The sequence below is a fragment of the Drosophila gunungcola genome (assembly GCF_025200985.1).
Source record: "Drosophila gunungcola strain Sukarami chromosome 2R unlocalized genomic scaffold, Dgunungcola_SK_2 000004F, whole genome shotgun sequence".
In the NCBI taxonomy this organism is placed as follows: domain Eukaryota; kingdom Metazoa; phylum Arthropoda; class Insecta; order Diptera; family Drosophilidae; genus Drosophila; species Drosophila gunungcola.
This window is the reverse complement of record NW_026453167.1, coordinates 1,940,238-2,157,763: the sequence shown is the minus strand read 5'-3', so window position 1 is coordinate 2,157,763 and position 217,526 is coordinate 1,940,238. Positions and strand designations below refer to the sequence as shown.

Genomic DNA, 217,526 nt, shown 5'->3' with positions numbered 1-217,526 from the left:
GCAAAGGAACAAAAGGAACTTTGCAAAAAGGGACCAAACTGGAATCCGCTGTAGGGCATTTGTTATAACTCTTTAGAGACCTCAAACTAACGGTATCCCTTCTTAGACATTTGTTTAATTGCATGCTTCAGCGAAACTTTAGTGGAATTTCAACATGCCATGCAAAATGTGAATCATTGTGGCAGGCAAATAAAAACTAGCTCCATTTAACTTGATACCGCTTCATTAGGGGAAAGGTGTAAATATGTGGTAAATGGCTGAATCAATTTTCACCCTCATTCACTAATTGAAGCCAACAATCATAACAATCCCAAACTCAGGCAGATCCATTAACTTAAATGAAGCTTAAGCTCATCAATGAATTTCAAACAGCTTTGTTTATAGCCTGTGGTATAATTTGAAACTTAAAATTTTAACAAGCTGCACACGGAAAACCAAGTTTGTAGAAAAATTGCTTAATTTAAGGAATAATGGATTAAACATGAGTGTTGCATGTGAGGTGCTTTGAAATTGTAACTTAGTATACTGCAAGCAACTTTTAAAAGTTTTTACATAATATTTTGTTTTTGTTTAAATAAAATTATGAAGAATTCCAATGGCTAATACATATAATCAATAAAAACCAGAATATAATTTGGTTTTAAAACAGAGTATTCAGTCCGCATTCCACGTCTTTCTCTTTATATTGTGGAATTAGTGTTTATTGCAAGTGATTTTTTAATGAAATACCATTTAGGCAGGTTTAGCCCTTTTTTTAACTATGCTGGCTTTTTGACACCTTTTATATGCTTGGCAGTAAATTAAAAATATGGCTTATAGACAACTTCAACACATTCACCCCATTCAAATTGAAAGGCTTTAAAAGGTAGTTGATAGATGTGGAAAACAACTGAAAACAGGGTATTTCATAGTCTGTCAACATCGTTCTCCTTATTTTCTTTATAAAAAGTGAAGTTTTTATGAAATTAAAATTGAAGCACTCGAAAACTACAAAATCCGCAAAACCAGGTATTTCATAGTTTGTCAATGTGCTACATAATTTTCTTTATTTTCTTTATAAAAAGTGAACGAAGTACAATTTAGAATAGCCCTTTTTTTTAGATGTGCTCGCATTTTGACACGCTTTTTTATGTTAGGCATTGAATGAAGGTAGTGGCTTATAGCTTTTAAACAACTCCATCACATTCACCCCATTCACTGTTTTCCCCAAGCGGATTTTACGCACTCGAAAGCCACAAAATCCGCAGTCTCAATTCAAGACCCGCGGCCATTTTCACGTTCTCGACTTCTCCGTCGGGCTTTATTCTTTGAGCCGAAACTTTAAGCCATTGACAAACGATTGGCAGCGAGTTGAAGAGGGGGAAGTGCGGCCTGGAACGGCAGCAAAAACTCATCAATTAAATGTGCTAATGGCTATCATAATGATATGTTAATATCACTCGCAGCTATGGCCATTCTGCTTTTGTTTTTGCGCTCTCTGGCTAACTGCGTTTTAGTTCAGTTAGCCCGGCCGAGCGAACGAACCGCAGAAAAAGGTAACACACAGCGGAACTCTAAGCCAGAAACAGAAACAGAAAGAATGTTGTTGCATGATTAATTATGCCTTGGCGACTTTTTGGCGGTCTCTCAACGCAGACGCAGTCAAAACATATTTCCCAGCTTGCTTCATTAGCGCATTTCTTCTTCCTTGGTGGCAAAAACCTAAAAACCAAAAAGCAAAGGGTCTTCTACTATATCTCTTGATATATGTCAAATTAATTAAGTTTTCTGGCACAACCGTTCCGCAGGGGTCATCGGAGCAGGTGAACTTGGCTAAGTTCGGGGGCATCTGTCAGATAGCCAAACAGTCGGATGGTCACACACTTCCCAAGCTCCATTGCGTTTTAGCCCTGATTTATAAGTTCAATCAAACTCATGAATATGCACATCAATAGCGAGCAGCGCCTGCGGCCCCAGGATAGCTGATTTATGACCTGGATCGGGATCGGGATCGGGATCGGGATCGGAATCAGGATCAGGCCAAAGGGCCAGGCCATATCCAGAAACACCAAGAGATACAGATACAGATACAGACGAGAGCATAATTATGCAAAGGTTGCAGATCGGTGTTGCCACTTCAGCCTTTTTCCGGACAGATCTGTCCTTTTTTTGTTGGTCTATTTTGAAATTCTATTTTTTAAAAATAGTAAATCTATCCTTTTTTGTCCTTTAATGGGTAATGGCTAAGATAAAGTTCAAATGTTATGTGTGTTACATCAAATTAACTACTATTTTGTTTTATAATATTTGGGAATTATTAAGTTAATAAAAATATCTACGCAAATTTGGCATTGCCGAAATCTATTGAACAAATCTTTAAATTAGCTTTAAATAAATATATTAAACAAAATATTTACTTTACTTTTGTAAGAAAAATGGTTTATTCCTTATGTATTTTTTTTTTTTGACCTGTACATAAATCGAAATTTAGAAGTCGAGGTCATGGTTCGTTTATAAATTTCTATTATTTCCATAGGTTTGCTTTACTTACGTCTTTTTTTTCTTATTTTTTGTAGGCAGTAGATGGCAACACTGGCGGGCAGAAATTTTTCACCATTGCCAGATTGATACGTGCTGGAATTCTCGGTGCCCGGTCATAATTCTCCGCCGCGCCCGTCACAGGTGATATATGCGTCTGCCCAGATCAGGGGTCGTCTTCGTGCGTAGGCCTAATGATTGGTTGCGCGCCTCGCGATCGGGGGTTAAGAATTATGGTTGAACTCCGCGGCGGATGTAGTGCATCATCATCCGAGAGTCCACGAACCTATAATGATAGGTCAGCTGGGCACTGGAAAGCGTCAGCTTAGATTTAGCATTTTAATTGTTGCTCTTATTTTGTTGGACTCCCGAAATTTATGCATCCGTCGGATGGATTCGTTTCGTTTGCCAGCAAACGGCAGACAGGACTCCCCAAAATTGGGTGGACTATTCGGCAGGACATCGGAGTGCCGGGGCATTCGTTGCGTGCCAGGAGCCCATCACTGAAATTGCCAGCCAATTGTAATGAAAAGTTCCTTCTCCATGCCGACTTGCAACGCCAACGCAGCTCGCCATGGGCCAATTTCTCATTTAACTTCTTTCTGCGGCTTGATATTTGGCCAAAAGTTCGCTAGTCGTCGTTGTTGTTGCTGTTGTGGGCCCACTGCAAACTGCCGACTGGCTAACAAGTTTGGAAAATTTGCGTTTCCGGCATTTGCAAATTTACAATTCGCGCCTTGCATTTTGACAGAGATGCATGCCCCTTGCGATCGAGGCGTCGAGGTTAAAGTTTGGCCACCAGTGCTGAGCAAAACAAAGCAATGGCTATAATGATGGCTGAGTTTTAATTAAAATATCTAACCACTTTTAAATAAGTTGTTTGCCAAACAAAGTAGCATTAACAATTTGAGATAGTTAGTCGAAGAAACCAGATCATCTTGTAATGCTTGGATCCAATAAAAGCACTGCCATTTTCTGTTCAACGTGAAATGCATATCCCTTTCTTGAGTGCCAATATAAATTTAATTAAAATGTCTTTTTTTTTCAAAACAAGTTTTGACCAGCTAAAATTACCTTAACTTTAAGAGATAATTAGCAACCATATAATTTGCGTTTCCTTGTTAGATAAAGTTTAAGTTTAGAACCTGGAAATGTAAACAATAAAAACACTCCCTATTTGGTTTTAATTGAAACCCATATACTTTTCTTAAGTAACGATTAAATTTTAAACAAAATATTTAAATGCTCTTCAAAAAAAACTTTGGCCTTTTAAGGCTGCATTAATTCTAAGAGATAACTGCAATAACATCTAACATAACATGATGTTTCTAAGCTTTTAACAAAAATAAGTTTTGAGCTCTGGTTTGTCAGAAAGAACCTATTATTTTATTTACTTTCCAAAACCAACATTGGCAATTCAAATTTAATTTATCTAATCAAAGGTAATTTATGATTTTACTTAGTTCTTTTTTTTTTCAAAAAGAACCTGCAAATGGAGATTTTTTCTATTTGTGTTTAATGTGAAACCTATTTCCTTAATTTTGTAAGATGAACATCTTATACAAACTCCGAACCGAAATTTATCAATGGATACTTCAAAATCTATGATTTTTTTTAGTTTAAAAACAACTTGCAAATAGAAATACTTCATATTTGGGTTTATTGTGAAACCTATTTCCCGAATTTTGTAAAACCCTTTTGGCTCATCTCTGGTGGGTTGTAGGCGGTGTTTTTGGTGTTTTCGGGACCTGTCTGCGGTTGACTGACTGTACGCTCCGTTGGTTGGCTGCGCCACTGCCATTTCGAAGGGGGTTTTATGGGGGGTTGCTGGCTTTTGCTGCTTTTGCTGTGGGGTGCTCAGCTAACCCAATATGTAAACGTCTTTGCGCGCCTTCATTTTGTGGTTTCAGCAACTGGAGTTTTTTATTTTTTATTTTCGTTTTTGTTTTGGCCAAGCAAATGTTTATGGGCTGTGGGCTAACTTCCTTTTAACATGCAACAATTTATGCCGCCGTGGCTCAAATTGCATGCGTCTGTGACCCCAAACTACTTATGTATATTCCCAACCCAGAAAAAAAAAATGTAAGCCGACGGGCGCCATTCCGCCCCGAATTTCGCACTCGAACGGCGAGCGGAAATGCTGACAGCTCATGGCATTGCAGCTGCCCCATTGAATCAAAATAAAACCGATTTTCTCGTTAGACGGGCTGGCTAGATACAGATATCGACCGATCGACGATCGACGATCGTAACCCCACGACAAGATCAACCGCTTTTTGCTCTAGTCCTAGACCCGCTCCCATATAAATCATAGTGAAACAAAACGAAACGTCAAATTAAAATGCAAATTTAATTGATGTATCGGCCAACTAGTTTGCCAGACTGCTGTGTGTGCATTAGAGACACCGAGAGACCGATCATTAGATGCAAAAAGCTGAAACTTAAGCTAAAGTGCACCGCACAGCGGAAATTATACGAGCGAATGCAATCTGGTTGCCGCCGCCGCGCTGCAGTTTGCAATTTGAAATGCTTCGGCTAATTACACGCATTTCGCATGTGGCCAAAAGGAGCGGCCCACAGTCATCAGTCCTCAGTCCTCAGTCCAAAGCCCATCCCAAGGCCCAGGATACTTGTATAGTACGTGCTTCTCACCCATTAAGTAATAGTTACGGACCCCTGTTAATAGATATGGGCTAAAGTTACAGTTGCAGTTGCACTTCCAGTTGCAGTTGGAGTTGAAGTGCCCCCAAGGTGCCCCTCAAACATCAAAGGCAAACTGTAAACTGCTCGGATGACAGTGGCATTAGCAGAAGGGTTTGCTATTTGCCAGCGCTCCATTCACATCTGCAAGATACTTCTGCTAATAGCCAGTGCTGCCGATCGCAGTGATTGAGAATCTCAGATTGAATTGTAGCACGTGTGCTAGATTAGTTCTGGATGGGACTAATTACTCCTCAAAGAATGGCTTGACCCAGACTTTCAGTTCCAAGCTCTTGGTTTCTTCATTTCATTGAAAATTCATCAGAGGTATCGGGAAGTTTATCTTACTTTTATGAAATGTCGTGAAGCATATAAAAGTTATGAGAAGTTTAAAAATTTGGTAGCGAAAGTATATAAATAAAATAAAATAAACATTATGAGGTTTCAAGTTATACTATATATTAGGATATGGACATTCTTTCAGACTTACCGTTTAAAGCTATTGACTTCTTTATTTCTTTTCAGATTCATCGTTGGCATACTATTATCTAATTTAGTGTTGAACAAAATTAATTTTGTAGTTAAAATCAGATTCATTTATTAGACAAACTGTATATTAGCATTTAGACATTCTTAGTTCTTTTATTATTTATCCTAGTTTCTCGCACCCACTGTTAACTTTTGGTGACCTTAACTGAAGCCTTTGCGAATTATATTAATATTAAAGGAACAAATATATTATTATTATTATTTGTTATTTAAATGTACAACAATATTCGGTTGTAATTGTATGGTTTTTTTGTTTAATATGTTTTGGTGACCTAAACATAAGCTTAAACGTTTATATTAATATTAAAGGGAGTCGTTCAATATTATTATTTATTATTTTAAAATTAAATTGGAACAACTTGAATAAGCAACTGTACTTGGTTATAATTATATGTGTTTTACGCACACGGACAACTTTTGGTGACCTAAACATTAGTTAGGATGGATTATAACCTTATTAAAGAAAATTATTTTAATATATTGTATTATTTTTGATAATATTTTATGTTTTTTATATTTATTTATTATTTTAATAGATTTTAAGATTTTAAATGTATAAGGTTTGTCTGTTTACCTACTATTGCAAAGAACCTACTGTGGAATGCCCATCCGGAAAGCCCCTTCCCGCAACTGCCATTCGGCAGTCAAAGTTCAAGCAGAAAAGTCGAAAGGTGTCGGTGTCTCTCAATGTCAAACGAGCAGGAGGAGTTGGATGAGGATGAGTTGGATGCGGAGTTGGAGGAGTTGGAATCCAGAGACAAAGGCCACAGCGACTTCAAGACAAACATTGATCGATGCGAGCCAAGATGTCGGAGTGCAGAATGCGGAATGGAGAATGCAGATGCGGCACATCCATCTGACAGATACTACAGATACCACTCCGAACTGTGCTGTGCAACACAGCGATGTTTCTGTCTGTCTGTCTCTCTGTCTGTCTGGTCAGTCTGTCTATCTATCTGTCTGTGTGTTCTTGAAAAAACTTCAAATTGGCCGGGGCTGCTGTTGCTTTTTAGCTTTGCATGCGAGTGGCCTTAAAGTCGCTGCAGCTGCGAGACTCAGGGGGAAAAAAAATGAAAAAATGAAAAAATGGCTGCCAAAGCCATGGACCCAAGCTCAAATCGAGGCAGCCATGGATGCGATCTGGTCCTGTCCTGCTTATTTTTCATCTTATTTTCTTATTTTCAGGCAGTGCGGTGCCCAGCCGCCTGCCTCTCGTTGTGCTTTATCGTCTGCTGGAAATCTGCGCACGTTTTGGCCGGGTTATTATGCGCGCCTTGGTTGGCTCGGCTTGGCTTGGCTTGGCTTTGCCAGGCTTGGTTTTGCCTTTTTTCTTTGGCGGGGGCAGCCCTTGAAGACCGAAAAAGATACGGCTGCTCCTCCATCTTGGCTGCAGTTTGGTGTGCTTCACAAGAAATCTTGTAGAGTCGTACTTGTGTACCCCCACCAACGGCAAGCTGTCAGCCACTTGGCAGCGTGTTTGTTAACATATAGTATTTTGAAGGCGTGGGAGCCGCAATGCAGCCGAGGTTCAGGCCAAGAGACCCAGACTCTGGCCAAAAGCGTTGGAGAGGGCAGAAGATGGGGAAAACGTTTTCAACGTTTCTGCCTTTTGTCTGCGGCAAACGCCATTTTTCCCCTTGACTTCGTTTGCTCTTGGCCAGCGAACGAACCTCAGACTCTAGTTTTCTAAGTCTGACTGTGCTGGCCATGTTATTTGTCAATGCATGACAATTTTATTGGCTTACTTTTTCCGCTTCGGCTTCACCCTTCCTGCAGCTTTGACGGACGTTTTGCGGTCTGCAGACACTTTAATTTGGGCATGGCCCAGGCCAATCGGCCATCCTGCGTGCACAGTCCTAGGGTTTCGGGCTGGGTCTCTCATTGGTTTTGGGTTTTGGGCTCTGTGCTTGGGTTCTGTGTGTTTGGGGCACGAAGTAAATCACATCACGACAAGGCAACAACCAGCGATCCAATCGCATCCAATACGATACGATCCGCAGCAGTTCCATTTCCATTTCCAGTTCCATTTCCATCGAAACCGCTTTGCATGGGCTAATTACGTAGCTTGATTTGTGTTGCCGATATTTTCGGAGATTTGGCGTTAAGCGGCAAATCATGATCGACGGCGTGTTGGAAAAATCAAGGAAAATTGCCACAAAGAAAATTTAACCCACTGATGAATGAATTTGATTAGTTTCGTATTATATTTATTTATATGTTTACTGACAACTTTAACGCGCTGCATTATCTTTAAATATTAAACAAGTTTAAGTTTTTAGTTAGTTATAACATCACAGAAAATAGTTTTACTTTTATTTTTTCCTAAAGAATATTTATTATATTGTTAACTGACAGCTCAACATTAATTTTTTAGTTGAAAATTCAAGGAAATTCACCAAAAAGAGCTTTAACACGCTACATTGTACATTTTTCAAGATCTACTCCTAAAATGTAAACATCTCAACGTTCTTAGTAAGTTGTAATACCCAAAATAATTATTTTACTCATATTTTTTTGCCAAGAACATTATGCTTATTCTTTAGCTATTGATGGATCTTTTATAATATAAGCAGTATTTGAAACTATAATTAGGTTCAGCAAGCAAAAAATCTTTGATTTATGTATAAATTCTTTACCTACATTATTTAGCTTTTCATAAGCTTTTAGTAAGAAATATAATTAGCTTTCTTCAAGAACAATTTTTTAAATGTTATTGTTCCATGTAAGAGGAACAATACTTAGTTTCCTTAAATAACTTTTCCAACTTTTATTGGTTGCCTGTTTTAAAGGGTTAAGCGCTGCAGAGATGACGTTGGCGGCTTCGATGGCCGCAATCGCCCAAGGAAACAAATCACACGGAATCGTGCCAGGTTTTCCGGGCTGCCCCCTCAAAAAAACACCCGCTTTTCCGAGCAACTCCCCCTACTTTATTTTTCACTTTCGGTTAGCTAACTAAGGCCAGAATTCTTTGGTTGGTCGCTTGGCGGACTTGTTTTCTTCTACTGGCCACATCTATAGTACATCCACAGCCACATCCACAATGTACAGCCACTGCCTGAGGTTGCAATTCAATTTGCCTTTGTGGCAGTTGCCGTCGCCGTCGCTGTCGCCTTCGCCATTTGCCGTTTGCCGTTGAATTCTCGTGGCATGTATTTTGCATATTGACGCGCGGCATTTTGTAAGGCAACATTTCACATTGCAATTGGCATTCGACAGCCCGAGAGTCGCAGTCGCAGTCGCAGCCACGTTTCGTGCCAAGATAACCAACTACCACATAGCTCACCGCACATGGAGCTCCTTTTGCAAATGTGGCAAATGGAAAATGAAAAATAAAAAATGAAAAATAAAAAATAACTCACGACATCTCGACAAGCCGCAGCTCATGAGTCATGCAAAGTCCCGCCACGAAACACGACCAAGTCAGTCCGCAAATCAACGCCAACACTACAAGTATCTGGATATATATGCATGGCTACAGAGCTATAGCTATGGCACTACTATATGCCACTCCAAAGGCAACAAATAATAACAATAACAATAACCGCTTCTGACATTTTTATTGAGTGTCTGTTTGATGAGTTGTTCGCCACGACAGGTTTCGGTTTCAGTTTCGGTTTCAGCTTTGATTCTAGACTTAATTCCTAGAGCCTCCAGCTGAAAGCAACCGAGATGGTCAGAGCGTGTTGATATAATCATAAGCCAGCCAGTACGATATGCATGGAATGACAGATCCCGGGGCGCCTTCTGTTCACTACACATGTCATAATAAGGGGTATTGGCAAACTGGTCAATTGTTTTATTGTTTTAAAAACGCTAGCCTAAGTACTGTGTTGCAATGAATTTAACGTGTTCTTTTTTATAGAAATGTTCATTGTGCTCTTATCACCTACTAAATTATTCCGAAAACTTACTGAACTAATTATTTATCTTCTGTTCACTAAACATGTCGTTATCAGGGGTATTGGCAAATTGGTCTATTGTTTTATTGTTTTAAAAATGCTTGCCTAAGTACTGTGTTGCAATTAGTTGCCACTGCCACTGAATTTAATGTTTTTTTAATAGAAATATTCATTGTGCTCTTATCACCTACTAAAAACAATACACAACATTTAACTAAATATTAAATTTATCCTCTGTTAATAAAACATTTTAATTGTTCTTTGCACTGCTAATGTTTTTTTTAAGTAATGAAACATAGTTTTAATTTAAACTTAGAAAACAAAATAACATCTTCAGTAGATTGGTATACTTATTAAATAAAAAATATAGTTTATCTTTAGGAAGACTAATTAATTCTATTAGAGTGTAAAAGTCGCTTCAGAATAAAAGACCATTAGCACAACACACGATAAATAAAATATTTTGTTAACTGTTTTCTCTGTATACTGTAAGAAAAATATAATACTTAGTTTGTAATAAATTTTAACATGTGCTATATGTACGTTTTCGTTTTAGTTAAAAATTTACAAACTACATGCAAATTGGGCTTATCTTATAGTAGAACATTTTAATGTTGTTTTTTCTGCTACAGTAATCAAATATAAAGTTACACAGAATTTGGTTTTACTTTGTTTGATCAGAATTGCACTTAACACGTCTAAGAGGTTACAAAATACATGCAACTCGATAAGATTGGGTTGGTTTTACCTCATAAATAAAACTGGGAAAGTCCATTTATTACTATCACAATAATTATACAATCATGTAAATATCGAAAACTGCATCTTGTCTTGTTAAACAACTTTTGGACGGAGCCCACCTACAATCGCTGGTTTGGGCTTGCAAATTGTCGATCTACTTATTTGGCTGGGAGTTTTATTGGCGGCACGGACCGAGTGGAGGGCAGTCCGCGATTCCCTCGAATCAATAACCATTCATCATTGGGATGGCCATGGGACAGGGATCTGTGGATCTGGATCGGGATCGGGATCCACATGATCGGGATGCAGAACGCTGCAAATTTCTTCATTGGTCGCTAGCCAAAGCAAACCCAACCCTTTTGGGTGCCTCGAACTGCCTCGTTTTTGATAGGACTTTTGATTTATTACAAATTGAAGTTGATTTTAATCGAGTGTTTGCCAAAGTCCGCACGCTCCCTCGATTCAGAGTGAATTCTGAACTGGACTGGACTGGGGCTGATTGATGAGTCGAGCAGCTGTCGAGCGCGTTTGAAATTTATGACAAAATATATGAGCCGCACTTTATCAGCTCGCGGTGATCGCGGCACGCTGCGAATATTAATTGGAGCTGGCTGACTGGCTGGCTGGCTGGCTGTGTCCGTAGGAAAGTGTTTTCCATTTAAATTGAATCTGGGTTCTGGATTCTGGATTCTGGATACTGGATTGTGGATACTGGAATCTGGAGCGGTCCGCCTTCGTTCGAGGGCAGTGCATTATTTTATTATAATGTGATTATTTATGCTTCGGCCGAGACTGATGTTTGACACCCCAACGATGACGATCGCTGTGGTCGCATGCAACGAATTGATTTCAAAATTACAGTAATTTTCACAATTTTCTAATTATTTAATCGATTATTGATTTTTGATGTGCGCTAAGTGGCTCACTTAGTGCGTGAGAAATTGATGTGCGGAATCATTTTGTTGCGCCTTCGCCTGATCTCCATCTCCATTTTCATGAGGTGTTGATTTGCAAATCTGCAGGTGGGAATTCGGAATTGTGTATTGGGGATTGGAAATAAATGGAACCGGCGTGGGTGTAGCCAATGGAATGCCAAGAGGTCATCGCTGGCTAATGGCTCAATTGGTTCCGATCGAAAACAAGAGTATCCAAAGCCCACGCAAAGCGAAAAGCCAAATAAAGATCAGTCACTTTCTCTCTTTTCTGATTCACCCATCAGATATTTCCCCTCCAAAATGAGCCTACACCCAGAAAAAACATTTGCCAAAAAAGCCAAAAAATTGCTATAATGACGCTTAAGGATTTTAAGGAATTAGTTTTGTGTAATAAAGTAGTTGGGTATAAAATTGCTATAAAAACCTTTAAGATTAGGACGAAAATGGCCTAAAAAGTAAACACATATTTTTTTATAACTTTGGTAACGCAAGTGCCTAAAATCATAAGAAAACCTTTTTTCTGGGTGTACGAAAATTGATGGCAATTGGAAGGAAAGTGAAATTTGACTCAAATTTGGCGCCAAGTGGCAATTGAGGTGGTCGGCCGACCAGTTCAAGAGCAATTTGAATGTCTTTCCCCTTTCGCTGCCACGGTCTATTGGTGTTACAAATTTTCGGTTCGTTTTGGGCTCGGCTGAGCCCGCAATTGAGGACTCGTTCTTGTCGTGCGTCCAGTTGCAGCTCCTTCTCCTTCTCCGCCTCCTAAAAAAACCTCTTAAGATCGAATAAGATATAATGATAATGCTCTGACGACGATGACGATCGTAATGAGCTGCAATTGTTGCGCTTTGGAGTGTGCCACACGACCCCGCAGCTCCATCTTGCAACTTGCAACTGGCAACTCGAAACTGCGAACTTGGGACTCTGATTACACTTAAGTGGAGTGGCCAATGTGATTGGGATTCTGGCCGGGTTTTCTTTTGTTTTTTTTTTTATTTTTTTTTTAGTTTTTTTATCCCACAAAGTGGGCTGTGGTGGCTGATCTTGAAGATCGCGGTGTTTACGGTGTTCAGGTTTCTGGTTTGTGTCGATTTGGCGCAATCATTTCATGGCTGACTTTTGCATACGCATCCAAAGTCGAGCCATGAAATTGCTGAAATTATTGCGGTACAAACTGTCACAGCAAAGCCATCAGCGAATCGAATCCAATCGGTTTTGTCTTGGTCTTTGGACTCATTAGAATGTCAACGAAATTTCGCTGACGACGATTTAGTAAATTGCCTTGACTTGGTTCGGATAGTCGTCTTTATGCATATGGATATTGGACATTGGACAGTGGAAATTGGATATTGGACATTGGTTTGCTATAATTACTCTGGCCATAGTCGTATTTGGACGACTGGCGGACAGGTGTCCCCGCTTTGTAAGATCTTGAATAATTCAGGCAGCTTGACATAGCATTTGCAGGGGATCCCGTGTCGCAACAGTGCGTATTCGTATTCGAATTCAATTTGCTTAAATTATTAAAACAATTGTGTTCTGCCATCTCATTCACATTGGCCATCTCTTCAGTTCAGTCGACGACTATGGCACCCCTTCAAGAATTTCATAAAACGGGGAAGTCATAAACTTGTTCAAATATTGACGCCAAATTATGGCAATTTGCATTGTCCAGTCCAGTCCAGTACCGCATTGCTTATGGATAATTTTCATAATAAAAATCATGTGCAACGTGCTTCGATTCTGGGAAATACTAGGTATTGCCTTTAGTTTTGATTCTAGGAAAGTGCTTTCGTTTGATATTCAATTCCGCTTTAAGCCTCGCCGATATTATTAGCTTGAAAGGTTTTGGCCGTTAAAAGTAATGGCCAAAATCGGGTAAAAAAGTTAGAAAAGATATGGTTTGATAAGGAAAGTCAAGGCAGCAAAATGGACACTCACTATGATGTCCATAAATTAAAAGTATACAGTGATGTTAAAACCAGAAACCTGCCAAGCTTAACTGATTTCCGGTTGAATTTACTTGTTTTTGTAGTCACTTTTAGTTTAATACTGTGATATAGTTTGTATTTCTCGACTTTTACTACAATTAAAAAATCGAACCACTATATAGTTAAACAAATAATCATTATACATTTCTTATATGTAATTTTAGGAGCGCTTTAAATCCCATCCATGTTACTAAAAAAATACAGATATTCCACACAAACATATACTTCGAATGTACCAAAGTTATGCATACAGATTGGATTAGTTTAATGTACGCTTTAATTTATGTAGTAATCTTTTTTAATGGAAAAAAGTTACACAGAGTGAAAACAAAAATATTTATTTCTCCGTAATGAAGTGTAGCACAGCATTTGATCATTGATCAACCTTATTTATAAGACTGTTGAGCCCGGTATTCATTAAACAATAAAACATTTTTTAATACTATTATTTATTCTTAGCTTATTTTGGTCATCGTAATAATTTCATAGCTGAACGTCAATCGGCTGTGTGTCGCATTTTAGTTAAAGTAAAACTGGAATAATCCTTTATAATTAAAGAAAATATAAATCTACTATCCTTATACTTAAATATCACTTAAATAATTAATTTAGTTATTAATATCATAAAATCCAAATGACCCAGTACATCATCTTAGCCAAGACACACACCAGGACTGCACTAAAAATTAGAGCGTAAATGTGCCTGCGCACAACAGGCGCCATCTATTGTTCGAATAACCTGTTTATGAAAGGAAAGGCATTTCTTTTTTAAATGTTTTACAAGTTATTTTGTGTTGTTAAAAATGTTTGAAAAATATATAAAACATATGTATAAAAAACATACATTTCAGTTTTAATGAAACTCCGCTACCTGGAAGTTTAATAAGAATTCGAGCACCTCAATTGCCTGTCAATTTGCCAACTTGCGACACTTTATGCGGCTAATAAATTAATTATGCGCTTTAATTGATGCCCGACAGCGGCGGCAAAGGCGGCAAAAGCGCGACGACTCTGGGTTTTGGCGTGTGAACAAATTAGCTGGTCAGTCAGTCGGCCACCTGATGGAGTCCACTCCTCCGAAGCGACTTGAATTTAGTCAGGTGTTGGGGCAAAAACAAAGTCATTAGACACCGTACTGGGCGAGATGGGGCTGCTCCTTCGGCATGCAATCCCAGTTCTTTCAGCCGCCGAACTATGTGACATTTTTCAAATGCTGCCGCCGGAGGAACAAAGAAAAGAGTACGGAGTACGGTTACAGCCGGCCTTGTGCGTTTCCCCATTTCTTCACTTCCTCGCCGCAAGAAACGTGCCGCAATGTCGACGCATCAGCGTTGGAGTCAATTGCAGTGCCAATCCAAATTGCAACTACACTCACAAAAATTGCAATTGCAATTAAGAAATTCGGCATAGGAAAGACATCCTTCTAAGTCCAAGACAAAGATTGGCAAGTCATTTAGGTAAATTAAAAAATTTGGTTTGGGAACTTCATTCAAAGAAATGCAATGGAATTCAGATACGTTAAGCTTTCTTACTTTCTCATTTCTTGGAAAAACAATATTCATATTTTAACAATACTTAAAAAAACAAAAATGCTATAAACTGTTGGATAAAATTTTTTAAAATTCACATATCCCCCACGTTTTCTGAATATGTTTTCCATATCAAACCAAAATATTATTTACCTCTGCAATTGAAAATTTTGGCATAGATAGAAAGCATTTTTCTCAATTAAAGAAAAATATAAGCAAGTTATTTATGTTAAATATAACTTTAAGTAAAACTTTGAACTTTATTGGATTAAATATAACAAAATAAACTATCATAGCTTAGGGTATACAATATTTACCTATATGGAATTTTGTAAAACCTGTTCAAATGTATTATTGTTGCTTTTGTTTCCCATTCCTGAGGTCGAAATATGTGTTGTTAAAATTGTAAATACAAATTCATTTATAAAGTAATATCTACTGCCACATTTTTTAATACAAGTTTCCATACTATAGCAATATAAACTTACTTTAAAATGTATGAATGCCATCTGCTTCAACCAATTAAGTATTTCTAAAGGACGAACTATATATAAAAAAATGTGATTAAATTAAAACTCCTATATTATAACGGTATATTTTAAGCCTTAATTAATGATCCTAGCTAAGGTGTTTTATTAATCAATTTGTTCAACCAATTAAGTCAAATATATAGTAACCGATTAATTAATGCTGAAATTTAGTCTTTTTCGGATTGACCTTTTGTAATACTCGTGTGTTTTTTTTTATGTTGGAAGCCTTTTTTTTAATGAGTGATTGCATCTAGTCGTAGCAAGTGGGCATTGGGCCGTCAATGGTGTCACAATGTCGGCTGAAAGCCAATCCGCGTCCCGGCGATTCTACGATCGAGATGATCGGCCGTGTTCTGGCGGCTAGGAGTACCGCATGTACTCACGCCTGTCGAAAGCTATTTAGCCAGCATTCATTCAAAGCTGGCCTCCAGCTGTATTGGATCCTCGAGGCGCGGCCAGTCATTCACGAAGTGATGTGGAGTGGAGTGGACTGGATTGCCGGGGAACCTGTATCTTGTGTTTTGTATTTTGTATCTTGTATCTTCACCAGCTGCCGCTCAACTTCAAATCCCAATCAAACGTCGCTGTCGAGGGGAATGGTGAGAATTTCCTTTGTGGCCGGCGGACGGCGTTTTGTTAACAACAAACAAGTGGAATGCAAACTTTCAGTTGCAGCAAAGGAAAACAGAGGTGGGGGGAAAAGAAATAAAATAATTTCGGGCCAGTCAGGCGAGCCGATGAAGTCGGGCTAGCCACGTTGACATCTCATCTCTGGACTTTGGCGGCACCACTTCAAAGTGCACAACTGCGAATGCGAATGCGAACGCGGACGATTCCCGCTGGCGTTTCTCTTGTGCCGCGGCACGATAAGAATTTCTCGTGCCTCCGCGGTTTGTTAGCGGTTCCTCAGTTGGCCAGTTCTTGGTTCTCAGTTCTCAGTTCCCAGTTCGTGGTTCTCAGTTCCTGGCCAGTTATTCGGCCTGACGAACTGTTGACCAAGCTGCCAAGAGTTTTCTTCGTGGGTTTATTAACCTTTTTGGCAACAAACCAACACATTGGGCCACCAGATTCCGGGCTCTAGGGTCCACTGCCCAGCGGCAAACTGCAACTGGGAGTGTGGGCTCTGAACCTTTTTATACCCTTTCCAGAGGTCATTATAATTTCAGTCAAAAGTTTGCAATATTTATTTTGAAGGCAACACTTCAGACCTTATTGTTGAGTTAATCTAGCCATGTCCGTCTGTCCGTTCGACTGTCCGTTTGTCTGTCCGCTCGTCTATTTTTTTGTCTGTCCGTTCGACCGTTTCTACGCGAACTTATTAAAAGCTGTCTGAATGAAATTTGTTGTTAATCATGGAAGTAGTATATAATGCGGGTTAGACGACTTTATCCTATAGCTTCCATAGGCTTCCGCTTTCTTAATTTATACAAATAAACTTTCGGTATCAAAATATAGTATTGGTTTACTATTCCAGCATTACGATTTTTGTTTTATTTAAATCGGACAACAATATGATATATCTGTTATAGAAACGATCTAAAAAAAAACGATTATCTTTTTCGGCCTCCACAATTAGACACAATGGCTGCGCTTATCCACTAAGCCCGCTTTCCTATCGCAGCGGATATGTTTAGGAGCTATTTGAATATTATTAGTGGCAGATAATTATAGGCACGCACACCCACACACAGAAACACACATAAAAAAAAAACACACGCAGTGGGTCAGGCGATGCGAAACGCAAGTGCACGCAGGCATTCGGCGGCAGATGAGAGGAAAAAAGGAGACACAATGACATGGAAATGGGAAATAGGTCGCTCCTTGGGACTGGACCTTTGTTTATCCGCCGCCAGGCACAGTGGTCACAAAACAGATAAAATCAATTTAGAACAGGGCAGAGATGCCTACTTAAGATTGCATTGGATTGCATTTAACAAATTGCTTGATTGGACTTTAAAGGAGGAGGTTTCATTGACACGAACATTTGTTTTATTTGTTTTTTCTTAGTCAAACATTTTTAATTTCGTATTATGGTCAATTATGAAATATGTTTTTTAGTTAGTCTTTCAATTAACTATTAATAATATTTACGAATTCTTTGAAAAGTTTTTATATATTCAAACAGTCTTTAATGGAAGCGTTTATAATTAAAACTTTTAGACAGGGCTTTTTTAGTCTACATTTTTTAAGAGATTTAAGTAAAATACTATCAAAACTGATAAAAATTTAAGAAATATTTCTTTTGAATTTTCGCAGAATTAGAAAACATCCTAAACTAACTGATTTTATTAGCAGGCAACTAAGTTCAATATTTCTAGTAAGTTTACACAGAATTTGAAAACTTCCTAAATTATAAAAAGACAATTAATGTTTGTATTTTTTTAAGCCTTATTGTGATTTAAAATGTCTTTAAAGGTCATTTTCTATTGACTTTTTGAAAAGTTGAAGTTGTATTTAAAAACCCTATCGAAAACTATTTTTTATAGTTTAGTTTTATTCAATTGCGCCAAGTATTTTTAACCTTTATCTTATCTGAATATTGGCAGCGTTAGAAAATTTGTTAAGTAAGCTGGTTTCTTTATAGTTTAATACAATTTGGTAATTGTATTTACTAGCAGGAATGAGTTTCCATAGACTTAAGTCTTAAAAAGTTACACTTATTTTGAAATGCCTTGAATTCCCACGACCTAGAGCCACTGTGCCCTGCTGCTGCGGGAGTTTTCTGTTTTCGAATATTTTGTGTTTCTGTTTTTGGTCTATGGAAACCTACACTCACGCAGGTAATTATAATAATTATCTGGACGGATGCATGAATGAGCAGGGGCAGGGGCGGGGGTGGTGGTAGGTCCTGCGGGTCGTCCATCTTGTGCTCTGTGCTCGAGCGTCCAGCTCAGCCAGCCGGCCTTCGGGGGGCGTGGCCGTGTATGCAGCAACCGCCAGGGAAGCTACAGCTACAACTACAAAGAGGCAGCCAAATGTGACTTCGCAACTGACACTAATTATACGGAGGCGGTGGCAGTGGCGGTGGCGGTGGCGGCAAGGCAACGTCGGTGGCAGCCGAATTCCTGCTCATCCTGGCGCGCATCTTTGTCGTCCTTGTCCGCTCATCCGGTAGGAGGCAACCTGTGCCGCCGACTAATTGCACCTCCATCCCTACACCCACCTCCACCTCCGCCTCCGCAGGATACATTCTTTATCCTTTAAAGTCGCACCGTCTAAGCGAGCAACTTGGAAATCAGCCAGAAATCATCCTGCCTCGCTGCGCACGTGCTGCAGATTACACGTTTCAATGACTTTTGGCGGCGGCGGAACATATAAAAGGAATTACAAATGTCTTGCCGCCAGAAACTGAACTTCAAATACCCGACTGCTGTTTCAATTTGTTATCCATTGTTGGTAGTTGGTCGCTTAATTAAGTTGACGCCGCAATCAAATCAAATAAAAATCAAAATCGCACGCATATGCCTGAGTGCGAGGAGAGCAGCGATATGGCAGCCACCCCAGGAGCAAGCGGGATGGCAGGCGTTGCCCAAGGACCTTTGGCATATGCTCCTGCTGATTCCTTTTTTTTTCGCTCACGGATGCTGCCCTTGTGTCCCTGCAATCAACAATTGCTCGTCAGTGGAAACGAGGAGGCGGTGGGTGGATGGGTGGATGGGCGGTGTATTGGTGGGTGGCGACTCGGGGGTGGTGGGGGAGGTGGGGGCACGCGTGTGGTCTGCTAATTCGCTTTAAAGCTTTTCAGGGTCGCTGGCTGGATGTCTTTGTTGACACACACACAGCATCATCAATGACATCGTTAAGTAATTCATTCAATTGATTCGCTCACTAGCACTTTGTGCCAGCTATGTTATCGCAATAATGATTATATTGTTCAAGGCAGATGGATTTCAGATATGTTCCTCCGTTCAAAGAAATCACATTGTTATTAGGAACATAAACCTCAAATCATATGGTAGTGGTTAATGGGGAAACTATAGAATTGATATTCTCATGGAGAATAGGTGTGCCAAATTTTTTAAATACTTTACAATATTGCAGAATATCAATATTTTTTTAAAGATTTATCAGCGAGGCTTAAATAGATGATAGTTCATTTTGACAGCCCGTTTTTCAACAGATTTTGATCAAATATTCCTAGGTTCAAAGCACTATAATAATAATTAAAGTATTCTATATTAGTAATTCAAGGCAAAAAACAGCTATTTATTTATTTGTTTACCCAGCTTTTGAACTTCATACGCGATGGCTCGCAAAAAATATCGAAATATAAGACCAAAAAAAATTGTCATTAAATCTAAGCCATTGTGATATGAATTTAAAACGTCTGGTTATGAAAAATTTATTAATAAGTCGAGCATTCATTTAATACAACGAAAGTATCAAAATAAAACTTATGTTGTTTAAAAATAGACTACAGTTTTAGACTCTTTGGTATAGAAATTGAAAATATGGGGGATAAATTATTAAGTATTCAATAAATGCTCTTACTGTCTTTAGCTTCTTTTCAACACACACTTATTAAAACAAACTTTCTGTTTTTGGGGTGTACTGACTTCTGACCAACTTCATAATACCCTCTGCAAGGGTATAATAAGCTCAACTTCTTACTACTCTAGCCCATTATTCTCCATACCTTGCAGCTCTTCCCAACGGCTGGCACCTCTCGAAATACGATCGCTAATCATCGCATTTGGCCTGGCGTAATAACCAAATTTACAAATTAGAGAGCCCAGTGAATTGGGCACTACGAATCGAACATGTAAATGCTAAAAATATTGGACATATGGGCCGGGACACACACACACACTCAGACACACCCGATACGGGCTCCACCTCCAAGCCAAATGCTAATTTGAGTGCTCCACATTTTCTGAGGAGGGTGGTGGTCGAAATTTGGATTTGTAATTGGAATCAACGGACGGGTGATTGGATGATGGACCATCCAACTGGACTCCAAAAGGGTTCGCCCGGGTTTCGGGTGATTGTGGATGGTGTTGAAATGGCTGGATGGTTGGGATGGATGGGCCTATAAGTAGGCTAGCATTGCCGTTGAATTTAAAGGATCTTGCTTCACCCGAATCCATGCAAATTTGATGGATGTATGGCATGTAAAGGGTGGTGAAGGTGGAGGAGGAGGAGTTACTGATGGAATCGGACAAACGGATGCGTAATGTCGCCACTGTAAATGAATGAGTCGAACTCTACTCCGTGTGTGCGTGCATTGAATGTGGCTTGTTTTACACTCGAACGCATTTGAATACGTTGCTAATGGGATTTTGATGATGACAATGTTGCCGTCGTCTGTCGGTGGAAACCCCCTCCGACTTCGACTTCGGTTTTCTGTTTTCTGTTCTCTGTCGAAATGTCGCTTGAAAAAAGGAGTCCCATCCTTTGGGATCGCCATGCAGAAACTTTAACCGCACTGGAGTGCCTCAACTTGTTCTTAAACAGTTTGAATGGCCGACCCGACCGGCATTATGTCGCTCTAATGCGTACAAGTACATAATAGCAAGTACACGCACACACTCATAGCCAGCCCATCCAATTACCACCCACCACCTACCACCCACCACCCCGCAACGTGGCTTTCGACCCCGGGCCGGATGACGACAGCAGTCCAACAACACGGCCACATCAAGCAGCGGCAACATAATGTGCCATTCACTTCCGTTCCGGCGGAGGTCCCCAAAGAACGGCAAAAGATTCGACGGGCCACCTCCACTCCGTCACTCCTCCTCTTCCCCTGCAAAAGGGTCCTCTTTTGCCAGGACACCTACACAGGCGCAGAGACAGCCGGACTACAGTAAGCAAACGCCTGTTCCTGTCAACCGCTCACCAATGTTGCCAGGTTTTGAGCTTCCTTATAAGCCAGATTTAGGATAAAAACAGACTGAAAAACAATAAAAATTATATGCAAATGCTATGCTATATCCAATTGAAAAAAAAACATGTGTACACAATAATATAAGATTGAAAATAATAGTGGTTGTAAATCAAAAATTATGAATATTATAAATAAAAATGTATATTTTATTTGAAACAAATATAAATTGTGGCGTGCAACAAACCAAAATTATTTCAATTTATATGTATGAAAGAAAAATCATTTATATATTTTAATTTTGATAATTTTGGAAATATAACTACTGTCATGTAAAGACTTATAGTTACGTTGTGTGTTGTCTTTCATTTGGATATAGTTTTTTTCGTTTATAAGGTTAGTACGAATTTGATCAGCATTTGGTAACAGAAGAAATTACTAATTTTTCAATAAAACACTAACACTAATTACTATATACATACTGATCATAGTTTATCTTCCATTTGGATGTACCTGTTTTAAATTATTAAGCGGTACAACTTCTCTTACGTATTTTAAGATGTTATATATATAATATATATAGAATATAAATGATGAAAATTTAACAAAACGAGAAGGAATAGAAATAAAACACTTACAAAAGCGGCTCATTTATAATAAGCACAAGAGCTAAGATATGGCTTTTGAATGTGCTCATTTATGTTAAATTTTTTAATATATTATCCAATTCACTTTCATTTCCATCGCTGGGAAAGTGTATGGATGTAAAAGAATGCTAGATTTATGGCTTAGACTATTCACAATTTCTTTAAGATATTTAGTTTTAAACATACTAAATTTAGACTGAAGTAGGCTAAAACGGCAACACTGCTGCTAACTGTTCCCTCTCCCGGAAACCGCTCCTGCTTCCATCGCCACCACATTTGCGGTTACGTTTTCATGGCATTGCGCGCCATTGCCACACAGACACTCATACACAGGCCCACACGTACACACACCGGCGCAGGAGTTACAGGAGCCACCCTCTGACCCCTGACCTCCCACTCCCACTTCGACTAACGCCGCTGTTTACTTTTTACAGGTTGCGGCTGCGGTCGCTCGCTGCGCAGGTGGTTGGTTTTCCCTCCAAGGGTTAGCCCTGTACAGTGGACACCCCTCCCCACGGCTTGCCATGTTTTAGTTTGCCTTTTGCCAATGCAAGTTGGACAATTTGGGCGTGTCGTTCAAATACCGCAGGCCGTGGGTGGCCCAACTCCAGTTCCATTCCCTTTTCCATTCTGAATATCCCAGTTCCAGACGAACAACTCACGCAAGCCCAAAAGATCCCAAACTGAGGGAACTTGGCAGCAGTGCTGGCCCTTTTGGTTAAATCACCAAGCCAATAAAATCTGGTAATTGTATATCTTTATTCAACTGTAAATACCATTTGTAAGCCTTCAAAAACAAGGACTTTTCAAAATTTTTTGACTTATTTCTTATTATCTCGCCAACGGTAAGAGTAAACGTGGCTACTTAAAATACCCAATCATAACAACTTATAATTATACAACTTATAAAATAAACAGAAATCAATCCTATGTATATTATAATTCTTTTTACCAAAGTCCAAAGCTAAAGATTATTTGATTCTCAAATAGGGACGCTCAGACTACAATTGACTTTTACTTATAATCTTTATATTTGACTAATTTTCACTCTTAAAACCATAAATGTCTTATCGTTTTCTGACTACAATAGACTTTATTATTTTAACTTAGTTGACACACTCCTAAAACCATCGTAGATAGACCACAAGCTAAAATTTATTTCTTGAAACCGTTGCAGCACGTTAAAATTATTTTCTTTTATAAAAATAGTTTAAAACTTAAGTACAAATATAACCTTAAGCAGATTACGTATAGTGAGTAAAAGAGTTGGATCTACCTTATAACTGGTAATACTTACCTCCCCAACTCGCCTTGCTTAAAGCCAAGTTCTCATCGCTGATCGGACTTCAGACGTTTGCATAGTCCTTTGTTGAGTTGTACGAGTGTCCTTTGGCCCGGGACAACTTTATTGGGCCACCGACGACGCCCCACCGGCCATTAGCAACCGCTACTGCTACTGCTACGACTACAACAACTACTCAAGAACCACCCTTTCGGCAACTTATAGTATTCGAACCGTATTCGAACCCTCGAATCGGGGACCCACCCCTCTGGGCACACAATATGGCTTATTATTGGCTTTCAGTGTTGGCACGTTCGATTATTTGTGTCTTAATTAGCGTTTGTTGAGATTTGTTGTTGATGTAATAAACTAATAAGCAACCTGGCTGCAACTTAATTGCAATTCAATTGTCGATTTGCCGCGGCAGGCAAAAGTTCTGTACAATCTTTTATTGGTTCTGGCCGGCAGTTGGAGAAACCACTGCCAGCCAGAACAGAATGCTAATTGGCCGGCATGAGCGAACGAGTTTAATAATAATAATTTGGTTAGCTGATTAGCCGTCGAACTTGGCTCGTTTCCACCTATTCAGGCCTTGGCTAATTCGTGTATTTGTGGCTGTCAATCTGTCGATGGATGTGGTTTTGGGATGGGAACGCTTTTCGGCTGCCAATCGATGCACAATTAGCACTTTATTATTTTTGGAGCACTATTGATAAGGTGAAAGGACTGGAACTACTTAGCACAAATTGAATTGAATGACACACACACAGCTATTGACCCCGGCACTTTGACTTCCGGCCTTCAGTGAATGGGATGTATTAATTTCCATCGCATTAAGTGCTCAATCAAACGGTAGCTCATTAAAGGCAAGAAATGCATTAGAAATTGCGCCAATCACAAAATTGATTGTCATCGCTTGCGGTGCACCACCGTTATGGAAATCACTCGATACCATATTAGACCATATTAATTGCAATTTTATCTTAAACGCATGCGGGTCACCTCGCAATTTCACAAATGAGCCCGATCCGCTCGATCCAACCGTTTGTTTGTCACCAGATCGTTGACCAGCAGTCAACGCGGCAGCACGTGTTAAGTGGCTCTTTAACTGCACTTAATCAAGCTGGAATTAGATGCAATCAGCGCTGGACGGGATATGAAAGATTCCCTGGCTGACCCGTGCCACCATGGTGGCCAGTGGTCAGCTTCCTTCCGCTGCAGGTACAGGACAGGAACCTTCCTTCTCCAGAACCCAGAAGCAATCAATGCAAATCAAGACGCAATCGCTTTGGAGTTAGCGCGCGACAGCAAAGTCAACAATCGGATGTGTCCACTCATCGATCGGCCCTTGCCGTTGCCTTCGGCACAGTGGTTTAAGACTAAAATACCATTTGAAGGTATAAGGGTAATCATCTTGTATTTTCTTAAACAGTTTTCACAAAATATGATAAAATCGACCTTAGCGTATAAGCCAACAAGCCAACGCAGGTTATTAGAAAATGAAGCCACAATCATTAAGAGGTACGCCTTTTCAGAGTCGGAGTTTCTGCGAGAAAAGTTCTGGCCTTAAAATAACTGGTTTAGGTCACATTAAACCAAAGCCTTTTTTAGAACATTTAGAAAGGATTTACATCATTTAAATATCAAGAAAATCGACCTACAGTTACAAACAAACATTTAAAAATAGATTCTTAGAAGATAAAGCCACGGGAAATTCATTTATAAAATCGGATTTCATCGAGAAAGTGTTGGTTTTAGGTAACTTTTCTGCCAAGCCATTTTATTTTTAAATTGCAAAGGAATGAAAATGTCAAGAAAATCTACGCAAAATAGCATTGAATAAACTGCGTCCCAAGAGGTGTAACATACCAAGTTAGACACTTTTAAGGCAAATTAAATGCTAACTGCTGATAAATTTGTTCCTGTAGAAACCTAATATAAATATATAGTAACTAAGAGGCTGTCCAACACAAGTTCCCACTTTCCTTAAAAGAAAGATTTCCCATGTTTCTATAAAGTAACCAACCACTGTGCACTACCTGCCAATTTACATAGCTGATATCTTCATATTCGCCCATGGAACATCGCCCATCAAACATCGCCCATCGAACATCGCCCATCGCCCATCCGGTTTGGGCCGGGCCAAGGGCTTCCTGATGCACCAGCACTTGGTCTTAACGATTTTTAATTAATATTTTAACTAACTATTAATAGCTGCGGCATCCGGGCTTCGGACTCCTCACTTCTTCATGGCGCCGACTATGAAGCTGCGCACTCGATGGACACTGGTGTAGACGCCGGGATACTTGTTGGCACAGCCCAGTCCCCAGGACACGACGCCGCAGAGCTGGTTGTTGAAGATGGCCCCGCCACCGGAGTCGCCGGAGCAGCTGTCCCTGCCACCGGAACGGGCACAGAAGCTGGATCCCGTGAGGGTGTCCCTGTATTGGTAGGCCCTCTGGCACACCTTCTTCTGAAGCAACTGGATGCGAACGGTGCGCAGCTGATTCGAGGGACTGGAGTTGCCGTAGCGAGTGGTGCCCCAGCCGGAGACGCGCATGTAGTCACCTGCCCGCCACTCCACCTGGCACAGGGATATGGTGGTAATGCCACTGCCCGTCAGCGAACTCTGCAGCCGGATGACACCCACATCCCAGTTGAGACTGGAGCTACTGAAGCTCTTGGGCATGAAGTACTTGGCCACGCGTCTTACTACGCCCGTCTGGCTGAGCTGGCTCACTCCGCCTTGGACGGTTATGCGTCCCGCCTGGTATCCATTGAGGCAATGGGCCGCCGTGACCACATGACGACTGCTCACCAGTGTACCGCCGCAGTAGAAGGTGCCGTCGTACCGCAGGTTCACCACAAAACCACCCACTGCGGACAGGGTGGTGGCTGTGCCCCCCACAATCCTCGGCTGGATTTGTCCATTTGTTGGATACAGCAGGAGCACCAGGAGCAACTGGAGAAGGAACCAAAGCCGCCGCATTTTGGAAGCAACTACGGCGACCCGTAATTGACTTTGCCGTTTTTATCAGTGAAGTACTAGTATCATCTGAGCAGGAGTTTCAGCTGTGCAAACAAAATATATTATATATGAAAGACTTTCACGGTCAGTTCACATAACGCAGATTATGAAGGAAATAAAGACTGGGACTGGGTCAAATTTGGGGAGACATGTGGATGTTGCCCTTGGGTGGTTCACAAAAACATCTATTTTACTTTGAGTTTATCTAGATTAGGAACACTGAAAGAAAAAAACCAGTATTTCGGAATCAAGTACAAACGGTGTCAAAAGTAGGGTAAATTCGAATTCGTTTCATTTAAGTACGAAAAAAAATTTTCAAGTACGAATTATTCAATTTTGAAGTTCTACAGGATTTAAGTGAAACATATCTTTACCTCCGTGTATTAAAAAAACATTTTAAAATATTATTATCAATTAGGAGCTGTACTTAACCTGTACACGTTCGTCCTAAAAATTTTAAGTAATATTCAGCCGATTTCCAAGTAAGTCGGTACTAAAAAACCTCGGACTGCTTTTTCTGGGTGTAGAGCGGGCAGTAAACAAGAGAACAATTAGTTTATACTTATATATATAGATGTGGAAAATTTTGGTGAGTAACAGGTGATAGTGATTCTCATAGATTGAATCCAAGGAAATAAGCAAACTTATTGCTTGCTGGTTAGATTTAAAGAAAAGTCATAATGACGTCAAGAACTTATTTAAGAAATTCCTTAGAAAGTTGCAAAAATTTTAATATTCTTGGAGACTTAATTTAGTTGTGTAGATAAATAAAGCTACAAAGCTAAATTGTAATGATGAAGTTTTAGTTCCATTTATATTTCAAGTTGGTTATTTATCCAGAGGAAGATGCAAGTTTAGTAATAAATTGTGATTTAAATACACAAAACTTCACTAAGAAATACCTTAATTTAGCTATTCAGTTAAATTAAGCTACAACAATGTTAATTTGATTTCTTCTATAAAAATATATTTATGAAAAAGGACTCCACACTCAGTGAGTTTCAATCCAACCTGTCGGAGCTTTTTATCTTCCATCGGCACCTCCAAAGCCATACAAAACCCGAACTTGAGCCATCTTCATCTTGTTGTGAGTCATAAAACGGGGCGTGATTGGTTGGAGATCTCTGCTGGCAGATAAGAATTTCGTACCCTCAGTCAGAGTCAAAGCTGGTGGATTTGGAAGAACAAGAGGAGGAAGGCAGTGCCCTTTGGCTTGGTTTTGGCCAAAACAAGTACATTCCAAGGCGCGGAAGGGAAAAGCAACTGAGCATGCGGGCTGGATGTGCGAAGGCTACCATATTTGGTTGGTGGATGGCTGAACCCAAAGCCTCCTGGCGTCTGGACTTGGCTTTGCACAGGAAAAAATATTGCCAGTTTCCATTTTAAATTAACAGGAAAACAAACACGTTTTATTTTTAACTAGTTTTACAAACTTTGTCGAGCTCTAGCATCTATATCAATAAACCTATCCTTATAGCTTGTTCTAGAAAGTTGAAGAACGTTCTTTTTGTAGTAAAATATGCACTTGATGGTCAAAATCAGTCTAGTAAAACTGGAGATAAAAATTTAAAAAATTCAGAAAACCCAGCTAACAATAACGTTATAAGCACTTTTAATAAACATTTTTCCGATTTAAATTTTTGATCCAGTGTTATATATAATTTATATATTGGTATGTTCTTTATCTTTTCGAACATATCAAAATGGATATGGAATTTCATCAAAACCAGTATCATTTCTAAAATATTTTTTTTTTCTGTGTGGCTCTAAGTCAAAGTCTGAGGCTGGGGTCTTGGGTCTGGGCTACACCTACTGGCGGCCGGCGACCTTATCGCACCCATTAATCTGGCAGGCCGGGCAAAGAAATGAGCAATAACGAACCAAATGAGGCGAGGCAAGATGGCGGATGTCCCCGAACCCCGAACCCCGATCTCTGCTCTCTCCTCCATGCTCCATGCTCCCAGCTTTTTGCTCCTGCGGCAGGCAATATGGCGGAGAACGTAGCAAAACCTAATGAAAAGCAACCCCGCAAGGGAGCGGTGAGTTAAATATTATGACCGGCTCTGAAAACGCCCGCGAAAGCGGTGTTCCTGCGCCACAACTTGCCCCATACGCAGCCGACAACACAAGAAACTCTATAAAACGAAAAAATACAAGAAAACAAAATTTGGTAGGCCGAATTTTATGTACTCTGGCTGCCAATACAAAAATTAATTATATATTCTTTGTATGTTGTATTCTTATATGTTAAAAAACAATGGAGCTATATCGGGGTTATTCCTTCTCAAACCAAACAAAATTTGTTCACAATTTTGATTGGCCTAAACATTTTATTTTAAATACTCCTCGGTAAATAACTAACAACTTGTATCAGGAATTAAAAAAAATGTATAAACTTAGTTCTAATTTTGTAAGGTTTCGAAAAAAACGACAACTTTCACCAATTACCCTCTAAATGGTGCTAGTCGACTAAATTTTTAGTTTACTCCTAATTTCCCCATCTCTTATTCATTTTTAAACAAAATTCTTAAATACAATGATTTTTTAATTTCTTAGAAATTTTTTTTAATTAGCAATCGATGCCCTAATTTATTATCTTCAATCGTATTATTTTATTACGAAAAATGCATTATCATTTTATTTAATAAAGTACGACCAACTTTCCTATTCCTGCTGATCAAGAACTTATATACTTTTTGGGTTAGCAAATGTCTCCTTCACTGCATGGCAAACTTTTGATTGAAATCATAATACCCTCTGCAAGGGTATAACGAGAGAAAAAATATGAATTTTTTACGATCTCAAGTCATGCAAAAAGCGAAACGAATCAGAACGCGGTGCGCATTGGACGTGAGTCGCGAATGCTTCGTGCGGGGCGATATGATGGCGGCCATGGTGGGTTAACGTCATCCCCGGACCTCGAACCCCGCACCCCGCACCCCGCACCGCGGACCGCACCTGCCCCCCTTGTTGGCCACGTTTTTGGATTTTAGCCCGGGCTTTGCACTCCTTTTTCTTGTGTGCGCACACCGGCCGAGATAAGAACGTTTTTTGTACTTTTTGCGCTGTTGAATTTGGCTCGTATTCCGTGATGGCGAACATCATGGAGCAGGGAACCTCTGGCGGAAATGTTTGACAGACACGTAATGCCCTCGCCATAGTCATAAATTTCTATTCTTTGCATACTGCATACTGCATACTGCATACCACATACTACGTACAACACTGTATTGAAAGATTTTTCAATCCCCTCCCCCTCCTCCGCCCATTTGGAATCGGAAAAGCGAAGCTGAAGAAACTGCCGATGGAATTTTATAATGAACATTCAGTGGGCCTGACATTTTGTGCTGCTAAAGTGCAGTTAAGGAATAATTGTTACTCTAAAAAGCAGCAGCGAAACCCATAACTAAGCTCCCCTGAGAGGAGCAGTAGTAGAAACGAAGCAAAAACAAGAGAAACACAATGGACCTCACGGCAAGGGAAAGCGGAGGAAAATCCGACTGCTTGGAAAGGGAAACACTTTCAAACAAAGTGACGAGAAAGGTCGTAACATCCAAAGGGAACAATCATCGCACATGGCTGGAGGTGAAGAGAAGAAGGTTTAGGTTTATGCAAAGCACCCATCCAGACCCAAAATAAAGAAAGAAGTAATATGAGCATTTTTGCTCAGTGTGTGTCGGCAATTTGAAAAATAAATTGGCATACAATATTGAGAAAGCACCTGTGACATGACCACTCTTTGGCTTTTCTTTTCTTTTGATTAAGCCAGACATGTTCAAGCGTTTTTATAGGAGCAATCGATTAAATATTTTGTAGGCAGCTTGCTAATCAATTACTATTTTTATACACTTTACATACCTAGACGTTTAAATGTGGGAATCCTTGTAATAATTTTGCTAAGCAAATGGGGTAATTAACTTATCGCTTACTATCTCTATTTATTTAAGATTTAATAAATAAATAGTTTTATAGTAAAAGCAAATCAAGTCTTCTTATCAGAAACCTTCATAACTAAAGTCAAACAAATCTTTATGAAATCAAACAAGTGCAAAATTGGATTGTATTAATCGGATTTAAACTAAATATTTCTTTAGACATTTACATTTGAAGTGATTGGTGCATTCAGTTTAAAGCTATTTTGTAGTTCAAAACGTTTTTCTTAAAATATATGATGAAAAACTCTGGAATTAAATGTTCTAGAATATAATATTTATATCAAGAAAACTTATTGATTAAGGGAATATCCAAAGTGCTAATCAAAAAGTTTTCTAAACATGGCAAATCGAATCCCCAGCCTTGACTAATTTGTTGCCAAGCGAAGTGCTAATGCCTATCTTATAACCAGAAGCCTTTACAACTGGTGCGACTGTGAATTAAAGGCTAGTTGAACTCAAGCCAAGCCCAAAACAGCTTTGCGACCTCTGTGTTTTTTTTTGTCGTGGGAGACAGTTGCTGGCGGGGAAGATGTCTGAAACCACTCATACGCCCCGTTTTAGCTGCAACAACCACAATGGCAGCCAAACGAGCGGGCAATGTGTGCTAGTGCAGCCTCGAAAACCGCTTCAACTGTTCCGGGCCAAAAAAGAAAATCGAGACAGCCAGCGAAACAGTGCAAACTCGGGCCAAAACGGACCAACAACCAACAACCATCACATCAAGGAGTTGAGGGAGTGGGCCACAGAAGGGGAGGGGAGGGCGGCGTGGGGGTGTGGCATATTCGTGCGCAATTTCGCGTTTGACGAAACATATAATCTTCGCACATTTCTATGGAAATGAATGGATTGGTGAATGCCTTACCCCGATGCACTGATAGATGCAGGCCCGGATTGATGGATATATGGCTGGTTGGTTGGCTAAATTGGATTGGTATTGGTTTTTCAATACCAAATGCTCCCCAAAACAAGACGACAAGAGCCGCAAAGAGATGAGAGAAAAATGAGAAAAAAGAGCAGAAATAGGTGGCATATTTCTTTGGCCGCTGCTGCAGTTTCGCTGCAGTTTCTATCGCTTGTGCTGCATGCAAATGGGTTTCCCCATGGGGCCACACCCTCGAAATCTCCCATTCTGCAAGAGGCAGGCGCCCCAACGTCGCTGCTCTTTTTTTTTCACTTTTTCATTCGTGTTCTACTTACACAGTGTGTGTGTGCATTTCGTGTGTTTTTCTGCTGTGCGCCTATGCAAATATGCAATTAAGTCGGCCCGGGCCGACTCTTGCCATCGAGCGGCGTGTTTGCTGCCATCTAACATGGCATTCCGTCAGCAAACGGGTGAGGAATAGCAATCGCAATCGGAATCAGAATCATAGGCAGACGGAGAATCACAGCCCGAATCCGAGTCCGCTTCAGACACTGCACCGTCAATACACTCATCTTCGCAAACTTGCCAAAGTTGGCACTACGAATTGCACTAGAAATGGAAGTGGGAGTGACGAGCTGATGGCCACCATGCCATTGGCCTAATAGTTGGCTTATGTACAGGGAAAAGTGTGGACTCTGGCGTTGAAAATAGCAGGGGAGGATGGATAAGGGAACGGCTTGATTGTATGGACAGATCAATAGATAAGAATGCCTATAATCTGTCAGCTGAAAATGGCATTGATGGCTCGGATGCTTCATTAGGTCATTCAATTATTGTTTGGAGCTAAAAGAAATAACTCAATTCTTTACAAAGTTAAGTGACTCGCATTAACCTTAAAATTTGGAATGCATTTTCAAAATGTATTGCCTTTTTTATACCCTTGCAGAGGGTATTATAATTTCAGTCAGAAGTTTGCAACGCAGTGAAGGAGACGTTTCCGACCCTATAAAGTATATATATTCTTGATCAGCATCACTAGTAGAGTCGATTTAGCCATGTCCGTCTGTCCGTCCGTCTGTCCGTCCGTCTGTCCGTCCGTTTATATGCAAACTAGTCTCTCAGTTTTTAAGCTATCTGCATGAAACTTTCCCAAAAGTTGTCTTTCTATTACAGGTACTATATATGTCGGAACGAGACGGATCGGACGACTATAGCATATAGCTCCCATAGGAACAATCGGAAAAATAAATGAAAAGAAATAATAACTTTGCTGTTTTTTAATTTTTTTTTTAGTTCTTCGACATTTAGTAATTTTTTAATATTTCAGAATTATGGTTTAAATTTTATCAAAATCGGACGACTATAGCATATAGCTCCCATAGGAACAATCGGAAAAATAAATGAAAAAAAACTATAACTTTTCTGTTTTTTAATTTTTTTTAAGTTCTTCGAGATATAGTAATGGTTAAATATTTCAGAATTACGGTTTAAATTTCATCAAAATCGGACGACTATAGCATATAGCTCCCATAGGAACAATCATAAAAATAAATGAAAAAAATTATAACTTTTCTGTTTTTTAATTTTTTTTTTAGTTCTTCGAGGTATAGTAATGGATAAATATTTCAGAATTACGGTTTAAATTTCATCAAAATCGGACGACTATAGCATATAGCTCCCATAGGAACAATCATAAAAGTAAATAAAAAAAAATTATAACTTTGGTGTTTTTAAATTTTTCTATAAGTTCTTCGACATATAGTAATGGATAAATATTTCAGAATTACGGTTAAAATTTCATCAAAATAGGACGACTATATCATATAGCTCCCATAGAAATATTAAAATTATATAAAATAACTACCTAATAATTGAGCTGCAAATCATCATTGCTTCAATGTTTTTAGACATATACGCAAGTAAATCATAATTTTAATGTTTTAAAAAATATTTAATTCTTGCAATAGCTGCAAGGGTATATAAACTTCGGCTTGCCGAAGTTTGCTTCCTTTCTTGTTATAATATCTTTTTGAGTCAACATTGATTTGAGATAAAAATGAATATATTATAAAACATTCATATCGATGATAGCTTTTTACACAGTTTTTCCGAAATCAGTTTTTGGCCACCTTAATTGCATATTTGACATTCTTAGTGGCGTATACTTAATGTGCTTTCGCAGGCCTTGCGTATACTTAATATTCAGCCACCCTCTCCACCGCTCTCCTCTTACGATTTTTTCTTAGCAAAAAATTTGCATCAAATATGCAGGCAGCAAAATGCCCTCAAGGTGAAGAAATCGCAAAAAAGAAAACAATGCTGAATGCTAACAAAACGTTAAGCCGCAGGAGGAAGAAGAAGAGTAGCGAGATGCCGCAACAAAAAAATAAAAAAAAAACAAATAAAAAACAAAAAAATGCAGTAACGAAATTCCGATGAAAGCGTTGTTGCATCTTCCTTCCCACTCTTTTTCTCTCTGTTTCAGTTTCTGTCCCTGTCTCTTTCTCCCTTCCTCTTTGCGTGTGTCTGTGTGTGTGCAGAGGCGACGCCATGTTGCGTGCAGTACGCGTGCAGAAATATATATTCATATATATGTTTGTATGAATGTTACATATGTAGGCACGTAACGCATTCGCATTCGCATTCACATTCTCATTTCGCATTATGGCCGACGCTTGTGGCTACATGGCCATGTGGCTCTTAACTTGGCTTCCACATCCACATGCTCACGTTGCTGCTTTGCGTGCCAGCCACCCAAGCAAAGGCCCAAAATCAGACACTCGAAAAAAAACATATGTAAAATCAAGCATTTAAGTACACAGAGAAACAGTAGTTGTCCAAAAATATTGTTTTAACTTAATTATTTAAATCGTAGTTTTGTAAAATTTTTGTTTTCCCTTGCTATTTTATGGTACTAAGTTATATGAAGTTATTATTAAACTCTTAAATCTCGATATCTGGTCTAAAATAGTAGCCTTATTTCAAAGTTTAAAATTCACATTTGTTTATTTATATATTTATACAGTTCTATCTTGTATTTAAAACTAAGAGCTAAGATAAATGATTTTACCAATAGCTGCTGGGCATCCAGCATTTTGAAGCATTTTTTATTATTTGAAAATTTTATTTGGTGGGAATTTCTAAACATTTGCTTAGTTTTATTTCGAGAAAACTATAGCATGACATTTTTAAAAACATTAAAAACACCGCAAGCAATTCATTAATTGTGTTGGCACAGCTCTTAATATAATTTAAGTTACTTAGAAATAATGTGAGGATTTGACTTTTGATTGAAATAGACTTCCGAGGCTCCCCAGAAAAAGCAGTGCTCTGAAAGAAAAAGGTTCAGAATAAAAATAATGCCAAGGTCCTGCTAGAAACTAAACTCCTAAATTCAGAGCACATTTTCCCTAGTTCATGCTTATTTCAGCTTTCATTAAATTACTAAATTGTTTTTCACTGAATTAGTATAGTTTCGTAATTTAGATATACAATTTCTTGTTTATTGGTTCCAAAATGATATGTTATCTGATAAGATTAGGTTTTTTTTTTACTCTGCAATAAAACTTACTTGCCTGTCGTTGCGGTTAAAATGCAGTCGGAGTGAAAAGCGAAGAAGTCTTCAGCTGGAAAAGAAACACCATGAGGGGCGGAGATCTGGGTGCAACAAAGTCCCACAAATTATACGCTGGATAAGCGCTGCACCGAGGTACTGAGTTTGTTGAGCTGCCGAACTGCTGAGTTGCTTAGGTGCTGAGCTGCCGAAGCCTACGCAAAACCTCCAGAAAGATTGTGATTAATAAAGCTAATTTCGTGGCTCTCAGGCTTTTGAACTATTTCAAATTAGCTGGCATGAAATTTTCAATTAATTTTAAAATTTCAATTTATAAATTGAACAACTGAGTGCTGAACGAACGAAGAGCCGTGAGTAACGGCCGCCACTGAAAGTGTGATGAGAAATTTCGTAATGACTTCTTAGCCCCCGTGAGTCCATAATAAGTGCAATTAGGCCATTGATGGTCTCGTCAGCTCCACGGCGACTCCGGTAGCTGCTCTCCAGGCGGATGTGGAGGTGAGTTGGAGTTGGAGTGGTTTAGAGTGGAGTCGATCCGAGCCTGGAGTGGCAGCGTGGAGTCGTCGTGTTGGATCCCAACGCTCCTGCAACTGCAACTGTCGCCGCGCCTCGTTAGCCGGCCAGCTAATTTGCAGCGTCTAACATGGCCGGTCGCCATGTTTAATCAAATACGTGACTTGATTTCAATTTGGGCGCCAGTCCGACAGAAATGCAAACCGCTTTTCCACATTTAAGAATAAAAGAGTTTCGGACAGTTGCCACGTCGGTGCGAAGCAAATAGGATGGTATGGCGACCAGAACCCTCGGGAAAATATATCTCTGAAGTTGCAAAGTAACTGAAGTTTGGTTTTTTAATACAGCTTAAATAATACAAAATAGATTCAAAAGTTTCCTAAAAATATTAATATTTTTTTTAAAAAACTAAAATGCTACTTTCTAGTAGCTTTATTATCTAGTATTAAATTCATACCCTAAAACTAAATTGTAATTGGCACAAGCCATCACAATAATATGATTAATAAATAGGTTCTTAAGTGTTAAATGTGTTCTTAAGATTTTTGTTTAAATAACTATAACACTTATTTGTTTATCCTACCCATTAACTCATAAATAAAAATGAAAAGAATTCGAGTTCAAATTTTCCCAGTCATTACCCAATAAACTTTACTTTTACTCCAACAAAAGCAACCCTTAATTTTGTTGAAACATATCTCAGCAGTTCTGCCAAATTATATACCTTACTAGCTGTAAAGTTGCCCCAATGTGCGGGCTAATTGCAATAGAAATCGGTCGACAAGTGTTGGGCTAATTACGAGGTTAAGGTCTCCGTCTCCGGTTCTCAACGAAAAAGTGCGTGAATGTGTATGTGAATGTGAATGTGGATGTGGATGCCATCCCAGGGACAAGTGGCTGTGGCTCAGGTTAACCTGTTCCGCATTTCAACAAGTCAATCAGAAGTCAATCACTTGGCTCTTCGTTATTGGCGAGGTGATCCCTGTTGCTTGGACGTTCGATCTGTGGGTCTTCGACTCAGCACGATTATAGTACATATATGTATATGGAAGGTTCCAACAACCAGCCCCAGACTCCAGTCCATGCTGAAAGTAATAATAATAATATACGCTGTACAACAACAACATAATTGCAAATTGGCCGAAAAAAGAAAAGTAAAAACAACAAAAAGCGAGCCACAGAAACACGATAATTTAATGTTTGCCAAATGGGTGAACGGGACACACACACACACACGCAATGGCGAGCCCAAAAAAAAGTAAATTATAGACTGTCTGGTGACCTTGAAAGTGAAATGCTCCAATCCGTCTAAAAGGTTGCGGGGTAGATCGCTGGCAATCGGGAATTGAGCATCGAGAATCGAGAATCGTGAATCGGGAAAGGTGCCAGGAGTTGATGCCCAGAAATTAGTTACTTTGCGACCAGAGTGCCCGCTCTAATTGCGTAATTGACTGATCCGAGAAAGCGGCGAACAAAAAGCAAACAATTGACCGACACTCAACTACACAACTGGGGATGCAAAAACACACGGAGGTACACCGGTGCACTGAAAGAATAACCTATATGATTTGTAATCAATTTAATAGTTTTTCTCAGGGACCAAAAATAACCATTGTTGTGTTTTTTTTAACTTAAAACTCACACCCTTCAATTGAATTATACTTTTTGGTTGCAACTTAGATTAGCTTTTTAAATCCACAGTGATTTTTTTTGTTTTTTATTTTCTTGATTATTATTTTAAAACAAAAATAAAATGTGAGCGATATTATTTTGATTTAATATTTTATTAAATTTATAAATTAATGAATAGTGACTTGTGGGTTAAACATATACACGTAATTGAAAATAGTTGTTTCCTTTATATAAATCAATCAAAGAGTTGGTTCAAGAATGGCTATTTAAGTAATTTTTGTATACTTTTTTAAAGAAATAAATAAAATTATTGATTGCTTTAATTTTTTTTTTTTAATATCACTTAATGATCTACTGCAATTTGCATAATATTGGTATGCAATGGCTGAATAAGTATAAAAACTAAGCGCTAGGATATTAACTTTCGGCACCTCTACTCTCTGATGCGCAAAATGTAAAAAATGTACTTTGTAATTACAAATATTCCGTAACTTTCCATACAGATTAGAAACGTTAACAATGCTAGAATTTATTTCGAGCTAACACTTTTACATATATATACAAAATATTATTTATTTAACTATTTATACAATGCAACAATGATTGCTAGAGGTCTTTAGCTTGCCAGTTGTTATCACATTAATTTAAGATGAAATGATAATTTCAATAGTAATGTCCAGAAGTTTAACAAATATGTCTTCTAATGGCTTCTTTCTTTATATATATTTTAATCTTTATTATTATTTAATATTCTTATAAAAATTATATTTAAATTACATTTTGTAAATAGTTTAAGATTTATCTAGAATTTGTAGGATTATTTGGAAGTTTTATTTGGTGGGATTGGCAATAGCCAAATTTTATTTCATTTCAGACCTTTATTTGTTTCTGTGTACTTTTCCAGCATACAATCTGCGACAATCGGAATCCGAAGATTGGAATCCTGCGGGGGAAGCAGGATAATGGGGAGGCAGGGCAAAGGGGAGAGGCGGGGTGTCAGGACAAAAGGTCCCTTCTAGAGTTACGCAGTTGGTGCTGCTGCGCATGTATCTTGCAGATACGCGGATACACATTTTCCTCTCAAGAGCCGCTGCTGCACCTTCGCCGCTCACCGTTTTTTATGCAATTGTTCGGCTCGGCTTCTCTCCCGCTTTTTTGTTCACAAAAAAACATTCGAATGGGCGTGAACCGAAAATACTGCCGCTGCTGCTTTCTTCTCGATTTTTATATATATATAAATTTTTTTTGTTTTTGTGTTGCTGCCGGTTGCTGATTTCCGGCGCGTTTTGGATTACACAATGCAGGCAGCAGTAGCAACCAAGCGAAAGGTGAGCGGATTTACTTGTTTTTGTGCCCCGGCTCTGAAGAGGAGTAGCCTGGAGTAGAGTTGTAGACCGGCAGACTGGCAGAAGCAGGCGAGTGGCGAGTTCCGCCCAGCACCGTGGTGCGCGATTCCTGTGCCGACGTCTTGAGAACACAGAAAATCCAATTTGAATTGTCAATGCCCGGACTGTGGACTGCGAACTGAGGACTGCGGACTGCGACTACCCGGAAGCGGGTCGAAACAAAGCCTTGAACTTGCCACTGCCACATTTGTTGCGCCCTTTCGAGAGCTGCCTTTCAAGGGTGCTTACCGCTTACCGCTTTCCGCATACCGCTCACTGGCTACCCATTGCCACTCCATCCTCCCTCGATTCCTGGCCGCCCCACCAACTCGATCAACTGCCTGGGATTGTCAACTCACTCCCTGGGTGCTTCTTGCCATTACATTACAATTGGTTTACATCTGGCGAAGGACCTAACGGCACTGAGCAGCTGCAGGACTGCTAGATTCAAGCAGACTGCATAGGAGTGACCTTCGAGATTGCAAAGCAAGAAGAACTTGTTACTATGGAAAAGACATGGATCAGAAGTCTTAACCAAAAGATTTTAGTCAATAGAGAATTTGAGTTTTACAGTCATCTCAAGAAGACTTTTACTATTTTAAAGTGTGCTTGGATTTATACCCAGAAAAAAGCTTATTTTGATTATTTTTTTTTTCGTAGACAAGAATAACTTGTTACTTTGAAAAAGTCAAGAATCAGACTAAAAAAATGTATATGTTAGTCATAAAAGTCTACTTGTATAAGCATTTGACATTCGTTCAGGAATTTTACAGTCGTCTTAAAAATGTTATAAATCAGAAAGGTCTATATAAAAGATGATAGTTGAAAAACTTTACTTTAAATTTCGCTTTGGAATTTTATAGTTATCTCAAAAACCCATTCACTATTTAGGATCTACATTTGTTGTGCTACAACTAATTAGAACAAAAACTGACCTTGCTAAAGAGAAACATGGCAGTAATAATGCCGATTAAGGCTTCTGTACCACATTCACAATGATTTAAATTTAATATTGTCTACAATAGAGCCACATCTTCATTCTTGCCCCACAAAAGCTTGAGTGAAATAAAAAAAAACCTATTAATATTTCCTGGAAGTTAGGCGGGCATGGAGAATTCGATTAGAGCGTCTGTCACAGAAGCACTCTCGATCCGGGATCGTTCCACACATAGATTACGAAAGCCACAAACCCACGTCAGCAGCTTCCCCATGTCCACAAATATAAATGAAAAGGTGAGAGATGTGCGGCCACCTCACAGCGGGGCGGTCATTTCAGGTGAAATTAATCAAATCTAAGCCGGGGCAAAGCTCGAACCCATTCACACATCTGCTGGGGGCCACTCGCGGGTTAATCTGCGCCGAATCAATGAAATGGTGATGTGTGTGGTTCGACTCGCACAACTCAAACGTCCGCTGAACAATGAAAGTGGCAATTAACCAGAAGCCGAGCATTAAATTACAAAATGCGATCGCAGCAACAGGTTGGCCGATCACCCGATCGCTCGATTGCCGATCGCCATCAATAGATAGTAGTAATAATAATAAAACAACGGCAGCAACAACGGCTGAATGGGCTTGACCACGGGGACCTGGATCTGGACCTGAATCTGAATCTTATTCTGGATCTGGACAGGTTCTGCTCTAGCGGTCTCTTTCTCCTTTGCCAGTGGGTTTCTTAATCGATTTCTGGGCCCCCGGCCGCAGCCTCTTCCAACTGCAATTAGATGGCTTTGGTTTTGCTAAACTCTACACTGATAAAAAATTGGAATTGTTAAAATACACAGTGAAAACTAGCTAAAGTTTGTGGTGCAAAAACAGGGTCCAAACATTTTAAGCAATTTAGTGTTACGCATTGTTACCAAAAGTGTTTTAAGCCTCATTTAACATTTAAATCTAAGAATTTTAAAGCTCTGATCGCTCTGTTTAAATAAATAATGTAATATTTTCACACTAAAAAAAATAATATTTCAAAGTGTCCAAAAAACTAATAAAATTACCTACATTTCAAGAATAATGAAATAAAAAGTATAAAAATAAATAAATAATGCGTCATTAAAGTTAAATTTTATGCTTTTAAGATTTATATACGTAAAATATAGTTCAAATTGATATTTTTCATGCAATATAAGTTTTTTGGTGGTTTTCTGAGTTAATATATAAAATACCTAAAACCCGCAATAAATCCAAATCAAAGTAAAAATACCTAGATATACCATTTTTTTTTCTCAGTGCACTGTACTCTGTGGGAGACTGCAGCTTGCGGTTCGGGACCTGGGACCTGGTACTTCCCTTTAACCCTCGATCGCCGGCGAGCACTCGACTGCCCGCTGCGCCAATGCATATTGATTGAAAATTGATCTATTACGAGCCTCAAAGTGAGCGACATCGATAATCCGCTGCAAAAGTGCACATGCCCCGAACAAAAGGCGCTCCGCAAGTGGGCGTGGTCGCTGCACTCCGAATCCAGATGCATTTGTATTTTCCGATCTGTGTGTTTAGAGTCCGCCCGGCAGGGGGCGCCTCACACCTCTGTAATCCGCTCGCTGCTCCGTTTTGATTGACAGTTGGCGACACCTCTTATTTGTTGTTTGTTACTTACTGCATTTTTAATGACATCACGTAGTTTAATTTACGCGCGCTGTTCAGTTTTTATTCTTTTGGCTGCAAAATGCTGAAAAAGTTTTCATATCAAACACATCATCGCACGGCAAACATTATTTCCTTCCTGTGGATGTGGATGTGGATAAAGCAGCCATTCAATGGATTTGCTCATTATTGTTTGCACAAACTTTTGCGGTCAGCCCACACTGGGCGATTGGCCAGGGGTCGGAGGTCATTTGCGGCATTTTCACTATGGATAGGAAGTGTCATCGATAGCAAGTGCGGTTAGCTAATGGAATTTAATGTGGATATCAAATCTGATGGCTAGCCAGTGGAAACTTTAATGCCGATTAGTTTTATACGCGTAGTGGTCTAATAAACTAAACGTTTGTTTTATACAAATTTAATAGGTTAGAAGTATGTGAAATTAACAGCATTTCTTTAATTATTATTATTATCTTTATGTTAGCAAAACTGGTTTGCTTTGCATAATTAATAGTTATGCATTAATGTGGAAAATTAAATTGCAAGTACTAGAATAATAATAGAACTGCCTAAGCCATAAAATTACTGTATATATATTTAGATTTATTTTATGCATATCAACACTTGTCATTTGCAACTTTGTCAAAAACAATTTTCGATACTACTTAAAAGAATCATGGCAAACAGTACTCGATTTTGGTTTGTAAAGTTTGAACAGTACAAAAATGCCTTACTGTTGAATTCCAAATTTTGTATTAAATATTTAATATTAAATCATACTATTAAACACATTGCAAATTTAAGGCCATGATTTTTTATTTAAATAGTTTAATCAATGTGAAAATTTTTTTATTTAAAATAATTTATACTTGATTTAAATGCATTTAATTAACGAAAATTTGGTTGTCATATTTTCATATTTTAAATAGCTAGAAACCGCAAAGACTGAAAATCAAAATGACAAACATTTAAATTGAGTACAAAATATTTAGATTTACTATGTTTTATTTACCAGTTTAAAAAATCATGGCAGAATTTTGCTTTCTGAAGGCAAGACCACCAAAGTCTCTTTTTTTTTCCACAAAACTGTCGAGTTATATTAAACAAACACAAGAATGGTGAAATAAACTTTCAAACTAATTATTTTCCTAAGCTTGGTTGTATCCAAAACCTAAATTAAGTTTATTATTTTTCCACTTATTTGTTTTCCGCGCCTGATAAAGGTGTTAAAACGCATTGATTGCCGGAGATGTCAACCCCCGATGTGCACGATATCCAAGCACTTTGATTTGTCAACCAATTTGGGGCCACTGAATGTGCGAGTGACCTTAGGTTCAAGTTGTTTGCATGAGCACATCTTGATTAGTCCAAACACTCGCGGTCTGAATACTTCTACGGCCCACAGCCTACCCCTTGTGGTAATCGAATTGTTTCAGCGCCGCTCGCCAGTTGTCCGCAAATCGAGTCAATTTAATTGACCTCCAGAGGTCAAGCTGTTCCCTTCTGTTCTTGTTGTTGTTGTTGTTGTTGTTGTTGTTGTTCTCGAGCGAGGAGCCCCCATGGAACGCTTTCTTTCATCCAATCCCCAGGCTTTTTTCTCTTTTTTTTTTGGGGGAGTGTGGGATCCACAACAGCACCAAACTATACAAAGAGATGGGTCTTCCCTGTTAATGGATTTAATTGAATTTGGCTGCGTTTGCAGCGTTTTATTTGTCTTAATTGTCTGCGAAATAATCATAAATCAGTTTTGTGAGCCTCGGAGGAGACGGCAGAGTTCCCGTTGCCCCACCACCAGGCACTTGGGTCAATCAATTTATGACATATCACCAGCTCAGCTTGTTTCGAGACCAGAACTCGACCGATCTCAAGCCGGGCGGATGATGCGGCAAATTCAATTTTTTTTTAAACCGGGAGAACTGGGAACCTGGGAACTGTACTATAAAGCATTGTTTTGCGTTCAGCTCCTTTGTCTCCAGTTCGAGGGGCTTTTGCGGGCGCAGGGGTCACCCACAATTGGCGAGAATTTCAAACATTTCCATGCGGGCTTGGCCGAGGTTTAGTTAATTTAGCATAGCAGATTCAAAGATACAAGCTGCTTAACCAGCGGTTCGAATCAAAGCCCAGCGAAGCCAGCTTCCTGACCATGTTGACAACTAAATAACACGTTAATGTGTTTATTGCGTATGCTACTGGGTCCCCAGAGTCTTGCATAAACCTCAGCAGGGACTGGCACTGGAGCCGGAGATGGATTGCAGATGGACTGTAGCAGAGGACTTGTGTTAGGTGTCGCGGCCAACACATTCGATCTCTGCTCGAGCCTGCTCTTGATCCAGCGCACAGCTCACAGCTCACAACTTTCGCATTAAACATGAGGCTGGGGGACACAAAACGCGTTTCACGCCCTGGCCAGAAGTCCGAGAAGTCCGAGAAGCTTGGGAAAGCGACTGGTTGCACTTGGGGCTGCCACTGCCAGCTCCTTAACATTTATTTATGTATTTATGAAAACGTCATGCGATCACTGGGATCAGCAGTGGTAATCGTATGCTGCGCTGGCCAACAGCCCCGCGTCCCTCACATTCGCCCCCTAATGTCAACACCATAAATAAAAGATTAGCTTGTGCGGAATAAACATTTTGCCAGTTGCTCCGCCGACTTAAAATGTGTCGCAATAAAATTCTGAATTATTGCAGTAGATATTGGGGGAATGGCAGGATGCCTCGAAGGAAAACCAGGATGAACAGGGAAACTAAATCTAAAAAAAAGTAGTCCTGTGCATTGGTTATCTATCGATAACATTCAGTTAAACTTTCATTAACTTCATCAAGAATTTGATTATTATCCATATATTTTTGGGGGGCCACAAAAATCTCTCTCTATAAATAAAATAGAATAAATTATTTCCTCAGTTTTCCAATTAATGTTATGAAGTTTCAATTGGTATGATATTCCAGGTTTGGTCAACTATTTAAATTTTCATGTGCTCGAAGATCTGGATTTTTAGGAGGACATTCCAATAGCTCGGCTTCCCGCATTGTCCACTACCAATAATGCTCGACAGCTACCTATAACACAAATTAAGAGTTCGGCATTTAATTTAATCTTTTGAATTCATAACTTATTTATAGTACTTTACAGTAACCATAAGATTATGTGTTCTATGTTTGTTATCATGTAACATTATACATAAATGAGCAATTACAATTTTTGAAAATATTTCTTACGCATCAAAATATTGTAATTCATTTATTTAAAAAACTAGAAAACGTCGAAATGAAATTGGAGCGATTAGATCTGCGTTGGGACGTGTTGCCTTCCGTTCCGATTGCGATTCCGATTCCGTTGGGCAGCTGCGTTTCCCTTCCGCTCAGTGGGCCAGATCAAACGCCGCTTGTCACGTGCCTCACGTGCCACGCCCCCAGGCTGATTAAATTAGCGGATTTATGTGCTCCGGCGACAATCGACAGAAAGACAGACGTAACATACATATCTAGGCATGGCAAAGGCAAAAAGCGAGCTGCGCGTAATTGCCAGTTTCGGATTTCGGTTTTTCGGAGCTCCGCGCAGGCGCAGCTGAAACGGTGATTTACCGTCTGCCTTCCCCGCCCCCTCCCTCCAATTTTTACAACAGAAAAAATAGATATGTTTAATCAAAATAGCAAACTTGTAACTTTACTATTAAACAAAATTGTATTGCCATAGAATTATATTAAATTAAGAGAACTAAACATTTTTTGCTTATGTATTTTGTTGTTTTAACAATAATTATTTTAAATTGAAGATTGCCTATTTATGTAAAATATGTAAAATCAAAAGGGAAAAATGTTTACTTTACTATTTGCAAAAATTGTTGCTGTTTTGTTATTTTGGGCTATTGAATAGTATTTTTACAATTCAGAACTAACATTTTTTTATGCATTTTGTAGTTTAAAAATATTATTCAGAATTATAATGACCTGTTTTAAAAAGTATTATTTAGAATCGTAGATCACCTTTTTTAAAAGGCAATCGTTGAATTTGTATCTCTTAGGTCAAAATAGTGTCACTATTTTCTTGTATACTCATAGGTAATCAACTATTTTCATGGTGTTTACCTGTTTTTCATATGTGGGGAGAGTTTTATAATTTACTGGTGGATTTTACCTATGTTTTTTTTCTGTGTGATGCCGTAAAATAATGTAATACTGCCGGTTCGCGTTACACAAGCCAACTCAACTCTGTTACACATGTCAGCCGACCTTACTATACGCACGGCGCGGCTCTGATTCTGATGTTCGCCGCCAAATGTCAGCGAGTCGGGAGTGCGAGAGAGCAAATTAATTCATTTTCAACACCTATTTTGACAGTTCATAAAATACATTTGTCATAAAATCGGTCAGCGAACAGCTCGTACTACTCGCTGTGGACGTTGTGGTCGGGGCAAGATTTATGTGCCTCATTGAAAATGCAATTCAAGAAGGGCCTGCTGCCTGCCATCCTGCCTGCCGGCCACATCAAATTTGTCCCTTTTTCGCCGGACCTTTGTCTCTCCCCTTTTTTTTCGGCTCGTTTTGGCTTTGTGTGAGAAGAGAAGATCTCGAGAGTTGCAAAAATCTTAACAAAGTTATTTTAGCAAACGGTACGACAAAAAATGTCATGTCCCTAAACATTGCAACAGGCCAACGCAACGAGCGAGCATCCTGCGACGTCCCCGATGAACTGGCTACTGCTCTGCAATCGATATGCGTGCAGATGCTCCACTTTGATCAGGTCATCAGCGACACATCGTTCATCATTCCGAGCGGACGGTGCGCAGGAATGCAGCAGCTCCGAGGGGAAGGGGCAGCTAGGTGGGGGGAAGCTGCAGGAGGAGCTATGCATGACCAGTAGCCGAGTTCAAGACAATGGGCCAAAGCCATGAAAGGAACGCTTTTCAAGTTTTACGCCAAAGACCCAATGTCTGGGCTTTGGGCCTCGGTTTTGAGTTTGGGCTGGGGCTTCAGCTTCAGCTTGGGCTTGGACTTGGGCTTGGACTTGAGCTGCAGCTGAAGCTGAAGCTGAAGCTGGAGGCAGAGCCGGCGGATCCCAGGGCCAGGGCCGCGACTTTGACGGATGAATTTCACAAATAACTTCAACTGCTGCTGCAGTGTAGCTCGGCTGTTTTTATTTAGCTGCTACTGCCTGCGTTATTTATTGTACGAGTATTCGGCCTGGACTCGCGGACGCACCACTACACTTGCCGAAAAATTGAACACAAAGTTTGAAAATTACACAAATACAACCAATTGATCGTGCCATTTTCTGAAACATTAATTAATTTGCAGATATAGGAATAGAAAGGCTTACCTTAAACAATCATTATTAGGAAGTCTCACCTTATTGAAGTGATCAGTTCCATTTGTATTCAAAAATCAAAAATAATAATAAAAGGGATGTTCATAACTTATATTTCTACATTTAATATTTATTATTATTAAAAAAGAAATAGTTTCTAAAAAGTATTGAAAATTTCCTAATTTATTTCGAGTGTATTAATTTTGGAGTTATTAATATGTAACTTATAATATTTTTCTAGTTAGACAGTGTAAATTTATGATATTTCCCCATTTCGCATTCGTACCAGTTTCATTTAACTAATTCTAAAGAAGTAAACATATCTTAATTTGTTCCGATTATACCAATTTTAAAGCTGAATTTTATATATATATACATACAAATTTTACTGGTTAACTGACATTTCTCAACTTCCAAGCACCGCAGTTTCATTTAAGAACTAAAATTGTCACAACATTTATTTCATAAAATTGTGTTTAAAATATTTATCAAAAATCATATTTTTTCCGAGTGTACCTATTTTGGAGCTGGAACTGGAGGTGCAGCCTGCAGGCTGGACTTGGCGTTGACACAAAACCTTGTTGAGTTTCGGAACGCAGGCCAGCGAATGACAGCAACAACGTTGGATGTCCCCGTTGTGTCTAAGTTTGGTATGCGTCATTTTTACAAGGAAATTCCTCTGACTTTGTGACTTTGTGGTTTTGTGACTCTGAATCCGATTCTGACTCTGGAAGGGAGCAGTCCGGTCCGGTCCGGTCCGGTCCCCTGTGCTGCTAATTTATGTAAACACGCTAAGTACAGTCCTAGCTGCACTGCGCTTTCCGCTGCCCCCTCAATTAGAACCCATTGAGCACGCGGACCTCGCGAATTCCGGCTGAAATTTTAAATTGAAATCGCAAAAAGCGCTCACAAATGCAAAATTCTCCGCAAGCTGACATTCCTTGGGCCACTGGCCCATTGGCCATTGTCTTTTATTGGCCTTTGGTCGGAAAGGTGTTGATTTAATGAGGCCCAGGCAGGCAACCGCAGAAAGACTTTGTTGGATTCGACGTTGCCCTCGGAGTGCTGAATGAATCTTCAGTCTTAAATCTCAAAATCCAGCGGTGATTGACATGGCTTGGGATATTCTGGAATATCTTTTCAAGGGTTTTTGTGCGCTCCTTTTTCCCAGCTAATTAATTGGCTGCAAATGAAACACTTAAACACTGGATATTGAGGCGTGTAAATCCGTGTTTTCCTCACTTGGCAGGCATATAGCACAAATAGAGCTCTCCAACCCTTGAAAACAAAAACGATGTCGCTTCGAGGACATAATGGAACCATTCATTGAGCCTGTAAAAGCCCGCCCGACTCAAGCATATCCTGTTGCGTTCTTTCGTGATTAATGGAACAGATTTTCCAGCTTCCTTCCGCCCTCCACACAGACACAGATATACACCCGCAGATACACAGTTGCCACTTAACTTTTTCAAGTGTAATGCATTAATGTGCTGCCGGCATCCTTCCCCTCATACTTTTTCCCTCATCCACCTCATCCACAAACTCCTGAAAGAACAGCCAATGTCCCTGAAAGTGGCCTTCTACTCCAACAGAATGGACGTTTTATATGTAAATTTTCTTTATTTTTTATTGGGGTTTTCTCGCTTTTTTTTCTTTTGTTCGATTTGATTTAAAAATTACATTTATTACTAAAAATTAAATGGTTTCGGGACTGGGAAGGGCAAGGGGGCGGGGGGGAGTCGCTAGGCTTTTTTTCTGTGATTCTGAGTTGCCATTTTCTAGATTATAACTAATTAATTAAATGCTAGCACATATTGTTTTGCTTCTCTCGCCTTCTTCTTTTTTATGCATTTGTCGTTAATTTGATTTTGTTTGAATTTAATCATGTGTTTTTTGTTTTAAATTATTGTTTTTGTTTAAATTGCAATCGCGCACTCAGACACACATTCACGCACACTCACTCGCACTTTAGTTGTTAAACTATCAATTATTTGTTTTAGCTCTTGCTGTGTTTGAATTAAACTAGAGTGAAACACACGCACTAATTACCGCTTAAACTAGATTATGTTAATCCATAACTACGGCTACAGCAAGCTCGTCAGCGAATCGAATTTCGAGTCGCATTCGCCTTGGTTTCGATTGTTAAAAAGGGCAAAAAGGCTTCCCTTGACATTTGATGCACCTTCTGCCAGAGGACTCTATGTTAAAATGCTGTCTATACAAAATTTACACTTTAAGCAATTAATTCCCTTGGCTTAAAGGCCAACCATCTTGGTGAATAAAATTATATTGCACAATAAAAGAACGAAATTATTCTCTCTGTCTCTGGAAGGTGGGCTTCTCTTTTAAAAGTGCAAAGAAACATACATACATAAAACTGGAAAAAAAAATGTTACAAAAATTAAGAGGATTATTCCTTTTGCATTTGAGATCTGATTTTACTGATTTCTGTTGCTGGTTCTTTTTGCTTTTTGACTTTTCTACTCAAAAACAAAACACTCGAAAGAAACTCTTAAGATCAACAGCTGATTTTTTTCATTTTGTTTGATTTCATTTATTAATGATGTACTTTTTTATACGTTTTCATACTTTGTTGTTGTTGCTCACTACATATAGTTTACGTTAATATAGATAGATTTATACATAGTTAATTCGCTAAATTAAACAAAATTAAAGGACACGTTTCATACTCTCTCCTTGCTACTGTGATTGAGGAATGTTTTCTGTTTTTTAAGTATTTTTTTTTGTTTGTTTTCATTTTCATTTTAGTTTTTGTTTTGTATTTGTGTTTTTTTGTTCTTAGCTAGACTACATTTTAGAACGACTTTATTCACGTTGGTAAATATATATTTATATATTACGTTTAAAATGTACAAAACTTTACGCTTAACTTGCCAGATTTCTTGCTTTCGTTTCTCAATTGGTCATTGTTATGGATATTTTACAGGTTGCTATCATGGTTTATTGGCTAAGATATTGTGTGCTGCACCCCGCCGGCGAGGTCCTGCCGCTGGAGGAGATGCTGCTGGGCCTGTGCCTCCGCCTCCGCCTGCTGCTGGTGCTCCAGCTGCAGCTGGTGCATCTGCATCCCCAGTTCGGGACAGGAGTGCTGGTAGAGGGACTGGTGCTGCTGGTTCAGCTGATTCAGCTGGTTCAGCTGGTGCTGCTGCGTCCAGGCAGCCGAGGGCAGCTGGTTCGGATGCTGTTAGACCGCCGGCCAAACACTGTGGGTTAGAATGGCAAAAAATAAAAGTTATAAGATGGGCTTATAATTAGTATACGTGAATCTTTAAAATTACGTTTTTGTTATTAAAAGAGGATAGCCCCCAAAGATCACACAGCAATAGCAACACATTGGTCCAAAACACAAACACCATAATTTGTTTACTTAACTGCAAAAATTTTAAAAGTTAATGTTAAAATAAAAAAATAATTAAAAGCATAGCCTATAATGTTTTGTAATTAAAGGGAAGCTTAAAGGATTCAAAAGGAATAATTTCTTTGTTTGAAACTCCTATTTTGAAGCGAAATTAATAATACTGTAAAATGCTTGTATATTTAAAATCTAAATTATATCTTAAAAAAAAAAATAAATAAATAAATAAAATATTCAAAGTTTATTCCCAAAATCAAATCCGAATAAAACCTTTATTAAAATTGCGCATAAGCAGTGTGTTTGTTAATTTAAACTATTTTTTTTTTTTTTTGGCCATAGTGAGCTGATGGCAAACGATGCCTCAGCCAAACAGCTGATGCGCCGTTTACAACCAGATTGAAAGATCAAAAGCATAACAATGTCTGTGTGTAGTACTCACGTCACTAGTGATGGATTCGTCTCGGGCTGATACCAATACTGGGGCACATAGCCACCCATCTGGGGCGGCGGGTTGTGGTGGTGCGTCTGCGGATGTAGCGCTGCCGCGGGATGAGGTGGCTGTGGCGTCATTTGGGGCGGCGGCTTGTGGTCGATCCAGTGCGGTTTCTGGTCCCACGGCGCTTGCGTTGGCGGACTGAGGCCCGTTGGTGGGAATTCTGTGGGCAAATAGGTTGGTGATGAAGTGGTTTTCGGGGTGCGCTGCGTCGCTGGGCCGCTGGGCAGGCGAACTTACCAGGTGAAAGCTCGGACACGGGTGTACTCGATGGCGTTGGACTGTGTCCGGGAGGTAGATAATGTGAGGGTGAGCCGCTGTTCGAGCCACCGCCGTTATTACCGCCTGCAGGGTTGACAAAAAAATCAGGTAATCCATTAGTTACTGATTTTCAATGAGATAAGGTTCCATTACCGAACTCACCGCTGTGCATATGATTGGGACTATGCTGGCCGGGATTGGGTCCTCCGCCGCCCAAGGGCATGCCGCTGTTGGTGCCTGGACCCTGGGCCGCCTTCATCATCTTTTTGTACTTAGACCGGCGGTTCTGGAACCAGATTTTCACCTGCAAGCAAAGGTTGAGGCGATTAGCGTGAGAATTGAAAATTGGCCTCTGCGAATCATTGCTAATGCAATGCGACAGCATCCTTAATCGGGGCAGAACCCCACTAACAGATTCATTTACATTTACAGCTAGTGTTGCAGATACAGATACTAACGCTGGCAGCTTTTCAAACTGCCTTTCAATTGAAATTAAGAGTGAGCGTTTGTGAAAAGCGGCTGGCAGGAAAATGGCTCTATAAACTATGGATTTTGGCAGCGTGCGACACATATTCATGTCTTAATCGCAGCCAGCAGCCTGAAATGTGTGTTTCATCTGTTGCGAAACCCGTATCTTGAAAGCACTTGAAGCGTCGGCAGCCGAAAAGTATCTCGCAGATACATTATACTTTCAGTTTTCATTTCGAAGCTACCCAGCTGCTGGTAGAACTAATTGTGCGCTGAGCTGTGAGCTGTGAGTTGTGAGTTGTGAGCTGGCGGAGCACTTCACTTTTGAAAGCTAAATCCGAATCCGAATCTGAGTTTGTGTCTGACTCAGGCCCAGTATAAATATAGATACAAGCAGTAACAGCGCGTATCTAATGCTGCTTATGAGTATCTGCGCCTGCAATCTTGCACGTTGATTCTGCCATGGCTTCCACGTTGAGCCAACATTTTGTGTGTTGTGTGTGTTATTCAGTTTTTAGTTTTATGCACACGTACTCTACTCGTCGGCATTATAGATACAGCTAGACTATATGTTATAAACTTGCCCCGCCAGACGTTGCTCAAGGTCGTTCTTCGCGGTTGGCTGGATATTTGTAGCGCCGCTCGAGAGCTCGCTTTTTGTGTGTGTTTTGGCGAATTTCACTAGCTTTATTTTGCCCATAAAAACAGTTGCGAGGAGCCCCGGCTTTTATGTGCATTCCACCCATCGATTTCAATTAGCCGATAGCTACCCGAGTTGACTTTCTGTCTGTCTGTCTGTCTGGTTAATCGCGCCCCAATCCCAATACCAATCCCAATCGCAATCGCAATCCATTGTCGGATCATTGACATTGGTGGCCCCAAACTACGGTAGCCGAAATCCACGAGCAACTTTTTAATTTCCATTTCATTTAAGTGCTCAATCAAGCGCGAATCGTTATGTCAGTGCGGAGATCGCCTTACTTTTATATACCTTTTAGGCTACTGAAAATTCAGATCTAGCTACCTTTCGTTTTTCAAAGCAAAGGAACAGAATGAGTAAGAAATTGTCCATTTACACAGAGCTTTATATACATATATTTAGATGTTACGCAAGGCAGGCCAAGCGAGAAATCTGCGCTCAATGATAAAATGTTGTCGAGGTCTCAAATAAATAGTCACTCTTTTGGAAACATTTAATCAAACACTTTTCTATGTCACAGAGCTAAGCAACTGTCAAAACTAATGGCCAGCAGGCTCTCAATTGTCAGCTTTAAAGCTACACCAGCGAATGTTGTATATGTTTTTGTATATGTACAAACAAAACGCGATAAGCGAAATATCAACTCAACAAGTTCCCCTTTTCTTTGGCGAAGACGACGACGAAAAAGTTAGCATGAGAGTAAAAGTGTATTTCGAACAGACAGAAACACAGACTGTCAAATGTCAATCAGCCTTATGCTGTTCGAACCACTTTCGCATGGACAAATATGGCACAATAAAAAAGCGACAAGAAATTAGCATGTCACTGTGTCAACTCCGTAGCGAGCATACACAACCACAACAGATCGAAGCTGTCTGTGCCAGGCATTATCCTTTTAACCCACTTCGATTCAGATGGTCGGCTGGTCAGCTGGTCAGATGCTTGATCACTTCCGCAATATGTCACTTTCCATATAATTTATGCAGTCAAACGCTGAATTGATGGCCAGCCAAGAGTCTGGCTCTGAAGGCAGATTACGGATGGGTTTTATGACGACAGCCAGGCGCTCCAGCTAGATCTTCTCAGATGGGGAGATGGAAGATGGAAGCAAAAGCCACTTGCAGCGGGCTTTCTAATTGCGAGCACTTGCCGTTGGAGCCGATGCCAATAAAACCCAGCCACAAAGACACACCTGTGTGCCCCGGCATCTTGCATCTGGTAACTGGTAACTGGTTCCATGGGGCATTGCCAAATGTGTCCCGACTCGGCACCAGCACCAGCACCAGCACCAGACTCAGGCTCTAATTCATTTGACAGTTGAGCATTTAAAACGTGGGAAAAGATAAGCCAATCCGTAGTCGATTGATTTGTGTGGGATCTCTGGGCAAAAAGGTTTTCCTATCCGCTTTTCGCGGAAACGCCATTCACGTCATCGCCGTTTTTCGTTATTCGTAAGTACTATATTTTCCCTGATAAATCATAGCGCAACTGGCTGACCGCCCCTTGCCAAGTCATAAACCAGAGAAGCAGCCCTCCTTCTGCTGACCCAACACCCAAAAACTTACGGCTTTATTAGCCAAAGCAGCTGGGCTAGATGTGCTAGTGCTAAGTAAATAGTAAATGGTGAATGGTGAATAGTGCATAGTGAAGACGGCTCGGACACGGATGCCTTGGCTTAATGACACCGACACCGCCCCAAAAACAGGTCATGTTGTAGAGTCCGCTGCTCTCCAGTGGGAGGTGGACTCGCTGATGATTTTCAGGAATATAGGCAGTTTAAAAAATATATTAATCATCAAGCTTAAAGGGTAAACTGCGGATTTTTTAAATTTTAAATTGTACAAATATTTTTTTATTAAGTATAACTATCATGTTATACATCCTTAATCAACATTATTACAGTTTTTTGTTTTATATGATAAAATTCCCTCGAGTTTTTATCGCCACAAAACAACACTTACTTAGAGATATAAACATATATTTGTATATTATTTAATATTAATTATTATTATAATATAGTTATAATAAAGTTATTATATTATGCCGAAAAAAAATATCCTACTTTTATACGCTGCAACGGGGGGTGGGCCTTAAAACAGTTTTGGGTTGATATGATAAAACTCGATCGTATTCAGAATAGTAATATAAGAAATAAATACCTTGATTTTCTTCTGTCTACAAATATCAAATTCCAATTTAATAGGGTATCTGAGCTTCTTTCTTTTGTCGGCTGGATATTGCAAATGCATTTCCAACTCGAGCCGCCAACGATGTCTGACTAAAAAAACAACAAAAATGTTTATGGCTTTTCCCCGCCAGCGGCAGCAACAACAAAAGGACCCACAACAGCAAGAGCAACAATAATCGGCAGCAGCAGCAGCAGCAACAACAAATGGCAAGGCATGAAATGGTCTCAGTTTTGTTGCCACAAATTTATGGCTACCAAACGGAGTTTTCCCCTCATTGTTCTCAGCTTGTTGCTTGTTATGTTCGCTGATGTTGCTGCTGCCGCTTTGGTTTTCATTCATAAATTCCATGCAACAAGATTTTAGCATTTTTGCAGCACATTTTTGGTGCGAGAAATTTCAATTTGCTGGTCAAAGCGGTTAACATGAAAAACACTTTTCGGCGGCTTCTTTTTTCGCTTTTCGCGGTGGCTTTGAATTATAGCTCGCGACCGGGGGCATTGTCTTAGCCGTTGATTAATGGCTAAAAGGCGATTACCCGCTTGGCCGATTATCGATTTCCGATCGGCATTTGCAGGCGCCAAATGTGGCGGAACTCATGATTTCCTCCTAATTTGATGCCCTAAACGGGCCACTACGCATACGCCCTGTGGCCTGTGGGTCGCAGGCCGTATCACTTTCGATTGATTTTGATTTTCGTCTCCGGTTCAGAGCCAGCCACTTTTATGGCCAACAACTTTCCTTTGAGTCACAACAGCAGCAGCAGCACGCGCCAGCTGACCAAACGACCAAACGGTTTCAATCGCACTGCAATCGCCAGCAAAACGCGTGCAACTCGCGCGCGCGGCAATTTTTAATTTATGCACAAGAGAAAAATCGTAAAAAAAAAGCACAGAAACCATAAAAATTTAAATAGGCGATAGAGATGGAGAGGTCGAAAGAGAGACAGGGACAGGGACAGGGACAGGTAAAAATCTGAGCTGCTGCGCGAAATAAAATTTTGATTTATGATCTTGTCGCTGAAGTTGTTCGTCAACAGCCGACGACGGCAAGTAGCGTGTTTGTTGTTGTTGTTTGTAATTTGTTGTTGTTGTTGCTCGGAGCTGCTGAAGCTGCTGTACAAGTTTGTTGGCGCAACAAGTGCTTTCGGCCAGTATAACTCAACTCAACTCAATTCATTCGCCGTCGGTCGGTCAGTCAGTCATTCAGTCATTCATAAAAGTAACAGCCGCGTGGCACTTTTGATTTTGTTGCCGTTGTTGTTGCTATTGCTGTTCACTGTGTCTTTATTTTGGTAAGCCCATGTTCATGCCTGATTTTTATCTGCGAACAGTAAAAAGCGAAAAAGTAAAAGCCAACAAAAACGCATTTAATATATATTTCTCTCTTACCGAAATGAATAGCGAATGCGCGATTGGGAGCGATTGTTGCTGCAACAACGGCAACAACAGCTATTACATGCAGAAAAAAGCATTTATAAAACCAATCATTTAATTGTTAAGACTCTCCTTGACTATCAAAAATAGTTAGTTGGCATGAATAAAGAAAAATATTGGCAAAAGGAGGAACTCAGGACTGATAACTGATAATATCACCACTGGACAACAAAATTGTATTTATTTTGCTGTTATTTATTTTTCGAAGAGATAAAGATTTAGAATATGAGTTTTTAAAGCAACAAAGATCAAATAATATTATTTTCTAATTTTTTAATTATTTTAACACTGTTCAAGAAACGAAAAAAAACAACAAAGTTATACAAATTCAGAAATGTACTTGTTAAAACAACAAAGTACTGACAATATTATTGTTTTTCTACTATTTTAATTGATGTAATACATTTCTATGGCCAAAAAATTATAGTAAATAATGATGTAAAAATGTTTCAATGCTGATTTTACAAATGTGTGCATTTTTTCTGTGTGTATTGCGTGTGTTGTGCTGAAGGCAACCAGTTGGGATGAGATGGGATGGGCCCACCCCCAGCGCAGCAGAAGATACTGTGCTGCCTCATCCTTCTTTCAGACCACAGAGAAAAATATCAGCATATTTCTTCCACCGCTTCTTGGCTCGTACCCACCCCCCACTCCACACCCACTCCACCCCCACTACAACCCCTCTCCCCACTACATGCTCTTTTGACTGCCATGGTTGACGGATTACGCAACTTGCCGGCCGTAGCATTTTCATTTTATTATTGTTATTATAAACTCTCCGCATTGTCGGTGGCGTTTTTCATTGTGCTTGGAAAATTTGTACATTGCATGCGATTGTTTGTTGTTATACGCTCCGTGGCAGCACCACCACCAACAACAACAACAATATGAGCCCAACAAAAAAATTTGTTTATAATTTTGAATGCAGCGAGCAGCAGCAGCAACAACAGCAACAACCATCGCCGCGAGGCAGGCAATGACTTCGAAACATATACAACAATGCCATGTCGTGGCAAAAAAAAGAAAAAAAAAAGAGAGAAAAAAAAGCTACAAAAAGTTTTCTTTTGAAAAAGGTTTTTGTGTTTCCCGTGTGTCGGACCTGCCCTAGAGTCAAGTGTCACGCACACTCCAAGCTCCAGCCTCAACTTTCAGCTCATTAAAGTCAACGCCGCATGCTAAAGTCAGTTCAAGTTCGCTGCCTAAGTCTTTCGTTCTTGTTAGCAAGGAAAGAGATGGCACTATGGCGGATGGGGAAAGGGAAGGAGGGGGCAGAGCAAACAGATATGTACCTTGGCCGTTTTGGAAGACGTGCAACCAAAGTGATTTCCAAATAAAATCGTTGCGGGCTGTTTTGGGCAACGCCTTCCCGAAAAACAAAAAAAAAAACAGAAAACAAAACAGTAGAAAGGAAAGCGGCAGCAACAGAGTTTCAACAAAAAACGCTGCAAGGCTTCAAGGCCAACAACGCAACAACGCCTTGAATCTTTAGCTACCCAGCTAACCAACTCTGGAGCTACAATATTGCTGCCAGCAAATGAACGCAAGTTAACACCGGCCGATGCCGATGCCGATCCAATCCGGTCCGGTACGGTACGGTACGGTCCGGTCCAGACCTCAGATGATGCGATGCCGCCAAGCAAATTGAAAGCAAATCGATGACCACGTTCAAAGTTGAAACACGTGGCAGCCACTTTTGACCCCACGGCAAACTTGTGAACTTGTGGCAGCTTGTTGCTGCAGCTACTGTAGTGCCGGCAAATACCTTTTCTACACCCAACAACAAAATTTGACATAGAAACTTAACTACTGCTACACGAATTTTAAGAAGTTTAAATTGTCTTAATAAGGTGAGTAAATAAATGAAAGTAAAACTTATGTGGTTTAAACTAAAGCTTTAGACTAAAGTTTTAGAGTGAAACAAAAAAGGATAGGGATTATATTATTTAGTAATGAATTGATACTTTCTTTTTTAAAAGTATCTGTAGTTTATTTTCAGGACACTTTTATTAAAACTAAACTTTACAATTTTTTTTTTGTGTAATAGTTGTAAACTCCTGCTGCATTTAAAAGTTCAGTGGGCCTCAGTGGAGCTCATTGGGCATGGGGATGCAAAGCATGCAGGTCGACTGACCATTTTTGGGTCATCGCCAGTGCGCTTCTCCCCCGGGGCCAGCGCATGTTGTCCCCGATCTTTATCAATGGAGCCGGAGAAGGAGCTCGATAGAGTCACCATGAATGAAGCTCTTGGCCATCTCGGCTAGATTCATTAATTTATGCATATATAGGCAGTGGCGGTGCGTAAAAAAAGAATGAGAAAACCTGAAGTTAAAAGACAGCGGAGCTCCATCCTTCAGTTATGAGCTGCGCCGGCGGTGGCAAGCCTCTGCTTAATAAACAATAAATATGCAATTAAGCAAGGCTGCTGCTGCTGCTGCTGCTGGAAGAGCTGTTTATATAAGATCCATCCACGTTCTATAGCCACTCTAACAGCAATTAACTCGGACTTGGAGTGGACTGGAACGAAGCCATCGGCGGCGGCTGCTGCTAATGAGAATCGTTCAGCGACGAGTGAAACAATTTTTATAGCCATCCAGCCATACATATATATACATAAATGAAGACATTGATCTAATTTCTAACATATATAGCCATGATGTCTCAATCAGAGCATTTCACCAACTTTCCGACGAGCTTTCGACCTCAACTCCGCTTAAAATCATTTTAATTACGTTATCTAAGCCTGCCTTTGGTAACGGAGTTGGCTGTGATTCTGGCTAAATCGATCTAAAATTGGAGCCGCATGCCAAGTGCCAAATTTAGCCGCTGCCAAGGACAAATCAAACTAACTCAATTAGTACCTACTCTACGGTAGAGACAGTTATGCCTGGGCTTGCCATATCCAGACCCGGCATTCACAGAATCGATTAATGTTCAGAGACTGGCAATGAGCTGGAGCTGGATCGGGATAGGGATCTGGCTGTGGATCTGGATGGTTTGGTTTGATAGCTGGATGACGCTCATCCGGCCCAAAAGCGATTGCCAATCGGACTTCTTGACGCGACTAACTTGCATTGTGCAATACAGTGCTGTTGTCAGATCCGGAAACTGTTCCCATGTTTGCTGCCAATGCGAATGCGAATGCGAGCCATTGAAAGTAAAAAGCTAAAAGCAAAAAGCTAAACAACTCTGCTGATCGCTGAAAAACGCCCCAAAGCAACGTTCAATGCGGTTCTGACTGACTGGCATGCAATGCGAATGAGAACTTTGCTGCTTTTTTTTTTAGGTTCTTTTTTTTTTTTTTTTTGATTCACCTGCAAAGCCTTGAAATTTTGTAATTCTAATTTGCCGCTGCTGAAACACTGACTCAGTTCAGCTTCAGCTTTTGTAATCCATCAGCCGCAGCAGTCGCAGCAACAAAAATTATGATGGAAAAAAAATCATCAGCAGCAGCAGCAAAAGTCGCAGCTGACGTACAAAAATTGTTCAACAATAAATCGGCGGCAGCATTTGATCAGCAATTGTCAAGGTGAGATTCTAAGCAGATACAAAAACCATACTGGCAGCAAAAACAACAATTGCAGTTTCAAGTAGTGGTTGCCCAAAGGGGGCGGAAAGAGGGGCGTGTACATACTATGGCATATACTATATACTACATATACAGCTTTTTTGAAGCCAGTCTCGCTTACTCAGACAGTCAACTTTCTGCCCAGTTTAAAACGTTTTTTACAGTCACTGCAAAATGTTAGTCATGTCTTATTAAGTAGTGTTTTTCAGCATGTAGCAAGTGACAGTATAGATAATTTGGCAATATGTTTGGTTAAGTCATTAACTTTTTGAGAAGAAGGAAAAGACTGACAAACTTTTTGGCCAAGCTTGGAAGATTTCCGTACAGCTGCATGTAGGGGGAAATCCCTAGACATGTTTAATATTAATGTGATTCTTGTGAAATAATAAATATATAAATATTCAATCAAGCTAGACTTTGCACTGGACCCTAACAATAGACGTACGTAGAATTTTTTTTAAGAGAAGTGGGGGATTCCCGTTTGGGGCTGAAGCTAAAGCTTGGGAAAGGAAACTCCCCCAGTGACTGCACTTTCAATTGCCATAGCAGCCATCAAATCAACCTCAATTAGATGGCCCAATTATAAGCATTGTCCAAGCAGCCATGGCCACATCCATCCCATAACCAAAACGAAGTGCATTCGAAGGAAGGCATTTTCCGCACGGCTAACCAGATTCCCGAGCGAAATTAAATGAGACACATTGTGAGTGAATCCACGGGGGCAGAAATCATTTTTGTGGTCAGAGTCGGAGTTAAAGTCAGATCCAGATAATGACAAACAAAACTAGGGGGAAAAACGTTAACAAAAAAGTGTGGCGGCTAATTGTGCAATTTATATAAGCGCATTCTTTTCACTGTCGTTTGTTTTTTTTAGTTTTGTTTTTGTTCGGTTCGGGGCTTGTAATTTAAATATTATTCGTTGGTGTCTCTCTCACTCTCCGCCTTTTTTTTGAGTCGGCAAAATGAAATCATGGTCAACTGACTATTATTTGTCGCTTACACACAGTTTTCCTATGCATTTTCACAGCGAGATCATGATAGTGCTGGCTGAAAAAAAAACAACTAAACAAAACAAAAGAGTGGAAAAAAAAGAGCCGAGAGTTAACCAAGCGTTAAAAGTTTGTTGTCTCGCTATTGTTGCCGTTTTGGAGGGGGGGGGGTGGGGACGGAAAATCTCCAAGGAAAATTCAAGCCAAGTTGATTTCCGATCTCCCACCCTTTGAGTCTGTAGGAAAACCCGGCTTTAATTGGTGTCAGAGTACAAGGCTGGGGTGGGTGGTTGAGCATGTTAAAACGGGAGATCAGGACACTCGATTCCGGCTAATTGGCATAGCGCTTACAAGGCCAAACAAGTGCAGAAGGGTTGCGGCTTAGTTCGATATCTGCAAATTTGAGAACCAATTAAAATATGAAACCCGCTTTGGCATCGTCTGCCTACCACCACCCACTGGAGTTCCCAACTATCTGAGCAGAAAACCGTCTCCTGGCGTCGCTGAAAAACCAGTTAAGCCGCTGCGTCCATGTCTTGGCAATAAAATAATAATTATTATTATTATCGCATCGGCAACGGAGAAATCTGCCAGGCAGGGGCATCCTTGGCTCCGACTTGTTTACCTTTGCAACGCGGTGTGTCAACAAATGAGACCGTAATTAACCCTGCCCGCCTCACTCGAATTGTTGGCCAATAGTCGGCTATCTGAGATAGACATAGTAGTATGCTCGGCACTCCAGCTATGCGCAATAGTCGTTAAACTTTATTTATTTGAATACTCTCACTTGACCAGGCCAATAACTGGCCTTCCCCTTCCCCTTTGCTGCTGCCATAAAGCATTTTGTAATTTCCTGAGCGTTGCGTACGATTTTGATCGAAACACTGACGGATGGGGCAGCAACTGGAGCCAAAGACGAAGCCAGTTTGAGCATTTTGAAAGCTGGCAATATTGTGAATGAAACGCGAAACTTGCTTTCAGCACAGGGACCTCAAGCTGGGTGGAAAGGCGAAATTGGATGTCCGTGATGAGCCGATGCTAATGGCGAGAGGAAGCCGTAAATGTTGGCCATGGAATTAGTACAGGATATCTGTGCGAAAGGCTTTAAGTTTACATTTTCGTTTTTGTGGCACGAGGATGTTATAAATGTAAGTTTTTACGAGCATTTACCACACAATCGCAATACGAAACTGTTCAAAATTGAGTGCTTTCTAGCTGACAGCTATTTTCGTGGCTTACTCGTTAAGTAAAAGGGTGAAATGAATTCGTAAATAAAATATAACAGGATGAAGGAAGCGTTTTTTATATATCCTTGATCAGTATCTATGGCCAAGTTAAACTAACCATTTCCGTCTGTCTATGTGTTCGTCCTTATAAACTTTTAAGGCCACAAGATTGGGATTCATCATGAAGGTTCTAATTAAGCCAAGTCTAAAGCGCACAAATCCTGAAAGTCTGGCATGTCAAGCTGTATTTGTTTATTCGGTTATTATCTATTGACTCGCACAACAATTTTCCAAATCAAACCACTATTTTATTAGTAATAAGGATAAATGTAAATTTTTGAAAATTCGTGGTGATGGCGCCACCTAAAACTTGATTGTTTTATTTGAAATTGGTTAGTTTTTTTTTTTTTTTCTGCATTTTGGCACAAGTCTGATGTAAGGAATCATTAGAGCTTTCAGTAAGCTGGGATCATCTTTTTTTTGGCACGCTTTGTGGGTCAATTTGTGTTTCGGATGGATCTCTACCTGACACAGCGAATTATGTCAACTGCAATCGAGATTGCACAAGCCGCACGTAAGCACTCATCGCAGCCATCTGCGATAGATGTCCGCTGTCCGCTGTCCGCATGTGTCCGTTTAGCTCTTGACTGGCGTTAGATTGAGCTCTCTTCAAAATGCAAATGCGGTCAGCGGAGAAAGGCGGAGAAAGGGGCAGTAGGGGGCTAAGAGGAAGGGAGATGGAGAACCGCTGGTGAGAAATTGAGAAACGAGCCCATGAGCTGCGTCTCTCGCTCGTTCGTCGAGCCATGCATCATTGTTAATGGCAACTTGTTTAGATGTCGTATGTCGTGGTGTTGCTGCCGTCGTCGAATTGCTGTTATTGCTGCTGCTGCTACTACAGCTCAGTAGTGCTGTAGTGCTGTAGTGCTGTAGTACCAGCATCAGCATTGATCAAACTTAATTCAAAGTTCCTGTTACGAGAGCGACGGTGCAAAAATTTCGAAATATTGAGGCAGGGAATCGTGGTGTTGCTGCTGCTGGTGGGTCCACTGCTGCCGATGTTGCTGCATTATGCGTGCGATTAAGACGCGAGTGCGGCTGCTTAGTTACATCGTATTATGTGCCATAATTTAATTGACATTGCTCGCGTAAATCAGGCAATCACTGAACTGATATACGATGTGTTGTTGCTGTTGTTGCTGCTGTTGCTGTTGTTGCTGCTGCTGCGACGCTGACCGCAGCATAAACGAACGTGAGCTGAGCATTTAAATGCGGTCAGCCAGTTTTTCATTTTTTCTCGCTTAGCCGTTGATACTAACTAGACACTTGTATTATTTAAATCAAGTTGTGCTAGTTTTTTTCTTAATACAATAAAAACGCGCACAATTTTTTTGCCACTGCCATCTCGTCGTCTGCTGTACTGTGCTGTGTGTGGTGTGTGTGTATTATAGCATTTGATGTGGAAATTAATTTAATTTCGTTACAAGTATTTTGTTTGCCCTGGAATTCCAGCGAAGTATCATTTTGGGTTTCTCCGCGGAGTCCATGACCTTTGGCGCAATACCAGAGCATTGGCCACGTCTCACGTTAGGGGTGGAGCAGCAGACTTATCGCAGCTCTGCAGCTCTAGACTTTTGAAGCTCTGCAGCTCTGCAGCTCTGGATCTCTGGAGAGAAGCCCCAGCCAAGCGAAGGTGTGCACCGTGGGCGATGCGTCTGCGTTTGCGTCTGCGTCGTCATCAGACTAAGTCTGCTTTGCGTGCAGCGGAGATTCGCGAAGCCGCAACAACAGCAGCAGCTTAAAATACACTCAGACACACCACACCACACACACACACCAAACACACACTCACTCGGGCGGACTCATAAAGCAGGCGTTGTTGATTTTTGAAGACAGGCCCGAACAGAACCGCAGACCCACGGAAAAAGGTTGCTTGGAAGTTCAAGGGACCAGTAAAAAAATAAGAAACACGCCTTTGAAAAAATAATACAAGTTTTTAAGCTAATAAAGTTACAAATTGGTTAAGGTACTGGGCTTAACCAAACAGCCAATAGGATAATGAAAATAAAGAAATATATAATAAGCTCAATATAATATCCTAATAATACTCAAAAACTCATATCCTAGAAATATTGAAGAATAACTCAAATAATAGTGTAAATAGTGTAAGTTATATTTATTCTCCTCTACATCTTTACACTTTTTATATTAAGGAATACTTTTGAATTGTTGTATATTTCTTTTTAATAAGCTTCAATGATTCGTGCCATTTCAATTATAATTTTCAATCAAAGAAAAGTTAAACTAAGTTTTAGAGTATTTATTTGTATTTGTTGTATGTATGCCAATAATCCGTTAAATTTAAAGGCAGCATGTAATTTTAAGTTAAGTTAAGTTAAGCTAAGCTCTAGAGTATTTATTTTCCAACAGCTAATAAATAAACGTATCTACCAATATTTTTTGCTTGGCCTATTCTTCAGTTTCTTGGGTCTTTTGCTCCCACAAGCGCCGTTTTGGCAGTTCGTCTGCCAAATCCTTTGTTTTCAGCCAGCGTGGCCTCCTACAAAAATTTCGTGGCTTTTGTGGCTGTCGTTGTTGTTTTTCGCCCTTTTTATAGTAAGAGCCTCGTCGGAGGAACCAGATCAAAATGCGCCGATATGAGCTCATAAACACGCAGTTTAAAAGTATTTTTTATTATTTTATTTCATTTTTGACTTTGCAGGGGTTTTTGTTCCTTGTATTTTTTTTTTTTTTCTTTTCTTTAGCTGGGGCTCAGAGACGCGAAGCCTGTTGAAAAGGGGTTCGCATGGACGGACTGTACATACAGTTTTGTCTGGCGCTGTCAGCTGGATTCTTGGCTTTTTTTGGGGGCATTGAAAACTTTTTTGGGCAATCCACTTGAGCCTCGTTCTATGTAATTATTCAATTAGTCGGGGTGCAAAAAAAAGCGAGCGAGATAGGAAGCAAACAGTAGCCGAGATTTTGCTCTAATTGAAAGTTAATTATTTTCCGAATGCTTTGTATATGCTACTACAGTATAGTATACGGGCCATGTGTGTCTGGACTCCGAGAGCTCATTAACAGTCACCGGATGCACTTTCAAATCAAGCGAACAGCAAGTGGCCAAGTGAAAGATGCAACTGGCAAACGAGTTTTTTGCTGCCGAAGACCCAGCAGCAGCAGCAAAAGTAGCAGTAGCAGCAGCAGCGGCTAAAAAATCATAATAAAATTACCATAATTATTAAAAAAAAAGCTGTAAAACAGCAAGCAGTATGCCACAGTTTTTTTTTTTTTTTTTGCGCAAATATTCTTGGCTGCTTTGGCTACTGGCCGGCAGGTGTTAGAACGGACAAGTTGCTGTCAGCTCGGCACAGACTTTAAGACTTCAAGACACAAGAACCGAATTGTATAACACGCCCCAAAAAAGAACCCAACCAACCCACCGCCCCCTGGCTGAAGGCCATTAAGCCGGGCTTGGTGTTTGTGCAACGCATAAATCTTAGGGCATTGTGCCTGAATGGTTTGTTTGCACGTCCCAAACATTGGCGTGCTCGCTATTTGGCGGACTAGCCTCTGTCCAGCTCCTGAAACTGAACTGAACGTGGCCAAATCAATAAAAAACTTCCGTTGCTCAAACGGCGAGGGCGGTTTTAATTAACACGCGGTAAACAGGGAAAAGCGAAAGCGGCCAAGACTCACTTACTATACTAAATGTATATGCACCCCAAAGTGCAGTCATAAATTCAGGCTTTTGGCCAACTGTTTAACCCTTTAAAGGCCTGCGGCTAGGGAGAACCGAGATAGACCAAATTGATTGTGTCGCCGGGGGCGCAGGGGGGCGTGGCTATTTGCTTAGCTGCCTCGATTGACAGCTGCCACAGTCGCTGGAAGTTTGGAAAATCAGGAAACAATGGGTCGGGCCGGTCGGTCGGTCTAGGCTCTTACAAAAAAGGAGAATTTATTGCACAGCCGCCGTGTGGCACGCCCGTTCTAGACTTTGGTTCACCCTGCCCCGCAGATATTCAAATATGTATCTTGATAAACAACTTGCGGTGGAGCAACACCCACGCCACCAAAACCAATACGAAGTCAGCCACAAATACACACACACACACAGCCGAGGGTCTTCAACTTGTTTTACAAGTTTTTCTTTACAACATTATTGTGCCGCTCTCCCTCTCGCCGTTTCGAAGCACATGAACTTTCGTGGCACACTAATTCAATTAGGAAGCCCACGCCCACTATCAATAAATTTCTCAAAACACGAGACTCTACTCAACTCGTCTCGACTCATTCACGGCTCTGTTTTCGCGAACGCTGCTGCTGGTTGCGACTCATCTGGAAAACCATTAAATAGAGCAGTGGCAACTAGACGAACTGGGCATCGAGTACAAGTACGAGTACGACTATGAGTACTTGACTTGGGTGGGTGTTGCCTGTGACAATGACGTGCCCCCTGTCGCGGGAAAAAAAAAAAAAACAAAAAACAAAAAACGCAAAACCAAACAGCAACTGAAACTGAAAAACTTTTCACAAAATTGACATTGACACACGTGGAGGAACAGCACAAAAAGAACATTACAATATTGCACATACGCCCGAGTGGCGTGTTGTCAAGTGAGCGGGTCACAGGCGTAGGAGGTTGTTCGCGTTGTTGTTGCTGTTGATGTTGATGTTGCTATTGTTACGTCTTTGCGGCCGTTGTCTTGGCTCGTTTGTCAGTCAACATTAGAGGCATGTCAACAATTCAATTGGGAAAATGCTAACTAACCGCGGGCGCAGCCGACAAAATGGCCCAAAGGATCCTTGCCCGCAGTTAAATATGGTGTGTGCAAGAGTGGTATGGGAACTCCTCGCTCTTGAATATCTTAATTTGGGACTTGTTATTTTTCTTGTTCTATTGGGTATAAAATAAGGTTCCCGAACCGATATTTATATGCTGATTTCAAATAGTTTTCTTCAATTTTGTATTTAATTTAGTGAAGGAATGTACTGTGTAAGTAGTTTAAAGTTTAATTCTGAAAAGCATGGTTGAACTGTTAGTAGTATTTATTTGGCTTATCAAAATGTCAATTGAGAATTGATTAAAAACAACTTTTTAAAATTTCATTTACGGCCGTATCTCTTCTATAAATTGAATATTGTGTTATTCTGTATAAAAAATGTAATTAAAATGTTGTCAGAAAACCCTGCAATGTTTGTATTTAAGACTATACTATCTTTGTTAAAATCATAACCCATGCTCAAAAAGGGGCTAGCTGAGACTTTCTCGTTCATCAAAGATCTGTAACTTTTCTACCTTTAAATGAAGTTAAATAAATGTGTAATTTATAACTAACATATTTTTCTAGCTCTAATATAAGTTAATCAGGCCAAGATGGCCAGAATTCGAGGGTTTGAACTCACCTGCGTTTGCGTGAGGCCCAGACTCGCCGCCAGCTCGGCCCGCTCGGGCAGGGCCAGGTATTGGGTCCGCTGGAAGCGGCGGTTGAGCTGCTGGAGCTGCAGCGAGCTGTAGATGGTGCGGGGCTTGCGCATCTTCTTGCCCTTGCCGTTGACGCGGAGGCCGGAGTCCTCGCATTTGTCCGAGATTGAAAAGTCTGCGGTGGAGAGGGTAAACAATGCGATGAAAGGAGCAGTCTGTAAATGGCAGGCCACTGGCCACTGGTCAATGATGAATTTATAATCAGGCTATGGAATTATGGCCCGAATTGCCATTTGCCTTTTTTGTGTCCGCATGCACCAAATGCATATTTATGAGTGAATTCCCGCGGCAGCTGGAATGCATGAAACTGTTACATTTATGGACCTGAATTAATTGCAGCCGCATCGCTTAGAAATCGGGCAGCCAAGCTACGTACTAAACGCTCTGCCCAGATATCGATTCGTTAAGTAACTTGTAAATGTCAACGAATTAGCGTTAATTGCTGAAACGAAAGTTCAAAGCACTCCACGACGGAGTTGTCCGTTCGGCTCATAAAACTATGATGATGATCGGTCGGCCACCACTCAAACTCAAGTTCAATGAGCGGCGACAGCAACTGTGTGTTGACGTTGCTAATTGTTCGAAAATAACACACGGAGCCACCAAACACAAACTATTATTAAATGCCAAATATGCCTACAGGTGTGTATCTGTATCTATATCTGTATATATATATGTACCTGTATCTGCCATCAGAGTGTTGGTGGTGTCGGCTGTATATATTTTTGGCGCCCAAGCAGGCAGCACGTGCTGCACACTCTTAATGACAAAATGGCAAGCCTCACTCGCTGTCACCTCGACCACCCAGCTGCCCATTAGTCAGCCAACAGTCGACCGTCGACTGTGCTGTCCTGGACAGTCGCCATTTGGCCATTTCACTCGGCCATGGCCACACATTCGTCCATCAGAGAATGGTGTAATTAATTACGCCAAACGAAGGCCTAATTACCACAATTATAATTACAAACAACTGGGCAGCCAGCTGGGGATCTGGGAATTCCTTCTAACGATCAGCTGCTTTGCAGATCATCTCTGGGCCAGGTCTAAACGCTGCGAGTGAGTTTCAAGAGCAAGTGCACCAAGGTTAATTGGCCCACGTTGCGTATGAGTGACGAAAGTCAAAGACAGCAAAGCGAGGCTGAATAAAGCGTTGGCGTTGTCGTTGTCGTTTTTGTTGCTGTACTGACGTTGTTCACATCCCCGACAATGGATAAAAATGAATTGCTTTTCACTCACCGAAAAGCGAAACTGCTCAACCAAAACGCATCGAAATAGCAACAAAATTGTTGAACAAAATACGAGAGACAGCGGCATTAGCAGCAACAACTAATTGTCACAGTCAAGCGCGCAATTATGCCAGAGACTGGGAAAAAATGTACCAAAAAAACAAACATAAAGAACACAAAAAGGAGAGATGTAAAAATAAATAAAATGGGAAAATTGCACCTACGTGGATGAGCAACAAAGAGACTTCCCACAGCTTCAATAGAATATTTTTGGTGGGAAGAAAAAGTAACTAAAATGCTAACAAAGTTACAAAAAAAGCACAAAGTTCAAACTAATACTTTACAAACCTGAAGGAAGTAGTTTTAACATGTGTAACATGTGTTTCATTATTGAAACTTATATTAATATTTTTTCTTTCACAAAAGGCGCGGTAAAAAATTAACCCATTATGAAGACCCCCTCTAAAAAATTTAAAATGTGAGATTAAAACAAAGCCCAAAAAAATAATTACTTTGTGAAAGGCTAAATAAAAAAAAATATAATAAGGAATAAAAATAAACAATTTACAAAGAACAAAAAAGAAGTTAAAAGTTAAAAAACTAAATACTTGAAAGAAAATTAAAACAAAATATTTTAGAAAATTTATTGTATTTTCAAACTGATTATGAAGTAATATAAACGTAAACGTGATGTAAAACTATAAAAACAACTGAAAAGAGTTAATTTTAATAACGAGGCTTTAACAAATAATCAATTTTTTAAATTCAGAAAAGGAATTGATAGTAAAACAAAGGAATTACTTCTAAGAAAATTAAATTTTAAAATTTTAGGATGTATTGATTTTTAAAACTGATTGTTCTTTAACCCATTGAAAGTCAATAAAAGTGAAAAACACTAAAATCGTAAGGGGTCGATGAAGATGAAGCCAAACCTAATTGAGACAAGTCAAACTTGAAGTCAACGGGGCAAACAAAACACGCGAAAGATGACAACAATGGCACTCGACGAGCGTTGAGCTCTCGAGTTGAAGTGTCGCCAAAAAAAATAGACAAGGAAGCTGCCAAAAATTGATGTTCGAGCTGCGAACAGAAGACTTGCGCAATCGCATAGCGCAGATCTCTTGGGCATTATATATAGGATTAGGATTATAGTTAAGAATAGGCGTAGAACTACTTACCATCCTTGGGTGGACTGGCGCAGGGCGGGGCGTAGCTGCCCAGGTGGTAGCCGGAGTAGGAGTTCTGGTGCATGGGCGGGAACGGGTAGCCGAGGGCACTGCGCGGACTCGGGAAGCCGGAGTCCTGTCCGCCCTGCGGCCCGAAATGCTGATAGGTGCTCCGAATGCCGCCGTACCTGGAATGCCGCAAATGCAAATGGAAAATATAATCAATACGGGGGGAAAAATAGAGTACTCGGGCTGTGAATGAATCGTGACCGGGGGGATACACAACTTTTCCTCCTTGCGTGTTTTGTCTACACTTTTCACTATACACTATTCACTATTAAATTCAAACGTCGGGCCAGGAAAATATCACACAAGTGAGCCCAAAATGTTTCATGTTTAATGCAAAAAGCGTCGAAACGAAAACTTTTTCTCTCACAACAAAAAATTAAGGCTGGCGCAGAGGCAGGAAACTTTTGCCATGACTTCATTTACACAAAACCAGAATCAGAACCAGAAACGAAAACCAAACCAAAGCCCGAACTTGATGCGGCGTTATAATATATATCAAAGAAAAATCAATACAAATGTCAGAGTTTCTCTGTTTTAGTTTCGGTTTTCGGTTTTGACTGTATAGAAGTTCCGTTTGAAGTCCCGCTCGCTTGCGGTAAATATTTTGTTAACACTTGGCGGACGAAACAGTTGAGCAAGTTCCCATGCATTATGTTCGTATCGGGTTCTAACGAATTGCATGAAATATTCAATGCTCCCTTGGCCCCTGGAACACGGAAACGGAAGCGGGCCAAGAGCGGTAGAAACCGCAACGGACAGTGGATAGCGGACAACATGGCTGGGAGTCGTTCCTGGAACGGAGAAAAGACGTGGCCAAAAGACAACTCCTGAGGGCTGGGCAACCAAGCATTCCAAGCCCAACACGCACAAATGACAGAGCAGCTGAACGCGGAGGAAAAAACCGCAAAAGCCGAGAATGCAATAAAATATGTATAATGAAAAATCGAATCGTGCGTTGGGAAAACAATTTGCGGCAGCAAACAGCTCGTTCGTTCGTTCGCCAAATGAACGGCAACAGTAAATAAAATTACTAAGGCCCGACTTCTACCCTTTATAATGTGACGGAACCAGAAAAAGAAACAGAACCAGAAACAGAACCCTCCGGATCAGACGCTTTATTTAGCACACGGCTCCCGGTCCGTTTAACTATACTTAATTGAATTTATTTTTGGCTTCCGTTTGCCGGCCCAGGCACCAGCATAAACATGAACTGTAAGCCGGGAAATGCAGCTAAAATGATTTTCTTAATCAAAAATAATAACGCGAGACCCCAACACGGGATCGATCCACAAAATCGTTGTACGCGAATTGTGAGTAAGTTAATAAAGCTCAAATTTTCTATGGGTGTTTTGAGAGAAAAAGAAAAATGTTTAATTGTATTCTGGGCAGCACTTGTTTTTGGAAAGCTTTGATTTTACAAACTGTATAACTCCAATATATAAGAACCCAAATGATTTAATACATATTTAAGACTGATTTTTAAGTGCTTTTATGTTTCTTATTTAAGTACTCAAATTCGCTACAAAACAATTATTGAAAGATAACATATTTTGCAAAAATAATTGGTTGTCTAATTTTTAAAAGACCATATATAACAATAATATTTTCCAGTCTAAATTTTATGTTGTACCTATATTTTTTTTAACTATGTAAATTTGCTACAACATTTTTAAATGACCTAAGCTTACACTTTTTTAAAGACTTCAAGTTAATGATACAAAGTTTAAGTGTCTATAAAAAAACTAAATTGAAGTTTTAAGCCATACATAAACAGTATATTAAACTGTTTTGATATCCAATGTAAAAGCAATTTGATTTTGATTCTCTTTGAATCTTGAAAGAGCTAAAGTTTTAAGTCAGCTAAGCTTACTCTGTTTTAAACACGTCAAGTTGGCGATATTAAATATTTTCTTCACTAGTGATTAAAAGTATAAGTGTCTATTAAAAAAATATAGTTCAAGTTTTCAGCCATACAAAAACTATGTTAGATATAAAAGATTTGATACCCAATTTAAAAACCAATTTGAATAAGAGTATTTTTGAAACTTGAAAAAGATTGGATCTATATCACTCTTTAGATTTATTAGAGAGATTTAAATTAGAGTTTTGGGAACGCCCTGGCCACCAACTCCTTTGTTTTGCATTCGGGTGTGGCAAATATTCCGCCAACTTGATTGAGTTCGGATAAGTTGGTTAGGCAAAAGCCTGGCAAAAATGACAGACTGTATACTCCTGATACTCCCCAATGTAGCTTCCCAACTACATCCACATCATGGATCTGGGATCTGGGATATTGGACTTTTGGGGCACACTCACCCGGCGGCGGCGTGCTGCTGCAGCTCCACGAAGGCGGACTTTCCGGGAATGTTGATGCCGGGCGTGACGCTGGCCGCCGTATTCCCGCCGTCCATGTACTTGGGCGTGTGGGGGGCGTCGGGGGCGTCCATGCCGGACTGGGGGGTGCTGGGAGGCCCCTCGTAGGGGCTCCCGAGGTCCGTGAAATTAAGCGTGTTGGCGCCTATCGAGGCCACTTTATCAAGAATGTTGACGGCTTTTCTAGGGGATGCGCGCACGGAAAGGAGGCTTCGCAGCGATCCGATGGCGTTGATCAGCTATAGCTATAGTTGTGTATCAATCAATGTCTTGACTTCAGTTCAGTTCGTTAATGATTTGGTTAAGAACTTTCGAGCGCGTAAATCCTTTTTAGCTGGCGCGGAGGCACTTTACTCAGCACTGGCACTCAACTTGTTTGCACTTTCTCCGCAGCCCGCTATCTCGGCTTTCTTTTATCACTTGGATTTCTGGCTGTGCATATTTTTTTGGGTAAAACACGATTTTAAATTTCGCAATATCGGATCCGAATCAGTCTGAATCAGATCAAATCAAATTGAATCACTGTCGAGGCCGCGACGGATCATTCATCAATCGACGCTAAAACGCAAGAACGCAACAGCGCAACAACAACGCAACAACGACGGAACAACGACGGCAATTCAGCGGCAAGAACAGCGGCGACGACTGCCCACGAACAAAGTGCGTATACGACTAGGTGAGGTTTTCGCGGCGCGGTTGCGCGAGACTTCGACTCGTTTGCGCTGTCGCTTTGCCGCCCTGCCGCTCTGTGGCCGTAGTGTGCGAGTGGGAAGGCGGCCATTGGGTAGCCATGCATCAAAGCAGGACGGCTGCTGTGGCCCGAACCTTTTGCAGCTACTCTCGCGTGGCATCGCCAATCGGGTGGTTTGCAACCGGTTTTTGTCGGTGGTGTCTCTGTGTGGTGGTGCTGAAACCGCACCAATACCATAAATATCCCTATGAGAGAGGGATGGTTGTGGTGAAGTATTGGGCCCCCCTTTCCCCCCTCCCCGCTTTTGTACCACTCGTCAACTTTGTCTAGGTCTAGGGCCCGCATTGAGATTGAGGCGTGGCCTGTCGCCTATCGCCCCGCCGCCCATCGTATCCCCATGGTTTTTGGGGCGACTTACAGCATTTATATGCAAATAGCAACGGGCGGGGGGAAGGGGCACTGCCCATGGAAAGTGCAAATATTTTGACGTTTTAAATAATGTTGATTAAATGCAAAGGTCTCAATTATTAAATTGATTGTTGAACCTGTAATTTGTCTTCTTATTTAACCGCTGCTCGTTTCGGGTTTTATTTTTGGCTCGTTTCCAAACTGAAACTGTGGCACACGCATTGCGATGGGTAATAAACAGTTGCGGAAAACAGACGAATTAAGTTAATGATTTGTTTACGTTTTACAATCGCTGGGAGTTTGTTTTTGGGGAGGTAAGTTACTTGCGTTGGTAAATGTGTATGGCAAGTTGTTGTATCATTTTTAATGGGGATTTAGCTTCAATTTACAACTCATTTATAAGATGTCTTAAAGTCTCCTTGTGGTTTGGCACTGGTGGCGCCACCTAGTGGCCGCCTTTGGCAGCGTCAAACCAGTCTAACGGGCCAACCTGCTCACCTGTCAAAAACTCACACACTCACACACATACCTGTATGCACCCAGCACGCCCCCTGCTGAGAGCGGATCCTCTCTCTGTCTAGCCACGCCCCCTTAAGCGTCACCATAGAGAGCGAAGAGCGGAGAGCGCGCGCAGGTCCAATTCAAAATGGCGTCCTTTTTAGCAACATAATGTCGCTTTGTGGCTTTTGGACCAAGCGACACAGGCCATTTGTTCGAACGGAGTTTTTCATTCACAAGACAAAGTCGCAGACCGGAGAGAACAGCGGAATTTGTACCTTTTTGAGTTGGAGCGGCGGTAAAGCGGTCCCCCTTCTCTCTCCTCCTCCTAACCTGACAGTTGTCACCTGAGAAGGATTTCCGCTAGAAGTGGAAAATATGCATATTCATGAATCGGAGCGACGGCGCAATTAACCAGAACCAGAGTGCCACAAAAAACCGAATAAAGTTTATTATCTTAAAATAATATATTAGTATCGAGAAGGCAGCGATAATTGTGCGCCTGATCCAACTGAAATGTTAAATGATAAATGTTAATCCCTCGTCCGAACTGGATCGCACTGACCTGGTCGGCTGCACTGCACTAATTTAAGGGGAACAGAACTGTTCAAATGCACGTAATTGTTGCAATTACCTAATGAAATATTTATTAAATGCAAATTATGATTAGACCGAGTTCAGCAGCGGCAGCGGCAGCTACTGTTCCTTTTCCCACTAAAGGCGCTTTAACTGTGTGTTTGTGTGTTTTTGCAAGTGTGTGTATTTGCCCCTCTTGGGCCGCGATTAATTGGCCATAAATCAAAATCAAATTACAGCCACACGAGACACGTGCAAATATGTCAAACAAACACGTTTGCAAGTCAATCAGACGGGCGAATGAATTTATCAATATGTCGCAGATGATCCCGCCACATAGATTAATCAGATACAGCGTATCGATTATATAGATTATACAGCTTAAATAGTTTATTAGTTTACTTATTATTAATATAATTTGTTTTAGTGGTTTTTACAATTTATTCAAAGGTATTAATTTCTCTTGTGAATGTGAGCTTTGCATATATTTTAAAGTTTGTATCAAAATAAAGTGAGCTTTTAAAAGTTAAATAATGGCTCCGGGTTCAGTACATACAAAAAAATATTCAAATGTTGTCCTCTTTATGTTATGGGTTCTAAAATCTGTTCAGCAAGGGTTGCTGTATGACTTCATGTATATATAAATGAAGAGCTTCCTTCTTCTAAGTCAAATATTTTGAAATACCTATTTATATAAAAACATAAGAAAATACTAGCTTGAATTTTATTTTCTATAAACCATAACTGAAACATTCCTTTTATTGGGAGTATTATGTGCCATAAATAATTAAGCTAATGAACATTTTTCTCGCCAGCTTTACTATTGACCTAGTCAACTTCCCTCCTTGACTCGCCAAAACCCTTTGACCTTTTCCATTTATTGGCTTTTCTCATTACTAAAGAGATTAACATAATTCTACTTGATTGCATTGCAAGCCATAAACAAACAGGAAGAAAAGCCAACCTCTGAGCTTTACCCATTTTGGTATCTCACTTGACCAAGAAATCACTTCCAGAAGCGAGCAAATACGGAAGCCAAATCGATTTTATTACCAAACAACATTAATTTCCAAATTAAAGCCAAGAGCGGGCATTTGGACAAATGAGACGATTAATTTTCGAGCCAAAGAAAACCCAAGGAGAAGACCCGGGCCGAGCCAAAGAAAATGAACGGAAAAGTGGAAAGGAATCGAAGGGGAAAGCGCACGGAAACACCCACGAAAATGCAAGCGACGACGACCAAAAGTTCCCAAACGAAATACAATTTATCATTTAAATAATAATGTGCCACAAATGACGGGACGAGTGAACGTGAACGTTAACGTTAACATGAACGTGAACCCTTGTGCGAGCGAAAGAGCATAAATCAAGAAAGAGATGGCAAAGAGCTAGCTTCTGGGGGTTGCTGTCGACCAGTTGGTCGAACCGACCAACTCAATGAAATGGAAACTGACTCCGAGCCACATTTGATGGCCCGCTCACTTGACCGTTTCCAGCCAAATGAAATGCGAGGCAAGGCGCTCAAATTACATTTTAATGAGTCTGTATAAGGGCAGGAATTGTTCGGTTTGGTTTGGTTTGGTTTAGTTTGGTTTGAGGTCCGCGACTAGCGAAAATCAAACTGCAGGCGCTTACCTCACCTCACCTCGGAAACAGACTATTCGATGCGCCTTTCAACGCCATTAACCCACACAGTGGAGCCCCGCGAAGTGCAACGCGAAAGGGGTAAGGGCGGGAAACGCCGAGTTTATGAATCTGTTTATGATGTACGAGGAGGCTAATGAAAGCGCCTCAGCAGGCGCCAAATTGGGTCAGGACCGCCTGCGGTTCGCCAGAGCTCGGGGAGCCACATGGAGCCGCCAAGCCAAGCCTGTGTGTATTGACATTCAATTCGAAATAAATCAGAGTTTACGACTCCAGCTGAGCCGACGACTTCATCGCCCTCTTTGGGCCACTTCCAGGCGGCTGGCTTCAAAGATCAACGTCGCTGGTGGCTCTGCAGTTGGGCTCTACAGTTGGCTCTACAGTGGACTGCCATCCTGTCCTGGCGTTAATTGGCAGCACCGACACTGGCCTGGCCAATAAATTTTGCAGGCCAACGGCTTCGCTCCGCTCCGATCCTCTGAGTGTTGATGTATTCATTCAATCCTAGGATCCACCACGCGCGAGTCGTTTGGACGCGATTCCACCTGGCACTGGGACACAAATTCCAACTGCGCCAATTAGCCACCGAAACACAATGACCGGAAAACGACTGCTGCAGTGGAACTGGTCGGGCCCCGCCGTCCAGGAATTTCGATTGAGTCGGAAAGTCATTGGAATGGTGATGGCTTCATTGCTCTGAGATGGCCAAAAAAGTGTTATTTTATTCTATTAGGTCATTTCAATAAAACTGATGGCTTAAGTATTGGCCATTAAATTTGAGCTTTCTTACATTAAACCCACTTGGTTTAAAAAATCAAAACATTTTTTCTGTTAAGACTTTGCAAAAAAATAACATTGGTAATTAAAGTTAATCTACTTGGTTTAAAAAAATCAAAGCTTTGAAAACTTTTAATCCAATGGTGCTCTAAGATTGTTTATTTATATTCTATTGTCATTTTTATAAAATAAATGTTTCTTCAAGCATTTCTAGAACTATAAGTAAAAAATTCTTACCTTCTTTTAAATTTAAAATTCACTTTTTTTATAAAATCAAATTAAAAAAACAACTTATCCAAAACAAAAGACTTAAGTAAAGAACTTGATCGCCAGAAACTCAAACGAAAAAAGAAACGAAGTCATAATCACTTTTGTATTTTTTTTATTTTCTTTACATTTTTTTATACAGATTATATTTTGGTCTACGACTGTAGCTCGACAATTCTGGTTTATTAATTTATAAATGTTGTTTTTATTATCCCTCAGCTTTATGGATGCAGGTTAATAAAAAATCCATTAAAGTAATATGTAATAGTTTGAATATATTTATTTTTATTACCCAATAAATTACTTTTTTAAAACCATTAAACAATTTTATGACAAACGACAATTCTAATTTGCATGCTAAGAGCTCAATAAAAAAATCGATTAGAATAATGTCCAGGATTTTTTATATTCAATAATATTGATGAGTTAAAAAATGTAAGAAATTGCCTTTTAAATTTTTTTTTATGTATATCAATATGTTACAAAACTTGTCCAATAGACAATATATAATATGTAAATGCTTACGTTTCTAGATCTCTTCTTCCCAACTCTTTCGATTGACATTAAAACTTTCGGCTCGTCGAACACCGCCCCTTAAATCGCTTCAACTCCCCTTGGGATTCGGCAATTTCACACTTTGGGAACCTTTTAAGCAGCGTCACTCGAAAGGAACAGCCACAGAGCATCAACAAATAACAAAAAACCCCAAAAAACATCAAAAAACTTAACACCGAAACAAAAATGAAATGAAATGTTTGGAAATTTGAAAATAATTGTTGACACTTTATTATTGTGGTGCTAGCGGTGTTGTAGTTGGTGTTGTTGTTGTTGCTGTTGCGACGTAACAAGTGTCTGGCACCGCCCCCGCCCCTCTGCTCCACCCCCTCCACCTTCAACCTCTTGGCTGCACATGCGCAGGCCCGAAAAACTTCCGGCACAACAACAACATCAACAACAAGAGGCGCAGTATGTAAATGGGAAAAATTTAGTTGTGTCACATTAAAAAGCAATTATCACCTTAAATTAACCGACGGAGTCGGAGTGGCAACGTACATTGCCATCGAAATATTCAAATTGCTCGACTCGACATTTTTTCTAATGACTTTCCGAAAAGGAGCGATTCGAGGGGGAGGGTTGCTGCTCAAATTAACTTGTTGCTATTTTCAATTGGATGCCTTCGGTTCGGTTTTATTTGGGTTCGGGAGGTTTCAAACGGTTGCGCTTTTAATTCGTTTTAAATTATCTTGTAGTAGCAGTAGTTTTGTTTCGTTTTTATTCAAATGGATAAGGTAGTTGGCTTCCCCAAAAGTAAAGTTTAATTTGCCATGGTGAGGAGGCCGATTTTTGGACAGTGGCAAGGAAACCTAATCTCAAAATTAAATTAATAAATAAATACATTTCGCAATGTATTTTTTAAATTTTTGAACACAAACAACAGACTTTTTTATTCAGTTTAGTGAAGGTAGCTTCAGCTATTATGTTATTTTACAATGTTGATCAAGTTATCATGATTGTTTTTTAAACCATTTTATTTTGACTTCACTAAAAGGGCATTACAAAATAAAACTTTAATTACTTACATTTTGCAGTTTTTTTTAATTTTTCAATATAAGCAACGGATTTTCTTATTCAGTTTAGTCAATTACAAAATTTAATCTAAAATTTTGCTGATCATCGATTTAAGAATTTGCAATATAAAATATAACATTTGCAACATTTTGCAGATTTTTAAAACTGTTTTGATCTTACCATACCGTTTTTTGAGACGGTTTAGTCGACATAAACAAATATTTACTATTGGCCAGTATATATTTTATTTATCAAAACCAGGTAATTTTTTAAATTTGATTTGAAGCTATATTTCTTCACCTGAATTTCCATGGTCCCATTACCACTGTGCCTTTTGGCCTGGACTTTGACAAAACAAAATGAAAACTTTATTGTATGTTTTGACGGAAACATTTGTCAGCGATTTTCCAGCGCCGGGCCCAAAAGCGCGCTGAAAAACATTTTGAACAATTTAATTAGAATCACCTAAGCCCGACCAGCTAGTCAAATTATCATGTGTGTGTGTGTGTGTGTGTGGCAAGCAAGAGCAATGGGGAAAAACATTTTCCGATGTGATTTATGAGCAGCATGTGTGACATTTGTCGCCATTGTTGGCTTACTGATGTAAGCGCAGCAATTACCGTCTACTGTTGGCTCATAGTACTACCACTGCAGCAGCTTCACCAGCAGCAGCAGGAAGAGGCTTTCCAGGAGGGCACACCACCAGGTCAAATGCAACCGCTTGGCGGTGACACCTTGAAGAGGATGGAAGAGCTCCTTCGTGAGGAAGACCTCCTCGTGGATATGGCATTGCTGGGGCTGAAGAGTAAGTCCAGTTGTGTACTTCCCAGAGTCGTTTCTTGCCATTGGCAGGCTGAACAGCAGCAGCAGCAGCAGCATTATTCTGGCCCAAGAAAAGAATTATATTTGAATTGTATTAACAATATTGCTTACTTTGGTTCCTCCCCTTATACAATAAATGCAAAGTTTACTTTGACTATCGGGGCTCTAAAGAAAATGCAGACCCTAAAAAGGTGTCCATATCGGTGCTGCACAATTAATTAACAAAGGCAGCCAGCTTTCCCCTTCACTCGGTTGCCTTTGTGTGTGAGTGATATGATTTATATTGTCTCCCTGGCTGGCGCCAAACATCCAGAGTCCTCTGCCTTGGTCGGCATCTTTAATGTCTCGCAGGGAACTCAGAACTCACGACTCAGAGCTAAGAACTCAGAACTCAGAACTCAACTTAATTCCTTGTGTGCGTGAGTGTTTTTGTGGACTATGGGCTAAGGATGATGCTGATGATGATGAGAGGCGGCTGCGCTTTTAATTCCCGACTTCGTCTACCTTCGCTTTTGCTTTTGTTGGCCATTTGGCCATCGGTTCTCGGTTTTCGGAAATTCAGCATCGCATCGACTTTTCACACTTCCCTCGGCTACGCTCCAATTTCAATCGGAACACCCCCGCAGCCAGGCGGGCATTAAAAAGAGATTTGCCGTAGTTCGCTAATTATATTTTGGTACACGGGCGCAAAACACCTCCTTCCGCTGTCCGATGTGCAACCCTTGAGGTCCTTGCTAATGGGCTGCCCTGCAGGAAGAAAGGGATTAAAAGGGTCGCAACTGAACGGATTAAGCTAATCCAAGGTCGCTGCCTAGCGCCGGCTCAAAGTTCGACGCAATTGGACTCGCATTCGCATTTGCATTCACATTTGCATTTGCAGATTCAAATTCGGGTTAGTGCGCTGAAAACTGGGCCAACGAGTTTATGGCCCGATGCAAATGAGGGCCAAGCTCACAAGACAGCTAACGGTGAGGTTCTTGCTACTTCTATCCACCAATGTTGCACTGCTGCAGCACAGTGAAGCATAGTGCAGCACAGCAGCAACGCCCCCTGGTATATCGCTCCGGGAAGTCCGAGGCAGCAGCATCTATCAAGCTGCGAGGAGGGGCAGATACAGATACAGATACAAATGCAGGCACAGATTCGGAGATGCGAGCCATGTTCCCGGGTATTATAAAGTGCATTGTGGCTACCAGTTAAGTGCATGTTGCTGGCCAGAGGGTTCGGTAGACGGAGCCCAGCCCCCCAACTTCGACAGCGACTGCGACTCGGTAGGTGTGTAAACTATGTTGCCGCTGCCCCATGTTGCTGCTGCTGTTGCTGCATGCCGCATGTTGCTGTTGCCGCTGCCAAGCAGTCAGCAGAGCCAACCCATCAACAGCCAAAACGCCACGGGGTAGGACCTTTTTCTTAGCTTTTTTGAGCCAGTTATTTCGATACCCTAACTTGGGGTGTTTATGTTTGGGTACGGCTTTGATAGTCTTTAATATATTTGTTTGAATTCATTCCTTAAAATACAATATTGAAAAATATATTATAATATGATTTAAGTTGCTAAATACTAAGCAAAAACTTTTGGAAATTCCTAATAATTTCCATTTGTACTCCTCCATGATTCTATGGAGCTCCTGAGTAAAAGTCCCATGCAAATGCACATTCCATCAGCTCTGGGATCTGCGGTATAGCTAAGAATATGTAAATCTGAAGTTTGACGAAAATTTTAAATATAATAATAGCTTTTTTAGCGTCAATAAACTGTTCTCTGAATGCTTTATTTTGGGTCTTGAAAGTTTTTATAAGGATATTTAATTGGAGTTCTATAAGCAGTAAAAACTTATTTTTGTTGTTGTTTTTTACTACTTATTTTTGTTACAAAAAACAGGTCGTATTAAATTTTTTCCTCAAAATTTATGATTTAGCAAAACTGTGAGTAAGATATCCGTTTGCTTTAAAATAATGGTTAATAAAGCAGTTAAATTGAAATGTATATTTTGAACATTAAGTGTTGAATTATTGAAGTGTGGCTATGATGTAAGTGCATAAATCAATTAAATACATAATTGAAAATAATGATCCATAATCCAATAAGTTTTAGGCTATAATGTGTTATTATGACTCTTTCTTATGTCATAATATAATACAATATGAAATTTAGATAGAGTATCAAGCGATGCGCCTTTACAAAGCTGACCTCCCGTTTTTTTGTCTTAGCTGTTTGGTGTTCTCTTGGCGGCCCGGCGGACTAACCGAGTGGGCGCGTTCACGTCCACAACAACATCTACAGGCACATGCATATCCACATCCATATCCACAAGCATGTTCACCTGATGCCGCTGCAGTAGAACAGCTTCTGTTTAGCATGGAAAACAGCAAACTGGCCTGGCTTTCTTCCCATTCATGGAGTTGGGCCTGGCTGGCAACAAGTTGCCAAGCTATAATTACTGCATCCATGTCGCTGCAAGTTGCTACTTCATAAATTAGCATGCTGCTGCTGCTGTGCCGTTGCTGCTGTTGCTGCTGTGCCGCTGCTGTTGCTGCTGCTCCAGTCAGCGCTCAGCGCTTTGTCATTGCCAGAAGTTAGGCCTAGAATGGCTCGTTTTCCAAGGAAACAGCAGCCAAACACAAAACAGACCGAGCCCAAAAGCACAAATCACAAATCACAAATCACATGGTCGGCATTAGGCTTCCGTGTGCTGTCTCCTGGAAAAAAGATGGAGATGGAGTAGGAGCTGGAGACTGAGTTCCAGACGAGGTCGTTCCCCGCCTCCGGGCAGGCTCCTCATCCTCATCCTTATCCTTTTGCTGTTTCTGTTTCTGTTTCCCTTGAATTCCTTGAAACAACGGAACGCCCCCAGTGGCCAAGCCAAGCTCTACTTCATCCTCCCTGGCTGACCCACAAACAATTTGTTTTTGCATTTCGCTGAAGGGGACGCGAACCTCGAACCAGGGACCATGATATGGCCACCACCCCGTACTATACCATACCATACCTCACCACATACCCTCAATAAAAAAAAAACAGCGAGAAAAACTGGCTCTCGACATCATTATCACTGCGATCACTGGACCCCTTGCGTGTCTCTGGCTTCGCAGCTCGTCCCAAGGTTTCGATTTCAGGAAATCAATCTTGTTTTGGCCAAACACTCGAACTTGGCCAGCTGAAGAAAACAACGAAATCAGGCTGCCCTGGCCCTGGCTCATCATTAGCCCAGGTCTCTCTCTCTTTCTTTCTGGAAGGAAGGAAAGACAGGAGCTGCAAGATGACCCCGGGCGCAGTCCGAGACTGGTCAACACCCAGGCCAAATGAATGGCGGGCAGGGACAGTCCAGTACACTCAGAAAAGTACTTCCTAGATTTATGAAATTATGGACTACTTTGCCTTAAACTGAGTGGTCTCAAAAAAGCCTTATTTAAGGAAAAAAAATTAAAGGAATCTACTTTCAAAAATAGTTTAATTTAATACAAAAAATGATGTTCCAGTACAGTTTTTGATCTTTGGTAGCGTAAAGGAAAGATGTTTTACTGCAAATCCAAACAAGGTTTATTTCTCAATTGTTTTTCGATTCTTGTATTTACATACATAATCCAATTTAATTATCATTTTCTAGTTTACAGGCTTGTCCATAATTCATTCAGAAAACACCTAAAACCAAAATAACTGAGAGTTAAGTTTTAATGTGTGTTTTGAAAATAAATATAAAAAGACAGTATTAAGTTTTAATTCAACACTAATCAATATAGCCCCTATAGTTTTTTTTTTATTTCTATACCGAAACTAAAACTTTATTATTTTTATTTTAACACTTTTCTTGTATTAATTCAATACTTATCTTATTGAGAAACTTTTCGTATCCAATAGTTTCAAATTTATGTAACAAAACTTTCTAGTAAAATTATTTGTTTGTTTTGACCCTTTTAAGATATTTTCATTAAATTTTGGATTAAAGGGCTGATCAGGTGACTTTAAATTCCGACTAAGAGAACACTGTGTTTTTTAATTTAATTCACCATAAATTTAAGTATGGTTTTGAACCATTTATTCAGACGTTGGTTTTTATTTCTTCAGCCAAATTTTATGCCATGTTACTATAGTTGAAGTTAATTGTTTGAGTTTAAAGTCCATATTTTGCTCTGGGTGTAAGAGACGGATGCCGATGATGAAGCTCCGACTTGGACTTGGACTTGGGATGTGGTTGTGGCTGTGGCTGTGCCCTGGCCCCGGGGCACCAACTCGTAAGCGTTTTGAAGACCTCCAGTGCAGCACGCGATTTATATACGACACCCAGGAAACGGGTTCCGCCTGCCCCTCGAAACCAGGGACTCGTGCTCTCCTAAGTCCAAACTTTATGCGCTCATTTACGATTTCACTTGAATCTGAATCTCGGTGGGATCGATGAGAAATGTGGTTTTAATTGGGATTAGGCCAAAACAACTCACTTACGTGCAACACGTGCAACTCATCGGAGAGTGTTTGAAATGCTAATAAAAGATAGATTTATCATCCGATGCAGGGGCTCAGGCGCTACCATAATGATTACAGCAAATACTCGTAGTCAACAGCAGCTCCTAACCAGGCAACAACTTCACTTTGCTCGGCTCCCAAAAAGCGCTGCATCATGACGAGGGTTCCTGGGTTACTCCGCGTTCTCTAGAGCTGGAGGTATAGGGTTCGCAGCCCAGCGACAGGCCAACCACTTGCGTGTGTCACTGCGGTGACGCTCAAGTAGTCGACTGGCTCCGGCTTCATACTCCATACTCCATACTCCATACTCCATCCAACACTGAAGTCCCAGCCAGCAACGGCAGAGGCTGCTGATAGGGATGGGTTAAAGGTGCCCCCAGGAGCACTGAGAGAAATAGTGGACTAATTCCAAGGCTATGCCAAATTCCAACAATTACCAAATTAGAGACTATTTTCTTACTTTTTAGGTAATTTAAAAATTAAACTTCTTGGCTATTCTTTCCTTCGATCTTAAACCATATATTTTTTCTACTTTAATGTGTTAAATAATTTAAAGCGATTGCTTCTTTAGAACTTGGCCTATTATATAAAAATAAATTCTATTCCTACTTTCTAGGTAATGTGAAGACAACATATTTTTGGCATTGTTTCCTCAAAATTAAATCCATTCTTTAACTATAAAATTTTTTAAAACTGAAAGCTTCTTGGAGAGATAAAATATTTAAGCAAATAATAACTATCCAAATTTATTTATAAGTTCAAATAAATAACATTTTAAGGAAATTATACTTAAAAGTACCCAGAAAAAAAAAGTTAAAAGAAATGATACTAATTTTTATCAACCTTTCACTTTGAAATATTTAATTGGAGAGAGAAACCATAAAATAACAGTTATTTTTAAATAAATAGTACTAAAGTAAAAATTAAACGTTAAACGTTTGTTGTTATTGGAATATTTAATGAATACAGCCAATTTATTCCTTTATAATTTAGTTTCTACTTGTAGGAACAAAAAACACAGTATTTTAATAGCTGCAAAGGAAATAGTCTAAAATTATTTTTTTAAAAACATAAAAACCACCTTAGAAGTATTTGCACTTTAAGGAAATGTTGTACTTTTAACTAAAAGTCATATGTGGTCATGGATTCTTAATATTTAGGCCAGCGCTAATTTTAGGTCACATTTTCCAACATTTTTGGCAATATCACATAGAGCAAGGGCGGTCGCAGACCCAGCCCCACTATGATTTCTCTCAGTGCAGACTGAAACGAAAATTAAGTCATCACGCCAGACCAGAGCTAGGCTGAAGTAGGTGCTGTAAGTTCCCCAAAATCAAGAAAGACAGAGATATATGCTTGCAAACCGCCAGCCAGACACTTCTTGATGAGATTTGAGCTCATCAGCCAAGTGTCTGGCGACTGTTTGCTACCTCTGTGTCTACGTTTTCGTCTGCGTTTGGGTCCCCAGCTGGCAGATGATGATGAATGGGCCAAGTTGACATATGAGGGTTTTAATCGTCATAGAAAACCTACGCATGCGATTCGAGCATTAAAAGTTGGAGCAGCCGTTGTTGGGCCAAGAAATAGAAATCACAGAACGCAAAACAGACTTCCTTATTCTACTTTACTCATCCAACAAAAAAACAAAAAAAAAAAAACATCGATGATTGGTGAAGGGGGGAGTGGCCTTGTTATCCTGATCATTTGATCGAGGAAAAGGACAAATTGGCGGCTTCCTTTTGAAGCGGCTGCACAAACACTTGACTTTTGGCCAAATCATCTGCGCCATAGGATCAATGGGGCTCAAAAGGATCAAACGGCTTTCAACAAGTTTGTGCGCCTTTTGTTAGGTTTGGAAGTGCCGAAAAGAAAGCAAAGTTGAGCGGGAAGCGGCAGCGAATGTCAGTCAAGGGGCATTGATTATGATCATCAAATTATTGAGCGCCCATGAACGCCCCCTTCCGCAGCAGAAAATACTGCGATGAAGACATGTACTACATGGATACTACAAAACTGCTGACACAATCGAAGCAATTAAATCGTATGACGCTGCCCAAAACCCATACTCAAGCCCAAATGCAATCGAAGTCCGATGAGGATGAGGATGAGGAGATGGCAATGGCGATGGAGTTCCCTTATAGGTCCAAGTCCCAAGTCAATCGATGAGGCTTCAGCTCTCGAGGAACGACAGCGATAAATTGCTGTTTTCGAGTCTTTACAACCTTAACAGGTGAGAAAGTGGGTTCAGTTGCTCAGTTCTGCTGATCTCATGGCCCCGTCTTGAGCCGACTTCACTTCGGCTTCCCATTCATGAGTCCTGCTGCCCAGCGCTTCTAATTCAATTCCCCGATCACAAACCAACCAACCAACATATCTACGATCTCCATTTATTTCCACAGCTCAGCAAATCTTCACGAGCCAATTCTCCCGGCCAGTGGATAATTTCACCCATAAATTGAACGCAACTTCCGTTTCGATTGCGCGCCCGCGATAAAGGTTTTTTTGGTGAGGGTTTCAATCTGATTTGGTCTGATTTCGACTGGTCGCGAGGTCACTCATGAATGAGCGAGTGGTGAAGTGGATCCGCTTGATCTTTAATCGGTTGCAGTCGAGTGGTGGCCAGAAAAAAAGTCAAGGCAGCGGGAAGTTCACAATTAATATATCAACTATTTCTATTCTAAACCAATTTGGGATAAACTTGTAATTGAAGTTAAAACAAAAATCAGGAATCGAAAATAAATGTTATTGAAAACTACAAAATTACTTAAAGTTAACTCACTAAAACTTATGTTTTTTTCAAGTAAAAATCGAATTTTAATATATTATATATATATTAAGCAATAAGTCTAATCAAATTTTTATTTATAAAAGTGTAAAATAAAATCCCTTAGCAAACAAGATTGCTACCTAACCTATTAACAATTAAAATATAAGTACATACAATTTCGCACTAAAGATGCCCCTAAAAATAGGCAACCATTTTGTGTGATCCAATTGCAAAAATATATTTAACTTTATACTAACTTCAAGGTGCTGCTAACCATGATTATTTAAGATTATTAAAGTACTTATACTAGAGTAAGTATACATGTTAGCAACTATAAAATTATTTCTCTGTGGGGCAAAACCAAACTAATGACAGTTTGTAAGGTCATAGATTTTCCATGACTCAACTGAGAGACTTCCATCGACTGCTGGCGAAAACAAGTTACGAATCTATATCTGGATCAGTTCTGGGTTTCATTCAGCAGAAAAGCAAAGATCAAAGCTAAGTCAATCATTTGGCATGGGGCTTATGCAATCGCCTCGCTGCGAAACAAAGGCAATTAAACTAATTACTGGAAAAAAACAAAAATAATCAAATGATAACATGGCTGCCAGCTATGCAGGGATATGAGCCAGAAGAATATCAAACAACGCAGTTGAATTGTTTTCTAATATTTTCCAGAATTTTTGTTATTTCGATTTTTGTCGACTTTTCCACGCTGGCAGGGCTAGCGGCAAATTGCCGCCAATTTATTAATTCAAAATGGCCAGCAGAAAAGCTAAAAAAAAAATAACGAGAAGAGAGAAACGCAAATCCTATTTGTCAATTTATTTGCCCAAGTATGCGTGCAATCACAACTAACAACAGCGGAGCAGCAACAAATGTCAATTGCTTAAGCAAAATTGCGCATAATTGACATTTTTCCAATTTGCTCATTCGTGCTGGCCGGCAGAAGGGGGTTAAGCGGGGCTGGGTGCGGGTTGAGGTCAGGTCATTGTTAGATAGTTTACCTCCAGCACGAACCCAAACCCACTATTCCCTCCGATACCCTCCGATACTTTCCGTTCCCGCCCGCACTATAAAACTGTCTGCGGCAATGATTTAATTTCCCAAATATTGTCGAACATAAATCGCAATTGGAAGGGGCATCCTGCATCTCCTGGCCAAGTGTCAAGTGGTATTAAAAGAAGTTGCCGCCAAGGCTGGACCGCTTAAAATTCGACTGGTTTATGGTTTGTTTGCGGTCACTCATTAGCCTGACCAGCAGTCCTGCTGGCCAGACTACACTGGTAACAAAAACGTAGTAGATTCAAGCACATCAACTTAATTCCTATATTTTTTCTCATTCTTTCATCCATTTCAAGTTTTTTACTTGAAATGCGCAATATATATACGAATTTGTATGGTATAAATAAAAAAATACAATAACTAACGTCAAACATTTAGAAATGTTCATTTAATGCAAGCTTATCGAATGTTAAATATAACTTTTCTTTATTTGTACTATACCTCTACTTGTCAATAATTTAATGCAAGCTTAAGTTCTGTAAAATACCCACTCTCTTATAATGTACAAATATAATATTATAGAAGACTAAGGCTTGTCGCATCGGGATACTAAACAAAAATACATTCTCTAAATAAAGATAATATTTCCAAATGAAATTTAAATTCAAAACATATTAAACACTCATTTAATGCATTTTAAGCAAACAGGACCCATTTTAAGTCGAATACTCTCCGCATAAGTTATATAACTGGATTCAATGCTGTTCCTTTTTTGATCAGTGTATGGGCCATAACTTATAGGGACCTTAGGCCCCTGTCCTCGCCCTCTCGCTCTCGAATGTGTCGCATTGTGTGGCTTCCATAATTATGAGCCTTTTGTTGCTCAATCTGCCGCAACACTTGTTGCATTGTCCTCGCTTTGTGCCTGTTGCCTTTGGCTGTTGGCGGTGTGTGGGTTCCATAGTTTCCGCCTAAAAGGATTTCACAGCTCATAGATAATCCCATTGGTATAGGAGTGGGATTTCGGATTTGGTTTGGGACTCTTTTGTCTATCCATTCTGCACAGACGGAGGCGTTGGCTCCCAGAATTAACCGATCCCAGATGGGATTTCCCTTCTCCAAAGGTTCATTTAAAGGTATTTTAAGATCTTTTCAACAGCCTTAAGTCTTAGGGCTGTGTTTTATACCGATCATGTATTGTTGGTCCATGTAAATAACGTGTCCAAACAATAAGTAAGCGCTTGCTGAACAATATACAATAGTTTTTTATTAATTTCATTAAAAGCTTTTTTAAATGGTTTTAATAAGCTTATTTTTAAGTAACAGCAAATAATTTTGAATAATTCAGTACTTACACCTTGATTTGTGCAAAATCTTTTTAATGTTCCAAAACTGAAATTTGATTTATTTACAATATTTGTAAATGGTTTTTATAAACTTAATATTTTTAAGTTAAAGCTAATAATAATGCATATTTTAGTATCTATCCCTTTTTTTATGAAAATCGATTTATAGTCTAGAACTGAAAAATTAAAATCTACTTTATAATTTTAAACTGAGAAATAAAAATCTATATAAATAAGTAATTGAGTATTTACGCCGTTGTAAATTAAAATTTGTTTAATTGAAAATATGTGTAAATGATTTTAATAAGCTTAAGGCCAGTAATGGTAAAGATTAAGTATTGGTAAGCTTTATAAATTAAAGTAACAACTTTTAATTAAACTGTACACCTTTTTTCTGTAGACACCTTTTTACCGGCCAGTTTCCCCCAGCAAGCTGATGAAATATCTCCCACTCCCCGCATCGGACATTCTAAGGCTGCGTGATGTGTCGTCTTCGCATTTTGCTGCCTCTGACAATGTCATGATGATGGCGTCTTGAAAACATTGAAACGGAAACGTAGATGGAACACACAAATACATTGTCTGACAAGTTGCCCCTTTCCGTTCCGTCGGAACCCCGCCCCTCCCACTTCTCCCCTCCGAGCCACCGCCCCTGGCTTCTCTTGGCCATATAGCGTGCGTGGAAGCGGCGGCGGCGGCAAAAGTGGCCCCTATCATTATGGCTTGTCGTCTTAGCCGAAATTGTTCGGAGCAGCAACAAAGATTTCTCGCTGCGGATGCTCTTCCAGAATGGGCGCCTCCCTTTCCCATTTCTGATATCTAGGCCCAAACATATTTTGGCTGAGACTGGACCGCTCTTTCAGCATTTTCCCCCATTTTTCTGTATTTTTTTGGTAGAGGAAAAAATTGATTTACGACTTCCGCTGGCAATGAAAATTCACTTTGAGGTTTGGATAACGCTTTTGATATACTACTATACTTCTGGGTTGGCTATCCTCTGGTTTCTGGCTGCTTGGTCCGGCGATCGCCGAATGAGCTCTCTACTATAGTCGCCGTTCGGGGTGTTCACTTTTATAGACTCATTTAAGGCGATTATTTAGCAATTTTTTAAGACATTTCTGTCGACGTTTTTTGCGCATGCGCGCATACAAACTTCAATGATGCTCGGCGACTGGCGATGCGATGCTCGATGCTCGCCAGTTAGTGGCGAAATTTATGGCTCAGAAAGTGAATCATTTAAGTTAATGACTTTCAAACGTGTTTCACACTCAAGTGCGAGCGGGACGCACAGATCACAGATCAGGGGAGTGCGAGTGGGACAGGCAATGGCTGATTGACTTGACTCACTGGCCAAGACAAGTAGCCGCAGTGATTGATAATGCGCTGATTGAATTATGGCCATAAGTGTAATTTGGCCAGTGGCGTAGCCAGCAAGAGTTAGGCAGTCTTCTAAAAAGGGGCTGAAAAGAGGTCTATCAGAGCTGGCAAACCAATAAAACTTAAATGTTATTTTGCTTATCCATTTTCATATTACATATTTTTAATACCTTTAAATGGATTGGATAGATATTACTTTAGTTTTAAAAATTCTTTTCTGAAAACAGTTGGATAATTAAAAAGACATCAGTACAACTGCTTTTCTAAATTTCAATATATAAATTACATATAATTCGTTGTTACATTTTTTTCTATCAATATGTATAAAACTAAACATTTAGTTAAATTTTTACAGTGCGCTTAAAAGATATTTTTTAAGTTATTCATAGAGACAAATAGCTAAAGTTTTTAGTGCCAAAACATAAAAATTTATTGTTAATTAGTATCACCAAAAACTTTTATTTTTTTACTTTTTAAAGTGTAGTTCCCAAAACAACAGGAAACTGATTTAATTAACGAACATATTTAATTACAAATAGAGGAAATTGTCAAGAAAATACATATTTTTCTAGTTTTATTAATAATGATTGCTTTATTAAAAAAATCGCTATTAATTCTATCTATAAAGTTTTTTTATCACCACTAACTGCTGTGAACATAGTGTGAATAAAACATTCGGCTGCCCCAAAAGTAACACTTTTGGATGTCATAAAAAATATAAAGATGTTTCGTTAGCTCCCTCTTTTCTAAGCCCTTGATTTTTAGTTAGCTTTTGATAGAGACGCTTTGATAGATACCTCCCTAGGTCTAGGCCACCTTACGATTTGCTGCTGCTGCTTTTCCCCAGAAACAGAAAACAGATCTCGAATGGAAGTCGGAATTTGTGTGCCCGGCCTGGGGGCGTTTTTTGGGTTTTATTTTTTAGAGTCGAAGACTTGGATTTTGCTTTGCGGCTCGTTCGTTTTGTCTTCTGTGTTTTTTGGCGGCAAATCAAACCGACTTTATGAATTTGGCAAATTGGCTTATGAGCAGCCGTAGCGTCGGCAAACCAAAGCGAGTTGATGGACGACCCAGCTCCATCTCTATATAAGTGAGGCTCCAGTCTGTATCCCCATCCCAATCCCAATCCTATCTATGCGTGCCAAAGCGCCAATGGCGTTTTATTCTGAAGTTGGGTCCGGCGTTTATGAGCTGCCGACTGCCGTTGACTTTTATTTATTTAATGTTTTGGCTTTAGTATGTGGCTCTTTATTATTTTATTTGGCTTTTCCTGTGGCAGCGCAGCGAACCTGTTTACCCGACTACCTGCCAAAGGAGAGACATCGATGCAAAACTGGATTAGGTCCCTTTTACGCCCTAATCCGCACTGTTCCTGGTCCTGGTCCTTGTCCTGGTCATTCTTGTAATACGCAGAGTGGCATGGAATCCTGACCTGAGACATGGCGCCAGTCTCTTTATTCCTGGGCTAACACTAATAGGATCAGCAATGCTGTCTGAGCCCTGGCGTGAAATCCGCAAATGTTGTTTACCCTGGCCCGAAAAAGGGGTTGACCCTTGACCTCTCTCTAACTGCCTACCTCCCTACACCCACTCTTGAAAATACACGCCACTTAGTAAATAGGTGTCTCAGTGTTTATTTGTTTTCGACTGGCACTTCTCTTGAAGACTGCCAAAAACAGAGTCTGCCCGATCGCATGAGTCAACAGAAAAGAGCCGTGGCAATGGTCTCGAAAAAGTTCGCATCGATGCTGATGGGAAAATCGGGCAAACAATGAGAACCGAGAAAGGCGCACAAAGCTCTCGAAAGCCGAATCAAGATATGGTACTATACTATATTTATATTTATATTTATATATATATATATGAGTGTTCAGGTTAAGTACTGATCCGGCCATCATTATGGCTTTCGATAGCAATTATCTGCTACCGTTTAATTGTGCGCTGGCGGATTTGTGGGCCGCTGCTGCCTGATTTTTCACACGCATTCGCTGCTGCCCACCTGGTCTTGCCCCTCCCCTTCCGCCCCCTTTTCCCCACCCTTTTCTACAAAATGATTGAGCCACCACCACCTAAGTCCACCCTCTCAGGGAAACTCTGTGAATGCTGTCATGTGTCTAATGAACCGCTGGCCCAGTTCGCAACTTGGCCCGAAGTTTGCGTTCTCTTTGTGTAATTTGCACACTTGCATGGGCATTTTGCATTTCCCATTTCCAATTTTTCCCCATTTTTCAGCTATAAACGCACTCCGATAGACGGATGGGCTAGCGTGAAACTTTTCGAGTAATTTGCATATGGAACTTTTAAATCATACTGCTCGAAGTTCGCCTATGACACCTGGGCTTACGTCTGCAAACGCAAAAAGAGCAGCTGTTCCATCGGACACATTTTTTAAGTTAATGGCGCGATATAGCCAAAAATAGCGGGGATTTTCTTTAAATATCAATGCTCTTACTGCTTAATAACAATGAGGTTAAGTCAATATTAGATAGATAAATAGCGATATATTTATATAATACTTATTATATTTATTAATACTTTAGAACAAAATATTAAATCGTTATGTTAAACAGAATGCATATTAAATTGCATTAGTTAAAATTAAAATTGTTTCATAAACAAGAAAAATATTAGATTTAAAATAGTGAGATTCGATTTAAACTCATTTTATTTGAGTTAGATTTGGTTTAAATTTAAATTTGATGTTCATATATTAAAATCAATTTTAAAAAATTGACAAATGAAAATTTAAAATATACTGTAATATTTTCATTTTTTTAAGATAAAAAATGGATAAGTTCAAAATATTTGGATTTACTACGTTTTTTTAACAATGGTATTATGGGAGCATAAAAGAGATTGCTGTTCTTATTAAGTAACAGTGAGGTAGGCCCAAAATTTGATAGCTTTTAATTTATAAAATGTACTTATTAGATTATAACTTATTTAAATAGTTTCGCTTAATAAAAATAAATAAAATAACTTCAGCTTTTGCAATTGCCACGAGACATTCCAATTTTTTACTCTTTTACCCATTAAATCTTCATTAGAATTTAACTATCTTACTTTAAATAATTTATTCATGTACATGTAAATCTATCAAAATTGGGTTAAGTAAACCAAAAATTAAATGGCTTTCCCTTCGCAATCTTATTGGTCTCGGATTTGTTTAAAGATCGCGTGGTATCAATAATGTATTCAATGCACCTGCGAATGTGAATAGTGTGCCATATCATGCACTTGCGGAATATTTCCCATTTTATGGGCGTCATAAAAAAAGTTTCCAAGCCGAACAAACGAGGCGAGTCATCTCATCGAGTGGACAGACGCGATCACTTAATTACCTGTGCGAACTTTTTGAGTTGCGTTTAAGTAGGCGAGGGTACAGTGGGCACTCGCTACGGGGGCTAAGGTGGCGGTTGGGAGCAACCGGTTACAGGTCGGACTGACATTTTCACCTTGTTAATTATGCGCACGGTCATGCAAAAATCGCGTAATGAGTGACGGCCATTGAGAGTTGCATTGTCAGCAGAGGATGATAGTTTAATTGTGACGGTTCTGGCGAGGATCGGGTTTTGTTTGAGGCAAGTCCTAGCAGAAGTACAGGCCCGAGGGCTTCAATCGGCCATACTCTCCGTTTTCGGTGGCCGCCACCTGGATGTCCCGAATGCCTTCGTGCTCCAGAGACCTGCGCTGCTCCAGACTTTCGGCCACCTCCTGGGCGGTCACCATGTGCTTCCTAAGCAGGCGCCTCCGCCGCGCGTATGGGAGAAAGTGCCCGTCGCCGTACCGCTGGCGACTCTCCAGGTAGATCTGGTCGATCCGCTGGTAGTGGCAGCTCTGCATCCGCGGATACCAGCAGAAGGTCTCCGCCCAGTGCCGCGTGGTCCGCTCCATGGCGTGGCTGAAGGCGAGCTGGTAGCGCAGCTGCTCCGTGGTCACTATGTCCGCCGGCATCTTGTTGTGTTCGGCCTTGTTTATTTTACTTGGTGTTTTTGGGTAGGTACCTATGGCTGGACCTTGTGGTTATGAAGTGGACACTTTGTTAAATGTGTGAAGTTTCTGGCCGGCCCACCTGATTGGCAGCTGAGTTCCCAGTCGGGATCCCGTTTGCGGTGCCCTCCCTAATCGCATTAGCAGCCAGCACTTGACAGGCGGCAGGTGCAGTGCATCCAGGTCACTGGGTCCTAAGCTGCCAGCCACCTGTGCAAAAACCCACTCTGCCCTCTCAAAACTCTTTTCTTGACACGCCTTTAACTTTTTTAAAATTATAATCGTTTATAAAAAGTCTGATCTGAGATCTAAATATTTTAAACTTATTTGATAATTCTTTGGTTTATTTTTAAATTTGAACAAATATTGTCGTTGAAAAACCGTAATACTGAAATAGTTATATATAGTTATATATATTTACTATATCTCAAAGTATATTGAAAATAAAATAAAGCAAAGTTTTATTACTTTTTTTATTTATTTTTCCGATTGTTGATATGGAAGTTATAAGTTATAAAAATAAGTTTCTGTAAAAGAAAGACTTAAGTTTTATGCATATAGCCTTAAAACTGAGCGAATAATTTTAGTAGAATCGGAAAGACTAACGTACAGACGGACAATGCTAGCTTCTCCTGTGATGCTTCACAAGAATATTTATAAGTTATTGGGGCAGAAAATGTTTCATTTACTGCGTTTCAAAGTTTTGACTGAATTTATAATACTATTTCCATTCAGCTCTTGGTGAAGTAGACCAGGACTTCGGTCCACGGAACGCCCGAAACCACAAAGGTCATGTTTGCGAAATACCTGCCATCGGGGACTATCGACTACCCTGTTCACGTACTGCACCGGCAACTTGTTCACAACGAGGTCGTGCTGCGGGCGAAAAGGTAAACGTCATAACTATATTTGCAGGACATCGCAGGACACACTTACATCATAGGGACAGGTGTGGTTTATGTTCGAGTAGGACTCAAAGGTCTGAAACACCCAATTGGCAACCACGTTTTGGCGATCCCGCATGAACTTGCAAGCATCCACCTTGAAATCTAAGTTGTACATGAGTCTCCGGTTCTCCCGGTTCCTAAACTGAAACCTGGTCTAGTGAAGTATAATATCATAAGAATACCGACAGTGTGAAATCTTTCAAAACTTCCATCCTCTTACCACGCAATTGTCTACGGGGAGATGGTGGATTTTTGTTTTTAACGAAAGGTACTTGTAGGTGCGATTGATTGACTTTAGGTAGCAGTATTCATAGTCCATGAACTTCCGGTTCCGCACAAGACAGTGCACGTTATTGAATTCCAAATGACCACGGAGCTTTGAGATTAAAGTTTTTTTATTTATTCTCGAAAACTATGTAAACACTTAATTCTTACTGCATCAGGTCCCATGGAAATCAACAGAATAAGCATCGCGGCGTTCATTCTAGGCACCGACTGTTTGGCGGTAACCATTATAAAGAGTGTTTAAGCGCAGAACTATTTACAACGATAGCAATTGAAATAACTCGGTTCATTACCGTTCTAAAACAGTCAAAAATATAAATCAGTTAATGATTAATAACTACCTTTACAATGAATCTCAAATACACTTCTCATAATTTTTGAAAAACACACAAAAGGATAAGATCTTTAACTTGGTATTATTTACATAAATTTAATAATAATATTTTCTTACAATTTTTTGCTATGTGTTTATTTTTTTGTAGTCGTTTCCTTTTTATAATAATACAAATTAGGCATAGACAAATTTTTTTTCTTTAGTATATGCACATTTTTAGAAATTGGTCTAAGCAGCCTAGAAAGCCCTTATATAAAAAAATTACATTTTTGTATAACTTCTAATTGGAATTAGAATTTCAAAATCCAAGTGTTATTACTCCTAGCTAAGTATTTACCCATATTTTATTACTTAAGAAATGTTTTAGGTACGCCAGAAAAGACTGAAATAATAATTTTAAAATTTAAAAAATATTCTATCTAGAATTCAAATTCTAAAATCTAATTGGCATTATATTTAGTAAGATTTCAAACCGTTTTCTTAAGCCAACCTATCGGTGTTTTGAACCTTTTTGCTTACATTTTAAAATGCCTGGTTTTTTTAGCACATCCAGCAACGGTCATACTTTTTATTTGCCCTTCCGCGTGCTCTGTTTATAATTTCGAAATTGTTAATTTTGCAAAGTAAGAATGGACGACGAGGCAGAAACGTACAAACTGTGGCGCATTCGCAAGACCATCATGCAACTGAGCCACGATCGCGGCTACCTGGTGACCCAGGACGAGTTGGATCAGACTTTGGAACAATTCAAGGAGATGTTCGGCGACAAACCCAGCGAAAAGCGACCCGCTCGCTCCGATTTAATTGTTTTGGTGGCCCACAACGACGATCCCACGGACCAAATGTTCGTCTTTTTCCCCGAGGAGCCTAAGATCGGCATCAAGACCATCAAGACGTACTGCACCCGCATGCAGGAGGAGAATATCCACCGGGCCATTGTGGTTGTGCAGGGCGGAATGACGCCCTCTGCCAAGCAATCCCTCGTCGACATGGCCCCCAAATACATCCTCGAGCAGTTCCTGGAGTCGGAACTACTGATCAACATCACGGAGCACGAACTGGTGCCCGAGCACGTGGTCATGACCGTCGAGGAGAAGCAGGAGCTGCTCAGCCGTTACAAACTGAAGGAGAACATGCTGATGCGCATCCAGGCGGGCGATCCGGTGGCACGCTACTTCGGACTGAAGCGCGGCCAGGTGGTCAAGATCATCCGCTCTTCGGAGACGGCCGGTCGGTACATCTCCTACCGGTTGGTGTGCTAATGGGACCACAGACTCTTCAGGGATTCCCCGATCTAAATATGTAGCTTAAGAACTCTATGATTTAAGGGAGAGACAGCGACTTTTATAACGTCAATAAATCGCTAGCTTTTCAAAGGTTCTTGAGTGTTTTTAGTGGGTTGAGTTTTGATTTTTACTACTTGTCTGAGAAATATTTTGTTGTTCGATAGATAATGATGGCCCTATAAGAACTCTTTACGAGACTTACGAAATTTCACATAGTTGAAACATAAGTATATAAGGTAATTATTTTTGGCTTTGTTTTTTTTAGTGTCGCCTCCAAAATTAAAAATTTTTTTTTTATTGTCTCTTACATGAACAATTATTTCCATATATGGAATAATATAACTAAATATATATTCAAAATTCGACACTACGTGGATGGCTGGCAACCGTTATTCTTTTATCAATACCCAAATGATGGCAATTCGTCCTGGGCCAGCGACGGTCACACTGATGAAAACAAAAAACAGAGAAATAGCGAGAAAATACACAATTATACAACAAGAAACGAAAGCGAGGCGAAGGAGTCGTAGGAGGCGTGTCTAGAGCAGCGGAGGAGCAGGTGACCATGGCCATGTTGACCCGCCTGACGAGCAGCGGCACCACCACGGTGACCGGAGCAGGTGCACCCGGATCGCCAAAGGGTCTGCAGCGGTTCCAGAACTACATTGCCGCCTTCTTGTGGCCGGGAACGCAGCGCCAGAGGCGGAAGTCGACGCAAATGAACGCCATCGACTGCTTTACCAACGACCTGGTCACACGGAAGACCCAGAAGTGGGAGGAGCTGCGCGACAGCCTGATGAAGGGGCAATCCTCTGGCCTTGAGAAGGATGCCAACAGCAATGTGGCAGCACCTGCGGAGAGCACTACCACCACCTTTAGCCAAAACGTGGGTCTCATGTCCAAGGGCATGATGAGCGATCTCAAGGCACTGCGGTCCCCCCAACTGGGACTGGACATCCGATCGCTGTCGCAGGCGCAGCTGGACAACCTGCTGATGGCCACGCTGGAGATCAAGAACAAGCTGGACTTCCTCTACCTTATCCGGCAGTGCATCCGATGCAATCTCTTGCCCTCTAACGAGGTGTTTGTCTCGTGTTTGAAGTATCTGAGTGCCCAGCGCAAGTTGCATCAGCTTGAGGCTTTGGCGGACACGTGCCGCCAGCTGGAGCACCCCTTCTCCCAGACCTACGCGGATTTGGCTCCCTTTCGCGCCATTGCGCTGTGGAACAATGGGAACGCGGACGTGGCTCTGATGACCCTCCATCGCGGCTATGGCCTGAGCATGACCTCGGAGGAGGGCAGGAAAATGGCGCGAACGGCTTTCCGTACCATTTCAGAGGAGACTCTGGCCCAGAAGAGCGAAGCCGTTCTGGTCTCGCTGCTGGAGGTGGCACGCGCCATTCACCGCGAGCACAAGGACATCTTCGTGGTGGCCTGTGTGTGGAAGCAGTGTTTCGCCAGCGATTGGTTCTGTGACCAGAAATCAGCGGGTGAACTGTTCGAGCACTACAAGGAGCTGCAAGAGCTGGTAGAGCGGAGGTTCGCTTTCTCAATTTTCTAAAAAACTGTAGTCTTAATCCTCTTTTTCTGTCCAGAGCCAGTCCCCTATGCTCTTCATTCCTGGGCCGCAACAACGTGGATGCCGTGCATCGTCTTATCGAGGTGTTTCTGCAGCATCAGCAGCGCTCAGCCTGCTCCAGCTGCCTCAGCCTGCTCTTCAACTATCAATGTGAGTCCTGAGTTGCTCGCCCTAAGTAACCAAGTAACTCCCATACCTTTTTTGCAGACTTGCGCAAGGATCTGCGCGCCTGCGCTGAGATTGTGAAATCCTGCAGCGAGTTGGAGATGCCGCTGAACGAGCTGCAGAACGAACAGTTCCTCAGCCTGTTCCTCGACCAGAGCGAACCCTTGGACTCGTCGGGAGCGGCCAGCAAATACAAGGCGCCCAAGTCCTTCCAGTACAAGTTCTAGTTGTCAGTTTAAGCACAAGTGTTTGCACCATTGAGCAATAGAAAGTAGCGACTCTTCAATAAATGTTATTTAATGTCCACGTTCAAGTGAGCCGCCGCCTTCATCCCGCATGTTGCCCTCGGGCAGAGGCTGGCCCGGCAGGATGCCCACGCACTCGTAGCAGCGTGAGATCAGGTGGTTGCCGCACCGATGTTGCAGACACTGTTGACACCGCGTCCGGGATTTGGTGCCACGCTTGTTCCGAGCGCATGGCTTGCAGCGGCGATGCTTCTCGCCATAGCGACTGGCCAGGCTAACGCCCGCCGGCAGGCCCATCTTGTCCGGCGTGAGCAGGCCCACGCTGTGGCTCAGCTTGGCCTCGCCGGTGGCCTCGCTGAGCAGCCGCTGACTGGATTGGCCCAGGATCTCGCAGATCTGCAGCCGCATCACCAGCGATGTGCTCGTGGATCTGCGCTGAAGGCGTCGCTGCAACCTCTGTTGGGTGAGGAAGAGTCCCAGTTGGCGCTGAAAGTCACGCTGCTCCATGGCCGCAGCATCGCTTTTCGGTGAAAGTCGCAGCAGGATCCAGGAGTTGACAGCCGCCGCATTCAGCACGAAATGGAGTAGTTGCAGGAAGGGATTGACCTGTGTCCTTAGGGCATTGGGCGTGGCATGGGCTGTGCTGAAGCGCTGCGAGAGTTCGTGGAACTGTTGGCAGGCATGTGAGGTTTCTTGATAGGCCTGCAGAGCATCCACTTGAGGGCTGAGACCGCAGCAGAAAACCGCCTCGCCATCGAGGGGAATGAGCTTGGAGGAGCCGCTGAACACGGTGGATTCGGATGACCACTGACGCGGCCAATCTGGCGAACTAGTCTCCAGCAATCCCAGCGAGCTGATCTGGCGCTGCCTCAGTTGCTCTGACTGAACGAGACTCAGGTGTCGCACGCCCAGCGTCACATTTCTCCCGGTGGTCTTAAAGTCGCAAATCAACTGCTCCACATCCCGGTCCGGGCATCTCTGGTTCCTGCTCACCACGGCATTGGCCATGTACAGCGTTCGGGCGTCGCAGCACAGGGTCATCAGCGACTTGGCCACCGAGCAGGGCGCTTCATCCACGGCCAGCCAACTGCTGCAGCCGTAGTAGGATCGGCAGTTGATGAGCAGTCGTTGCCACAGCTTCTGGCCCTCAGCCCAGCCGCAGTTGCCCGCCAGACACTCGGAAATGCTCTCGAACCGGGCCAGTGTCATGGATGCCCGGAATATGGCATTGCCTAGCTCCAGGGTCCACAGTTCCTCGAGCGGCCCACTGTGCCGGGCATTGCGGAACACCCCGCAAAGGTAGCTCAGGCCGAGGTAAGCCCGCAGCTCCACAATGTCCAGGGGTCGCTGTACTGTCGTGGTCGTCCGCCGCTTGCGCAGCTGTTCGTTGACCTGGCGTAGCAGAGACCGCAGCATTTCATCGTCGAAGAGCAGCATCCAGGCCTCCACGGCATTGGACACTTGGCGGGCGGGTCCTTTGCCACAGGCTTGTTGTCCCAGGATTGGTAGACCCTTTTGAGGTCGCACCTGTGTATCCCTGGTGGCGCTCCACATCTGACCACTGGCGGATGTGTATTGGCCGGAGTTGTTGGCTGGACGACCACGGCCTCGCTTTGGGGCAGCTGGCGGCCGAAAGGACTCCTCCTTCGCCAGTTGGTCCTCGGTGAGCAGGACATCGCTGTCCTCGAAGATCCAGGGAAAATCAGTGGAGTCCTGAAGCGGATCAGCGTCCTCGCCGTTGAAGGACGCATTCAGTGCCACCGGCGGCTGCTGCTCCTCCACCATCTGCATCTTCTCGTCATCGTCGTCGTCCTCATCTTCGTCCTCCTGGTCACTACGTTTTATGTTGGCCAACAACTCCTCGTCCAAAACGCATTCCATTGTTTGTTTTGTTTACAAAATTACAATACTTTCTTGAGTGTGACCGCACGTGCACTTTCGAAATATACCGATTTATTATTCAAATTCTTCAATTAAAAAAATGTTATTGTAAACATTTAAATACAAATAGAACGCTTTTGTGTTAGGCATATCTTTTGTATTAAATTTATATAAAAATCTTGCGTTTTTGCTAGAACAAACATGACATTCCTAATCTTGGCGCAAATATTTAAAATTCTGCTGCGGTTAACTTCGGAACTAGTTTATCACTGTGCTATTCAAAATTGATATTCAAATCCTTCAATACACAAAAACTTTTTTTTTGTTAATACTTGAAAACATATACATATAAAGCTTTTGAGTTGGGTAAGTATTTTGGGGCTCTTTTAGTAAAGCATTTAAATTAACATTCAGTGTTTCAGTACTTTTCTAATCCTGGCGCAAATATTTGAATTTGAGCTGCGGTTGACTTCGGAACTAGTTAATTACTTTGTTATCGGCGATAGGCAACATCGCACCTCAGCGCTTATCGAACTGATTCCGTCACTATCATTGTTGTTGTTTTTATGGCAAGCGGAGGAAAAACGAAGAAAACGCTTGGAAAACCCTTTGAAAATCGGCAAATCTACGATCCTATTTACTCCCGCGCAGTTTAAAACAAGTCCCACTTGAAATGAAAACAATCCGGCGCTACTGACGACCCTGCACCGTCACCGTAATCCTAATCCATCTAGATCGAGGGGCCGAGGGCAAAAACTCTCGAAAATCAAGTGAATAGTGCATTTAAATGCCAGTGACAACTATTTGGATACTGCAGGTGAATCCCCGGGTGATCAAGATGCCCGTTATTTACGCGCCCAGTGAATTTGTCAAAATATTTTGGCTAAAGTGTCAATTTGACATGTTATATGTCATGGTCTCTCGTGTGCAAAGCGATACCTGTGCGATATTTATCGATATTCATCAACTTCTTTTAAATTTAAATTTTCATTAAAATATTATTAATTAAATAATAAGGTAGTTTAACGCCTTTAACTTAATTTTGCCTAAGAAATTATAGGCAAAAGACATTCTAATATGATGGTGAAAACTTTTAATCGAATTTTGAAATTTGGTTTCGAAAAATAAGATTGCCATGACTTTGGTGTCTGAAGGATTTGTCTGCCTTCCATTTTAGTCAGTTAGTTTCCAAAGCCCGTAGTGTCAGCACAACAAGTTTTCATTTTCACTCCGAAAACTTTAACAAGAAATCAAAAATATTTCGTGTAAATAAGTGTTTCCATTCGTTTAAACTTATTTTTTCGTGTGTCTTTTTCTAATGGTGTTTCTCGAATGCCTTTAGGCTCAGAGCTGAAATGATCTCGCCGGAACAGGAAGAGTCCAGCATGGTCCTGGATCGCCAGGTGCGCCAGAATATCCAGGACATGATGCACGAGGCGCATGTCCAGGCAAGTCTTCTCGAGAGCGAAGGTGAGTTGGCGTTTTTTTGCGGGTAGTCCATGCCAAAATCCTCTGCAGATCCTGTCCCAACTCTGGCTAATCCCTGTATCAGCTGCAGGTCGCGACCACTTCCACTCGGACTCTAGTTTAGACCACGATTCCCTTCACGCCGACGACTCCATGGCTGTTATGGACACTCTTTCCGCCGATGGCATTGTGGAGGAGGACCTGACCCCCGAACAGGGCGTCGTGGATGGCAGCGAGGTGCAGAACTACCACGACATGTTGGTGGACACGGAGCACCACATCGACATCAACGGATCGCTGCGCAAGCGTCGTGGAAATCTGCCAAAGCACTCGGTGAAGATTCTGAAGCGGTGGCTCTACGAGCACCGCTATAATGCCTATCCCAGCGATGCCGAGAAGTTCACCTTGTCGCAGGAAGCCAATCTCACAGTGCTGCAGGTATGCAATTGGTTCATCAACGCCCGACGCCGCATACTGCCAGAGATGATCCGGCGCGAGGGTAACGATCCGTTGCACTTCACCATCTCGCGACGCGGCAAGAAAGTCAGCCCGAATTCTTCAGGATCTAGTACTATAGGCTTAAACCTGGCCGGCACGCCAAACCCTATAGATGGCAGTCCCGCCTCCGAAGTGGTAACTATCTCTATGATTTACAAGGGTAAATTTTTATGGAAAAATATTAACAAATTAGTTAAATGAATAAAGTCAAATTAATGACAGTCTTACTGGTTTAGTCAGTGCATTGATTATTAGATTTGCAGTAGACTGTTTTGTTTATATATATTGATATAGGTTAGAGAGATTAATTTAACCACCTTAATTCCAGGTCGTTGGTGCCACTGAGGAGGTAGATGGCGCCGGGGAGATGCACGAGGGCATTGCCAATGTTCTCACCAACTTTGAACAGTATGTCCAGGGTCCCAACGGGCAGATCGTCAAAATGGAGCCCGAGTACGATGACAGCGTCATCTACAGGTATATACTCGCCTTTCTCTAGTCTAAGTCACTTCTTCCCACCTATCCCAATCCTCCTCCACCACCAAGTTGGCAGCAAGCCATAGCAAACAACCCGTCGGGCTTCCAAAGTCTGCACTCCTCGCTGCAAGCAACCATGATCGACAAGATTCAGAACTATCAAATGCGCAAGGCGGCCGCCAGCGGAGGATCATCGGGCGGCTCCAGCAGCAACGCTGTGAGCTCCAGTTCCAGCTCGAGCTCCTCCATATTGCCGTACAGCATGTTTGGCCAATTGCCGCCGGAGTTCGATGACGAGAAGAAGCCAAGTCCTCCAAAGCGCGGAAAAAAGCGGCAGGCAACCGGAAAGAATACTGTCGGTGAGAAGAGCAAGCAGCCAAAGACGCAGTCTGGAAACCAGCAGCATCAGCAGCAGCATCAGGAGCAGCAGCAGCAGCAGCAGGAGCAGGAGACGGCCACCATGTACTGCTATCAGGACGAATACGGCGGCTTTGTGGTGGCCCCTAGGTACAAATTCAGCTCCCAGAGACCAAACTACATAGCCTAAGTCCGCTGCCAATTAATTCCTGCAGTGCTAAGAGTCCTCTTTTATTCCCAGATCCGAGGGCGAGGAGAGCGGCCAGGGATACGAGTCCTGCGAGCAGAACAGCGAGGAGGAGGTGCGCTTCGAGACCTCCGACGACTGGCAGAGCGTGATGAAGTGAGTATGGCAGCAACTACTTATTGACAGGCTCTTCCAAAGTGCGGTGTTTGCCTTTTCCAGAACCGTTTTTACCACCGAGGAGGTTGCCACCTCGGCTGGCAGCAATCCTAGTACATCTAAGGCTTCTGCTTCTAAAGGATCCGCCTACTACAACGTTGGCCAGCAGGTTACAAAGCGTGAAGGTGGGTTATATATTAAAGCGGATTAATATATACTTTAATATATTTTTTGGCACTTTAACAGGCAACCAACAGTTGGCGGTTTCCAATCATGAGCTTCTGCAGGCCACTGGATTCGATAGCTCTGTGTTGGCTAGCTCCAATCAGCAGGAAATTACTCATAATCTGCAGGCGGAAGATATGTTTTCCACCACCGATGCGGAAACTGGTCAAACTCAGACCACGCCGCCATCGCAGAGTAAGTTTTATGATTTTAATTTCGCTAAAAGTAAACTTGAATTAAGAACAATAGGGTGTCGTTATATACTGCAGCGGTAAAAAAAATTGGTTTAATATCAATTAAAAATAGTTTTAAAAATTCTTCGAGCTAATGCTGTATTTACATTATGCTCTTATATTTTCTTATCTTCAAATCAATTCCTTGCAGGTATCAGTCGAGAAGAGCGTGACAAGTACAAGTGTCTCTATTACCTAGTGGAAACTGCCATGGCTGTTCGCCAAACCGATGGAAACCAGGACGAGGAGTTCGTTTACATGGGTGACTAGGAGCCCAAGTAACTACCGACGCAACAGACCTCGACGATCCGATGTACAGAGGAGTGTATATATTTATATATATTAGTAATTCGATTGAACAGCCGTTTATGCGCGTACTACAGCCAAACTTTATGCTTAGGCATTTGTTATTATGTTAACCGAGTAGGTTACTAACTTATTGTACAAATCATTAGAACAATTTCACACCGCAATTGCTTAGTCAAATATGCATATCCACCATGTCAATTTACGTACAATTGAGCTGTTTTAAACGGAAAACCCTTTTCAAACTTATAAAATGATTGTGTAAACACTTCTGGTATTTAAATAAACCAAAAATCTGTGCATTTGCCATATAATAATGTATGGATTGGAAAGCAAATTTATAAAATAGCAGTTTAAAATTTTTTTATTTGTTAATTACTACAATCCCAGTCGAATTTAGGGCTGTCAGTCGATATGATGACCTTAGTGATAACCTATATAGAAATAATTATTTTGAAAAAGAATTTTGCAGAATAAGAACTTATATTTAAACTTGTTTTGGTGTTTTCATTATCACTTATAAAGTTATAAGTTTGACCTCTTTTGTGCGCTCTTTAAGTAACGATGGGTGTTCCTAAGAAATGTGGGTATAAATAGAGCCAATTGTTCGGAATTCAATTTAGTTTCAGAATACACATTGCGTGAGTAAGCTGATATGTGAAAAAAGTATACGAAACAATAATTGATTTTAGCTATAGATTGTTATGTTTGCCTTGATGGCGGCTGTTTTGGCCACCCCTCGGCATTTTGTTAGCGATGTATTTGTGTTGTTTTGGTTTGGCTGAAAATTGTCTATTTGGCAGAATTTAAAAAGTAACGTTTTTTTTTCGAATCGACGCCATTTTGTAGATTTTTAATATTTTTTTAAGATTGTAGGTTATTGTGTATATATTATATATTTAGCTTTCAAAATCTTTTTGAATTTTCTGATTCCAGCCACTCATTCGACCGGAATCATGTCAGCAATTGGAGTTTTATTTATTTTTTTTCTTGAGCTTACCTTACCCTGTTATGTGCAAAAAATTTCCAAACATTTTAGTAAGTAGTTTCTATTTTTTCATGGATTACACTGGTATAGCCCATAAGAACAAATTTTAAACATATAGACGTTACTTTTAATATTAATAAGGCTATTAGTATTTTTAGATTTATGGTATATTTTGAAATGCCAAGAAAGCGCGGTATTTCCGCACTTTCACAAAACGGTCAGTTGCCGATTTTGTTTTTTGTTTTTTTGCAATAAATGTTTTCCCCGCACAACAATTAACTACGCCAATGGCAGAAACGGGAAGTGCAATGGTTTAATTAATGTCCGAATGTCTAGAGAACGGCAAACTGTACGGCAGACGTTTTTAATGAAGTTTGTTCAAGTGCAGACCGATTTTCCGCACTCGCATACGCCGTCTCGCTCGCTCTCATTGTCGTCGTGTGCACTTTGTGTAAATTACAGCACAAATAAGTTGATTTCGATTCGGATGCCCATGTTTAAAATGTAAAGTCTGCCGACGCACAATAGCAAAAGCAGTATAGCAAATATAGACTGTTACTTAGGACCACACCTGCAAGTCGCACTCCTTGCCTATATGCTTATCTTACCGCACCAGCAACACCCTAGAATCGAGGCAATAAGTACTACTTTCATCACCGCACCCCGAAACCGTCTGTAATTTGGTCCTGAAGAGGAAACACAGGAAATAAGGACATGCAAAGAGCATTTCCATCCGCAGTGTGGGTAAGTCTATAGGTCTACCTACATTTGTCCGCAGTATTTATGCATATGTGCGTGTGTGTGTGTGTGTTTGGGCATGGGCGTAGGCATTGTTTGAAGGCAGGGGCCAAAAGCCCCCTATTAAACAGCTTTGTTTCGGATTTACCTTAAAAGAATACAGGGCAAGCCCCATACAGGCATTCTGTAAAATACCTATAATACATATTTTTAATCATTTGAAAAGATCATGCTTATTTCAGAATTGTAGCACGTATTAATCCCTTTAATCTATAAACCAGAACCAATTCCAATTCAATATTAGACTTAAAAACCTCGCAAGACAATCAGTTTCACAAAAACAATAAAAATGATATACCGACATGAAACGGTCAAAACATCCCAGGTCCTAAATACCAAAAAATATTTCGTTACGATCGCTCGTTAGAGATACAGTTTTATAAAATTTCGAGCTTTAAATGTTTATGCGATTTTAGTTAGTTTTTTTAAGATTTTTAACCCGTTTGCGAACATATAGCAAACTATTGTTCGACCCTCGCTTTTTACTCTTCTGGGAAATCCTTGTTTAAGTCTTTTATAAACAATTCTGACATTAGAGTATAATAACTTAATAAACAAAAACCACAATTGTCTGCCTCTAGAAAGGTAGGTTTATGTAAAAGTAATTTAAGATCGCAACCTCCTGACTGAACAAAGTTTTAAAATTAATTGAAAATTAAACATTTTTAAATTTAGAAAATGTTATTTCAGCCATCCCTCTTGATGAAATCCGATGCCACTGTGAATTTGAAAGTGCGCTCGTACGTGTGCCGGCATATTTTTTGGCTATTTGTTATTTGCACTTTTACTTTCGGTTTTCTTCTCTCCATTGTGACTCTGTGGCCCACTTGCCTCATGACTTGCTTTATTTTTTACTGTCGTAATCTTGTCTACTACATAATGAACCTAACTGCAAGAGAACCCACACTGGTGATATAGGGAACAGAAGCGATATAGAAACAATGCGTCTTGCCAGCTCTAATTGAGAAATTCCAGCGCCTTATCTCTAAATGTATCTCTATCGCTTTTCTGTACAAAACAAAATATTATTTTAAATTTTTTATTTTTTTGCCGCGTATATAATACAATTTTGTTATCAGTTTCTTATTGCGTTGCTCCTGCAGAAGAAATATTGTTGGAAATATGCCTTGAAATGTAAAAAATGTTATTTTGTATAAAAAACAAATGTTAGAATGTTTGTGATGTAATTGCTTTTTTTAAGAACAACAATCTCTGATTGGTTTTATTATACTAAACATTTTCAGTAGCAATTTTAAATAAAGAGCTTCGTCTTTTTTTCGTACCAACATGATACGAGTTTTTAGTTCATATCAAATGCCAAATGGTTTACATCTAGTCTACTTTCGCTGTTGCAATTTTATATAAAGAGCATTTAAAATTTCGGCTTTTGTTGTTATTATTGAGATATGAATTTGTAGGTCATACCAAATGCCAAATGGTTTATATCTAGTGGCCCAATGGAGTCTATTTTTAAGCACGTGCCTGGCACTCCCAGCGATGATGATGATGATGACATCGTCGAAAGTGGTTCGAGTAGTTTGGCCCGATGCCCCGGCAGGAACACAAGTTTTTAAGCGGCAATTTGCAGCAATTATAAATACGAGAGGCTGTTGGCAAAGTGCTTGTACTCACACCTTACGTCCCATGGCATCAAACCAACCGTTTTCCATTCGCCCATTCGGTTCGCCCTCGTGTGCCTCTGCTGGTGTTATTAATAAATCGAACGCGGGCGATGGAAAGGGTCAAGCGGCGGTGCTGCGCAGTTTGTGATGCCACCGAAAAATCAAAAAAAAAACAATACCGCCCAGTTACACCCATGAGTTCAGCTCGGTTCAGTTCAGTTTCATGTTCAGCTCTCGTTCGCCGCTCTATTTTGTTTGGCCTGCACAAATGCACATTAGCAGGCGTCTGGCGCTCTCTTTTCTATCATTTTCCCACCCATTTTCGCCCGCTTTTACCCCATTTTCCCCCCCCAGCTGTGGTTGCCACTCGGCAGTGGCAGCGGCAGCGGCAACGGCAGCAGCGGCTGCGACTTGTTATGCCGCCGTCAGCGGCAGACGCATCGCTTTCAGTTTGCAATTATCAACAACGCGCGCTCCTCTTGGCCGGAGCAACGAAACTGTGTTAATACGTCGCCCAGAAATCTCGCTGGCATGGCCATAAATAAACCAAAATTAAATTCATTCTACTTGTTGCCGGTGCTCACGTGAAGAATTCGAAACGAAAACGAAACGATTCAAATGCTGCTGACACGACGGTACGAGTGTTAAGGCTAAGCAAAATCATGCAACTAGTGATTTAGAAATAAACAAAGCATGTTAGAGACGTTTTGATTGGGTTGAGTTGAAGTTGAGTTGGCTTTAATGTGATCTCAAGTGTAACCCAGGCCTTTCAGTCGATGCATGCATAATAATTACGATCCTCGTTTCCCACCCACTTAAGCATTTCAAGGTTGCATAAACGCCACAAGCTGGCGGCTTACTGGTTACCTCTGCACCTGGTCGACAAATGAAATTGTTCACAATGAAGAGAGCCACTAACAAGTTTCTTGTTACCATTTCAATGTGGCACGAGGGCAAAAGAAAGGTAGTTCAGAGAAACAAGAGTTCTAGGGGCTGACCCCCTTCGTTTTGTCATCGCTTGTCCAAACGACAATTGCTAACGATTTGTGTTAGCTAATACCTTTGCAATACTTAAATTTCAAGAACTGGGTATATGAATTTGTGCTAAATTAGGTGGAGTTCGTACAATTTGGAGATGTTTTAAAGTTATGCTAAGTGAGCGTAGAGTGCGTATGCTTATATGTATTTCATGATTTTTTTTTTTTGTTATTCAGATTGCTAGCTGTATATTTTATTAGACCTAAAATTAATAATTTATCTTAAGAGTATAAATATTTTGCACTCTACTTATTGTTTAAAGTGAGTTGGTATAGTAAAGTAAGAGCATCGCGTAGCCGACCTGGTGACCCTTGTCTCCTTGAATTTCCCTTAATCCCCTCATGCAAATCAACCAGACGAAAGGGGACAGAGTCTCAAACCCCGTTGTCTGTCTGAGGTAGGTGCGGTGGACAAGAAAAACGGAAAAACTAAAGCGGGTTGAGAAAAGTGGGTGGTGTTGACTGTTATCTGGCCGTTGTCTTTGACGATTTGTTTGCATGCCATTCTTTGCTCTGGTTTCCTTTTTTTTATCCGCCCCGTATTTAATTCAAAATCAATCGGATTGCCTTCGACCGAGCATTATAAACTCAAAACTGCGTTTGTAATAAGGCAAAGGTTGCGAATTGAGGTTACTTATTAAGTCGCTTGTTGCTTTCAATTACAGCTTTTGATTTTATTGATACGAGTATTCGAAACGAACATTTACAGGGATATGCATGGGCTTATGTCTAAACACTTGAACGTTTAAATTATTGTTTTCGTTTTTGCTTAACATTTTCTCTCTTACCACAGCGGATAATTCCTTCATAAGCTCAAAACTTCTCATAGAAATTAATGGTATATACTATTAGTACATTTTAAGAGTGCTATTCTTGTTTAACTGTAGTAAGATCTAAGTCATCTTTAAAACCGAAACTTAAAATTTTGGGTTCTTTAAACCGTACCTTAATCATAGTTAAGCACACTTGTGTTGAAGGTTTTCGAATTACAGAGTATTAACCAATATAAATTCCTAATGGGGCTCACACATAACCACTGGACTCCAGTTTGATGGCTCCCTCGTATGTGGGCAGTCCCGATCTGTCAATGATTTTACTCATGTCCAGGCTGATGATGCCGTTTTCGTTAATGTTGTTCAAATCCTGTTCGACCTGTTGGCCCATTGCCTGATCCAGCTCCTGTTCCACCTCCATCTCCGGTCCTTTGTCATTTTGGGATGTTGCTGGTGAGTCCGACGTTGCTGCGTTGTCATTTTCATCATTGACAGCGTTTGTGGGTATAGACGGTATGGAGTCATCCCTAGTGGAACATTCCTGAACATTCCCGTTGGCCTCGTCCTCCTGCTGGGCATCGCCAGAAATGTGGTTGCCATTATCGATGTCGCTGGGACAGGGACACAGGGCCGGCTCCTCTCTGCGCCCGCTCATATTGAGACCGCTCTCCACGGACAGAGCGGCAGTTAGGGGCTCATCTTCCGCCTCGCCTTCGTAACGGAACTTGCCGCACAGCGGACAGCCACGTCGGTAGTGGTTGGCACTGTGCTGGTGGCTCTGCTGCAAATACCGCCGCCCGAAGGTGTTCAATCTGATATTCTGGGCCGCCGGCTTGCACACCTGCAGCGTCTCCATTTCCAGGCAATTTCCGCTGCGGGCAGCCACCGCCGCCGCCGCCGCATTCCACATGCTCTCCACCTCGGCCCGCTGCAATGAGCAGCAGGACTGGGCGTTCAGGGCCAGCTGCAACTGCTTGTTGACCAGCAGGCCTCCAGTTCCAGCACTGCCACTGGCCACGGCCACATCCCCACTGCCATCGGGTGTGCCGCGACCGAAGCTAGTCGTTCTCTGTCCCTGCCCTCCGCTGATGTCCAGCGAGGATCGGTATCCCGGCGGCGGTGAGACGCGCTGCATCAGTAGCTGCTGCTGCTGCTGTTGCAGTTGCAGCTGCAATTGCTGCTGCTGCTGCTGCTCCAGCTGTTGCTGGTGGAGTTGCTGCTCGTGCAGCACCACCGCGTCGTACGAGGGCGGTGGTTCGTGGTGCAGGGCGGGCACGGCGGACAGCCCATCTGTGGAGTCCCCCAGAAACAGGCCAGATGTCTCGTAGCACTGAAAAGTACATGAAGAATTTCAATTGTTTAGAAGAATGACAAAATAGGCAAAGGATCAGGGGTGCTCAATACTGACTTGTTTGATTATTAATTTACTATTAGTACTATTTGCTACTAATATTAAAGCAGAATTTTACAAACATGACAATAAACTTGAATTGAATTTTATATATAAATATTTAAATTATTTTATTTATTTGTTAAAAAGTATTGCCTTATGGCAGTGCATTTACCAACACATTTTAAAAAACAAGCACACATATAGCGAATGCTATACCTATGCAAAAAAAATTTAATTTGGATTGGAGATGAAAAAAAAAACATTGTGGATAAAGCACCCATAAATTATATAAAACTATATTAACTTAGTAAATTAAAATTTATACTTAAACTTTTGCTTCACAGAGATCCTACATTTCCTTAAAACAAAGCTCTTTGACTATTTAGGTTCCCCCAGGTCGTGAGTAATTACCGATCTCCATTTGGCCGTTTGTAATTTACCATCTTAATGGAGACGAGGTGGACAAGCACAATTTACGCGATCAAATAAAGAAGTTTAAATTGCACACATCATAAATTTATTTGTCTCTGCCGCGCAATCTGCAACCCACCCATTTCGACCTCCTAGAAATCCGACTCGTTCTGTCCGCAGTTGACATTTGTGCCTGGACAGGCTAACGTTGATTTACGCGGAGCCTTTTGCCGGCGTTTTTTCCCTCGTTTCCCATCGGGCCAACAAACAACAATGAGCGGAGTGATGGCCTTTGGGGGTGGTGGGTGGTGGGTGGTGTGTGGTGGGTGGTGGGTGGTGGGTGTTAGTAGATGGAATCGGGAGGTTTTTGTGGGCTGCCGGCGGTTTGTAACTTAATAAAGCCCATGGCCAAGTGAGTGCGGCTTGTGTGGCACTTGCAGTGGCCATAAGCAAACCACAATTGTCGGGCCCCTTTGGTCAACTCAGTTGCTTGTCGTTGTCGCACCTGTTAAATGCGCCACATAAATATCCATTACCGCCCTGCTTTTCGCCTTCCTCACTTTCGGTTTCTGACTTACTTTTAAACTGTCCTCATGAAATGTTGACTTAAACTTGAAAAAAGACAATTATGGCTGATTTGTGGGTGGTTTTAGGACCCAATTGGTTGCTACGTTAAAGTAGGGTACACTATATTATTACTTTTCTGGTTGCCATTATTGTTATTTACCCCTTAATTCGGAATTGAATTGTTTGAGGTCATACCTCATTTTCGTACAGCGTTTTAAACTAGCCGCTTATTTATGTTTAGCTTTTAATCGATTGAAATTTAGATAAATGCTTTGCGATCTGTTATACTTATATATATATTATTTTAAAATTTCTTTCTTAAGAATAAGCAAAATAATAATAATAAGTTTGTTCTCCTGAATATTTAAGGAATAACAGTCTATCGTCTATCACACTTTGTCTTCTATTGCCAATTTAGAATTTTTATATAATTGGAAAATTAAATAAGCCATGTGCAGAATTGAAAGAGTTAAGTTACAAATGTCAGAAAGGGAATTTTCCTGTTTGCTAGCGGTTATGTCGATTTCATAACTGTTTGGAATGCCATAATTTATAATTGGCTTTATAATTTTTTTTTCTCTGGATTCTATTGAATATTTATCACACAGACTATATATTCTATTGGCCATTTATAATTATAATTTATTAAGACTATAAGGACTTGTTAAGATTACAAAAAAAATTGTGCAGCATACCAAGAACGTATGTAACCTTAATAAACTTTTTGTTTACTAATCCACCACTAAGAAAGCCATGTACACAGTAAAAAGAGTACAATTATTGATATCTCTTTATGTTGCTAATTAATGAAATGGATTCTACCTCTTCGCTGGCGGATATGTCGATTTCAATAACTATTATATTTTGAATGCCGTTGACATCCGTTTGCTAATATGGCTGTCAGATAACAAAGCTTCTGGACCCCGAGGTACAAAGCCACTGATACAGGGAGCAACAACAACAACTACAACTCACCTGTTCCACGCTGTATATTTCCATGTTGGGATCGCCTTCGAGCCACTGATGCTGGTGCTGCCTGTAGGCGGCCTCAGTCCGCTTTTTGATATTCCGATGGCAACAATAGCAGACCACACACAATATGGTTGTCACCAGGGAAAGCATCGCCCTGCAACGAAACATAATCGAACGGGGATGTGAATGCAGTGTTTTTCCATGGATATCAGCCGTGTATTTTTCGAAATGTTTGCCTTAGCTGGTGAAGTGAAATAAATTGCGAAGGCTCAATAAATGGCCATCATGACAATATCGTATTAATAACGTTTTTGGCATTTATTAATTTTGTCCAACAAATTGCAAATGATTGTGTGTTTGCGTTTATTTATGTTGGCCTATTCGGTCCTCCGCTTTCATATTTATTTCATTGAATTCCCTTCAAAATGTTGGCTTTAATACATAACCAGAGCGGAAATTACTTTTCTTACCATATGGTTTTAATTAGATAGTGCATTTGCTCTCAATAAATTTTCCATCCAAACAAATGGCAAAACCAACTGTTGATAAGCGTAGAGTACAAGGAATATTGCCAATTATCTTGAGCTGAATGAGCCATTACAGTACAGTGAGTTTCTCTACTTAGCAAATTTGTTAGCTCTTCATTTTGATCTATAATTAATCTTTGATTGTTTTGCTGCACTTATTGTTCTAAATTGTTCTTAATTTTCATTCTGTTAGCTCTTGATTAGGCCACAATTTTAATAGCTTTATTAAAGCAAATTTACCTTCTATTGTCCGCAGACATTAAGCAGTTTATGTGTTGAAAGGATTAAAGCCATAAAACCATTAGACATGGTTTTATGTTTATTGCTTTCACCTAAAATTGTTTAGCTGTCAATTATTAAATAAACTTTGTTAGTTTAGCAAATAGCTGGTTGCAAATAGCTGGTTACTCAGTGTAGGTGTGGTAGGTGTAAGTAAGTCTTATTTTATTTACTATTGGTTTTTGCTTACACAAATTGTTATTTGAGTTGGGTACTTTTATTAAATGTATTGATCTTATAAGTTTAGACTACATTTAACCACCCTTGGCTCCGAAAACACTTGTCCCACAAAATAACACAGACTGGAAAAAAAATTAAATCCAGCATTTGAAAACATAAATAAATAATATAAAAGTTTATAAATATAACTTCATTTATTTTTTGAGCACCTATTGATTAGACCTAAACTCGTATCTAACTTATAGCATATTTATATTTCTTTTTTTTCTAAACCTATTTCCTATATATGGAATTTCTATCTAAAAAGTCTTTAAATGGTGTAGCCAAATCAATTTTCTAAATTTGTCAATGCGTTTCATTTGCCACAACTATCATTTTGATTGCCAGCTATCAAACTTTGCTTTTAGCGCTGTCGTCCAGCTATTGAACTCACTGGTTTATTTAGTCGAATACCGCTTCGTGTCGTTTTCGTATGTCAAGGCATTTCCATGACGTCACTTAATCTACTTTCGAATGCAACATTGTGTTCCACTTGTCCGTCCAGCTTTTTTATCTCCTTCTCCTCGCTCATCCTTTGTTTTTTTTAGCTTTTCATTTTCCCCGGCTCACGCAATTTCTCGCATGTCAACAGTTCATTAGAGCCCTCTTTCGGGCCCAGTTTTTCCAACCTTCCCACTCCGCGAAAGCGAAACAGAGACAACGGCGGGCCATGTGGAGCGTTTTCCCCCCAAACCATTTTTTATTCGAGCTATTTTCAATGAATTGCCCAAGACAATCGATAAAAACGTAGTTAAAATAAAGTTTTTCGGCTTGTGTGGCGCATGATGTTTGCTGACATCAAAAAAAAAAAAAAAAAAACTATAAAACTGTGTTAACAAAATGCCATTGTTTTTGTTATGGCATTGTTGTTCTCAAACAAAAAAAGCTCGGGTTGCACACGAAAATACATTTTATTAACAAGAACTGATGCTTATGGCTTGGCGCAATTATAATTTTTATTTTCAGTCAAAAAAGAAAAACGGATGCCTGCCATCTTCGCTTGCAGGCGGCAAAAATGTTGATGTATATTAATTTGCAGCTTCTACCCATAAATCAACTGGTGCCAGGCATTATGATCTATGAAAGCAGCTCGTAATATCCTTCTTAAAAGTGTCTACAAATAGGGCAATTACTGCAAGCATTTTACTGAAATTTACGACCTGCTATAAACATTCAAATAATTGACTTTGCGGTTGCCTGGAAACATGTGTGTGTGTGTGTCTGTTTTCCCAGTTAAACTTTTTGGTTAACTTTTATTATTTAATGACACTCACTTATGAGAATAAGCTAATTGTTACCAAGAATGCCAGCCATGATAACTAGATTTTTCATGAATTACCTAATATGTTAAAGTGACGTTCTTAAAAGAGCTTTTTAGGAATGTAAGTATTTGAAGGGTTTTTGGTTTTGTTCCAGTGTTTCAATAGTTTTTTTGTTCAAAACTTGTGGGCAAACTCTAATTAATTAATTGGCAAGTGATTGTGGGGAATGCTCAGCTATTTGGCAAAAGTTGCAGAAATGATGTGTGCCACTCTTTCGCATTTCCATCTCTTGAACTTGGCTTGCTATCAGTCAGTTGTTCCAGCTGTCACACTTACCCGCCGAGCAGCAGATTCACATTGCCGTTGACTACATTTGCATACGTCTGGGGTCCACCAGGTCCTCCACCGCCGCCAACACCGGAGATGACAGATCCGGATCCACCGCGCTGCTGATGATACTGCCCCAATCCGCCGGTGTAGTAGGTGGTGTGCGTCGAAATCGAGGACGAGGATGACATATGCTCCTGGGATTGGGACACCAGCTCCTCGCTGTTAAAACTTCCATACGATGATGATGATGGAATGCCCTCCGTTGTGGCCACCACCAATGACGATGTTGTTGTGTGATTTTGACTTGGATTTTGGTTTTGACCAAAGGCCAGCAGAGTTGCATAACGTTTTAGAGACATTTCACTGCGGCTGGAAATCGAAGTGAGACGATTGCATAACGATTAGCACAGCGCACTCATTACATTTCCATTAACACGCACACTTCTCCGCCGACCGAACAAAGGCGTCGCATTTAGCCTGGCTAGAAGCTGGCAGCTAGTAGCGAAAGCTAAAGGCACTAGACCGCAGCAAGGACGAACAGCGACTGCCAGGAGCTAGCCCTCGCGAGCGACGACCCGAAGGCAACAGCAACACTGCACGACCATTACTAGCTGTCACACTACACGAAAAACATTTATTTTTAAGTCCCAATAAGCTTTTTCAACCTTTAAAACATTTGTTGCCAAAAATATTTTAAAAATATTGTATAAACATTATGTTTCGGAACATAAGATAGTAGAGGAATGTTCACAAGTAGTTTATATAATTTTATTATATTATTTTTAAAATTTTGATTTTTGAATATTATTCTCATGAAACTTGTTTATTTGTTAATTTTTACGGGCACTTTACAACACATTTTTAGTGATTTTGTATATACCTATAACTCAATGATTTTTCGTTATAAAGCACAAGAAGACAACACTGACTGATTATGAGAACTTGATATGCATTTTTATTCTCTCAATTAAGGATTAGCTGCGTTTTTTTCCAAGTGTAGCTAGTATAACGATCGATGGCCAAGGCAAGTCTATTTCCGTAACTCTAAGTTTTGGCCGCGAATCGCGAGTTGTGCGTCTGGGCAAATGCGTTGCGCTGCTGCAACTGAGCTCCGGCTTGACTTGCTGACTAGTTTGCTGGCTGGTCTGGTCGTCCTGTTACGAGGACTTTGGCTTGGCTTATCCTTTTGTTGTGAGCCCGACGAAGTTGCCTTGGTAACCGAGTGAGCACCAGCCTTCGGTTTGGGCTCTGCACTTCGTGTTTTCTGCTGCTTCTGCCGCTGCTGCGTCTCGTTGGTTTTTACTGGTTTCTGTTGCTGGTTGCCTGTTACAAGTTGCGTTGCCCATTTTTCTGTGGCTTTCCTTCTCATTTTTGTTGGTGGGGGGGGTGGGGAAATGTGGGTGGGTTGGAAAAAGGATACGTCAACGACAAAGGCCAAGCACGGCTATTTGTATTGAGCTTCCTTTTGTATCTCTTTCAGTCGCCCCAAGTTTTCCCTCTATTCCTGCACGTTTCATGTCAAATTGAGCGCCAAATGCTTTTGTATGCCCGTATGGGTTGTCATTACTGCTGTTGTTGTAGATACTACTGTAATGTTGTTGCTATTGTTGTTGTTGTGGCAACCATGCATGCCATTTGAACAACACTTGTCGCCAACTGACATTTTTCACGGCATACGGCCATAAATAATAATGCGACTCAGTAGCAACAGTCCATGCCGCGCATATTGAGCATGCAACATGCTGCACGGCACACGCTGCGTATGCGTGATGCGTTGAAAATGAATGCAATTATGCTGTGGAAAACGATCGTTTTAAACTATTGCATATATTAAATTTTATGCGAAGGAAATGGTTTTAAAATGGTCTATTTCAATGCAATAAGGAATTTAGAAAGCAAGGAAGTGTATAAAACTCTAATAATAAATATAATATTCATACGGGAGATATATTGTTTTTTTAGCATTTTATCAAAATAATTAATAATAACCAAGTTATTGGTCTGCAATAAATTTAAAAAATAATTTAATTTAGTAATTATTTGTAATGTGAAACCACAATTTGTTTGCCCTATGGCCTATTGTTTTTAATGTGCCCCATTTATCATACATTTTAACATATCCGCTGGCCCCCAAATTAAGCCACAATATAGAAATAATTTTAAAAATGTTCCGCCAATGAAATGTATTAATTTGCATATCGGCCACGTTTTATAGCACCCGCATGCAATTATCATCCTAATTGCCAGCCGTTAGTATCCAATTGAAATTCACGAATTATTTTGGCAAATTTGCTTTTAATTTATGGCGCTCTTGCCTGTGCAAACATTTAAATGGGCATATGCACGGTGCCTAAGGAGAGTTCCCAATATTTGGGAGCGGCAGTGTGGACTGGCTCTGGTTTAGCTATAACTATAGGTACATATAGCAATACCCGTGCCTTTGCCAGGTGCATACAATCGCAGGCACAGTCGCCCGGCGGTTTCAAGAACATATGTAAATAGTTGCACGCCATTTTTACAGCCCCGCTCTTTTTTTTCTGGGTTTTTGTGCACATAGAAAAATTGTAACAAAGTTTTTTCAATGGCTCAATAGTCTCAATAGCTTTTATCAGCAAACGTGCCATTTAAGATTAACAAATGAAATGATATGCAAAGTAGTACAAATCTATATATCTAATGAAGCAATAGTAATTTATATTAGACCATGGGCCCATTTCCCATCTTAAAAATACGGAAGTAGATTGGGGACTACTGTTTGGAACGTAACTTAATTTAAAATAAATTTGATTTTTTTTCATGCAATTTAATATTCGTTGTATATAATATAATAATTTGAATTTAATAGTCTTTGTAGCCGTTATTTTATCAGAGTAAATATTTGTTTTGACTTTCAAAAGGGTGGTTTCAGTTTTTCTGAGTGCACCACCTTCTCTCTCTTTCGCTCCAAGTGTGTTTTTGGCCGTGCCAACTGTTTGTTGACGGCTTCGTCGGCGTTCGAGCGTCTTGAAATCCGCGCAACGTCGGCGGCTTAACAGTAATAGTTGTGCCCGTAGTTGTTACCAGTACCTTGAGTGTCGCGCGAGCTCAAGAGCACGTCTGCCTGGTTGTTTCAGGCTCGACGACCGTGAACGACGCAGAAAAGTTGCCACTATTTTAGTTGTGCATCTCTGGCATAATTTTAGATTTGTGTGAAAGGAAATTTGTCAATTCAGGACACCCAGGACAGGAGGAGCAGAAGACGCCTTTTTGTATGTCACGCCGCCCCTCAACAGTTGGCAGCTGGCAACGTGACTCATTAGAGCGTCTCGCTGTTTTGGGGGCATGTGGGGGTTGTGGCAGCCACCACCGACACCCACACCCACCCACCGGACGGCCCACTGATGATGGATAGTTTCGGGCGCTTCTGGTCACTTTCGAGCGCCGCTCTGCGCACGCGTTGCGGGTAAGCAGCCGAGGCAACCGAATCTAATAGTGGCCAAAAACAGTCAATTAAGAGAGCAAACAATGAATGGCCTTAATACAAAACAGGAACCGTAAATAATCAAATATGTTTTTGAGAATGTAACCTATAGGAGTTAGTTAGAGGCTAGCACATAAAAAATTTTAAAAATGTTAATATACAATTTTCTTATTATTAATATTAACAATATAAAATATACAAAAATTACAATGTAAACTCTTTAAGTTTGACTGCAATTATAAGTTTATTTTTTTTTTTTTAATTGTATCTAAATCTAAATTACTTCAGCTTAGTAGCTACATTTGTCTATACTTAGAAATTGTATTTTATATCAGCTCTACTACAGAAATAGTATCATTTCCAAAGAAAGAAGTACAAAAATAATAAATCAAGATCACTTGGGGGCTTCACACTTATTACATTCTAGATTTTTTATTTTAAATTCTAATTAACTTTGTATGGTACTTTTAAATCAAGATCACATAAAGCTTTTTTGTATTCCTAATTTTTTTATTCAAAGCTTACCACTTTCAAACTTACTTTCCTTTATCAGTGCTTTATGGGTCACCAACAACGCTGAAATGTATGCCACACTTTCTGTAAATATTTTTGACATTCATTTGTGTGTGCTGCGTATGAAGAAACTAATGAGGCTGCCACATTCAAGCAATCCTTTCTTGCTGCCCCACCGCGCTGCTTGTTCTTTTTTCAAGCATTGGCGGCATTAATTATGCATGCCTGTTGATTTATTATGCACGACCATCAAGGTAATGATGGGACCAGGCCACAAGTAAGAGCACCTCCATTGCATTGAAGCACCAGCTGCCATGATGCCATGCTGCCATTTTCAAACTCCTCCGTTGCCAGTGGCAACTGGAAAAATGGAGAAATCACCTGTGAAACTGTGTTGGTTGCATGACCTGCGAAAGTATTTCATATTTCCACGAGAAGCGTAATGAAAATTTTAAGGTCTCACCCATGCCAGCTTCGATTGTTGGAGTCACACGCAAAGGTTGCAGGTCCTTGCCGTTTTTGCCACTGCCACTGCATTACAGGTGTGTGCCGCCCACTCCCCACCGAAATTCATGAGGGAAAGCGACACGATACCTGGCACCAGGTACCATTCTCCATTGGTGGCAAGGTCTCGTTCCCATTCTGCTCGTCTATGCAAAGTTTAAAAGTGCCCGCCCTGAAAAATATATAAAATCACATTTGGGTTGTCCTCTCCACTCATTTGTTAAGTAATTTAATTTGAAATCGATAGGGAAGCATAGAACATTAAATAATAGGTTTCGTTTTAAGTATGATAAGGGATGGGGATAACCAAAATATAGTGTTAAGGGTTGTCACTCAGGCTTAACTTGCTAAACAAAACACCCAATAAGAAGGGGAGTAAGGGTAAGGTTTAAGTAAATATTGGTATTTGAAAAGTGATTTGCTTTTCTCCCATCAAAATTACCTTCACTTCCAAGTTCTGATTCCGACGTTTGATTAAAGGAAGCAATCCTTAAAATTCAAACAAATAACAAATTAAAATTTTTCAATATACTATGGGACATAGATGAGAGGCCGCAATTGTTTGTATATGATACTGTCTTCGATTTCTCATTATGTTGTTAGCCAGGCGCCAGTGGAAACCCAATTTTCTTGCGTGCGGCGAAGGTAAATGTGCCATGTGTGCGTTTGTACAAGCGTGAGGACATCGCGGTCGCCGAGGACAAACAATTGCCACTAAATGGCATGTGGCGGACCTCGACTCCTCCGGTTTCCTTTGATTTTATCGCCCGTCAAGCCCAAGTCGCGAGCATTGATTAAAGTTCGATGTGTCCTGTCCCCATGACATGGCCCGATTAAGGGAGGGTCTCTCTCGTGGAGGCAAGTTTTCTTGCCACACAACCTGCTATTGTGCATTGTTGCTTAACTGTCTCAGTTCTTTGAACCAGTTGACAGCAAGTGGCCAACAGCCAGATGATGTTGAGGAAACTGGAAAAATATTATTAAATGGGCCTTTATTATTTTAAAATACAAATAAGGCTTTCTATGAGATATTTAAATGTGTTGGCACTCCCTATTACTTAAAGACTACCATCAATGAAAGCGTTAAAGTTATTAGTAAAATTAAGTTTAAGGCAAAATATTTTATGCAGTTGCGGTCAAAATAATAGTAGTTTTTAAGTAGCGAAAATATAATAAACATTTTTATTCCAACACAAATTAAACGACGATTTATGTTTATTTTTGTTTTGTTATAATAAGTGTACTAAAGTTTAATGAAAATATCTTTTACAGGAATTATGACCATTTTTAAATTTTATTAAAAAACTAAAACAGTATTATGGGATTTTTAAGCCTCATTTAATTTATTGGCTTATAAGCACTACGAAAAATTGAAAGAAAAGTTGTCCTATGCCTTAAAGGTGTGTTTTCTTTCCCACTACTTTTATGTTGGCTGCAGCTGTATATCTTTAATGTAATGAAATTTAGCAGCTACATAATAGTATTTTTAACTAAACACCCTTCTCTTCTTTGCAGCCTACGTTATCTCTATAAGATGTCCTTGGCTGTGTCGCTGCGCAGAGCTCTTCTGGTGCTGCTCTCCGGCGCCATATTCATCCTGACGGTGCTCTACTGGAACCAAGGAGCCACCAAGGCACAGGCTTACAACGAGGCGCTGGAACGCCCCCACAGCCACCGCGATGCCAATGCCTTTCCCATGTGAGTGCTGGCACAGCCACATGCCAATCAGCTGGAGCTGTGAATGAATGATCGGACCGACTAATCACTAATCACTCTTCGTATTTGCAGACCCGTCGAGAAGTCCTGGACTTACAAGTGCGAGAATGAGCGATGCATGCGGGTGGGCCACCATGGCAAGTCAGCCAAGCGGGTCTCCTTCATCAGCTGCTCGATGACGTGCGGGGACATCAACATTTGGCCGCATCCCACCCACAAGTTTGTGCTCAGCTCGCAAACGCACAGCTTCTCCGTGGAGGATGTCCAGCTCCAGGTGGACACGTCGCATCGGGAGGTGCGCAAGCAGCTGCAGCTGGCCTTCGACTGGTTCCTCAAGGATCTGCGGCAAATCCAACGGCTTGACTACGTGGCCAGCTCATCGGAGCCAACGGTCAGCGAATCTTCATCGAAGGCTCGTCGTCATGCGGATGAGGAACCCGCCGCCACGCTCTTCGGAGCCACCTTTGGCGTGAAGCAGGCTGGAGATCTGACCAGCGTGCAGGTCAAGATCAGCGTGCACAAGTCCGGAGACCTCAACTTTAGCCTGGACAACGATGAGACCTATCAGGTTACCTCCAATAGTGAGTAATCTACGCTTGTGCATCCTACAGCCCTGCACGAATTGAGTTTAAATACAGATAGAAGCTAGCTCACAACAACAAATAAATCAATTCAAAGCTCATGTCAAATATTTATTCTAGCCATACAAAAATTTTTCATGATCTCTCAGACTTACAAATTCTTACGAAATCGCGGTCCATCAAGGATACCAGTTTACGTAATATCAGCGCTTTTATAAATAAAAGCTACAATTTTAAATTACTTAAAGCAAAATAATTTCGATTTTTTTAACTGCTTTGGTGAAGGGGGAGTCATATACGCTTCGAGAATACTCATGCAGGGCACTAGTGCACCACTTAAAAAATACAATTTAAATTTGTTCTACTCGTTAAGCAGCCGATGGACACCGTCTGCAAGTGGAGATCACTGCGAACTCGTACTTCGGAGCACGCCACGGACTGTCCACGCTGCAGCAGCTAATCTGGTTCGACGACGAGGACCGCCTGCTGCACACGTACGCCAACAGCAAGGTGAAGGACGCGCCCAAGTTCCGGTACCGCGGCCTGATGCTGGACACCTCTCGGCACTTTTTCTCGGTGGAGGCCATCAAGCGGACGATAGTGGGCATGGGCCTGGCCAAGCTGAACCGATTCCACTGGCACCTGACGGACGCGCAGAGTTTCCCCTACATTTCGCGCTACTATCCGGAGCTGGCCGAGCATGGAGCCTACTCGGAGAGCGAGACGTACACGGAGCTGGATGTGCGCGAGGTGGCCGAGTTCGCCAAGATCTATGGCGTCCAGGTCATCACCGAGATCGATGCGCCGGCCCATGCGGGCAACGGCTGGGATTGGGGGCCCAAGCGCGGCATGGGCGAGCTGGCCATGTGCATCAACCAGCAGCCCTGGAGCTTCTACTGCGGCGAGCCGCCCTGCGGCCAGCTGAATCCGAAGAACAACCACACCTACCTCATTCTGCAGCGCCTCTACGAGGAGCTGCTGCAACACACGGGCCCCACGGACTTCTTCCACCTGGGAGGCGACGAGGTGAATCTAGACTGCTGGGCGCAGTACTTCAACGACACGGATCTGCGCGGCCTGTGGTGCGATTTTATGCTGCAGGCGATGGCCAGGTGAGCAGCCAGTCCCAATTAGAGCCCTACAAATATGTAATTTAAAGTGCACACTTATTAGTTAACTTCAAAAGTGTGCACTCACTCAAACAAGTTTTTAAAATGTTGTATACTTTATGACTATAAACAAAGGATACCAAAGGGTTACACTTACAATTGATTGGGAATCAAATTACTTCGAAATCTTTTAGTGATCCCTAAGGAATGGAAGTCAAGAAAGGAAAACCTGTAAAATATTTATATTGTGAATATGGTTTTTGACTATGCTACTAAATTTTAATTTTATCGAACGCATGTTTATGGGGGGCATTTAAAGCAGAGTCCAATTATTTACGTTATCTTTTTGGTTTAAAATTAAAAAAAACGAGTGGCAAGTGAAACTTAAATTGTATTTCTTCATAGGGATTTCTTTAATAAAAGAAATTTTTCACTATTATTGGGGATACACTCAAAATATCTCGGAATGTTACTAAATCTCTTTAATTTAAACTCTGTTTTCAATGACTTGTTTATATCAAGTAAAACAAGAAACCATAACTCATAAATTTTGAGTTAGCTTTCTATCACTTTATATTTTTTTAAATTTACTAGCTTGTCAATTCATGCAAATCTCTAATCCGCAAATTTAAGGTCGTGCAAACAACTGAATATTTATTATATGTTTTATCCCGCAGACTTAAGCTGGCCAACAATGGCGTGGCGCCCAAGTACGTGGCCGTCTGGTCGAGCGCCCTCACCAACACCAAGTGTCTTCCAAACAGTCAATTCGCCGTGCAGGTTTGGGGTGGCAGCACCTGGCAGGAGAACTACGATCTCCTGGACAACGGCTACAACGTGATCTTCTCGCACGTGGACGCCTGGTATCTGGACTGCGGCTTCGGCAGTTGGCGGGCCACCGGGGACGCGGCCTGCGCCCCGTACCGCACCTGGCAGAACGTCTACAAGCACCGGCCGTGGGAGCGGATGCGCTTGGACAAGAAGCGCAGGAAGCAGGTGAGAATTGTTATATTTGTCATACTTACTTGACATTTTGAGATGATCCCTCTAAATAACCAACCAAACAATCCGTAATACGAGTTTTAAAATGACAGTTTGTTCAGCATTAAATTTTATTTTTACAACCAGGGTCCATAAGACTATTTTGAGACTTTTAATTTAAAAAGCCTTTATTGTTCTTACTATTAAACTAAAAAAAATACTGTTTTTACTCAAACTATATATATTTATTGAAGCGATTTTGGATAACAAATAACACTATTTGCTCTTGCCTACAAATTTTTGAACAAATAGATAAAATCAAATAACCTTATTTACGTTCCCTGGTTTCAACTCAAAACCAAATTGTCATATTTTAATTAATAATCCCTTTTGCAATATTTTTTAGGTGCTGGGTGGTGAGGTGTGCATGTGGACCGAGCAGGTGGACGAGAACCAGCTGGACAATCGGCTGTGGCCGCGTTCAGCCGCGCTGGCCGAGCGGCTTTGGAGCGATCCCAGCGATGATCACGACATGGACATAGTGCCGCCAGATGTGTTCCGCAGGATCTCGCTGTTCCGGAATCGCCTCGTCGAGCTGGGAATCCGGGCCGAAGCCCTGTTTCCCAAATACTGTGCCCAGAATCCGGGGGAATGCATTTGATATTACCTCTAAGAAGTAAAAGTAACCTCCTATGATCCCAACCCGCGACCCCTCCCGTTAGTTAGTTGATAGTCTAATTGTTATTTTATACGGATACCTAGGCTTCGTTTTGCAGGGAAGCAGACGACTGTTTAAAATGGTTTCTGGCATAAACCATGACTCGAATTTCGTTATTATAGAAGAAGCATAAACATAAACACACACCCATTACTAGTACAATCCATTTCGAATTATAGCGCACATAAGCATTGCAGTTGCAACAGAACAGGATGGTGGATGGTGGGATGTGGCCAGAAATGACCTGGTAGGGAATCAAGTTGAGGTTGACATGCAGGTGACGTTGAACATTAGAGTTCATAGACTTAGTTGTAGATTTCATACGCATCAATTCACATACACAGACATAGGCCTATGATATATATACACATTAATAAGTAGCCTTAGATGATAAATCACGATTGAAAAATTACAACTTTTTGATATTTTTAAAAGCTTTATTCGCAGAATATTAATTATTAAGTTTAAGGTGACATTAAATGATCTTTTACTTTTCTTTAACTTTTCTATTCATTTCATTTCGTTTAGTTTCCTTTTAATTTCGCGTTGCCTTAAGTTAAAATACGTTAAATTACATTTTCAGTGATATAAACAATGTGACCTTAAGAATCAGAAAGAAAAACAGAAACTGCTTAATGAGTAAAACTTAGAATTAACATTAACAATAAATCGTTACGAACAATTTTTGCACGCATTGGCACACTCGACTAGTTAATTAGTAGCTAATTCAGAATGTACACTAAAAAAAGGGGGGGGGGAAATTAATGGGGTATTCACAGTTTTGTTTTGTTTAATATTTGGAATGATTGATAAGATCCTTGTGTAAGCAACTTGTTTTCGTACTTAAGATTTTGCAACAAAATATCAGAAAACGTAAAACCTGAATCCTGAACCTACATTAGTTTAACCATTTCTGCTGTAACTCCAAGTCACTCTCGAAAATAAACTACAAGTCCAGTCTAAACATGATCTCTTTCTTTGTGGGCATAGCTTTTATATTTCTTAGTACAGAAACTTAAGCAAAGAGTTAATGAGGAAATGCCAGTCACTAGCTGCTGCTTTACTGGTGAGTTTGGAGGACTCTGGTTGATTTCATCACACTTCAAGGTTTTTTTATTTCCAGCTGAGGACAAAAGCCCTTCGTTCTTTCTGAAGCAGCAGCTTTTTTATGCGTCTTGCGGGTTCAATTGAATAAATCCCAACCAAGACACCGAGTGTATACTTTTCGGACAATGTGGACTTTATAGATGCCCCTTAAGAACAAAAGGCCTAAACAAAATCTGTGATATCGATGCTGTGGTAGCGTTGCAGAGATCCCAATCGCGCTGTGTGGCGAAGGACGGAGGCAGATCACGCATTCCTCCGTGCTGAAAATCAATTGTGATTAGTAACAAGTAACAAGGACAAAGGAAAGGTAAAGAATCTGGGTGTTGGTTTTTAAAAAATATAATACTTTAATCCGAGCGCCTAGGGTGTATAGTGTATAGTAAACTATCATGCAATACTTAATGACAAAACGATATGCTCTACATGTGTGTTTGGAAAATCTCTGTGTCGTATACATATTTGTGTGCACTGTTCATTCATAGTGTCCGGTGGGCACTGGACTTGTTGATGTCAGTCTACAAGAAACGATAAACGGAAAAAAAGAGGGGAAACCCAAATCAGAATGATACGGAAATAAATAATTAAGAACAAATAAGAGATATCGAAGACAATCATGCAGAAAACATATACAAATTAGGTTTTTTGATAGGAAACTGTGTTAGTACTTTAAGCGAAGCGAGTGCAATTTAGTTTGTGGAGTAGGCGTTTTGAAAGAGGAGTTAAGCATATACATGAGCATTGCGTATACGCACCGTAGACTTTCGGTTCGCGATCTCAGCGAGTAGTCTTTTGAGGCGCGATGCCTGAAATGGAAATTTTAATTGGTTAAATGACAACAACAGCGAACGACGACAACAACAACAGCAAACAACTTAAATAGCAGCAAAAGTGCAAAGTGTAAAGCCAATATGTCAGGAGCCGGGTTAATATATTGTCCAACAACAACAATGCGTTAGAATGCTAAATGAGTGCAGATGCAGCCATCGATGATTGATTCCCAATTGGTAAGCCCACCTGCGATTCTTGATGGAGCTGTTCCGGTGGATGTTCCTGCTCTCGCGCCACCGCGTAAATCGATGCCTCAGCGTTTGGCGCACCTCTGAGTTTAGGAAACAGTAGAACAGAGCCACAAAGAAACCCTAAGAGAGAGTATTTTGGATGAATTAATGGTCAAGGTTGAACAAGTAGGGCCAATCAAACCTGCGTGCTGAGGAGGAAGGCTCTTATGGCCTCGAAGAGATTACGACTGATTCCCTGTTCCGGGCCAGTGAGCACCACCAGATAGGTGATCCCGAACAGAGGTATCAGCACCAGTAGCGCCTTCGAGGCCTTATAATACTGTCGCGTTTCCAGCGTATGCGCAGAACGCAATTTAGTGATGAGTACCTGGTAAATGAAAAAAACACAAATTATCAACTTAGCCAGGCTAAAAATCGTACTTGGTAGACTCACCCACATGATGCGTATGAGAAATACTAAATTAACAAGCAAGGCCAATGAGGCGGGTCCCTTAAAAATCCAGTCAATATGAGATTCACGCATCCATGCGCACTCAATTTCCAGCTTAAAAAAATCACAAAACTATTTAGAGTAGGTATAGAATAGTAAATAGAATATGTGGCCTACCCCATTGAAATGCTCATTCTCGAGATGTGGGGCAAATGTCTTGGCAATGGACCACACCAAAATGCATATGGCTGGACAGCCCCAGCCTATCAGGGCGTAGGTTATAAAGCTAATGTTATCGCTGGAAAACGTTTGCACCACCAACGTGTACAGATAGAGGCCTTTATAAAAAGCGAAAGATAAAAAAAATCAATTCAACGGACAAACCGCCTTTGAACTCACCCTCCACAAACATCCAGAAAAAGTTGGTTAGGTAAAAGTATTGATACATGATGACCAGCGTTATGCAGCCAGCCTGACTAGACTCTGTGGTTATCTGAGCAAATGATTAAATTACGGAAAGGAATGAAATATGCTTTTATTGGACATACCACTTGTAGAAACAAGGTGAGAATCCACAGGAGGGCTGAGGTGGAATAGGCTACGAATAGATTCGCATGAATGGTGTTTCGCAGACAACGCAGATCTCTATAAAATTAACAATTAGTTAATTAAAGCATTTAAAATGTTAAGGACTTAAACCCACTTAAAGCTGAGGAATATGATGAGGGCCACCACCAAAGTGGCAAAGCTTAGGAAATAGCCACAGGTATATATTATGGCCGGCAGATCGACATTGGGTGAAAAATCCGGCACTACGGGTATGGAACCCGAGTTCTGGTGACAGCGATCATAGTCCGAATAGCGATCCCAGGTGCCATTTGCGAAACAAAAGCGTGTGGCGTTTTCTAAGCTTACAAAAGAACATTATTATATATTTATATATAAAATATTAGATACCCACCTGTGGTGTCGTAGTGCACGCCCTTGAATTCCTCGAAACAGGGTAAAACAGCCAGGCTGCCGGCATTTGTGCGGGGCCAACACAGCACCGAATCGAACGAACTGGGGCATTGTAAAATCTGTAAAAACAACAGACCATTTCGGGTTACGAATACACAAGGATTGGCTAAGAAAACATAGTTAGGTAAACATTGTTAACGATTTAATTCTGATGTGCCGCACAGTAATTAAGTTTCCCTTTTTGGCTGCGCTCTTTAAACGAAACTGACCTAACTCAAAAAACCATTAAATCAGAGTACATGAGATTTATGGGCCAAAACTGGCACAATATCTTGATGCCTACTCCTCTGGTCCTGTACTTTTATAGCTGTGACGCATGATGTATAAATGTTCATATACAAGATTTTCTTTTAATCAATTGAGTTTCCAAAATTTATACACATACACAGTGTATACCCAAAGAAAAAAGCCACTGCTTTATTTATATATTTGCAATGGCGTGCTAAACAATTTCGTACAGACGGATATACAAAGTATATAGTAATGTTAAGTATACGACCGGGCGGCGATTGTTTACCCAGTCTAGTTCGTACCGCCAAATTAATCGTGGCAGGTGAGGGCAGTGTTATAAAAAGAACTTCCATTGATATTTTTATTGGCCTTATCAGGTGACGGCGAAAACCCGAGACTCGATGAAATCTTTCTTCAAAATTGTCAATTATTTTATGGCTTCTACTGATAAGCTAAAGCTTTTGTGACAGCTAATGCGATCGGACTTAGCCACGCGACAAAATGAGCTGTCAACGAATAAGCCAAACACGACTGGGAACTCCGGCAATATTTGTCTTTGCACTTCTTATTCACGTTTATTAGGCTCTTCATTTGGTCACAGTCATGAGGCATACGCTATGACAGTTCCAACGAATAACGCCCTTGAATTTCTGTGCCTCCTTAATTTGATCATGCATTCAAGGTAAACAAAAACGCCAGAATGCAGTCTCAAGTGGGTTGCCTTGGGTTTACTAATGTTTACAGCCAAGAGGAATACATAAATAAATTTGTGCTGCATTTTCCGGAAATAAAATGCAGCTTAAATATTTTCAAAAAAATTAGTCTGAAAGCTATCAGCAGTTCAGTCGCCAGTGCTTGCATGTTGTGGATTTTAAAACCCTAGAGATTGACAGGCGGATGTATTGAAGGCAATTAGTTAGAGGAACGAGATGGATCAATTAGCGATTGCGATTAATTGGGAAACATATTCGTTCTCAAAACAATGGCTAATTAAAGAATATTTATAAATTGGCTCGTTTCTTATTTTGATTGCCATAAAAAATGTTTATTATTCAATTGAAAATGATGAATGGATGTAAACATTAAGATTCCCGTTATTCCTATAAAGAATTATGATGGAAAGTTATAATTTCGTGTCAGTTCTAATTACTTCCAGAATCTAAATATATAAAAAAGAGGTTACATGTTTTTTTGTAAGTTTATAAACTGTATATATATATTAAATTTAAATACGTTTTGGTAAAATGTATAGCACTTGGGAGTTTGTGCCTCTTTAGAAGGATAGAGTTTTCAATTAATAATAATAATTATCTGCTAATTGAATCGTTTAAATATATTTACACATTTCAAGTTGCATTTTAAAATGGATAAAGTCAATCAGCTTGAACATCTTATAGATTCATTTAATTACTGAGCAGGCGGATTGACATACATTGCGATTGCCAATTAGTAATACACATAAATGCTAATAGAATCGTTGAGTTAATATTACACATTTCTAAACGCATTTAAAAGTGTGTAACTGTAGTCAATCATCTGGAACATCTTATAGATTCTTTACGGCTTAGTGGGGCATTAAATTGCATAGATGCCAATTAGTAATACATATTGTTAAAATAAGTGAAGCACTTGGGAGTTTATGCCTTTTCAGAGGGATTAAGCCCCGGCCACACAGGACTCACCCGCTTGCCGCCAGCTGTTAGTGCCTCCAGGTCCGCCTGCTCCTGGCACTGCTGCGTGCGGTTGTGGAGCAGCGCCCCACTGTGCGGCTGCTGCTGGGCGCCAATTAGGGCGCTGGCCCGCTGCAACATGTCCAGCGAGAAGTTGGCGATGACCTTGGCCAGGTCCTCATGCGAGGCGTCATCCAGGCTGTCGACCAGAGCCCGCAAATCGTCGTCGGCCATGTGGGGAAACCAGGAGCACACGGATGATGATGGGCGATGGGCGACGATGGTGCAATATAGAAGACAGCAGGAACCTGTCAACGAGGCGTCTCCGCTCCTGAACTCTGCCACTCCACGGGCACTTTCTCTCTTCGCCGTGCGATGCGCAATTAAACGAATCTGCTCAAATAAACCATGTGTGGCTGGGTGCAAAAAAGAACAAAAAACACAAATTTCTTTATCAGTTTAAGTAAAGAGTCTCGGCCACCGAAAAAAATCTGATACCAAACCATGGAGCCCAGAACCCATAAGTTAGAACCCAAGAACAGCCTCCGTGGGCTCATATAGACATATAGATATGCTATATATTATAAAACACTTTATTTGCTTGCTGGTTAAATATTTCGGCTGCCATGACTCATAAAAATATAGAGAAGGCCAAAACTCAAGGGTTGTGTTGATTGACGAAAATAATTAAAGCATCCCATATACATCCACCTGCTAACTAGTAGATAATTAACCGAAAAACACTTAATTTCTTCGAAGGTGAGTTGTTTTCGTCTTCTATGTAGTAGTACAAATAGTACATGAGAAAATCACGTGCCTTGGCCTTCTTTATGGGGAGTGGCTCAGATTAAATGAAGATAACTGCGGCACAATCTTTATGGACAGCATACTGGGTTTCTGATGGGTAACCGAAAGGGCAGGAACGAGGTGGAATATTTTTCCGCTTCAAAAACTCCGTAATTGAACACTTTATATGGCGCACGAAACGAAAATCGTTCCGGACCGTCTGTCATTATATTTTGGCCGCACACCCATATCAATTACAGGGTCGCCCAGCCATTAGATCCCCATTAGCTGCAATAATGTTAGTTGCTCGATAATGTTTGCTGTAAGCTGTCATAATGGAGATTGCGAAAATAGTGATAAACTTTCCGATTCACACGGGTGAGAACTGGGTTTTTAAGATACTTGTGCCTAGGTACAATTTGTTGATAAATTTTACTTTACCAAAATACATTTTCATTTACCTTAAGAATAAACTATGTAAGGTATTCAGGAACTGTAATATTTGTATTGTTTTTTGTTATTAAATTAGCTTAATACCACTAAATTAAATTTCCGCAAATATGCCGTTTTTATATCATTTGAAATATGTTTATTCAATATGCAAGATATAATGACGTTTCTTTTTATATACAAAATATTTTTATTTAAGTGCAACTTCAAAGGAACCTTTTGATCTAAAAATGATTAATTTATAAAAAAATGTAATTAAAATATGTTCTTTTTTACTTGATAAATTGTGTGTCTTTTACCTCACCTAAGTACTTATTTTCGCAAATTCCTTACTTAGACTAACTTAAATGAAACTGATTAGGTTCATAAGACTCCTGGTCAATTATAAAAAGTTTGCTTTTATTCAAAGTAAGAAGTTCTGTCAATTTAAACTTTGGCAGTTATGAGTTCCTTACGATATGTGGGTGAATAACTCTATGGAACATATAAAAACTACAAGTCACGCATAACCATTACATTGAACAATTAGGCAAGAAAGTAATTAAACTAGTACGACGGCCGTAACTTTATCTGTTAATTGTGGCAAGGGAGGCTGTGACAGATGTGTATGCCAGGTGCATGTGCGTTTCCACCTGGCAACGTGCTGTATACCTGCTGAATAAACGGGGACCCTCCATCTCCTCCTCATTGCCGTGATTAAAACAAAGAGTGTCAAGTTATTTATTAATGAACAAATACCATGGCAGCGAGCTGTTCCCCGGGTCGCCGACTCATCACATCTCATTTCATCTCATCTCGACACGACTCACGCACAAAGCTTTAACCGCTTTAAGTGCGGGAACCAGTTGAGCTGATGGGCAGGGGCTTTGTCAATGTCAACTCGGGGAGTGAGATAGCACCGGCATTTGGGCCCTGCATATGTTCTGGCCATATCTGCGAATGTCAGGGCTGGGGGCTCAGTTGAATGGGCCATCTTGGCCATGTCCGACCTGCTAATTATGCTCTATAAATAGCCCCGCAACAACTTTGATCTTCTGGCACGGGGTAGCAAATTCCAGCTTCACCTGCAACACCTGTTATCCAAACAATTTGCCCAAGAAATTCAAAGTGGGTGGTTTCCTTTAACCTTTTTTTTTACTCGCTCTCTCGGGAAATCGTATCTTTCAATTTTATCCTGTACAAGTATAAAGTGTGCCAAAAATGGCTCATTTAACCTTTTTAAACAAAAACACCCACATATTTGTCGTTTTATTTTATACCTTAAAAGAATTTAAGTCAACCAAAAATCATAAAATGAGCAGCCCCACTTATTTGACTTTTTAAAAAGGAAAACCCACATACCGGTTTCTATTTTTGACAAGGGAAATTTTTAAATTGGAATGTGCTTAGCCAAGAAGATTAGTTATCAAATTACAATAAATATATATAATAACAAATATGGTTTCCCTGTGTAAGTATTCAATTAAATTGAAAGCGGATCCTGAAAATGGCCGCATCCTCCACCATCCCAAATATTCTTCCACCTCATTCCCCTTTTCCGGCCAAACATCTGGCATAGCGAAGTCGTCATGCCACAATCTTAAGCTCTCCATCCAAAAAAGAAGCAGCGATTTATTTATGGGCTTGGCAAACAAGCGCATTTTTTGGACTAGCGCGTGCTTGTGGTTATCGCCATGATGATGATCATGACGATGATCATCGAAATAATCATCGCAATAATCAACATCCGTGTCATTTGGAGCCAATGGAGGGGCAACTAAACTGGCCTTAAATGCGCCACAATTAGACGCCCAGCAGTCAAATAAACGTTTCAATTGTTTGACCAATGTAAATAATAATAGTATGCCGCCTAGTCAGTTTTAGCCAAATCGTGGGCATGTCGTGTTTGCCGCTGGTGCAACAGGGCGTATGCCTAATATTCGCTGGCCATTTGCTGCACACTGCTCTCCCATTCGTTTTTCTTTCTACTGCTGCTCTGATGATTTATGGAGTGTCAAAACAAATGAAAATTAATTGGCAATCGGCATGTGGGCAATAGAAAAGCCAACGAAGACGGACATGCAATCTGAAACATGCGCGGTAGGCGCAAAGTCAACCGATTAATAACGACCATGGTATTGGAATTGCAAGAATACCGTACTCCAAGGAACTTCCTCCTTATTTCTAGTACCATGAATAATTAAAAGTTTTCGGTGATTCAGTAAAGAGGGACTTTGGACCTGCAATCAAATTATACGTCACCAAATTTTTACAAAATTTGACATTTTCTTACTCAAAAAATTCCAAATAAATTACATTTTTTACTAAATCAGTTATAAAGTTGTGCACGAGATCAAAGGAACAGCATGAACCAAAAAATTTCCTATTGTGTTTAAATTTTACAAGAAAAAATTAAATTCAACCCATATACACAAAAATAAGATCTATGTTTGAATTATTAACCATTTCTCTGAATTTTGGAAAAATGTTTTAGCATAATAAAAGAACACAGAAAAATCGCAAAAGTGAAAATTAAAAACATTTAATTTTTTATCCCAATAAAAATCGTAAAAAATTTTAAATCATATAAATTGACAAAATAACTCAAACTTAAGTTTATATATACACATTGTTGCAATACATTAATTGCGTTCAGTGCAAAACTATATTATCTTCATATCAAATAAAAGACCCAAAGCCAATGCCTAATTACAGTTGGCCTGCGTGATAAAAACCACGTAAATAAAATGTACTGAAAAACACGAGCAGTAATAAGAATTATGGGCAAGGAGGAAGGCGGAAAGAAGCTTTATGAATGAACGAGCCCGCCCAGCGAAGCGTGTAGAAATGAGAAGTCAGAAGTCAGCGACGGCGTCAGCTGGCGGACAAATCAAATCAAAACGAATCGAATCGTATCACATCACATCGCTCGAATTAAATCGAACCCAATGGAATGAATGGCAGGCGCATTCAGGCGCTATCATATCGATATTTATGGTTTTGGCCCCGCTGAAAACAAATAAGCCGAGCATCGTCATCCGCCGTTATTCTTATCCTCTTGACCATCACCCCGTGAAACAAGGCAGTCTAAGGCCAAGCAAAACACACATCCACAATTACAAACACCCACGCACATGCACACGGACATGGGAAAAGTTTACAAATTAAAAGAAAATTGAAACGAAACCAAACACAGCCAGCAGAATGGGGCACATGCCGTATAAGCAACGAGGAACAATATCAAGCATACGCTGCGTTGCCAGACGACTTCATTTCATATGCTTACTAATTTTATTGGCTTACAACGGCATAACAGTTTCTCAAGATGCTTTGAACTCGCAGGACGCGGGGCTGTGTAGCCGTAAAGTTGTTATATGACCTACACCCAAACAGAAAGTTGAATAAAGTATATATAAAAATAAAACAAAAATATTTCCCTTTTCATTTGCAATTTTCGTACAACTTGGGCAACGGAGCTGCGGGCATTTTATTGCCTGTTGCATGGCAGGTAAAGTGGTGGAGTCAGGAGTCATAGAGATACACATACAATCTCGTGCGTTATAATGCCGCCCACTCAGGGACGCGCCCAGATACATAAACATGATGTAAATTTAAAATTTCATGAGTTCATGTAAAGTTTGTTTTATCTGTTTTATGGCAGGAATGCCAGGGGCACTGGCTGCAAAAGGGGTAGATAGAACCAGATAAAGATACAGGTGGACTGGCAGGCAGCATCACGAAGAGCAAACTACGAGCAGCTGCTGGTGGAGCAATCAATACGTATGAGAAAATTCAATTAGCTAACTGCAATGTTCGCTGTGCAAACAGCGGATTTAAGGAGGGAAACATAGAGAAAAATATCTGAATAATCGACTTTAATTTGCACATTGCAGCATAGTGTTGTCAGAGCTTTGGATGTTTCCTGATGTTTTACTTTTTCTTTCGTAATGACATATTTCCTTTATTTCTATATTTCTAATTTCCTGCTAAGCCGAATAAAATATAAAAAGAACAACATTACAAATAAATAATATATCAGAAATCTCTAAATAATTTGCACATCGAAGTAGCACAGTATTGTCAGAAAATCTGATGTTTATTTTTCTATTGTTTTTCATCGATATAAAGTCCTCTTTATCCTATCGAAGTACAATTTGCTAAATGCAAGAACAACATTAAGAAATTAAACCATTTTAACGTATACTTGTTCAAAATAATAGTTAAAAAAAAATGTTTGATTATTTTTTCTTTGTGATACATTTTTTTTATTGTATTTAAACTCAGTGAAATAAAACGTTCACCTTATATTAATCTGATCCTTAAACAGCTTCTGTTATGATAATGATTTCGTTTGATAACAAAACAGCTAAAATCAATCAAAATCGAAATGGTACTTAACTTATAATGTTTTTCTTCATGTGTAGAGGTGTCTGACAGTTGTATAGGAAGGGGAACATGAACTTGAAAGGCAATGGAACAAAGTCAGCCAGTTCCAAAAACACGCAAAGTGCATTTAGAGTTAGTAGATTGAACAAAAGACTCTTGAAATTGGCGCACTTACACTCGAAAGCCATTTGCTAATTTTCGCCCATCCCCCAAAAGTTTTCCCGCACTTACATTTCCCCCTTGTTCCGCCGTCTTACAATCGAGTATAATTAAATTTTCGTATTTACTTAAGAATTCATATTCGAGAGTCGCAAACAACTTTTGTCTCGAACGCACTCTGTTTTTTTTACTCCCTGTTTACCTTTTGGGGAAGGCGACCTAATGAATCGGGGAGTGCGAGTGGAACTAGCGAATATAAAAGGTGAATATAACAATTGTTTATCTTTGCTCAACAGCAATAGCAACAACGCCGTGTGGGCGTGGGTTTGGTGCAGATCTGAAATATGCATAAGAGAAGAATTTTGCAATGTAGTGAGGATGCAGTGCCCATCCTGCCGGATAGGAATTAATTAAAAAATCCTAGTTCAGGATGCAGAGAACGAGTTGCCAGAGGGTGGGTATGTTGTATAGGAGGAAGCAAACAGGACGTGGTGTCCCCAAGCACCTCAAGGTTCTCTTTATCCGGGAAAACGAGTCGTAAACATGCAAATGGAGCACAAACATTTGCATATATGCGATAAAATCAGAAAAAGGCTATACTAGCAAAAAAAAAAACATAAAATAATAATATACAGAGAAAACAACCATTATCATTAAAATATTTATTAATCAAATGCAGTTTACTATTTTGAATGCAATTTTGTAATTATTAATTAATAATAATATTATTATTTTCAATCGATTAAAATATATTTTTTATAGAAGTCAAAAAGTTGTTGGTTTGACTTAATTTCTATTTTAAGCTGCAATGATTATAATGTATAAATATATATGGAAAACACATTTTTTGAGTAAATGGATTATGTTCAGCATCGTCTTATAAAAATTCTTTTAAAGAAAACCAATTTTGATTTTAAAATGGCCGAATAAATCAAAAATGTTGATTTATGGTTAAAATATATATATTAGTGGAGAACATATTTTTTGAGTAAACGGATAAGTAGAGGATCGACCTATATATGTTTTAAATAATCTTTAAAAGAAACCCAATTTTAGCATGCCCAACAAAAGCACAATTTAGCCAATTAAATCAAAAAAGTTGTTTATGTAAATTCTGGTTTTTGTTATGCATCATCAAAAAATATATATGGTATATTGTTCCCTGTGCACGTGGCCCTCCCCCTTTCACCACGGTAATTTGTTTTCGCCTTTTGTGAAGCTGGCAGCGGATAATCCGACGGCCATTGAGTCTAATCAGACGTTTATTCTTCACTTTAAAGCCTATTTGCGGACTTCTCCATTGTTTGCTAATGGAAGCAAGCTGCTAAGTGATCATCGCCACTTGGGTTCTGATTTGGTTTGGTTTGGTATGGTTGCGTGGATTTGGAACCAGTGCGCCTCCCATGGCGCTTTTGCGGAATGTTTTTATGGCCCCGGCTGTACAGCAGTATTTGCCCAATTCATTATGCACCGGCCGAGGAATGGATATTTTGGGATGTTTTGGATCGTTTTGGGGGTCAGGGTTTCACGCTCCCCCTCACTGCTGAATCCGCGAATTAGCGACCCACCTCTCACTCCCTTGGTGTTATTCTTTTTGCTTTTTTGCACCTCTTTTCTTGTTCAGAGCTTTAAACGTTTATCGCCTTTTTATCATTATCATTTGTTTGTTTGCATTACTTAACACGCACGCACGATCGGAATGACACATTTTATAAACTTCAGAACACGTTTAATTTTAGATGACGCCGAAACTACTTCCCGAAAACACGAAAACACCAATCCGAATCGAAAGAATAACCAGAATAACAGCGAATTTAAGTCGAATAAATGGAATTAAGCCTGCGGCGCTTGTGGTGTTTTTTTTCGGATGCTGCGCTCTGTGCGAGATGGCGAGATAATCGGAGGAGCATCAGCCGGGCCGAGATTACGGGTAGTCCAAAGTGACACGACGCGGCGATGAGACGGCGGCACACGCGTCCAAAAGCGGCTACTGACAGCGCCAAACTGCGGCCAACGGGGCGGATGAAAATGCGAGCTTTGAGGAAAAGCACACCTACACACCCACACAGGCACACAGCTGAAAAGTCTCCCACATCGACAACAATGCAGGATACAACAACAGTTGAGGCCAACAGTCGCCGCAACAAGTTGAAAAGCTCTGTGGCTGAAAAGAGAGAGCAAGCTAGAGAGCTAGAGTAGAAATTTCTCCCCATGAGACCGGCGTTTTCTGAGCTATTTGCATTCAACTGACGCGATTGCAGCTATTCTGATTGCGATTACTATGGCCTGTCAGCTGCAATTGATACTCAAGCTGAATGGGCCGCCAAATGGGTTTTGTTCACTTTCAACAAGAATAAGACATTTAACACCCTGCGGGCTTGGCAAACACTCAAAGGGATTTCGGCTCGCTATTACCTGGCTATCTGATCTACAAATCAAATTGCACCCGTTTACTAATTAGTATTAAAAATCAATTAAGAACAAAAACAAAGGCTCAATCGAAACTAATGTAATAAAGTGATTAACTTTTAATAACCTTTGTGAATACATTTTAAGATAGCAGGTAACAAAAGGTTCGCAAAAATCGTTATAAATTCGTTTTTTTGTTAACATCAAAGACAAAAATGATCCAATTTTAGAGTTTTATACTTCTTTGAACTCTTTATCGAATTTCCAATTAATTATTTGGTTTTGATCACTTTGCTGCTAGGCATTTTTAAAAATTTAGAAAAAATCATTAAAACCGGACCAAATTTAGAGACCAAATATTAAATGCAGCTTTTTAGAAAATGAAACCAAAACCCTTACGATCAAATCGCATTTTTGCGACTTGACTTAGAGATAATACATAATCCAACTTATAGGTTTCTTGTTGGTATCATAATATATGATATCCAAATTGAATTTATATAATTTATTTATACACTCAAAGGAATACATTTTGCAGCAAAATAAATGTTTAAGTTTTTTCAGAAAAACAAAACTATTTACTTAGTCAAATTTAGATCCAAAATAAATTAAAACATTCCATTTGATAAAAGGATGTGCGAATACTCAGGAATACTTATAAGGTGAAATGTGAATCAAAAAGAAGTACATTAAAATTTTGTATATAAAAAAATGAAAATATAAATTATATATTTATTTCAATAAAAGAGTTTGTTTTGAATTTTAAACAGAATTACCTATAGAATTATGCATTTAAATGCAGTTGGCTATTATGTACTTTGTATATGATTCAGTTGGCAAATACGCCGTTTATTTCAATAACATAAAACAGTATTTTGAATTTAAAATTAAAATACAATAAAATTATTTTTGAACGAGGCTTAAATAAGGAAATACGATGTTTTTTCCTGAATGAAAGAATAAAAATGCAAGGCTTGTCAAACTGTATGCCGCCCAAAATTGTGCTACGCTACCAGAAAACACCTGCAGCCCAAAAGTTTTCAACAAACTTTGTACGACTCAAGCCGAGCTTTAAATAACAAAATGCTGCCTTCTTTTAAGCTGCATAAAACCAACTTTTATGCATTTTCCCAAAGCGTTTTATAAAACATATTTAGGAATATTCTTAAGTTGATCAACATTATTATTATTATATAACATTTTATTGCTATGGATTTACGTGTGAATCCGAAGTTGGCGCTGTCTCCTCCCGTGGACGCCACATTTCGCAGGTGGACGAGGAACTTGGGCAGCTGAAGTCGTATGCAAATTGTTGCAAGTTGCCCACGCTCACGTCGACACGCTCATCATCCCGATCATGGGCGATCACCGGTGGGAGGGATCCACAGAAGAACTGGGCATAGCTCAGGTGGAACAGTTGCGGTGCCTTGAACTCCGGCTCAAAGGCATACGGGCGGTACTCCAATTTCCTGGAGTCATGATGCAATCCGAAAAAGGAGTCGTAGGCCAACTGGAGGCCATTAAGATCTGCCAGGCGTTCTTTTAACGAGATGGCAGGTTTTTCCTCCGCACACTTGATGGCCTCACGGAATGGCTGCGACTCCCGGATGGCGAGGCCCACAGGTGACTCATTGCCGGAGGCGTCGAAGAGTATGCCCTCCTGCTCGAAGGCGTGGTTCATCTCATGACCCAGCACGGCTCCCATTAAACTCTGTTGGAAAATGGCATGCTGTCGGTGGTCGAACAATGGAAATTGTAGAAACTCCATGGGCACAGTGATGGTGTTCCTTTCGTTTTCATAGAAGGGAGAAGTTCGTGCCTTCAGCACATTGTCGTTGACGTAGTAGCGTTGCAGGTCCAGTCTAGATTCCGGTTTCAGTAAGCCCGCATGCTGGAGACGGGTTCGCAGGGCCAGAACCTGTATGAGATTGCCCAGGAAACTTGACTCGCTGAAATTGGCACTCTCATAGTAGGTGTCATAGAACTCTGGGGATTTCTCCGCCGGTAGATTGCCCACCTTTAGTTGGATTCCCTCCAATTTAGCTCTCACATAGGTCAACTGGTGTGGCGTGAGCTGCAGGCGATTGGCATCCAGGTATTTGCCGAAAGTAGCCTTCAAACTGCCCATGATCTCTTCGAGCCGACGGGTGTCCTGCTCCCGATTTTGGTAGACAAATCTATCGTAGATATAGTTCATACCCAGGGGTAGTAAAGCTCGCATGTGATGAATGCAGGATTCCGGTTTTTAGGTTCCGACTCCTGGATTAAAACCAACTGCCGGATGCGGAGATACATGTCTTTGGGGCCGCTGTCTAAGTCCATGAGAAACTGAAAGGCTTCCCGCAAATACTCCACGTCACTGACCTCGAAAAGCAGGTGCTCCAACTCTTTAGCAGTGTGATGCACTCCCAAAAGTTGTCCAAATATTAAATCCCACTTAATAATGGGTAATTGTCGTCTAATTTCATTGTACGTCCATGTATACACAACCGGACTATCTTCTTTATATTTACGCTGCAGTTGCTGAAGTTTTGCCATTAACTGGAGCATTTCCTGCTCATCCTCCCAGTCGTGCAATCGCAAAAGCTCCAAAGCCCGAAGAACACTGAATCTGGAACTGGGGTCAGGCATGCTTATCTGGATCACCCGGCGAGTGGAGTCATTTGTGGCCACATCAACGCGCTCATCAAAGAACACGCCATTCAAGCCATGCTCAAGGTACATGCCAGACTCCTCCTGCAACCATCGCCAAACTACTTGAGGAGGATCGCTTAGGCTTAGTTTTAACGTATCCCCTGTACAGGCTTTGTAATACGTTCTCATTTGTTTGATCAGTTGCGGTGCTTGAATATCGTTTTCTCCCATACGGCTCTCCATGAACTCCACCATGGCCATGGCAAACTGATCCTCCACCCACTCAAAGTTGTCGACATATTGCGAGGCATTGGCAAACCCGCCGCAGGCAAAGTTCCAGAATTCCGTGCAGGGTGCTGATGTTCTGTTAAGGTTCTTGTGTATCTGGCTGGAAGTGGCCATGTTGATATCTACATCCGCCTGGATGAAAGGTGATAATGCCACTAGACAACCGCACAGCAAAACTAAACTTCCCATGTTGTTCGCTCGACTTGTACTAATGAATTTGTACAATGAAACAAACAACTGCTTATCGCTGAGCTTGGAAACCTTTCGATGAATATGAATATAAAGCTTTTCTACTGTGTACATATGAACAAAACACGCTTTGTGACTACATTAATCCGAACTTAGCGTTTATTGAATCTGATCGTTAATTACAGCACTGTTGTAGTTCAATCCTCAATAATAAGCTAAGGCAGTTCGCAATATAAAACAGGTAATCGTTTTGGGACTACCCCAACTAAAGGCTTACAGTCTACTTAAACAAACTGGATCTAAAAAGTGTTCATTTCTTAAGCTTTTGCTTCTTTGCCGCATTAGCTCCCGTCTTCGATTTTTTCAGATTGCCGATTTGCTTGGATTTTTGCTTCAGCTTGTTCTGCTTCTTGATGGGCTTGCCCTCCAGAACTGGTAAATCGTCTACTTCTACTCGTGGCGCCTTAGCTAGTTTGGACGCCTTGAGTTTCGCTGGCTTCTCCACCTTTGCCTGTGGTTTCGCTTTAGGTTCCTTTGATGATTTCTTGGCAGGTGAATCACTGCCATTGACTGGGGACTTTTTGTCCACGGGTTTGGCTGGAGGAGAATCGCTACCATTGGCCTTTGCTTGGTTCTTTTTCTTGAATGGTTTGGCATCTGTTTTGGCAGCTGGAACATTACCATTGGCTTGGGTCTTTTTAGCTGCAGGTTTGGATGGTGCCTCGGATCCATTGGTTTTTTCTACCGCCGCTTGGGATTGCTTTTCCTTCTTCTCCAGTGGCTGTTCGGGCTTTGGCTTTTTGGGCGCCTTGACGGGCTGCTCAAACACCTTGGCCACATACTTGGTCTTGCTCTCCTCCCGCTTCTTCTTCTTCAGCTCCTGCTCGATTTCTGTGAAACTCGGCTTGCCGGCTCGCTTGCCCAGCAGTTTTCGCGGACCCTTGTCCTTTGACTCCTCCTCCGCAACCTCCTGCTCCTCCGCTGCTTCGGCGGTGGCCTCAGTCTCGATGGCCTCGTCCAGCTGCTTCTCATCTCCTCCTGCTGCTCCTTGGTTATGGGTATGGTGTTGGAGAACTTCTTCAGCTTGGCCACGTAGAATCCGTCCATGTTGTGTGTGTGCGGATAGTAGCGCTTGGTAAGGTTTAAGCTGGGATGGAATCGATGCTGCCGGAACTTGGTGAATCCCTCGACGCCAAAGTCCAGACCAGTGGGCACCAGCTTGACATTGCGCTTCTTCAACGCATAGTCGATGACCCACTCGTTCTCCTCGGGCAGCACGGAGCAGGTGGAGTATACAATATAGCCACCGGTCGACGATTTCGCATCCGTACAATCGATGGCCGTGAGCAGAAGCTTTCGCTGCAGATTGTAGCACCGCTGAACGTCCACATCCGACTTGGTGGTCTTTACACTGGGATCCTTGGAGACGACACCGGTGCCTGTGCAGGGAGCATCCAGTAGGACACGATCAAAGCCAGTCATAATGTTCCGGAACTTGGTGCCATCTTCGCAGCTAACCACCGCATTTACAATTCCCAGTCGATGGAAATTGGCTACAACAGCCTTGATGCGATCGCGATTGGAATCGTTGGCGAAGAGCACACCCGTGTTCTTCATGATGGACGCAATGTGGGATCCCTTGCCGCCAGGGGCAGAGCACATGTCCAGGATGCGTTCGTTCTCCTGCGGAGCGAGAGCCATCACTGGCAGCAGCGAAGAGGCTCCCTGGATCATGTAGTGACCGGCCAGATACTCTGGAGTGGCACCCAGCGGCACTTGCGAGTTGAAGACTACCAATCCCACCTTGGTCCACTTGCCCAGCGGATCCAGGTTGACGCCACGATTGATCAGAGCTCCAGCTAAATCCCGGCGACGTGTTTTCAGCGTATTGGTGCGAATGGTCAACGGACGAGCGATCTACAGAGATGATTTTATAAGTGTTAAAGTTGTAATAACGTTTCCTACTAAATGCACCCACCTCCGACGCCTCCAGGTACTCCATAAGCTCGGTCAGGGGCAACATGTCCATTAGCTTCTCCATTAAGAACTCGTTGTAGCTGTAGTACAGGCACAGATCCCTGCGCAGCAAATCAATGTACTCCCCGCGAGATCGATCTGCTTGGCGGTACTTCTTGAAGTCGGAGAGGACCAGGCTGACGTCCTTAATCCGCTGCTGCACCTCCTGCAGGGTGAGATCCTTCTCGGCCTCATCCTCTTCGTTGGGCAACTGGAAAACATCCTGGCGGTCCACGGTTTCCAGCATTTCCTCGTCAGCCAGTTGTGCCTCCTTGGCCTCGCGCTTTTTAAGTTTTTTGTTTGCGCGCTCGATGGGCAGCTTGTCGTCATCATCATCATTATCATCGTCGTCTTCATCCTCATCGCTGCCGCTTGCTACATCGGCACCATCTTCTTCGCCGGATAAATCAAAGTCATCATCAGAATTGGCTTCTTCGTCATCGGAGAGATCGGCCAGTTTGCCAACTTGAGCGGTGTCATCATCGGAGTCCTCTTCGTCCTCTTCTTCTTCGCCGGATTCCTCGGCATCAAGGTCATCCTCGCCATCGGAATCCTCTTCCAGCTCAGCCTCGGAGTCGTCCTCCAAATCCTCAGCCTCCTCTTCTCCTTCGGACTCCTCGGATTCAGCTTGCTTGGCTTGCTTTTTTAGCTTCTTGGGTTTAAGCCAGGCATCGTTGTCGTCTGTGAAGCCCTTGGGTGTCGCGGATTTCTGGCTCTTGGGAGCAGGCACCAGTTGGGGCACCTCCTCATCGGAGGAAACCTCCTGCTGCTGCTGCTCCACCTCCACCTCCTCTTCATTTTCCGGCTCGCTGTCGCTGTTATAGGCCGATTTCCGCTTAGCCTGTTGCGGCTGTTTTCCCTTGGCCCGCTTCTCCTGGAGTTTGGCCTTTTGGACAACTTTCTTCTGCTCCCGCTTCACAAAACGCTGCTTCTGTCTGTGGGATAGCTTTTTGTCTTCCTCCTCCATAGGAGCTGTGTATTAAATAAAACATTTTAAATTTAGACCTGGCTATCCCAGGGGGAAATCTTCACCAGCACTCACCAAACGTTTGCTTGCGAAATACCGGAGGTCCCTGTTTGCGCGCCTTGCGCCCAGGCCCCTTCTTCGGTTTCTCACTATATTCAGCCTTGCGACCCATATCTTTAACTTAATTTATCTGGTTTTTTGGAGCAGAATGGATGAAAAACGTGAGCACTTTGAGTTTACTCCACGTGCGCCGCTCAAAAGACAGCGGATGTTTTCCAGCACTGTTCAGTGCGGAAAACATTTTTAGCTATATACCTAGAACATATGTTTATTAGGAGGTGTGTTTAATTTAATATGAAATCATAAATTTTATTTAAAAATATAGTTAGTTAGTTTCTTATTTAAGAGTTGATTTTTTTCTTAATTTCTTTGTTATTTCAACATATTAATATTTGATAGCTATAACATTAAAGAGCAAACAAAGCCAAATTAGCCACAGCTGTTGTTAAACAAACACATGTTACAACACTGGAAACATATGTTTCGCGAACTGGTTCCAACAACCAGTCCGCTCTTAGGCTCTGCCAAACTGCCAAGGAATAAAATTCCAAATTTATTATTTATAAATAAACAATCAACTAAGCAAAGAACTTAAATCATTTGCGTTTCTTCTGAACCAGCTAAATATAGGATGGAAAGGTAGTAAAAGCTTTATAAAAGCTTTTGATGTGTTAGGAAAAAAAATTGATTGACCATTTTAAAAATTTAAAATCCGTTACAGGGGCTGACAACCTGCTGCTGATGGCAATAGTTTGGCAGCCCTGGCTATCTTTTTGTTTGTATTGGTCACTAGCCGGTTCAAATAACAGCGCTTTGTTTTGCGAGAATTATAAATAATTGCACATCATGGCTCATCAGGAGAAAATATCTGAATTTAAGACCTGGGCCACCAGTCTGGGATGTCCACCCTCTGCCCTGCCCACTGATGAAGCGCTGCGAAGGTACGTCATGATGGAAATACAAAAAAAAAAAACCGATTTTTAATGGCAAAATTCGGCATTTCTTGAAAGGATCCTAAAATCCGGCTCCAGTTTGCTACTGAACCAGCTGCAATCCCGCATCCAGCCGGTGGAGTATGTACGCGAGGTGCGCGAGAACCTACTGATTGCCCAAGTGGCCCGCCACAAGGACAAAATAGTGACGCTGGCTTCCCGAAGTTTTCTGCCTCCAGAGCTCCAGAGGTACCAAAAGATCCAGGAGCTAAAGAAGGACGAGGAGAAGGCAGATCTGCAGCTGGTCGAGGCCAGAAAGGAGTTCCAGAAACTATCCGCCAGCATCAAGACCAAGAGTGGGTAAAACTACCAAACCTAGAAATGCCCCTATCTAATACCGATCCTCATAATCCCCTATAGACATTCAAACAATCAAAGCCGAGAACCGCAAGCAATTGCTCGAAGCTAAATGCAATATCCTGGAGCTTAAGCTGGAGGCGCTGAACAAGGACTACGACCAGGAGCTGAAGAACAAGGCCCAGATCCTGGCCACCACGCCCGTAAAACTGAGTGCCAAGAATGCCAGCGAGGTGCAGGCCACTCGAGCCGTGGAGCAGGCTCTCAAGCAGCTGGAGACATTCTACGGGATGTGCGATGAGGGAAATGCGGTACACAGCTTGGCAGAGGCCAAGCAGCGCCTGTGGGATGACATGCGGGCCATCTTTGCCGACACACCCAATGCCCTGCTCCTGAACGTCATCGTAAAGATCAAGGAGGAGCAGCTGCAGCACATAATGCATTTGAATCAGACCAGAGGCACATGCACCATGGCCAAGACACCGCTAAACAACTACGAGGTAAAGTTGCTAAAGACCAAGGCCGATATGCTGGGCCTCGCTTCCAAATTCTTTACGGCCCAAAGGGAGTTGGAACAGAAGGAGGAACGCTTTTGCAAGGAGTACAGCCTCTTTGTTGACAAGCTGCAAACGAAGGTATACAGCTTCAATGGTATCAGCCTGGGCGATGAGGAGAACGCCGATGAACTAATCAGCGACTATCTGGTGCAGTACAACATGCGCAATTTCAATCGCGCTCAGAACGAATTCCTGCGCGAGCAGATCGAGCAACTGCGTCTGGAGCTGGATGCGAGCGCCAAGCAGCTGGAGAACCACGACCTAAAACTGGGCTCTGTCAAGCAGGTCTATGGCGACGTCAATGCCAGCATCAATCGCATCCAACAGGACATGGTGCAGCTGTCGCAGATCAAGGAGAAGATCCTCTATTCGCGCAACATGATGAAGAATCTGTTGGACGACATGCAGGCGGCCGCCCAGAAGCAGAATGCCAATTCGCAGCTGATGAGCACCAAGCTGAAGGTCAGCAACATGTCCATGCTGGGAGCGGAGAGCTTTTGCCTGGCCAATGATAGTGTGCTTTCCAGCACCAAGGTGGATTTCGATGGCAATTGCAGCACCATGAACTCCTCGATGCGTCGCAGCTTCGACAACAAAACAATGATGCCTGGAGGTGCAAGTACCACCACTATGGTTGCAGCATCCGCAGCCACTGTACCCTCGCACTTACTGGAAGTCAATACCTTTGTGGACATACCGCTGGAGAAGTTTAGCTGCATGCCACGCGCCAGGTAAATACCTCACATACAGTAGCGGTCAAAATAATACTAGTTTTTTAGCTTATGGAAATGGGAATCAACAAAAACTTGGAAGGCACTTTTGAAGTCATGTATAAACATTCACATTATCATAGGTATAACAATTTAAAATAGTTTTTTAAAACGATTTAAAAAAGAAAAATTGTTTTTAAAAATAGATCAGATATTAAACATTTTTTTATTCCAATAAACAGTGCAGATAAACGGCAATTTATTATAACACCTAAGTGTTATATAATTGTTTACCACAGTATAAAGGGAATTTAAGGATTTTAAGAAATCGCAAAACAATATTAAAGGTTTTTTAAACCTAATTTTGTTTATTAGAAGTTAAACATTAGATAAAAACGTTGTCCTTTGCTTTAGAGTTTTTTTTTTTTGAGCGTTAGCAATGTGATAAATAAAAGGAAAAGTTGTCGTTCGCTTTAAAGGTTTGTTTTTGAGCAGTTATCATTTTTCCAAAACTTTCATTCCCAAATTTTCAATTAACCAAGAATATGTAATTTTTTCTGACAGCTCCTTCCTGCTGTCGGCCAATCCGCTCATCGTCGAGGCCCAAGAGCTGGCCTCCACCGTTCAACTGGCGCCGGGCTATTTGCTAACTCCCTTCGGCGCTCTGCAGGAAGTCCGCAAACGCATTTTGTGGGCGTCGGCAATTGCCGCACACACGTCTGACTTGAAATTGAATTTGCAGCCGTTAATTGGTAAGCTCAACTCAGACATTTTGTCTCATATCCGGCTGAGTGTGAAAAACAAATCCCTCCTGTCTCCCAAGTTGATCCGCACGATTTGAGGCTTAGGGCAAGTCGTCAGCACGATGAAATTGACCATTTGCTGGACAACCTGATGGCCATTGGGGTGAAGACTCAGTTGCAACTGGAAAAGGCCGAGCGCATCTACCACTTCCTGCTCGAGAATCCGTTGCGTCGCTATGTTCCCCCTGGAAAGCGATATAATAATGGAAGCTTCGCGGACTACGAATCCGAGTTCAATCTCTACTATCGCATGGCCACCAATAGTGGAGGTTCGGTCAACTACACCAGTGGAAAACATCCCGAGAGTCGCGTTTAGTCTGTTACTAATTTTATAGATACTTTATCGTTCTCATTTACACATATTTGAAACTAAATGAATTGCTTGTTTAAAACTAAAAGACGGTATTGTTTTTTTAATATTTTTATTGGTTTTTTTTTTTTGTTTATTTTAGTTTTGTGTTTTGTCGTTTTTTATTACAAAGTCGAAATTTATTTTACTCACACCCACACAAAAATTTGGGTAAAAATTTCTCATTGCGCTTAAGAGCTAATAATGTACACAACTTTTGTTGTATTTTTATTCGAAAATGGATTTTGCCTCGACTATGGGTTAAGTTTATTTTAGGGGATTGTGTTCGAGTTGTCAGATTTGCGTAACGAAAATACTTCATTATTTATTAAATAAAAATAAAATATTCTCTTATTTGTAGAAGCAAAATCGAATGTTGTGATGTATCTTGCTTAGATTAAAATATTTAAAACATATACAGTGCCAGATCAGAAAGCAAAACGGACGGGATCGAGGTGAAATGCATCGTTTGTGGCTGGTTTGGATTTGAATTTTTCTGCATCGTTGGCCCTTCACTTAGCCTACTTAACTTAAGACATAATATTGGACGTACGAAAATAGAGCTGGACTAAACGGGATCGAGAGAAGAGGCTACCAAAGAAAATGAGACTGGGAACTGGAATCATCATTTGAGACATCTATTGCGCGGCTATGCGATGTGTTGTTTCTCGACATATCTATTTTATATATGTTTATGCATATGTTCGAGGGCAGAGTGATGGTTATTTTGGACTTGGAGGAGCGCTTGGAGTCGGTTGGCTTATCTGGCGAAGAGCAGCGCCGCCAGGATGCCCACCAGGGCGAACGAGGTGGCGGCCACATCCTCGGCCCCGGCGAAGTACGCCTGTCCACAGGCGGGCGGGCACACGGGGATGATCGTCTCGAAGAGATTGACGCGCGCCTCCGCCTCGCCAAAGCGATTGGTGGCCTTGCACACATAATCTCCGTACTGGCGCTTCTCGATGGTGATCACGCGGAGCGTCGAGTCGGTGTACTCGTCGGCGGTGGCGAAGTGCGAGATGCTGTAGTGCTGGTTGTTGGCCAGCTGGATGTCGTCCTTGGTCCACACGATGGCCGGCGGCGGATAGGCCTCGATGTGGCACTCCAGGTCCATGTCGTACTGCAGGGCCTGACCCAATCGCGGGCGGGGCACGGTGATTACCGGAGCGAACTCCACCTCCACGTTGATGTTGCGCCGGTCGCCCTTGCTCACTCCGTTGTCGGCCACGCAGTAGTAGGTGCCGCGATCCTCCTTCTTCACCGACTTGATGCGCAGGGTGTTGCCCACATAGGTAGCGCTATCTGGAATAGGGAGGTGGATAGTACTTATTAGTACCCTGTGTTTTTGATTTACTTAAAACGTATTTATAATTCATAAAATAAATAACAAACAATTCCTCAAAAATTATAGGCTCGTGTGTCCCATTTGATATTTTCTGGTAAACTTGTAAAATGCCAGTGTTTCCTTAAGTGTACATAGTTTTAAATACAATATCAATCTTGGTTTTTTTACAATCTTAATATTGGAAACATAATATGGAAAACAATTCCTGTTCGAATTTGTCTGGTCGAAATTTTCTAAAAGTTTGTTAAATGTTATAAAACCAGATAAAGTAGTTCAAAAAATGTATCTATACTTTTGAATATTAATTCTTTTGTTGTAGTATTCATCATGTCTAATTAAAATTTCAAAAAAAAATGCTAAGTAAACAATAGTATTATAGAAACCAATTGCTTTCACAGTACATTAAAAGGCAATCATAAATATATAATCTAACACACTTATAAGCAAATCAAAAACCTGTAGTTCCTTTCAAAACTATAATACTTTATATCGACATAGACAACTGCTTTTCGAGTGTGGTGCAACCATTTCCATTATGGGCTTAGTCTTATCCGCTGTTTAAGCGATGCGCGTTCGAGTGCGAACACATCCACTAGCCATTAATGGAGCAGCTCTAAACGCTCTCGGATGGCAATGGCAATCTATTGTGTTTGTGCAGCGGGGACAGAGTCAAAAATCTGATTTTAATGAGCCAACCCGGGGCACATCCGTTGGCACTTGCGGGTGACCTTTTCCAGTAGTGTCCACGCTCCGTGGAAGGCGCCCAGAGAAACAGGGAAACAATGGCAGCGTTAATGACCTCTAACAAGTAAAGCATTTTGTTTGGCCCTCTGCTCGTTTGCGTTTGCGTTGCCAACTAATTTTGAAAAACGGAGTACGCCTGCACTTAGCCATGAGTGCACGGAAGGAATGGGATTGGGATTGGGCTTGGTATGAGCTGAGCAACTGAAGCGTGAACCTGAATGGGAATAGGAATTGCACTACGAATGCCGAATGCGAAATGCGAAAGGTGCTCCGGGTTCATAACCGGAAGTTGGTTGGCTCAGCTCGTCGGGGGAAAAGAGGGTGGAATAGGTGGAAACGAGTGCAATGAGCCTAGGGATCTGCTCCCTCATCCACCCACAGATACTACTACTACCCGCTTATGTGTGCGTGTCTGTGGCTGCTCTTCAAACATTTGCCAAAACAATTCAGGCTCAAACAATTGACACAAAGTACATGGAGCAAAAGTGCACTGGCAAAACGATGTTGCCCTTTTTTTTGAAAACTTTATCTCAAACACTTAAAAGCGAAATAAGTAAAACATAAAACTTTATATATTTATATATTTGTATTCAACTTATGTATGCTTTGCTGTTTAACCATCAAGTACACTATTTGATCTTGTAATAATTCCGTCTAGAACCTGCAATCGGGTTTCATTGGCTCACAAAATAATCATTATTTTAATTTTGATAAATACTAAAAAACCTTAAAATAATTATTATTCCGGATAAAATCAATAAAACCTAAATAAATGAAATAGCAAACAAATGGTATAGTTCAATTGATTTTGAATTTTTAAGCATAAATAATAATTATTTTCGATTATCAAAATAAACGCGTTAGAGATCACATAACCTATCGTATATTTGGATTATAATATATTTCAACTTATTCTTATTAGAAGAAAAGTGGTTAACAAATAATAAACCCAAGCTAAACTAAGCTTTGTAACACGACTGAAGTTTTTTTTCTCTGTGTTCAATAAAGAGTTGAGCTGGCAAGGAGCCGTAAAAACATCAGGAGCATTGACCAAAGCTCTGGAATGCCATGAAAATATGTTTTATGCGAATTGCACATAAATGCGGGCCACAAGCCGAAGGGGGGAAATTCGAGTGCGGCTTGTGTCTGCTCAACTGAAACATTTCAAATTAATTGCGCCTGGGAATCGAAGTAACACATTTCATTAAAATTGGATTGACAGCCCATCCCCCTCCGCCCTAAAACAGAGCAATCGTGATGGCAATGGGTTAAGGCGGTGGCCCAACAACTGCATCGGTTGACGAGCTAAAATGGCATCGTGATGCGGGCATCTGAGAAAACAACGCAGCAAACTCATTTCAATATTAGAAAAGCACACAATGAACAGAAATATGCTGTAGGCAAGCACGCTTCCCGATATATGGATATATATTTCAAAGCTGACTTTTTGAGTGGGAGAGAGCAGGCGAGGGCTTTGTTTAATTAGTCCAATGGAAAATGATTTGCCTCGGATTACAGTGTCATGAGTAAAAGACATTTGTGTTTGTATAATTGGAAAAGAACCCAAAGTTACAGCTTTAAAAGAAAACGTTTTGTTTTCCAGACTTTTTTCTTGACGAATATTTTACATAAACCCATTATTTTCCGGAGGTTTGAGGTTTGCAAACCAGTTTACTAGCTAGCAAAAAAAACAATGATCATATAATGTCATAATCTATGTTTTAGAATAGTTGAAATATTTGAAAATAATAATTTTTTCAGTGCAACAAAAACTATAAGAGGTAAACCACTACTCTTTGTCATTATTATTCGCAAAATAAAACCCACAAAATCTTCTCAGGTCATAAAAGATAGCATTAATAAAGATGCAAGTAGTTAAAGTTAACTACTCTCTGCCCTGCAAGCAAAATCAGTTGCGTTTGCAATTTACAAGCGTTCACTGTGCCTATTCAGAGAGTCGCCGCCTAAAACAGGTTCTTTCTCTATATCTAGTCCAGAAATTATCTCAATTTCTGTTTTTTTTTTGGCCCTTTACCTTGTGCAGTCAGCTCTGTTTTTAGCGGCATGGCTTCAGTCCTTTATATTTGTAGTACATGCTAGATAACCCTTGATGGAATGCAGTCTGTAAATGCAATATATGCATTTATAGTTCAAAGGCTACCCACTCGAAATACCAAATGGGTAAGCCCAATATAGTGTTAAATGTTACTACTTTTTATTTCTTTTTTGATGGACTACTGCGCATTCACTGAGCTGTGAAATGATATGCAAGTCAGGTACAAAGAGAACCCAGGAATTTCAGAACTTCAAACGTTCCCAAACATTTGTCGCCTGTAAAACGATTTACCGTTAGCATGTAAAAACTGAAAAAAAAAACTCTTTATGTTCTGCGTGGAGGTCGCGCATGTGCGTAACAGGGGCGTGTCAGAAAGTGGCAATATTTAATTGTTAATTAGTTATGCGACACAAACAAAGAAGTAGAAGCTCTCCACAAAGAGAAAAGAACGAATACAGCTGCCAGTTTCTTGAATGCAAGATATTTCTTATTCTCTCTTAGTAATTAATGCAGAATAAATGCCATGAATTGGCTCCCGACTCAATGCTTGCGACACTTTTGAGGGTTCAAATTCATGAACTAGAGCAGAAAGTCAATGAAACAGAACACCCCTAATGGTAGATGAATGGCTTGTGTCAGTGAATTTGAGATATTCAAGAGTTTGTAATGGCGTTGAATTACGAAAACCAGACTCATATATCACTCGCAAACGAGCTCAATACCTTTTCATCAATCCATGATCCATTTGCTTTTTGAACCTTATGTTGTTTGCCTCTGTTTGCTATTCCCCCAAAACCTATTTCAATAACTAACCATTACGGATTGACAAATTAAGAGTAAATTTCAGTTCAATCAACGTAATGAGAGAGGCTACAATGAAAATCCCGCATTTCAAAGACCCAAGGAATATACAGCGGAAATAGCTCTCAACTCCATATCATGCCAACCAACCAAGAACATCCATCATACTGAATGGTGTGGAGTAATTTCAGTTACTAATGAGAGAATTAAAAACACTTTGCAACGGGCAGGATGATGATGGTGCGTCCATCTCTGACTCGGCAATCTCTGACAACTAATGAAAGGAAAACAGAAACTCAGAAACTCAGAGACTCAGAAAGAGAAGATGAAAACTGAAAAGGTAATGAAAACTCCGACATGGCAGGCGGGCGGGTCCACATTTGTTTTAGGCCCTTCCTTCAGGGGAACCTGTCTGAAACTCTGTCTCTGTCTCCGCCTGCCATCAGGCGAAATGAAAACAACACCCCTTGTGCTCCGATCCCGGATCTCCGTCCGTCCCATGGGCAAACAACCAGAGATAAATTGTCAGTTAAAGGCAACGAAAACAGAGCCAAAGAAAAGAAAAGTTGTGTAATGGCAGAGGTGAGAATTCTGTTTCTGTGGATAATGGTTGGGGTAAGGTGAGAAGTGCAGGTAGGTAGGGACAGTGGGATGGCCTGAAAGGATGCACAACTCCTTTGTGCCGTTGCAGAGGAAACGGAAAATGGAAAATGCTGGGAAAAAAGCGGACAGGTGTAGTGTATGTGTATGCGTATGACTTATATGACCCGCTAAGATCTAAATGTCGGGTGTAGGTCTAGGCGCTTGGATGACTTTCAGCGCCGCGTCAACTGCGCGCTCGCTTGGAAAATCGGTTACGAATTGGTGGAAAGGGTTGCTTGGTTGCTCTGCTACCGTTTCTAATGTTTCATAAACTACTTAAAGCGACAAACGCCGTCGACCGCCATTTTGTGAGGTGGCAAAACAACCACCCAAAGGACAGAGCGCGTCCACCTCGGGGAAATGGAAATTGACTGGCATGCAAAAAGTATCCGCACCAATCACAAGGCCAGACGAATTTTTTGCCCTCCGTCGGGCGGGAAAACGTGTGACGAACAACGACAACAACAGCAACAACAACAACAACTAACCGAAATAACATTGATGCAAGCCCAGCGCTTTCCCTTTCCCATAAAGTCTAGGCCTGCGGCCATATTTGTTTTTTCCCCATTCAATTTCCTGCAATTTGGCCAGCAACTCTGGCGGGAAGTCTTCCTGTCGAACTAAGGAAAATGCAGGAAAAGCCTCTTTACGGGCTGCTCTTCAAATGTCAACTGTTCTATGAACCGAACGTTGCCATGTGGAAATTATGAATGTTAATGCGGCACGTCAACAATGTGTGACTCATCATAATTTAAAACACGGACTGGCAAAGGCAGCGGCAAAAGCCAAATGCCGAAGCGGGTGCGCTTTTAATGACGCTCCGCATTACTTGCGCCCGATGCACACATCCAGACTAAAATGAAAAACCAAGAGCGAACCCAACCCAACATATCATAGCTCCAGGGCATGTCACAGATGGGTCATGTCTCTCGTTCCTCGCACGTATCCTTCCATCCAATGTGTTCCACCCGTTTGGGTTGGCAAAAATCCAATTAAAAAAGTGCACACAGTGTTTTGATTCTAACAAGATTTTCACATTTTTTGGGGTAACGCTTGGGTATCAATGGATGCTTAATTAAATTGGTTTTGATTGTGATGTATATTGGTAATGGTTTTACCGAGTCAGCAAATTTGAACGTTATTACAGCAAAACCATGCTTTGGTCATGCTGGTTATCCTGGTTTTAAAAAATGCAGTTTTCTTGATAATTGTTTAACTATATAATATTCATAGACAACTACTACTACCTAACTAATAGAGACTGTGTATAAGTTTAAGTTAACCCTTACTCTCTTTAATAAATATTTTTCCATTCCTAGCAAAATGAAGGGCTCCTTCTTGGCCTACAAGTGAAGTGGTTTGAGTTGATTAGGCCCACGAAGAGCGTTAACATGCTGCTTGCCCCGCCCCTGCTAGCAGCATCTTCCATTGATTGCCCAAGAACACCTGGTAAATGCGACACCAGAAGCTGCAGTTTCCTCCAACCTACTGCACTCTTATGGAAAAATTGCACGCCTCTGCAAATTTGTCGCCTCTTCCTGTTTTGTCACCCAACCTCATCAAGGAACATCAACATGGGGCGAGGGCTTCTGGCTTCTGGCTCTGGCTGATGTTGCTGTAACCGCTGCACATACATATCGAGCATATAACAAGCTCTTGAGACATGTGAATGCACCCACTTTGGTGGGCCTTCGCCTTGAAACCGCACAGTACAGAGTGACATGGATCCACCCTCCGGACAGCAGAAACCTCCCACCACCCACAATCACCCACCGAACCAGCGAACCACCGACAGACAAAGCCACAGACGCTGTGTTGTTGACTTTTCAAAAGTGATTTTCTTCCTCGAGTAGTACATTATAGCTGGCCGAGAGTTATGCCGCCGCCTGGCATGCTATTTATTGGATTACACTCCACTCCATTCCACTTCTCCGCGCAAAGGGAAACAAACTCAATTGCAGACGAGTGCAGACTGTACTTGCTCCGGCTGGCAACCATAAATCAAGGAATTGTAAAGAAAACTATTAAAATAGCAATTATGCCAAAAAAGAACTGGATAAGCGAGCGAAAGAAGGCTGACCGACGTAAATCCCTTGTGAGCCGAGTGCCTAAATAAATATTGGCCAAGTCCCAGCACTCACAATGAGATTGAGGATTGGCTCGAGTTTGGTTAGGGGGGTTGGAAAAGCCGCGTGGCCTTTGTGTGAGAATGTGAGTGTGATAAGGATTAAAAAGCCGGTTTGAAGGTGAAACATGCAGCTAAGAGTGCTAAACAAATAAGGGAATTGCCACACCAAAAATGTATGCAAAGTGAAACGGATTTTCTACACAGGGGAAAAACGGTCTCACATGATAAAGCACCTACTAAAAAAAATTGATGTTACTAAGAAAAGAATATATATGAATTTTTCTGATGGGAATAGCTTGTCCTTTGAAAAATCAAAAACTTTTATTTCTATAAACAAATACTTCATTTTATAAGCCATGCTTTTAATTGATAAATAAATGTTTAACTACTACCCATCTGTGATAAAACCATAAAAAAGGAAGGCATATGCTAAATTCCCTAATGGACTGGCGGAAACTGGGACGATTTAGTCGACCATTTCAGCTATTAACTAACCAGTTATTACTTCAAGCTGACTAACTACCACAAAGGGCTCACTCTTTGTTGGTTCTCTGCATTTTGTTGGCTGACTGAAAGCAGCCAGTTGGCCCCATGTTGACCAAGTGGTCGTTGCCCCAGCAACCAACATTTTCAAACAGGTTTCCCTCAACGCTTTTTGTACGTCATCGGCGTTTATCGTTCCCGTTCTCGTTTTGCCTTTGCCTCTGACTCTGACTCTGCTCTGCCTCTACTCTGACTTTGCAACTGCCAACTGAGGCGGCCATAAACAATGCATCCCACGGCAAAACAGGAAGAGGAAATGGCAGCAGCAGGACAAATAAAAACATAACCACCATCAAAGGATTCGGCTCACTCCTCTTGTAATTGCGAGTGTGCCAAACCTAATTGCTTGCAAATATTTTAAAACTCAAAAACCCAGCAGCTGCTGCCCTTCGGCATCCGAAGAATTTCATTATATATATTTTATTTTTATTATGCTTCAAAAATTGGGGGGGAACTAATTTCGTGAGCACGGCCCGATGAAATCTCGAGTTGAGCATCAATTGCGCATCGAAATGTTTAAACGTAAATATTATTACCATTAAGATTTGCACCCTTGCACTGGCGTTTGATGGGAAATTGGAATACTTGATCATGCTCACTTGAGTCTAATTCGCAATTTGCCAGCAAACACAATTTGCATGAAAGTTAATCAAGAGTTTAGCTGAGGGAGAGTGCACTGTGATGGCAGTTTAGCAGTTACAAACTGAGTGCAGACACCCCAAAGTGATCTGTGCAAGATTCGAGACAGCACTCGTGTACTCTCCTCACATAATATAATTGAACAATTAAAGTTAATTTACGCTGTTCCAATGATCCCTACTCGATCCCTCGAACAGATAAGTATCTGAAAGATGCTTCCGGCTTGCCAACAATAAACCAAAATGTCGACAGCTGTCAGCATTTGAAAATTCAGCAAAAATGGAATTTTAATTTTTTTTAGCTTTCTTTGCAAAAAGAGTCTGTTCGCTTATTTATTCGCTGGGCCAAGGTGAGGTTTATTATGGCAACGGATTTTGCTGGGGGCAGCATATATCCAGGTGCCAGGTGCAAACACTGCACATGTCTGTGTTTACTCAATGGCAATGGCTATCTTCTACCAACATTGTTTGGCCGTTCAATATAAAAAAGAAACAAAAAAACGAGAACCAATCGATTTGCATGGCTACGCACAAATTGGCATGGACTATGGACGCTCAACACCCTGAAAACAGAAAACCGGTGAGCTGGTGAGCTGACGAACGGAAACGGTTGATTAGGGGTTCCACACTTGGTCTTGGTCTTTGGGCGGGACGACGGGGTTTTAGGGTTAGGATCAGGGGTTGTTTAGATCGAGGGGCAAGGGCGAACCGCTCGCGGCTTGTTTGTTTGCATCTCTTACATTGTGCTCGCCCCAGGAACCAACTGCCTTTGTTTGGGTTACCTTTTTAGCTTGTAATTTATATATATTTTGTATACTTCGATTGTATTTTGCCGCTTATCAAAATAAGAATTATGTAGAGGAACGGAAAGGGAAGGGGGAAGGGTAAGGGGTTTGGTTCAGGGGTGTGGGCCTGGGAGTTTTTCAGGGGGCGCAGCCCATTTGCCATGCTCTCAGGATCCCTTTGTTTGCGTATGTTTGCTGTTTACTCGTTCCCTTGCTATGTTTCATTTTTGTATTTCTCATTTTTTAACCATCCCACCCAAAAGCCCAGACCGTGTCTGACGTATAAGGAACAAGGAACAGCCCTATGCCGCGTTTTTGCACGGGTTGTTTACGCCCGTAGTCGCAGGCCCAAACCCGGAGACCATCAAACGGTCCGTGGAACGTTTTCAAGTTGCGGAAGCAATTGCGCGTGCTGAAGTTGTCGAATGCCTCAGAAACTCGAATGGGAATGGAAATGTGAAACGTGAAATGCGGCACAAAAGCGGCAAGGAGTAGTCCTCGTCGTCAGTGCATGTACGCCCTCTTTTTCCGGGTATACTATTCGTATACCTATGGAAAACCCCCTTGGTAACCCCCCGCAACATTTGACTCGGCTCGTTGGCGCATTTCAAAGCACTGGACGAACATTTTTGTTTGCTCAAGCGCTTTAAATTAGAGCGTGGAAAAGTGTGAAACTCCCGGCAAATACTGGACCTCAAACCCATATGCCCTTCTGGTTTATGGCGAAAAAAAGTGAAGCCTTTTCTGGACTGCCATGGAGCGTATCCAAATCGTTGTGGTTGGTTTTTATAGCTTTTTGTAGGGCACGCCTAATTTTTGACCAAAGAAGGCGCACTCAATGTCGCGGCCATTACAGATTGCACAAGCAAACTTACAGATACAAAACCCCGAGAATTCAGATAGTTCTGAAATACAGTTTGGCCTGGCAGGGTGTGTCCGCGAGTCGTTTCTAGGTAATAAGTAACTATTGGATTAGTTACACTAATTGCTTTTCGGCTGCCGCTCAAATGACGCTGCAATCTTGTTAAAAGAAACCATTATGTCCGCCCGAGGGTCAGAGTTCAGGTAAAGATAGAGATCGGCAATGAACAGCAGCACCTGTACGGGATTAACCTTGTGAGAAGGTTCTATTGTACCATCTACCTGGGCACTATTTAATTTTATTGTTTTATTAGCTTTTTCTCTCTTTTCAAGAAATTCTGGAAGTGCAAAGAAACGAACACAATTTGTGTACATCACTTGCACTTGTCCGACCTGGAGTTTCCCAAGAAAATTGTAATTCTTAAGCGTAAAAGAAAACGTTATTTTCCTGCTCAAGTTGTACAAATTATTTAACTCGAGAACCAAATAAAATGGTGATAACATTTGCACTTTTACAATCAACATTTTTACAGATTAGTGAAAGATTTCGTTGAAATCTTTCGGGCATAGAGCAAATGTATAATTTCCAAATAAGCAAGTTGACCTTTAAGTTTTATAAATACAAAAGATTAAAAACTGTTTCGTAATCGGCCGTTTATTTAAAATTTCATGAAAAGGGGGGCTTAAAAAGCAATCTTGCGTTGCAAAACATAGTTAAGGGAAGGTAAAATAGTAAATAATGGCGGAGTCATACAAATAAAAAAATAAAGCATTCAAAAAGGACTATAAACGCAATATTCTCTTTCAAAAATTGATGAATTCTTGAGTTGTATTGTATTTATTAGTTTTTCTATTATTATTTGTTTAGACCCTTTTTTCAAGACTTGTTAAAGGGAAAAGAGCAAACAAAGGGATACATTGCAACCCTACTCCAAAGAAGGTGAAAAGAGCTATCAAAAGAGTAAAAACCAATCTTGTGTTGCGAAACTTAGCCCTCGAACACGTTGTGGGGGAGGCAAGCTAGCCCTCGCTAGCCCTCTCGTTTAGTAGCACACCAAGCGGAGTAAACAAAAATAAGGTGACGCCTGAGTGAGTCACGGTCACTCACACTTGGAGCCCGTTTGAAAATATTCAGTTAAAAGCTAAAGAAAAAGCGGGACGGACAGAGAGACGGGCCCAAAGAGCGGGAGCGGAGATTCGAGAGAGAGCCAGAGAACAGCGCCCCAACTAGCGAATGCTAACTTACCCACCGTAAACCAAGTTAACAACTTACACATAACAAAAAAAAAAAACAAAAACGCATAAAGCTAGCGAAACTTACCCGTTGGCAGAATGGCATTGTTCTCGCGCCGCCAGGTGATTGTGGGAGTGGGGTAGCCACTGGCGTAGCACTCCATTTGGACCTCGCTGCCCTCGCTGGCCACCACCGATTGCGTGGAGTTGTCGGAGATGACCGGAGGTCGCCGCACGGACAACTTCACATTGGCACTGACTTTGTGGACGACCGAGATGACGACCTGGCAGGTGTAGGTGCCCGCGTCCGTCTCCTGGATGTCCTTGATCTGCAGCTTGTAGGTGGAGGAGTTCGGGTCGTAGCGCAGCGAGAAGCGCGAGTCCTTGATGACCAGCGTGGAGCCAGTGGACAGGAAGACGGGATCGCTGTCCGTCTTCAGGAACAGCACGTTGTACTCTTTGGCATACTGAACGGAGCAATCGAACTCCACGGTTCCGCCAATATCCTTGATCTGCTCCTGCGTGATGTAGGATATGGTCGGTGTTCGCTGGGCCCTCGTCTGGTGGATGATAACGACCAGGAGCAGGCTGCTCCACACGCAGTTCAAGATACTCAAGCGCCTCATCTTACAAATTGACTCTTTTTTTAGCACCACACCCTGGAAGCGCGCGATATATGTATCTTTGTATCTTGATCTTTTCTCAAGAGAATTGAGAGCGCCGAAAATCGAAGAGAAGACACACCTATCGCCGTTTCTTTCTGTTGCGCGGCGAGCGCGGATGCTGACAACACAGACTCAACGACACCTGTCTTCTCGCTCTAAGCTGGTTTCAGACTTGCTCTCTCTTGATCAGTCACGAGTTTTACGGCCAAGACGGTAAGCGCGTTAGAGAGTAAACTGCACAGTTCGAAAGTCGCGATACGAATGAATCCAGGCTTTGAAAAGTGCGCCCTCAAGAGCGCGAGGTGAGCATTCAATATGTGCCTAAATAAGGCAGAATGGCGAGTCGGTCTATCGGTGAGGAACTGTACTAAGCAATGGCACAAACCATGAATCAGTGAACGCAACCAGAACTGGTCAAATGACGAATGGCATCCTTGAATTAATTTGAACGTTAATTAATTTCAATTTGTCGCAATCGAACTTAGAAATTTTTAGTTGTGGCACCTAAATTAAACTACCGGTTATTCTCTCTTCACTCGAATTGCCATTTTTAATTACTAATTCTAAAATTGAAAAGAACACGTCTTTTTGTGATTGTTTAAAATACCTTTATTTATTAATTTTTCTATTTTGTAAATCGTTGACTCGTCGATAGACCTTATTTTAAAATAAAAACTCTCTATTTGTGATTGTTTAAAATGCCTTTTTATTTAGTTTTCTCTTTCGTAATGTTATTCAGTAGTTATGTATAAGTTCTATAAATGTCGGATTTTCTCTATCTCGTGCTCTATGCCAATACGATTATATGGTATAACTTTTCTTGTATGAATGCATATTATAATGGATAATATATATAAATCGTGTTTAGTTCTTCATTTTAGTGTTTAACATTGGGTTTTTGTGTGTGGCTCAAATAGTTGTCGGCTTTATCGTATCTCAAGGTGTATAATGTTAAGCATTTAGAATTTGATTTTAGGTTCTCAACAAGTTGCTAGTTATTAAGTACATAATATGTAAATGTCTATATCGTATTTGTATTACGCATTACGTGATTTGATTTTCAATTTGTTAAGTTTCATGGTAATAAATAGCTGCTGGGGCGGGCTCTTAAAAAATCTAAAAGCCAATTACGAAATTGTAGAAACCTAAATTAAAATCGCCATATCTCTAATTGCCCCTTCCTAGCAGTGCGATCGTAAAAGTTTAAACGAGATTCAATGGATTTGCGACTTCGAAGAGCAGTGCAACTGCAAGTCTTTTTTATCAGACACATTTAGGTATACCTTGCTTCAATATCCATATAATTTTTCATATTTATGTATGCTTACATACATATTACTGGGTAGATGCCAATCCTCAAAGTTTAAATTATAATGATTAAGGTAGTGTAGGCTACGGCTCAATAAAATAATCAATAAATAAATTGCTCTAGGTCAACATATCAGTTAAGGTAAAGTAAGGTAAGGTAAAAAGCTAAGCGAGAGTTCGTCTTCTGTTCTGTTCATCTGTTCAGCTGCCTCCGGAAATTCCCAGTCCTGCGGTATTCAGGTCCTAGTTCTTTTGCGAATTAAGACTCCATTGTGCAAACTGCTCCTGCCATTGGCTATTCGCATTTGCCTGTGAAAACACATACAAATATAGTTAGAATCAATTTATTAAAAGAGTATGTTTTTGTAATTGTACTCAAGTTAAAGTCTCAGGCATGCAAAGGCAATCGAAAAGTGGCAATCACTACACTAGCTACAGGATACAGATAGATAACTATAGTTTATTTTTGTTTTATCGAGTGCATGTACAGAGGAGAAATATAGATAAGGATAGAACAACGGCAAAAACAACATCTAGATCAACAGTGAGCAGGATTTCGTGGCGAAACCCTTTACCTTTTCGTTCCACTCTTGGTTATACGATTGAGATTCGTCGAAATCTGAAATTGATCAAGTTTGCGGTAAACATATGTAGTAACATTAAAGGCACAAATCAAAGTCAGACAATTTATTCGAATCCGTTTGAGTCAAGCAGCCAACGTGAATCTAGAGACTAACTAGGATGGACTGACTGAGATTGAGATTGCGAAATAGAGAGAGACGATTCGGCAGTGCAGCGATGATGATGAGCTATAGATATATATAGAGATTACTGATAACTATATAGATAGAACCCCGACTAGAGATCTACCTGCGTTGAAGAGTGGAGTGGAGTGGAGAGTCATGAGTCGAGCGAGCTAAAATGGTCTAGAGGCAGTAGATTTGGCATATTTTACCTGATCGGAGAGTATATATTGGTAACCTATGACGAACACATTATATATTCAGACTATACTTCATGATATAAGCGTGCATGATCAGCTGCAGTTCATCGATTGTCTCACCGATCTCGTGCAGTGCCGGAAAGCCGGCCTGGTCATCATCGATGAACAGTTCCGGGTGATTTCGGTAGCCCAGAATGCGGTTAACCTGCGACAGTTCCTCGCCCTGGCCGAATGTGTAATCAAAGTGGTCCTCCTCGGAGGGGCCAGTGGTGTACAATTGGCCACAGGGATAGGGAGCGGCAGCTCCCTCGCACTCAAGATCCTCGTCGGTGCGGAACACCTCCTCGTACTCCCCGCACTCGCAATCGTTGCACTCGCACTGACTCGAGCCTTCAGACTCGCCACCCTCGATGTGTCGGAATTCTTAATTTATTTAAGTAGTTTTTTTTTTTTTTTTGATGGGCAGGGTTCCCCGATTTAACATACAGAAGAAATTAACGAAAATTATAAGAAGGGCAAACGAAACGAAACCGAAACGGGTTAGAAGCTCAATATTTGCAGCATTTTTTCTTTTGCCGTCTATTGGGGTAATAATCTAAAATCAAATCAAATCGAGAAAAAAAAAATGAAAAAGTGGTCGCTTTAGAGAAGTGGGAACCAACCAACGGCAGGAGGAAGGGGAGGATAAGATCTGCTGCCCGGGACAACGACAACTTACCCAGTGGCATGATGAAGCGAGCCTGCGGCAGTGTGCTCGTCGGCTGCTGGGGACCCTGGTAGGCCCTTCCCCTTCCTGGAAACGTGGCGAGACCCAAAAACAATACGCACACCAAAAATAAGACACGTTTTAAGCACAGAGAGTGAAACATTCCGTTTTGGAGCAGGGATTGTGTTTGGTTGGTGGCTCTAAAAGCGGTGCTACTACGAAAACTACGTGCTGGTGCAGGCAGTGCACATCACCACATTCACGAGCATCTTTCTTGAGAAACAGAAGCAGCAGCAGATGCAGTTGCAGTTGCAGTTGCAGATTTGGAAGCGAAAAGCGAAAGGATATGGGATATGGAGTCCAACGATTTACCTGCATTCAGGTCGCTGACCATGTGGGAAATGGCCGACGTTAGATGGTCGGCGGCCTCATTGAGCTCCGCATCGGGATTCGGATTCGGATTCAGACTCAGATTCGGGTTCTGAATCGGATTGAGGCTGGAAATGGCATTGACAGTGGTGGTGCGCATTGGCGGTGGCGCTGCGAAGGCGAAGCGATCAAGAAACGAGTGTGTTTTTTTTTTTGGGTGTGACAGCGTGTGTGTGTGTGTTTTGGTGATTTCAGTTTTGTTGGGGTGTGTGTATTTTTGCATCGTTGAGCGGAGTGTATACGATTAATATCAGTCTGAACCCAGGCCTTAGCTCTCTCGCGTTAACCAATTGCACAGGGGATCTCAAATTTGCATATGACCGAACCTAACTGGAGAAGTATCCCAAATGGGCAAATCCCTGCCACTCCCAAACCCTACTCACTTGCACTTCCGTTGGCGGCGAAGGCGCTGCGCATATCGCTGCTGATCTGGTTGAGCTGCTCCAACTGGCTCTGGCTGAACGGACCGTGTCCATGTGCCTGCTGCTGCTGTTGCTGTTGGAGGAGTTGCTGCTGGGTGGCCCTGACTCCACCACCACCTCCTCCTCCTCCTCCCCCGCCGACGATGGGATGCTGCTGCATCTGCTGGGCGTGCAGGGCACTCATGGGGGAGGTGCCCAGGATGCCAGCTCCGCCGGGCATGGGTGGCGACTTGCCGGAGCGAGGACTCGAGTTGGGAGTGGAGCGGGGCGAAGCGGTCTGCTGGTTCTTCAGCATGCGCATCAGCCCCTCTAGCTGCTCCATCAGCTGGCGTCGCGAGTCCTGCAGGGCGCCCAGGTGACCCTCCAGCTCTCCCTTCCGCTGCCTCAGGGCCCGCAGCTCGTTGATCAGCGCCGGATTCTCCGGGGCCATCTGCTCCGTCTCCTGCTGACGCCTCAGACGCGCTATCTCCCGCATGATCTCCTTGTTCTTGGACTCCAGCTGGGCAATCAGCTCGCGCTGGGCTCGCGAGTTATCCGTGCCAATGGGGGTGCCACTGTCGGGCAAGTTGGAGGGCTACAAAGGATACACAATTTTGTATTATTTAATTTAATCTTTTGAACTATTTTTTTAAATGATCCAGGGTACAATAATTTTGGACACCGCAAAACAAAATCAGAGCAAGAACGTTTACTAAGATATTTCTTCAATTTTTAAAAAATGCAATTAGTTATATGTATATAATCTATTTATGTGCAGCTACGGTCAATAAAATAGTAGTGGGAATCTGTAAAAAGCTCAAAAAGCCCTTTAAGGCACAGTAAAAATGTTCTTTTAATTTATGCTTTTTACCAATAAAGAAAATAAATTTAAAGTTTTCAAGGAAAATTTAAACATATATAATTCCTTAAATTTCACTTTTCAATATACGTAGTAAACAATTTTATTTTAAAAGGATAAAGGATAAAACAATAAATCCTCGTTCATCTACACATTGAATTTGAATAAAAATGTATTTTATAACTGACTTGATAATTATACATTTTAAAACCTTATTTTTTATCAATTTGAAATACAATAAATATATTTCAAATATTAATACCTATCATAACTGTAGTTCTTGATTCTTGCTTCATTTAGTTTAGAGTTTTCTTTCTAAACTCTTTTGAAAATATGAAAGTTGTCTAAACTATTTTTGATTGCTATTTTCATAAGTTCTATTCTTTTACTTTGACCGCAACTGAACTTTTGAGATAATATGATTCATTATATTAAAGAATGTAGTAGTTTTCTTTGAAAACTGCCACTGGCCGTAACATCCTTAACCAATAGTTTAGCTTTTGCTCCTACCGCTCTGTTCTCCTGGGCCAATCTGGCGGCATAGCGGGCGATCAGGCGGTGCTCCTCGTCGTTGGCAGATGCGGCGGCCACGCGGGACATGGTGGTGGTGCCGGCGGTGCCGCTGGCGCTGTCCAGACTGCGGCCAGTGGCCCGCGAGTCGAGCGTGCTGGAGCGATCGAATAGGCCGTGGTGCTGGCCCGGTATGCCCGGAATGCCCGGATGCGGATGCGGGGGGCCGTGGTGGCCATGTACGAGGCCCGAGGGGTCCGAGAAGCCGTTGTGCGAGGGCAGCGGCGAGGGCGGCACGATGTGCGACAGGTTGAGCGTCTTCTCCGGCTGGTCGGGAAAGCGCGGGAGCACCTGCACCGTCTTCTCGGGCACACAGCGGAAGCTCTTGCGCAGCGAGTGGCCGATCTGTTTGCTGGGCGACTTGTAGCTCGAGTACTCCTTGACCTCGTGATCGTTCTGGTGGTTCAGCGATGTCTTGCCGTGCCAGAAGCACTCCTGACACAACTGGTAGGCGTGACACCGCTGACAGCGATAACGAAACCCGGTGAAGTTTTCCTTGTGGCAAACAGAGCAGACAGTCGGATGCACAATGGTCTCCACGGTGGCCAGCCGGTGCACCAGCGGCAGCCAGACGAGGCAGGACGGCCCCGGCTCGGACATCAGCGTGGCCATAAAGTCGTTCACCGTCACCTTGTTCTCGGCCGGGAAGATCTCCTCCTCGAGCCCCTCCTTGTAGTGGAATGTGGGCGACTCGTACACGGCCGCCGGCAGGGCCAGCACTTCGCGCAAGAACTCGCCCAGCTTCCAGGCCACCAGCTGGCCAGCGCCGTCCGAGATCTGGGAGAATATGTCTGTTGGTATGGAAAGGAATATATTGAGATGACTGCCATTGGTACTTCACACAGACAAAAAAAAAACATATGTAAAATCAACCTTTTAACTGTTAAAATAACACAATACTATACTATACAACAAATGAAAAACAAATAGTTTTTCTACTATTTCAATTGTTAAAATACTATTCTACCAGCCTACAAAATAAATCGAAAATCTTTGTAAATAGTAAAAGAAACAAATTGTCTATGTTGATTTTACATGTGCTTTTTGTCTGTGCGTTGAATGCTACTCACATCTGAGTTTGTCCACCAGTTTGCCGGAGCACATGGTGGCCAGGGCCACCTTGATGGAGAACACGCGTATCTTGCCCGAGTTATCACTGCAATGGAAAGGAGTTTTGCCTATTAGATGGCAATGTTCTGGAGAAGATTAATTGCACCCACCTTGTGTAGGCAGCCAGCAGCCAGTTGAGCAGCAGACCCGCTTTGGAGTCCACGGGCACCTGCTGGGCGGTGGGCAGGCGCTTGTTGAGGTTGTGGTAGAGCGAGGAGACCAGGGTTTCCAGCCTGGCCACGCTCACCTCGCTCTGCGGCTCCAGGGTGTTCAGGCCATTTTCGCGGAACGCCTCGATAACATTCCATATGTCCACCAAATGGAGGTTCGTCGACTTCTGAATGTAGCGCAGCTTGGAGGCTGTGCGGTAGGAGGCGAATCGAATGGAGTCGAAGGTCTGCAGACGCAGGTCCTGCAGGATGGCCACACGCGGCTCCAGCTCCATTCTGATGCTAGCTACAACGATTTGGCTGCAATTTAATTAAGGCATATATGCATTATAGCAAGGACAATCATAAATGGTAATAGTTTTGCAGCTAAGTTATAGTTCAAAGTGGGTCAGTGGTTAGGGAAGCTCTGTGCATTGTGTACTTAACAGCCACAGCAGTGGGGAATAAGTTCCCTCCTAACTTCTACACCCTTATGCACACGTCCTATTGTGTTTGGCGTCTGGCTTCGACTAGCTCGACTGCCGATGCACTGAGGATTTTAAATATGAAAATGGAGTTATCGGGGGGTGCCACAGAAATAATTTAAAAAAGGTGTTTAAAAGTATGCAGTGAAAAACTTAACGGTGTCTATAGAAATAGTCCCACTGCTTTTTTGACTCAAAATATATGGTTGCCTACTTTTAGACACCTTTTAGGTTATATAAAAATTCTAGTGATTTCTGGAAACACCTTTCTTAAGCCTTGATTTCAGATTTTTATTATTTTTAGCATGTATAAGGAAAAGTGCAATTATGCAAAATTTCTACCAAATAATTTATATATATTGGGCTATTATTGAAACTTTTAAAGATTTAAAAAACTATAACAAATAAATTTCACTCTAAAATGGACAGCCCATTATTATTTTTACTTTCTGCATCGAGACAAGTCCATCAGAATAATAAGTAGATCATTTTGCCCAGTGTGATACCATTGTCTGGTGTTGATGCTGGTGCATCCCTGCTGGCGGCAATCGCCGGAAGAGGAAGTGAGCAATTCCGGGAGACAGTCGGGAGTTGAACCGCCGCTCATCCCGCAGCTAGTTACTGAAACAAAGCGAATTTAATAATCCGCCTACGCGCAAAAAGTTTTAGCTCTCGCATAAACCGCTTTGCCAGTCCAATTAATCGGCAAGTATGCCCCGCAGGCTCCCCTTTTCTTCCGGTGGAGCATCCTCGTCATATCCTTGAAGCATAATTCCACGCCAGAAGGGTGTCGCCAACTTCAGAAGTTGCTGTCACATCACGCTTCTCGTTCCCAAGTTTTTTCGCAATTGATTTTCTATCTTTCACGAGTGGGAGAAAAGAAAAAAAAAATGTCCTTGGAAAAAAGCAAAGTAGACATCTCTGAGTCATCATACGAAAATAATCAGAGAACTTTTCTGTAGAGCTCTGGTTTCCATTTCTGCCGCACAATGCCAACATATGTCCTGCCATGTCCTTTCATCATACAGAGCTGGCCAATTTAAACATTTAAATGCCGCTTCCTTTTTCCTGCCGCTGCCCTCTGTCAACTAAATGATAGTGTTATTACACAAGGCGGGCAAAATGCGGTGACAGGGGGTCACCCAAACCGAAATTCAATTTACAAACTGTAAACTGTGAATGCAACTGGAGCTGAGATGATGAAGTTGATGGCGGAATGAGGGATGTACTGGGAGAAGAACTTTGTTAACTAAAAAATTCGAAGGACGTTATAAGAGAGTTTGCAAACAGCGAAGATGTTGTTTTAAAAATATCTGAATAGATTTGGAACACATTTTGGTAGACAATAAATAGTCCAAAAACTAGTTTTTAAAATCAATGTTTTTAAATACAACTGATAATTTTCAAAACACAGTTGCGAACACATTACTTTTGTATCTTTTTCAAAAACAGTTGATAGGTTTCATACTCTAACACATTAATTTAACAAGTTATAATAATAGCTTCCGATTTGCAAAAGTAACTGATACATGTTTAGTGGTTATCTTTCTTGCATTTGCAGGATATTTTTTCGCAGTGTGAAGATGGAAGGCCGAATGTTTGGAGATTGAGGATGATGAGTCACATGACGTAGACCAGCGTTCCTCTGGTTTTCCGCCCACCACTTGGCCACACGAAAATAGAGCAACAACAGCCGTTAGGACATGTATAAATATGCGCACACACACAGTGGCACCCCATCCACACACACACCCAAACACCCACACACCCGCACTCACAGTGGCACTCACTCAAAAATTCTTGGGGAACGAAGCGAATGCTCTGCAAACATTTGCGCTCAAAAGTATGCAACAAGACCTGGCTGAAAAAGTTTAGTTTGGCCAGGAAAACGGCGAATAAGAAGTGCGGTGTATGACGATGAGTATGAGGATGAGGATGGGAATTCCGCATTGCCAGCGGCTGCTGCAGTTTGGATGCTACTGCGATTCACCCCGAGCGTTGACATCCTGCTGCTCTTCGCATGAGCGTCTGCCAAGTGGCCACCCACCGATTATACACACACGAAAAAATGATTAAGAACTGAAAAACCATACATTTTAATTCAAAATATCTTTAAAAATGTGAAATACCTAGAAGGCGACCTGGTCAATTTATAAGAAATATGAAATATCTAAATTTGGTTAACATCTTAAATCTGTTGTAAGGTATAATACGTTTAAACTTTTCACTTCTAATAACTCAATTCAGTAGCTTAAGAAATAAACTTTAAGAGTAAAACCATACTGATAGTCTTTAAACCTTTTTCACTGTGCACATAAAGGGGGTTAAGGAGGCTGTGGGACGTGTAGGCCTATTCGTGTCACTCAGAGATCTCTGCACCAAGAATTCTCCTTTTTTGCCGTGTCGACAGCATATTAAATTCCATTGCAAAAGTCGCAAACACCACCTCGTTCTGGGGGGATTCCCCCAATTGCAACCCTCAATTGTTGGCAGCTTTTTGTTTGTTGCGGTCAGCCAGCATCTCAATTCATGCAGATTTCTTACTTGTTTTACATATTTGTGTTGTCCATTGTTTTTTATATTTTTACTGGCATTTACATATTTCCATTTAAATAACCAGCCAGCTGGGAGAACTTTTCTAATTGGAACTTCTGCTGGCGACACTTTTGAAGGGAAATTTGCGAGAGACTTTATGTTTAATGTCATTAAACTCAAGTTTGTATGCCCAAAGTTTCAACCTCATTACCGGCAAACTGCATTTTTGCAATTGAACTCTTAAGTTAAGCCTCAAATGGGAAATGGGTCGAAATGAATGTTGTGACACAGCGGAGGCAGAGCAAAAATCAGGGAAATATATACGTTGTATAAATTTTATTTAAATGCGAATGTATTTTAAAAAATGAGGTCAGCATTTATCGACAGCAGTACGAGGCATTTTGTTTCGGAGAACTCTGAATACATTTGTATGCTGTTAGATAAGCTCTGGACGGCTTGCAATATTATTAATTAAATGGAAAAGAGAAAACATAACTTCAGATTTAACACAAATATCAAAGTTGAGACAACATAAGCCCATTTAGCTATTGGTTGTGTTAAAAAGCCTAATAAACCAGATGTTGGTTAGATACCGATTTAAAATAAAAAGTACAAACTATATTTACTTTAAGCTTGTCTTTCCATCTTAAGTTTGTGTAAATTTGGTCAAACTATTCCCTTCGCAAACATAAAACATAAAACAAACAAAGAAATAAATCCATTCAATTAGCATATCAGCAAATGTTTTCCTTTTGCAGCAGGAACTTTAAGTCAGCAGTCTAAATAGCCAGCCATCAGACCATCCATCACCTGCATCGGTGACCCCAGGTGAACCCAAAAAATAACTCCAGGGACAGGTAAGTCAGCCAGAGCTCACGTTGATGCTCAATTTACTAACTGAGCTCAAAGAAAAAAATAAATAGGGAAGCGACGAGCAAAGCGGAGAAACCGCATGGATGGAATATGAAAAGCAACAAGGACGATAGCGTGTCCAGGACCTGCATCAAAGTTTTCCCCACTTTCACATTTTCCGTTTGCTGTGCGCTTTTCCCGCAAAGCAGAAATTAAACAAGTTTCAGAGCTGGAAAGTCCTCCGTGTCCTGGGATTCCTGCCGCGTCCTGTGAGTCCTGTGTTTTCGGGGTGCTTCTGTTTTATGCCATTTGCGTGCCAGGGAAATCAAAGCCAAACAACCGACTCCAACGATGATAACTGGGCACATAATTTGCAATTTCAGAGCAGGGAATGGCGGAGAGATCTGGATTTATTTCGTGTTAATTCCGACTTTTCCGTTTTTGCAGCCACAGCAGGATAGCAGGAGATTGCATGTCTGGCGGAATTGAGCAGCACAAATCGCCAGCCGAGGCAATAACCTTTTGTCCAGGTCCGAGGCTCGAGAAATGGCCAAAGGTGAGGCCCACTGGAACTATCCAAGTTAATTGAAAAATTGAGCCAACAGTGAATGTGCATATGCTCCATTTGGCATAATGGATGGGCCTGCAAAGGAAGTCGCATAACTCGGATGGGCTCACTTATGCACAGGGGGAAATTCATCATACTGTAGAGGTATCAAGGTATGTAGAGGTATCAATAAGAATCTTTAGCTATACAGTGAGAATAAAAGGACTAAATAAGTTAAGTTATTAGTTAAGCAAACTTACTTAAAACGCTATTATATTATAATATTAACTTGTATTAATAATAAAGAACCTCAAGATGATTAGAGGCCACATAGAATTTATTGCTCTTCTAGGTCATGAAAAAAAAAAACTAATTCAAACATATCACTGCTTGAAGTGACATGCTGCTATGTCAAAGGGAATACTTTATGATGACACATTTTCATAATATTTTTTCTCGCCGTGTTGCAGCCATCAAAGCCAAACAAAATTAGTCCATGGACACAACAAAAGCTGGGCACAAACCAGAAAGGGAGAGCTCCTGCTGGAAGGAAGTGGTGTCCCAGTTAGACGAGGCAACTGTCATCAGCCTCGTCAGAATGCGCAAGCGGAGTAATTATGTGTACAGCTCGTAATGGGAGCATGCAGGAAGGGAATGGGAATGGGAGTGGGAGTGGGCAAGGGATGGTGGTGCCTCTGGGAGCGTGGCAGGTTGACCTTACTACAACTCAACGGGCAAAGGCAAGAGCGAAATGCACATTCCACGGCACCACAAAGCGCCATTAGTTGCCGCCGCTCAAGGATTTCCAAAGGGATTGAACCACCAAGGAGGCGGCAGGCAGGTGGATTCTACTGAATTGTATACCAAAGAGCTTAAGGAACGTAGCCGAGTCGCTTTGTTTGAAGTTGTAGAGGCAGCTGACGCACTCCAAAGGAGGTTTACTCTGGCCATATAATCCTCAGATCTTGGGGATTTATCTGTCCGCTCTTTATGCGCCAAAGCAGGTGGCTAAGAAAGTGCTAACAGCAATGCAGACGTCGGCTGGATCGTGTTTTCCCACAGCCACCTGGCCAAGGTCAGGGTGCAGATAAAGCCCCCTCAGTTTACCCTGATAAACGAAGAAGACTTGCATTGTCTGACTTTGATTGCATTAAACTTAAGCTGTCAGCTGAATGGGATATAAATAGGCAGGCAGATGGGGGCTATTGAAATGTTTCCTTTTATAGGGCATTTTTAGAACTATAAAGCACAAATTATACAAACTATTACTATTTATGCAATTTAATAAATCATTCATCTTATACGAACTCAGTTTCTTAATTTACAACCTTGTTCTCAATTATTAATCGTATTTTAGAAAGTAAATTGGCAATATTAAAAATGACCTTTAAAAATGTGATCAGAATTAGAAATACCTTTAGTAAATCACTGTTCAATTTGTTACATAGTTATGCCATTGTTTTCTGCAAAAACAATAGGAAATCGAGCAAAGAAAACACCTGAAGGTTAACTAATTAATATCCGCAGGTATGAACTACATTATTCATTACTCCATATGGCAGCCCTCAAAGCACTTTCGCATTTGTTAAATGACCTGCACCTGCAACTGCAATCGACACCCACCGCCCACACATTAATGAATGCAAGTGGCCCACACTATATCAGCCATTGGAGTTAAAAATTCCTCTCGCAATATGCAAATTCTCAGCTAAGCAATTCGCAATTGATTGCAGTCAGCGAGGGGGAGATTTGCAATCAGAGACCTGAGGTTAATAGACACACATTGAATCGAACGCGGGGTGTGACAACCGTAACCATTTCGACAGCAGATATGATCCATCGATGACAATCCCCTGTATAATTAGCACAGATGAGCAAACGATTCGCAGTAAATATTTTCCACTTTATCACCAGAGTCACGCCCTATTTTTGGCACATGAACGTGCGCTTTGCGGCGGAAAAGCAAGGAAAAAATGAAAACTAAGGCCAGTATACAAAGGCGAGAATTCGGAACCCAAGCTGCAACAGTTGTTGGTGGTGAGCTAATTGGCCAAACGAGTCGAAAATCAGCAGACAGAACGTCGCTCAAAGTGTGCCAAAGTGTTTTGCACAAAGCCACTAAAAAGTGTGGGGGGGGGGAATTTTTCGGGTGTGCAGTATGTTGTAACCGAATATGGGAAATTTTCTAGTTCGGCTACTGCCCACGCACACGGAGTCTCTTACGAAACACAAGGGCAGCCCTGCGCAGACATTAAAATAAACATTTAGTGTGGGCAGATTTTCTCATTTCATGATCCATTTGGATGGCGTTCCACTATCTAGCAAGCGTTGATAACGATCTGCAAAGCAAACAGACCGTAGCCGATTAGATATATTCAGCTAACCCGAGGCGAAACTCGTCTCGGTGCTGGAAAATTGCTTGATTTTTTTGCACGGTGAAACTCTTGGTATGTCAACGACGAAAGCCAAGTCAATCAACTGAAACTGCAATCGAAATGGGAGTGGAATTGGAAATCGAATCCCAGTCGAAGACTTTGCGGCAAAAGGGGAAACGACAAAGAAAGCCCCACAAATCAATGCAGGCCAGGGCTGAAGTGGTCAAGAGAACCCCTTTTCGTGCCCCCCATCATATGTAAACCGTACGGGGCAGTCTGCAAGTCTGGTGCCTTTCTTTGGCGTTTGTGCTTACATTTTGCATAAATCTATAATGAGATTTGAAATGCAACTGTCGCACATAATGGCATTGTCCACGACGACTCTGGCCAATCAATGCGGCTTAGGAAAATGCCACAATGATGATGTAACCATGTTACAAGTACCAACAATCTCTGGATATCAAAGAACAAATTGAAAATGTAATAAAAATTCGTATAAAAATCAAAGATTACTTCATTAATCGCACACGTGGATTTCAATCTCGTATGAGAAACCCATAAACAAGCTATTACAAATAAACAAACGCCAAAGCCACAAATGCTTTTCAAATATATTAAATATCCCAGGCGTAAGCAATATAGAAAATATTTTTTTTAAGGCGGAAGTGTGATGCCTAAATATTTATTAGCCATGAGTATTGTTTACAAACAAAACGCGCCATATGAAACGTTTGCCGTATATTAACCCCCACCGCTGTCGATCAGTTTGTTCAAATTAAATGCTATTTTTATAAACAATCTAGTTGGCATTTGGCGTTTTATGGGAAATTACGAAGCAATTTTTCGAGGCAATTATCGAAATTTTACCAAATAAAGAAGCTTGCTGCCCGCGCACAGTAAAGTCCAGAATGTGAGTCCTTGATCTTGTATGCCAGCCCATTGATGGACCTCCGACATTAGCCAGAGATCATGTGCAGCCACGGCAAGTTTAATCCGTTCTACATTGGACCGTATCCGGACTGCGCCTGTGGGGATTGTCCGTATGGAAAGTACTCGGGATTCACGAGATGTGGTTGGAGCGGCGGAAACGGACCATTCGGCTCCACCTTTTGTGATCCCTGCTGCGGCGATTCTGCGTTTGGAAACAGTTGTGGAGGCGGTGGCTGTGAACCAACTTGGAATCCTTTCTGTAATCCTTTCTGTGGGCCATCCCGTAGGCCATCCTGTGGGCCATCCTGTGGACCATCCTGTGGACCATCCTGTGGACCATCTTGTGGACCATCCTGTGGACCATCTTGTAAACCATATTGTGGACCATCTTGTTGTGGCCCATCTTGTGGACCATCTGGTGAACCATCTTATGGACCATCCTTTGGACCATTCTGTGGACCATCATGTGATCCCTTTTGCGGCTCGTTTTGTGGTACTTTTTCACCTGGATGCAGGGAAAACTGCTGCTGTGGACAAACCTGCTGCTCCTGCTGCTGCTAACTACCTATGACATCTGGACTTTACTATGTGCGGTTAATTGGTTTCTTGAGCAAAATTGATTGTATAGTATGAACAATTATGTTTATCCCTGTTCGGCTTGAAGAGGATTTAATCAAGGGCTTTGTGGGGTGACTCTGTGGTCTAAAAATAACCAGTTTTACGCTTCATTCGCCGCAATCCCCTGTAATGGAATTCCCATACATGACTGCCTCTTGGTTATGGAATATGGGTGTCGCTTTCGATATACATGCCGTGCATCAAACGAAAGAATCTGGGAAATCGGGGGAACTGGAAAGGAGGTCGGCGCCGCTAAATGCGATTACAGCATAAACGATTAATTTTATTGCAGTTAGCCGAGACGCTTGTTCTATAAACTAATTAAAGCACAGTGGACACACAGCCCGCGGAAGAGGCGACTTCAAAGAAAGGGTTAATTGTGCGCCACTCCCCTGCTACAATGTTATTTTTTTATTTCCGCTCTCTTGGTTTTTTGTTTTTCCTTTGTCTTATTGCAGACAACTGGGCAGTTGGCAGTATTTCCTAGGCCGAAATTACTCCATGGCTTGGCTAGAATTTACAGTGCCCCCAAGTTCTTGTGCTGCTTGTTCTCCTTTTCAGCGTTTCTATTGCCATTGTTGTGGCGCTGCCTGTCATGTTGTGGGTGGCCGCACTCAACGTTGTTTGTTTTCTATGCTGCGCCGGGTGTTTGTCGCTTTGCTCTTATTTCCCTGCGTTTTTTCATGTCACGCCTCATTTAGCTTTTCACAACATTTCCACATTTCCACATTTACACCCACCCACCCATCGTACATCGCACATCGCAACACAGTCTCGGAAATATCTGGGGATCTGGAGCAGTGCTGCCTAATACTCTGCACTGGCGGCTCTTAGCACACATCAAAATTAACCGAAATAACTTGTGGGTTGCAGATGCGTGTGCTCTGCTGTGCTGCGCTGTATCTGTGAGCTAGATCAAGCTGCCTCGTCTTCAGATTGGAATGTTCCTCCTAATGAGCAGCAATATGTTCGAGTTAATTGAATCTGATCGAAGTTGCGGGGAAATAATCAACAGAAAACCAATAAATACTTTAAGAAATGGGAATGATAATGTTTGGCATTGGTCAGAGTTGAATTGAAATAACATACGCTTGGGGAGTTTATCAAAAGCTTTAATTAAGAAAAGGTAGATTATAAGGATAAACATTTAAATGGAAAATGTAAAAGGTAGACCAAACTAACCTTTTATGTCAAAATGTTTTTATGAAAATGACGCTAAACTAAACTAAACATTTATGTCAAAAGATTTTAGTTTCATATTATTATTCATATTAAATCTTAAATTTTTTTTTTTAATGAATGCCCTACAAGCTGCAAGTTATAATTATTCCGCTAGCCACATAATTTAGCACACATCTTTGGGTAAATATTGACTGACTCAATTTATAAAAGAGCCTTTTTCTGATTGCCTCGAAAACAGAGTCTTGGGAAACTCCAAACCCCTTGTCTGTTTTCACACTGTGTTTCTCATCTTTGATTTATGTAATCGTAAAATTAAAAGATCGTTAACAGAGCAATGAATCGTAAAAACAGCCCAATTAAAGCAACTGAACTCTGGCAAATTTTGAGCAGCGAGGCATATGGCCACGAATCGGCTTTAATTTATTACTCTGTGATAAAAGCAATGCGCTTAGTGAATTTACCCCCTCTTTTTTTTGCCAGATCGTGTTTTAATGTTTATTGCGATATTGCAGATACGACTAGTAGTAGTAAAATTATCTTGTGCTTCTGTCGCGAAAGTGAAATTCGCTGACATCAAAATACCGCGTCGATCTATTTGTGACTTGTAGGTGTTTAGAATGCCGAATGGCTTCGGCTTTGAGCTTCGTTTTGAACTTCGGCTTAGCGCACCTGCCCCGTCTTCTCGCCCTCTCGCTCTCACTCCCACTCGAAGTTCCCGCCCTGTCCCCCCATCTCTTTCCCACCCATGAAAGTGGACCCGGTGAGCAGGCCGCCGTTTTTCAAATGCTAAAATTGGCGATTAGTCAAAATGATGTCACCGACTTATTTTGATTGTTTTTTTTCATTATTTGTATGTATTTATTTTGCTTGACTTTGGCATTTTGGCGACTTGTTCACCATTAATTCCGTATTATTGTTTTCCCCTCTCGATATTACTGATTGACTAAGGTGGCGAAAAGGCCAAAACGATAAGCGATAAAATGGGGTGACCCTTGGATCCATGTTATGTGACTTTTCATTAGCCCCGGCATTCCAAATATTGGCCGAATTAATTATTTCACCGCCTGCCATATGGCGGTAACAGATCTAATCTTAATGAGTATAAGGGTGTATTAATTAAGGAGTGTGGTAAATAATAGATAGGGAACTTTTTAGAACTTTTAATACAGTAAACCATATTTAACCTTTTATTGTCAAAGGTTAAAGTATTAAAGCGTATTAGAATAGAATATCCGCAATATCACGAATATTCTTCACATCTATTTCATTTTGTCAAAGAAAGTGCTAGCTAAAATATATGTTTTACCTAACAATTGTGTGAAAAAATAGAAAAAAAGGGGCGTGGCATAACAAACAAGGAAATTTAGTGGATCAATTTATATGCTGTTGTATTTCACATATCACAAAAAGCCACTTACTAGACCAACTAATAAAAGTATTTGTAAACTAAATTCCAGCGGCAACCACAAAAAGTGGGTGGGCGGCAAAAAGGGGATTTTGGGGCAAAGGGGGCGGGGCCAGACGCTTTTTATGAATGAACTTTTTGTGCTGCGTCGCCAACGCGTCACTCATCTGAGTTTTCGGTTTCGGTATCGTTATCGTGGAAATCTACTACGCAATTCGAAAGGGAAAATCGGGTATGACAAATGTGCCTTTTACATTTTATTACTATTGTAATGTCTGCTTGGGAATTTCGATTGTTTACCTTTTGTAATTAGCAACCTTTATATATGCGTCACTTTTGTTGTTCTGCTTTGCTGCTTCTTCTCGGTTCTTTCTCCCCACTCTCCTTGCTGTTTTTTTATGTTTCTATTTTTCACCTGCTGTTAACACAATAACTGGAGTTGCAAAACCCACGTTAACGGTCAAAAGAGAGAGAGAAAGATAGAGAGCAGAGATGCTGCGCCCTTTGGCCCTTGGTAAAATATATGGTAACAGAAAAACTTCTTTTTTTTCGGGCTTCGCTCAAGGGCCTAAAACACATACACACACACACACGCGCGCAAGAACTGAAGCCTGGCTCAAAATAGCCACTCGATAAAGCAATTTTTCTGGGCTTGCCAACGGCGAAAATGTCGCGCGAGTCTCGAGTAATTTCCGTGCGAATATCTTATCAACGATTTTGTTTACACAAATTCACATTGCGCCGTTTGCTTCTCTCAACACCCACGAAACCAACAACAAAAAAAGTTGTTGGTGGGCAAACTTCGATGATAGCTTCGATGCCAATATCGATGCCAACAACGATGTCATCGAGTTTTTAGAACAACGGTTTCATCGATGTTTTCCCATCTCTACGCTGCCAGCCATCTGCTGCTGCGCAGCCCAAAATTAGCTTGTACTCGAAATAGTAATGCGAAAGATGGCAACGCTGGCTGGAAAGGAACTTTGCTAAGCGAAAACATGTCTACGCTTAGTGGTCGAAAACTAGGCTTACGAAAAATGTTTGTAAAAATACTTTAAGCTGGACCGTTTAAAAATGTACTTTACTTTTACTTTTCTAAATATTCTTTGCATAAATCAAAATTAAATTAAACATTTTTGGTGTAAACTTATTTTATTTTAAGCTGTCATAGGCTATGTTATGAAGAAAAGTTGATAAAATTAGTTTTGTTATTTAAACGTGTTTTTCTCTTACATAATTTATTACAAAGTAATCTAAAAAATCTAAATATCTTGAGTAAAGGCAATTGTCAAAATATTCTACAGCAATTTATCAAAAGTTTAAAGGCAAATTTTAGTTTCTGAATTGATTGCGGCTTTTGATTTTGTAGTTGCTCGACAGTTTTTAATGGCGCGAAATGTTTAAATGATTTTTATTTGGAAAATATATTATACTGGCAACGCCCAAAAAAGTATTTGGCCAACTTAAACAAATAGAAATTAAGAAAAATGAAGAGCAGCCACACTTGAAGTTTATTTAAATTCAAATTTTAAACTTACAACAAAATTTAAGCTGCACAAAGACTTAGCAATTATTCATCGCCTACATCAGTTTATAACCATTTTTTAATATGCATAATTTCAATAAATTATGCTAAGTTTCCAAAATTTTTAAGCATCGAAAGAAAGTTTAACTCTTATCAGTAAGCTTTAGTTTTTTGATTCGGGAGCTTAGTTGTAAATTAATAAGCTGAAAAAATGCAAGTGATTTGTGGGATCCTGTTGATCCTGGGAGTAGTAGCCAGTATTTTATCTGAGTTCTGCGACAATGGAACTGGAGAGTGCAAAGATTTGAGTGCCAGCGATTGCCCGGCCGTATTTTTCAACCTGGCTTTGATTGGTCGTTTTGTGAAATATTGCGACGAATTCAACGACATTGTGTGCTGTCCACTGCCCATTAACATGCAAAGCCAGTCGCAGCAGTTCTCAGGAAACATTGGCCTCAAAAGATTCGAAAAGGGTCAGTTGTACACAGAAAACCATACATTTAATTTACTAAATAAATCTTTGCCTGCACAGAATGCCGTCGCTATAATGAGATAAGAGCTTCCTGTCGCTCCACCCCGCTGATTGTGGGTGGCGCCAAGGCCGCTGGCCGGGAACTCCCCTTTATGGCGCTTCTGGGGCAGCGTGGGAAAAACTCTTCGCACATCGACTGGGACTGTGGCGGCACCCTCATCCATCCCAAGTTCGTGCTCACCGCCGCCCACTGCCTGGAGACCAGCGAGTAAGTGGGATATCGCACCCCCCAAGATGCCAGAAATAGTTTCCATTCGAAACCCATATTTAATTAAAAGATTAGTCGGTGCCTAGCTAGCTTAGCATAACCACATCATTCATTGAATGTGTAAAATAAAATGGTATTAACAAATAACTGGCAATTAAGTACCAAACTTTGTACTTAATATTTAAATTATATACAAAATCATAATATTAAATAGAATGTGCTCGATTTAATATTAAAACATTTGAATTAATGTGGAAAATAATAGATTTTGTATTTAATATTTAAAGTTTAGAATAGTTAGGTATAAATTAAATTTTCATATATTAAAATCAATTCTGAAAAATGTCAAAACAAATTTAAATTAAAACCATATTTCCAGTTTTAATAAAAATATCTATGGATGAAAATGAAAGCCTAACATATTTAAATTAAGTCGGAAATACTTGAGTTTACTACGTTTTATTTAACAGTGCATTATTATTTCAGAACCAAGGAGCAGCGCCTGGATCCCAAATACCAAGGTCCCAAATATGTGGTCAGGCTGGGTGAACTGGACTACGAGAGCAGCGCGGATGATGCCCGGCCGCAGGACTTTCGGGTGGTCAACTATGTGGTGCATCCTGCATATGGCGAGGATGATGACACTGGGAGTCGCAGGAACGACATTGCCCTGGTGGAACTGGACAGGGAGGCGACTTTCAACGAGTATGTGGCACCTGCCTGCCTGCCACCGGCCAGTGGAAATGATCATCTCCAGGTGACAGCCGCCGGCTGGGGAGCCACCGCCGAAGGAGGACACTCCTCCTCGCACCTGCTCAAAGTCACCCTGGAAAGATTCGAGGAGGAGCAATGCACTCAGCGGTTGGAGCACAAAATCGACAGGCGCACTCAACTGTGCGCCGGATCTCGGAACACCAGTGCGGATACTTGCTACGGCGATTCCGGTGGACCCGTCTTCGTGCAACATTCTACAGTACTCCTGCCTCAAGCAGGTGATTGGCATCACCTCATACGGATTGGTGTGCGGCGTCCAGGGATTGCCCAGTGTGTACACCAAGGTACACCTTTACACCGACTGGATAGAGAATATCGTGTGGGGCGAATAGGCTACCAAATATTTAAATCGGTAATTTGCAACTCTTACTTAAAGGTAACATCTAAATTTTGGTTATATCAATATATTTTATGAATGAATATGTTATGTGAACAATAACCTGGTTAACATCTCCTTAGTGTTATTTTATTGCTTGCACTTCATATTGCAGAAGGTGCTAAAATAAGATTTGGAATGCTTTGTTGCCAAAATAGTATTCATAAATAATTCATACTCCAGCTTTGATAAATTTGTATATTTCCCTTAAAGAAATAGTTTTACCTTGGACCAACATCTTCTTCACTTAATAAAAAAAAAAAGAAATGGTTAACGTCTCCTAAATGTTATTGTATTGCATCTAGATATAGGTGCTAAAATTAAAAAGAATATATATCTTTCATCATACCTGAAGTTTATAAACTATTGAATTAAGTATGCAGCAGCCTCTTAAATTACTTAAAAGTTAAACATTTATAAAAACTATAAGAGCGGTACATTGTCTTTAATAAACCTTCTCTTAATTTTTAACAACTTATGACTTATATTCTTACCAAGAAAGTATAAAAAATAAAACTTATGTGGCTTAAAAACAAGTCCGCAAACAAAAGTTGTAGACTCTTCGGAATAAAAATGAATCAAATAAGTATAGAGAATATATTATTTAGTATTGAATCAATACTTATGGTATCTGTAGCTTATTTTGAAGACACATTTATTGAAAGTTTTTAGGCTGTATGAGTTTATAACGAAAATGTATTTTTATAAAACTCAAAATTCAAATAAAAAAACCATTTAAAAATAAAAATAAAAACCTGAACCTGCACCTTGTGGAGTAATAAAGAAGATCCGGTTAATAGACTTTCAAGTGCAATTAGAGTAAGACTAGAACTCGAACTCAAGCGAGTCACATGATTGAGTGATCCCGATAACAGCTTAAAGTCACAAACCCGCCCAAGAGAGCTCCGTTGGTGTTCAAATCATTTTTGTTAGCTTTAATCAAACGTCTCGACAACAGGTGGCATAACAAACATTTGGGCTTATTCTACGAGGATGTGGGTGGTGTGTTGGCGGTGTGGTGGTGCGAATGGAGTATACAATTATATAATATTGCGATGAGTGCTCTCTCGTCGTGCAGCAGTGCGAGTTACTTATGGCTAGGACACAGTGCAAGTGGCTAAGTGCTAGAGGACCCTGTAGGAGGCCAACATTCCGGGTTGACACTGGAGGATATATAGGATATCGCCTATGGCATACATAATGCATATACAATATAATGCATAACTACACCCGGGTAATGCGGTTCAGATCGTGACGTCGCTGGGCATTCCGGTCCTTGATCTCCTGCTTGCGGATCTCCGACTGCTTGTACACGAACAGTGGCCTGAAGACGATGGCCCTGCGCGGTCGCTCCAGCCGCTGGGCAGCCGCATCCCTGCGCTGGCGGGCGGAGTATGGCCGGAAGAGCTGCGACTTGGCCGTGTCGTGGGCGTAGAGGGTGCTCAGGAAGTCAAAGTACGGCTTGGAGCGCAGACTGTCGGGCTGGGCCAAGGGCGAGGGGCTGTAGCTGAACTGATTGGGCGTCTCGATGTCCAGCAGTGAGTGCGGCACCTCCTGCAGCTGGGGAGCTGCCGTCGTCATGGCCGCCAGGATCACCACCACCAGGATCAGGCCAGAGAAAAGCTGCAAACGAAAAGAGGAAAAGAACAAGGAACAATTAGTTGGAGACATTGAAATAGGTGTGAATAGCCACTGGAGGACAGAAGACAGAGAACTGGGAACTGAGAACTGAGAACTGAGAACCTGTCTGCTCTTAGCGCTTATGCTGTGAATTAGCATACAATAATTAATTTAAATTAGCCAACTGGACAACTGAAGGGGGAGCCAAGTCAATGATATAATCGCAATCAAATCTAATTTATAGTCGCACGTAAAATATTCATGAGCACGTCTTGAATTTGGTAGGCGTCATCGGGCATGAGCCGAGAATCCAGCTGATCTCTAGGCGCCATATACTATAAGATCCAAGATCTAAGATCCAAGATCTAACCGGATGCACCACTCACTAATTTATGCTGTATCCAATTAACTTTTCAGCTATTCCTGGAATACCCATACATGATTCACTCATGATACTCTCTTTTTCGGCAGGTTTTTTTTTTTTCGAATTATGTAAAGCCTTAAGCGCAGACAGAAAACAAATTAATTTCAATCAGCAGCAGTTGGCAAAAGGAGAAGCTTCGGATTGTAACCGGTTGGCTTAGTGGCTCAGGGTTAAGAGCTTGGCTCTGTAAACCGTATCAAGGCTTTCGACAGGATGATGGCCCAATGGATCAGCCGCCGATCAAGCGCTTTTATGACACTTCCTCATGAGTTGTCGTGATCACAAGTTCGTATCAATATACAGATACGAATATAGGTATAGAAATAGAATAACTTGATTTGATAATGCTTTTGGCCTTGTCCGGCGGCGGCGAAAAAATCAGAGTACGCTGTCCGTTAGAGCAGTGTTTTTTGTGTTTCTTCTGTGTTTTTTTTGGTGTTTTCTGTTTTTTGCAGCCTTAATTTCGTGAACTTCGGTTGAAAATGTTAATCGCCGAAACACGTTTTTCCTTCTTTGTTGGCCTGAGCCTGTGCTGTGGCTCATAAATTGGTGGATTGATAGCGGATCTCGATTGATACTCACTTGCCAAGAGAATGCAAACATCTTAGATGACGAGTGTGGTTTAATTGGTGGAGTATCCTGTTCTGGCAATTTTGTCACTTGTTCCGATTCGGTTTAAACGGAATATCACTCGCGAAAGGTCGAAAACGTTCTGATCGATCGTATGTCTTTATTAGCTGAAAGCTAGTGATAAGCTGATTGCAACTTATGGATGGGATGATGCCCGTGTTATGGTGTTATAGATTCTCGATGCTATCGCCACTGAGCGTGCGCTTCAACTGTTCAGAATTTTTGTCACAATTCACTTTTATACGGCTGTCGCGATGACTTCGTGTGCCGAAACGGGTTTCGCCCTGCGTTTCGCTAAGTGTTGCCGATATCGCGGCGTTCGCTTAGTGTTTTGGTTTTGGTGTTGGTTTTGGTTTTGGGTTTGAGCCAAATTGCCAAATTGCCAAGTTGCTGGCACCGCTGCAGTTGATCCAGCCAGTCACGTAATTAACGCTTCTGGGAGGCTTCCCAGATCATAGCCATATGCGTCACATATGCCCCTGTTTGTTTGCGCTTGGCATTAACCGATCTTCGATCTGCGCCGGCTAACTAATTAAACTTTTTCCATGACGCACTTACCAATCAAGAAAGACACTAATCCTAATCCCCCACGGAGATCCGATAAACACCTTTGTCATCACAGGATGAGGAACTGTGTGGAACTGTGTGGAACTGTGTGAAGCTGTGGAGCTGTGGAGCAATGGAGCAATGGAGCAATGGAGAGCTGTGAAACTGGAAACACGGAAGCCAAAGGGGAGTCGTAAAGCTTGAGTTTGATCTCTCACAGAGATCGGTTCAGCATCGGCACCAATTTCGAGATCATTATGTGTGCCTAAGTTATGCAAATTGTTGTTTGGTGACGCATGTCTGGCTCCGACTTGGATGCTTGGATGCTTGGATGCTTGGAAAATTGTCAACCCAGCATAGAGCGAGGCACTTGAGCTTGGCTTTCATGCTTGAGGAGGGAATCCGAAGGTCGACTGTTCTTGTTTAATGCCATTGGCAATGGTAGTGGTAGTGCTAATGGTAATGAGCCACGCTCGACTGGATACCAACACCCACCCCCCCCCCCCCCCTCAGATAACCAGATAAAGATTAGGCCCCACCCCCCTTCTTGACGCACGTGATCAGATCAGAATGGGTTTGGTCTTGGCTTCCAGTTCGACATTCAGTTCAAACTAGAGAGCCAGTGACGTTCATCCACCACTCGCATCGGATTGTGGTTATTTGAAGACCCGTCTTGGCCGTGTCAATGGCCAACCGGTTGAGTGCAGGCTGATTTATTCAATTGGCTAACATTTAGCCAAATTGCCCGTCAACACCCCCGAAACGAAAACGACAACGAAAGCGACAACGACACGACAACGACAACAAAAAACAGGCTCTCAGAACTTGGTCTAGACTCTCACTCAGGCTGGCTTCTTTGTTTGCTGGCGTCTCTAAGCCTTTTCTTGCGTATTTATAGCCAGAGCAGAACCATTTTGGCCATAATATTTGTTCAATAAATTCCATTTAATTAGTTTTTTGGCTTGCAAGCCGGTTTGAAACGCAATAAGACTAATGGCCGGGCGATAAGCGGAGCCATCGTCACAGGCCGACCAAATGTCAGAGAGTGAAAAACAAAATAAAAATGCTTATCAGGGACTTGCGTCTATTCGCTAAAGTTCAGATCCGACCGGATCCCTTGGCGAATTTCACATAACGCCGTTTTAGTCTCATTATTTTAAGCAAGTATTTGTTTATTTACATGTGTTTCACTTCTTATATGTACTTGTCAAAATCGGAACTTGTTAACTAGTGAGCATTATTTTATTCATGAGTCTAAAGTCCATAAAGAAAGTAGTAACATAAACGCGATTAATTTTTTTTGTTTATCTGATGATCATTTCCTATGCAAGTCATAAGTAAGCATTATTTAATTATGTGTCTACGATCCATGCTAAAAGTAGTATCAAAAGTAACGCAATAATCTTTTTGTTTACTTGATGAGAACTTCCTGTGCAAATCATATGTACTTGTCAAAATCAAAACTTAATAATAAGTGAGCCTTATGAGCATTTCACATTACGGCGTTTTAATTTTTTTTTTATAAAGTATTATTATTATTTACACCTTATTTTGATGATAACTTCCTCGGAAAACTTAATATGTACTTGTCTCAATCGGAACATACTAACTAGTGAAATTTATTCATTGATGAATCTATAATCCCTCTGATCCATGATAAAAAATAGTACCTTTTGTTTATCTGATGATGACTTTGTACACACTTGTGAAAATCGGAACATACTAATCGGTGAGCATTATTCATTCATGAATCTATGATCCCCATGACCCAAGATGAAAGTAGGTGAATCACGCGGCTTTTAATATACGGCTTAGTCGGAAATGCAGGTGTTCTAATTGGGTAAGATATGCTCCGTTGCTGGGCGTTGACTTCCGCGGAGGAGTACGACTCATCAGCGAGGTGATAATTGGCCAAGATTGGATGCGGGTTGCGCTTTCTGCGGGATTGATTCACTATATATCGACTGGCGCCCGAAAAAGGTGTCAGACAAAAGGGGCACGTTCCGGCTGCCGCTGAAACTAACATTTCCATTTGCCATCTCCCACCATCCTGAACATTCAATATTTGCCCTTCCACTTTGGACGCGACTGGCGCACGTCATCTGCGGACTTTTTGGTGGCTGATACACCCTGGTGGTGATTAACACCTCAGCAACTTCGTCACACGCTTTCCACCACCGAACAACACTTAATTTATGGCCCTAATTTGTTTTGATCATGGATCATGGAAATTTTGGCCGATCTAATTAGTAACATGATTTAAAAGGGGGTGTTAAATGCGGATCTTTAATTTACGAGGTTTTCGCAACATTGATTTCGTTTTAAATATTGGCGCCTCTCTGAGCTTTATTCGGCTGTGTGTCGGCCTTGCCAGATCATCGGAAAAAGTAAAACACAGCTTTTACTCAAGAAACTCTTGAGTGAGAGCTCGTTTGACATGCATTTTACTCATGTCAAATATTTATACATTGAATGAGTGACTTTTTAGATATCTGAGTGACATATTTGATTTATTCCGCCAATCTTGTTGATAATTTAAACACTTTTGACTGCAGAAAAAGCTTTAGTTTTCGCTTCTATTTTAATGTTCAACAAAAAGATATATGAAAGAAATAAAAAGGGAGATAAGAAAATATGGGTCAAGGCTATTGTTTTTTAACGTCTATAAAAATATCAAATGTATATTGCAGTAAAATTTTGTTTTGGTCATCAAGTTTTTTTATTGCTCAGTAAAGTTTTTTATTATTTTTTAATACTAAACTGCTGGAAATACGTTTAAAAGAAGTAGATTTAAAGCCAAATTTGCACAAAATGCCACAATATAATATTTTGTAAAATTTTATATAAGACAATACTTAATAAAACCATTGAAGCATTTCAGTATTAACAGTTAATCACTAACTCCTGTGAATTTTTAAGCATAAACTTAAGACTCATATTTAAATAATCAAAACAATAAATTTTCCAGTTTAAGATCTTCACAGAAATTCTTTTTTAAAGGCCCACACTTATTATGCCATTATCATTTTCACTCAAAGTACACTTAAAAAAAAACAACAACAAACAAGTTAATAACAATCCTGATCTAGTTCCAACCGCTGATAACACTTTCGAAATTAACGGTTAACCGTTTTGCCGGCCACAACAGACTGTTAGCCAACAGCTGTTAGGCAACAGCACGCCAACAGGCGAAGAGAAACCGCTGTCCAGGCGAATATCGTAATTTTCGTAGCACAGCCACTCGACATCGGACATCGGTTCTTACGAATATTGGTAAAAATTTGTAAATCGCTGTTTTAAAAACTTAATTAAAGTGCTGCTGCCGGTCCTAAAAGCACCTGGCCGTGTTCGCGTCGAAATTCGTGTCGCTTTGCTCTGATCGTGCGGTTCTTGCTGATTATCAACAAATGCCAAAATTTCGTCAAGGCGAATAAAAATTGTATATGTACACATGTATGTATGTGTGTGTGAAGATCACCAAGTATATATGTGTGTGTGTGTATGTGTGTGCGAGTCTCTGGGCAAATAAAAAACACATTTTTTAATATTTAACTAATATTTGGCACAAACGACACAAAAAAAAACGGCAAGATTGACATTGAAATACACCGGAAAAAAAGTGTAAAGTGTAAAGTGAAGACAAGAACGTCTTATCAGTAGAAAAACTAATGCACAACCAACAATAACTATTTCAGATTTATATACCTCATATTTTTTTCGTCGAAATCTACCCACTCTCTTTGTTATAACTTTTGTGCTTGTCTTTGTTGCGTTATTTGTTATTGTTGTTTCGGGGTTGTCTCGCGATTAGAATTAATTGACAAATGGCAACAACAAATTATTCGGGTTCTTTTTTCGGTGTTAATACTTACGGGCAAAAAAAAGGCACTGCTAGAAAAGTTGTAGATATTAAAATTTTGAAAATAATCAGGAAGATGCAAGTCCTGTTTGCTATAGTAAACGTTTGGAAGAATATACATAAATCGTAAAAAAAGAACCAGTTAATAATATATATTAATATAATAATAATTTCTAGTAAAATACATTGTAACAAGTGTCATCCCTGAATAAGTATCGTCTCGTGGGCTGTAAAAAAGTAACAGGATGCACGAAAGAAGCCACAAAAGGGAGACGAACGAAAAGAACATGAATAAATCATAACTAGAGTTAGTGCGATCGGATTGTTTTCGTTTCTCGCCTTCTGCGATCGGTTAGACATAAAATTAAAGTACAAATAAACGAAAACATTAACCGCGGGTTCAACGACCGCCTACTTCTCTCCATGTGTGCGAGTTCTCAGAGATAGAAAAAGCATAGACCTCCACTTCTTTCTCGGACCCATTCCCATTAGCACCTGTCACACCATTCTTTATCGCGAGTTGCTTTTTTGGGGTTATCTAAAACAGGCAACAGGTAACTGTTACTGTTACCTGTTTGCGAACTATCGTATGGAGCAAAAGGACATATCGATACACACAGACAGATCGATAACATCATACCTCTGTTTTCATTTACAGTGGGTGCAGTGAACATTAAGTGTACTAAAAAAATCCCCAACACCGGAATATAAGCAATTCGGAACCTGTAATTATTGAAATCCAGCTACATGTCACAATCACCTCAGCTGAAGCGACAGAAAATGTCCCAGGGGAAAAAGTTCGGCGATGGAGACCCATTTAATTACCAGGAGCTGAACATCATTGGCACAGGTAAGCGGATTTGTTGTTGGGATAGGTCGGCGCTACAAAGTGGTTATTGGTTATTTATGGATGCTCAACGAAACTTTGGGGATCATTAACAACTTACTTAATTTGCCTACAGATTTGGGTTATACAATAAAGCAAACACACGCTGTTGATTATTTAAAAAGCTTGTTTAAATAGTAGCTAATTGAGTGCTAAGAACCTTCACTAAGTGCAGCTTAAAGGAAATTATGTAAAAAACCTAATTATTACGTTGAAAACCATTTTTAAACGAGTTGGTAGCGCATTAGCCGACTGCACTTAGCCGACCCTTTTAAAACCACGACTAATTAAGCATGGAAAATCATGAAAAAGGGGAAGTATTGACTAGGTAAAGATCGGAATTTCCCCGTTTTGGGACCTGGCAATTTTTCTTGCATACTTTTGGGTTTATCCCTAGGGGGGCCACGTGTTTTTATATCATTACTCGAAAAGAATATCGAACTCAGATCGATGCTCGGACAAGTGGCTCATGGTCTTTTTTTGGGGCAGCAATTACCAATACCAATCGTTGTGTTTCGTTGTTTTGTAGATAAAGTCCAAATCAATTACGTCACCGTGCTGTGAGAAGGCGAATAATGTTAATGATGAATATTGTTACTGGCTGTGAGTCAGGGCAGGGGCTTAGAGGGGGGCTACAGGCCGGAAGGTAAGCCATTCACGGGCCCCCCTCAATTTCATCTGTTATACGAGCCACACACTTACATTTTCGTCTGTCTGTTCGCATTCATTCAATTATTGCCCCTTGCCATTCGCTTTCGCTCCAACCTTTCATTGTTGTTGTTGTTGCTGTTGCTGTTGTTTTTGTTTTTTTTTTTGTTTTTTTTCATTTTTTTCCCTTGGTCTGTGCGCAATTTTCGAGTTTATTTTTTTGACAATACCAAAACGAGAGCCCAGTAGCCGCCGACGTTCAAAACGAGTCGAAGTCGAGCTCTCGGCCTTGTGCTTGACTGTCGAAATAGCGGCACAGTTCACAAGCCAGGTGGTCTGTGGTCTGGAGACCCCCAAAAAACCACCCACCTCCTCGCGACCCCCTCTGGGTCCGATCTTACTTGCAGTACAGTGTCTGTCAATGTCACCCGAAATAGCAATAGCCTGTGTCTTGTTGTTGCCCCCCACGCATGTCTCCGTCCGTCCATTTGTCCGTACGGGTGATAAATTTCCGGTGACAACATTTTGTCTGTGGCATTTGATTCTGATTGGGGCTATTTCGGCTTTCTCCGCTCGAGCACATTGAAATAGTATGATATTAATATTAAATTTCGTATTTTAATTAAATGTTTGTCTACCTTGCTGGGCAAAATTAAACTATTCCGTTGCTTAAAATAATTCAATTCAAGGAAATAAATTGAATAAAATAAATATTAAATACCCAGTTCTCAAAACTTTTTTTATTAATAAATGAAGATTTTTTCAAGGAAACAAACATTTACCTTAAATCATTAAATTACGAGTTTAACCTGAGTGCTAAGAATAACAAGATGAATAAGAAAAGTAGAACACCTAAACAATATTTCATGGATGATAGAAGTGAATTTGTCTTAAATCATTGCCAATTTTAAGATCAAATATTTCTCTCCGTGAGTCTCTCGTTTCAGCAACCTATAGTTTGCCAGATATCGACAATCAGCCGGCATTTTTCGCGTCATGTTATCAGCACAGCTGACTTTGGTTTTTGTTGCCTTTTATTTTTATTTCGTATACTATGCGAATTTTCGGCAGTTTTACTTGTTCTTATCTGGACTTGCTTTTAGGGGTTTTTTCGTGTCTCTGTTTTCGCTTCTGATTAGCATTACGATTTGATTCGGTCACTCGCAATTTTGATCCAATTTTGCATGGCTCTTTCAGGTGCTTATGGAACGGTCTACAGAGCCCGGGATGTGATGAGCGGTAATATAGTGGCCCTGAAGAAAGTGAGGATATCGCTGAACGAGAATGGAGTGCCAATGTCCACGCTGCGGGAAATTTCGCTGCTCAAGCAACTGAATGCCAGCAATCATGCAAATATAGTCAAGTGAGTATGTTACCTATTTGGGAGCTTAAGTTTTAAGCGAATGCATTAGCATTTCTAAACAATTAGCAGCAGGCATTTAGATCGTGTATATATGGAGCTAAAAGCTAAAAGGGGTGTTTGTTGTGGTGTGTTATCACCCGCTATTGAGGCCGAGTGGCGCCCCAACTATTTGCCAAAGTCACTCGAAAGAACCTCCCTACAATGTCACAGCGCTTCTGTTTATCTTTGCACGCTATATAGCCGCAGTATTCCGCCGATTTGCAGGTGTCCCCCCCCCCCCGTTCTGCCTCACCCCCACTTTTGGCATATGCCAGTCAAATAACTCTGGAGCGGCGCCGCTTTGCTACCGCTGATAACGCCGATGATTTTGTATTGGCATTAAGTAATATGCGGCAGCCGTTGCAAATTTGAATTTACAGAGCGCGCGCTTAACAGGCTCGATAACACAATGTTGCCGGTAGCCGATATCGATCGCATGTTGCGCTCTCCCTCTCTCTCTGTTTCTCTCTTTTCTTAAAGCAAATTAACATTGTGAGAGAGATCTATGAAATATCGTATGTCCAAAAGAGCAAGTTCAAACAACAGTATGTTAAGTTGCAGAACGCTCTATGTTGTTGTGCCTGCATTTTTGTTTAAAACCAGAAGTATATTTTGGTTTGAGGGGAAAATTCACTTTTCAAAAATTCTCAAGCTTATAAATGTTTATTAAACACTACAAATTTGATGCTGGAATTTCTATACTTCCTTAAATATTTTTTTGTTTTTTGTAAGCATTTACAATTCAAAAGTGCTGTTAAAATAACTGACTAAAATTTCGCCTAACATAATGTTATTTCTCTGCTTTTTAACACTTATGTTACTAACTCTAGAAAACAATCTCTTTTATTTTTGCCACTTGCCTCTTTGATCGTTATATCGTAAGCGTGCGCATGTGTTTGTTGCGAGTGCTTTGCTTAGTTCCCTTAACGAACACAGTATGGCCGATGGCGCTAATAAGGCCAGCAGCATTTTATAACATTTCGTCTATATCTCTCAACATTTCATATCTATCTGTCCCTTTCTGTGCTTGAAATCACACAATTTCTTATATGTATATATATATATGTACATGTTTCCCCTACTTTTTCAGACTGTTCGAAGTATGCCAGTTTCTGGAGCGCGATGGCCAACTGTTGATTCTTCTGGTTTTCGAGCATTTGGAACAGGATCTGTCGGATCTTATAGATAGACTGCCCAAATCAGGCATGTCGCCTCCTACAATTCAGGTGGGCATATATATATATATACATTTTTCTTTAAATAAAATTGTTAAAGTTTTCGGGTTTTTTATCAAGATTTTTATTATAAGTTTTAAATTTATATAACCTTTGTAGCGCCTGTCGAGGGAATTACTTACTGGAGTGGACTTTCTGCACTCGCATCGCATCATCCATCGTGATTTGAAGCCCCAGAATTTGCTAGTCTCGTCGCAGGGTCACCTCAAGATCGCTGACTTTGGCCTGGCCAAAACCTACGGATCGGAAATGAAGCTCACTTCGGTGGTGGTCACCTTGTGGTATCGAGCCCCCGAAGTACTGCTTGCCCAGCCCTATAATAGCACCGTAGACATCTGGAGTGCCGCCTGCATTATCTTTGAGATGTTCAACCGCAGGGCCTTGTTTCCGGGAACCTCTGAGAAGAACCAGCTGGACCGCATCTTCGAGTGGGTGTTCTATTAAATTTTGTTTTTTTCATTTCTGAAATTTTATAAATCTTTTATGTTTGATAATTTACAGACTGACTGGTCGGCCCACCGAACAGCAATGGCCCCAGACTATTTCAGTGGCCCTGGAGCACTTTCCCCAGCGTCATCCAAAGAGACCAAGAGACTTTTGTCCCCATTTGTGCAAATATGCCGATGGCCTGTTGAATGTGAGTATTGTCCCAATGGAGTAAAGTAATCTGGTTTGGTTTTACAACTTGTTTTTGTCTTAATTTGCTATACAAGACAGATTTAAATAATATGACTTTTAAAACAAATGGAACTGATTTATCATTTTTAAAATTTTATGATTACTCTTTATTAAATTGTAAAAACTGATATTACACTGGTATACCCTCGACTAATAAATACCCTGTTCTCTCCCCACAGCAAATGCTATCCTACGACCTGCACCTGCGACCATCCGCCTTGGCTTGTCTGGAGCACGAGTACTTCCAGCAGGAGCCACTATAGCCCTGCAATCGAAACATATCCCACAAAGATGAAGAAAGCGAGAGATCGTTACGGCCTCGGCCTCGCTTCGTTCTTGTTACAATGTTCCTTTAAGTGTAGTGAAGCATTTTGTTTATTTTTTTCGCGTCGGTCCAGTTATGGTGTCCGGATCCGGGTCCGGAATGAAGAATATAAATACCTTAATATGTTTGTAGTCGTAAGCTAAGTGTAAACAAAAAAACCATTGTCGTGTCGTATAATTATTACTGCCGATCAACTGATAACCGTTAAATGTGAAACGATTCTCGAGGCGCTGTATAGCCCCTCCAAATGTGATACACAAAGTTCAGGAATGCATTATACAATTTCAAAATTTTGTACAACAACTACAATTTATATATGCAACTATATATACAGCGTAAACTTATACTCTTGTGGTGTTTTCTTTGGGAAAGGGGTCTAAAGTGGATTGAAAGCCACTGGCATAATTACTCTTTTTATTCTCAATCACTTGGCGAGATTATTTTCCATAATTTGTTTATATATTAGGAAATTACACACTTCAAACAAAAACCTATCAAAATGAAAATTATCTTTCCAAATTTGGGTAATATAAATATTTTGTTGTCAAATTTATAAATAATTATTTTTTCCTTTAATTATGTATTACATTTAAAATGTTTGCATATTTAAAGTTAATAAATGGTGTGCAACCAGCTTGAAAAAGAACAGATAAGCTTAATTTTCGGGCCTTTAATTGTTTAAATATATAGTTATTTAGTTTAAAGGCCAAGCTTTCCAAATGCTGACATAAACTTACTGAATACTTCGTTTATATATTTATGGTACAATTTTTTAAATCCAAATGGTATTAAAGTATATTTTTGGAAGTAAGACGGTATTTTTTTTTATTATACGCAGTCACACTGACTTCTAGAGATGGACACTCAACGATGTTTGCTTAAATGGTCTTTGATGTTTTTCGCGAAAAGCCCAATTGATGTTTGAATAAAAATAAATTGTTTAACAAAATAGGGGCAACCTCCGAACGAATTAAGGGAAAATAAAATATAAATAAACGGTTAATTAATTTAAGGCAAGCGGTCAATAAATTAGTATATTTTTAAAAGTTTTAATTTTTCGGTATTTAGGTGCTCAAAATCTTAACCATGCCATGATAAACGTGTTTTATTTAACTTGAGTAAAACAAACTGACTGCGTAAGAAAAAATGGAACCGAACTTATGTGCACGCAGAAATATATGTAAAGGCAACAAATAAAATGTATTTATTTTTGTATAATAATATTTAATTAAACTTTATTGTGTATGTAAAAAGTACTTATAGGGGTGACCATTTTTCAAAGTATGCATGACTTATCGATGATCCCTGCCAAACATCGATATTACCGATGTATGGAAAACATCGATGACAGCAATGTGTTGCCCCACCTCTATCACCCCTACTTCCGCCTCTTTTTCGAAGACGACTTGCTAAGGAAAGTTGTGACTTTTCGTACTTTTTTGCCAATTCACGTTTCGTGTCAAGAACCCAAGACTTAAACATGCGTTACGTGGCTGCTTACCTTCTGGCCGTGCTCGGTGGCAAGGACACCCCCGCCAGCGGCGACCTGGAAAAGATCCTGAGCTCCGTGGGCATCGAGGTCGACGCTGAGCGTCTGACCAAGGTCATCAAGGAGCTGGCCGGCAAGAGCATCGAGGACCTGATCAAGGAGGGTCGCGAGAAGCTCTCCTCGATGCCGGTTGGCGGTGGTGGCGCTGTGGCCGCCGCCGATGCCGCCCCCGCTGCCGCCGCCGGTGGCGACAAGAAGGAGGCCAAGAAGGAGGAGAAGAAGGAGGAGTCCGAGTCCGAGGACGACGACATGGGCTTCGCCCTCTTCGAGTAAGCGGTTCAGCTGGCTCACAAAAGTGGCGAATATTCTGTGTTAAACACTTGCAAGGCAGAGGAGGAGGAGCACCGGCCATTGCGACCATTGTCTAGCCATCCGACGACCAATTCTACGAAATAAAGATCTGCAGTGTTTGCACTTTATATAAACCAAATGGAATTGTGTTTTCAGTGCGGTTTAATTGGTTATTTTCATGTATTTATGTGTCGCATATCCGTAACATTGGATGCACGTGTTGGTCAACATTTTCCTTGATTACAGTTCTTGGAATGAAGCATGTTAACTTAACAGTGGCCAGGGCTGGACTGTAACCCAACAGCGTCTAAATAATTTTATTCAGAATTCGTATTCGTTAGTTGGATAGTTAGATATTTAGGCATCTAAGGTAAAATATTATAGGCCCGAAGTTTGTAGTACTACTACCAAGACAACTTTGACCATAATAAGTATGGGAAGTTTTTGTAAAAGTATCACTCCTTATTTAGGACTTATTATATACCCTTTCAGAAGGAAAAAGTAGTATCTGACCATAATAAGTATATAAATAAATTCTCTCCAGGCGGTAATAAGCATGTTCACCTCTTTTTAGTCGATTTGCTTTACCACTTTCATGAAAATATATGTACATACATATGTACATATATGTGAACATAGGCACATCAGAAATTTAAAATGTGAACCAAATTAAAGTTAGTTAACAGAGCTAAATACCACTTTAAATAGGAATCCTTAGATTTATTGCAATATTAATTTTAAAAATTTTATCACTGAAATTATATTAAAACATTGCGTTTAAAAATTATTTTTATAATGTAACATTTTGATTGGTTGAAATAAAACCAATGGGCTAATTCTAGTACACTTAAATACACCGAGTAATTTTACAAATAAATACACCGAGGAATGTGATCATCACAAGTCATATACATCCATGCGGAGATTATGCCAGGCCAACAATCGCATAGAATATGAGGGGCAGAACTAGGTTGTCCACCTGGTCGGTAAAAGCCTCTACCAAAGCGGTATTCAATGCCGCAAAAATGGTAGCAAACCATTTCGCCTGAGTCATGCCCACCAAGCCGGTAATATCCAGCAACCATACGGCGAGCAGAATGGAAACCACAAAGGCAATGGTGCCCTCCAGTGAGCGGGAGGATTCTAAAATAAATGTTTATGAAAATTAATATAAGTTTATGAAAGACTATCATAACTTAAAAGAGAATATATATAAATCCTAAGCATTTGATCATAATCTCTAAAAAATTCATATTTTTACACATTGGAGATCAAAATCCGTACACATTTGACCTTGTAATTTCGGTTATTGTGTAGGCTTAAACTTATTAAAGATACTACTCTGAATACTCCAAAGATTCTTCGTATCAATTTTAAGTTATAACAGTCTTTCAGTAACACATATACATTTAGCCACACTCACTTCCCCACTTGTTGCGTCCCAATTTGGAGCCCACCACACTAGCCGCAGTGTCACCTACGCCCACCGCCAGGATTCCGGAGAGCAGAGCCAAGGTATCGCCTCCAGAGCAGGGACATGGCGTCATCCAAACGGGCATGGAGCAACCGATGAGCAGACAAAACGGCGTCAGAGCCAATTCTCCGGCATCCTTCTCATCCTTGAAGGAACGGAATGCATCGGACAGTCGCTCGGCGAATGGAGGAATCTTAAGGAGTCGCAGCAGCTCCAGGACCACAAAAGCAGCCAACGCCACTCCAGTGGCCAAGTACAGCAAGGCGCACTCGTAGATTAATCCCGGGATATAGACCAGCACAATAAGAAGATGGAATATCTTGCGAATGCGCGTACTGGCCTTTGAGGCGCTGCCAATTTGCCAGGCCACAGTGATGCATGTTAAAACCACTAGCAGCAGATAGAAGACCAAGATGCTGAGTCTATTGTGATCCCGCAGCAGGAAGTGGATGAGGGCCATCAGGGGAAGAGGTCTCGTCACCGGCATACAGGTCACAGCCAGCAGGAGCTGCAGCATCCACAGGTAAAAGCGGTACGGTTTCCTCAACGATGGAAATACGACGAGAGCCAGGCAGAATACCAGCAGCCAAAATAGTGCGTTCTGCAGGAGTAATAACAATAATTTATTAATAATTTAAAACATTTAGTTTTAATGGAACTTAAAAAGACTTAAAACTTATAAAAGGTAGCTCATTTTAAAAACATTTGAAATGGCAATGCAATCAAATATCAAACAATACGCGCATTAATTCATAATCACTCAAATCATAATAGTGAATTATCGTTATTATTTAAATTCCAAAATTAAAAAGATCACATTTTGATGATAAATCGATTTTCTTTACCATTTTAGGTGTAACCTTTTTAATTTGAATTTCACATTAAATATATAAGTAAATTAAGAGTGTAAACTATGAACTTAATTTTGAAATTAAAAGGTATACATCTTAAATTTTAATGTAAATCGAATTAGGCTTAAAAATTAGGAGTTTGATACGCAGTACATTGATCACAGATATCTAAGTTCCTCTAAGGGTTAGGAATACTTACCACCATGATCATGTTGAGGGTCTCAAATTCGCCAGTTGGCCAGGAGGCGCCACAGAAAAATCCGCAGAGTCGGTGGACAGCACTGATAGCGAAGAGCACCAGTCCTTGGGACAAAAACAGAGGCCTCGCCGTAGGTAAACGAACCCTCGAAGCCACGCAGAGTGTAAATATAGATTTGCTGGTACGCGGAGGTCATCAGGAATCCCACAAAGACGGCGAAGGTCAGCGAGGAGTCGGCCAGCAGATAAAGGCTCAAACTGGTGGTCACTCCGGGCAGCAGGCTCACCAGGCACTTGACCAAGATGCCCGTCTTTACAAAGGCATAGACGAAGAAGCAGAGGGTTTCCAGGGCCATTCCGCCGGCGGAAACCGTGAGGAGCCACTGCATCCTGGTAGCATCCTTATCGCAGTCAGGTGAGTCATGGAGCAGGCGCACACTTAAGGCCAACGGAAGTAGCAGGCACAACCAGCCACCGGGTCCGGCATTGGGTCTACAAAAGGGTCACAGATTAGATTCCAGGGTTATACAGCAGATAAGGCGGAACTTTGGACTCCCACGCTGGAAAGTAGTGACTCACCTGGGCGCCATGGCCTTCAGGCTGAACACATCGGCACCACGATGGGTGCTCCTTCGCTGGTGGCGCAATCTGCTGGAATGGCTGTCATCCGTGGAGGAGCCGCAGGAATCCGATTCGTCCGATTGCTCACTGTCCGTTTCTGGGCTCCGCATTTTTTTAGGGGGAGAAACTCAAAACATGACTTCTGCAAAAACTTTATCCGCAAATGGGTCAAGGTGATGGAGAAAATCCCACGCTTTTCTGCACTTCGGAAAACTGATGATGGTGTGTTTTGGATGCACTGGACCAGCTGGTCGTGCGTTGTTTTTGTTTTTTTGGGGAACTGTTGCTTCGGGTTTGAAATGCACTTCGGGATATTTAATAGTCCCAGGTGCGGTCACACTGTTAAAAGGTGTGCCCAGGCTCGAAGTTCGGCGGGAAGAAATCGATAAATTGAAATATTAGCTCAAACCTCTTTTAACTTAGAACACATAGAATGTATAGCTACCAACATATGAAGGAAATCGTTTGTAGGCGATGTAATTGATTTTGTAAATCAAAGTATGTAAATATAACATTTTTTTAAGTTCATTATATATTCGTAAATTTCTTAGAACTTCTCCAAACTAGTACTTCCCAATAAGAATATTATGCTTGAATACTGATATTACCAAGCTTCATTAATAACATAGCCCACTGTTTGTTTTCTTGTATTTAATATTGTAAAACCAAACCTCGTACAAATTGCATTTAGCATAAATAACATTGAGTAAATGCTAAACTATTAGGGGAATATTGCTCGGCGACCTAGAGCAGTCCAAATAGGTAGTAAAGCACGGGCAGGATCAGAGCCGCTTTAGCTCCCGAAATTCCGGTGAAGCAAACAATCAGCTTGAAGACTCCATACCAGAAGAGGAGCTGCAGGGCCACATGGAGACCCAGAAGGCTAAGTCAAGAGAATGGTTAATATCTGCTTTAGCTACTAATATCACAAATCCATACATTTTGTCCTTGCGACGAGCCTTTTCCAGGTTCCTGGGATGCTCCTTGCTGAGATACTGGCGAACTCCCAGAATAGTGTTGGAGAAGTACTCATCCCACGACAGTTCACCGATGTCAATGATGAACTTCTTCTTGTCCACCGGATTGAGAGTCTTGGAAAGCGCCAGTAACTTTTTGCTGTCGAAGTGCCATTCCGTGAATATGAATCGCTCCAAGGTATTCAGTGAGTTCCATACGTTCTTGTGCAGGCGAACCAAGCTAAAATAATAAAAATACATCAGATTATTTAACTTTAGAAATAGTTAAGAGCCATTCAGGTTTGCTATACAGATCACTTACAATGTCTACAAATAATTTACTTCTATAGTTGTAAACTAAACTATGATAATTTTGCAACCCCTGTGGAATTCTAATGTACTATTAAATTACTTTCAATTATAAAGTATAGCTTGAACTAAAACATTTATTCTTGTTTTAAGTTTATTTGTTTATTTTCTGTGTATCTTTTTAATTTCTTTAGTTATAAGTATAGGTTTGATACATGCATTCATACTTGTTTTAATTCATAACTATAGTGTACATATTTTGAAACATTGCTATAGTTTGGTTTGAGGGTCTGGTCCCTAAATATATGTTATTAATAACAGATAACATATGAAACGAAATAGGAAATGGATACATTCATCTAATGATTAGACCTTAATCTAATCAATCAGAGTTCAGAATTGAATTATATTTGTGAAAGTAATTAAATAAGCCAATTTAAGTAATTTTAGCTGTAATATACTTATTGACAATTTATAACATATACTCACATGGGCCTACCGCCTCCAATCTTGGTGACCAGATCCAGGATCACAGCGGGAATGAAGTGGAAGAGAATGGCGCTCAGTCGGAAGACCCAGAGGCTCTTGACCAGACGCAGATTGGGATACCAGACGGCACTGTTCAGTGGATAGTCGTGCAGGTAGCCGTTGATCTTGTCCGCCATCAGTTCGAACCGGAACGGCTTGTATGTGCTGGAGGTCAGGTGGAAGATCTGCAGTTCGGATGGTCGGCCTCCGTTTTTCGCCTGCAGTGAGTTCACATAGTAGCCGGTGGTTATGATTCTAGATTTGGAAAACAATGCATTAGACTAGCTTTAAAGAGTATAACAGCGACTTACCCATTAACCACCACATCAATGGGTATGTAGTCCATGATGATGGTGGGATCCAAGGGAAGACGACGTAGCACGCCCTTGGAGGCGCCCATGAAGAAGCCCTGGGGGCCATTCTTGGAAATAGTCCAACCAGGCAGCGGTTCCTTCCAAGCAGCGGTGACTGTAGTTTTATTAAATTTAAATTTAGTTTAGGGAAGGGAAGAAAAACCTAGTTAAATACTCACTCATGCTGGGACGGACAATGCCGCAGGGAAATTTGCTGGCCACATTGGCCACTTCGTGCTCGGCCAAATGCTTGGTGAAGGTGTAGGTATTGGGGTGATCCTTAAGTAGTCTATAACGAATTATTTATAACTAATGAACTGTTCTGAATATACAGTATATTATTCGCAACCCACTTTGGTTCCAGTTCCTTTAAAGCCTCGTCGTTGAGCGTCTCCGACAGCTGGATGATCTTCTCGGGATCTTCGGGCGAGGGATACAGCTTCTCCTCGACCTTCGTAAGATAGGCATTCACATAGGCGCTGGACACATGGACCAAAGCATCCAGTTTCTTCAGCTGCTGGCACAGCTCCACCACTCGCCTTGTGCCCCGCAAGTTGATGTTCGTGGTCTCCTTCAGCGATTGGAAGAAGTCCAAAGTGGCGGCCGAGTGGAAGACCACATTCACATTGTCGATCAGCGTCTGACGATCCTTGGGCGAGATGCCCAGATTCTCCAGGCCCACATCGCCCTCGATGGGCACGATCTTGGACAGACGGGACTCCAGCTGCAGCTCCTTGAACTTGTCGAACACGGAGTTCTTCTTCAGCTCCTCCAGTCGCTCCTGAACGTTCTTGCCCTTCTTCGCACGCATCAGCAGGTACAGAGTGCCCACGTTGGGAATGTCCCGCAGGAGTTTCTCCACAATGGTGACGCCCACGAAGCCAGTGGCTCCGGTGATGAACACATTGCGACCCGCATAGAAGTCTGTGATGGGTGAGCTGAAAATCGAAGAGTTTTTCAATCTATTTTGTTTGCATAACTACTACGACTATGTGTATTTATAGACGTCATAAAGATGAACCAAAACTTTCTCTCATCTCCCATTCAAATGGCCCCAGAGTTTCGTTGCTTACGACACTCGTTCACCCATAAAAAACCTTTGAGGGTGGGTATCTTAACAGTTTGCCTGGCTCAAACCTGTTTGCCTCGTTGGTTCCGAGTTCTAAGTGCCCTTTGTATATTTTCTAATATTTATCTAACTAATGATTTGTAAGCAGGTGTCGACTTGCGGGTCAACGCTGGAATTCAGATCCATCTTGTGGGTGTCTCTAGTTTCATGATACTTGGGAATGAGCACTCGACTGGAAACTTGTCGAGCGGTGAAGCTAACTTTCAAATTTTATAGTTTCAATCTAAGAAGAGCACTTTGCATATTTAGATACTTTCAGAATACTTTTTTAAGATACTTTACTTAAGTTAAAATCATATTTATCTAAATTTTTTGTATTAGAAATACTTTAATCAATTTAAAAGTAAAAAGTATTAAAAACTTGTTGAGTGATCTTGATCTAAATATTTTTTCTTGGAGTGGTTGATGATTTTACCTCAGAAATTTTTTAATCGGGGTAATACAAAAATTTCTTCCAACATAATTCCGAACAACAAAATTAGTTTGTTTTGCTTAAAGTTTATTACAGTTCACTTAAGCTCTGAACGCACGGAAAACCCCATTTCTGTATCGAACATTTTCTCAACCGTTTCGATTGAATTTCCAAACATCTGGGGGCTTCAACACGCAACATGATCATTCAATTAGCCAAGTCTGGCGCATTTCTCTTTTAATGACCTCCATCGCAGTTCGCTGTCTCCACTTTTTGTTATGCCAAATGATTTTATAATGACGTCTATTGAAGATGCTTTCTATGTTTTTTTTTAGTCTTTCCTCTACCGATCCGTGATATAATTTCTGCATAACAAATGACATTCGGATGGGAGCGACTGCTAATGCAACATTTCCTATATTTTAATATGCAAAAAATTAATGCAATTTTCGTTTGAGCAATTAAAGGAGACCCTCGAGATGACAGACACATCAGAGCACGATAAAGTGCAGCTGAAGCCGTTGCAGGTGCTCATATTAAGCAAGTCATCGTTTTGGCCAGGCTCACAGTTCAAGAGCTTGTTGGCAAGCTAAATTGAGCTTTCACTTTGGGATCCGAATATTCGGAGGGTAAAAAGGGAGAAACAGGTGACCCAATCAAGACAAATGGCTAATAACTCATAGATGAGATTTCGTTTGCTAAGTTTTACTTCTTCTTTCTTCGGTAAAAACTAACTTTCTTATCAGTTATAAATCAACTTTTAAGATTAGATTTTGGGGCTTATCTGGGGTAATTAAGTGGCCCGATTTATGGTGGCAGTGCTACTTGAAATTGGTTTCAAATTAGGTTTTGCTTTGCCTTGGAATTGTTATTAGTATTAAAATCAAAGGGTATTAACGGAAGTAAACATCTTGGCCAAAGAAGAGGAAATATTAAATAAAAAAATACAATGCTAGGGCACCGCTTTAAACATATTGCTTAATTCAATATCAATTGCAACAGTTAACCGCATTCCTTAACGAATGGCGTATAGAACTCCCATACCATTAGCTTGCACATAAACTTAAGTGCTTGCCCACCTCGGCAATTAAGTAACTCGACTTTGAGTAACTGACCCTACCAACTGCAACCAACCTTGTGGTGGCCCATAAATCTCTGCGAATATTATTATTAATACTCCCTGCCGTTCCGAAAATGTTTAGCAACCTGTCAGGATGCGATGGCTATAATATATTAAGATCTCGTTCCTCGTCGGTTCCTTTTTGATTCAGTAACCTGTAATTTTCCGCTTGATTTCCTGTCTGTTTGCCAACCACTGATTCGTTGACGTCAAACTGCAGAAAAGGGTACTTCATACGATCTTGAGAGGAGGAGGAGGGGTGCCAAACAGGTCAAAGTTTTAGTGAGAAAACTGGAATGCCTAAACCTATTTGCATCTCCCTCTATTCTTCTATAAGTTTGTAGACATTCAGCAGGCTTAAGAAAATTTTCCACGGTCTCAGGTGATAGAATTTCATTGGGGGAAGAAAGTGTCCGGCTTAATGACCCACTGTCAGTTCGAAATGAAGTGGAATCAGGCGCTAACGCGAGTGTTAATTATAATACAGTATGAATCCATTAACTTGCACTATCATTATTAAACGATTTAAAATTTATTTAAAGAATAAGCAATGTCAGTTTTTAGTTCAAATGATGTGACCTTTTTAATAAAAGTAAGACTTATGAAAGTATTTTTAAATTATGGAATTAAATTTATGGTAGTTTGAAGTTCAAGTTTGGGAAGAATTCGAAATTACTATTGCATTTTGACCTAAATAACTGGACCGTAAAGTCTTAATTTTTGTGATAAGTAAATAAGATGCATAACAGAATTCGGAATGTGGGATTACAACATTTATAGTATGTATAGAATAAGGCGCGGTTAAAAGCAAAGTTAAAATGAATTTAGACATGATGCACGATCGGTCAATTTCAAATGTATATATGTAGTATCATCCCTTCAGATATTTGTAGCATTTCGAACTTTGCACTGTCTTTCTAACCTAACAAAAATCGCTCGAAAGCGGAGAAAAGAGAAAAAGCAGGCCGAAAGTTGTCGAACGTGCTACCAAAAATTGAATTCAACTAAAAATGACCAGAAACCGTTGTTTTCAACCAAATTGAGTAAGACTTACCTGGCCATGGTTTCTCAGCAGGTGTGGTAATTGCCAATTTTAATACCCAGTTGCAGTCTATGTATGTATGTCTACCCGCTCGTCCGATTATTTTCTTTAAGACTAAAACTCAGCTTAGAACGTTGAAATTTCTCTTTTACACGTATTTCTCTTTCTTATCGGAGTTCCTTTTCTTATTTATTCCGTGTCTTTCTATCTTTTACTCCACTGTTTTTTGTTGTTGTTGTTGCGATGCGACTGTAAACAAAGTACCAACACCAGTGCAGCTGCACGTGTGTGTACTGCGGTGTGTGCGAGTGTGAGTGAGAGGCAACTGAATGGAACTGAGTTTGTCTCCGATCCTCCGATTTTCGAACGTTAGCCGGCAACAGTAAAACTTCAACTGAATCTTTATATCGTCAATGGCCACTGAAATGTGCTCGGCCAGAAGCCGAACGATAGCGAAAGATCATTTACTACGCTCCACGGATCGGCATTATTACGAAAAAACGATCGTCGGGTAAACCAGTTATCCAGCGGCGTCCGAAAAAGGGGTAGTCACATATAATTTATTGCCTCGTTAACCCCTCCACTTTCAGATAGCCAACCTATGTATCTCGGCAGATACGATATTGCCTACAATCGGTGTGTATTACTAACTGAATTCTCCCGAGTTCAGAAAATAGAGAGCAAGTCTCTCTCTATAGATACATCTTTTTTCTTAATAGATACTTTTTGTATGTTCGCGGGGTTGGCGCTCCTGGCGTTAAATTTTGGAACTCGTTGTGTAAAACTACACCATGTAAATTGACAGATGTAAAACCAACCCAAAATAAAATGGGCTCATACAGTCTTTGTCAAAAAATGAAATCTGATTTTAATACTTCATTTATTTTAAACATTATCCGTAAATTGTATGTTAACTAGGGCCACAATCGTTTTGTATTTGCAATCGAGAGTAACCCTAGATGTCGCCACTGGGTAATATAGAAAACTATGAACAGTCAAACTTCTTTAGGCTCGACTAAACTAAGCAATTCGGATGAAATTTTAAAAGATTTCTGTAAAAATCTCAAAAACGTCGAAAACAATAACATATATTGCCAGGTTTGTGGAATGATGTATAAATTGAAATGATTTTGTGCTTTTTGCACAGTAGTCATGTCTTCCCCATAAATCCATATTCCTCCAAGAAAACTCCTTCTTAACTTTTTCTTAATATTAAAATCATATTTATTTGAATAATAGTTACATATTTAATCATTTAAATTTTAGTTTCTCGCATTCTTCGACTATTTGACTATTAACCGGTTGATTATTACAACAATCTACAATTGTTCATTAGATTTACATTTATTGTTTAGTTAATGTGACTAAGTTTTGGGCTACTTTTGCATTGCTGTGTGAATAGATTGGTGTCTAGTGTTGCTTCGATTGTTAAGTTTTTATGATACACATTTCTGACTTGTACTTGGCTTGTGTAAAAAGGACTTAAAAGTAAAATACATGATACCCTACTAAGAACAAACTACGGATGGAAACGAACAACCATGTGCGGGAGGATCGGAATTGGAGGTTGAATATTGCACACTCCAGCGGTTGGCGATCCAGTGAGCGAGTTACAACCAGACGAGGAATCCCCAGATCAGGACCGCCAGCGTAAGACCGATCTGCATGCCCAAAGTTAGAGTGAGGGCGAAGTAGAGGACGGCAAAGATGACAACATAACCCGCATAGTACAGGAAATTGAAGCTGAAGAGAAGGTCACAAGGTCAGAAATTGTATGCATATATCGAGGTCCTTGTACTTACACCTTCCAGTAGTTTCGATGCCATTCTGTTGTCACTGCCGACTCCTTGAAGTAGAAACGGCGGATGCCAATCAGACAGCGATCAATAAACTCCGACCAATCGCACTGGCTGGCATCGAAATTGTACCGCCTTCGATCGCTCTCGGGTATTAAAGCTGAGATACGCAGTGCATTCTTCAGGGAGTAGCGGAAATCCTTGTCCAGGAAGTAGTCGAAGGCCTTGGTTCCCTTTTGGAAAACGCGCATATACTCGTAGGCTCTACAAAAACAATTTAATTTTGGGTTATTATAAAATTGAGTTGCTTAAATGCCCTTAGAATTCCCAATTAGTTAAAGCTTTAATTTAGTTCACCCCTAAATCCCAAAAGCCGAACTTCTTATAATTCAAAATATTTCTTTCTGGTTTTAAATAAAGATTAATCCAAAGGAACAATTTAGGAAAAATTAAATCTATAAACATTTAAAGGTTTTTGTAGAATTCGGATGCTTTGAGAGTCATTATAATTCCCAATTAGTTTAAGTCTTAATTTTGTATCTACCCCTAGATCTTAGGACCAGCACATATCCTCAAAATTTCTAAATAAATCAATCAAGTAGTAATACAGAGAAGTGAAAATACAAAAAACGAACCCTTATACTTCCCAATTAGCTTAAGCTTATATTTTTCATTCACCCTAGGATTCCCAGATCATATCTCTTCATTACATCTAAATGTTAAAGCTTTATATTCCATTTCTGTTCTCGAATAAAGATTTATCTGAGAACTATATTTTTTAAAAGTAATACTTACGTGTGTTGCGGCATTCCGATGCCGAATAGCTTCTCTGGAATGATAAAGACCATCGCTGGCAGCAGATGAAATAGATAGAAGAACAGATTGTAACGCCAGCCATTGCGCAACTTCGTGGCCGGCTTCCAGACGAAACTGTTGGGCGGATGCCGCTCCACGCTGTCGTTGATGATCGTGCAAAATTCGGCCAAATTCAGGGGATTCACCTCCCCCGAGGTGCAGTGTATGATTTCCGGCTGCTCCAGTTTCCGGGTGCCCACATACCAGCCCATGACCAATGACGAATTGATCACATAGTCGCATGGTATGATGTCGATCACAGCATTAGCACTTCCGCACATTGTCCGGAAAATTCCCTTAACAAAGCCGGCTAAGAAGCCGAGGTGACCAGAGTTCGCATTGCCCACCCAGCCCTTCATCGGGTGCTCCAGGGTGCCATAAACTGTACAATTGTTAAATAATTTAAATAATTTTTATCAACATTTCAACAGGCTTAACCTACCAATTGATGGCCTGACTATGGCTGCTGGCAGTCCAGACATTTCGGCCATCAGCAGATTTTCGGAGAGATTCTTGGTAAACGTATACGTGTTGGGATGATCCCGAATGTAGCCCTTGCACTTCTGATCGGTGAAATCCTCCCAGGCGGCATCGTCCTCGGCCATCTTCATCATCTCGTACGGATCGAATTGTGACTTGTACACCTCCTCGGCAATCAGACCGCGATTGTTGCTATTGCAGAAGGCCGTGGAGCAATAGATGTAGGCGGCCAGGTGCTTCAGTTGCTTGGCCAGCTCAATGGTGCGCATCGTTCCCGTGAGATTGGTGCGAATGGCGGTGCGCAGCGGGGAGCTGAACTTGATGGTGGCGGCACTGTGGTAGATCACGTTGACCTGCTCGATCAGCTCCTGCAGCAGCTCGGGCCCAAAGCCAAAGTTCGGCTCGCTGAGTTCCCCCACCAACTGGCACCACCTTGGCCAGCGTCTTCTCCGAGTATTTCTCGAAAATCTATTATACACAATAAAAATATTTACTCAATAAATTATGGTAATAAAATAATTATAAATTTAGAAAGGTCTGAATAAGAGAGTCAAACGATAGTTTGCAAAAAGTATTGTACATCGGAGAAAAAAATTATTTTAAACGAACAACCATTTAAAGCTCTCATAATTGAACGACAAGTTCTTTTGGTCAATTGGTCAAGTTTTTTGGTCAATTTAGGAGTTAGCTTTTGGACGATTATCGTTTTCGATATCGTTTGCGGTAATAATTGATTTTACGACTCTTAATTACAGACAATAAAAATTGATATAAAATGTTGTTGTATATATTGCAATGTGTAATAATAATAATAACAATACATAAAAATAAGTCTGTACAATTATTTACTATTAAAAGTAACCATTGATTTACGACTCTCAGTTACAAACAATTAAATTGTTATTAGGTAGATTAAAATCTGAAAAGAATATATATAAAATAAATGAGGGAAACAAAAAGCCTATAAATTTAAAAAGTCCTTACAACTATTAACAGGTAATCATTTATTTTATGACTCTCAACTACAGACAATTAAATTCTTATTCGGTAAGTTTAAATAATCTTTACATTTACAGGCCTAAACCCATATTATTTCTCTCTGTACACACGGATGTTGCAAATTAATTTCATTGCTGTTTGGAGGTCGGGTTGGTAACTATCCACGCCTACATTACGCCCCACAATATTATGATTGTTGGCGCTGAGTGTTACGGTTTCGGTTTTTTTTTACCATTTGGGAAATATTCGTATTCGTAAGTAAGCAATTTCTAAAGCAAACAACATTTGCTGTTAGCCGCTTTTTGTTACGCCATTAAAAATGCGTTTAAAAATATAATTAACAATATGTGAAGAGTCTCGTAAAGGGAAAGAGTCCAACATGATGGGAAGACTGGCTTTGTTGGGACCAAAATTTGAGTACGGTTCAAATGAGTATGTAAAAATGTTTCAACAAAGTATCAAGTGAGTTTAAAAAATATAATTTTCTGTGTCATGTTTTACCGATTTTAAATTATGTTTTTATAACGCTGAAGCTTATTATCTTTAAGGATTCCAAAACCATTATAAATGGAATTAAATAGTATTAAAAAGACTTTTTGAGTTTAATTAATTTTTTGAATATATACTCTAAAAAACGAAGTGCCAAGTCAGTATATAAAATACAAGTTTTAGTGCCATATATGACCGATTGTAATAATGCAACAATTTTAAAAAAGTAGTAAAAACGCTTCTTGAGTTTAATTAATTTTAAAATAGGTACTCTTAAAAGCCTCAGCAAACGCAGACCATTAAGATCTTTTGCATAACCATTTTGTTTGAAATTAAAAATAAAGGAAAGGAAAGAAAAATAAAAGCCGCGGAAGAGTTCGACTTTGAGGTTACGACTTTTGACAAATTAACGCTTCATAAAAAGACTCGTAATTGGCTTTAATGATACCCCATGTAGACGGCGCGTCGGGGGCAGGTTCGTGTCAGGGGGCGTGGCCGGGTGCTGCCCCTTTTCGGCTGACCAAAAATTAAAAAAATAAATACCTGGGAAAACGCCACTAGACCTACCGGCTTCTGGAGCAGTCGACGAATCCGCTCGCTGGGATCGAACTTGCGCTTGCCGCGCACCAAAACGTAGATGGTTCCAATGTCGGGATGTGTGTCCAAAAGAGCCTCTATCAGGACAGAGCCCAAAAAGCCTGTGCCGCCGGTGACGAAGATGTTTTTGTGGGCGAAGAATTCCGGAATGGTCAGCGAAGTGCTCAACTGGTGACCATTGAGCCGCAGTTTTCCGTTTCCCACAAGGCTGTTGTTGTTTTCCGGCGGAGAGGTGGTGCCGCCATGTTCCGTGATGACAGCCATGGTGTAGGGCTCGAGATTCGTCGGCGGCGCCAATTTGCTGCTGAGCGTTAGAATCGGTTGGGCAAGCTGAAAAGTACAAACAAAAAAAAATAAAATAAAAAAGAGAAAAGCAATGAGTAAACGCTCCGTGACATCGGTTGGTTCAAGTTCATTAGTCCAATCCAACTGGATCGCGACTATAAGCGACTATAAAGAGCCGGCAATCGAGGGCATTGCCGAAAAACCAGACCAAACTCCTCAGTGTGTCAAGTTGAGCTTGCGGCGGAAGTGCATCATAAATCTGTTATCAAAATTAGATGGAAGTGGAGTGCACACGATGCAAAAAGCGGCTAACCTCAATGGGTTAAATGCTGAATATTTAAGCTTTCCAAACTTTTCCAGTTTTCGGTATTGTTAAACCAAAAGGAAACTTGACTTCAGAGTTTGGCCGCTTTTGTGATAAGACAAATCTTAAAAGTTGCTTTGTACTGGTTCTGGTTTTTTGCCAAAAAAAAATGGACAACAAATCTGGCTTAAATTTGTTACATTTGCATTTTTTCTTTTGCCTTTTTGTTAAATCATAAATCTGTAATCAAAATTAGATGGAAGTGAAGTGCGATGCTTAATTAAGCTCTATTAGTTAAATGTCTAACGAAGTCTAGTACTTAATTTTTAAACCTTCCGTTTTCGGTGTTAAATATTAAGTAACCTTAAGTTAAAGGTATTGCGCTTTTTGGTGTATTAGCAGTTAATTTGTGAAATCTATGATTTCTTTCAAAAAATATACAATATGGCTTGTGGTAATTGCATTTATTTTAGTTTTTGCTTGATTATAACTTCCTGAGGATGTGGCTTGGAAATATAATTTCTGTGATTTTGTGCAATTTCTGGTTTTTGCGAAAAAAGTATTCAAACGAATCTTGTTTAAATTTTTAAACATTTAAAAATAATTGCATTGCGTTTTTTGATAAAGATTTCTTAAGGATGTGGTTTGCAGATACAATTTCAACTTCCAATTATAGACTCATATAAGCCCAGTAGGTCATGATCACCTCTTTGATTTTTGTGTTCAACTGGGAGAGCATTGCCTTTTACTTCGTGGGAAGAAGTCGTAACCGCTCACATCATTTTCCCAGTTTGCGAAGCATTCAGTTCACAAAATTTTGGTAAATCTCTTTTTGGAGTTGAAAATTGTAAGCCTTCAAAATTGAAAATTTCAAAATTCAGTTCGGCGTTTCCCATCAGACTCAGACACACACACACACGCATCAAAATTACAAGTTTTTTTAAGTATAACTTTTAGCAATATGAATACCACTTTAAGGGTTGCTCGATTGAGCCTGCATCGCTGTTGCCGTTTTGTTGGCCACAAGGCTAGGAGCAATGAGGCTTCCGGTTTGCGCCGATTACCGGCAGTTTCTGGCCAAAAGCGTAGATTTGCCGACCGATACACCTTCGATGACAAGACCCAGGCCCAAATCGAAGGTTTTAGAAATGATATGAGCATGGCTGAGCTTCCCCGCGAGTCGCCTTGGCGCGAAGAAAGTGCTGCTGATTTTCCCGAGCGTCTGGATGAGTTGGGCTACGAGTCGCACTGCAACGATCGTTTGTACATGGCAAAGAATAAATTTAGGGATGCCCAGGACCAGTACATAATGGAGCGCGAGGAGCGGCGCACGGAGGCGCAGAAGAGGATTCAAAATCATTTTGCGCGCAATCAACAGGAACCGGAAACAATGCGCCGCCGTGCTGTTCAGCAGGATCCCGTCGAACACCAAAAAAGGCAGGAGCAAATCATCGAGCAGAATCGACGCAAATGGCAAAGCCGCCCGGCATCGAGGAGGGAAACGAATACCTCGGGCATCACCTATCGCCCGGAACTGCGCCGGGAAAAGTATTTTGAGGAGAAGCAGCAACGGGAAACGGCGAAACGCAATCCGGGTAGTGCTGAGGATGCGGCGGAGGACCAAACGTTAGTCTACGATTCCAATCGTCCCACTGCCGAGTGGCTGAGAAAGCGCGAGGCGGCCAAAGAGGCGGAATACTGGCATTCCTGGCACACCTGTCCCAGCTCCCGGGATGCCGAGACCACGGAGGAGGTAAAGCCCCATCTGCGACGCAAGAAGGTGGTGTCCCATCCACCCGCATACCCTCGAGATGGTCAGCGACGCGGTTACCATCAGATAGTGCCACCGGTTTACCGGCTCAAAGCCAAAACCGTAGTGCTGCTGCACAAACGACGACCCACTGGCATCGAGAAGCAGTTCCACAAGTTTGCCCGCAAACAGGCCACACCCTGGCATCAGGATGTGGCACAGACCAATGCGCAACCACAGCAAAAACCCCAGGTGGTGCCCGAAAAGGAGGAGGACAAAAAGAAGCCCAAGCGCAAGGAGAATCGTCGATCCGTGGAGCCCCCAAGATTCCGGATGGTCGTCAAGAGTCGTACTCCGGTGTCGCGACCCTCTACGCCCGTTTGCAGTTACTCGGGGCAGTTCGACATGCCGCCCACCATTGCCGGACCCAGTGTTTACATGGCGGCACTTCGTAAATCCCTCGCCGAGACCTGCCGAAACTACTCCAGCGGCAACACCAACTAGTGCAGATTTGAAAAACATTGTCAATCGCCCCTTTAATTTTGAAATGTGAATACATTTGTCCGAGCTCCTCAAGGGGTTCTGGGCTATTATAATTACATTTAAAACTATTGACGCATGAAAATTAATTTTATAACTGGGGGTTCCTATTTGAAGTTGTTTACACCAACATTTAGTATGTAAACCAATTAATTTTAAGACGTAAGCTTAATGAGGTAGATAAGCAATCTTAATCTCTATGAATAAACAATAACTTCTGGAATGTAATGAGAAATTAAAACTGCCGCGCTATACTTCTACAATAAAAAGAAACAGGTCAATTAAACGTGCTTATAACTTGTGCTAAACGGTAAGAAAAATGTAATGGGACTCCCAAAGTTCCGTAACATTTTTTTATAACGAAACTTATTACTCTTTCATTAAAATTGCATTAAATATTCATAAAATCATCATATGGACAATGCCGATCCAACAAGTACTAGGCAAAATATTAACGTCGACCAGCACTGCAAGCTAATCCAACTTAAGAATCCACTTACTATTTTATGTACTATAAAATTGCTTTAAACTTTTATAGATCATATTAACAATGCCGACCTAACACATATAAGCCAAACTATTAACGTTGACCAGCACTGCTAGCTAATCCGGGATTCATTTTTAATTTTTCCCACACTTAAGCCCAATAAACCGTTTACTTAAATCACCGAATGGATTAGAGTGGCTAAGCTCACGTTAATTAATACCTCGAAAACTTTCGACTTGCCACAAGTCGACTTCCACAATCAAACTCATGGCCGTTGCCCAACACTGTTAACTGTACTTTCCCGCCGAACTGCAAAACCCATTCACAGAGCCGCCTTTTGTTCGCTCCATCCGAAGCCATCAATAGCTCAGCTAATTAATGGCAACTGACGCGTATATCCGAAAAAAAGGCAACCGAAAAGCGAAACGCCTCGAAAAAAAGAAATCAAACCAAGGTATTATAACCGATGTAGTTAGATCTATCACACTGAACACGGCACACGGCATGTTGCCCAATCAACCTGTGTACAGGTGGAAAACATAATTAACGAAATGCGTAACAATTTGTTGGAGGAGAGATTAATTCGAACATTTTCGTGTGATTCCGAATTTGTGTCAAGGCCGCCCAGCCGGAGATCTCAAGAGTGGAGTTGTCTAAAGAAGAGGAGGAGGCCTATATCTATAGGCCCACCAAACACCAACCACCAACACCAAATATATTTGGAGTTTGGTCGGGTCGGACCAAGCTCAGCTTAATGAAAATGCACGGTCACGGTCAGATCGCTGTTGATCTCTAGAGATCGTAGTCGTGCTGTGTTGTCTTCGTATGCAGATGAATTCAAACAATTTCTCCACCTTAAAAAATTGTTATTTCACGAGATTTCGGTGTTTTTCGGGTGCTAACACCCAGGCGCTAATTGATTCGCTTGTAATTGAGCAACCAACAGATCGCTAACTTTTCCCCAACCCAACACATGTTCGAAGGGATTTCGCTTTCGAAAAAAATTCCGCAATTTTACCTTATCCAGAATTATGCAAATTATGTTCTCCGGATCTGAGACAGAACGCCGCCAGCTCGATCAACATTGAATTTATCGCAGTTCAGTTAACTGGTTTCTTGGTTCGCTCTTGGCCTGGCCCTCATCCAAATGATTTGCATTTAATTTCCTCGAGCTCGGAGATTTAGAGATTCATCGCCATTTTGCCCTCACCCAGCAACATTTTTGACATATTTTTATCTCTTATTTGTAATACCATTGTTTGAGTTTGTAAAGTTCTTCGCTAGCTTGAGCCAACAGGTTTTTATCTTCGGGTTCTTGGGATTGACAGCATGAGTTATTGATGGTTTTTGGGAGGGCTAAAAGATCGTTGAACTTAATATTCTTTTTGGGTTATATAAATTTGGGACAAAGACCTTGATTTGTTTCAGATCTAAATCATTTTAAACAAAATATAAAGACTTTTTAGCGATTGAAAATGACAGCTTGGCAACAAAATATAAAAGTTTTGAAGGCAGATATATGTTCGAAAGGGTAATATTGCTATTTATTTAAGTATATATGGCTTATTACTACAAATAAAAAATGGCTCATTGAACGGAATGCTTAAAGATGCAACTAAAAAAAAAAAACAGCAAAATGCCCAAGTTTTCAATTTAGATATTTGAAAAAGTAATATGTCTTTTCATTTTAACTATATTTAGTTATTTAGTTATCTACATATCGTATATGGTTGGAATTTTATTGTTAAGATATAATTTTCTTAAAAGAAATGGCTTCATTGAAAAAAAGGCTGGAATCTTGCAATATTTTAAAGTAGGCTTAAGTGACAGGTGTTTGTTTTGTTCACTCATTGTAGAAGCCTTTTAGTTTAATTTCAATTATCGCAATTGAATATAGCCGCAAAGAAGAATGCAATGAAGCGCTTAAAGAGAGTCTCTATTGTTTAGGTGTTGGGCCCATTGCTCACCTCCTATTTTGCATTTTTACTGGAGAAGCACATGGACTATAGCATATGTAAATAAACAGTATATACAGATGTTGGCAGATGAAGCTATGGCCGTATGTGCCCAAAGATTTGCATAATTTAGCTACGTCTGCGTTTTGCTTTGTTCGTTATTTTTGTTTAGACAAATGACTTAAACCCAGCTGGGTTTTAAGTTACCCCCGTATGGGTGAGTATCTGTGTGCGTTACGGAGTATATACAAGCTTTTCTGCATATTAAATATTTGGAAATTTCTTTTGCAGCCTCAAAATGGCAAATACCGCATTCCGAGCCCTAGGCAAAAAAAATAAAAAAAACGAGCCCTAATGAACAAATTATGAAATCATAACTATGTTAGCTGAGTGACTCGGTTTGCGAGTGAGGGTATGCTCTAACTGTGACGAATTTTTGGGTTTTGTTTATGACTAAAGATCCATTTTGGTCACTTTCTATTTTACGACGAACAGATCTCTCTCATCTCGGCGTTCGCGCCATTGATTTCTCTTCATGTGCTGTTATGATTTTATTCCATTCAAATCGATTCGATTTGATTTGAACGTATTTTGCTTTATTTTATTTCCGCCTTGGCAACCAAATGTGTAACAATAATTCTGTTTTGCTTATGCTAGGCATGAACATACAGGGGAATTCGATTCATTGTGCCATAAAAATAGAGAGAGCAAACTCGCGACGAACAAATCGCACTTGTGCTGGGCATTAGCATTAAATGGCTGTGTAGACCTTAACATTGAAAGTGCCACAAAATAAATGGAAACAAAGCGGACTGATTGAACCTTTTTTCGGTGCGTAATTTTAATAATTGATATTCCGTTGAATAGCATTCTAAAGAGTCAAAAAATGAACTTGCGAGGAGAACTTCAATCAAAAGATTTAAGAAACGAACATTGTCTTGGCTTGTTACTTTAAAATTTTTTTCGTTTAAGTTGTTATGCCTTATGCCCATTAAGAAATTCTACACAACAATTGTTTTATTTATTTGTATTTCCAGAAGTTTGGCAAACCGGTTTGCGGCATAAAATTCGATGTTAGCCAAAAGAAAAAAAAACATAATATATTATGAAAAAAGTGTCTGACAGAAATTAGCCACGCGTCAAACCCAGGGACTATAAAATTAAATATTAATGTCAAATTTCAACTCCAGACAAATTACTTGAATATTAAACCATAGCAATGATTTTTTGTTTGTTTTGTTGTCCATGAATTTTCCAGCAAGTGCTGGAAAAACCGCATGGAAAAACTTACTCAATCGGTGTCGCGAAAAACTAATCCAACTCAAAAAACACAGGCACACACGAACTCACGCAAAGAGAGTGGCTGCTGAGAGCGAGGGAAACTGGAAAAGCTATGAAAACAAACATTTAAGTGAAAATCGAAGAGCTAAGTCAACAGCTTTTTCAATGGTTTTTCCGCAAAGCAGTAAAAAAAAACTAAAAACAAAACAAAGGTAAACTCAGTTTCATTTTGCACTTTTCTAACAACTCAGAATTCTTTCGTCACTTCCGCTTGAATTGTTGTTTGGCAATTGATTTGCAATTACCGCGATTATTATTATTATTATATTATCATTATGATTTTTTCACAACAACGCTGGGCGTTTCACATTGCACTTGATCGAAATATGGTTTTGTTGTGAAGCACGACTTGGGGCAGATGTTAAGGCGAAGTGCAAACTAACCAAAATCGTCGGGGGCACAAAAGAGAGATCGGGGGTGGTGATGGTGGTGGTTTTGTTGGTCACTAAGGAGGATCCGCTTTTAGCCAACTTGCTGCCAATGCCGACGCACGCTCACTGAAGACTGATTGCGGGCTCTGGAAATAATGCGATCGCAGCCAATGCTGAAAAGCACTCACTCGCACTCGCCTCACAGTTTCTAGTTTCTAGTCTCTAGTCTCTAGACTTCAGATTTCCGAGTTCAGCTCGCGAAGACTTCGGGGCACGTAATGAAAATCGGAACAGAAAACAATCAAGAGCCAGCCCGAGAAACTAAACCCGCAAACTCAGCAAAAATATAAATACGAAAAACCACCTGAGAGAGCTTTGAGTGGCCAGCGAAGCAACGAGGCCTGACTTTTTGGTAACTGAGAAAGCTGACTCTCCAAATTGTGGCTATTGCTGGGATCTATTACGAGTGCGTGGTATCTGTTGAGTGGATCTGGCAATGCCATTCCGGCCTGGCCAAGCCAGTGAGCTAACGTAAGCCTGGCCTCTTGAGCCAAAAGTTTGATTTGCGGGGTTCTAAATGCCCCTTAAAATAAAATAAATTCGAAATATTATCTGAAAGACCGTACTAATGTCACTTTTTGTCAGTCGTTTAACATCAATTTAAAATGCTCTTGAACTGTTGTTTTAAATTGCAAAATATTACTATATTGTGTTGATGTTCAAAATATTAAAGATACAATTTTTATATACAAACAAAATTAAAGAGAAAAAAAAACTGTTGTAAGTATCCAAGCAATTTGTTAAAAATACCTTCCATATAAATTTTCAAAATATGTGCTTCAAAA

At 40.9% G+C, this 217,526-nt stretch overlaps 25 protein-coding genes across 43 annotated transcripts; 9 read left to right on the top strand and 16 right to left on the bottom strand.

The window, feature by feature from the left end:
- Positions 1-24,180: 24,180 nt before the first annotated feature.
- Positions 24,181-26,270, bottom strand: LOC128253944 (seminase). Its single transcript, XM_052982662.1, has one exon. The coding sequence runs from the start codon at positions 26,131-26,133 to the stop codon at positions 25,384-25,386; it is 750 nt and encodes a 249-aa protein (XP_052838622.1). The 5' UTR covers positions 26,134-26,270; the 3' UTR covers positions 24,181-25,383.
- A 21,309-nt stretch (positions 26,271-47,579) lies between these two features.
- Positions 47,580-71,647, bottom strand: LOC128253947 (homeotic protein distal-less). Of its 2 annotated transcripts, none has more exons than XM_052982665.1 (7): positions 70,932-71,647; positions 68,559-68,734; positions 66,076-66,269; positions 50,253-50,403; positions 50,079-50,183; positions 49,785-50,001; positions 47,580-49,193 (listed from the first exon to the last, which is right to left on the bottom strand). In XM_052982665.1, the coding sequence occupies exons 1-7, from the start codon at positions 71,060-71,062 to the stop codon at positions 49,175-49,177; spliced, it is 993 nt and encodes a 330-aa protein (XP_052838625.1). In that variant the 5' UTR covers positions 71,063-71,647; the 3' UTR covers positions 47,580-49,174. The 2 variants fall into 2 exon arrangements, with proteins under 2 accessions (XP_052838625.1, XP_052838626.1); XM_052982666.1 differs by having other exon boundaries at positions 50,262-50,403.
- Positions 71,648-77,665: 6,018 nt separating this feature from the next.
- LOC128254057 (uncharacterized) lies at positions 77,666-78,400 on the bottom strand. Of its 2 annotated transcripts, XM_052982852.1 has the most exons (3): positions 78,352-78,400; positions 78,039-78,301; positions 77,666-77,848 (listed from the first exon to the last, which is right to left on the bottom strand). In XM_052982852.1, exon 2 carries the CDS (start codon positions 78,295-78,297, stop codon positions 78,061-78,063), a length of 237 nt encoding a protein of 78 aa, XP_052838812.1. In that variant the 5' UTR covers positions 78,298-78,301; positions 78,352-78,400; the 3' UTR covers positions 77,666-77,848; positions 78,039-78,060. The 2 variants fall into 2 exon arrangements, with proteins under 2 accessions (XP_052838812.1, XP_052838811.1); XM_052982851.1 differs by lacking the exon at positions 78,352-78,400 and having other exon boundaries at positions 78,039-78,343.
- Positions 78,401-92,269: 13,869 nt separating this feature from the next.
- On the bottom strand, positions 92,270-93,275 carry LOC128253901 (uncharacterized). Its single transcript, XM_052982605.1, has one exon. The coding sequence runs from the start codon at positions 93,152-93,154 to the stop codon at positions 92,789-92,791; it is 366 nt and encodes a 121-aa protein (XP_052838565.1). The 5' UTR covers positions 93,155-93,275; the 3' UTR covers positions 92,270-92,788.
- Positions 93,276-93,877: 602 nt separating this feature from the next.
- Positions 93,878-94,720, bottom strand: LOC128254091 (uncharacterized). Its single transcript, XM_052982906.1, is given in 5 exon segments — positions 93,878-94,018; positions 94,020-94,066; positions 94,127-94,291; positions 94,358-94,513; positions 94,573-94,720. Coding segments are annotated over 5 exon segments (543 nt in total). The 5' UTR covers positions 94,651-94,720; the 3' UTR covers positions 93,878-93,921.
- Positions 94,721-95,303: 583 nt separating this feature from the next.
- LOC128253765 (DNA-directed RNA polymerases I, II, and III subunit RPABC1) lies at positions 95,304-96,136 on the top strand. Its single transcript, XM_052982436.1, has one exon. It carries the CDS (start codon positions 95,386-95,388, stop codon positions 96,016-96,018), a length of 633 nt encoding a protein of 210 aa, XP_052838396.1. The 5' UTR covers positions 95,304-95,385; the 3' UTR covers positions 96,019-96,136.
- A 315-nt stretch (positions 96,137-96,451) lies between these two features.
- Positions 96,452-98,099, top strand: LOC128254002 (uncharacterized). The gene is made up of 3 exons (XM_052982760.1): positions 96,452-97,581; positions 97,638-97,771; positions 97,829-98,099. Exons 1-3 carry the CDS (start codon positions 96,608-96,610, stop codon positions 98,011-98,013), a joined length of 1,293 nt encoding a protein of 430 aa, XP_052838720.1. The 5' UTR covers positions 96,452-96,607; the 3' UTR covers positions 98,014-98,099.
- On the bottom strand, positions 98,066-99,972 carry LOC128254001 (uncharacterized). Its single transcript, XM_052982759.1, has one exon. The coding sequence runs from the start codon at positions 99,910-99,912 to the stop codon at positions 98,083-98,085; it is 1,830 nt and encodes a 609-aa protein (XP_052838719.1). The 5' UTR covers positions 99,913-99,972; the 3' UTR covers positions 98,066-98,082.
- A 462-nt stretch (positions 99,973-100,434) lies between these two features.
- Positions 100,435-104,135, top strand: LOC128254110 (homeobox protein Mohawk-like). 5 transcript variants are annotated; one of them, XM_052982935.1, is made up of 9 exons: positions 100,435-100,729; positions 101,255-101,382; positions 101,465-102,012; positions 102,206-102,354; positions 102,424-102,861; positions 102,953-103,054; positions 103,118-103,239; positions 103,301-103,474; positions 103,664-104,135. In XM_052982935.1, exons 2-9 carry the CDS (start codon positions 101,268-101,270, stop codon positions 103,780-103,782), a joined length of 1,767 nt encoding a protein of 588 aa, XP_052838895.1. In that variant the 5' UTR covers positions 100,435-100,729; positions 101,255-101,267; the 3' UTR covers positions 103,783-104,135. The 5 variants fall into 5 exon arrangements, with proteins under 5 accessions (XP_052838895.1, XP_052838896.1, XP_052838893.1 ...); XM_052982936.1 differs by lacking the exon at positions 100,435-100,729 and adding an exon at positions 100,765-101,177 and having other exon boundaries at positions 101,471-102,012; XM_052982933.1 differs by lacking the exon at positions 100,435-100,729 and adding an exon at positions 100,921-101,177.
- Positions 104,136-105,017: 882 nt separating this feature from the next.
- LOC128254431 (probable beta-hexosaminidase fdl) lies at positions 105,018-125,542 on the top strand. Of its 3 annotated transcripts, none has more exons than XM_052983540.1 (6): positions 105,018-105,550; positions 120,989-121,171; positions 121,262-121,770; positions 122,147-122,882; positions 123,557-123,875; positions 124,267-125,542. In XM_052983540.1, the coding sequence occupies exons 2-6, from the start codon at positions 121,008-121,010 to the stop codon at positions 124,519-124,521; spliced, it is 1,983 nt and encodes a 660-aa protein (XP_052839500.1). In that variant the 5' UTR covers positions 105,018-105,550; positions 120,989-121,007; the 3' UTR covers positions 124,522-125,542. The 3 variants fall into 3 exon arrangements, with proteins under 3 accessions (XP_052839500.1, XP_052839498.1, XP_052839497.1); XM_052983538.1 differs by lacking the exon at positions 105,018-105,550 and adding an exon at positions 107,674-107,861; XM_052983537.1 differs by lacking the exon at positions 105,018-105,550 and adding an exon at positions 119,970-120,118.
- LOC128254432 (neurogenic protein mastermind) lies at positions 108,803-116,310 on the bottom strand. Of its 2 annotated transcripts, XM_052983542.1 has the most exons (4): positions 115,877-116,310; positions 115,003-115,365; positions 112,383-112,533; positions 108,803-110,366 (listed from the first exon to the last, which is right to left on the bottom strand). In XM_052983542.1, the coding sequence occupies exons 2-4, from the start codon at positions 115,353-115,355 to the stop codon at positions 109,287-109,289; spliced, it is 1,584 nt and encodes a 527-aa protein (XP_052839502.1). In that variant the 5' UTR covers positions 115,356-115,365; positions 115,877-116,310; the 3' UTR covers positions 108,803-109,286. The 2 variants fall into 2 exon arrangements, with proteins under 2 accessions (XP_052839502.1, XP_052839501.1); XM_052983541.1 differs by lacking the exon at positions 115,877-116,310 and having other exon boundaries at positions 108,804-110,366; positions 115,003-115,649.
- LOC128254433 (diuretic hormone receptor) lies at positions 125,382-137,889 on the bottom strand. Its single transcript, XM_052983543.1, is given in 12 exon segments — positions 125,382-125,901; positions 125,903-125,945; positions 126,700-126,824; positions 126,886-127,071; positions 127,138-127,248; positions 127,312-127,472; positions 127,534-127,627; positions 127,683-127,779; positions 127,838-128,039; positions 128,096-128,213; positions 130,068-130,471; positions 137,384-137,889. Coding segments are annotated over 11 exon segments (1,413 nt in total). The 5' UTR covers positions 130,290-130,471; positions 137,384-137,889; the 3' UTR covers positions 125,382-125,847.
- Positions 137,890-139,369: 1,480 nt separating this feature from the next.
- LOC128253913 (endothelin-converting enzyme homolog) lies at positions 139,370-141,364 on the bottom strand. The gene is given in 2 exon segments (XM_052982619.1): positions 139,370-140,468; positions 140,471-141,364. Coding segments are annotated over 2 exon segments (1,902 nt in total). The 5' UTR covers positions 141,336-141,364; the 3' UTR covers positions 139,370-139,431.
- A 108-nt stretch (positions 141,365-141,472) lies between these two features.
- Positions 141,473-144,587, bottom strand: LOC128253912 (uncharacterized). The gene is given in 4 exon segments (XM_052982618.1): positions 141,473-142,370; positions 142,373-143,252; positions 143,314-144,323; positions 144,394-144,587. Coding segments are annotated over 4 exon segments (2,712 nt in total). The 5' UTR covers positions 144,491-144,587; the 3' UTR covers positions 141,473-141,645.
- Positions 144,588-145,128: 541 nt separating this feature from the next.
- LOC128254354 (augmin complex subunit dgt5) lies at positions 145,129-148,084 on the top strand. The gene is made up of 5 exons (XM_052983420.1): positions 145,129-145,319; positions 145,389-145,666; positions 145,731-146,955; positions 147,499-147,686; positions 147,758-148,084. Exons 1-5 carry the CDS (start codon positions 145,225-145,227, stop codon positions 148,051-148,053), a joined length of 2,082 nt encoding a protein of 693 aa, XP_052839380.1. The 5' UTR covers positions 145,129-145,224; the 3' UTR covers positions 148,054-148,084.
- Positions 148,085-148,168: 84 nt separating this feature from the next.
- Positions 148,169-160,784, bottom strand: LOC128254355 (lachesin). Its single transcript, XM_052983421.1, has 2 exons — positions 159,951-160,784; positions 148,169-149,388 (listed from the first exon to the last, which is right to left on the bottom strand). Exons 1-2 carry the CDS (start codon positions 160,486-160,488, stop codon positions 148,847-148,849), a joined length of 1,080 nt encoding a protein of 359 aa, XP_052839381.1. The 5' UTR covers positions 160,489-160,784; the 3' UTR covers positions 148,169-148,846.
- A 425-nt stretch (positions 160,785-161,209) lies between these two features.
- Positions 161,210-178,722, bottom strand: LOC128254353 (dystrobrevin beta). 8 transcript variants are annotated; one of them, XR_008267538.1, is made up of 10 exons: positions 178,232-178,722; positions 166,964-167,323; positions 166,814-166,899; positions 165,684-166,534; positions 164,297-164,909; positions 163,857-164,024; positions 163,497-163,571; positions 162,520-163,201; positions 162,411-162,454; positions 161,210-162,144 (listed from the first exon to the last, which is right to left on the bottom strand). XR_008267538.1 is itself a non-coding variant. In XM_052983415.1 (8 exons), exons 2-8 carry the CDS (start codon positions 167,296-167,298, stop codon positions 162,079-162,081), a joined length of 2,163 nt encoding a protein of 720 aa, XP_052839375.1. In that variant the 5' UTR covers positions 167,299-167,323; positions 178,232-178,722; the 3' UTR covers positions 161,210-162,078. The 8 variants fall into 8 exon arrangements, 6 of the variants coding, with proteins under 6 accessions (XP_052839375.1, XP_052839377.1, XP_052839378.1 ...); XR_008267539.1 differs by having other exon boundaries at positions 162,791-163,201; XM_052983415.1 differs by lacking the exons at positions 162,520-163,201; positions 163,497-163,571.
- A 703-nt stretch (positions 178,723-179,425) lies between these two features.
- Positions 179,426-182,169, top strand: LOC128253957 (serine protease snake). The gene is given in 4 exon segments (XM_052982686.1): positions 179,426-179,929; positions 179,989-180,196; positions 180,683-181,169; positions 181,171-182,169. Coding segments are annotated over 4 exon segments (1,089 nt in total). The 5' UTR covers positions 179,426-179,667; the 3' UTR covers positions 181,303-182,169.
- Positions 182,170-182,260: 91 nt separating this feature from the next.
- Positions 182,261-184,252, bottom strand: LOC128253959 (uncharacterized). Its single transcript, XM_052982691.1, has 2 exons — positions 183,973-184,252; positions 182,261-182,969 (listed from the first exon to the last, which is right to left on the bottom strand). The coding sequence occupies exons 1-2, from the start codon at positions 183,991-183,993 to the stop codon at positions 182,571-182,573; spliced, it is 420 nt and encodes a 139-aa protein (XP_052838651.1). The 5' UTR covers positions 183,994-184,252; the 3' UTR covers positions 182,261-182,570.
- Positions 184,253-187,764: 3,512 nt separating this feature from the next.
- Positions 187,765-193,945, top strand: LOC128253958 (cyclin-dependent kinase 4). Of its 3 annotated transcripts, none has more exons than XM_052982690.1 (7): positions 187,765-187,839; positions 189,084-189,275; positions 191,157-191,322; positions 192,452-192,587; positions 192,696-193,024; positions 193,098-193,233; positions 193,454-193,945. In XM_052982690.1, the coding sequence occupies exons 2-7, from the start codon at positions 189,173-189,175 to the stop codon at positions 193,535-193,537; spliced, it is 954 nt and encodes a 317-aa protein (XP_052838650.1). In that variant the 5' UTR covers positions 187,765-187,839; positions 189,084-189,172; the 3' UTR covers positions 193,538-193,945. The 3 variants fall into 3 exon arrangements, with proteins under 3 accessions (XP_052838650.1, XP_052838648.1, XP_052838649.1); XM_052982688.1 differs by having other exon boundaries at positions 187,779-188,019; XM_052982689.1 differs by having other exon boundaries at positions 187,779-188,023.
- A 1,034-nt stretch (positions 193,946-194,979) lies between these two features.
- LOC128253960 (60S acidic ribosomal protein P2) lies at positions 194,980-195,578 on the top strand. Its single transcript, XM_052982692.1, has one exon. The coding sequence runs from the start codon at positions 195,080-195,082 to the stop codon at positions 195,419-195,421; it is 342 nt and encodes a 113-aa protein (XP_052838652.1). The 5' UTR covers positions 194,980-195,079; the 3' UTR covers positions 195,422-195,578.
- A 560-nt stretch (positions 195,579-196,138) lies between these two features.
- LOC128253954 (dolichol kinase) lies at positions 196,139-198,869 on the bottom strand. The gene is given in 5 exon segments (XM_052982683.1): positions 196,139-196,582; positions 196,863-197,514; positions 197,964-198,071; positions 198,073-198,454; positions 198,542-198,869. Coding segments are annotated over 5 exon segments (1,512 nt in total). The 5' UTR covers positions 198,694-198,869; the 3' UTR covers positions 196,139-196,364.
- Positions 198,870-199,219: 350 nt separating this feature from the next.
- On the bottom strand, positions 199,220-204,841 carry LOC128253952 (putative fatty acyl-CoA reductase CG8306). Its single transcript, XM_052982680.1, has 7 exons — positions 204,445-204,841; positions 201,083-201,667; positions 200,909-201,018; positions 200,688-200,844; positions 200,338-200,631; positions 199,523-199,780; positions 199,220-199,466 (listed from the first exon to the last, which is right to left on the bottom strand). Exons 1-7 carry the CDS (start codon positions 204,450-204,452, stop codon positions 199,328-199,330), a joined length of 1,551 nt encoding a protein of 516 aa, XP_052838640.1. The 5' UTR covers positions 204,453-204,841; the 3' UTR covers positions 199,220-199,327.
- A 783-nt stretch (positions 204,842-205,624) lies between these two features.
- Positions 205,625-216,958, bottom strand: LOC128253950 (putative fatty acyl-CoA reductase CG8303). The gene is given in 7 exon segments (XM_052982676.1): positions 205,625-206,175; positions 206,235-206,492; positions 207,024-207,465; positions 207,526-207,982; positions 207,984-208,031; positions 209,619-209,978; positions 216,870-216,958. Coding segments are annotated over 6 exon segments (1,632 nt in total). The 5' UTR covers positions 209,913-209,978; positions 216,870-216,958; the 3' UTR covers positions 205,625-206,042.
- LOC128253956 (uncharacterized) lies at positions 210,927-212,612 on the top strand. Its single transcript, XM_052982685.1, has one exon. The coding sequence runs from the start codon at positions 211,199-211,201 to the stop codon at positions 212,489-212,491; it is 1,293 nt and encodes a 430-aa protein (XP_052838645.1). The 5' UTR covers positions 210,927-211,198; the 3' UTR covers positions 212,492-212,612.
- Positions 216,959-217,526: the final 568 nt, after the last annotated feature.

What these genes read in the sequence shown, in the direction of transcription:
- LOC128253944 (XM_052982662.1), bottom strand. Translation starts at nt 26,133, where the DNA reads ATGCGGCGGCTTTGGTTCCTTCTCCAGTTGCTCCTGGTGCTCCTGCTG.
- LOC128253947 (XM_052982665.1), bottom strand. Translation starts at nt 71,062, where the DNA reads ATGGACGCCCCCGACGCCCCCCACACGCCCAAGTACATGGACGGCGGG. An exon ending in CGCCAGTCCACCCAAGGATG is followed by an intron (nt 66,270 to 68,558) that starts GTAAGTAGTTCT and finishes TCTCCACCGCAG; the next exon opens with ACTTTTCAATCTCGGACAAA. An exon ending in CGTGTCCGAGCTTTCACCTG is followed by an intron (nt 50,002 to 50,078) that starts GTAAGTTCGCCT and finishes ATTTGCCCACAG; the next exon opens with AATTCCCACCAACGGGCCTC.
- LOC128254057 (XM_052982852.1), bottom strand. Translation starts at nt 78,297, where the DNA reads ATGCTGCTGCTGCTGCTGCTGTTCAGCCTGCCAATGGCAAGAAACGAC.
- LOC128253901 (XM_052982605.1), bottom strand. Translation starts at nt 93,154, where the DNA reads ATGCCGGCGGACATAGTGACCACGGAGCAGCTGCGCTACCAGCTCGCC.
- LOC128253765 (XM_052982436.1), top strand. Translation starts at nt 95,386, where the DNA reads ATGGACGACGAGGCAGAAACGTACAAACTGTGGCGCATTCGCAAGACC.
- LOC128254002 (XM_052982760.1), top strand. Translation starts at nt 96,608, where the DNA reads ATGGCCATGTTGACCCGCCTGACGAGCAGCGGCACCACCACGGTGACC. An exon ending in CAAGAGCTGGTAGAGCGGAG is followed by an intron (nt 97,582 to 97,637) that starts GTTCGCTTTCTC and finishes TTTTCTGTCCAG; the next exon opens with AGCCAGTCCCCTATGCTCTT. An exon ending in CCTGCTCTTCAACTATCAAT is followed by an intron (nt 97,772 to 97,828) that starts GTGAGTCCTGAG and finishes CCTTTTTTGCAG; the next exon opens with ACTTGCGCAAGGATCTGCGC.
- LOC128254001 (XM_052982759.1), bottom strand. Translation starts at nt 99,912, where the DNA reads ATGGAATGCGTTTTGGACGAGGAGTTGTTGGCCAACATAAAACGTAGT.
- LOC128254110 (XM_052982935.1), top strand. Translation starts at nt 101,268, where the DNA reads ATGATCTCGCCGGAACAGGAAGAGTCCAGCATGGTCCTGGATCGCCAG. An exon ending in GCAGGTTACAAAGCGTGAAG is followed by an intron (nt 103,240 to 103,300) that starts GTGGGTTATATA and finishes GCACTTTAACAG; the next exon opens with GCAACCAACAGTTGGCGGTT. An exon ending in GACCACGCCGCCATCGCAGA is followed by an intron (nt 103,475 to 103,663) that starts GTAAGTTTTATG and finishes AATTCCTTGCAG; the next exon opens with GTATCAGTCGAGAAGAGCGT.
- LOC128254432 (XM_052983542.1), bottom strand. Translation starts at nt 115,355, where the DNA reads ATGTCTCTAAAACGTTATGCAACTCTGCTGGCCTTTGGTCAAAACCAA. An exon ending in GTGAATCTGCTGCTCGGCGG is followed by an intron (nt 112,534 to 115,002) that starts GTAAGTGTGACA and finishes GTTTCGTTGCAG; the next exon opens with GGCGATGCTTTCCCTGGTGA. An exon ending in AAATATACAGCGTGGAACAG is followed by an intron (nt 110,367 to 112,382) that starts GTGAGTTGTAGT and finishes TGTACTTTTCAG; the next exon opens with TGCTACGAGACATCTGGCCT.
- LOC128254431 (XM_052983537.1), top strand. Translation starts at nt 120,018, where the DNA reads ATGAGAGGCCGCAATTGTTTGTATATGATACTGTCTTCGATTTCTCAT. An exon ending in GATGCCAATGCCTTTCCCAT is followed by an intron (nt 121,172 to 121,261) that starts GTGAGTGCTGGC and finishes TCGTATTTGCAG; the next exon opens with ACCCGTCGAGAAGTCCTGGA. An exon ending in ACAAGAAGCGCAGGAAGCAG is followed by an intron (nt 123,876 to 124,266) that starts GTGAGAATTGTT and finishes AATATTTTTTAG; the next exon opens with GTGCTGGGTGGTGAGGTGTG.
- LOC128254354 (XM_052983420.1), top strand. Translation starts at nt 145,225, where the DNA reads ATGGCTCATCAGGAGAAAATATCTGAATTTAAGACCTGGGCCACCAGT. An exon ending in AGCTGCATGCCACGCGCCAG is followed by an intron (nt 146,956 to 147,498) that starts GTAAATACCTCA and finishes TTTTTCTGACAG; the next exon opens with CTCCTTCCTGCTGTCGGCCA. An exon ending in GAATTTGCAGCCGTTAATTG is followed by an intron (nt 147,687 to 147,757) that starts GTAAGCTCAACT and finishes CTGTCTCCCAAG; the next exon opens with TTGATCCGCACGATTTGAGG.
- LOC128254355 (XM_052983421.1), bottom strand. Translation starts at nt 160,488, where the DNA reads ATGAGGCGCTTGAGTATCTTGAACTGCGTGTGGAGCAGCCTGCTCCTG. An exon ending in CAATGCCATTCTGCCAACGG is followed by an intron (nt 149,389 to 159,950) that starts GTAAGTTTCGCT and finishes TCCCTATTCCAG; the next exon opens with ATAGCGCTACCTATGTGGGC.
- LOC128254353 (XM_052983413.1), bottom strand. Translation starts at nt 167,298, where the DNA reads ATGGAGCTGGAGCCGCGTGTGGCCATCCTGCAGGACCTGCGTCTGCAG. An exon ending in CTGCTGGCTGCCTACACAAG is followed by an intron (nt 166,900 to 166,963) that starts GTGGGTGCAATT and finishes TTTCCATTGCAG; the next exon opens with TGATAACTCGGGCAAGATAC. An exon ending in ACTGGTGGACAAACTCAGAT is followed by an intron (nt 166,535 to 166,813) that starts GTGAGTAGCATT and finishes CCATACCAACAG; the next exon opens with ACATATTCTCCCAGATCTCG.
- LOC128253959 (XM_052982691.1), bottom strand. Translation starts at nt 183,993, where the DNA reads ATGTTTGCATTCTCTTGGCAA. An exon ending in TGTTTGCATTCTCTTGGCAA is followed by an intron (nt 182,970 to 183,972) that starts GTGAGTATCAAT and finishes TTTCGTTTGCAG; the next exon opens with CTTTTCTCTGGCCTGATCCT.
- LOC128253958 (XM_052982690.1), top strand. Translation starts at nt 189,173, where the DNA reads ATGTCACAATCACCTCAGCTGAAGCGACAGAAAATGTCCCAGGGGAAA. An exon ending in AATCATGCAAATATAGTCAA is followed by an intron (nt 191,323 to 192,451) that starts GTGAGTATGTTA and finishes CTACTTTTTCAG; the next exon opens with ACTGTTCGAAGTATGCCAGT. An exon ending in TGTCGCCTCCTACAATTCAG is followed by an intron (nt 192,588 to 192,695) that starts GTGGGCATATAT and finishes TAACCTTTGTAG; the next exon opens with CGCCTGTCGAGGGAATTACT.
- LOC128253960 (XM_052982692.1), top strand. Translation starts at nt 195,080, where the DNA reads ATGCGTTACGTGGCTGCTTACCTTCTGGCCGTGCTCGGTGGCAAGGAC.
- LOC128253952 (XM_052982680.1), bottom strand. An exon ending in CATTGTCCGTCCCAGCATGA is followed by an intron (nt 200,845 to 200,908) that starts GTGAGTATTTAA and finishes ATAAAACTACAG; the next exon opens with TCACCGCTGCTTGGAAGGAA. An exon ending in GCTCGTCGCAAGGACAAAAT is followed by an intron (nt 199,467 to 199,522) that starts GTATGGATTTGT and finishes CTCTTGACTTAG; the next exon opens with CCTTCTGGGTCTCCATGTGG.
- LOC128253956 (XM_052982685.1), top strand. Translation starts at nt 211,199, where the DNA reads ATGAATACCACTTTAAGGGTTGCTCGATTGAGCCTGCATCGCTGTTGC.